The 288,358-nt window shown below is 39.6% G+C and overlaps 1 protein-coding gene and 1 non-coding gene across 2 annotated transcripts; both read left to right on the forward strand.

Annotated features, from left to right (window-relative positions):
- Positions 1-8,332: 8,332 nt before the first annotated feature.
- On the forward strand, positions 8,333-8,421 carry TRNAY-GUA (transfer RNA tyrosine (anticodon GUA)). Its single transcript is given in 2 exon segments — positions 8,333-8,369; positions 8,386-8,421. It is a non-coding gene; the product is annotated as a tRNA-Tyr (tRNA).
- A 20,465-nt stretch (positions 8,422-28,886) lies between these two features.
- PLCXD3 (phosphatidylinositol specific phospholipase C X domain containing 3) lies at positions 28,887-228,871 on the forward strand. The gene is made up of 3 exons (XM_019983133.2): positions 28,887-29,219; positions 152,169-152,877; positions 222,015-228,871. The coding sequence occupies exons 1-3, from the start codon at positions 29,117-29,119 to the stop codon at positions 222,166-222,168; spliced, it is 966 nt and encodes a 321-aa protein (XP_019838692.1). The 5' UTR covers positions 28,887-29,116; the 3' UTR covers positions 222,169-228,871.
- Positions 228,872-288,358: the final 59,487 nt, after the last annotated feature.

The raw sequence follows: 288,358 nt of genomic DNA on the forward strand, positions 1-288,358 counted from the left end.
GACTGATGCTGATTGTTTTGTAGGATACATTATAGTAAAGAAAGAAAAGTCTATCTTCCCAACAAAATCATTTCACAACATTATAAGGTTAACATTTTCTTTTTAATATGAAGCAACCAAAATCCAAAAGTCATTCACACTGGTTTAGATTTATTTGAAAGTGAAAAATCATTTAAAGAAATACAATACAGGATTTATAGAAAGTCTTGATCCATCTTAAAGCTTAAAATATGCAAAAAAAATGGTTTAGTTTGGCAAGATTTAATTCAATACTTATGTGATTTTTAATACCAGTAGTTTAATGATTCTTCTCAGTGAAGTTACTAATAAAATTTCACAGGCACACATATATTTGTGCACACAGGCATGAAAAAGAGAGAGATTTATAAATTATAATGTCTTATAGTCTTGAAACAAGCTGCCAAAAGAAACAATCCATTTGAATTTCTAGATTGTATTATAGTAAAACCACACTCACAATTTATGACCTCATTTACATTATCATATGTTTGAACATCCTTTAGATTACACTCTTGCCAGAGATAAATGCACTTGACATAAAATAGTAATGTTTCAATCATGGAAATGTGATCTTAATCCTGTTTAAATCTGCTTTTTATACTCTGACATTAATTAGCAATCCAGAGCCCCTTCTAAGCCTCCACACCCAGTCTTTGAAGTGGTTATTTATCAGATAGGAATGATGTTTGTCTAAGAGTGCACTTCTCTTAATGGACCTAATATCATTATTTTTAAAATATCCAGATCCTGGCCATTTCCCCTCTCTCCCCCACCCTCTGCTCACCTCAATGGCCTGTTTAGCTCTTTGAAGTCATTGAGACACTGGGAGGAGATGAGGTGATATCAATCTAACAGAAGTCAAAACAATCCAGTGCATATGCAATAAAAAGACAATACTCTGGGGGCTGGGTGGAAGGAGTTTGGAACCTAGAGCCAGTTCCGTGGAGGGCTACCATATATAAAGATGGGTTACATGAACAATGGAGTTTAAGGGAAAAAGTATTTCCCAGAAGGAAAAACTGAAGTGGCGTGTGTATGTATGCATGTTTATGTGTGTGTATAGACCAGACCTTTTAGAACTAACACCCAAAAAAGATGTCCTTTTCATTATAGGGGACTGGAATGCAAAAGTAGGAAGTCAAGAAACACCTGGAGTAACAGGCAAATTTGGCCTTGGAATACGGAATGAAGCAGGGCAAAGACTAATAGAGTTTTGCCAAGAAAATGCACTGGTCATAACAAACACCTTCTTCCAACAACACAAGACAAGACTCTATACATGGACATCACCAGATCGTCAACACAGAAATCAGACTGATTATATTCTTTGCAGCCAAAGATGGAGAAGCTCTATACAGTCAGCAAAAACAAGACCAGGAGCTGACTGTGGCTCAGACCATGAACTTCTTATTGCCAAATTCAGACTTAAATTGAAGAAAGTAGGGAAAACCACTAGACCATTCAGTATGACCTAAATCAAATCCCTTATGATTATACAGTGGAAGTGAGAAATAGATTTAAGGGCCTAGATCTGGTAGATAGAGTGCCTGATGAACTATGGAATGATGTTCGTGACATTGTACAGGAGACACGGATTAAGACCATTCCCATAGAAAAGAAATGCAAAAAAGCAAAACGGCTGTCTGGGGAGGCCTTACAAATAGCTGTGAAAAGAAGAGAAGCGAAAAGCAAAGGAGAAAAGGAAAGATATAAACATCTGAATGCAGAGTTCCAAAGAACAGCAAGAAGAGATAAGAAAGCCTTCTTCAGCGATCAATGCAAAGAAATAGACGAAAACAACAGAATGGGAAAGACTAGGGATCTCTTCAAGAAAATCAGAGATACCAAAGGAACATTTCATGCAAAGATGAGCTCGACAAAGGATAGAAATGGTATGGACCTAACAGAAGCAGAAGATATTAAGAAGAGATGGCAAGAATACACAGAAGAACTGTACAAAAAAGATCTTCACGACCCAGATACTCACAGTGGTGTGATCACTGACCTAGAGCCAGACATCCTGGAATGTGAAGTCAAGTGGGCCTTAGAAAGCATCACTACAAACAAAGCTAGTGGAGGTGATGGAATTCCAGTTGAGCTATTCCAAATCCTGAAAGATGATGCTGTGAAAGTGCTGCACTCAATATGCCAGCAAATTTGGAAAACTCAGCAGTGGCCACAGGACTGGAAAAGGTCAGTTTTCATTCCAATCCCAAAGAAAGGCAATGCCAAAGAATGCTCAAACTACCACACAATTGCACTCATCTCACACGCTAGTTAAGTAATGCTCAAAATTCTCCAAACCAGGCTTCAGCAATATGTGAACCGTGAACTTCCTGATGTTCAAGCTGGTTTTAGAAAAGGCAGAGGAACCAGAGATCAAATTGCCAACATCCGCTGGATCATGGAAAAGGCAAGAGAGTTCCAGAAAAACATCTATTTCTGCTTTATTGACTATGCCAAAGCCTTTGACTGTGTGGATCACAATAAACTGTGGAAAATTCTGAAAGAGATGGGAATACCAGACCACCTGATCTGCCTCTTGAGAAATTTGTATGCAGGTCAGGAAGCAACAGTTAGAACTGGACATGGAACAACAGACTGGTTCCAAATAGGAAAAGGAATACGTCAAGGCTGTATATTGTCACCCTGTTTATTTAACTTCTATGCAGAGTACATCATGAGAAACGCTGGACTGGAAGAAACACAAGCTGGAATCAAGATTGCCGGGAGAAATATCAATAACCTCAGATATGCAAATGACACCACCCTTATGGCAGAAAGTGAAGAGGAACTAAAAAGCCTCTTGATGAAAGCGAAAGAGGAGAGTGAAAAAGTTGGCTTAAAGCTCAACATTCAGAAAATGAAGATCATGGCATCTGGTTCCATCACTTCCTGGGAAATAGATGGGGAAAGAGTGGAAATCATGTCAGACTTTATTTTTTTGGGCTCCAAAATCACTGTAGATGGTGACTGCAGCCATGAAATTAAAAGGCGCTTACTCCTTGGAAGGAAAGTTATGACCAACCTAGATAGCATATTCAAAAGCAGAGACATTACTTTACCAACAAAGGTTCGTGTAGTCAAGGCTATGGTTTTTCGAGTGGTCATGTATGGATGTGAGAGTTGGACTGTGAAGAAGGCTGAGCGCCGAAGAATTGATGCTTTTGAACTGTGGTGCTGGAGAAGACTCTTGAGAGTCCCTTTGACTGCAAGGAGATCCAACCAGTCCATTCTGAAGGAGATCGGCCCTGGGATTTCTTTGGAAGGAATGATGCTAAAGCTGAGACTCCAGTACTTTGGCCACCTCAGGCGAAGAGTTGACTCATTGGAAAAGACTCTGATGCTGGGAGGGATTGGGGGCAGGAGGAGAAGGGGATGACAGAGGATGAGATGGCTGGATGGCATCACTGACTCGATGGACTGAGTCTGAGTGAACTCCGGGAGTTGGTGATGGACAGGGAGGCATGGTGTGCTGCGATTCATGGGGTCGCAAAGAGTCAGACACGATTGACTGGTCTGGTCTGACCTGATAGATTAGAAGGTGGATATATCTTCCCTAGAGCTCAGTCAGTAAAGAAACTGCCTGCAATGCAGGATACCTAGGTTCAGGTATTCTGCATTGGGTTTGGGAAGATTCCTGGGTTGGGAAGATTCCCTGGAGAAGGAAATGACAACCCATTCCAGTCTTCTTGCCTGGAGAATCACATGGACAGAGAAGCCTAGCAGGCTAGTCCATGGGGTCACAAGCGTTGGACATGACTTAGTGATTAAACCAAACCACCACCAATATTCTTGCATTCCAGTCTGAGGTCTAGTGCTAGTCGTAAGAGACCCGGGGACTGTAACAGAGGTTCAGCTGTATAGATTATTTCCCACTGGCTGCTGCTTGAGGCACTGCCCAACCTTGAACTGCACCCTCCTCCTTAAAGCTCAGAGCCTCACGGTTAACAGAGTTTTCCTTACCAATAAGAGAGGCTTGTTTACTGAGAATATAATTGGGCTTCCCTGGTGGCTCAGAAGACAAAGAATCTGCCTGCAGTGTGGGAGACCTGGGTTTGATCCCTAGGTTGGGAAGATCCCCTGGAGGAGGGCATGGCAGCTGTCTCCAGTATTATTGCCTGGAGAGTCCGCATGGACAGAAGAACTGGGGGCTATAGTCCATGGGTTCACAAAGAGTGGGACAGGACTGAGAGACTAAGCACAACATGATAAGAGAAGTTATTCCATCGCCTAAAATATTGACCCACCATAGAAATGACTTGACAGTCTGATACTATGCAATGTAAGGGATTCATAATGTATACTAGTTAGAAAAGAAAGGAGAAGTTGTATGGATAAATATTAATTTTAGTTTGAAAATATAAAAGTAAGAAAAAAGACTGTCCTTGGAGTTTAAACTCTGGAGGAATAGTTTCAAACTTGAAAATATCTGGATTCAAAGGATGAATCAAAAGACTGAAGAGCAAAACCCATTACAAATTAATTTTAAGTTTATAAACCAGAGCCACGATTCAAAGCTATAGGTAAAGGTCTAACTGCCAAGCTTGGTGCTGGGCCCAGATTCCAATAACTCCTTCACCTTAATATTATAAGACAGTGAGCATGGGAAAAATGAAATTATTGGAATAATATTTATTAAGGGATATAAAAAGGCTATGGTTGTGGAAAGAAGATTTGAGGATAATTATAGCCAAATGAAAAGTCATTTTGAATGGTTATTAATTTATTCATTGAAATTTTTGCATTTCTCTGATGACTCAATTGAAAGTTCAGGCCTACAGAGGGGTCCTTGGGCACTGATGGGTTAATGCATTTTAATCTTCATGTGAGAATCTAACAGAATCACATACATAATGTGTCACTTAGCCTGGTGCCTATAGTATGTACTAAGGACTCAGCATGGGTGCGTGCTAAGTTGCTTCAGTAATGTCCGACTTTTTGCAACTCTATGGACTGTAGCCCACCAGGCTCCTCTGTCCATGAGAGTAACTGTACCTAACATTAGTGTGTCTGTAGTAAATAGCAACCCACTCCAGTATTCTTGCCTGGAGAATCCCAGGGACGGGGAAGCCTGGTGGGCTGCCGTCTATGAAGTCACACAGAGTCGGACACGACTGACGTGACTTAGCAGCAGCAGCAGTCTTCTCCGGGAGTGATTTTCAGAGAGTAAATGATAGGGAGCCTGAAACACTGAGTGAAATGTAGTTGATGAAGTTCTCTTAACTATTGCCAGATGAAGGTATATTTTCCAACACTATTTTTAAAAAATTTTTATTATTTTTAAATATTATCTTTCATTCTCTCTTGCCCTTGTATGTGTCTTTGGAGATAAAACAAAAATTTACCTCTTGTGTGTGATTTCTGTTCCATATATATACTGCCAGAATACCTTAATGAAAAAAGAAAAAAAATTAAACCTTACTAACAGAGGCAAAACATCTGAATAATTGAAGGAATCACCCCATTTTCATCTGGGTGTTGTATTATATGGTAGTTTTAGGCACAGCTACACAATAGAAAGTGAAGAGGAACAAGCTAATTTGTGTTGTCAAATAAACAGAAATCTAGAGGTGCCAAATTTGGTATCTTCATCCAAATAATCAGTCAGGGTTTTTACAGTCATTGTATTAACTGATAATTTTCAAATTTCATCTAACTTTTGTTTGTCTCTTCTTTGCTTTCCCTACTTTTAGCACATAATAGTTTCTGCTTTTCTTCTTCTCTGCTCATTGCTTGCAGTATAGATTATACAGACTTGTCTATAGCCTAGACTTCAAATGGTTAATATTTATCAGTGACAAATACTTAAAATTATCCTATGTTAGTCTGAAACCATTGTGCCATATTACTAATAAGCTGTCCTGACAATATTTACTTCACATTAAAGCTATTTGCATAATTTCTAAATCATTTATATTTCAATTACCCCTATAACTATTAACTCCAGCAAATATCCTACCATCAAATCAAACCACTAAATAACTGGAAGTGGAAATGTGCTTATTTCATATTGCCTTACTATCATTTCCAACAGATATTTTGTATAGTTTAATTTAAAATCATTTTTAACTAGGTTAAGGATTCCCAATCTCCTTTAGAGCAATTGTAATAAACTGTAGACCATTCAAATGCAGTCTTTTAAAATGCTGAATTTTCCAAACTCTGTGTCTCTTAGGTATAAACTAGGAGCTGTATCTCAGGGTTTTGTTTTGTTTTTTAATATTGGTCAAATAAAATAAGAATGGCATGAATAATCATAATAGATGTATTCTTTTAAATCTTAGTAATAAAATTTAATAGTGAGGAATAATGAGTAATATCTTTTGGGAAATTATACCAACAATTGCCATGTGTGAAGAATTTAAGTTTTGTAACTACACAGAGTATATGATAATGCTGGGTTATAATTTCCTTGCTATAAATTCTTTTAAGTAGAAAGTAACTTACTTCCCTATTGCTAGCCCATGCACACTGGGACATTCTTCCTTAACAGCCTGCAGGTGTCCACATTACTTAGTCATAACTTTATTCATTTTATTGAAGTATACTTGATTGATAACATTGTGTTAGCTTCTGGTATATAGCCAAGTGATTCAGTTATACATGCTACTGCTCAGTCGCTTCAGTTGTGTTCGACTCTTTTGCGATCCTAGGAACTGTAACGCACCAGTCTCCTCTGTTCGTGGGATTCTCTGGGCAAGACTACTAGAGTGGGTAGCTATTCCCTTCTCCAGGGGATCTTCCCAACCCAGGAATCAAACCCAGGTCTCCCGCATTGCGGGCAGATTCTTTACCAGCTGGGTCACAAGGGAAGCAGTAGCAGATGAGATGGTTAGATAGTGACACTGACTCAATGAATTTGATCAAACTCCAGGAGATAGTGACCAACAGGGAAGCCTAACACGTGGCAGTTCATGGGGTTGCAAAGAGTCGGACACGACTTAGTGACTGAACAACAACAGTTTATATCTGCTAATCCCAAACTTTGGAGAAGGAAATGGCAACCCACTCCAGTGTTCTTGCCTGGAGAATCCCAGGGACGGGGGAGCCTGGTGGGCTGCCCCGTCTATGGGGTCACACAGAGTCGGACACCACTGAAGTGACTCAGCAGCAGCAATCCCAAACTATTAATTTATCCTTACCCCATCTTCCCTCTTTGGTGACCATAATCTTGCTTTCTATGTCTATGAGTCTGTTTCCATTTTGTAAAGTTCATTTGTATCTGTTTCCTTAGATTCCACATATAAGTGATATCACATGGTAATTTGTCTTTCTCTGTATGATTTGCTTTACTTAATATGATCATCTCTAGGTCCATTCGTGTTGCTACAAGTGGCATTATTTCTGTTTTTTTAAATGAAGAAGTGATATTCCTTTGCATATAAGAATCACATCTTCATTATACATTCATCTATTGATGGACATTTAGGTTGCTTCCACACCTTGGCTATTGTAAATAGTGCTGCTATGAACATATAAGTGCATAAATCTTTTTGAATTAGAGATTTTTTCAGATATATGCCCAAGGGTGGGGTTGCTAGATCATATGGTAATTCTATTTTTAGGTTTTAAAGAAATTTCCATACTGTTTTCCATGGTGGCAGCACCAATTTATATCCCCGCCAACAGTATAGGAGGGTTCCCTTTTCTCCACTCCTTCTCCAGCATTTATTATTTGTAGACGTTTTGAAGATGGTCATTCTGACCAGTGTGATGTGATACCTCACTGTAGTTTTGATGTGCATTTCTCTAATAATTAGCTGTGTTAAGTATCTTTTCATGTGTCTTTTGATAATATGTATGTCTTCTTTGGAGAAATGTCTATTTAGGTCTTTTGCCCATTTTTAAAATTGGGTTATTTATTTATTTTGTTATTGAGTTATATAAACTCTTTGTATATTTTGGAAATTAATCTCTTGTTCGTCACTTTGTTTGCAAATATTTTTTCCCAGTCTGTGTGTTGTCTTTTGTTTCATTTATGATTTCCTTTGCTGTGCAAAAGCTTAATAGTCTGATTATGTCCCATTGTTTATTTTCAATTTTACTTTTATTGGCTTGGGAGGCTGTCCTAAGAAAACATTGTTACTATTCAGAGAACGTTTTGCCTGTGTTCTCTCCTGGGCATTTTACGGTGCCATGTTTTATATTTAAGTCTTTAAGTAATTTTGAATGTATTTTTGGGTATGGTGTGAGGGAATGTTGTAATTTCATTGATTTAAATACAGCTGTTAAGTTTTCCTAACACAACTTGCTGAGACTGTCTTTTCTCCATTGTATATTCATTATATTTTCAGTCATAAGTGTGTTCCCTTCGGTAGCTCAGCTGGTAGAGCGGAGGACTGTAGATGCCTGTCTGTGGCCATCCTTAGGTCGCTGGTTCGATTCCGGCTCGAAGGACAAAGGTTTTATATTTATCAATGGAACAGAATAGATAGCCCAGAAATAAACCCACATACCTCTAGTCAATTAATCTTTGACTAAGGAGACAAGAATGTACAATGGAGCCACAACTTTAAATACTGCATTTTTGAATTTCCATGCATGATTAGTCTTATGACTCTTTGTGTCTGCAACCCAGCATTATTTACTTTGAGAACTGTGCCATTTTTCAGTGTTCTGATTCCATGGGTTTTCTGCCAAACCCATTAATTTGGAGGTTGCATGCTTATTAATTTTTCTATTTTAGGAAGGTAGCTCCATAATTTCCTCATCCCCCAGTGATATTTATGTGGGGTGTTCATTTGGATTGTATTTCTTAGCTCCTATTCTCTTCTTTGTACTTTACAAATTTGTACTTTACAAATTAATCACTCAACCTGGGAAATAAGGAATCCAGGTATTTGTAGTGTCCTTTCAGAATTTTTTGTCAGTTGCTATGTGATTTATTATAGATTTTGGCATTCATCTCTTCTTGGTCCACAATTGTCTTTGTTGGGCCAGGAAAGACATTTTGTGTTTGGCTCCTTAGCCATTTTGTGTTAATTATAAGTTTGTTTGTATTTGATATAGTATACATTTTGTAACACTTTCTGTAGGGCATGTAAAGGCAAGTTTATATGCATGTTTTTCATACAAGCTATCAAAGATACTCTGACTCCATATATAGCCATTTAGTGCTCAGTACAAATATTATATAATTATTAAATAGCATGCATTCTTATATCTTAGAACTATGCTATTTATCTATAGTAACTAAAAAAGTCCTTATATGTATTTTCAGAGATATCTGAAAATGTTCTTAGTATTTTGGTCAAATGACATTTCCAAACTATATGTAATAATGAAATGAAATTTTATTATTGTCTATATGGGAAGGTAAAAAATATGTCTTGTATAAGTGTGATACATAATAAAGTAATTAGTCATCATTTGGTTTTACTTAGTGTATAGTAGCAGAGAAGGCGATGGCACCCCACTCCTGTACTCTTGCCTGGAAAATCCCATGGATGGAGGAGCCTGGTAGGTTGCAGTCCATGGGTTCGCTAAGAGTCGGACATGACTGAGAGACTTCCTTTTCACTTTTCACTTTCATGCATTGGAGAAGGAAATAGCAACCCAGTCCAGTATTCTTGCCTGGAGAATCCTAGGGACGGGGGAGCCTGGTGGGCTGCCATCTATGGGGTCGCACAGAGTTGGACATGAATGAAGTGACTTAGCAGCAGCAGCAGTGTATAGTAGATAAAATGAGGCCTAGGTCATAGGCTTGACTTTTTAAATCAAAGAAGTATGCATTTTCATTTGCTTTTTCCAAAAAGACTAATGTTTTGATCAAAAAAAAAAAGTACACAAGCTTCAATCCTTTTAAAATATCTTTAGGCTATAAAGAATAAATTCAGTGATTATAATATATATATAGATTCAAGGAAATCAATTTTATCTTCAACATTGTATTCACATAGTAATTGCAGAACCAGAGGGTGTGGTTACCTTTAACTTAGGACAGTATATGTTTGTGAAGTTTTAATTTCATTTTTTACAATTTCCTTACAAGTTGTATAAATAAGTGCATATATATTTCCCTACATACAACTTGAGTTAAGAAACAGAATTTAAAGTATTCCATTTATGCTGTATCTAGGATACTAATCAGTGAGTTGAGAAAATCTCAGTTCATTCATTAATTGGTGATTTTTAAAATCTGAATTGATTGATTGACTATATTAGATATTAACTTAATATATCAAAATATTTTGTATTAAATATTATCATACATGGAATTTGCTCTAAAATCATTCAATTTGAAATAGCAGTGTGTAAAAAACAAAAGTTTCCCATGAACTGATAGTTTTTGAGTCTGAATGATGATTATGTGAAGGTTTATTTACTGTTCTCTACACTTTTGCAAGTGTGTGAAATTTTTCTTGATAAAATATATTAAAAGACATCAAGTAATAAGATAGCTGTGACTGCAAATTACCAAAATATTTGTTGTTTACCACCTGAGAAGTATAGGTTTACAAAAGCTGGCCATCATAAACATACACTCAGGGCAAATTATGAATGTGTTCACGTTCAGCACTAGAGTTGTGGACAGCTACTCTGAATGTAGTTTATATCTTAGATACAGGATCTTGTAAGTTTATGCATTTAATATGCAGGTCAGGAAGCAAGAGTTAGAACTGGACATGGAACAACAGGTTGGTTCCAAATGGGAAAAGGAGTACATCAAGGCTGTATATTGTCACCCTGCTTATTTAACTTATATGCAGAGTACATCATGAGAAACGCTGGGCTGGAAGAAGCACAAGCTGGAATCAAGATTGCTGGGAGAAATATCAATAACCTCAGATATGCAGATGACACTACCCTTATGGCAGAAAGTGAAGAGGAACTAAAAAGCCTCTTGATGAAAGTGAAAGAGGAGAGTGAAAAAGTTGGCTTAAAGCTCAACATTTAGAAAACGAAGATCATGGCATCTGGTCCCATCACTTCCTGGGAAATAGATGGGGAAAGAGTGGAAATCATGTCAGACTTTATTTTTTGGGGCTCCAAAATCACTACAGATGGTGACTGCGGCCATGAAATTAAAAGACGCTTACTCCTTGGAAGGAAAGTTATGACCAACCTAGATAGCATATTCAAAAGCAGAGACATCACATTGCTTACAAAGGTCCGTGTAGTCAAGGCTATGGTTTTTCCAGTGGTCATGTATGGATGTGAGAGTTGGACTGTGAAGAAAGCTGAGTGCTGAAGAATTGATGCTTTTGAACTGTGGTGTTGGAGAAGACTCTTGAGAGTCCCTTGGACTGCAAGGAGATCCAACCAGTCCATCCTAAAGGACATTAGCCCTGGGATTTCTTTGGAAGGAATGATGCTAAAGCTGAAACTCCAGTACTTTGGCCACCTCATGCCAAGAGTTGACTCATTGGAAAAGCCTCTGATGCTGGGAGGGATTGGGGGCAGGAGGAGAAGGGGACGACAGAGGATGAGATGGCTGGATGGCATCACTGACTCGATGGACGTGAGTCTCAGTGAACTCTGGGAGATTGTGATGAACAGGGAGGCCTGGTGTGCTGCAATTCATGAGGTCGCAAAGAGTCGGACACAACTGAGAGACTGAACTGAACTGAACTGAACTGAAGACAAATACAGGATTTAGCCAAAGGTGTAGTCTTAAATGATGCTAGAATGGTAGTCAGGAAAGTGAACAAAAGCACAAATAGTCATTGAGTCTAATTCTTTGTTTTTCTGTGCTGAGCATTTTTCAGAACTCCTAGAACAGCTAGATACTTGTCCTGCCTGTGTCTCACACTGTGTCCAAATTTCTGACACTATCTCCCATTGCTGATCTGTAGTTTTAGGGCTGAGGCTAGACTGAGAGCTCATTATCTGACTTTTCTTCTCAGAATCTCTTTCTCTAAGGTGTTACTGGTGTCCCACAGCATTACCTTTGCCTGTCAGACAGCCCTAGATATAGATGATTGCCTTTGGGGTTTGCAAGAAGAGACTGAAAAGAAATGCAAATTGAGTGAGTTATTCTGCAGCAGGGATTATCATTACTTCTGTGTACCTTGAGAACTATTCAAGAATAGCAGGATAGAAAAGGTTTTGCAAGGCATACATGTGCACGAACACTCATGAGCTTGTGCATGCAGGCATAAAAATTGCTTTATTGCATCAATCTGTTCATGCCATAAAATGTAAGTGAAAATTTTACTGATGAAGAGTACATATCAAAGTTGTCAATGTCGTTAATCATTTGCAAAGGTCTACTAGACTAGTACTCTTAGAGCTCCAAATAAATTAAGTTGGGCTGTGTCCTTCTACTTATTGGTGGGAAAGAAAAATAGTCCCTGACATGTAGGATTTCTGGTAGTATCAGCCATGCCTTGGTGTTCACCTGTTAAACATAAACACACTCATGGAACATTGACACTGGACAAGGCCACTCCAAGACCTTGAGCAACCGCAACAAATAAGAACATGAACCCTCTGTAATCATGTCTGAAAACAGATAAAACATTATTAGTGCATATGTCACAAAAATGATCTGATATACCCTATTCTAATGAGTTACTCTTGCTTCTTTATTTCTTACAGCTCTAGCCTTAGTCTAGTATCTCCTCCTTATAGATAGGATTTATGAAGATACTCATTGAATTACTCCCTACACCTCTTCCTGACAGAATCCAAATCAAAGCAAAGCCCAGCTTCCTTAAATCTTTCCCAAATCTCCAAATATAAGAGAAAGTCCTATAATATGTACTTTCTAACACCCTCTTACTTATATGGCCCAGGGTTCCCGTGATGTGGATTCTTCCTTACTACAAAAAGCTATAAATCCAACTTGTATAATTTCAGGTATGTTCTTGGCAATCATTGGCTAGAGGATAAACTATTATTAAGGGGTTACAATGGGAACCTTATAATTGGTGAAGCAAGCATGGTTCTTCTGTCCAACCATCATTTGTCATTAGCTTTTAAAATTGTGACAAAATATACATAACATAAAATTTACCATCTTAATTATTTTTAAGTGTAAAATTCAGTGGCATTAGTGCTTTCACATCTTAATGGTAGCAGTTGTGCAACTGCTACCATTATCCATCCATCCAACTTTTTAATGATCCTAAACTGAAACTCTGTATCAGTTAAACAGTCCTCATTCTCCACTCTTCCAGCCCTTCATAGAACAGTTCTACTTTCTGTCTCTATGACTTTGATTATTTCAGGTACTTTACATAAGTGAAATCATAGAATATTTGCCCTTTTATGTCTGGCTTGTTTCATTTAGTATAGTGTCTTCAGAGTTCATCTGTGTTGTCGCAGGTATCAGAAGTTCCTTCCTTTTCCAGGATGGGGACTTCCCTGATAGTCCAGTGGCTCAGAATCTGCCTGCCAATACAGGAGACATGGGTTTGATCCTTGATCCATAAGATCCCACATGCCTTGGAGTCACTAAGTCCATGCTCTACAACTACAGAAGCCTAGAGCCTAGAGCTGAAACAAGAGAAGCCACTATAATGAGGAACCTGGGCACCACAATGAAGAGAAGTCCTTGCTTCCTGCAACTGGAGAAAGCCTTCACACAGCAGTGAAGATGCAAGGCAGCCAAAAATATATAAATTAAAAATAAAGGCTGAATAATATTTCATTATATGATTATACTACATTATATTTATCCATTCATCTGTAGATGGATATTTGAGTTGTTTCAACCTTTTACAATTGTGTATAATGTTCCTATGAACACTGGTATAATTATGGTCATATATATATGTATATATATATTTTAGTAATAAAAAGTAGAATAGTTTCAGGATTTTTTTCTGACTCTACATGTAAACCTAAAGCATTCTCCCTCTTCCTTCTCAGGCTAACCTCTACCCTCAGCAATTTGCATGCTCTGGGAAATCAAACATTTTGAGTGATGACCCTTGGAAATCTAGAAGTGTACATCATGTTGTTTTCAAGTGTGACCACTGACTTTACCAAGATAGAGATAAGGATGGAAAAAATTAGAGGAAAAGAGTTTAGAGATGCAAAACAATTTTTATTTCAAAATATATTTCAAAACTAAGTTATGATGGAAGATGGCAGATGAGTAAGATGGGGAGATTGCTTTCCTCCCCACAAATACATCAAAAATTCATTTGAATATGGGACAATTCCTACAGAACAACTTCTGAACAACAGCAGAAGACCCTAAACTTCCAAAAAGGCAAGACAATCTCCTTAGAATGAGGCAGGGCAAAAGATAAAGACATAGAAAGAGACAAAGGATTTCAGGATGGGGACTTGTTCCCCAAGGGAGAGAGTTGTGAAAGAGGCAAATTTTCTGCGTATTCATAAACCCCCTTATGGGTGGGGATGGGGAGAACTTTGGAACCTCAGAGTTAAGTGAAACAGTGGGGGCTCAAGGGCAAAACAGAAAATGCATCACAGAAATCGCTGCTGAACAGCACTTCTTAGCAGAGAAGTGGCTTGCGAGTCTCAACCTGCTGCAGAGGCTGGGGGTGGGGTGCTGAGGCTCAGGCACAGGTGTCAGATCCCAGGGAGAAGTTTGGGGTTAGCTGCCATGAGGATACTCTGTGCGGGTTGCTTTGATGCAGTGGAGGGAGTCCAAAGAAAAGACTGAGTGTCTCAGAGTGGCAAGAAGTCATTGTCGCCAGGATACTAATGCCACACTTGCAGACAGTGGCTGAGTGCCCACCGGCAGCCACCAAAACCCAAAATCAAAACTGGTCAGAGCACCAGTTGCAAAATTAGATGTAACTGCCACTTCTAAAGCCGATGCAATCCTGACCCCAGAGGTGGCAGATACCACCAAGCTGTGAGCAGGCACAGGTTACTGCCCACACCTTCCTGGGAGCTTAAACAGCTAGATTCTTACTAGGGTTCCACAGCCCAAGGCCAGTTCCTCTGGGAGAGCACAGGACCTGCCTCAGATTGTCACAGCATCCAGCAGTTCTCTAATGCTGCAGGTACATCCCAATTGTGCCACAGGTACATCCCAATTGTGCCACAGGTACATCCCAATTGTAGCTACCATATTCTCCCTTTTCCCCAGCTCAAGTGAAGAAGTGAAGCTTAGTAAGTCTTCGCCTTAGCCCCCTTGTATCAGGGTGGGGAACAGACTGTGGACTTTAGGGGCAACTGTGAATTTTAGGAGCAAGTACAAGCTGGAATAAGGCCAGATCTGAGACTGAGCTGACCCCGGCCTGCCCACAACAGGTCCGGAGACCTTCCTAGAAATATTGGAGGATGTTCGTGTGAATCGCGCTAGTGTTCTGGACTGTTGAGTATTGCCTTCACCAAGAGTCTTGGGGTTTTGTCTTCTGTGCTGCGTGGTTTGAGAGGTCTTGGAGCCACAGTAGAGGTCAGGCATTAACGCCTGAGGTGGGAGGCCTGAGCTCAAGACTGATCCACCAGAGAACCCCTGACTCCAGGGAACATTAATAGGTGAGATCCCTCCCACAGGCCTTCATCTCAACTCTAAAACCTAGCCCCACCCAAAGGCCAGCAAATTCCAGTGCTGGATGCCCCATGCCAATTCTTCAGCAAAACAGGGACACAACCTTGCACATTAGCAGACAGGCTGCCCAAAGCCATACCAAACCCACAGACACCACAAAACACACTACTGGACATGGCACTGTCCTTCAGAGAGATACGATCCGGCCCCAGTCACCAGAACACAGGCACAAGTATCCCCAACCAGGAAACCTTCACAAAGCGCTGGTCCAACCCCACCCATGGAGGGCAGATTCCACAATCAAGAGGAACTACGACCTGCCAGCCTACAGAAAGGAGACCTCAAATACAGTAAACTGAACAAAATGAAAAGACAGAAACATGCAGTAGATGAAGGGACATGGTAAAAACCCAGCAGACCAAACAAATGAAGAGGAAATAGGCATTCTCCTGAAAAAGAATTCGGAGTAGTGATATTAAAGATGATCCAAAATCTTGAAAATAAAATGGAGACATGGATAAATAGACTGGAAGCATGGGTCGAGAAAGAAATGTTTAACAAGGATCTAGAAGGATTAAAGGATAAACAATCAATAATGAACAACATAATGTCTGAGATAAGAAATATACTAATACTAATATATAATACTAATACTAATATATAATACTAATATACTATACTAATACTAATACTGTTGGAGAGAACCAACAGTAGAGTAGCTGAGACAGAACAGGTAAAGGAGTCAGAAGATAAAATGGTAGAAATAACTGAAGCAGAACATAATAAAGAAAAAAGAATAAAAAGTAATGAGGATTGTCTCAGAGACCTCTGGGACAACATTAAGTGTAACCACATTGACTCATAGTGATCCCAGAAGAAGACAAAAGGAAAGGGCATGAGAAAATATTTGAGGAGACTATAGCAAAAAAGTACCTAAAATGGGAAAGGAAATAGTGACCCAGATCCAGGAAGCCCAGAGAGTTTCATACAAGATAAACCCAAGGAGAAGCACACCAAAACAAGTTTGATATTAATCAAACCAACAAAAATTAAACACAAAGAATAAATATTAAAAAGCAGCAAGGAAAAAGCAACAGATAACATACTAGGGGGTCCCCGTAAGGCTAATAGCTGATCTTCAACAGAAACTCTGTATGACAGAAGGGAATGAAAGGATACACTTAAAGTAATGAAACAGGAAGATTTACAACCAAGACTACTCTACCCAGCAAGGATCTCTTTCAGATTTGAACAGGAAATCAAAAATTTACAGATAAGAAAACTTAAGAGAATTCTGCACCACCAAACCAGCTCTACAACAAATACTGAAGGAGCTTCTCTGGACAAGGAACACAAAAAGGAAAGGCATACAAAACAAATCCCAAAGAACTGGTCAACCACTTGTAAAAGAATGAAACTAGAACACTTTCTAACACCATACACAAAAATAAACTCAAAATGGATTAAAGATCTCAACCTAAGACCAGAAACTATAAAACTCCTAGAGGAGAACATAGGCAAAACACTCTCCGACATACATCACAGCAGGATCCTCTATGACCCACCTCCCAGAATATTGGAAATAAAAGCAAAAATAAACAAATGGGACCTAATTAAACTTAAAAGCTTCTGCACATCAAAGGAAACTATTAGCAAGGTGAAAAGGCAGCCTTCAGAATGGGAGAAGATAATAGCAAATGAAGCAACTGACAAACAACTAATCTCAAAAATATACAAGCAACTCCTACAGCTCAACTCCAGAAAAATAAATGACCCAATCAAAAAATGGGCCAAAGAACTAAATAGACATTTCTCCAAAGAAGACATACAGATGGCTAACAAACACATGAAAAGATGCTCAACATCACTCATTATCAGAGAAATGCAAATCAAAACCACTATGAGGTACCATTTCACGCCAGTCAGAATGGCTGCGATCCAAAAGTCTACAAGCAATAAATGCTGGAGAGGGTGTGGAGAAAAGGGAACCCTCTTACACTGTTGGTGGGAATGCAAACTAGTACAGCCACTATGGAGAACAGTGTGGAGATCCCTTAAAAAACTGGAAATAGAACTGCCTTATGATCCAGCAATCCCACTGCTGGGCATACACACTGAAGAAATCAGAAGGGAAAGAGACACGTGTACCCCAATGTTCATCGCAGCACTGTTTATAATAGCCAGGACGTGGAAGCAACCTAGATGTCCATCAGCAGATGAATGGCTAAGAAAGCTGTGGTACATATACACAATGGAGTATTACTCAGCCATTAAAAAGAATACATTTGAATCAGTTCTAATGAGGTGGATGAAACTGGAACCTATTATACAGAGTGAAGTAAGCCAGAAAGAAAAACACCAATATAGTATACTAACGCATATATATGGAATTTAGAAAGATGGTAACAATAACCCTGTGTACGAGACAGCAAAAGAGACACTGATGTATAGATCAGTCTTGTGGACTCTGTGGGAGAGGGAGAGGATGGGGAGATTTGGGAGAATGGCATTGAAACATGTGTAATATCATGTATGAGATGAGTCGCCAGTCCAGGTTCGATGCATGATGCTGGATGCTTGGGGCTGGTGCACTGGGACGACCCAGAGGGAGGGTATGGGGAGGGAGGAGGGAGGAGGGTTCAGGATGGGGAGCACGGGTATACCTGTGGTGGATTCATTTCGATGTTGGGCAAAACTAACACAATATTGTAAAGTTTAAAAATAAAATAAAATTTAAAAAAAGAATAAAATAAATCATAACAAGATCATACATATTGATAACTACCTTAAATGTAAATGAGTTAGGTGCTCCAACCAAAAGACAGAGATTGGCTGAATGGATACAACAGTAAGCACCCTATATATGCTGTGTATAAGAGATCCACATCAAAACTAGGGACATACACATACTGAAAGTGAGGGGCTAGAAAAAGATATTCCATGTTAATGGAAATCAAAAGAAAGCAGGAGTTGCAGCACACATATCAGATAAAATAGATTTCAAACTAAAGATGGTTACAAGAGACAAAGAAAGACACTACATAATAAACAAGGAATTAATCCAAGAAGAAGATATAACAATTATAAATATATATGCAACCAACTTAGGAGCACCTCAGTACATAAGCCAAATTATTGAAGGGTAAATCAACAGTAACACAATAACAGTGAGGGACTTTAATACCCTACTCACGTCAATGGACAGATCATCCAAAGAGAAAATTAATAAGGAAACACAAGCTTTAAGTGATATACTGCACAAATTAGATCTGCTGCTGCTAAGTCGCTTCAGTCGTGTCCAACTCTGTGCGACCCCATACACAGCAGCCCACCAGGCTCCCCTGTCCCTGGGATTCTCCAGGCAAGAACACTGGAGTGGGTTGCCATTTCCTTCTTCAATGCATGAAAGTGAAAAGTGAAAGTGAAGTCGCTCAGTTGTGTCCAACTCTTAGCGACCCCGTGGACTGCAGCCTACCAGACTCCTCCATCAATGGGATTTTCCAGGCAAGAGTACTGGAGTGGGGTGCCATCGCCTTCTCCGAAGTTAGACCTAATTGAGATCTACAGGCATTTCATCCAAAAATAATAGCTTTCACTTTTTTTTTTTTTTTTGCAAATGGAATATTCTCCAGGAGAGATTACATCCTGGGCCACAAATCAAGCCTTGGTAAATTTTTTAAAAGTGAATAATTCAAGCATCTTTTCTGACCACAATGCTGTAAGGTTAGATATCAACTATAGGGAAAAAAACTATTGAAAAACACAGACACTTGGAGGCTAGACAATACACTTCTGAATAACCAGCAGATCACTGAAGAAATCAAAGAGGAAATAAAAATATTCCTAGAAACAAATAACAATGGAAACTTGACAATTCAAAACCTATGGGATGCAGTAAAAACAGTGTTAAGAGGGAGGTTTCTAGCAATATAAGCCTACTTCAAGAAACAAGAGAGCCATCAAATAACCTAATCTTACACCTAAAGCAAGCAGAAAAGAACAAAAATCCCCCCAAAGGAGAAAGGAAGAAATCATAAAGATCATAGCAGAAATAAATGGAAAGAAATGAAGGAGACAATAGCAAAGATCAATAAAACTAAAACTGGTTCTTTAAGAAGATAAATAAAATTGACAAACTGTAAACCAGACTCGTTAAAAAAAAAACTCAAATGAATAAAATTAGAAATGAAAAAAGAGAAGTTACAACAGATAACACAGAAATACAAAGGATTATAAAAGACTGCTATGAGCAACTATATGTCAATAAAAATGGACACCATGGAAGAAATGAACAAATTCTTAGAAAAGTATAACCTTTCAATACTGAACTAGGAAGAAATAGAAATTATGAACAGACCAATCACAAGCATGGAAATCAAAACTGTAAAAAAAATCTTCCAACAAACAAAAGCCCAGGGCCAGATGGCTTCACAGGAGAATTCTGCCAGAAGTTTAGAGAAGAACTAACATCTATGCTGCTCAACTCTTCCAAATAATTTCAGAGGAAGATAACTCCCAAACCCATTCTGTAAGGCCACCATCACCCTGATACCAAAACCAGACAAAGATACCACAAAAAAAAAAAAAAAAAAATTTACAGGCCAATCAGTGATGAACATAGATGCAAAAATCCTCAACAAAATTCTAGCAAACAGAATCTAACAGCACATTAAAAAAGATCATACATAATGATCAAGTACGCTTTATCCCAGGGATACAAGGATTATTCAATATATGCAAGTCAATCAGTGTGGTACACCATATCAGCAAATTGAAAGATAAAAAACATATGATCATCTCAATAGATGCAGAGAAAGCCTTTGACAAAATTCAATACCCTTTTATGATAAAAACTCTCCAGAAAGTAGGCATAGAAGGAACATATCTCAGCATAATAAAGGCCATATATGACAAACCTACAGTAAACATTATCCTCAGTGGTGAAAAACTGGAAGCATTTCCTCTAAAATCAGGAACAAGACAAGGGTGCACCCTCTCACTACTATTATTCAACATAGTTTTGGAAGTCCTAGCCACAGAAATCAGAGAAGCAAAGGAAATAAAAGGAATCCAGATTGGAAAAGAAGAAGTAAAACTCTCACTGTTTGCAGATGAAATGATTCTCTATATAGAAAACCCTAAAGATGTCACCATAATATTACTAAAGGTAATCAATGAATATAGTAAAGTTGCAGGATATAAAATTAATAAACAGAAATTCCTTGCATTCCTATGCACTAACAATGAAAAATCAGAAAGAGAAATTAAGGAAACAATCCCATTCACCATTGCAACAAAAAGAATAAAGTACTTAGGAATAAATTTACCTAAAGAGACAAAAAGACCTATATGCAGAAAACTATGACACTGATGAAAGATATCAAAATGACACAAACAGATGGAGAAATATATCATGTTCTTGAACTGGAAGAATCAATATAGTGAAAATGACTATACTACACAAAGCTATCGATCTATAGATTCAGTGCAATCCCTATCAAACTACCAATGGTATTTTTCACAGGACTAGAACAAATAATTTCACAATTTGTATGAAAACATAAAAGACCCCAAATAACCAAAGCAGTCTTGAGGAAGAAGAATGGAGCTGGAGAAATCAAACTTCCTAACTTCAAACTGTACTACAAAGCTACAGTCATCAAGATGGCATGGTACTGGCACAAAAACAAATATAGACCAATGGAACAATGTAGAAAACCTGGCGATAAGTCCATCCATGCACCTACTGGCACCTTATTTTTGAAAAGGGAGGCAGAAATATACAATGGAGAAAAGACAGTCTCTTCATTAAGTAGTGCCAGGAAACCTGGTCAGTTACATGTTAAAGAAGGATATTAGAACATTTCTTAACACCATGCTGCTGCTGCTGCTAAGTCGCTTCAGTCGTGTCCGACTCTGTGCGACCCCATAGACGGCAGCCCACCAGGCTCCCCCGTCCCTGGGATTCTCTAGGCAAGAAGACAGGAGTGGGTTGCCATTTCCTTCCACAATAATAAACACATAATATATTAAAGACCTAAACATAAGGCCAGAAACTACAAAATTTTTAGAGGAAAACATAGGCAGAACACTCTCTAACACAAATCACAACAAGATCCTCTATGACCCACCTGCTAGAGTGGTGGAAATAAAAACAAAAATAAACAAATGAGGCCTAATTAAACTACAAAGCTTTTGCACAGTAAAGGAAACTATAAACAAGGCAAAAAGACAACCCTCAGAATAGGAGAAAATAATAGCAAATGAAACAACCGACAAGGGATTAATTTCCAAAACATACCAGCAGCTCATGCTGCTCAATACAAGAAAAACAATATCAAAAAAAAAAAAAAAAAAAAGAAAGAAAGAAAGAAAGAAAAACAATCAATCCAATCACAAAGTGGGCAGAAGACCTAAACAGACATTTCTCCAAAGAAGACATATAGATGGATAATAAGCACATGAAAAGATGCTCAGCATTGTGCATTATTCAGATCAGATCAGATCAGATCAGTTGCTCAGTCATGTCCGACTCTTTGTGACCCCATGAATCGCAGCACGCTATGCCTCCCTGTCCATCACCAACTCCCGGAGTTCACTCAGACTCACGTCCATCGAGTCAGTGATGCCATCCAGCCATCTCATCCTCTGTCGTCCCCTTCTCCTCTTGCCCCCAATCCAGAGAAATGCAAATCAAAACTAGGATGAGCTATCATCTCACACCTGTCTGAATGGCCATCATCAAAATGCCTACATGTAGTAAATGCTGGAGAGTGTGTGGAGAAAAAGAAACCTTCTTGCACTATTTATGGGGATGAAAATTGATACAACCACTATGGAGAACAGTATGGAGATTCCTTTTAAAAAAACTAGGAATAAAACTATCATATAACTCAGCAATCCCACTACTGGGCATATACCCTGAGGAAACCATAATTGAAAAAGACACATGTACCCCAATGTTCATTGCAGCACTGTTTATAATAGAACATGGAAGCAACCTAGATGTCCATTGACAGATGAATGGATAAGTAAGTTGTGGTACATATATATAATGGAATGTTGCTGCTGCTGCTGCTGCTGCTAAGTTGCTTCAGTCGTGCCCAACTCTGTGCGACCCCATAGACGGCAGCCCACTAGGCTCCCCCATCCCTGGGATTCTCCAGGCAAGAACACTGGAGTGGGTTGCCATTTTCTTCTCCAATGCATGAAAGTGAAAAGTGTAAGTGAAGTCTCTCAGTTGTGTCTGACTCCTAGTGACCCCATCGACTGCAGCTTACCAGGCTCCTCCATCCATGGGATTTTCCAGGCAAGAGTATTGGAGTGGGTTGCATGTTATTCAACTATAAAAAGGAATGCATTTGAGTCAATTCTAATGAGGGGGATGAATGTAGGGCCTATTACACAGAGTGAAGTAAATCAGAAAGAGAAAAAAAATTGTATATTAACACACACACACACACATATATATATGGAATCTAGAAAGATAGTACTGATGATCCTATTTGAAAGGCAACAAAGGGCATGCAAACATAAAGAGCAGACTTTTTGACACAGTGGGGGAAGGAGAGGGTGGGATGTTTTGGGAGAATAGCACTGAAACATATACATTACCGTATGTAAAATAGATAGCCTTTGGAAGTTTGCTGTATGATGCAGAGAACCCAAAGTTGGTGCTCTGTGACAACCTATAGGAGTGGGATGGGAAAGGAGGTTTGAGAGGGGTTCAAGAGGGAGGGGACTTATGGCCGATTCATGCTGATATATGGCAGAAACCAACACAATATTGTAATTATCCTCTCACTAAAAATAAAAATGAAAAAGAAAAGATTTAATGAGATCCTCCATCATAAAATTGTCCCGGCATTTTGACAGCATCCAATTTATAAGAAATTCCTGCTTCCTTAGACCTTACCCCTAAATCTCTCAATTAGATCCTGAATCTTTTATTAAGTCCTTTCTAGCATCTTATTATTGAGACACTCTGCCATTCCCTTTTCCTGCTCTCTTGTATTCTTCCTCTAGGTAACTTTAATAAATTCCACTTGTTCAAAACAAAAAACAACTAAGTTATAACTTGTTTGCTACATTGTGAAGTACAGAAAAACAGGGATGCTAGAGGAGGGCTTTTGACATTGAGGCCAGAGATCCAGCCAAGTAATTTATTTATTCAGTCATTAAGACATCATTTGCCCCTTTCTGCCTGGAACATAAACTCAGTGAGTTCTGTCTTCTCTAAGACAAAGCACTTAATAGACACTCAATAAATATTTATGAAATAAGTAAGTGAATGATTATAATGAGTCCTTATTGTGTCTTCAGTTCAGTTCAGTTGTTCAGTCGTGTCCGACTCTTTGCAACCCCAAGAATCGCAGCACTCCAGGCCTCCCTGTCCATCACCAACTCCCGGAGTTCACCCAGACTCACGTCCATCGAGTCAGTGATACCATCCAGCTATCTCATCCTCTGTCATCCCCTTCTCCTCCTGCCCCCAATCCCTCCCAGCATCAGAGTCTTTTCCAATGAGTCAACTCTTCGCATGAGGTGGCCAAAGTACTGGAGTTTCAGCTTTAGCATCATTCCTTCCAAAGAAATCCCAGAGCTGATCTCCTTCAGAATGGACTGGTTGGATCTCCTTGCAGTCCAAGGGACTCTCAAGAGTCTTCTCCAACACCACAGTTCAAAAGCATCAATTCTTCGGTGCTCAGCCTTCTTCACAGTCCAACTCTCACATCCATACATGACCACAGGAAAAACCATAGCCTTGACTACACGAACCTTTGTTGGCAAAGTGATGTCTCTGCTTTTGAATATGCTATCTAGGTTGGTCATAACTTTCCTTCCAAGGAGTAAGCGCCTTTTAATTTCATGGCTGCAGTCACCATCTGCAGTGATTTTGGAGCCCCCCAAAATAGTCTGACACTGTTTCCACTGTTTCCCCATCTATTTCCCATGAAGTGGTGGGACCGGATGCCATGATCTTCATTTTCTGAATGTTGAGCTTTAAACCAACTTTTCCACTCTCCTCTTTCACTTTCATCAAGAGGCTTTTTAGTTCCTCTTCACTTTCTGCCATAAGGGTGGTTCCATCTGCACATCTGAGGTTATTGTGTCTTAGGCACTGTGAGAGGCATCATAGGGTATCAAGTATCACTATTCTCTCCACTTAATGCTTGAAGGTGAGCTAGGGAATTAGAATCACACTCCAGGATAGCTATAAGCAAACTGTAATGGGTGTGCAGGAAAAGGAGAAGCTACTTCTACTTACAAATAACAGAATTTCTGAAGATGAATTAGAATGGAAAGGATTTTTTCAGGTGAAAACATGGAAGTGTATTCCATGTGGAGTTAATAGCATGAGCTAAGGCATGGTGGTTGCAAGAAGCATAAACTATATTTTATTGAGCTTCCATTCTGTTCAATACACTTTAGATTCTTCACTTAATTTAAGTTTCATAGCACCTTCCATTTCCCACCTCCAGGAGGGAATAATCATTATCCATACTCAATTAAGGAAACTGAGAAACACATAGTAAGTAAATAGGGAAACCTGAATTTGAATCCAGGCTTTCAGATCCCAAATACCAGATGGTATTTAGTGAGCATTAATCAGCTTATTTTGGACTGGCATATAAGATGTAGATATAGGGGAAGAGAGTGGGGTACAACTGAAAACTCTAAAGGGTTAAAATGTAGTGAAAGTTATCACTCTTTTTTCTATTTTGAATTTAAGTGTAAAAAGTAAGTATTTTTATATACTTTAAATACAGCTAATTTCTGCTGAAATATCAGTATTTCATGATGTAGAGAATGATTGAGAAGCATTGATTATTAGTAGTTTTTACAAAGATTCTTTATTCCCCTTTTGTATGTTTCTTTAACTGTAACTCTATAAATACATATTTCTGAACACCATGTTTTTTAATGATTTGACTGAGTTATTTCAAACAGAGCCCCTCTTTTTAAACACTATTCATCTGAAAAGTGTTCTAAAATTTTCTGATCTATAAGAATTCTTCTTTTGAGGAACATAATTCAACATAAAACTATATATCTCCAACAATTGAGAAATATGAACTAATGAAATAAATACATAGTAAGAGCCATGTATTTTTAAGGATAGAGGAGGATATGAAATTAAAAAAAAAATGTTCCAAATGAGTAGCATGTTTATAAACTGCATAGTGTGGTTTTGATGGATAGCTGAGGATTACATAAATAAGTTTTAATAGGGTCAAGAAACCACAGCAATGTCATTCTCCTCTTTCCATTTATGCTTAAAAATGCTTAAGGTTGTCTACTCTCAATACTACAATTAAAAATGATTAGCATTTTTTCATCTCTGTTGTAATGGTAAAAATGTTGATCCATACCTTGAATACTCTGAGTTAAAAAAAAAAACTAAATATTTTCGTTCCTCCTTTTGCTATTACCAGCAACTATATGCACGAGAAATAATCATAAAAGAAGTAGAATGGTGGAATAATAGAGACAAAAGAGAAGATCAGTACAATTTCTAGTTTAGTTTGTCACTGGGTGTGATGGTTAATTTCCTGTGTCAACTTGGCTAGGCTATGACCCTCACTAGTTTTGTCAAACACTAGTCTAGATGTTGCTGCAAAGGTATTTGTGGATGGAATTATTTGCATGTGCAATTATTTGACTTTGAAAAAAGCAACTTACTTTTTATAATGTGGGTGGGCCTCATCTAATCAGTTGAAGGTAGTAAGCGCAGACAGGTTTCCCAAAGAATTTTGTTTCAAGGCTGAAACACAGAAATTCTACCTGGGCTCCCAGCCTGCTGACCTGCCTTTCAGATTTGCCAGCTCTCACAATTATATGAGTCAAGTGCTTAAAATAAATCTTTCTATACATCCTTATGTTAGTTGGCCAGTTAAGGCCAACTCTTTGTGACCCCATGGACTGTAGACCTCCAGGCTCCCCTGTCCATGGAATTCTCCAGGCAAGAATACTGGAGCGGGTTGCCACTCCCTTCCCAGGGGATCTTCCTGACCCAGGGATTGAACCTGGGTCTCCTGTATTGCAGGCAGATTCTCTACCATCTGAGCTATACATCTGTATCTACATTTATATCCATATTTCTGTGTCTCTTGGAAACCCTGACTAATACAGTGGGCAAACTAGAGAACAGAGAAATTATATAATATTCCTAATATCATTTAGTAAATAATGACAGAGGTATAACAGAGAGATGGGGAAACTGGGTCATAAAATTGCCTAAAATACTGACTGTAAGTCTGGGAAAGAAATTCATAAGCTATCCACTTTCATCACTGTTTTTTCTAGTGGATTGCATGCAGTGAAATGTGGAGTTTCATGGAAAACCAATACATTAGAAAAAATCTGAAGTTTGAAGCAGATGAAATAGAGGAGGGATTGCTTATTTGCTTTACAAAAGATAAAGTGTACCTTTTATAAATTTATTTTTTAATTGGAGGAAAATTGCTTTACAGTGTTGTGTTAGTTTCTGCCATACAACAATGCAAATCAGCCATAATTTTACATATATCACCTCCCTCCCCTCCCCCACCCCACCCCTCTGCATCATCTCAGAGCCCAAGGCTGGACTTGCTGTGTTATATAGCAACTTCTCACCAGCTATCTATTTTACCATTCTTGAGAGAGGCAACTTTTCTCAACATTTAAGGTGGTTTCATGTTTTTTTTTTTTTTTTTTTAATGCCAGGTTCCTCTGTCCATGGGTTTCTCAAGAATACTGGAGTGGGTTGCCATTCCCTTCACCAGGAAATCTTCACAACCCAGAGATCAAATCTGGGTCTCCTGCATTGCAGACAGATTCTTTACCATCTGTGCCACCAGGGAAACTGTAATAAACATAGATCACACATTTTACATGACGCTTTGCTGGTAACAAAGCTCTTTCATATGTACTCTTTTCTGGAAGCTTCACTGCAAATCTCTGAGTTACTGTCATCAGTTTATGATGGAGACAAGCAAGGCTGACAGAAACTAGGGGACTTGCCTAAATGACTCAGAGCAGCTGATTCCCAGATCTGAGCTCACCTCCTTGTCCGGCAATGATGCCTATGGAGCATCAGCATTAACCTGAAGGGTGATGTTTGTTGGTCTCTTGACCAGGAATTCCATAGTGAGCTGAATTCTTACACTAATCAAAAGGATATGTGAGTTCTACTGCGCTAACAGGAACATTAAGATTTACTTTGGAAGAAAAAAAATCCCAATATATCTTCCTCATTCTTAAAGATATCCCTATCACATCCTTTCTCAACTGTGAATTGATTCTAAGGCAGAATAGAAAATCTGATTTTTTTTCTTTTTAATGCTATCTAGTTTACTGAAACTGTTTATTCTCATGTTTTATAGCTCTTTCTCCTACCTGGGTTTTCATTTTCCCAACTTAACAGAATGTACTTTAAGAAAAGGACTTTGCATCACTGGATCAAAGAACAGAGGCATCTGTATTACATCTACATTTACTGGGCTGCTAAGACCCCACACATTTTCAGTCTGTTGCTTATCATACCTACCCAGGCCACCCCTGGATTCATCACATTTGTAAGATTTGATTTCTCTCCTGTTTCACATCTGAGAGCAGGTGGACCAAGACAGTTCTTTGGAGGCTCGACAAGTGATTTCTCTTGAGAGAGGTGCCTCTCTCTAATCTGCCAAGGAATAAAAATTCAGACAATCACATAGATCATTTTGAATGGTGCCAAATAAATTCCACCAAACGCAGTAGTATTGCCAGTAGGCAATAATTACAACATGTCACTGGGAAATGTGGTGATTTTCTTCTAACATCAGGCTTTAGTCTTATCCTCAGTGTCACAAAAATGACAGAGAGAGGACATAAACAGTTTTCTCCATAGATATAGCACGCATTTCTCATATTCAGGGAAATGGGGGTGAAGTGCTTCTTTACCTTGAAATGACTGGAACAGGATGCCAGGGATTGAATAGGTACCACCTAGAACTTAACTGATCTCTTCTGACAGCACACTTGTCAACTACTCCAAAAATTAAGCAAAGTGGTGAAGAAAGACCACCATTTTGTTGTCAGCAAGGCTCTCGGCCCCGGCTGAGGAAAGAAATAACCTGTTGTAGCTTACGAAAGGAAAAGCTCTTCAGTAAGAATGGAAAGTCCTGAAAGCAAGTATGAGAGTCTGCTCGGGGGAGGTAATAGCATCCCAAAGTCTTCTAGGATTTTAGCTTCAACCAGAAGATTGTCTTTCAAACATAAGCAAGACCAGGAAGTCACATTAAAGGGCCGAACAAGATCGTGGGCGAAACAGCTGTGTGAACCAAGTTTAAAAAAAAAAAAACACATAATAAATAATAAGAAGCCAAGGAATGCTGTAGAAATGGCGAGAAAAGACAGAGACGCATAGGAGGGATAAGAAGGGAGGAGGGAGTCGGGGAGGGAGCGGAGAGAGGAGAAAGCTGAGCGCGGACGTCAGGAACAAAAGCTCCAGCGGAGTCTGGCGGAGGCACTAAGGGAGCATGGGGTGTTTTGAATAATTATTAAAATTAGCATGTGTCTGCGCCATCCTGTGGGTGTGGCGCACAGCGGAGTGTAAACTCTAGCGGGGCTGGGAGCAAACACTGGATTAGCGGCAGCAGCCTGCCAGCCTGCCCGAGGAGTGTGAGGACCAGCGCGCGGCACACCGACCGCACGATGGCCTCGTCTCAAGGGAAGAACGAGCTGAAATTCGCCGACTGGATGGCAACTCTGCCGGAGAGCATCCACAGCATACCCCTCACCAATTTAGCCATCCCAGGTAGGCGCTCAGAGGCTGCCGCCGGGGCGCTCGGCGTCCGCTCCACCTGCCCCGCCCTGCTTTATCTGCCACTAAGTGGTAACTTGCCAAGATGCCCACTGGAGGCAAACTCGTCTCCACGGGTGGGTCTCGGACCAGGCGAGCGCGTGCCCGGGCGCCTCCGGCCTCCCAGCGCTGTGGCGCGGGGAGTCAAGGTGACTGCTTTTCCATGGGTTTTTGAAGCAGGTTGTGTTGAGAGGGCTGGAGCAGGGGAAAGGCTTGGCTCTACGATGGCCCCTCGTACCCCAGCGCCCCGCCTCCACAGTGTTCCCCCCGGAGACGGGTCTGGGGACGATTTCTGGGGCTGTGGGATGATGGTGGTCTGCGAGCGCGAGCCGCTGTCCTAAGGGCTCGGCTCTAGCCCGTGGACCTCCGACTCCATCTCTGTCACGGGATCAAGAGAATTTGGTGGATTTCTCGGTTAGAAGCTACCCGAGTCATTAATATTCGTCCCTAGTCTCCTTTGAAGAGACAAAGCGCTTCCCGAAGAGTGATGAAAGTTCAGGGACCGCAGGCTTGATCGATGCCCTTGACCTGGAGCTGAAGGGGGGAGAGGAATGTAGGGAGCCGTTTCCTGATCTGCGTGGACCTAGAGGGCCTGGCCGGGTGGTCACCATCTGGACTCTGGTCCAAGGGCAGTGAGCAGCGTCCAGCGCGCGGGTCAGGAAAGCAAACCCGCGTGGACCGTGCATTTGTTGCTCGGGACAGAAACCAGGCAGGGGAACCTGCGTGAACTGCGGCGGAGGGGTGGGCTTCACCGGCAAATCTTAGGAAAAAGATGATTGCGCTGGTGTCCAGAGAGGCTAGAAAGAAGGAAGCCTCGGCAAAGCGAGGAAGAGACTGGAGGGGTCGGACGCTTCAACGTGAAGCGCGCGACTTGGACCAGAGGACTGGGCAGGTTTCTGGGGGACGGGGCCGCAGCAGACCCTAGTTCGGATGTGCAGGGGCAGGGTGGTTTCAGGACGGTATACCACGGTGACAGCTGGGTTCACAGCCATACTTCGTTGACTTTTCGCTTGGGCTGAGAGTGCAGAGTATCTCCCTGACCCGCCTGACCCTTCCAGGATTCGGCTAGAGGGCAAAAGACCGACAGGTAGTTCATCCCTCACCTTGAGCTATGCCTGGTTATCAAGTTCAACCTTCTGGTCTACCTTCTCTAGCTCTTACCCATCCGGCGCCCTCTCTCAGCCACTGGGGGAAATCATGCTTAAAAATTTTTTTTTTTCTTTTTTTTTTTTTTTAAGGGGAAGATGGGTTTTCTTGAAAATCTCTAACCAGTAGCACTGGAATTGATCAGTAACTGAAATCAATGGTCTTTAGTCAAATGGATGTTTGGCGGTTATGACAGACACAGGCTCTGAGTGCCAGCCCTGGAAGGGAAGGGTTTGTCCCCTCTTGCCCTTCTTCAGGAGGGAATTTCCCAAGAGCCCAGGTGTCTCTAAGGAAGAGAACAAGCCAGCTTCTCCGTTCTGCATTTACCCTCCTCCCGGGTGAGCCTAGGGATTGCTCTTTTGAAGGAGACAGTAGAAACTACAGAACTTTGTTGGCAAAATTCCACTCTCACTTCCACAGGCATTGCTATCCACTTTTCTTCCTTTTTATTTGGTCTTTAGACGGGTACTTTCACATGGTTTTACCTGAGCATTTATGGAGGCCTAAAAGGTAAGAAGGGCAAGGAGTCTGATGCCAGCTTCCTGACAGGTGACTCTCCAGAGACACAGGGAGGTTAAAAGCTCAAGCTCACATTGCAAGTTCTGAGGGATGGCATGATATCATGTCTGAATCTAACATACATTTTTATAATACTTCACTTTTCAAAGCCCTAACATATAACCCAGATAACAGAATCCTTTCCCAAACCTTGTGAAGCAAGTGATGCTGATAAGTATTAACTCCATTTCACAGATACGAAAGTTGCATTTCAGTGAAGGGAAATGACCTGCTATCAGTTCAGTGATATGATCTTTAAATATGGTCCTTAGAAAAAGTATCTAGGAATTTTGGAGAGAAATGCTTTGCGGTTTGGATCTGGGTGATTCCGCAGCAACAAGTACTAATCAGGCTGAAAGGACAAGGAATTAAGGCATTGGCAGGAGTGAGAGGAATTTTCTTTTCTTCCCACAGGACAAGGTGGAAACCTGTGTTCAGAGGCTTCGATATTCTGATAGTTCTACAGTAGAGACACAATGATAATAGCACTCGACACAGTGGGAATTTCCACTGCTTGCCTAATTCCTCTTAGTTTTATACTCAAAGTGGATCCCCTGCAAAGCTTTCCATTCTCATCCGCAATAATTCTGAGATAAAAACCCTATTTTGCCCCTCTCCATCCCTCAATTCCCCTGTGATTTTGTAATGTAGGTTTGGCAGATCTACACATGTAAATCCAGGTTTAAAAATGGCTTTGGTACCTTACTGTATTACTCAAACTGTGAGAATTTTTGGAGGAAAAAAAAAAGATGTTCAAACTTCTATAGTCAGGGAACACTAATTGGAGACTATTAAACGCTAATGGAATAATTGCCTTAAAATCATGCTAATAGCTTCCTGGCTGCTACATGTTTACTTGGCCAGTTGCTACAGCTTGAATTAAGTAATTATCTCCACCATTTAAAACCACTTCTGATGTACCACACAAGGGTTTCTGTAGAAGGGAAGGGCTGCTCAGTCATCCTCTAAGCTTCAGGTTTTCTTAGGTGGAGCAACTGGAGAGTGAAGAGCTGTCTAATTATGAAGCCATCTTCTTGGGTCAGCTGACCTGCATTACCCAGAGCTAGTGCAAAGAACCGTCTGCAGGTGTGTGATATTCCCCCAGGTGTGCAGTTCTGGCATCTTTAAACTGTTTCTCAAGATGTCTGCATATTGAATACTTTCATAACCGAATTTCTGTGTCTGTTTTGCATTTAAATGGCATCATGATTTGGTATTGACTGGCCTAAAGAATTCAGTTAGTAATCGGTATTAGTAGTTTTACTTTGATTTTATTTTTCAGAGGAATGGTACTGTCAGAACGCCCTGACAGTTACTCAGATTTCAGTCTCATTTGTCTTTTCTTCCTATCTCTGATGACTCCAAGCTGAGTTTTCATTCGTACATGCTTGCTTAACAGTATTCTGGCATTTTGGACTATGAATGATGCATCCTCTTACCATAAACAGGTTAGAGAGGGTAAACAGGGATGGAAGCTGGGAGACAAAGTGTCAAGTTCAGGTGAAGGTGAGTCTGATGAATTTTTGGCATCTTCAAAGCCGAGTTTTAACTTTTATAATCACGGTGCTGCCAGAACCATTGTAAAAGATCCATCATGGGAGCAAGCAAGCTGTTGCTTAATCTGGGTAAGTTGTTGCTGATCTGGATCTATGACAAGGAGTCATTCTGTCTGAAATCTAAAAAATCAGGAAGGGTTTTTATTTTAATGGGAAGGGTCTGTTATGCATTTGCTTATATGTGATGAAAGTCTTCTTCACATAATACAGTAAGTTGACCATGTAATACTGAAAGACTGGCTAGTGTTATGGGACTAGAACCTCAGAAGGAGTGTATGTTTCCTTGGTGTCAGAGTTGTTTACTGAGTTGACCACCAGTTGGCCTGTGAGCAGGACCTGGGCAGTCAGTTTGCTTACCCTCTCCCCTGTCCTTGAAATGCACTTTTGGCCCATCATTTCCACAGTGGGAGCCATTTTCAAGGAAGCAGCCTTGAGAGAGCAATGTGTTATTGAGACCATCTGGCCAGTGTATGTGGCTGAACCTTGTTAAGGCCTCCGTATAAACTTTTAAATAGGCACAGAGATCCACTTATCTTGCAGCTGCTTCCAAACAAGCTTCCTATGTAAACTCCCTGATTATGAAACTTACCTACCAATCTGGAAGTCATCTGCCTTTCTTTGGTGTCTCCTTGCCAGTTTTCAAACCAAAACTTGAACAGCAATTGTTGACTATACTTTAGATAAGGAACACAGAAACACTTCAGAAATCAATGTTCTTGCAGATTTTGTACACTCTTTCAGGAAATGCTAACACCAATGAAAAAGGGCAGTGTTACTTAGGGAAACAAGATGTGTTTAAAATAGCTCTGACTTCTGTGATCCTGTGTTGGCTTTTATTAGTTTTTAATTTCTTTCCTCACAGTGATCTCTTCTTGTTGTTCCTGGAGCCAACTGTTTTCCTTTTCCTTGTCATTTACTATTTCTATTTTGATTAGGACGGGATAAGATTGTCAGGGTAAATCTGGAACTGGGTCTAATTGTACAAGTTTCTTTTAGGAAGCAAGGCATTTCCCCCCATCATTTTAGTCCTTATAGTGATATGGAAATTAACCTTATTCAAAGCAACAAAATTGTTTAAAATGACTAGCTTTCTTGTGCTGCCTGTTCAATTCCCAGTTTTGTTTTTGATTTTGCTAAAAAGAAAAAACTTAAATATCTGGAACATAAGTTTTACACTTTTGAAAATTTTTAATTGGAGCATAATTGCTTTACAATATTGTGTTAGTTTCTGCCACACCTCAACATGAATCAGGCATCAGATCAGATCAGTCACTCAGTCATGTCCGACTCTTTGTGACCCCATGAACCACAGCACGCCAGGCCTCCCTGTCCATCACCAACTCCCGGAGTTCACCCAGACTCATGTCCATCAAGTCAGTGATGCCATCCAGCCATCTCATCCTCTGTCGTCCCCTTCTCCTCCTGCCCCCAATCCCTCCCAGCAGCATCAGAGTCTTTTCCAATGAGTCAACTCTTCGCATGAGGTGGCCAAAGTACTGGAGTTTCAGCTTTAGCATCATTCCCCCCAAAGAAATCCCAGGGCCGATCTCCTTCAGAATGGACTGGTTGGATCTCCTTGCAGTCCAAGGGACTCTCAAGAGTCTTCTCCAACACCACAGTTCGAAAGCATCAATTCTTCGGCGCTCAGCCTTCTTCACAGTCCAACTCTCACATCCATACATGACTACAGGAAAAACCATAGCCTTGACTAGACGAACCTTTGTTGGCAAAGTAATGTCTCTGCTTTTGAATATGCTATCTAGGTTGGTCATAACTTTCCTTCCAAGGAGTAAGCGTCTTTTTTACATATGTCCTCCTCTTCTTGAACCTCCCTCCCATCTCACCTCTCCTAGATTGTCACAGAGTATCAGGTTTGAGCTCCCTGTATCATACAGCAAATTCCCATTGGCTATAAATTTTATACATGGTAATGTATATGTTTCAGTGTTGCTCTTTCAATTCATCCTTCCCTCTCCTTCTTCCATTGTGTCAACAGTCTGTTCTCTATGTTTACATCTCCACTGATGCCCTGGAAAAAGGTTCATCTGTACTATCTTTCTAGATTCCATATATATGTGTTAATATATGTTTGTTTTTCTGACTTGCTTCACTCTGTATAATAGGCTCTAGGTTCATCCACCTTATTAGAACTAACTCAAATGCACTGCTTAATTTATCCTATTGGGGCTCTTCTTGTTGAATTGAACTGAATCATCACCTATTACTAACTAATATAAAGTGATACTTGTGACATTTTTGAGTTTGCAAAGTGTTTTCTCATGAACACACATGCTTTTCATATGTTCTATCAATAATCTCCTTGCTACTCAAGGCCTGAGGAGATTATTGATCCAGGGGCCAGCAGCATCAGCGAACATGGGTAGAAATACAGCATCTCAGACCCCAGCCCTCAGACTGATTTAATCCCAAGCTGTATGTTAACAAGATCCCCAGGTGACTGCATACACATTTAAAGTTTGAGAAACACTGCTTACCGTATCTCTAAGGGAAACCTTTATGTAAGTGGCCGAACCAAATTTAAATATGCTTCTTTGATTGAGCTCTTTCTAATGGACCATGAAGTCTATCTGTGAATGTTCAAATTTACATTTAGGCTTAGAGCCAGAGCCCCATATCTGACTCAAGGCTAATGGCCCAGGTTGGGAACATTTCTGATAACTGACATTACAGTTCATCATGCACCTTGAACAATAAAAATGAGTTAATTGCTATTTAAGTGTTCAAATTGGGTCACTGTGATAAATGTAAAACCTTCCTCCCCATTTCCTTAAAGCCCTGATGCTCTTTGATACCAGCCATCAACAGCACTTAAATTCAGCCCATCTGGCAATGCTAGTGGTCACTAATGACAATTTAGGAGACACTCTGTATTGGTTCTTTGTCCATTTGGTATCATTTTTGTTGTGTCATAGGACCAGCTACTTTTGTTGTATTTATAGGCCACAGGTTTGTTCACCTTATCTATAAGCTTCCGTGGTGGCTCAGACAGTAAAGAATCTGCCTGCAAAGTGGGAGACCTGGGTTTGATCCCTGGGTTGGGAAGATCTCCTGGAGGAAGGCATAGCAACCCACTCCAGTATTCTTGCCTGGAGAATCCCTTGGACAGAGGAGCCTGGTGGGCTACAGTCCATGGGGTCGCAAAGAGTTGGACATGACTGAGAGACTAAGCACAGCACAACACAAATTTCAAGCCCCTCGAAGTAATAATGGCATCATAAATGCAAACTGTAGTAATAATCAGCACCAGACAGCCATCAAACACAAAGGTAAATGGTGAATTGTTTTTTAATAGGAAGAAAATGATCAGTCTTTGTATTTGTAAACCATACCTCATTTATTTAAATCATGATTTACGTGGATTTGAAACATGCATAACTGTGGTTGTAACTCACTTGATTTTAATTATTTAGCATAATCCAGGCTCTGAAAGAGTTAAATTTTAAAAAAGAAACTTCAGCTTGCTAAAATAGATACATTTATATGTTACAGCTCACACACTTTACTCATATGAAGATTTCTCATATCCTTATGTAGAGTTTATTTTCTCCTGTGTAATTCTAACCCTGCCTAATCAAAATAGAAAGAGGAAGTTACAAAGAGGAAGAGTAAAGCTGTTGAGTGACACATATTGGCTATAAAAATAGGCAATATTTTTGAAGGAAGACTAATAAATAAGGATATAGGTATCCTTACATAAAAGGTAATGTTCCCTAAATTCTAAAAGTTCCAAAGTAAAATCAGAGTCATGTTAATTGTCGGTTTTGATCCCTTCCAAGTACCTCCTTCATGGACTTCTGAATAGTTCTAGAAATCTCTGGACAAATTCTTAAATTGTTTTTTTAAACCAGTTTCGTGGGCTATCACACACTGCAATTTTCCTTCTTTCCTGTTTTGGGGAGGTTACGGGGAGTTGTCATTTTTGCTGCTCTGACATGTAGAGGAACTGTACTTCTGTAGTTTTACACTCAGAACTCCACTGCTGTTGGCAGTCCCACCAGAGCCTGTGCTGTGTCTGCAAAGGCCCAGCGTTGAGGATGTTAATGTGTAAAAAGGGCCTTGGATAGGATTGCACTGTGGTCAAAGGCTCCCAGAGCTGGGTCCCCTGCTGTGGAACATGTGGGTGCCAATCCTACGGCTGACTCTGGCTGCCATCTCCACTGAAACCATGAGTGCCAACACTGCCGGATCCTATCAGTCCTTTTGCTTTGTATGGATGCCAGCAAAAGAGTTCTTTGATTTATGTTGATTCTTTTGGTGCTGCCACCTTGCCCTAGGACTTAGAAATGAGTTTATGAGAGCCAGGCAGAGGACAATATGTAGGATACATTTTATTCTGTACTCTACATCACTCTCAGTGTTAATTCACTCTCTGCATGCACATATACATATGCATGTATGTGTGTGTGCACGCCCATAGGTGTATCAACTTTCTGTTAAGATAACTTCTTTTCTGAGAACCTTCTGAATAGATCCTGTAAGTGGGCCTCTGGGCCTACCTAATTAATCATTCCTCCAGGCAGATCCAGGGTAACAACACAGCTGGATCCATACTGTCCCCAGTGAGCAGCCTGGGACAGTGTAAATAGAGCCAAATCATCTGATGGACCTAAAGTAATTACTAACACCTCCATTGCTTTAAAGCACATAAATAAGTAATCGATGCACTCTGAACCTTCAAGAGAAGGTTAAGTCTCATACACACATAGGCATGTGTTTTAATTATCAATGGTTAAAGGGATCAGCTCCGTTAATATGGATATTTCACCTATTAATGTTACCACCAATGAGAGTTATCCATTACTATTGCCCATGGACACTCAAGGAACTTCTGGGTACAATCATGTAATTTATTATCCTCAAGAAGCTTATAGATTCTATTACCTGTCTCTCAAGGGTTAGGATCAGTCTCAGAAGATTGAGGACCGGGAAAATATGTAAATCATATACTCTAAAAGGCAAGAAAATGTGAAAGAGAAATTTACCCTGGTTCAGATGATATCCGGCAACCAGACACTTTCTACAGTATCATATGCTTTTATTATGCTCTGTTAAGAGAGGAAAATGGGTCAGGAAGACAGGCAGGAGGAGATAGTTAAACGTCCTTGAGAAACTGCCAGGATTAGTCACCTCCGGAGATCAGGTACTGAAACAGATGGCCCACTGCTTTGTTAGATGTGCTCTTGTTTTGTGTCTATTTTTCATTATGGATCCTGGGAGTGGACAACTCTTAGACCACTCCATCTTTAATGTCAGCTAATTTTATGTTTCACATAGAAGAATTCTTCTTTTGAATTAATTTTTATGAAGCAGTCATGTTTATCCTTGGTCAACATTGTAAATGATGGTTGTGTTCCTTGATTCACTTGGAGAATTTTTATTTCATGAAAGAAAGTGGACTCCAGTGAATGAATGACAGTCTTAGTTGCTTGGGAGGCTTTCCTGTAGGTCTCCTTCGGCTTCTTGGCTGGTGCAGAGGAAGATGTACTTGAAGGAGTCCTCATGGGCAAATGGGAACCTATCTCAATGCACATCTCTGACTATACTTCTCTGTTACCATGTGGAGGAGGAGGAGGAAGGAGGAACTAGGCTGCCTTAGTACAGAATTAATCCAAGCACCCTCCTGCTATGACCTGCCCTGGGCTTTTCTGAGAGAAAAAAAAACTGGTCGAGGGGTTGTAAAGATTCTGCTTTGAGAGTTGCTAGAAGGGTAGGCTACGTAACTGTCACCCCTCGTGTTCTCATTTCCCAGCATTAGAGTTTCATTCTTGAAAATGTCCTTTATTCTCTTGTCTTACTCTTTTCTGTTCTGCTTCCTTGGAAAAAAGTCCAACTTAGTCAAACTTTTTTTTTTTTTTTAATTTATTCCAATCCCAGAAAACTTCAATGGTTAAATATTACTGAAGTACACAGCCTGGATGGTTCCACTAACTAGAAATTTCTCACCATGAATCTTACACATCAATAGTAAATTCAGTTTTCTACTCTCTGAGATAATAACTTCATACTTCTTCTTACTTCTCAAATCAGTATCTCCTTCCCACCCCACTTTAAACTTATGACTTCACCTCTTATTTTACAGGAAAAGAAATAGATTCAAACAGACATGAACTTTCTCAGTTTCCCACCATTAACCCACCAACCTACTTGCATCTATTTCTGCATATCCTGCATTTTCTTTAGGTAAGAAGTCATGGATCTTTTTCTGCCTGAATCCAGCTTTTCTACTTGTGGTCTGGATCCCCTTCACTCAGATCTCCTAAGTTTTACCCCCAGTTTATTCCCTCCCCTCCGTAATTATTTTTCTCTACCACTTCTGGATCATTCCAGTCACCACACAATCATACTTTATTACCCTTCTTAATGAAATAAAAATCTCTCTTGACTCCACATCTGTGCCTCTATCCACTGCGCTATTTCTCTGGTATTTGTGAAAGCATTACCTCTGTCTTCAGGTTGTTCTTTCCTTTCCTTACCTACCCCATATTAATGTTATTTCACTACCACTGCACTAAAATTGTTTTTATCAAGGTTGCCAGTGATTTTTTTTTTTTTTGGATAAAGCTAAGGAAAGTTATGACCAACCTAGATAGCATATTCAAAAGCAGACACATTACTTTGCCAACAAAGGTTCGTCTAGTCAAGGCTATGGTTTTTCCTGTGATCATGTATGGATGTGAGAGTTGGACTGTGAAGAAGGCTGAGCGCCGAAGAATTGATGCTTTTGAAGTGTGGTGTTGGAGAAGACTCTTGAGAGTCCCTTGGACTGCAAGGAGAGCCAATCAGTCTATTCTATCCTGGGTGTTCTTTGGAAGGACTGATGCTAAAGCTGAAACTCCAGTACTTTGGCCACCTCATGTGAAGAGTTGACTCATTGGAAAAGACCCTGATGCTGGGAGGGATTGGGGGCAGGAGGAGAAGGAGTCAACAGAGGATGAGATGGCTGGATGGTATCACTGACTTGATGGACGTGAGTTTGAGTGAACTCCGGGAGTTGGTGATGGACAGGGAGGCCTGGTGTGCTGCGATTCATGGGGTCGCAAAGAGTCGGACACGACTGAGCAACTGAACTGAACTGAACTGAGTGAGTAATTAATTCTTTATCATTTTATTTGACTTTTCAACATCATTTGATATGACTGACTGCACTCTTCTTGAAACGTTTTCCTCTTTCGGCTTCTTAAGACACGTGTGTATGAGTGTGTGTGTGTGTGTGTGTGTGTGTGTGTGTGTGTGTGGTTAAAAAACACATGACATAAGATTTACCCTCTTAATGATTTTTTAAATGTTTAGTATTCTTAGTTCTAAGCACAAAGGTATATAGAAAATCTCTATAACATTTCATCTTGCATGACTGAAATGTTATACCCATTAAACAGCAACTCATCATTCCTCTTCTACTTTTTACTTTGATGAAATAGCTACCTACGTCATATAAGCAGAATAATGTAGTATTTATCCTTTTGTGACTGGATATTTCACTTAACACGGTGTACTCAAGGTGCATTCATGTCGTAATATATAGCAGAAATTCCTTTCCTTCTTCACAGCTGGGTAAGGTCCCATTGCACATATATACCGATTTTGTTTATTCATCTTTCAGCGCACTTTGAGGTTGTTTCTGTATCTTGACTATTGTGAATAATGGTGCAATGAACTTGGGGGTGCTAACATCTCTTTAATAGCCTCTTAAAATTCTTTTGGTTAAATACCCAGAAGTAGGATTGCTGGGTCACATAGTAGTTCTATTTTTAACTTTTTGAGGACACTGCATTATTGTTTTCTGTAGCAGCTACATCATTTTACATTCCTACCAATAGCGAAAAGTTTCCAATTTCTCCATATCTTCACCAATACTTATTTCTGTTTTTTTTTTTATAATTACCATCCTAATAAGTGTGGATTTATATCTCAGTGTGGTTTTGATTTTTATTTCCTTGATGATTTGTGACTTTGAACAGCTGTTGATGTACCTGTATTTGTTATCTTGCTACTTGGTGGTAAGACTTAATGATGTATTTTGAAAATTAATCCCTTACAGATATACGATTTGTAAATATTTTCTCCCATTTTATAGGTTGCTTTTTTACTCTATTGATTGCTGCTTCCTTTGCTCTGCAGAAGTTCTTTAGTTTCATATAGTCCCACTTGTCTATCTTCTATTTTATTTCTATGCTTTTTATATCATATTCAAGAACACAACATCAATGTCAGAAGCTTTTCCCTCATGTTTTCTTCTAGAAATTTTACAGTTTTAGGTCTTACATTTAGATCTTTAGTTCATTTTGAAATTATTAGTGTATGGTCCAGTTTCATTTTTCTGCATGCAGTTACTCATTTTTCCCAACACATTTGTTGAAGAGATGAACCATTCATCATTGTGTGTTCTTGACACTTTTCTCAAAGATCAGCTGACTGTGTTTGTGTGAGTCTACTTCTGTGTACATTTTGCTCTGTTGGTCTGTATGTTTGGCTTTGTGCTAGCATCATACTTCTTTGATTGCTTTATCTTTGTAATATGCTTTGAAATGCGAAATGTGATGCCTCCAGCTTTGTTCTGTCTCAAGACTGTTTTGTTTATTTGGAGTCCTTTGTGGTTCCACAGTAATTTTAGCATTGTTTTTTTTTCTATTTCTGTAAAAATAAAATGCCATTGGGATTTTGATAGGAATTGCTTTAAATCTATTAGATTACCTTAGATAATTTGGGCACTTTAATAAAACTAAGTCCTCCATCCACCAACAAGGGGTTTCCTTTTATTTGAGTCTTGTTTAAATTCTTTCATACATGTTTTCTGAGAACAAGTCTTTCACATCCTTGGTTAAGTTTATTTTTAAATATTTTATTCTTTTTGATGCTACTATATCTAAGATTGTTTTCTTAATTTCCTTTTGGAGTGCTGATTTTTAGTGTACAGAATAAAGGTGATCTTCATATGTTGATTTTGATCCTGCAACTTTACTAAATGCATTTATTATAACAGTTTTTCATTGTTGTTGTGTGTTAGTGTACAGCGTGAAATGAACAAATGATAAAATGAAATAAGAACAGTTAATTTAGGCAGAGGAGATCCTTTAAAAATGCAGGCTCTGGTTTCAAATACCTGAGGTTTGTAGCCTAGCTTTGACATTTACTAGCTCTGTGCTTCAGTATTCTCAGCTAAAACACGAGGATAATAACAGTACTTCATAAGCTATTATGAGTACTTCATGGGTATAATACTTCTTAAGTTGTTGTAAGGATTAAATGAGGATATGTATAAAGTATCTAAGAAGGGCTGGCATACATGATGTTACCTACTCATGTTTCACTTGTGATTTTCAATCCTGATGAATAATCTTCAGAACAAAATAGAAAGTGAACATGAAAGTCACTCAGTCCTGTCCAACTCTTTGTGACCCCATGGACTTAGTCCATGGAATTCTCCAGGCCAGAATACTGGAGTGGGTAATGTTTCCCTTCTCCAGGGGATCTTCCCAACCCAGGGATCGAACCCAGGTCTCCCACATTGCAGGTGGATACTTTACCAGCTGAGACACAAGGGAAGCAGAAGAAAATAGAGAAGATTGTAATAAAAAATGTTTTCAAATGTGTGTTCAAGCTTTTGTGCCAAGGCAATGTATATCTCTGGGTACTAAAGAGGGGAGATGATAAAATATTACAGAACTGAGCAATCATTTCTAGAGATTGTGAAAATGGAGATATAAAAATAATCCAAATGTCACAGTGTCCAAAAGAGGAAAAATAGACCCCAAGAAATTCATATGGTAATATCCGAATGATGTGTAAGTGAATAAAAAAGGAAGTGATGATAAGGGCTCACCCTTCCTGTGAAAAGTGAATCAGTTGGGAGGCATGGGACCCTGACTGCAGTCCTGGATCCACGACCAAGTGCTGGACAAGTCAGTTAACTCTGCTGGTCCTGTGGTGTTACATCTGTAAAACTGCTCACCAGTTAATGTTGTGGACAAACTTGCCTCAAACCATGGCTCTGCTGTTTACCAGCTGACTCAGGGGAGCCACTGAAAACCCTCTGAGTTACAATTTCCTCAGTTCCAAAATAGAGATGATAGTACCAACCTCACATCCTCTGTTGTGAGGAATCAATAAAATATATAGTATACTTGTCACCGGAGAAGGCGATGGCACCCGACTCCAGTACTCTTGCCTGGGAAATCCCATGGACGGAGGACCCTGGAAGGCTGCAGGCCATGGGGTCGCTAAGAGTCAGACACGACTGAGCGACTTCACTTTCACTTTTCACTTTCATGCATTGGAGAAGGAAATGACCACCCACTCCAGTGTTCTTGCCTGGAGAATCCCAGGGATGGGGGAGCCTGTTGGGCTGCCATCTATGGGGTCGCAGAGTCAGACACAACTGAAGCAACTTAGCAGCAGCAGCATACTTGTCACAGAATAAATGGTCAATAAATATAACTTTTTTTTTTTTTGTTATCATTCCATCATGTATAATTCACTTCATTTATTTGCTAACAAGGTGGTTCTTATCTTTGTAAGATCCTTTTCCCTCACCTCCCTTTAGTCACAGCTTGTTGACTTTTTCCTTTGTAGGCTCAGCCCTGCCTTAGGCTCCAGACCCAGTCCAACCCTTGGATAAGGGAATGTGAAGAGGACTGTTTCATTTCACCAGTTTTCTTCTTGCATCTAGAACTCAGCTTCTGATACAGCTGGATACTGAAAAATCAACTGTCATGGGAGGGGCACACATGAGCAGCCCAGAGCAAGGAATGGAACTTCCCACAGGTGGAGATGTTGGCCAGGTAGACTCAGTGGCAAGTTATTGGGAGAATATCCATATCCAGAGAGGACAGTGATCAGCAATACTTTTGATCCCGCTCAGGGAAAAGGGTCTAATATATGGACAGAGACCCTTAAGAAACCTACAAGCAGATATCTCAGAAACACAGGGAAACCTCAGACACACTGAACTTCCTCATATGAAGTTTACTTATCCAAGTCAGAGCTTTGGACACCATCTTAGACTTTCGCTCTAAGATTAAGTTCTTAGTCCCAGGCTATACCCAGATCCTAGGAGAAAAATTCTGTATGATTCTTCCCAGTCCCACCTGGTCCCTGAACACCTTGTGCCTGACTGAGCTCTCTTTCACTATGATTGATGAGAAAACTCCCGGTTGTTACAAGTTGATACATTATTAGGCAACAGAGCCTAAATTTTAAATTGATTTTTAAACGTGAAGATTAATTAGAGCTATTTTGACAAGCTTTAACAAGAGTGAAACTAAAAAAGTTTTGAAATATAAAATATGTAAGAGCAGGTCCATAGAAACTTGACTTAACTGTGGTCTGTGAGAAAAAGACCTAGGGCATGTAGTCAACAGGGAGCTGTCAATCAGTGGCAGAGCACACAATAACGTGTGTGCACAATTGGGCTGCTGTGCCAGATGTAGTTCACAGAGCAAGGGGTGTAATAGCCTGGCTGACCCTATACTGGGCAGAGCCATCTGCAACATGGAGCTCTGTTCTGGGCTTCAAACTTTCATGGATACTGTGGAAAGTTGCAGAGTTTTGGGGGAGCAAGGGGTTGGGATTGTGGGGAGGGTTTTTACCAAGCCATTGACTTTGAAGTTTCTGGAAGCCACCTTACATGGGAAATATAGCCAGATCTCTTCAGGCACACGGAGAGGTCTATGAAGTTCTAAATTAAAGCAACCACAGCTAAAAGATAAGGAGAAACCTTTTATCAATGTGATTTTTAAGCAGTGAACTTAGCCTCTCTAGGAGAGGTGTGTAAAAAGAGGCTGATTGGTTATCTTCCAAACATCTGCTTTTATTAATACAAAGCATTTGATCCGGATGACCTCTAAGGCCTTTTCTGCTTCTATGACACTGTGATAATGGATAGGTTGTTGTTGTTTAATTGCTAAGTCATGTCTGACTCTTTTGAGACCCCGTGGTCTGTAACCCTCTAGGCTCCTCTGTCCATGGGATTTCCCAGGCAAGAATACTGGAGTGGGTTGCCATGCCCTCCTCCAGGGGATCTTACTAACTCAGAATTGAACCCACATCTCCTGCATTGCAGGCAGATTTTTTACTCCTGAGCCACCAGGGATGCCCCATGGATAGGTTACTTAGTGTCTCATAACATCAGTTTCTTATATGAAAACAGGAGTAAGAATTGTATTCATTTTTATGATTGTATGAATCAAGTCACTGATCACTATTTCTCCCTTAACCCATTTTCCACATGTAGCATGTTTCTGGTCTTTTCCCTTCATTTTTCATAAAAATTTACTTATTGTTTTAGTTGCCTAGTAGAATTTAGCACTCTCTCCTAGCAGACAGGATATAAACTGAAAATTGAATATAGCAGGAAGAAAGCCCTATTTAACACCTGACTGTTATTTCCAGGGCCATTAGATTAAGAATAATATTTTGGCATATCAGTAGATAGAACTGATTTTTCTCTAGTGTCAGTGTAATTACTTAAACTGACCGCCTTTGACAGAGAGGTGCAGACTCCCAGCTGCAACCATTCCATTACCCTTACATAGATTGGGATCCCCCGGGCCTTTCCTGAAGTCAAGATGCCAGAATGACCCTAAGGACCTGACTTCCATCAAAGCTCTTGAAGGCGAAAACAACAAGCTTGAGATACAAAAAGGTTTTAAAGAATATTTTTTTCCTTAAAGCTAGCTCACTCTCCGGGCATTTCATTATGTTAACGGACTGTTCATCTAAGGACTGTTTCAACGATGCAGTGGGGCGCACTATAGAATATGGCAACGGTAAATATCAAAGAGTAGAATAATGGTTGCCAGGAGCTAGTTGAGAGGAGGGAACACTGGAGAGTTGTTTAGTGTAAATAGAGTTTTAGTTTTTCAAGATGAAAAAGTTCTGGAGACCTTTTGCACAGCAGTGTGAATATGCTTGACTGTATTGAAATGTACAGTTAAAAGTGGTTAAGACTGTAAGTTTATGTTTGCTTGTTTTTTTTTTTTTTTTACTACAATTGAGAAAAAAATTTGCACAGTCAGATCAAGTTTTATAGTTTTTGACATAAGTGCCTGGAGGCTTGCTATACAGTTTTCTGCAGTGTTTGTAATTCTTTAAGGCTCTAACATCAAGAAAAAGCATTGCTCCTGGCTATGAGGCTAATAATCTTGTTTTTCCCTCTTTGTATTTCATTCATGATTTCACTGATTGAAGATGGCCAAATCATATTAACTTCTTAGGTCTCTGTTTCTTTAGTGTGATATCAGACTAATGCACTTTGTCCTCTCAGGTACCCTGCTGGTGAGGGTTAATGAAATAATATATGGATGCTTTCAAATTCCTTATATTGGAAACATCTTCCTGGGTTTGTGAAAATTTAGGATTCACATGGCCCAGAGTTACCTGCCAAGGTCAGTTTCTCTTCTTGGATGGAATCGGTGGTACCATATTTTAACTTGGACAAGATTAGGATTCATTCATTCAGAAATTCATACTAAACACGGAATATGTTCCAGGCTGTTCTGTTGTTTTTCATTGTCCAGTTGCTAAGTCCTGTCTGGTTCTTTGTGACCCCATGGACTGCTGCATGCCAGGCTTCCCTGTTTCCCAGAGTTTGCACAAAGTCGTGTCTGTTGAGTTGGTGATACCATCCAACCATCTCATTCTCTGTTTCCCCCTTTGTCCATAGAATTCTCTAGGCGAGAATACTGGAGTGGGTAGCCATTTGCTCCTCCAGGGGACCTTCTCAACCCAGGGATCGAGTCCAGGTCTCCTGCATTGCAGGTAGATTCTTTACCATCTGAGCCATGAAGAGGGACACCAGTGGTTTGTTATTGTTGCTTAGTCACTTGGGCATGTCCAACTTCTTGTGACCCCATGGATTTTAGCCCTCCAGGCTCCTCTGTCTGTGGGATTTCCAAGGCAAGAATACTGGAGTGGGCTGCCATTTTCTTCTCCAGGGAATCTTCCCTGAGCTAGGGATCAAACCTGCATCTCCTGCACTGGCAGGCAAATTCTTTACCACTGAGCCATCAGAGAAGCCTTTCCAGGCTGTTCTAGGGGCTGGAAATAGAGGTAGGACAAGCTTGACTGGGCAATTACATTCTAGTAGTAGACAGGAGATTGTAAGCAGCCCCAGAGAAAATGACCCTTTTGTAGGATTTACCTAAACCAGAGGAATCATATTGATTTTTGTTAAAACATCTGGGATCTAGGTTGTAATAAGTTCCCTTGGAGGACTCCATTTTTTGTTTTCACATTAAAATGTGGATAACGAGCACAATCGTGGGGACCCATCCTATACTCCCGAAGTACTCTTAGGCTATTGTTCACATGGAGTGAGAGCCAATTAAATGGTGTAGATTTCAGGGTTTATTCTAGAGAGTCTCTGTAGCAGATGAAGGCCTGACCTTACCATCTTCCACAGGGATGTTTTTGTAGACTTATTCCCTTCTCTCCATGCCAGAACATAGGAGAAGGGAGGTGGGCTGTGGCTGAGGAGCTCATCGTAGAAGTATTTCTCTCTTCCTTTAACCTTGTTCCACGTGCCTCGTTTCTTATACCACCTCCTTCCAGGCCTCCTGAATTTGCTTTCAATCATATTACACTCTTGACTTCCTTTCAGGCTCAGTTTCAGGCACTGACCGAGGTAATAAAATAGTATTTATCCTTTTTCCTGGCCCTTTGAGAAGCTGTTGATCTAGTTGGGGAGCATTTGCTGAATTTTAAGGTCACTCTGCATCATGGAGGAAGTGAGAAAGTTCTTTAAGAGGTAAAAGATAGTTGTTGGTTTTGCTTTTTACCTGTGAATCCAGAAGTATAATCCAATTCATTTTCAGTAGGCTGAAAAGCTCTCCCACAGGCAGAACTACAGTTTCAGGAGATGCAGCTGAAAGTACTATTCAGTAATATCATAGGAAAAGATCATAAGAATAACTACCATTTATCAAAGGCCTGTCTTCTGACAATAACTTACACATATTAACTCTAACTCTTATGATAACCCTGTGCAGTCAATACTGTTCCCATTTTACAGACATGTGAACAGAGAGATTAAGTACTTGTGTTCAAAGATGTATTAGGTGATGAATACAGAGAGCTGTCAGGTTTTAAAGCCTAAGAATTTTTTTTTTAATTAGGTCTTATATCCAGAATAAAACTCCTAGGTCTTGAGTAGCAGTCTTCATTTTTCCAAGATTCTCTTCACTGACAATTATAAATGATCTTTTTCTCTGTTCTTTTTATTTAAGCACAAATTTATTTGAGCCCTTTCAAAAACAATTGGTATTTGTGGATTTAAATGTTTTAACTTACCTTTCCATTAGGCAATAAACTTTAAAAATGTACTCAGATATTTTCTTAAACACTTAAACAAGTGTTAATGTACCCAGATATTTTCTCAAACACTTAAACAAATAAAATACCAAGACTAATGGAATTCATTCACTCATTCAGCAAGGTGAGATTAAATATTTGCTTTATGCTTAAACCCCAAGTTATGTTTTCCCTTCACACCTTACCCCTGTAAAATGTCATCATACATTTTCCTACAATGAGAAAAAAGCAAATCCTGTAAGTGGAAAAAAAAAAAAAAGTTCAATGAGCCACAACAGACTCTTAAAGGCCTAAGTGGGGCTTCAAACCCCAACGTTGTATTCGAAAGGACACCGCTGAAGGCCTCCCAATGGGTGAGACACTGGGCCTTGACCTTGGGAGATGGCATTTTGATTTTGATTGCTTTTCTATTGAGAGTTTAAAGACATTCTCAGCATATTGTTTTCAAGGGATTTTTCTTGGCTCATGTTTGGGTAAAAATTATTTTTGTTCCTGCTGAAAGGCCTCTTTTCTACCAGAATTCAGAATAGAATATGACAAAGCTTTGGCTCCTGTCTGTTTGTGACATTGCTGACCGTCATAACAAATACACTTTCCCAAACTTTATGGCATTTTAATAGGAAGTTAAATGAAAGAAATCCATTTTACTAGATTTTTTTCTTCATTAAAAAGGATAACTTGTGGAGACAACAGTTAACAATTGGTTTCTATAATTCTAGGGAGGGTGTTAGATGTTTTAGCAAATATTGGCTAACATTTATATTAATGCACTCATGGCGTCACTTTTTTAAGTTATAGAATTTGTCCCTCTAAAGATAATGCCATGATTAATTTCAAATATTTTGAACAGTTGTTTAAGGACCGTATTTTTTCTCTCTCTCTCTTTTTTAGCAGAGTACTAAGGACCTGTATAATTTATCCAACTTATGATACAGGATTATGATTATCATTAGCATCGTTTATTAAACTACATACCATACAGAGATATTTAGAAGAAGCCATTGGTATGTTCACAGCTGTTGGTGCATATCCCTGCTGGACCGGACATCTATATTTTTAAGTTTTTGTGTTTGATTTTTAGGGTTTTTTTTGATTTTTAATCTTTTAACACGACATTAAAGTTACCATTTTAACCATTTTTAAGTGTATAGTCTGTAGCATTAAGTAAACTCACATTACTCTGCAAACTATCACTACCATTCATCTACAGAGCTCTTTCCTCTTCCTAAACTGAAGCCCATTAAACACTGACCTCCCCCTTCCCCTCTCTTCCCATTCCCTGGCTATCGCGTTCATCCTACTGTGTCTATGCATCTGACTACTCTAGGGACTTCATATAGGTGGACTCGTATAATATGGTCCTCTTTTGAATGGCTTATTTCACCTAACACAATGTTTTGAAGGTTCGTCTATGTTACAACATGTGTCAGAATTTCTTTGCTTTAGAAGGCCGAATCGTAATGCTTTAGATTTATATACCACATTTTGTTTATTCATTCATTTGTTGGTGGATACCTGTGTTGCTTCCACCTTTCAGCTATTGTGAATAATGTTGCTATGAATATTGTTGCACAAATATCAGTTCATGGCCCTGCTTTTGCTTCTTTTGAATATATTCACAGAAGTGAATTGCTAGTTTCTATGGCTAGTTCTATGTTTAATTTTTTTGAGGTATCTTATTCTTATAGTTTTGATCTCTCACAGCCTTTTTATTATTCTTATTTTCAAGAAACTTTACCTAAGTAGTTACACCTCTTTCTAGTTTGCTGTTTATTTTCTTTTAGCTGAAGAGGGATTTAGCTAATTTGATTACAGTTGTGCTAGAACAGAAGTAAATAGACTCTGAGGGACATTGAATTCAAGTTTATCAGCTTTAGTATATAAATTTTATCATATATACTTTATCACTGAAAAGTTTTATATACATTCAAAGTATATAATTGAGAGTGTTACCAATGGCATTTTAGATAATTAAAATAGTAGAAGTGGTGATTTCTAGATAAGTAAGATGCTATAGTCACTTGAATTAAGATGTCTTAATGAAATTAAAAGATGCTTACTCCTTGGAAGGAAAGTTATGATCAACCTAGATAGCATATTAAAAAACAGAGATATTACTTTGCCAACAAAGGTCCGTCTAGTCAAGGCTATGGTTTTTCCAGTGGTCCTGTATGGATGTGAGAGTTGGACTGTGAAGAAAGCTGAGTGCCGAAGAATTGATGCTTTTGAAGTGAGGTGTTGGAGAAGACTCTTGAGAGTCCCTTGGACTGCAAGGGTATCCAACCAGTCCATCCTAAAGGAGATCAGTCCTGGATATTCACTGGAAGGACTGATGCTAAAGCTTAAACTCCAATACTTTGGCCACCTCATGTGAAGAATTGACTCATTGGAAAAGACCCTGATGCTGGGAGGGATTGAGGACAGGAGGAGAAGGGGACGACAGAGGATGAGATGGCTGGATGGCATCACTGACTCAATGGATGTGAGTTTGAGTGAACTCTGGGAGTTGGTGATGGACAGGGAGGCCTGGCGTGCTGCCATTCATGGGGTTGCAAAGAGTTGGACATGACTGAGCGACTGAACTGAACTGAATCTAGATATTTGGCTTTCCTGGTGGCTCAGTGGTAAAGAATCCACCTGCCAATGCAGGAGACTCAGGTTGGATCCCTAGGTCAGGAAGATTCCCTGAAGAAGGAAATAGCAACCCACTCCAGTATTCTTGCCTGGAAAAATCCCACGGAGAGAGAAGCCTGGTGGGCTACAGTCCATGGGGTCACAGAAGAGTCATGACTTAGCTAAGACATGACTTACCAACTAAATAACAACAAATTTAGATACTGTGTGTGGTTATATGTTCCAGTAATGAACCAAACATTGGATGATATTCATAGCAGAACTTCCTTGGAAATTCATGAATTATTACTAGTTATAGATGCTTATTATCTATCTGTGTGAGTCCCTAAGCACAGGTCTGGATTAACATGTGGGAATACTGAGTGAGTCTAGATATTGAGTATAAAATGGAAATATAAGCCTTTGTGCATCTGTCAAAACCCAAACAAAGCATAATTTACTGGTAGTACAAATGGCCTTAATAATAGCCAGTGATTTCACTCAAAATAAATAAATATTGATAAATACCATGGCCACATGGAAACGGAATATAATCATCAGTTTGTCATGATTATCAAACATCATTTTTAGCCATGATATATGTAAGCCATGATATATAAGAAATTAGAGAATTTCTCAATGGTGTGGTCTTCATCCTCAGACTTTTGAGAAATTACCATTACTAATCACTGCAGCATTTCAGCAAATGGTCTTCCCTGAGTCCTTGACTTTTCTAGGGAAGCCAGACCCACCCAGCCATTTCCTTCATACTCCAGCTCAGATCAGGACATTTATCTTGGCTCCTGGTTATTTTCCTTCACTCTCACACTCCCACTCATGTTCTGGGTCCATTTTTCCATCCAGAGTCTACTTGGATTCTAACCCATTTGGCTTTATCTCTCATTTCCACTTGCCTCTCATACTTGATGACAGAGAAAAACAGATCTCTGCAAAATAATACAGGAAGAATTATCATTATCTTCATTAGAAACTTCATAGAAAGCAAAACCAAAATAAAAAAGGTCTTCCTTCTCTTGAAATAGAGAAGCTACTTTTTTGAGGAGTAATCACAGAAAATCAGTATGTCCCTTCTCCCTTTACTCATTCAATGACCACTTATTTACCTTAAAGAGGTTTATTAGACACTGCTAGGTTCTGTGCCCACAAAAAATAAGATCACATCTATTCCTAAGTAGTTCATAGTTTCTTGGCAAAAGCACACATATTTAAAATAATGGTAATACAGTATGAACAACACGAAAGTAGAGATACACCTAGCTTCTCTGAAATGTATTAATGTAAGTAGTGAGGAGAGTAGACAGAGAAGATTGAACCATAAGAAGCAATACTGAAATTGAGTCTCAAATAATTTGTTTTCTTGGTACAAAAGGAAGTTCGGGGCAATTCCAGGCAGGAAGGGTCAATATGTGCAAAAAGCATCAAGTTGTCAAGTAATATGGCACAGTCAAGGAATCATTAGTTGTTTGACGAAAGGTAATTTGGAGATGAAATAAAGCTGTTAACAAAAGCTCAAGGAGAATGAGAGCTTCAGCTGGAGGTGAGAAAGAAGCATCTCTGCATTTATGCCCAGTTAACAATTAAAAGGTAATATGAAAATATCACAGGGTGCAAAGAGCTGCCATAGAAGACTTCATATTAGAATAGTACATTACCATGTGTAAAGTAGAGCTACTGGGAACCTCTTATAAGCACAAGAAGCTGAGCTCAGTGCTCTGTGATGACCTAGAGAGTGGGACGGGGGAACGTGGGAGGGAGGTCCAAGAGGGACGGGATATATGAATACATATAACTGATTCACTTCACTCTACAGCAGAAACTAACACAACATTGTAAAGCAATTATACTCCAACAACAAACAAATAGAATGGCTGGAAGTCTTGGGAGTCCCATATCACTGTGTCCTTTGATCTTTGTTGTGGCATGCAGGATCTAGTTCCCTGAGCAGGAATCGAACCTGGGCCTTCTGCATTGGGAGCTCCACGTCTTAAACACAGGACCACCAGGGAAGTCCCTTGCATTCTTTGATCTTTGGAACTGGGACCTCTAAGGCTCCCCTTTATAGTGTGCCCAGCTCCAGGTACTTCATCCAGTGCTGACTCTGAGCAATAAGCTATTGCTTAGTTACTTATTTTTAATTTAGCTTCATTTTCTTGTGTACTGATTTTTTCAGTGTAAGAGTGGCTTTGGATAAGTTTCACAGTCCAATTGGTGACCTCACTCCAACTTTTTATATGAGGTATAAAAAGTCTTCTTAATACAGAATCCCAGAGTTAAACTGGCTTACCCTCAGGAACTCCAAATGCCATCCCCTGGTAGAAAGGGATGCATTAATACGTTCTCTGGTAGGCTGGGGTGTCCACTGGGAATTCTAAATGTGATCATCATTCCTGCACCCATCATGGGAAGGACTGCAGAAGTACATGGAAACAGGCCCAGAGCCTCAGAAGTGAGGGAGGAAGTTTTCTCCTCCCAACACTCCCTACTCAACTTACAGCTTCATGTTTCCCCCTAATCTTCCAAAGGACTTGCTATGCCTTGAATCATAGTTCTCATGATCCATCCTGCTATCCAGTTAGACACCAGAATACTACATCTATCTCAGCTTTCTTTTCTTGTTTTCTATTTAAACTTCCCCCTATTACCTTCTGGTTTGTCTCAGCTTCATAACTTGTCAACAAAGCCTAACAGTCAAATATTGTTTATGATGGGTGATTTCATTCAATCTAAGCTCTTATTCATTTAGAGGGAAGATCATGGTATGCATGATTCATCAGGATACCAAAACATGGTTTCCTTGGGCTAGCTGCTATTTAACTTGTCTGATATTCAAATTCATGTCTTTGAAATTTCAGAGTTGGACTAGATGATGCCTAGGATCTGGGAGACTGTTTTATCCTATGACTCTGTAGTAGCTTGAAATGTTGGTCCTGGATCTTCACCCCCTCCTATATCCACTTGGCATAGTTTCATATGAATAGAGAATACTTTCTTACCCCTTGATTTCAGAATTGGCCATATGACTTCCTGAGAAAAGGAACAGAAGGTACAGTATTCCAGTTCTGCGTCTTGAAGAAGCCTCCTTTTTCAAATTGGCCAAAATTTTGTTCAAGTTTTTCCTTCAACAGCTTATGGAAAAACCCAAAGAAACTTTTTGGCCAACCCAATATTTCTGCCATTGTTGTGATAATAGTTTTCCCTGGGTAACCTGCCGGTCCCAAGAGGAAGCAGAGAGATATGTGGGGTATAACCACACAAGCCACTGCTGTCTGAAGTTGAGGCTTCTCAGCCACTTGACATTTGTGCACAAGAAGTCAATGCTTATTGTTGTGTGTCACTGAGATTTTGAAGTTGTTATGAAGTATTATTATGGGAATACCTAACAACTTCAGCCTCCATGGTAGGAATGTTTTGCATGTAGTAGACTTGATAAAGGCAATAGCACCCCACTCCAGTACTCTTGCCTGGAAAATCCCATGGATGGAGGAGCCTGGAAGGCTGCAGTCCATGGGGTCACTGAGGGTCAGACATGACTGAGCGACCGACTTCACTTTCACTTTTCACTTTCATGCATTGGAGGAGGAAATGGCCACCCACTCTAGTGTTCTTGCCTGGAGAATCCCAGGGAGGGGGGAGCCTGGTGGGCTGCCATCTATGGGGTCGCACAGAGTTGGACACGACTGAAGTGATGCAGCAGCAGCAGCAGCAGCAGACTTGATAAGTACTGATTGAATGATATTGTTACTGAGAATTGTTTCATTGTATCTGTTTCACATGAAACATAAAGGTCAAAGTAAAATGTCTTCTGGATTACAAATATTATCTATCTAAAGTGCAGTGGCCAGGGATTCTTAAAGCTTTTCTGTAAGGGAAAGTGGAGTAGTAAAAATATATTTTGCCAGACGTTTCCTAAAGTACTGTTATTCCTGCAACCACACCCAACCCCATGCCTAGCCAGCACATGTCTGTCACCAATTCTTAGAGACTCCACTCCATGCAAGTCCCTTCAGAAGTTTTTCAAGTGACTTTGTAATTTTCCCAGCTGGTTGTATTGGGCCATTCTGACCTAGCTCATTTGTGGGAGAAAAGAGAGGCTACTAAAGAGATGAGGCTTTTAATGAGACTCTTTCACTGGAGTCTTCACAAATTAGGTCAGTTACAATCTGATAAAAGCAAAAGTTAGTCTGTAGTGGATAATTAGGAAATTGCACTGAGATATAGTACAGCCTCTTCAAATTGACTTCTAATACCTACACAAGTTTTTTTTGTTTTTTTTTTTTTTGAGCAAATGACAATGTTGAATAACCCAGAGTTTAGAAGCTGTTGTGGTACAAGGAGGCTGGGTATTAGGGATCATGGAAGAGACATCTTGATTGTGAGTTCCATTTCAGACCAAGGATCTGAGAAAGGATGTACCTGATTCTTTGAAGTGCCCTTCAAGGAGAAATGGGTAATGTCACAGGTGTGTTTAGCAATAAGGATGCTGAAACTCAGAAAAGAGAAGAAATTGGCAGAAATTCTCCCTACACCAATCAGTAACATGCTGGCTACTTTCTATATTACAGTGCGAAGAAAGTATTTTTTTAATTGATCAGCTATAACAAGATCTGTACTATACTAAAAGATTAAAGGATGGTTGAATATTATAGAAACTACTACTAGTAGCAAGTATGATTTCATGAGTTCTTATCATTTTCAATCTATAGTATTTCATTTAATTTTCATAATTTTACTATGATTATAATATTTTTTCCATTTTTCAGATAAGGAAACTGAAGTCCAGGAGGAAAAAAGTGATTTTCTTTCACATTCACAGGAACAGAGACATCAAACATGTCTCTGTTTCTAAAGCGCTAGCTTTTAGAAAAGGGAGTTTTCTCAGGATAGCTGATTGGAAAAATGATATGTGGGAGATGAGAACAATATAAGTGGCATAAGGTCAGCTAGGAGAGGGAAGACTTGACCTTGAAGGGTCTAGAGGGGGAGTCTCAAACTTTTTCTATAGAGGGTTTCAAGGACTATATAATCTCTGATGTAACTACTCAACTCTGCCATGCAGTATGAAAGCAATCACAAAAATGGACATGGATGGTTGCAATGAAACATCATGTGCTCAGACTCTCAGTCATGTCTAACTCTTTGTGACCCTATGAACTATAAACCACCAGACTCCTCTGTCCATGGGATCCTCCAGGTAAGAATACTGGAGTGGGTTGCCATACCCTCCTCCAGGGGATCTTCCTGACCCAGGGATTGAACCTGTGTCTCCTGTGACTCCTGCATTGCAGGCAGATTATTTACCACTGAGCTACTGGGGAAGCCCAAAGCATCATATGTGGACACCTAAATTTGAATTCATCAGAATTTTAATATCTCAGAGTATTATTATTATTTTTCCTTTTTAAAACTAAAAATATAAAGCCATTTTTAGGATGCAGGATGCACAGAAACAGGTGGCGGGCTCAATTTGTCTTGTGATTTGCAGTTTTCTGACTCCTGGTCTAGTGTCTAGCAGTACATTAGTGTACATATGTATATATTTAATGAGTGAATTAATTAAATTTCTTTAGTAAGAAGTGGAAAGTACATTGTCACTGAATACTAGTTAAACAGGGAAAATCAATGGAAACTATATTTTGTATCTGTGTCAGAATCAGTAGAAGATAAGGGTATGATGCACTGTCATATCCTACAGAATAATTTTTGATCTTTACTAAAAGCCTTGATGAAAACTTTGAGATCTCCATAATCTTTTTTTAATATATTTTATTTTTATAAATATTGTTTGATGTGGACCATTTAAAAAGTCTTTTCTGAATTTGTTCCAATATTGCTTCTGTTGTTTATATTCTGTTTTTTTTCTCTGCAAGCCATGTGGGATCTCAGCTCCCCAACCAGGGATCTAGCCTGCAGCCCCCCTGCCTTGGAAGATAAAGTCTTAATCGCTGGACCACCAGGGAAGCCCCTGAGATTTCCTAAATCTTTGTGTTCTTTAGTTTTCTCCTGATGTAATGTGGATAATGAGAATACTTACTCTCTGTGTCAGGTTCCCTGAGACTAGTGTGTTAGTTGCTCATTCGTGTCTGACTCTTTATGGCCCCATAGACTTCCTCTTCCATGGAATTCTCCAGACAAGAATACTGGAGTGGGTAGCCATTCCCTTTTTCAGGGGATCTTCTTGACCCAGGAATCAAACCTGGGTCTCCTGCAGTGCAGACAGATTCTTTACTGTCTGAGCCACCAGGGAATGACAGGACTCAGGATATGCTCATCCTCACAGCTATAATTTACTCTGGTAAAAAGACACAAAGTAAAATCCTAAAGGGAAAAGGTGCATGGCACAAAGTCTAGGAAAACCAGGCACGAGCTTCCATTTCTCTCTCCTAATGGAGTCACACAGGACGTGCTTAATTCTCTCAGCAGTGAGTTATGACAACACATGTGAGAAGTTGCCCACTGGGGAAGTGAATAAGAGCCTCAGTACCTAGGCTTTTAATTCGAGGTTAACATAACATGTAGATGTCCTCAGCCTGGCATGCATCAAGCTCCAGACACCCAGAAGGAAAGCAGATATTCCACATAAACAGTATTGCATAAGCAATTCAGGCACAGTGAGCTACTCTTACCAATTCTGGAAATAGTGGGAACCCTCCTAAAATCCAAGTTCCTAGGTGCCAGTCAAGAGTGAAACTTATAGGTAGACCTTTCAGAGAATAACAGTCAAGAAGATGCCTAGTAAACTCTTCCACATACTCTCCCAAAGTGGGGAGGATTATGTGAAATAATGTATTCTGCTTAAATTATGCTTGGCGGAGAATGAACCCACAAAACAGCGTATTTTACTCTCAGCAGATTGACAAGGAGGCAAAGAGGGGGATAAAGAGAAAGTTTCACAGAATTGCAGACATGGCAGGATCTTTTGTGGATATATTTGTGTATTATGAATTATTACACACCCATATAACCACATGGGAAAATGTCATTAATTCCACCTGTCAAGCTGTAGCAATTAAGATATGACCTCCCTAGGAATCTCTTGAGCATTATGCTTTATTGCCCAGATACTTAGGTTTACACACAAGAGACAATGTCATCCTGATGTACAGAATTCCCGTGATAGTAGAGGATACTCATGCCCCATGGACTTCTATAAATTTGAAGATTTGTTTGAAATTAATGAAGAAGAAGGAGCCTCTTGCTCTAAATTTCCACTGAAGGGAGCATCCAAATCACTGTACAAAAGTGATTGACAAGTTTACTTCTGTGGGCTCTTTCTGACTATGTACCTTTCTCTCTACCAAGGAAGGCTGAATATGGAATGGCTGTACTACTGGCTCAGTCATTGTATTGCTCATACCTGGCACCAAGAAAGGATACAGATGTACTATTACACACTTATTGTGCTTTGTATGAGGGACTAAGCCAGTACATTGTTTTGTGCTATAGAAAGTCCATTGATTCTAAATTGATTCATTAAAGGCCCAAGATATCAAAGTTCCTCCTTTATTCTGTTGTGATATTGCTAATCCTCAATTACCCGCCAAGGCATTTTTCAATTTATGGCTACATTAGATGCTAATTTTTGATATCAGGCAGATTTTCTCCTGCCATCAGAATATTTTCTGTCATGTTCAAATTTTTTTAGACAATAGAAAATGCTTTAGAAAGTAAAATATTTAAAAATAAAGATTTGGCATAAAATATCATGCAAATCATTAACAAGATAGACAGAAGAGGCTTATAGTTTTATTTATTTATTTTGATTATCCACCGTCTTGATGCTGATTTTTGAGTCAACCATGAGTTTTTTCTAAAAACAGGCATTCTTAAAGGAAAACAAAAAAATTCTGTTCTTTACACTTAATAAACCAATTATCCTTTAATAACAGAGATGTAACTTAAGATTACATTAGTATTTGCAATGAACAGTTTTTCCTTCTTTGGTCAGCTAACGAATCTCCTAAATGTTGAGAAATTGATACCAAACTAAAGATCATCAGCTCTCTAATAATCCAGTGCATTTCTGACAAAACTGTTAATTTCCACACCTTCACTGCTTCTTAGAAGGCAGAGCTTTAAGCCACTGCACTTTTTGTTACCTGTCAGAAAGATAGCAATATGGTCCTCCTGTCCTGGATGAGATTTTGTGTTGTTTTATTAAATAACAATTATGTTCTAGATTGCTAATTATTTTCTTTTTAAGAGCCTGCTTTAATTATTTATGGACTTTAAAAAAATCCACTTGAGTGAAGACTCAATAACATAGCCATTTCTAATGCTATGATGTACAATTTAATGTAGTTTACATGCTTCTTCATCATCTTAAATCTCTTACTGAATTGTAGGCAAGGAGATCTAATCATCAGAAAAATAATATTTGATTAGACAATGAAGAGAATAAATTATTTATCCAATTCTTAGACTATACTCTACTTACCAGATGGTTCAAAAACCAGTCAGGGCAGCTTGGATACAGCCAATAATGCTTATAGAAATAACTACTTGTTCCTGACATGTACAGAATGACAGAAGCAATGCAATTTGAAAAATTAAGAAGCAATAAACAATAAATCTTTTGTAACCAGATAGGGCATCCTTTAAGCAGAGGCCTGCATATGCATATCATTTAACTTGAAAATCTCAGTTATGAACTCATTATATTTAGCAACTTACATTTTAAGTGGGAAGTAGATCCAGATTTTAACCTTGTGACATTGTTCTGAGATTGGTCTAGGGACTTGGAGTCTTGCTTGTCAAGGGAGTAGTGAAGGAGATGTGATAATCATTCAAACCCAGCTGTATAGAGAGGGCAATAGGAAGTAAAGCAATGTGAAATGGATGTGCCCTTGGGTGTAAGAAAATAAATTATATTTTAGCTTTACTGACAAATATTTCTATATGTAATAATAGGAAAGGTCATTTTGGGGTTTGACAAATGATCATATCAGTATTTAACCTGGGTTATAACTGACAGATTAAATCCCATAGGCAAATTGAAGGTCAATTTCAATACCAAAACCTTGGTTAGTGAAGTAGAGAGTGGTTTCATTTATCTTCAAAGATGTACTTAATGAAGTGTTCCTAGCTTATTGATTTAACTAGATTCAAGATCAAACTCATTTTATTAAAGTCCATGTAGGTTTGTTGCAAATGTTCACTTAGTTATCCAATTAAAATCTGACATTAGGTTATCTGTCACTCTCAGCATGAACACTCAAGACTTGCTTTTACTAGAAAGTCCACTTTTAGGAACATATCCTGATATGCTTGCACATTTGCGAAGTGGTATATGTAGTAAGATGTTTCAGTGTTTGCAGTAGTAAATGACCGAAACGTGTGGCAGGAGAGGTCTGTTTAAATAGTTCATGGTGCAATGAAATACTCTTCCAGCATTAAAAAATACTTGGACAGCTCTATATGTCCAACATGGAATGATTTTCATAATATTTTAAGTGAAAACTATTATGCAGAAATCTGCCTTACATTCAGCCATTTGTGTTCAAGTCTATTTTAACACTTATGTATGAATATATACATGCTCAGAATGCATAGAATATCTTTAGAAAAATACACAGTTATTGGTAACAATTATTAGCCCTTGGGAGGTGAAAAGTTGTTGAAGACCAAGGAAGACAGGGAGATTGAAATTTCACCATATATGTTATTTTAGCTCTTTTGACTTTTGTAATGTGTATGTATTATCTATTTAAAACATTGTTTTAAGAAAATTTACCTGCCTGGGAAGAGCAAATGGACTTGTCACCTGTTCTCCAGAATACTTTCTTCATATTTGTATCACCACATTTACCAAACTGTCTCCTGTTAAGGATTTTCTGTTGAATCCCGTTGCTAGTGTGTGAGCCTCTTAAGCCTAGAATTGTTTTATGCATTTTAGCACACTCAGGATCTACACCATCTGGCATGTGGTAGGGGTTCAATAGTGTCTGAATGAAGGTATGAATTTTTATATGCCTTGGTTCTCTTCAGTTACTGTTTTTAATTTTTATTTTATTGTTTTATGATAATTTATAAACAAAGTTAGAGGAGGAAAGGACAACCCACTCCAGTATTCTTGCCTGGGAAATCCGATGGACAGAGGAACCTGGCAGGCTATAGTCCATGGGGTGGCAAAAGACATGAGCAGACATGAGCAGCTAAATAACAACATAAAGTAATAGCTTTAACTTATGTAGTACGAAAGCATATACCGAAAAGCAGAAGTCTTTTATGGCCATTCTGTCCCTTTTTGTAGAGAAAACCACTCTTCCTTTTAGCTATATATTCTGATATTTACCTCCATATCTCTAAATAGTAACCTTATACTGATGCTTACTGATTTGCGAGTTTCAGTCACCATCTGTTGACTTCTTGGTATAGTACTTGAGGACTACTTACTCACTGACTCCTACTGATTCCCATCTCCACCCCTTTTTCTCATTATAATTATATTACTGTCTTCAGTTAAATCAATTAGTTGCTATTTACATTCCTATGACTGCTGCTGCTGCTGCTGCTAAGTAGCCTCAGTCGTGTCTGACTCCCTGTGACCCCATAGACAGCAGCCCACCAGACTCCCCTGTCCCTGGGATTCTCCACGCAAGAATACTGGAGTGGGTTGCCATTTCCTTCTCCAATGCATGAAAGTGAAAAGTGAAAGTGAAGTCGCTCAGTCATGTCCGACTCTTAGCGACCCCATGGACTGAAGCCTACGAGGCTCCTCCATCCATGGGATTCTTATGACTACGTAGCTATTTTTTACTATGGAGTTAAGTAATGATATGATTATATTTTACACAGGTTTTATTTTTTACTAAAGTTAAATTATTTTAGTTTGCAGTTTTAAAAGTTGTTTTTCTTTATGCTTATGGATATTATATTCCAAATGCAAAGATTTTGTCATCTTCTTATAATAATTTTTCTAAATTTTCACAGTTCCAAATAGTGCATCAGATCTATTTCCCCCTGGACACCTCAATCCTGAGCCTTCCAACCTCCTGCCCTAGTATGGATTACTCTCTAGATTTGATGTGCAGCTGTCATCTGAATTTATGCTTTCTGACCCTGTGTAGAATTTCCTATATCCTGGATAATAAGCCCATATCTTCCATGATATTCCATGATGATAATGATATTCGGCACTGTTTACATGCATGGACTCACTGAATGCTTGTGAGGTAGGTACTATTATTATCTCCATTTTACAGATGAGGAAATTAAGGTATATAACAGTTAACAATTTTCATGACACACAGCTAGAAAGTGGAAGAGTCAATATTCAAATGCAGGATTCTGATTCCAGGATCTATGCCTTGTATCATTTTAACACGCTGGCTCTCATTCTCAAGATATGTCTTAACTACATATTAAAGAGCATTTAGAGGGTGTATGTCACCTCTAAATACTTTTTGAATCCCTGCATGTCATAAAATGTCATTATATTATGCACATGATTGATTGATATATTAACTGAGTATAGAATTTTGTTTTGACTCAGAATTTTGGAAGTATTATCATTTAGCATCAATGTTTCTTTTAAGAAATAAAATGCCACTGACTCCATGTGTATGACCTGTTTGTAAATAATCTTTGTAACCTCTTAGAAACTCCTGTTTATCTCTTGAGCTTTGAATTCTGATGATGATTTCCCTTCATTCATTCATTTTTTTGGGTAATTAGTGGCGCTTTCAATCTATAAACTTTATGTTTTGGGGCCTCTGAATTTTTCCTGTATTTATTTATTTATTCTATTTACTATTTTCTTCCCTGTTCTTTTAATTTAACTCTTTCTTCATAAAAAGTTTTGTTAGTCTATGTCCTTAGAGATTCCTTTTCTTATTTGTTTGAGTCCTTCTCTTTCATGCTGGAGGCTTTGTTCAAATGTCTGATGATCTTGGATGTCCATTCATATTTAAGGGTGAAGGAACAGATAGAGGTTTATTGGAAGTTCAATGATGATGATGATCATGATGCTGATATGTACTGAAGGGGGCTTAGGGATGAAGCTTATCAACCCTTAGAATTTACTCCAAGGTGCTCAGTCTATTCACTAAGGTAGATGCCTCCCATGGTGCTTTTGTGGAAGAATTTTTTCCTTTTTTTTTTTTCAGAAGCTCTGCAGGTTATCTGGAGAATATTCTAGTCTTTTGTCTGTTTAGACTCCTAACACTAAGGGGATGGGCTCAGTAAGGGAGCTGGGATTTCCACTGTTGAGTGACATTTACCCACCTTCAGTTTCTACCATATACATGCCCTTTCCTGAATAAATTTCTCCAGAGAGTAAATCTTTCTTATTCTTCCACTGAGGGAAGGAATCCTTGCCCAGTTGTATGAGAGAGGAAGAGACCTAACTACTCTGATTCATAGACTTTTGACTAATGCTCCCCTCATATCCAACTTGTCTCCTCATTGCATCTTCCATGATTCTTGCACTTCTAAATCTTATACTTTTTTCAGAGTTCTGTGGAATGATTGTCTTTTTTTCATCAGTATCCTCTCTTCAGGACCTTGGGTTTCAGCTCCCTCTGCTCTTTTAAGTTATCTATAATTAATTAATTCATTTACTTTTAGTCTTCCAGATACATATTGATATCTCAGTTTCCTTTCATATTCTCGTCATTATTATAGTTTAAATCTCTCATACTTTAGGTTGGGATGGGGATAGAGATCAGCACATATATTTAATATAAATCATTTCACATCATGTATTTTTAAATGATGTCTTGGCTAGCAGAGTCATTAGAGCTACTGGTATGGATCACACGAAAGAGGCCATTGTTGAACTCTTTCCAAACTAGCTCTTATCAGCCCATTATCACTTTTGGCCCCATTATTCTCATTCTTCATCTTACTCAAGAGAAGCAAAGTGTTTAAGAAGATAGAAACTGTGGATAAACTCTGCTGGTGTCTAAGACCTTTCAGTTAAGTAAAAGAATATGGTAGGTGAATTTATGACTCACATCACTGAGAAAAGTAATGAAAACAACATATGTTCTAATACAAAAAGAACATCTTCCTACCAAAATGATAAATTAGTATGGCACAGATAAAAATACACCCTAATTTCTTCTCACTTGCTATTTCATCGATGGTACATTTTTTTTAATGATCATAGTTTCATAAAAATGAAACTATAGTAAAAATTTTATGGTACCTATGGTTTTTCTTCCCATGTTGCTAGATTCAATTATGAAATTTGTAAGTATTTTTAGTTGTGCTATTTCTGTCCAGTGATCAAATTTCTTATATATTTGAAAATACTTTTATATGAAATCTTTAAAAACAATTTTGTGATCCTTAAAACATTTACATAGTATTTTAAGATCAAATTCTTATTAAAGTTTTCATTCAATGTGGGGATTACAACACTTTAGAAGATTAGAAAAAGTGAGCATGAAAGAGAGCAGTATTTAAGTGTTGGCTAATGAGATTGAAGAAAGATGAAAGAAATTAGTTCCTTTTTGTGTCTATAGAAGGATGAGGGGAGAAAAGGAAGGAAAATCTTAATTTGTTAGTTTTTTTTTTTTAATTCAAGGTCTTGATTTTGTGGGATAGGAAAATTTGGGGCTTAAAAACTCTTAGCCAATTTCATAGCAGATATATTTTCAAATTGAATTGAGGGGAAAGGTCTTCTGAGGTTAGTAAGAAGCATCCATAAGTGAGCTGAGACAGCAGCTTTTACCCCAGGCTATTTCAAAAATCAAGAGCAGAGCTAAGAATAGAGGTTCGTAATGGCCAGTCCAGTTTTCCGACCACAGGCACATGCCCTCTGGTCCCCAAGTCTGCTTAGAGCATCATTTTAGAATATGCAGTGGTTGAATATCTCTAAAGAGACTGTGAGTCATTTCCATACTCAACCACAATTTTTTTTTTTAATTCCCCTGGTTGATTATTAGATTGAAAGCAAAGCTGAGGCAAAGACCAAGGACAAGGTTTCTGATTCAAGGTGAATAGAGAATTGAGTACATGTCAAATCCTCTCCCATCTGGTCCAAACTCATTAAAAAATACTGGATACTTATAAAAATTTAGAAAACACATAAATATTTCAAACTCTGGGAAAGGGAAATCTCCAGAGACCACAGGTAGAAATGTTGTTTTAAAAAGAGAGCAATCTATGGGAATAAGTAGGAACTGAACTTTAGAAACATTAAATAGCCTGAGTTTCCCTAACAGAGCCTGAATACTGGGTGCCACACCACTGATGCTGGGGCCTCCACGAAACTACTTCGGATTTACACAGATGATGATCTCTTGGGTTCCTGAGAAGACTTAGGAATCTACACTTCCCAACACAGGAATCATTGACCAATCTGAAAAAAATTAAAGCAAATACTTTTCATATCTTTTAAAACATAAAGAATTGAATGGGAACACCAGAAAAGTACAGGGGATAATAAAACAAGAAATAGTGAAACAAAAAGCAGGTGTATTGAAAATTGCCATTAAAGTTCTTAGAGCTTAGTAAAACAGTTATTGAAATAAAAAGGAATGCAGTTATATGCATTGAATAGTAGACTGGAAACAGTTGTGAGAAGAGGCTAATGAACTAGAAGAACGTAGTCCAAAGATATAGAAAAGAAAATGTGAAAGGAGACACAGATTTAGAAAGTCCACCATACATGTGCTGCAAATTCGGAAAGGAGGAAATATAGAGAATGAAAGAGAATAGTACTTTAAAAGATTATGGTTGAAAATTCCCCAAAATATAATATATAAATCTAAAACTGGAAGCAACTTCTGGGTACTGAGCTAGAAAAATGGCCAGCAAGGCTAAAGGAAAAATTTTTGAAAGTAGAGACTAGAAATAAATATGATTTTACCCATGCTTTTTAAAAAATTTCATGGTTTTACCTCTATTTTTAGCATGTTGTTTAGAGCAAAGCCTATAGCATAATTGCTAATAAGACATTTATATTAAAGTGTTGTCACTGATTTTGTTGAGTTCCCAAGGATTTAGGAAGTCTAATTCTCTTTGACAGGACAAGTATCCAAAGAGGAAGGTTACTCTGAAAGTGAATGCTATGATGGGTGAAAAGAAGGAAGCCCAGGGAAAACCATACCTGAGAGTGGTTAATGCCAATGCACAATTCAGAGAAGCTTGGCACCAATAGTGCAGCAGCAGTAGAGACACCTGTCATAGTCAGGAATATAAGCCTTGAGTTATGGTACTTTAATTCGGGGGAAAATATGGAGTCTGCATCCAGATAGCAAGCTCTGGAAAGAAGCATAAAATGCTGCAAATATATATTTGAGATAGAAAGCTAGCTAGAACAAAGACCAGAAATGTGAATCTCCTAGTAGCAGCAGAATCAAGTACAATATCACAAATTTTTTTTTTTGAGGTGGGATTGGTGTTTAAGTGAAACCACAGTTGTTTTGAACAATTGGTTTTAAGACGCACAATATATAAACTTTCCTCAAAGACAGCTTAGCTCAGAGTTCTACGCACATGCTGTTTCCTGACTTTGACTCTCTGTTCTTTTTCTTACTCAAATCAGTCTGGCTGATGTCCTCACCATTCTAATTCACCAATAACTTTTAAAATCAGCATCTCAACATCACTTCACAAAGTTGAGCACATCGTGTTTATTTAAGAGGACCCTTTATTCTATAGGCTTCTGCTACATGGACCTTTCATCGATTTTTCTCCTACTTATTGAGCCATTATTCCTCAGCCCTCCTCTACCATCTGATTTTATTTGGCAAGTATATGTATATACTACTAAACTATAGATAGATATATAATTATGTATATAAAACTCTTATAGATATGGCACATAAATGCAATGTCAAATTCAGGAAATGTATACTGTCTAAAGAATGTGTTTGGTATATAAGTTCTTTCTTGAGATGTTAGGATAGCAGCTGAAAACTCTACAAAAGGAAAAATGATAGGGATATACAATCTATGAATTTTAGAAAATACGGGGAAAAACCCTTAACATTTTATTCAGGAAATGTTACTTTTAAATATTCTTACTTTAATCAATAAATATTAAATCCAAGCTGAAAACTCATGTCATATAAGGTTTTGCTAACATATTCAAAGGGCTTCCCTGGTGGCTTAGTGGTAAAGGATCCTCCTGTCAATGCAGGAGACACAGGTTCAATCCCTGGGTTGGGAAGATTCCCTGGAGGAGGAGATGGCTACCCACTCCAGTATTCTTGCTGAGAAATCCCAAGGACAGAGAACCATGATGGGCTATAGGTCATGGGGTTGCAAAGAGTTGGACACAACTTAGCAACTAAACAACAATAGCATATTCAATGTCACAACCTTTCCTAAGTATTAGATTTGGGCTTTGTCCTGGATCCCTCTTCTCTCCTCACTCTGTATTCTCATTCTAGATGAGACTGTTGAACATTACCTATATATAAGTAGCTCCCCAATGTATATTTCCAGTCAAGAGCTTTCATCTGAGTTCCAGGACTGGCCAGCTACCAACATGCCATCACCATTGAATTGTCTCACAGGTGTTGCAAATATGTTCAAAACTGCATTACTGCAGTTAACTCACTTCCCTTGCTGTGTCAGGATCTGACCTGTGGTTAACTTGCTAGCTTTGTTCCACTGGTAACCTGATCAGGGTAAAATGTCAACCAGATTTTTAGGCAGAATTGCTTATGATAAAAAGACCCTGGCCTCATGAGCTGGCTCTTGCTAGGGGCAACTCTACATACATACATGATGTGGACATCAAAGCTTTGGGTGATCCTATTATGATGATTCCTGTAACTGGACATGTCCCCTGCAGGACTGTGGCATCTACTGCCTGGAGTTACCACATGTGACCCTGAAGCTCACAGGCTTCTGGGAGTTTCTAAGGACTGCAAATACAACAAAATTATCAAATATGAAGCACTTACTTCTTCAGTGGATTTAGTACCTAACTTAATATTGATTCTGTTAACAGAAAACAGAAATATGGGAGATTAAATTATCACAATTCATTTTCTCACGAGTTGTCCCTCTGATGGGAATAGGATGCAGACATGTTGGTGTCAGCCTAACTGGGTGTTGATGTGAACCCCGCTGGGTTCTGACCACAACCCTGAGTTGGTCAGCTGCCATCCTTTGGGTACAGAAGACGCTGCTTCATTCTCTCACATGTAAGCAACTGCTGTGACTGGTGTCACCATCCCTTTTTCTCTCTCGATTGTCTTATCACTTAATCATTTGAAAGGTGATCAGATACCTCTGAAATACTGTAAAAAAAAAAAAAACACAGGATCAAAATATAAATATCTGTGTAGGTTAGCAAGTAAGGCAGTCATGAAAAATGCTTCTGTAGTCTAGTGCCTTTTTTGTTGTTTAGTCACTAAGTCATATTCCACTCTTTTGTGACCCCATGGACTGTAGCCCACTAGGCTTCTCTGTCTATGGGATTTCCCAAGCAAGAATACTGGAGTGGGTTGCCATTTTCTTCTCCAGGGAATCTTCCTGACCCAGGGATCAAACCTGCAGGCAGATTCTTTATTGCTGAGTCACCTGGGAAGCCCCAGTGTAGTGTCTTAGAAAGAAAGAAACCACCATGGTTTTTTTGTACATTTTATGGAGGAGAAAAAACTAAAATCCTCAAATATATGTGAAACAGATTTCAGTGATTTAGTGGAGAGTTATTACTTTAAGAAAATCACATTATTCCTCCTTCTCTTTTACAGATTTTTGAGGCAGGAGTGATAACTTCCTGATCTTTTGTAGGATATAGAAAAAAAAAGGAAATTATTTCAGTCATGTGTTACACTGTTCCTCCAGGCTTCTCTAACAGAATCCTAATCTCTTCATTCTCAATCCATAACACACTTATATATTCTTTCTGGTTTTGTCTGTTGAGTCAATTTATGGCAAAGTCTGTTTCAATATCTGGAAGAAATATTTTTCTTTAGTTTATTTACTAATAAACGAATATAGTATACATCAAACTTAATTAGATTATACATTTCAGTCTCAGATGTAGTCCAGATAACTTTTGGTCCTTTCAGAAAATAACAAGTCAGTTGTTAGAAGACAAAGAATTTATACTACTGAGAATATTTTGAATGTATTTGCTGATTAAAATATTTAAAAAATTAATCATATACCAAAAATGAAACCCAGAACTTATTATAATTATTTTGATCAAAGATAAAATATTTAGGCAATGACAACAGCAACAAGGGAAAAACTTGACAATACCTAAACAATCAAAGGACACACTCATAAATGAGTTGCAAATTACTTCCAGATACAGACTGTAAGCCGTGTGCTAATAATACATAAAATCTAATTATCAGAGATTTTTAAATGAAATATTACTTTATAAGTACATAAAATATATACTTTATAAATACATAAGCAATATAATTTTATAAATACATTATAAACATTTTATTTTATAAATTTTTCATAAATATAGCAATGAATCTTTCAATTCTTGCAGAGTCATGAGAACTCACTAGGTGGAATTATTTGTGTGGAAACACGTTTATTTTCTTGGTTACCCAGAGTAAATGGCACTAAGGTAGAAGCATGCGTCAGTTGCTTGTTTTTTTCCATGTGCCAGAAGGTACTTTGGTCCAGGTGTTGATGAGTTGAAATAAAGCCTGGAATTTCCATGCTGGGATTTCATAGCCCTCACTCCAAAGTTTCTTCAAGTTTAAAAAAAAAAAAGTAATGATGAACCTGTCTTAGTCCATTAGGGATGCTATCATAAAATATGGTAGACTGGGTGACTCAGAGCAATTTAGTTCTGGAGGCTGAGAAGTCCATGATCAAGGTGTTGATCTGACAGACCTTTGTCAGCCAAGTGATGTGTCTGTGTTTTAGTATACTATCTAGGTTTGTCAGAGCTTTTCTTCCAAGGAGCAAGCATCTTTTAATTTCATGGCTGTAGTCACAGTCTGCAGTGATTTTGGAGTCCAAGAAAATAAAATCTACCACTGTTTCCACTTTTTCCGCTTCTGTTTGCCACGAAGTGATAGGACCAGATGCTATGATCTTAGTTTTCTGAATGTTGAGTTTTAAGCCAGCTTTTTCACTCTCCTCTTTCAGCTTCACCAAGAAACACTTTAGTTCCTCTTCATTTTTTGCCATTAGAGTGGTATCATCTACATATCTAGGAGAAGGTAATGGCACCCCACTCCAGTACTCTTGCCTGGAAAATCCCATAGACGGAGGAGCCTGGTGGACTTACAGTCCACGGGGTCGCTAAGAGTCGGACACGACTGAGTGACTTCATTTTCACTTTTCAGTTTCATGCATTGGAGAAGGAAATGGCAACCCACTCCAGTGTTCTTGCCTAGAGAATCCCAGGGATGGGGGAGCCCGGTGGGCTGCCATCTATGGGGTCACACAGAGTCAGACATGACTGAAACGACTTAGCAGCATCTACATATCTGAGGTTTTTGATATTTCTCCCAGCAATCTTGATTCCAGCTTGTGATTCATCCAGCCCAGCATTTCACATGATGTTCAGTTCAGTTCAGTCACTCAATCGTGCCTGACTCTGTGACTCCATGGACTGCAGTATGCCAGGCTTTCCTGTCCATCACCAACTCCTGGAGCTTGCTCAAACTCATTTCCATCAAGTTGGTGACTCTTCATATAAATTAAATAAGCAGAGTGACAATATAAAGCCTTATCATACTCCTTTTCCAATTTGGAGCCAATCTGTTGTTCCATGTCTGGTTCTAACTGTTGCTTCTTGACCTGCATACAAGTTTCTCAGGAAACAGGTAAGGTGGTCTGGTATTCCCATCTCTTTAAGAATTTTCCTCAGTTTAGTGTGATCTACACAATCAAAGGCTTTAGCATAGTCAGTGAGGCAGAAATAGATGTTTTTCTGGAACTCCTTTGCTTTTTCCATGATCCATCCATCTTGGGTGTCCCTGCAAGCCCCTTCACCATTACAAGGCTGTGATCCATGAAGAGGTTATCTATACATATCTTTGTTGGGAAATAGAGGCTAATTAAGTCTTCTAAACTGTAGTTGCTTTTCTCTCTGCACTGCATAGTTAAGCTCTTTGTTATATGAGCTTGAACTGGGATTGTTTCTTAAAGCTACATCTTGACCTTTAACATTAGCACTTTGCAAAGATTTGTGTTGATGTATCTAATCATTCTTCCTTCCTTTCTTTTCCATGACACTGTAGCCTGATGATAGGCACAGAATAGATGCTCAGTCAATACTTGTCACTTACTTGATTGTATACTTGGAAGTAAGCCATAAATTGGGCACAAAAGAAGTTGCTTGGTTATCTATTTTATACATAATACCAATAGTTTATCTTTTCACATGTTTATTGGCCATCTTCATGTCTTCCTTGAAGAAATGTATTTTTAGGTCTTCTGCCCATTTTTTGATTGGTCTGTTTGTTTTCCTAATATTGAGCTGAATGAGCTGCTTATATATTTTGAAGATTAATCCTTTGTCAATTGTTTCACTTGCAATTATTTTCTCCCATTCTGAGGGTTGTCTTTTAATCTTGTTTATTGTTTCCTTTGCTGTGAAAAAGATTTTAAGCTTAATTAGGTCACATTTGTTTATATTTATTTTTATTTCCAGTACTCCAGAAGGTGGATCAAAGAAGATCTTATTGTGATGTATGTCAAAGTGTATACTGCCTATGTTTTCCTCTAAGAGCTTTATAGTTTTCTGGCTGTACATTTAAGTCTTTAATCCATTTTGAGTGGTTTTGTGTGTGTGTGTGTGTGTGTGTGTGTGTGTGTGTGTGTGTGTGTGTGTATGGTGTTAGGAAGTGTCTTAGTTTTATTCTTTTGCATGTAGCTGTCCAGTTTTCCCAGCACCACTTATTGAATAGGCTGTCATTTCTCCATGGTATATTCTTGCCTCCTTTGTCAAAGATAAGGTGCCCACAGGTGCATGGGCATTATCTCTGGGCATTCTATCTTGTTCATTGGTTCATATTTCTGTTTTTGTGCCAGTTCCATTCTGTATTGATGACTGTAGCTTTGTAGTATAGTCTGAAGTCAGGAAGGTTGATTCCTCCAGCTCTGTTTTTCTTTCTCAAGATCGCTTTGGCTTTTTACAGTCTTTTGTGTTTCCATGCATACTGAAATTTTTTGTTCTAGAGGGGAAAAAATGGGATGAATGGAGAAAGTAGCATCAGTATATATATACACAATCAGGTGTAAGATGGATAGCTGGTGAAAAGTTGCTGCGTAGCACAGGGAGTCCAGTCTGGAGCTCTGTGATCACCCAGAGGGAAGGGATGAGGGGAGGGGAGGGGAGGAGGGGAGGGAGGGAGGAGATGTATGTATGCATGTATACTTGCATAAATGCATGTATAATTGTGGCTGATGTGCATTGCTGTATGGTGAAAACCAACACAACATGGTAGAAATTTGAAAAACAAACAGAAAGAATAAATATATAGCTGAGTCACTTTGCTGTACACAAGAAACTTGCATAGCATTGTAAATCAACCATACTTCAATAAAATAAAATTTTAAAAATAGTGTATATAAGATAAGTAATGAGAACATAATATATAGAGAACTCTACTTAATGTTCTGTGGTGACCTGAATGGTTAAGGAAATCCAAAAGGGAGAGGATATATGTACATGTTTGGCTGATTCATTTTGCTGTACAGGAGAAACTAACAATATTGTACAGCAACTATACTCTGCTGCTGCTGCTAAGTCACTTCAGTCGTGTCCGACTCTGTGCAACCCCATAGACGGCAGCCCACCAGGCTCCCGTCCCTGGGATTCTCCAGGCAAGAACACTGGAGTGGGTTGCCATTTCCTTCTCCAGTGCATGAGAGTGAAAAGTGAAAGTGAAGTTGCTCAGTCGTGTCCGACCCTCAGCGACCCCATGGACACAGCCTTCCAGGCTCCTCCATCCATGGGATTTTCCAGGCAAGAGTTCTGGAGTGGGGTGCCATTGCCTTCTCTGAACTATACTCTAATATAAGTTAATTTTAAAAAAGAAATTGTAAGGAAGAGATCAGGATCTGACAGGTAGACTGAGAGTGATGACTGAAGATTCCAGCAGAGAAAGAACTTAATGGTAGACTGAGAACTTGTACTGGGGAGTCTCTGATGGAATGCAGTGGAATGTGTTAGGAAGCAGTAAGAGATAAAGCCACCTAACCAATTGGCAGTCTTGAAGCCAGGGGCTATGAAATTTTGTTATTAACCTTACAGATGTGGTATTTTAGAAATATTAACTTGACATTTGTGTGCTAAAAGGACTTGAGTCATGTGATGCTAATTGGACATGCTCCATTCTTTCAAGAATTTACCATTCTTTGAAAATTATCATGATCAAGATGAACTTAACAGTATGTATTCATCATGGCATTATTATCTGGTCCCAGGTTGTGTTGATTGATTCCCCCCCTCCATTTATAGCACTGGAATGTAATTGAAGGGCTTTTAAGCAAACTACTCTGCCATATTGATGTGGGTAAATTTTTATAGCATTTCTGAAATCCTGGAGACTATTTTTTCCCTTTTGTCTAGTCTGAATGTCATTTACATTTGGAAGAATCCAGACACAAAATCCTCCTAACCTATTCAAACATGAAAGTGGCTGCAAATGTATTTTTGTCATTTGTCTTCTTAAGGCATATTTTCTCCATAGCCTTGAACCTAAGTGAAGAGACTCAGAAAGAGAAGAGAACATTTAATCAATAACTTTACTATTTTTCTATTTAATCATTTGAAAAAGTACTTGGCCTTTAAGGGAAAAATTCTTCTTAAGAAAAATTAGTTAAGAAAGCAAGAAAAAAAATCAACCAATACTCTTTGGAAATGTCTACAAAAAAGATTTTTTTTAAATAAGGAAATAAGTTGTAGGACAGAAACTCTGAGCAAATATAAATATACCTTATGTGAATACTAAAATGTGGTCATATGTTGCATGTGTCTACATAATACCATTCAATGTTTCCATGTAAATTACCTTACAGGGTCAGATAAGGTACTTTCCCTGTTAAATGTGTGTATAGTTCTTGAAATAAGTGCAATTTATGTAGATGCCTTTGAACATTCTTCCTCAGAACCCTGGGTTTTCACTTTAGCCAATTCTTCCAGCTTTAGCTTTCTCTGGCCTCACAGTGCAGAGAAAAGCATACTGATTTCCAGGGGAGTTCAGTGTTACTCTGAAATGACCCAACCCTTGGCTCTGGCCATTTGCTTTATTGCTATAGAAGTAGGTAGGTAGATAGATAGATAGATAGATAACTAGGGGGTAATTACTTTACAATATTGTGATGGTTTTTGCCACACATCAACATGAATTGGCATTGGGTATAGGTATGTCCTCTCCCTCTTGAATCCTCCTCTCACCTCCCTCCCCATTCCACCCTTCTAGGTTGTCACAGAGCACTGGCTTTGGGTTCCCTGCATCATACATTGGGGGCTTCCCTGATAGCTCAGTTGATAAAGAATCTGCCTGCAATGCCGGAGACCTCAGTTCGATTGCTGAGTCGGGAAGATCCATATCAAATATTGAATTTCCACTGTCTATCTATTTTGCATATTGTAATGGTAGCTCAAATGGTAAAGGATCTGCCTGCAATGCAGGAGACCCAGGTTCGAACCCTGGATGGGGAAGATCCCCGGAGAAGGGAATGTCCATTTGCTTTAAATCCACTGTTTTGACTGCCATTTCAGTTCAGTCGCTCAGTTGTGTCCAACTCTGCGATCCCATGGACTCCAGTATGCCAGGCTTCCCTGTCCATGATCAACTCCCGGAGCTTGCTCAAACTCATGTCCATCAAGTTGATGATGCCATCCAACCATCTCATCCTCTGTTGTCCCTTTCTCCTCCCACCTTCAATCTTTCCCAGCATCGGGGTCTTTTCCAATGAGTCAGCTCTTTGCATCAGATGGCCAAAGTATTAGAGTTTCAGCTTCAGCACCAGTCCTTCCAATGAATATTCAGGACTAATTTCCTTTAGGATGAACTTATTGGATCTCCTTGCAGTCCAAGGGACTCTCAAGAGTCTTCTCCAACACCACAGTTCAAAAGCATCAATTCTTTGGTGCTCAGCCTTCTTCACAGTCCAACTCTCACATCCATACATGACCACAGGAAAAACCATAGCCTTGACTAGACGAACCTTTGTTGGCAAAGTAATGTCTCTACTTTTTAATATGTTGTCTAGATTGGTCATAGCTTTTCTTCCAGGGAGCAAGCATCTTTTAATTTCATGGCTGCAGTCACCATATGCAGTGATTTTGGAGCCCAAGAAAATAAAGTCTGTCACTGTTTCCATTGTTTCCCCTTCTATTTGCCATGAAGTGATGGGACCAGATGCCGTGATCTTAGTTTTTTGAATGTTGAAGTTTAAGCCAGCTTTTTCTGTTTCCTCTTTCACTTTCATCAAGAGGCTCTTTAGTTCCTCATCACTTTCTGCCATAAGAGTGGTGTCATCTGCATGTCTGTGGTTATTGGTATTTCTTCTGGCAATCTTGATTCCAGCTTGTGCTTCATCCAGCTGGCATTTCGCATGTACTCTGCATATAAGTCAAATAAGCAGGGTGACAATATACAGCCTTGACATACTCCTTTCCCAATTTGAAACTAGTGCATTGTTTCATATCCAGTTCTAACTGTTGCTTCTTAACCTGCATTTCCAGCAATTAGCTCAGTGCCTGGCACAAGACTGGCATTCAATTAACATTTCCTTCTCCAGGGGAAATTCCTGATCCAGGATTCAAACCCAGGTGTCCTGCATTGCAGGCAGATTCTTTACCATCTTAGCCACCGGGGAAACCCAGTTAGTTAATATTTACTGATTGAAAATTTTTAGAACTCTTTATATTTGGTCCAACTTTCTTTGTCACTGAAAAATTTTGCTCTTCAAGGTAAAATGACTATTTAAATGTATTATTCATCTTGGTCACATTTCGCCTTCTCTCTTAGTAACCAAATAGTGTTTTTATTACTTTTGGTTTTATTTTCAACTTTATAGTTTCAGTTTCTAACCTATAATTTTCATTTAAGCTTCTCGGGCCGTTCACCAAATCTTTTATCCTTCTATATTCAGTTCTTTAAATTAAATCCTTAAAGTTTCATCTACTTGGATCATATCTGAATCTGTTTTTAAAAATATGACACTCACCCCTCTACTCACTCACCTCTGACCAAACTCATCTTAACCACCATGAATGTTCTGTAGAACAGGGTGAGGGAGGAGAAGCAATTTATGTGATTAAACATCATTCCAGTGACAATTCATATTTATTCTCTCCCTTTTAAAATTGTTGCTGTTTCTCAAACACATTGCATGTGTAATGATGACTGATTTTTTTCCCAAGTTAAATTTGCTGCTTCTGTTGGTTCTTTCCACTCATCTAGCTACACTGGCCTTTCTTTGCATCCATATACAAGGAGCCCTATATTTCTGTGGTTTATGAACTACTTTCTTTCTTAGAACTACAGAACATTATGGGCAGGTGGGAGAATGAGCTGAAACACAATGGTCCACAGAGGACGGGGAAGACACAGTCTTCTTGCATCTCCTTTCCCAACTTTGTCATGTCTCAGGGGGTAATCTGTTATATCATGAGTTTTCACGTGCCTCCTAAGAGACCTAGTCCCATGAGAGAGTTCTGAAACAAAGATAAGTAAAAGGAGTTTATGTGACTTGTTTTTTAAAGGGCACCATTTTGAAAATTTTCATACTTTTCTGGGACCAAAATTAACTTGAACATAGTCAGCTTGGGTTATCAATGTCCTGCCTATATTACACCCAGGGACAAATACAAATTCCCCAGGAATAAGCTATACCAGAGAAGGCACACTCCTGGGTTCCCGTTATCTGAGAGGAGACTGGGCACTCCCTTGACCAAGACTAAGCCCTAGTGTCGGCTTCTCTGAGTGACTTGCCATCTCCCAAGTGTGTGAGCTTCATGTAGATAGCTGATTACATCCACTACTGTCACTTATATGTACAAATATCTCCCTCTATTATTAGTAGGCTATTGTGATGTTGCATTTAATTTTCCTGTCATTTAAAAAAGCCTAATGTTCTCAGAGTGTCATACCATACAGTTTCTAATGACTGTCTGATGAGTAGACAAGGATAGATACCAGGCTATACAGGTGTCAGTAGGCCCTTAAGTTGGTTATCCAATGAAATTGAATTATATATTTCAAGTATTTATATGGGTTTTACTTACTTTTATGCTTCTGAAATGGCAAAAGCATTCCCCAAATTCATTTTTGCAGAAAGTTCTTGTGTCTTATTGATTTGTGTTGCTGGGTATGCACATTTTATCACTAATGCTAATGTGTTCTCGTAGTACACCATCCACTTTTCTCAGACAATAGAAAAGTAATCTTCCTTAATAAAATGTAAGCCACCTGGGCTTCCCAGGTGGTACAGTGGTGAAGAATCTGCCTGCCAATACAGGAGATGCAAGAGACATGGGTTGGATCTCTGGTTTGGGAAGATTCCCTGGAGGAGGAAATGGCAACCCACTCCAGTATTCTTGCCCAGGAAATCCCATAGACAGAGGAACCTTACAGGGTACAGTTCATGAGGTCACAAAGATTCAGACCGACTGAGTAACTGAGCACACAATATACCATCCACTTTTCCAAAACAATAGAAAAATTATCTTACTTAATAAGATGGATAACTGCCATTTTTGAGAACTCTTTTTTTTCAACATGAATGGCCATTTTATGTTTCATTTATCCTTAGAAGAATTTTTTCATCCTGAATTTCTTTCCTTTAGAAAAAAATCACTTATTGCATGAAAGTGAAAGTTGCTCAGTTGTGTCTGACTCTTTGAGACTCCGTGGATTATACAGTCCATGGAATTCTCCAGGCCAGAATGCTGGAGTAGGCTTTCCCTTCTCCAGGGGATCTTCCCAATCAAGGATAGAACCCAGGTCTCCCACATTTCAGACAGATTTTTTATCAGCTGAGCCACAAGGGAAGCCCAAGAATACTGGAGTGGGTAGCCTATCCCTTCTCCAGTGGATCTTTCCAACCCAGGAATTGAACGAGGGTGTCCTCCTTTGCAGGCACATTCTTTACCAACTGAGCTGTCAAGGAAGCCCATTATTGCATATCACTGTATTTAATACTGAGAAACACATCGCTTATTTTGGAACAATAGGTTTTAATGACTATCTAAATTTTTGTTTGCTAGGTAATTATGTACAGAGATCATAAAAAGAATCAGGCAGCTTCCACAAAACTAAACAGAACCTGGGATGCCAGGAGAATTCTAGGGTTATTGAGGACAATAAACAACTGTTTATTGTCTAACTACAGGGATAAATCCAGTACTTCTTTCAGATCTCTGCTCAAATATCACTTTCATTATGAAGCCTACCCTACCATTCCATACAAAATTGAGCCACTCTCCCTCAGCTCTTATCAATTCTATTTATGTCACGCTACATAGCTTAATAAGTGAACAGTAGGATTTGAGTCTCTATTTCCCTGACTCTAGACCACATGTACCTAGCTGCCTAGTTACCTAAGAGTAAAAGACTGGGCAAGTAGCAGTAGTAATATCTCATATTTTAAATCTTTTTACAGTTTGCAACACATCTTCACATGTATTATTTTTAAAATGATGATACAGAACAGTAACTTTATGTTTCTCTTTCTCTCAGGACCTGCACTGTTATATTTGAAACTGTAGTAGAGGCAATATAGTTCCTGAGATTCCCCTTGTGAGCTTATTATAAGATTGATAATGATTCAAAATGGTTTTTGAGAATCTGCTAGAAACAAATATTCTCAAAATATGAACAGATATTTTAAGACAGGCATTGTGTCTTTTCAGAATGCATGAACTCTCGTATGGCAGGATTGTGCCCTTTTGTACTTAGATTTATTTTCTGGAGTCTGTATTCCTGCACTTTAATCCCTGCAGGTCTCCACCTAACTTTTCTCCTTCCGTTTCCTCTTCCCATCAGAGTTGTTTCTTTTCTCTTCTGATTTTGGACTCTCCAGTGCTGTTCAGCCATTGCCTTTATGGTTAAGGCGTGCCCCTTACCTTCTGCCTGACATTTGATTTCATTGTCCTTCTGGGAGAGCTGGACTAGGCTTCCTTATTTCATGTCACTTGTAGTTTTCAGTCTTGTTCAAACTGAGAAAATGGTGGTTTAGGCTGTTGATATTGGGAAAAGAGAGTCAAGTCATAGAGTAATAAGGAAAAAAGAAAGACTTCATGGATTAGATTCCTAGGGTTGCTGTAACAAATGACCACAAACTGGATGGCTTAAAGGGGGCTTCCCCCAGTGACTCAGAGGTGAAGAATCCACCTGAAATGCAGGAGATTCAGGTTCAACCCCTGGGTTGGGAAGATTCCCTGGAGGAGGGCATGGCAACCCACTCTAGTATGATTGCCTGGAGAATCCCATGGACAGAGGAGCCTGGTGGGTTACAGTCCATGGGGTTGCAAGGAGTTGGACACAACTGAAATGACTGAGCATGCACACATGAGTGGCTTAAAACAATAGAAATTTATTATTTTCTGTCCTGGAAGCTAGAAATCTGAAATCAAGTTGTATGCAGGAGTGGTTCCTTCTGAAGTTTCTGAGGGAGAATCTGTTCCATATCCTTCTCCTATATTCTGCTATTCCTTGGCTTGTAGATACATCACTCTAATCTCTGAGTCCATCATCGCATAAATGTCTTCCCTTTGTGTGTATCTCTATGTCTTTACATGTGCTGTGCTTAGTTGCTCAGTTGTGCCCGACTCTGCGACCCCATGGACTGTAGCCTGCCAGGCTCCTCTGTCCATGGGGATTCTCCAGGCAAGAATACTGGAGTGAGTTGCCATGCCCTCCTGCAGGGCATTTTCCCAACCCAGGGATCGAAACCAGGTCTCTGCATTGCAGGCAGATTCTTTACCCTCTGAGCCACCAGGGTTGTCTTCACATGGTCTTCTTATAAGGACACCAGTCATGGTTTTAGGCTCACCCTAATCCAGTGTTTCCCCTGATTCTGGGAAAGATCAAGGGCAGAAGGAGAAGTAGATGTCAGAGGATGAGATGGCTGGACGGCATCACCAATGCAATGGACATGAACTTGGGCAAACTCTGGGAGATGGTGAGGGACAGGGAGGCCTGGCATGCTGCAGTCCATGGGGTTGCAAAGAGTTGGACACGACCGGGCAACTGAACAACAATCCAATGTGATGTCATCTTTATTTAATGATTTACATCTGCAAACACCCTATTTTTGAACCACTCAGAACCACATTCTGAGATTCGGAGTAGACATGAATCTGGGAGAGTAATTATCTAACCTAGTATACATGGTGATCTGTTTCTAGCTTTCAAAAGAGTGCTGGTATTATGAGGTGTTCCTATCTGTGATTGAGCAGATGCCTTGGAAGTCTATACCCATGCCAATAAAGATATTTTTCTCTTGTCAAATGGAAATAACATGTGCAGATTTAGGTATTTGGAATATGGAAACATAGAAGCCTAAAAGTCATGATCATTGTTTGGATAAAGCCTATGAAGGACGCATAATCAAACCAAGCCTTGTGTATTATAACTGAATTTTCTCATTGTCAACAGCAGCACATAGAGTGAATCAGGAAACATGATGAATCAGGAATCTAGGAACTAGAGACCAGCTGAATGACTCTGGGCAATTCAATGGATGTGCCTCTCTGAGTGACTGAGACAAACATTTCCTGCATATGAACTTATTCTCCTGTCCTTAGAGTCTGAGGTTATACAACTCTGTGCAGAAACAGCATTTGTGTTTCATTGAAGAAATATATCTAGCACCTGCTACATGCTGGGTCATATGATGGATTCTCTATTAAATGTAAGTAACTCGTTTATTTCTCAAAACAGAGGTGTATGATACTTATTACCCCCATTTTACAGATGAGGCAAAGATACTGAGAAAGTTTAAAAATATACCCAAGATAAATAGTCCTAATGAGCCACTGAGCCAGAATTTGAGCCCACATCTGTCTATGCTTATATCATACAACAGAAGCAAAACCAAATGGATAAACTTTGGGTGAGTGGCTGGTTGAGGGGACATGCTTATGAAAGAATAAAATTATCTAGCATAATAGTTCCCACATGGTACAGAAAAGAAAATAGGAAATAGTCAGCAGAGTTGCAAAACATCCAGTCAAGAGTTGGTGACACTTGCATCAGTTCTTCGGCATAAGAATATTGATTGTCTTTGTTGTTTAGTTGCTAAGTCATGTCAAACTCTTTGTGACCCCATGAACTGTAGCCCATCAAGCTCCTTCTGTCCATGGGATTTCACAGGCAACAATAATGGAATGGGTTGCCATTTCCTTCTCCAGGGGAACTTCCTTCCCCCCGGACTGAACTTGTGTCTCCTGCATTGGCCAGCAGATACTTTACCACTGAGCCACCAGGGAAGCCTAAGAATATTGATAGGCTGTTTCAAAAAATGAAATAGCACATGGTTTTTGAGATCGGAGTTAGCTATGGGAGCATGAAAAGTGTGTGTGTTCCTTTACATGCAAATACTTTTACATTTCTGGTACTGGCTGGGCTGGCCAGCATTGTTCAAGAAAATCACTAATCGTTGTTTAAATAAATGTTTGTGCCCACAATGACCTTGAAGTAGACTATACATGGATGTCTGTGCGGGCAGCAGTTTGAATGTGTATCACTGCTTGTGTACGTGTATGTCTGCTAGCTTTTGAGAATTTTCATTTGGAGGTCATATTTGACACTATCTTTTGTTTGTTTGTTTGCTCTGCAGTCTATGGCATGTCTCCTTATCGGCAGTTACCCAGGGCTCTTGGACTTGGTTTCACCTGCTCTGGGAGATCACTGCCTACTTATTTTAGGTGCTGTCTTGGATGACAGCCTTAGAGCCTCTATTTATAAAGTTTAGAGCCTTTCAAGCATGTCGTCTAAATTTGGCAAAAATCTAACCAGCTTCATTTTATGTATGCAGATTATTTTTCTTAGATCATTTCTCCTTTGCTCTTCCTTAATACTTATGAAAATTCTGCACTTTGAAATCCTGATGGTACAGTGCTAAATAAAACCAAAGGAAGGTCGTCTTGTCCAAACTTGGACAAATTATTTAATAGGAGCCAACATCTGCGATATTAGAAAGAGAACACCAAGGGAAGGACAAATTTGAGAGACAAAACCAGGGCGGCTCAGTTTGATTTTCCCATCAGACTCCTCCTTTAGGAACGGATACCTAAGATATTGGTTGTATTTCAATAAGGATCATAATTCCCATGAGAAGAAAGGAAAATGTGGCTGACAATGTGACAATCAGGATATCACCTTTGTCCAACACAGCCACAAAAGTGTCTTCATCAGAAAGTTGGGTAGATATTCTACTCCAAGTGTCCAGAGTCAGGCAGGCATTGGGAAGCCTCCATAGCAACAAGAAGATGATATTTTATCTTACTGTTCAGTGACTCAGTTGATTACATTGTTTAAAGAAAATTGCCATCTGAAGGCTCTTGAATAAAGTGACAAATGTAAAAAAAGGAAGACCTCCCATGCGGAGTCAGCTTCTAGGGCACAGACTCCCTCCAATGTCTTTCATTAGGTGAGTTCATCTGGTCCTTTGCTGACAACAAGGATTTGGAGTTGATGCCCGGGGAAAAATAAGCAGAACCCAGGTCTACCTGACAAATAATCACTTTTCCTATTCTGAGGTGTTTCTCTCAAATGTCTTTGGCCAAGCAGTACTTTATTCCCCCCTGTATAAGCGTTTGGAGCATGTCACCTCTGTTATCTCAGTGGTCTGTACTCCCCTTTTCTGCCCGACTCTGTCCTTCATGGCATCAGTAATGATTTTGTGCTCACTTTTGCAAAAATAGGCACATGGATGTCTGTCAAATTGAGTTGTAAATACAATCCCACCATGTCCCCCCTCAAGCAGAGATCTTTATAACATTCCCTAAAGACCATCAGATGGCAAATATTCTGTGCATATGTTTTTTTCTATCTAGAAATTTCACTAACTTTCAAAATATTCTATGTGTATAGCTCAGGAGACAAAAAAAAAAAAACAAAAACAAATTTAGATTTACATTTCTGCCTTTAATTGAGATGTCTCAGGACACCTGAAGGTGTTTGGAACCCTTGCGCCTTCTGTATCTCCTATTTATCTGTTTAGCAGTGCTGGGGCTTGGTTGTGGCATGTGTAATCTTTAGTTGAGTCGTTTGAACTCTGAGTTGCAGCAGGTGTGGTCTAGTTACCCGATCAGGGATGAAACCCCTGCCCCCTGCACCGGAATCAGAGTTTAAGCCACTGGACCACCAGAGAAGTCCCCTTTCCTCAGTATCTTCTGAAGTCTCCCTTAGAGTAAAATTCTGTTCAATATGTACTGAAAGAATGTTGCTTTTCCAGATCCATTAATTTCATCTGAAATATATGCAAGGATAACTGCTCCTAATATGGAGATCTCCTCTAGACCAGAGATGAGGACACAGAGCTGACTCCAGGGTCCCAATAATTTGGCATAGAGGCAGCAGGAGACTCCAGCTCCAGCTTTCCTAATTGACCTCCTATTCCGCTTCATATATATATATATATATTTTGTCTCTGTCCTCCCCACTGTTTGCTGCAGCTCATCTGTTTAACCCTCTTCTTATTGTCCCCATTCTCTCTGTTCATCTCCATCTGGGGGATCCCTTGAACAACAAAGAGAGATTCAGTTGCTGTCAGACCCTCTACATTACTCATGGAGCGGGATCTGTGTGTTGGTATCAGAGGTAGCCTGCATGTAGAAAATGTGTCACTGATAAGGAAATTCTGTAGAAAGTCTTAACAAGTAAAGCATTCTTAGGAAGATAAGGGTTAAATGGGAAAACAGTAAATTAGCCTCTCTCTCTGTGCTGCTGGAGAGACCTGAAGTTAGGTATGTCTTTTCCAGAAACTTGCATCCTGCTTCAATCAGTGCTGTCAGTCTTGTGAGCTATGTGTAAACTACCAGTCCCTCTCTTGACAGCCACCTTTCCTAAGCACCACCCAGGGGAGCTTCATCTTTAAACTATTGATGAATAGAAGGTTAAATTTTAATTCTCTGTCATTTGCAACTTGCTAATTAAAATTCCATGTTGTTTTATCTCAGAGACCTTTGAAAAATGGAATATAGAAGCTTGTCTAGAGATAACATAACTACCACCTGGCTTGAAGCTTTTGTGCCTAAGATGCTATAAATGTTAATTTCCTATCAATTGAAACTTGCAAAGAAAATCAGCAGGTTTTCTGCTCTCCTGGCATCAATTATTTTTTATACGGCATCTTTCCAGGGCGTCCTTTGTCCCTGCTTCCATCAGCCTCCTCAACATTTTGATCCTGGGGAAATCAAGCTAAGACCAAAGGCAGATTTGAATTTGGAAGAAAGAATGAGGTGCCACAGGACAGAATCACTTTCTTTTCTTTCAGCTTGTTTTCAGGGTACCATTTCTATAAGTAGACACACTTACTATATTGTTGCTGTCTTGCATACTTCTCCAAAGAATGCCATTGACATATCCTTTAGGATTAAAATATAAAAGTATTTGGTTTCAACACCATTTCTCTGGTGAGGCTTGTAATTATGCTTTAAGATATACAGTAGAGCAGGCACTGTTGGTGTCCTTGGCACTCCCCATTCCCGTGCCTGCCAATGGCTGCTAAACACAAGGCAGAGGAACAAAAGGAAGTTGATAGATAAATATCCCAGCCTCCTAAACCCCTGGTGAAACAGCTCTGAGGCATATTCAGTATTATACCCTAGACATTCTCAGTGGGAGAAAGCCCCAAGTCTCACAGTGATGTCCTGCTCATTAAGCCTTGCATAGGCTTCTCTCCCTTTCCTGGGTCACTTGCCCAATATCCTACTGGTGCTTCAGGGATCGCCTCTCAAAGAAACTACTTGCATTAAAATCTTAGGCTCAGCATCTACTTTTGGGCAAGCCAAACTAAGCCACAGACAGAAACAGTTTATTTTATTCCTTGAACATGAAAATGTATGGTGTCACTGATAAATAGAAATATCTGCATACAGTTTAGAAAATTAGAAAGTTATTTCAAAATTAGACCAGGGCCTATGCTCTAAGATTTCTGTGTTATAATCTCAGCACAATCTTGATTAGTCATTCATTTTAAAACCAATTTCTGAGTTCTGATAGGAAGGGCATTAATGCAAATTGCTATGAGGATAACAGGAAATCTTTTAAAATAGAAGTCTTTTTCTATTTATAAAAATATTAGTTCATTTGAAGAGAATAGGGGAAAACATACAAAGATAAAGATAAACATACAAAGATAAAGATAATAGATAAAGTACTATGCAGGTTGCCAAGCAGGAAATGTCAAAATTTAACATGAAAATGGAGACAATATATACTGGAGAAGTTCAGAAAAGAAGGCATTTTTAGGAAAGGGTCCTGGAGAATGAGATAGAAAAGTCTCTCTGATGGCTAGAGGAGTTTTACAGGAATAGAGAGGACAAGGTGTGCACTTGTGGCATTCTGGGTCTGCCTGAAATGGAAGATTCTTTTAGGGAAGCATTAAAGTTAAAGACATGAGGTGTTACTGTCCTTAGGTTAAAATCAATCCGAATGTCAGGCTAAGGAGTTTGGAAGGTAAATATAATTTTCTTTTTTTACCTTTTTTTTTGTTGTTGTTGTTGTTGGGAGGACAATTGCTCTACAACATTGTATTGGCCTCTGTCACTCAGCAACATGAATCATACGCAGGTATACATATGTCCCCTCTTTTTTTTTTCTTGTTTTTTAACAAAGTACTAGCATTCATTCATTCTCTCATTCATCTGTTTCATTAAACACATACTAAGATCCTGCTCTATTTAAAGGCAATATACTGGGTGTTGTTACCTGGTGAAAAAAAGACAAAGAAAAGGAAAAGATGATGACGCAGAAGGGGGATGACTGAAAAGTTAGGGAAATTAAGGCAGAATTGATTTTGGTTTTAGAGAAATTATGTATTTATTTATTCAATTAACTTCCAGAAATATTTAAGGCAGGCCATGCAGAACCCATATATCAGCCCTGAATGGTTTTACCCAGTGAGACATCTTACAAAATTTTATCTGATTCTAACCATTTTCTCAGTTACTTAATTGGTACCAATTCTCAAAGCAGTATTTCAAAAGGATTACTGTATTGACTAGTGGCCAGTTTGTGAGGTGGGAAGTAAGAAGACTCCAGCCCAGCTGGTAAATGCACCCCAAGGTTGACCCCAGACCTCCTCTATTCAAGGGTAGGTGGTCTTTTCATCCTTGGCTCCTAGAGGTCAAAAGGATTCCTGGTTTGGACCAGTTCTGCAGGCTCCAGGAGTGAGGGGAGAAATGGGCTCCAGGTGCCAGGCAAGTGCATTGATTTCATCAAGTCTTTGATGTCTGTTTTGGTCCTGAAGATATGGAGAAATATGATCTTAGAGTTGATGTTCCAACTCTATATGGCATTTTAAGAACCATTTATGAGGCTTTCAGTTACAGCTGCACCAGTGTCTGAGTGTTTTAGAGTAGCCTTTTCTCTTTCCTCCTCCTTTCTGCCCTATCGTTTTGGTGTATGAATGATCGGTGGTGTTTGTACTGTTAAACTGCATATCAGCCAACAACAGCCAGAATGCTTCTGAAAACGAATTTAATTTATTCACAGCACAGTGTGCAGCCAGATGATGATGGCAAGTTAATGGGCTTTGCCTTAATGAGATAACTGTTTGCCGCCCAGGTTTAGAGGTTTATGGTAGTTTTATTTGTCAGTCTTTCCTGAGTGCAGAGAAGGAAAAAATTGTAGCTTTATGCTGATATATTGTCAGGTCCATTTGCAGAGAGAGACAGATGTTATGACCTCCTTCTGCTTCTGTGTTCTTTGAGCCATTTCAAGTTTTCTTCTCTATTCTTGGCAATTAAATGCAACATCCCTTGTTGTTCACCCATGTGGCTTAGATGAGGAGGCTGTTCAAGCGGCATAATCCATGGAGGTGCATCTTCATTCTAGTATGCTGTTATCAAACAGGGTCTGCCAGTGTACTGGCTCTGGCTCTTTGCTTCCTTTCTTCTTTGCTCCTGATTTCCCTCTCTCTTTTAATCCAGCAGGTTTTATGATCCTGGAAATAATATGGCATGAGAGCCTAAGCTTCCCAAAGAAAGAGAAATTAGCATGACACTTTGGCTTTTTCAAATATTTTGGCCTAGTCCTTTTCCTCTCAAATTCTTTTTCTCCATTCACTTCAATTACCACTGAATCTTTAACCCTGGCTAACAACCACCTCTTTTCCAGTCTGCCTTTCTGGTAACTTATTAGTGTTTAGCAATGAGAAGAAAAGGGCAACGGTTCTATTAACACAACCAAATTGATTCATAATCAGTCATGAACCAGGAGCTGGGTAAGGCTTTTTTACAAGCACTAAAGGTTAATAGAACCATTCTCCAGCCCATTTTCCAAACCAACCTTCATGAAGTATTCTGACCTCCACCTCCAGACATATAGCCATTGCATAAGAGCTTTTGGCATGGGTGGCATGTAGGTGGAAGTTATTTATGAACATTAATAGCTTTTTCAACTATTGAGCAATTATTAGAGCACCCCTACAGGTAGCCCTAGCTAAGTTCAGAATAAAGTAATTATATAGTTAATTTAGCATTTATCTGGAAGACGGACTTTCAAATTAAAAAGCTTGTTCAGTTGAAACTAGCATTTATTTATTCTATGGGGATTTTTACACAGGCTCTATTTGCCAGTATGAAACACCCATGTGAAGCTCGTTTTCAGAATTGACTAGTTGAGTCAGATCACAGTCCAATCAATTTGAGAATGAACAGCCAGCTGGATAGAAGCCATACTTTCCATTACTGGTTAATTGCTTTGGGGTGAATATGATTGGCTAATCCAGCCTCTAAAGCCAAGGAGACCTTAAAATAGCTCATGGCTGCTAACTCACTGGTAGGAAGGAGCTAGACAATAGCACTGCCCTCCCTGCCATACACTGTTCTCTGACTGTCCTAAAAAATAGTTTCACCTTTCTCCCTCTCCTCCCCAAATATAATTTATCTTTCATCTAAATTTTGGGGTAAATTATTTAATTGATCTTTTCCTCAGAGTTGTTGTTGTTCAGTTGCTAAGTCATGTCCAACTCTTTGCAATGCCATAAATTGCCACATGCCAGGCTTCCCTGTCCTCCAATATCTCCCAGAGTTTGTTCAAACTCATGTTCATTGAGTCAGTGATGCCATCCAACCATCTCATCTTCTGTTGCCCCCTTCTCCTCCTGCCTTCAATCTTTCCCTGCATCAGTGTCTTTTCCAATGAGTCGGCTCTTTGAATCAGGTGGCCGAAGTATTGCAGTTCAGCTTCAGCATCAGTCCTTCCAATGAATATTCAGGGTTGATTTCCTTTAGGATTGACTGGTTTGATCTCCTTGGAGTCCAAGGAACTCTCAAGAATCTTTTCCAGCACCACCATTCGAAATCATCAATTCTTTGGCAGTCAAAGAATTGACTACTGGCAATTCTGGCAATGACTACTGGCAAACCCATGGCTTTGATTATATGGACCTTTGTTCTGGCAAAGTGATGTCTCTGCTTTTTAACATACTATCCACGTTTGTCAAAGCTTTTCTACCAAGGAGCAAGCGAATTTTAATTTCATGGTTGCAGTCACTATCTGCAGTGATTTTGAAGCCCAATAAAAGAAAATCTGATATATTTTGAAGCCCAATAAAAGAAAATCTGTCACTGTTTCCACTTTTTCCTCATCTATTTGCCATGAAGTGATGGGACAGGATGCCATAATCTTAGTTTTTTGAATGTTGAGTTTTAAACCAGTTTTTTCACTCTCCTCTTTCACCCTCATCTTTCACTAAAGAGCAGAGGCTCTTTAGTTCCTCTGCTTTCTGCTTTTAGAGTGGTGTTATCTGCATAAATGAGGTTATTGATATTTCTCCCAGCAATCTTGATTCGTGGGATTCATCCAGCCTGGCATTTCCCATGATGTACTCTGCATATAAGTTGAACAAGCAGAGTGACAATATACAGCCTTAACGAACTCCTTCCACAATTTTGAACCAGTCTGTTGTTCCATATCCAGTTCTAAATGTTGCTTCTTGACCTGCGTACAGGTTTCTCAGGAGACAGGTAAGGTAGTCCAATATTCTCATCTCTTTCAGAATTTTCCACAGTTTGTTGTGATCCACAGAGAAGACCCTGCTAATCAGTTTCAGAGAGGGATTCAAGGAAGTCTTTCCTCTTTGAATTCAACCGTCCCTTCCTTGTGAGAATTGGCAGCATCATTGCCATATTCCCAAAGAAGGAGACCTGAGGATTTTCCCAATTCTTCCCTTCTGAATGACTTGCTTTTTGAAATCCTGTCATGTGCTTGAGGTATGATACTAGTTTTCCTTTGACTCACTGGGTAAAAGGTGGTATAGTAAGGATGTCCCGATCGGCATAATTCCTAGATTGAGAAGCACTATGTGCCTTTCCTTAATGAGAGACCCTGGACACTGGATATGAATAAATTGCTACTTGAAAATAGTCTGTCACCAGGAATGACTCCCCACAATGCAATAAACCAGCCTTGTTGTGAATGCAGTTGGCAGGATCCTCAAAGTCACAAATCAAAATTGACCTTCCTCCTGTTGACTGTGCTCGGCACATTGAAGAAACAGGTTTCTTTTCAGGGCCACGTACTTAGAGTCTTAGCAGTGGAGAATTATTTTTGGAGCTACATTCAGGGAGAGCATATTGCATATTTACACATTATTACAAGCTGTCTATGTGACAAAAGCTTACTGGACAAGCTCTTTCTCATCCTTTCACTTCAAGAAGATGAACCAGTGTTTTACTTCCTTCTCTCCTTTTCTTTTTTAAAATATAATACGCCAAAGTACTCGACTCATTCTATTACTTAATTCATGCCAAAATTAATAACCATCCTAACAACAAACCCTTACATAGAGCTTACTATATGCTCTCATAATCAGAAAGCCTATCAGGTGCTAATAAAATAAATTTGGCACAGCTTTGCTATGATAAATTTGCGCGTGTCTGTTTGCTTTGATGCACAGTTAATGGGCTTCAGCCTACGATACCTATTTAAAATGGAACTGGCCATTTGATTATTCACTTTTATTAATATCATTATCTTCAGCTCTGAAATTGCTGCTTAAAATGTGTCATCTTTTATTAATTCATGTATTATTAACCTTCCAGCATGTATTGCAGCTTAACTGCTATTATAGGACTTGAGTCATTTGTTTAAGTAATTAGGACAAAACAAGAATTGGGCTTATATTTTAGCAGGAGGAATTGAGTTCAATTATAGATAAACAGGCTAATCTTGGCAGACAAAGTTGATGCTACTGCTCAGGTGGAAGATGTTGCCTGATGTTTCCTGAGACACTCTGAATGAGCTCCTCTACCCCCAGCCAAAACTGCAACTCCAACTGTTTCTCTTGGCACCTGAAGTGCTGTCCCTAGGATTTCTCCCCTTTGACTCTAACTTTGCTATCCTCAGGCAGAATAGTTACCATATTGATACTCCTAAGGTTGAGGAATCCTGGAGACATGTATGAATAAACCCTAAGCTGAGGGTGATATCTATGTGTAGACTTGGGATATAATGTTTAAACAGCAGACAAATAACCACATGACTGTTATGTGAGAACTTTGGTTGTAATCACTGTTCAAATTAAGGCCGCTGATTATTTGCTGTGTAGTTGCTAAGTTGTGTTGGACTGTTTGAGACCCATGGACTGTAGCTCGCCAGGCTCCTCTGTCCATGGGATTCTCCAGCCAAGAAATCTGGAGTGGGTTGCCATTTCCTCAGTCTTGTGTATCTCCTCCATTGGCAGGCAGATTCTTTACCACTGTGCCACCTGTGACGCCCCTAGAGATGAGTCATAAAACCCAAGAAAAAAATATATCTACAGACTGATTTGTACTTCATTGATCTTCTCATTTAAAAGAATGACTACAATAATTTAACTAGGGAAAAACAGAGGCAGATTCCAGCTTCTTACCAACAAAATAACTCAGAAAAAGTATCAAGACAGAGCCGAGTTTAAAAAAAAAAAAAACAAAGATGAGGAATAGTATACATGGATTCTCAGACAAATTTGTTACTCTTTGAGCACACTCACAGTTCTCCTAGTACTTACACTTAAGTCTGGTCTGTCTGTGTTTCATCCAGTCTGCCCTGAAAAGCTTGTCAAGAAAGGTAATCATTTTAACAATACATTCCAAGTTTCCTAAAGGGGAGACTCAGTTTAGATTTCTTCCCTTAGACAACTAGCCTTCTCAAGATTCTTGAAAATGTTATCAGCCCCATTCTTCTATACTCTAGGCTGTGTCTCTCACATCATTGTCATCATTATCATTATTATCAACATCATCATCATAATGACAATATGTTGCCTGTTTACTAAACCTTAGATCTTGTAATGACTGATTGTTTCTATCTACTTCAGTTCAGTTCAGTTCAGTTCAGTCACTCAGTCCTGTCCGACTCTTTGCGACCCCATGAATTGCAGCACACCAGGCCTCCCTGTCCATCACAAACTCCTGGAGTTCACTCAGACTCACAGCCATCGAGTCAGTGATGCCATCTAGCCATCTCATCCTCTGTCATCCCCTTCTCCTCCTGTCCCCAATCCCTCCCAGCATCAGAGTCTTTTCCAATGAGTCAACTCTTCACATGAGGTGGCCAAAGTACTGGAGTTTCAGCTTTAGCATCATTCCTTCCAAAGAACACCCAGGACTGATCTCCTTTAGAATGGACTGGTTGGATCTCCTTGCAGTCCAAGGGACTCTCAGGAGTCTTCTCCAACACCACAGTTCAAAAGCATCAATTCTTCGGTGCTCAGCTTTCTTCACAGTCCAACTCTCACATCCATAAATGACTACTGGAAAAACCATAGCCTTGACTAGACAGACCTTTGTTGGCAAAGTAATGTGTCTGCTTTTGAATATGCTATCTAGGTTGGTCATAACTTTCCTTCCAAGGAGTAAGCGTCTTTTAATTTCATGGCTGCAATCACCATCTGCAGTGATTTTGGAGCCCCCCAAAATAAAGTCTGACATTGTTTCCACTGTTTCCCCATCTATTTGCCATGAAGTGATGGGACCAGATGCCATGATCTTCATTTTCTGAATGTTGAGCTTTAAGCCAACTTTTTCACTCTCTTCTTTAAATTTCATCAAGAGGCTTTTGAGTTCCTCTTCACTTTCTGCCATAAGGGTGGTATCATCTGCATATCTGAGGTTATTGATATTTCTCCCGGCAATCTTGATTCCAGCTTGTGCTTCTTCCAGCCCAGCATTTCTCATGATGTACTCTGCATATGTTAAGCAGATAAGCAGGGTGACAATATACAGCCTTAACGTACTCCTTTTCCTATTTGGAACCAGTCTGCTGTTCCATGTCCAGTTCTAACTGTTGCTTCCTGACCTGCATATAGGTTTCTCAAGAGGCAGGTCAGGTGGTCTGATACTCCGATCTCTTTCAGAATTTTTCACAGTTTATTGTGATCCACACAGTCAAAGGCTTTGGCATAGTCAATAAAGCAGAAATAGATGTTTTTCTGGAACTCTCTTGCTTTTTCGATGATCCAGTGGATGTTGGCAATTGGGTCTCTGGTTCCTCTGCCTTTTCTAAAACCAGCTTGAACATCTGGAAGTTCACAGTTCACGTATTGCTGAAGCCTGGCTTGGAGAATTTTGAGCATTACTTTACTAGTGTGTGAGATGAGTGCAATTGTGTGGTAGTTTGAGCATTCTTTGGCATTGCCTTTCTTTGGGATTGAAATGAAAACTGACCTTTTCCAGTCCTGTGGCCATTGCTGAGTTTTCCAAATTTGCTGGCATATTGAGTGCAGCACTTTCACAGCATCATCTTCCAGGATTTGAAATAGCTCAACTGGAATTCCATCACCTCCACTAGCTTTGTTCATAGTGATGCTTTCTAAGGCCCACTTGACTTCACATTCCAGGATGTCTGGCTCTAGGTCAGTGATCACACCATCGTGATTATCTGGGTTGTGAAGATCTTTTTTGTACAGTTCTTCTGTGTATTCTTGCCACCTCTTCTTAATATCTTATGCTTCTGTTAGGTCCCTACCATTTCTGTCCTTTATCGAGCCCATCTTTGCATGAAATGTTTCCTTGGTATCTCTAATTTTCTTGAAGAGATCTCTAGTCTTTCCCATTCTATTGTTTTTGTCTATTTTTGCATTGATTGCTGAGGAAGGCTTTCTTATCTCTCCGTGCTAGTCTTTGGAACTCTGCATTCAGATACTTATATCTTTCCTTTTCTCCTTTGCTCTTTGCTTCTCTTCTTTTCACAGCTATTTGTAAGGCCTCCACAGACAGCCATTTTGCTTTTTTGCATTTCTTTTCCATGGGGATGGTCTTGATCCCTGTCTCCTGTACAATGTCACGAGCCTCCATCCATAGTTCATCAGGCACTCTATCAGATCTAGGCCCTTAAATCTATTTCTCTCTTCCACTGTATAATCATAAGGGATTTGATTTATGTCATACCTGAATGATCTAGTGGTTTTCCCCTTTCTTCAATTTAAGTCTGAATTTGGCAATAAGTAGTTCATGATCTGAGCTGCAGTCAGCTCCCATTCTTGTTTTTGCTGACTGTATAGAGCTTCTCCATCTTTGGCTGCAAATAATATAATCAATCTGATTTTGGTGTTGACCATCTGGTGATGTCCATGTGTAGTCTTCTCTTGTGTTGTTGGAAGAGGGTGTTTTCTATGACCAGTGTGTTCTCTTCTCAAAACTCTATTAGCCTTTGCCCTGCTTCATTCTGTACTCCAAGGCCAAATTTGCCTGTTACTCCAGGTGTTTCTTGACTTCCTACTTTTGCATTCCAGTCCCCTATAATGAAAAGGACATCTTTTTGGGTGTTAGTTCTAAAAGGTCTATCTACTTATCTATCTTTGTATCCTCTCTCTGCTGGACAAATATTAGATCCCTGGCTCCACTCCTTCTCCTCCTCCTCACAATTAGGAGAATCTTGACTTTAGTGCCCTCATTTTCATAACTTGTGTGGGTTGGAGTAAAGAGTGAAGGAAAAGACTAAAACAAACCACAACAAGTTGACTGAGTCACTTTGGTAGATACCGACAGAGAAGAAGAGAGAAGAGACAAGGAAGACGAGAAGACGAGAGTCATCCAGTCAGGCTTGATTTCAGGTGTTTGTGCAAGGTAGTGGGGATTAGGGGTATCTAGGAGATGGGGAAAGCAGACTGTGAAGTTTCTCCTGTGTGGTGAGTGGAATTCTCCTCTGGCATTCTTTTGCCACTGCAGAACCATTTTTTAAAGATTGCTTAGTTTAATTATTTGGGGATATTGAAAAAGTGTCATTTCTCAATGTGCCTTGTGCTCAGGGAAACCATAAAATACCTCCATGATTTATTATGTATGGTTTAACACATTCATGATCACATTTAATCCTCACAATAGTGACTTTTGTTTTCCTACTTTATGGATGAGTAAACAGTGGCTTATAAACATAGTGATTTGGGTAAGATGGCAGTGGCCTAGTCCTCATATATATATTTAGCATTATTTTAATGTGTATTTTGGAGAAGGCAATGGCATCCCACTGCAGTACTCTTGCCTGGAAAATCCCATGGATGGAGGAGCCTGGTAGGCTGCAGTCCATGGGGTCGCTAAGAGTCGGACACAACTGAGCAACTTCCTTTTCACTTTTTACTTTCATGCATTGGAGAAGGAAATGGCAACCCACTCCAGTATTCTTGCTTGGAGAATCCCAGGGACGGGGGAGCCTGGTGGGCTGCCATCTATGGGGTCGCAGAGAGTCAGACACGACTCAAGTGAATTAGCAATGTGTATTTAATATGTAAAGGGTTGGGATGCACCAACATTCCAGAACATATTAAAGAATCTCTTTGGTGCTGGAAACTGTTCAGTGAACTTGGAAGAGTGTAGAATATTTTCAGCTAAATGATATAGCATGCTTACTTTGTGCACTCACTTAACTGTAAGTTAATACTTGAGTTGTTTGTTCATTATTACATACGGATTTAGAAATGAATTTTTTATTATCCTGGAATATGCAAAGTTTGCTCTTTTTAATATTAATAGTATTTCTGTCCATAGGATGGAATGATTTTTTTCCATGGAATGATCAAAATTTCAGTGTGATCATATTATAACACTCCAAATCTTTGCTGATCTACATAATATTTCTTAATGGACAGCAAAAATTGAGTCAACTTAGGGGAGAATCTATAGTGATCTGTTACTCAAATCTCAATTTTGCTTTTCAAATATGGTAATACTTTTCAAAAAACAGTAATTTAAATTTAGACGCTGAGACTCCCCCCAAAATTAGCCCTCATATAGATTTAAACTGTTTTCTGATTGTTTAGAGAAGATCAAAGCAAGGTTCTATGACCTATGTGTGGAGACACTCTAGGTATTTGCAGTTATAGTATGAACCATGTTTTATTTTCATCTACGGGCAGGAACTTGAAATATAGGGAGGCAAGATGATCCTTTAATGTTCATTTCACAATTTGTTGTTGTTCAGTTGCTCAGTTGTGTCCAACTCTTTGCAGCCCCATGGACTGCAGCACACCAGGCTTTCCTGTCCTTCACCATCTTCTGGAGCTTGCTCAAACTCATGTTCATTCAGTCAGTGATGCCATCCAACCATCTCATCCTCTGTTATCCCCTTCTCTTCCCACCTTCAATCATTCCCAGCATCAGGGTCTTTTCCAAGGAGTCAGTTCTTTGCACACGTGGCCCAAGTATTGGAGTTTAAGCTTCAACATCAGTCCTTCCAATGAACACCCAGGACTGATCTCCTTTAGGATGGACTGGTTGGACCTCCTTGCAGTCCAAGGGACTCTCAAGAGTCTTCTCCAACACCACAGTTCAAAAGCATCAGTTCTTCGGCACTCAGCTTTCTTTATAATCCAACTCTCACATCCATACATGACTACTGGACAAACCATAGCTTTGACTATATGGGCCTTTGTTGGCAAAGTAATATCTCTGCTTTTTAATATGCTGTCTAGGTTGGTCATAGTTTTTCTTCCAAGGAGCAAGTGTCTTTTAATTTCATGGCTGTAGTCACCATCTGCTGTGATTTTGGAACCCAAGAAAATAAAGTCTGTCACTGTTTTCATTGTTTCCCCATCTATTTGCCATTAAGTGATGGGACTGGATTAGCCCTAAGACTTGCCCAGGACTTATCATCACCACAGGTGGTATGAGAGACACCCAGGGAGACAAAATAATCAAGAAACTACTTTAGAGTGCATGATGAGGTCCAGAACATGTAAATCCACCTAGAGAAGTGGTGTTGCATGTGGGCAAATTGGATGCTCTGGAGAAATCTCTTGTGATCCACTTTGCATTTCCTTCCTGGAGAGAGGTTTCCCTATGAGGGTGCTTAGGGACACTATCGCAGGTGAGAAAATTCTATTAGCCATCAGAAGAGAAATTGGCTTCTCGTGAGAATGCGAAGGGTGAAAATCAGGGCAATACTAATGAGTTTGGATATATTTGTACTCTTTCCTGTGAGAAGTAATGATCTTGTAAACAGTAGCAGAAGGGACGCCTTGTTTCTGCTAGAGTTGCATTACCTTTAGTGAGTAATGACACTGACAGGGTATAAGTGAGTTTTTGAATCCAATTCTCCTCTGTGTCTTTGCTAGTGCTATTCCTTTTTACTCTCCTTTCATTGCCCTTATCTTTAAGACTTTAGTTTTGGGGTCTCTTTTTTTTTTCAGGTCCAAAAACCCAGCTCTAACTATTTTAAGCAAAAACTAAATAAATAAATGAATGAGGAGACAAATGGACAGAATTTAGTGGCAAGATGTTTGGGTAGATCACAAAATTAAAGGAAGTACTTTTTAACCAGATAGCTCTGAGTCTGTGGACCTGGAATATCATCAGAATTGTCTGTTTCTGTTTCTGCATCTCTCTGTATGTTGGCTTCCAGGGTCACCCCTAGGCATCCTGTTCTGACAGTCCAGTCTTCTGCTATCCTGTTACAGTACCACAGTGGGCAGAAGGAGCATAAAATAGGGCTTGGGCATAGGGCTTTGGGATGATCATATAGTCACAAATCCTGGAGTTTCTCAGAGCATCTGGTCACCCTATGTGCGGGACTAGTGGGCCTGGGAGAACAACAGAGGGATTGCAAAAACAAAAGAATCATTGCAACAACTCTATAAATTGGGTGTTATTTCCTCTACTTTATGAATCAGAAAACTAAGGCATGAGAGATTATATAATATGCTCAAGGCTACATAGTTCGTAGTGGAAATAGGATCTGAACTCAGATGGTCTGGCTCCTGAATCCATAGACTTAGTCACTGTCCTCTGCTGCTGCTGCTGCTAAGTCACTTCAGTCGTGTCTGACTCTGTGTGACCCCATAGATGGCAGCCCACCAGGCTCCCCCGTCCCTGGGATTCTCCAGGCAAGAACACTGCAGTGGGCTGCCATTTCCTTCTCCAATGCATGAAAGTGAAAAGTGAAAGTGAAGTTGCTCAGTCGTGTCTGACTCTTAGCAACCCCATGGACTGCAGCCTACCAGGCTCCTCTGTCCATGGGATTTTCCAGGCAAGAGTACTGGAGTGGGGTGCCATTACTATCCTCTACTATCCCATAAATGTCCATGATACAAACCAAGCCCACATCCCACCTGTCTGTGAATCCTTTCTCTTCTACACCTGCCCTGATTGACTTCTCCTTTCCATTTAAAAGTCACAGTCACTTCTATCTAATTTAGAAAAGTTATTATTCTTTTTACTCTTTATTCTCTAAATTTTGCCTGCTCAACTAGTCTGAGAAAATGTATAAAGGAGCCAATGTTATATGCTTCTTTTGTGTCTCTGGAGAACCTACTATTGATAAGGGGCCAATGTATAAGTCAATGGAAATGAGATATTGAAGGTTTTAGAATTTAGGTTTAAAATATATAAGACTGTCAATTTAGAAGTGAGTTTCATTGTATATTGCAGAATCCAAATAATAGTAGTTTAAACAAGATGATTTGTTTCCTCTTACCTGAAGGAAGTTTGGAAGAAGTTAATCCAGTGCTGAAATGGTAGTTTTATGACATATTGATCATAAAGATAAAGGTTCCTATCTTTGTACTCTGTCATCCTTAGTTCTCGGCATCCATCCAGGTCATCTCTGCTATCTAGCCATCTCATCCTCTGCCACACCTTTCTCCTTTTGCCTTCAATCTTCCCCATCATCAGGGTCCATTCCAGTGAGCCAGCTCTTCACATCAGATGGCCAAAGTATTGGGGCTTTAGCTTCAGCATCAGTCCTTCAAATGAATATTCGGGGTTGATTTCCTTTAAGATTGACTGATTTGATCTCCTTGCAGTCCAAGGGACTCTCAAGAGTCTTTTCCAGCACCACAATTCAAAAGCACATTCCCACTAGGGTGAATCTATTAAATGAAAGATAAAATGGAAAAATACAGAAGCTTTTTAAAGAGAGACTGGACCAGAGGGCTAACATTTCAATCAGAAGTTCAGATTGTACATCACTCCCCTTTCTAACATCATGAGATCCTGTGATGAGACTTGTTCATATGCTGCTTAAGTAAAAGAGCTTCCCAGAAGAATTAAGGTGACACACCAAGTTCACACTTTTTCCTTCACTATGCTAAATACCCCAAAGTACAGAATCCATGAAATAAAATAACAGAATTTTGGTTGAATTCTATAGATAAGTTATTTTGAATTTTAATGCACCAAGTTTGGTTTTAAGAAATCTATTCCGAGGTAGGTTTATATCTTTTGTCCATTACATCCCAGAGAAGTGTGAAGTAGCTTTCTTGTAGGCTCTGATTTGGCTCTCTCTACCCTCTTGCGGGGCACCTGCTAAGTAAGTGCTTAGTGAGAGGGGTTGGGTAGTTTAAATTGAAAGATTTCATGGTTTCTTGTCATGCTAGGTGGTATTGGAGGGTCACAACCTTCTACTTTGGGATTTATAAGTAGAATGCCTGCTGATGCTGTTACCAAAAAATGTCTAGTAACTTTTCAAGATAATTTGGCGATAGTAAGAGCTAGCATTTATTGAACATGTTAAGTAGAAAACTCTGTACTTGTGTATCTATTTTTTTTAACCAAGTTTTTGGTTGGAGATGAGTCAATCAAGGCTTGGAGACATTAAGTAACTTGCAAATGATTTACAGCTGGTAAGAAACAAAGCCGGACTCTGAATCCAATTTAGTCATGTAACAGATCCCATTCTCCTAAACAATACTGAAATGCTCATATTAGTGGGCATTACAGAGAAGGCAATGGCACCCCACTCCAGTACTCTTGCTTGGAAAATCCCATGGATGGAGGAGCCTGTTAGGCTGCAATCCATGGGGTCGCTAAGAGTCGGACACGACTGAGCGACTTCACTTTGACTTTTCACTTTCATGCATTGGAGAAGGAAATGGCAGCCCACTCCAGTGTTCTTTCCTGGAGAATCCCAGGGATGGGGGAGCCTGGTGGGCTGCTGTCTATGGGGTCGCACAGAGTAGGACACGACTGAAGTGACTTAGCATAGCATAGCATAGTGGGCATTTACAGGGACATTGTTCAGTGACACATAGGAAATCCTATTCCAGATAATTGCTAAGGTAACTGTCAGTGTTGACATTTATGAGCCTAACCAGTCATAATATTCAAAATATCAAGCAACTGGTCAGAGTGGATAACTAACTAGTCTTAAAGGATGCCAGCACACTCTGGTTTCTCATAGGATATTTATCAGAAGGTGACTTACAATAGCCAAACTTGAAAAATAATCTCCATCAACGTGGGACTAGTCATATAAGTTGTGGTATAACCATTTAGTGACATCTACCATTTTTATAAATAGAATGACAACGTTGTACACTTGTTGAATTGAAGATGCCCAGGAAATATCAAAAAGTGATAAAGGCAGCTTACAAAGTAATGTTCTCAATGTGACACCATATGTACCTTTGTGCGTGTAGATGCTGCTGTTGTTCAGTCACTAAGTCATGTCCAACTCTTTGTGATCTCATGGACTGCAGCACACCAGGCTTCCCTGTCCCCCTCTATCTCCTGGAGTTTGTTCAAATTCATGTCTATTGAGGTGGTAATGCTATCTAGCTATCTCATCCTCTTCTGTTCTCTTCTCCTTTGGCCTTCAGTCTTTCTCAGCATTAGGGTCTCTTCCAGTGAGTCAGCTCTTCACACCAGGTGGCCAAAGTATTGGAGCTTCAGCACCATGTAGACATATGTCTGTGTGTAAAAAAAATATCTAAGACCCTATATATCAAAATACTAACAGACAATTCTTTGAACGGTGGCATTGTATGTAGTTTCTGTTTTATTCATATACTTTTTATACTGCTGGAAACATTTTATACCATTAAAATAAAGAGGGAAAAGCTATGAAGCTACTTCCATTTAGGAAAACAAAACATTAGGCCTCTCCCCTCTTTTTCCCATTTACCAATTCTAATCCCACCCACTGTCTCCTAGTGAAATACCTGTAACACCAGCTGTAGGCATGACACCAGGGGCTCTCTCTGGAGAGTTCCTTCTGTCCCTTCAGGCTAATTTTCACCCAGGTCCTTGATAATAACTTTTCTGCTTTTCAGTGCAATGCCCACCTCTTCCCTTTTTACCTTATTACCTTTATCCACCAAAATTCTATCCATCTGTCAAGGTCCATTCCAAGATTCACTTTTGATAATTCAGATTTTGATACCTTTGAAATCATCCTATCAGTTGTGTTCTTTTTTCTGCTCTTACAAGACTTCCTATCACAGGGCAAGATAAGGACCTCTGGGCTTGTTGTACCCTGCATAAAGGGATGTGACTGCAGGACTGAAAGGAGAATAAAATCCAGGTTGATATCTGGTCACCAGGCTGGTCTTCCTGACCTCCTTAATGGGTTAAGTCATTGTTATTAACTGTTATTAGTCATTGTCCCAGTTCACAATCATACATCATCCATGCCCATCTCTTCATTACCCAATGAGGAGAGGGCTCAGGTCTGCTTTTGGCCACCACTGTACCCCCAGCCCCCATACAGTGTCTTGCACATAGAACGTGAAGTTGCTCAGTCGTGTCTGACTCTTTGTGATCGCAAGGACTGCAGCCTACCAGGCTTCTCTGTCCATGGAATTTTCCAGGAAAAAGTACTGGAGTGGGTAGCCATTTCCTTCTCCAGGGGATCTTCCCGACCCAGGGATCAAATCTGGGTCTCCCACATTGCAGGCAGACACTTTACCATCTGAGCCACCAGGGAATCCCACATACTGCTAAGTCACTTCAGTCGTGTCCGACTCTTAGCGACCCCATGCACTGGAGCCTACCAGGCTCCTCCGTCCATGGGATTTTCCAGGCAAGAGTACTGGAGTGGGGTGCTATTGCCTTCTCCAGAATCCCACATAGAAGGTACTCAATAAATGTTCATCAGATAAATTAATAAATGAATGAAAGGTTGAGTGACTTGGCCAAAATCATACACACACTGGAGGGGTGCTTTGTAATATAGCAGCATGGTTTGCAGCCACTAGGGCAAATGGAGGCAAGTAAAGATATGTGGAAGAACCACAGGGTTTACAAGCCTCAGGATCTTTCTGCAGTGGCTGTGAGAGCATCTCCTGCTGTTTCCCTTTGCAGAAGGAGAGAGGTGAATGGCTCAGGCGCTGCTGGTGAATGTGTTTGTCCTGCATGCGTGCATCACCTGTCCTGAAACCTTGCATCCCATTGGCTGCAGTCAGATCATATCACATGGCAGTTACTCGAGCGGTCCATTCATTTTTCCCTTCCCACCTCCAGGCTTTTGGGGGAAGGAGATTAGAGGAGGGGGGAGGGGGAATCGTATCACCTCAAGGGAGAGGAGTCGTATTCCCCGCCCCCCACCCCCGTGCATTAAGAATCAAGTCATGAGGTTTTAATGGATTACTTAATATTGCAGCAATTTTCTCTCCCTACTGTGAGGGTGCTGATTAGATCAACAGAGCTGAGCAAGGCTGTGTTTACACCACTTTAATCATTCTTAGGAGGAGCATTTTATTTGCTGTTTTTTACACTCATCTTTTCAAGTCAGTAATAGGAGAAACACTTTGACACCAAGAGCTCAGGTCTCATTTCTCCTGTGCCTGAGCAAACATGGAAAAATCTATAAAATTGCTCTCGGAAGTTACTGAGAAATTAACCTAGCTGCCTCCATCTTGAGACTGAAGAAAGGTGTGTTGGCAATGATTAAATGGGATTCTTTAAAATAGGGAGGATTGGGGGAGCCAACTTCAGGCCACTTTTCTGACTTTCTGTTTAGTATTCCTTAGTAGATAATGGGGCTTCCCTGGTAGCTCAGAAGATAAAGAATCCATCTGCAGTGCAGGAGACCTGGGTTCAGTCCTTGGGTTGGGAAGATCCCCTGGAGGAGGGCATGACAACCCACTCCAGTATTCTTGCCTGGAACATCCCCATGGACAGAGGAGCCTGGTGGGCTACAGTCCATGGGGTCACAAAGAGTTGGATATGACTGAGTGACTAAGCACAGGTACAAAATAGGTGGGAAGCAGGCAAAAAGTACAGATATAAGTATCACTTAAAGAATACTGGGCATTATAAGCATTAGGTACTTACTATCATATTATCTTCAAACAGGGCAATGAGATTGGTTTGATTATTTTTACTTATGGTATGGATTCTGAGGCTCAGAGGAGCAAAGAATTTGCCCAAAGTTACCTGGTTGTTAAGTAGTCCAAATTCTCATCCTGGTTTGGCTCCAACAGAGGAGCAGACACATAGGCAAACAACAGTCTGGTGCTGTGCAGATTACCTCTGAGTTCCTCTTTCATGCAATGATGAAAGCCCTGCTCTCAGGCTGACTGAATAGAACTTCAGGAGTGCAATGTTCTGACCTCACCATCACCACCAGCTTGCTGCTCCGAGACCTTCAAAATAAGGTCAAGTTCCTTGTAAAATAAGAAAATAGTTCTGGACCAAAAGAAAACTACAGATTGAGATGTGGACAGAGTAGGCAGCCCTTTCTGTCCTTTCACAGGAAAAGAAAAGATGCAGCAGTTCAACTTGTGAGCAGATCACTTCAACAAAAATGTTAAGAGAGCCACTGGAGCATGGCTATTTATTTGAGACACAACAACTGGTTGATTACATTTTTTTCATCTGTGAGTTGTGTTATTATATTAAAATAAGCAGCATCTTCTTGCTTCCATGTATTTGCTCAACAGATATCCTTCCTGCACTGACTGTGGTAGACTGTGCTGGGTGCTCAGGTATCACAGACAGCATCTCTTTCCTCTTAGAACTTGGTTCTCTCACTTGCTTTTTGCTGGCAAGTTGTGCTCTGGTGAACTGTGGTGTTGGAGAAGACTCTTGAGTGTCCCTTGGACTGCAAGGAGATCCAACCAGTCCATTCTGAAGGAGATCAGTCCTGAATATTCATTGGAAGGACTGATGCTGAAGCTGAAACTCCAATACTTTGGCCACCTGATGTTAAGAACCAACTCATTTGAAAAGACCCTAATGCTAGGAAAGATTGAAGGCAGGAGGAGAAGGGGACAACAGAGGATGAGATGGTTGGATGGCATCACCGAGTCAATGGACAAGAGTTTGAGGAAGCTCCAGGAGTTGGTGGTGGGCCGGGAGGCCTGGCGTGCTGTTCCATGGGGTCGCAGAGTCAGACATGACTGAGTGACTGAATTGAACTAAACTGTACTCTGGAAAGGAGAGTTTTAAAGTAATTACTGGATAAGTAGGCATTTGAAAACACGACATGCAGCTTACCCCTGAAAATTTTAAGACTTTATTAGATAAATAAGGAATTAATTATTATAATAAGGAATTAATGATCTTGTTTCAATATATCTACTCTCTCATCTTTACTTTATTCCTTTCCTCCCTTTCTCTTCCATTCTTACTCTCTCTTACCTTTTGAATAAACTCACACTGGCCACCAGAAACACAGTGGTAGCCAAAGAAATGGGAGTCTTTCAGCTTTGATAAATTTACCCAAATTTCACAATTGGAACATTTATAAAGGAACTCCTCTACTTTTAGTACCAATATGACAATTGCGCTTTATGCATAATTGTTTGTACTTTAAATTACAAAGTAAAAGGGGCTTGAAATATTCAGTCTGGATTATATTGAGCAGGTATTCATATCTACATGAGATTATAAAGAAATTTTAACAATTTCACAGCATTCGAGAGCAAGAAACCAGGGAGAGTTGGGTCATTTGTAAGTGGATTCTAGGTAGTTGGAAGTCTCTCTCATGTTCCAGACAGAGGGATCTCTTACCTCTGCTTCATCTTTCTTGCTCCATCTTTCTGGCTTTTCTCTCTTGTTCATCCCATGTGATTGCCCTGGGCTTTTCGCATACGAGTTTCATGGACCCTAGCACCCATCATGCACCATTTATAAGAGAGTGACTTGAAATTGGAGATAATCACATTACTGTTCCCCTCCTAAATTTCTAAAAGCAAAGTGTTACCTGAAATCTGAAATTATCTGCTCTTGCCTTCAAAAACCTTGTTTCTAGTAGAGATCTGTGAATAATGGCTCAGCAAGACAGCCAGGTCAATGAGACCTCCCTCTGTGGGATTTAATGTAAAATACTCCCATTTAGTCTGAAAACAATCAAACAAAAAGGATGATTAGACTTTGTTCTGCTAGTTTTCTTTTTAAGTGAAGAACAGAAGAATGAAATACACAGATAGGCAATCAGCCCTTTAATGTAAAATCTAGCATTTCCTTCCCTATTCACGTTGTATAATTTTTAGAACCTCTCTATAAAATTAGCTACCTTGACAAGACAATTTAGGATAAATTTTTACAAACGTGTATTACGAGAATAAACCTATAACCTAATACAAACGTCACCACCAAGTAATATGCAAGAACTTATAAGTTTAAATATCAAGAATTTTATGGTTATCTTTATGACACAGATTGTGGTGTTGGTTTCACAGATGTATACCAATCTCTAAACTTATCAATATGTAGATATTAAATATGTACAGCTTTTGTATATCAATCATATCCAGTAAAGTGATGTGAAAAAAAAGATCCTATAAAAAAGGTATATCTTATGTACTTGGTGTGCTTTTGTTTTTCGCTTTTTAAAATGTTTGCTCATTGTATTTATTTGCCTGTGTCGGGTCTTTGTCGCTACACAGGCTATTTGTTGTAGTGTGTGGGGCTCTAGTTGCTCCAAGGCATATGGGATCCTACTTCCCTAACCAGGAATCAAACCTGTGTCCCCTGCATTAGAAGGTAGATTCTTAACCACCAGACGACCAAGAAGTCCCTATACTTGGTGTGCTTTTTACCTTTACAAACTCTTAGCACAATCTCTTGTATATTGAGAAGAATATACTGAAATAACTATTTTTTCTCATTCCTGTTCAAACCAGAGAATAGGCCAGGAGTTCTATCAAGGACCATTCTTTAATTAAATAAGGTTTTGGGTCATAACCCCAAATCTAGTGCTTGGAATTCAGGACATCAGTGAGAGGTTAAATCCCTACATGGAAATAGACTGATGATTTCCAGTCGAGGGCATTGGCATGGATCTCCTCTAATTCTGATGTTTTGTGCATCTGTTCTGTGACTCTTGCCCACAGAGCTCCTCACTAGAGAGTTCCTCTTTCACATATTTCCAAGTGAAGGCAATTTGGTCAAATACCCATTAGAGGACAACCAATTGGTCAGCCAAAGCTGGGAGAAAACAGTCGTTCCTAGAGCCAGTTTGGATGAGCAGCATATGGAAACACTGTAATGGGCTGAGGGGACAGACTTGTGATGAGCCCAAATTTTCCTCTGTCTTTCACTGGAACATTTCTATTTTCTTTACACTTAGGATATTTTTTAAGGATGATTTTATAATTTAAATATTTCATTCCCCTTCCCAAAGATTTTGGATAATCTATATCTTCAAATGATGAGAGCCTCAAGGATGACTCTGGCCCCCTTGAAGGTGTCCTGGAGAGAAACTAGGGAAGTCATTGAATAAGTGAGTGCTCCCCGCACCACCCAGCACATAGGACACACAGCAGGCAGGTCAGAGAATCCTCCTGTAGGCTTACAGAATTAAATTTACTGTAATTGTGTGTGTGCTCAGTTGCTCAGTCGTGTCCGACTCTTTGTGACCCCATGGAGTGGAGCCCGCCAGGCTCCTCTGTCCATGGGATTCTCCAGGCAAGAATACTGGAGTGGGTTGCCATGCTCTCCTCTAGGGGATCTTCCCAACCCAGGATCAAACCCACATCTTGCGCATTGCAGATGGATTCTTTACTGTCTGAGCCTCCAGGGAAGCCAAAGAATACTGGAGTGGATAGTCTATCCCTTCTCCAGGGGATCTTCCTGACCCAGGAATCGAACTGGGGTCTCCTACATTTCAGGCAGATTCTTTACCAACCATGTAACCACCACCCAAATCAATAAACAAGCACTTCAAATTTTCCCTTATCTAGTCACTCAAACCTCATGGGTAAGACTATCCTGATATCTATAAATTAATGGTGCTCATTTTTGTATTTTGTATTTTATAAATGAAATTGTACATTCAAAATTTACATTACAATACTTCATATATACTCTACATGACATGATTAAATTTTAAAGAAATTTGTATATTCTAATCCACTATAATTTATTCATTTCATTTGCAATGATTTTAAATTTATTAAAGTGAAGAAAAAAGGGAAAAAATTGGGGCAGGTAAAGGCTGAGCAGAGAGGAAAGTGAAAACCTAACCATGTTTGTGAAGCATTTTGTGTCTTTCTTATATTTCTTGCCTCATGAAACCCTATTATTGAAGGAAGATGTAGAAATTTTTGCTGCTTCAGGATAAGACATTTTCCACAAATTGAATTCCTGCTGTTCCCATATTTAGCCTTGTAAAATTATAGACAGTCCAATTTCTTTATAAGTTCACTATTTTGTTTCTGTAATCTAATATTGGACTCATTTCAGTTTAGCAAATCTGTTTTTGGTTCATTGTTTTCTCATGGAAAACAGATTAATTAAATATGTGTATTTACTTTATTGACAAACATTTCTATAGCATTTGCTGTAGTCTAGGAAAAGTTAAAGTGTTTTATAAAGATTAACTCATTTAATCTATAACAACCTTATGAGTGAGTAAAAGTTGCTCAGTTGTGTCCAATTCTTTGTGACCCAATTGATTATATACTCCATGGATTCTCCAGGCCACAATACTGGAGTGGGTATCCTCTCCCTTCTCCAGCGGATCTTCCCAACCCAGGGATCAAATGAGGTCTCCCACTTTGCAAACAGATTCTTTACCAGCTGATCTACAAGGGAACACCCAGAATACTGGAGGGGTAGCCTATTCCTTCTTCAATGGATCTTCTCGACCCAGGAATGAACTGGGGCCTCCTGCATTGCAGGAGGATTCTTTACCAACTGAGCTATCAGGGAAGCCCCATTATTATGTCCATAATAATATAAAAGCTATTATTATTCATATGATAGAAGAGAAGCAACTAAGGCGCAGAAGTTAAGTAACTTGCTCAAAGCTGCACGGTGGGAAACTAGCATTCAAACTCTGACAGTCTTGCTCCAGAGTATTCTCTCTTGATTTAGATCACTGGAGATCCCTTACCAACTTGGCATTGGCCCCATCTTTGACATTTGCTTTCCTCTGATATAGACATCAAAGTTGATGAGAGACTGCTTATTTTTCTAATATTATGATACTTGTAATTAATTGGTAATTAATTGTAATTAATTGATAAGAGCATCAAACATAAGTTAAAACTTTAACTTATCTGACTCCTCAAATGACTTTTGGATCCTTTTGGATGTGAATAGATGTTAACTTTTATGGAAAAGTCTATGTGACTTCCTTCCTCATTCCTATTTGTCTCCTTTTTTTGTTGTTTTTTTCTTATCATCCTTCCTCATCATATTTTCTTGTTCCTCTTTTTCATAGGCATTTATTTCCCAAAGCACCCACATAGTCACAGCATCCAATAAACTTGACTGTGGCTTTTTTTTATTATTTGAAATCATATTAACACATTCATGTTCAAGATGATTGGGAACTCAAGTTCTGTGACATTAGAAATCCCAGTCCTGTAAGACCCTGCTTATTTAATTTATATGCAGAGTACATTATGAGAAACGCTGGACTGGAAGAAACACAAGCTGGAATCAAGATTGTCGGGAGAAATATCAATAACCTCAGATATGCAGATGATACCATCCTTATCGCCGAAAGTGAAGAGGAACTAAAAAGCCTCTTGATGAAAGTGAAAGTGGAGAGTGAAAAAGTTGGCTTAAAGCTCAACATTCAGAAAACAAAGATCATGGCATCCAGTCCCATCACTTCATGGGAAATAGATGGGGAAACAGTGGAAATAGTGTCAGACTTTAGTTTTCTGGGCTCCAAAATCACTGCAGATGGTGATTGCAGCCATGAAATTAAAAGACGCTTACTCCTTGGAAAGAAAGTTATGACCAACCTAGATAGCATATTCAAAAGCAGAGACATTACTTTGCCAACAAAGGTTCGTCTAGTCAAGGCTATGGTTTTTCTGTGGTCATGTATGGATATGAGAGTTGGACTGTGAAGAAGGCTGAGCGCCGAAGAATTGATGCTTTTGAACTGTGGTGTTGGAGAAGACTCTTGAGAGTCCCTTGGACTGCAAGGAGATCCAACCAGTCTATTCTGAAGGAGATCAGCCCTGGGATTTCTTTGGAAGGAATGATGCTAAAGCTGAAACTCCAGTACTTTGGCTACCTCATGTGAAGAGTTGACTCATTGGAAAAGAGTCTGATGCTGGGAGGGATTGGGGGCAGGAGGAGAAGGGGACGACAGAGGATGAGATAGCTGGATGGCATCACTGACTCAATGGACGTAAGTCTGAGTGAACTCCGGGAGTTGGTGATGGACAGGGAGGCCTGGCGTGCTGCGATTCATGGAGTCTCGAAGAGTCGGACACGACTTAGAGACTGAACTGAACTGAAGACACAAATCCACAAAATTTTCCTTAAATCATTCGGCATATACTCCTGTTTAATCAATTCAGTTTGACCAGGTAGTTGTTAAGGTAACAAGAAATAACACCATTAGTATTTTCTCTCTTCTCCTCCCTTCCTCCTTTCTTCCCTCCATCCCTCCATGCTTCATTCACCACAACCCCCTGAAGTAGATTATCTCCAGATATGAAGCCCACCCCCAGTGTCCATCTTCCCACCCCCAGTAGTGGGACCATTTTTGTCTTATTTCTTTTAGTTTTCAGTCTCATCCGTTCCTAACTCCATTGGACAGTCGCTTGGTCTTTCCTAACCAAGCCCTAGTGGAAAACACATCATGAGTCCAGTGGCTTCTCTGAGTGGTGAAAGTTTTCACTAGGTAATATTGTGTAACTGTTTTGGTGATTGGCAGTATGCCTAACACGATAGACTCAATGAGTCATTTTCCTTTTGAATGAAATCCCAAAGTTTGTATTGCTTGGATAGCCTGAGTAATATAGACATAGAGAAATTTTCTAGAAAGCTGGAATAATTCTGTACTTCTCTAAGGAAGAAACACTGTCTTCCAGATCTCCCAAGTCTGTCTACAGTCTGACTATTCCAGTTTCTGGAAATGGCCTGAACTTAGGAAGTCTTTGAAATACTATATGACTAAAACCAGCATTTGTTTTACCTCATCCCATTTATCTTACTGTGACATCAATTTTTTAAAACTACCTTTCCTAATCAACTGTTTGGTTTTAAATAACACATGAGGCTTCTATAAAGTATTTTCTTTGTGTAGAAAAATGCAGTAACTCTTATGCAGTGGTAGCAGGGAAGATGATGGTATTGATTTTAAAATATAAATAATTTCTGAAAAATATCAGAGTAGACTAGGATGAATGAAGATTCTTATGCTAAAGCACTACATTAGTTTGCTAGCTGTCATGACAAAATGCCTCAGACTGAATGGCTTAAAAAACAGAAATTTATTTTTTCACAATTCTGAAGACTAGAAGTGCAATGATCAGGGTGCCATCAGATTATGGTTTCTTCTGAGGCCTCTCTCCTTGGCTTACAGATGGTCACCTTCTCTTGATGTCCTCATATGATCTTTTCTCTGTGTGTTCACACCCCTTGTATCTCTTTTATGTGTCCAAATTTCCCCTTCTTATAAGGACACTGGTCAGATTGAGTTCATGGCTCTAACAGCCTCATTTTAACTTAACAACCTCTTTAAGTGCTTTGTCTCCAAATGGTCATTCTGAGCTTAAAGTTTAGAGGTTAGAGCTTCAACAGATATATTTTGTAGGGGACACAATTCATTCCATAACAAACACTGAGGAATGCTGGTTGAAATATAATTTTTTAAATATATGTCTAAACTTAGAAGACACATTTTTAAATATATATTTTATTCTTTTTAAATTTTTAAAATATATGTATAAACTTAGAAGAAAGATACAGAAATTCCTGTGAGCCAGAGATGGAGACAGAGCTAAAAGCTAAAGGAACTATCTTCCGTTTAAGCCATGACAAATTGGGATACAGGTGTTGAGGAAGGGATGAGGCTTAGACTTGAACATCTTCCTGGAGATAGAAGACAAAATATCTGACCCAAAGAGATCGCATAGAAGGTGAAAATATCAATAGATACTGAGACTTCTGATGAGAGATCAAAAGGTTCAAAGATTACTATCCCAAGAAAAGGGGACTGAAAAGATTCACAACTTGGCTTGGGAAAAGTGCAAGATGTTTGTTTCTTTTACTGTTTTGAGTGGATTAAAAAAAAAATGTGTCCCTTATTCCCTTAGTGAGATTAGAGCCCAAATTTATCCTACCTAAGTGTTACTTCAAACCCTAGGCTAAGGAAATGGGCATAAAAGTTGTTTCCATGAGAATTGTATTCATGGAGTGAAAGGAGGATGAAAACACCAAATTGTTTGAGAGCAACAGTTCAACAAGCCAGACACCTGGAGGAAAGGGAGTCAAGGTTCCCTTAGGAAAAATAGTGCTTGCTTAAAATGATTCCCCACTGAAAAGTTCCTAAACATACCTGGACATTACCATAAACAACAGGCAGCAGGTAATTAATTTGTAAGGCTGGCTAGAGGATTAGCAACCACTTGAGATAATAGACAAATCATCTGAAAGAGACATTCATGTAAGTATAGCTAAAATTTTTAAAATTTAAAATAAAATTTGGAAGCCAAAAGAAAAGAGTTTGGTATTATTTATAAGAATAAGAAATATATGAAAAATAAAAACAAAGTAAAGCTAACAGAATTTCTGAAAGAAGTAAAGAGACTAGAGACTGGGCAATATTCAAAGAAATCAGGACTAAGAATTTTTCAATTTGATTAGCAACATGAATCCTCATATTAAAAAAAAAATCATAGATCCTGAATAGGAAAACAAAAAATAAATCTACATGTAAGCATATTGTGCTGTAATTGCAAAACAACAAAAGTCTTAATAGCAACAATAGAGGAAAGATTAATATGTTATAAAAAATAAAACCAACTACCAGAATTCTCAGTAAAATCATTAGTGATCAGAAAAGAGTGAAGTAGTACCTTCAAAATACTGGTAGCAAAATAATCATACTAGAATTGTCTATTCAGATAAATTATTTAAATGAGAGCAAAATTAAAGACATTTTTAGAAAAGCAAAACCTCTCACAAAACACATCTCACTAAAGGCTCCAGGTAGCCCAATGTTGAGGAAAGAACCAGTTCAGGGACTTCTGACTGTGAGAGGCCCTAGAACACTGAGACGTCTGGCTCTGGAGTCCTGCCCTCTATTTGCACGTAGAGCTGTGGAGCCCCCACCTGAAAGTGGCTGCGGTTCTGAGCTGTCCAGCTCACTGTCCCCTGGCTCACTTGCTCTTTCCCATTCATGCCCGATTACTCAAAGACCCTCATTTAAGTGAACTACTTTAAAAAGGAAAGGGATGAAATTATAAGGACAAAGATGCCAGAAGTAAATCTGAATAAACATTAAATGCAAAACTATTAACAGTGATTATTAATTTGGACAGAAGATTGAAATCAAGGTAGAAATAAGATTTTGAAAATAATGACTTATAAAGTGGGAAGAATATTCAGTTTTCTAATTTTATTATGTTTTTCAAGAGAAGGATAGAAACATTGATGCTAGACTGTAGAGTAAGTATGTTTGTTTAAATCTTAAGGATAAGGAATAAAACATAAGTATTAATAGAATGCGTAACTTCCAAACCACTAGAAGAAAAAGAGATTAAAGCAAACTTGATAACACAAAAGAAAGCAAAAAATAAAATAAGACAGAAAGAAAAAGTTTAGCAAACTGAATGTGCAAATAAGATGGTGAGAGCAAATCCAAATTCATTAATAACAACAAATAGAAATAAAAGACAATTAAGAAACAACACTGTGGCTTAGACAGTAAAAGAATCTACCTGCAATGTGGGAGACCCAGTTTCGATCCCTGGGTCAGGAAGATCCCCTGGAGAAGGAAATGACAGCACACTCCAGTATTCTTGCCTAGAGTATTCCATGCACAGAGGAGCCTGGTGGGCTACAGTTCATGGGGTCCCAAAGAGTCAGACATGACTGAGCAACTACACTTTCACTTTTTTTTTTTTGTTAAGAAACAACTCTATTAAAAAGTGCATCATTGGAAATCCTAGCTACAGCAATCAGAGAAGAAAAAGAAATATAAGAAATTCAGATCAGAAAAGAAGTAAAGCTCTCACTGTTTGCAGATGACATGATACTATACATAGAAAACTCTAAAGATACTATCAGAAAATTACTAGAGCTAATTAGTGTATTTAGCAAAGTTGCAGGATACAAAATCAATACACAGAAGTCACTTGCATTCCTATACACTAACAATGAAAAATCAGAAAGAGAAATTAAGTAATTAATCCCATTCACCATTGCAACAAAAAGATTAAAATATCTAGGAATAAACTTACCTAAGGAGACAAAAGAACTGTACAAAAAAAATTATAAAACACTGATGAAAGAAATCAAAGATGACATAAGCAGATGGAGAGATATTCCATGTTCCTGGGTAGGAAGAATCAATATTGTGAAAATGACTATACTACAAAATGCAATATACAGATTCAATGTGATCAAATTACCAATGGCATTTTTCACAGAACTAGAACAAAAAATTTCACAGTTCATATAGAAACACAAAAGACCCCAAATAGCTGAAGCAGTCTTGAGAAAGAAGAATGGAGCTGAAGGAATCAACCTTTCTGACTTTATATTACACTACAAAGTCATCAAGACAGTGTGGAACTGGCACAAAAAAACAGAAATATAGACCAATAGAACAAGATAGAAAGCCCAGAAATAAACCCATGCACCTATGGGTACCTTATTTTTGACAAAGGAGGCAAGAATATACAATGGGGCAAAGACAGCCTCTTCAATAAGTGGTGCTGGGAAAACTGGACAGCTTCATGAGAATGAAATTAGAACACTTCCTAACAACATACACAAAGATAAACTCAAAATGGATTAAAGACCTAAATGTAAGACCAGAAACTATAAAACTCTTAGAGGAAAACAAGCAGAACACTTGATGACATAAATCAAAGCAGGATCCTCTATGACCCACCTCCTAGAGTAATGGAAATAAAAACAAAAGTAAACAAGTGGGACCTGACTAAACTTAAAAGCTTTTGCACAGCAAAGGAAATTATAAGCAAGGTGAAAAGACAGTCCTCAGAATGGGAGAAAATAATAGCAAATGAAACAAATGGCAAAGGATTAATTTCCAAATATACAACAACTCATACAACTCAATACCAGAAAAACAAACAACCTAATCAAAAAGACCTAAATAGACATTTCTCCAAAGAAGACATACAGATGGCTAACAAATACATGAAAAGATGCTCAACATTGCTCATTATTAGAGAAATGCAAATCAAAACTACAACAAAATATCACCTCACACTAGTCAGAATGGCCATCACCAAAAAGTCTACAAACAATAAATGCTGGAGAGGGTGTGGAGAAAAGGGAACTCTCTTGCACTGTTGGTGGGAATGTAAATTGATACAGCCACTATGGCAGACAGTATGGAGATTCCTTTAAAAATTAGGAATAAAACCACCATATGACTCAGCAATCCTACTCCTAGGCATATACCCTGAGGAAATCAAAATCAAAAAAGACACATGCATCCTATGTTCATTGCAGGACTATTTACAATAACTAGAAAATAGAAGCAACCTAGATGTCCATTGACAGATGAATGGATAACAATAACCCTGTGTACGAGACAGCAAAAGTGACCCTGATGTATGGAACAGTCTTATGGACTCTGTGGGAGAGGGAGAGGGTGGGAAGATTTGGGAGAATGGCATTGAAACATGTAAAATATCATGTATGAAACGAGATGCCAGTCCAGGTTCGATGCACGATACTGGATGCTTGGGGCTAGTGCACTGGGATGACCCAGAGGGATGGTATGGGGAGGGAGGAGGGAGGAGGGCTCAGGATGGGGAGCACATGTATACCTGTGATGGATTCATTTTGATATTTGGCAAAACTAATACAATTATGTAAAGTTTAAAAATAAAATAAAATAAAATAAAAAAAGAAATTGTGGTACATATACACAATGGAATATTACACAACCATAAAAAGGAAGACATTTGAGTTAGTTCCAATCAGGTGGATGAACCTAGAGCATATTATACTAAATGAGGTGAGTTAGAAAGAGAAAGATAAATATTGTATGCTGCTGCTACAACACACATATACAGAATCTAGAAAGAAGGTCCTGAAGAATTTGTTTGCAGGGCAGCAGTGGAGAAACAGACATAGACAATGGACTTATGGACATAGGGAGAGGGGAGAAGAGGGTGAGATGTATGGAGAGAGTAACATGGAAACTTACATTACCATATGTAAAATAGATAGCCAGCAGGGATTTGCTGTATGTCTCAGGAAACTCAAACATGGGCTTTGTATCAACCTAGAGGGGCGGGATGGGGAGGGAGATGGGAGGGAGGTTCAAAAGGGAGGGGATATATGTATACTTAAAGCTCAACATTCAGAAAACGAAGATCATGGCATCTGGTCCCATCACTTCATGGGAAATAGATGGGGAAACAGTGGAAACAGTGTCAGACTTTATTTTTCTGGGCTCCAAAATCACTGCAGATGGTGATTGCAGCCATGAAATTAAAAGACGCTTACTCCTTGGAAGGAAAGTTATGACCAACCTAGATAGCATATTCAAAAGCAGAGACATTACTTTGCCAACAGAGGTCCGTCTAGTCAAGGCTGTGTTTTTTTCCTGTGGTCATGTATGGATGTAAGAGTTGGACTGTAAAGAAAGCTGAGCCCCGAAGAACTGATGCTTTTGAAGTGTGGTGTTGGAGAAGACTCTTTTTTTTTTTTTTTAATTTTTAAACTTTACATAATTGTATTAGTTTTGCCAAATATCAAAATGAATCCGCCACAGGTATACATGTGTTCCCCATCCTGAACCCTCCTCCCTCCTCCCTCCCCATACCATCCCTCTGGGTCATCCCAGTGCACTAGCCCCAAGCATCCAGTATCGTGCATCGAACCTGGACTGGCATCTCATTTCATACATGATATTTTACATGTTTAAATGCCATTCTCCCAAATCTTCCCACCCTCTCCCTCTCCCATAGAGTCCATAAGACTGTTCTACACATCAGTGTCTCTTTTGCTGTCTCGTACACAGGGTTATTGTTACCTTGAGAGTCCCTTGGACTGCAAGAAGATCCAATCAATCCATCCTAAAGGAAATCAGTCCTGGGTGTTCATTGGAGGGACTGATGCTGAAGCTGAAACTCTAGTACTTTGGCCACCTCATGCGAAGAGTTGACTCATTGGAAAAGACCCTAATGCTGGGAGGGATTGGGGGCAGAAGGGGACGACAGAGGATGAGATGACAGGGATGGCATCACCAACTCGATGGACACGGGTTTGGGTGAACTCCAGGAGTTGGTGATGGACAGGGAGGCCTGGTGTGTTGTGATTCATGGGGTCGCAAGTAGTCGGACACAACTGAGCGACTGAACTGAACTGAACTGAACTGAACTGATGGCTGATTCATGTTGAGGTTTGACGAAAACAACAAAATTCTGTAAAGCAATTATCCTTCAATTAAAAAATAAATGAAGTTTTTTAAAAAGTACATCAAAGACATTAACAGACACCTCAGTAAAGAAGATGTACACAAAACAAGTAAGCATTTGAAAAGATGCTCCACATGATATGTCATTCAGTTCAGTTCAGTCGCTCAGTCATGTCCGACTCGTTGTAACCTCATGAACTGCAGCACGCCAGGCCTCCCTGTCCATCACCAACTCCCAGAGTTCACTCAGACTCACATCCATCGAGTCAGTGATGCCATCCAGCCATCTCATCCTCTGTCGTCCCCTTCTCCTCCTGCTCCCAATCCCTCCCAGCATCAGAGTCTTTTCCAATGAGTCAACTCTTCACATGAGGTAGCCAAAGTACTGGAGTTTCAGCTTTAGCATCATTCCTTCCAAAGAAATCCCAGGGCCAATCTCCTTCAGAATGGACTGGTTGGATCTCCTTGCAGTCCAAGGGACTCTCAAGAGTCTTCTCCAACACCACACTTCAAAAGCATCAATTCTTCGGCGCTCAGCCTTCTTCACAGTCCAACTCTCACATCCATACATGACCACAGGAAAAACCATAGCCTTGACTAGACGAACCTTTGTTGGCAAAGTAATGTCTCTGCTTTTGAATATGCTATCTAGGTTGGTCATAACTTTCCTTCCAAGGAGTAAGCGTCTTTTAATTTCATGGCTGCAGTCACCATCTGCAGTGATTTTGGAGCCCCCCAAAATAAAGTCTGACACTGTTTCCACTGTTTCCCCATCTATTTCCCATGAAGTGATGGGACCAGATGCCATGATCTTCATTTTCTGAATGTTGAGCTTTAAGCCAACTTTTTCACTCTCCACTTTCACTTTCATCAAGAGGCTTTTGAGTTCCTCTTCACTTTCTGCCATAAGGGTGGTGTCATCTGCATATCTGAGGTTATTGATATTTCTCCCAGCAATCTTGATTCCAGCTTGTGTTTCTTCCAGTCCAGCGTTTCTCATGATGAACTCTGCATAAAAGTTAAATAAGCAGGGTGATAATATACAGCCTTGACGTACTCCTTTTCCTATTTGGAACCAGTCTGTTGTTCCATGTCCAGTTCTAAATGTTGCTTCCTAACCTGCATATGGATTTCTCAAGAGGCAGGTCAGGTGGTCTGGTATTCCCATCTCTGTCAGAATTTTCCATAGTTTATTGTGATCCACACAGTCAAAGGCTTTGGCATAGTCAATAAAGCAGAAATAGATGTTTTTCTGGAACTCTCTTGCTTTTTGGATGATCCAGCGGATGTTGGCAATTTGATCTCTGGTTCCTCTGCCTTTTCTAAATCCAGCTTGACCATCTGGAAGTTCATGGTTCACGTATTGCTAAAGCCTGGCTTGGAGAATTTTGAGCATTACCTTACTAGGGAAATGTAATTAAAACACCAAGATATCTATCAGGTTGGCCAAAATCCTGAACTATGGTGAGACTGTGGAGCAACAGGAACTCTCATCCATTGGTGGGAGAAATGCAAGATGGTACATCCACTTTGGAAAACAGTTTGGCAGTTTCTTATAAAACTAAATATACTCTTAAACCACCACCCAGAAACTGTGCTCCTCAGTATTTACTCAAAGGAATTTAAACTCAAGTCCATTCAAAAACCTGTACTTGGATGTTTATAGCAGCTTTACTTATAATTACCCAAACTTGGAGACAACTAACATGTTACCTTCAGGTGAACAGATAAATAAACTGTGATATATCCAGACAGTCAAATAGTATTCAGTACCATAAAGAAATGATCTATCAAGCTATAAAGAGGCGTGAAGGAAACTTAGATGTGTATTACTGATAGAAGTCAACCTGAAAATGCTTCATACTGTGTGATTCCAACTATGTGACATTCTGGAAAAGGCAAAACTGTGGAGATCAGTGGCTTCCAGGAGTTAGAAAGAGGTCGAGTCAATAAGTAGAACATGGAGAATGTTTAGGGCAGTGGAATTGTTTCTTTTGATAATTATGCATAACAAGAATATGCTGTAAAATGTACATACCACTCTGGCGGGGGAGGTTGACAATGAGGGAAGCTCTGCATGTGTGTAATGGCAGGGGATGTGTGGGAAATCACTGTACCTTCCACTCAATTGTGCTGTGAACTTAAAACTGCTCTAAAAAATAAGATCTAATTTTTAAAAAGACAGGAGACATTTTCAAAAAAATTCTGCTTTTATGATCTTCATGAGATAAATGAGGACAGCTGAGACATAAGGAAATGCCAAAATGAGGCAAAAGGACACAGAAAAGTTGAAAGTGAAAGGGTAGAAAATGTATATGAGGTAAATATGAATAAAAGAAGTTGATTTAGCTATGATAATATCACACAAATCAGACTGTAAGGCAGCAAGCATTGTTATGAAAGGAAGACAGTTACTATACAATGATTAAAAGAACAGTTCACCAAGAAGCCTGACTAGCCCTAAAACTGCATATACCTCACAAAATGGCCTCAAAATATACAAAGTAAAAGTTTATTGCACTTTGATAACAAAATTCACAATATTAATTGAGGGCATTTTTTAGCATGGGCTTCCCTGGTGGCTTAGGCTGTAAAGAATATGCCTGCAATGAAGGATACCTGGGTTCGATCCCTGGGTCAGAAAGATCCCCTGGAGAAGGGGATGGCTACTCACTCTAATATTCTCGCCTGGGGAATTCCATGGACAGAGGAGCCTGGCAGGCTACAGTCCATGGCGTTGCAGAGTCGGATATGACTGAGTGACTAACACTTTCACTTTTAGCATAATTCTCATATTGTGGGCTAGACCACAATAAAATGGTAATTAATAAAATGGTAAAATTATACATAATTTGACAAGAAAATTGGGACTGCCCTGGTGGTCCAGAGGGTAAGACTCCACACTGCCAAACAAGGGAACTAGATCCCACATGCCACAGCTGAGTTCTCATGCCAAGACAAAGACCCAGCACAGCTAAATACATAAATCATAGTGTGTATTAGAGTTTATTGCACTTTGATAAAAAAACTACAGTTTTAGCTGAGGAATATTTTTAGCATAATTTTCATATTGTGTGCTAGATCACAGTTAAAAAACGGTAAAATTATGTGTGATTTGACAAGAAAATAAACAAGCTTGATATAATAGGTACATAAAATTGTGTTCTCTCCAAATTAGAGTACTTATTTTTTAAGCACATTTGGGATATGTTTGAATGTTAGCTCCATATTAAGCACATAGGTAGATTGCAACAAATACTAAGATTAAATATCAAATTTGTATACACCAGGTTATTTACAATGCAAAAAATAGAAATAAATTAAGAAAAAGAAAAATAATTTAAAGAAGTATTAAGGAATTAAAAATTAAAATATTTTCTAGGTTGAAGAAAAAGTAATGGACAGTAAAAGTTAAGTAGGTATTAAAACTTGCAAAATGAAGTTAAATTGATTCTTTCTGTGAAATTCAGAGCCCTTTATGCATACATTAGAGAAGAAAAAAGTGTAAATAAACTAATCAGTTGATTTAAGAAGTGAACAAAGTAAAAAAGAAATTAAGCTGAAATAAAGAAGGAAAAAGTAATAAGAGACAAATAGGTTAAATAAAATCAGAAAATATAAAGACAACAATATAGTAATAAAAATGTTTCTTCTAATGACATAGACTAACCTCTAGAAAAATTTATCAAAGAAAATATAGAATATAAAAATAAATAATGCTATAAATGAAGTCATAACTATTGGTGCAGTAGAATTTTAAGAGACATCCACTTTATGCCAATACACTTGAAAAAGTTAATGTTTTAGAAAGTAGAGCTTACTAAATATAATTTAATCAGAAATAGAAAACCAAAAAGCCTATATGATTAAGCATAAAAAAACGTTAAAAATCTATTCTAACTGACACACGTAACATTTCAGTTCAGTTCAGTTCAGCTCATTTCAGTCGTTCAGTCATGTCCGACTCTTTGCAACCCTATGAATTTGGACCAGAATATATTCCAAGCATAATCTTCCAAGCCATCAAAAAACATGTAACTCCTATTTCATATAAATTGTTCTGGAGCAGAACCTAAGTCAAAGTCAAATAGGACTTATGCCAAGAATGCAAGTATATTTTGAAATTAGAAAATCTAAATGTTAGGGAGGCCTGGTGTGCTATGATTCATGGGGTCGCAAAGAGTCGGACAGGACTGAGCGACTGAACTGACTAACTGAAATGTTATTTACCACATCAAGAGATGAAAAAAGAAAAAAAAAATGACCATCTCAGAAATATACAGAAGGCATTTGATAAAATTCAACACCAATTCATAATTTTTTGAAAACACACTTTTTAGCAAACTAAGAATAGAAAAGAGATTCCTTACTCTGATAAAGTGCATCTACCAAATATATAAATTTAGCATTCTATTGAACAATAAAAGTGACTATTTCTCTTTAAATTTAGAAACAAGGCAAAGATGGCTGCCGTCTATGGGGTCACACAGAGTCGGACACGACTAAAGCGACTTAGCAGCAGCAGCCCAGCAAAGATGCCTACTATCCTTATTGCCAACTAAGACTATGTTGGAAGACTAGCTAGTATGAAGAATGAATTGATTAAGTTAAGAATTGATTAAATTAAGAAATAATTGATAAAAACACATATTGGAATGAAAGAAAGGAAACTGCTACTTTTGTGGCCAACCATACTATGAGATGCCTGAAAATGAGTCTAACAAAGGGGGTATAGTCACTTCATGAACAAATTATAACGCCTCATTGAGTAAATAAAGAGAGAATAATGTTGGAAGGTGGGAAGAGTTCAAAATAATAAAAATTACAATTCTCCCCAAATTGTCTGATCAATTAATGCCATCCCAATCAAAATCTCAATAAGTTTTTTCAATAGATCCAACTAATATATTCTGGAATTCATATGGAAGTATGAAACGCCAATATTAGCCAAATCAATTTTGACTATGAAAGGGAAGAGAAAGGGTGAAACTCTTTCTACCCAGATCACCAAAGACAATGGATGATAAATTTCTCAAGACTGCAGAATTTAGTAAAAAGGCAGAGTGAAGGTTAAACCATGGCTCATGTTGCTGCCAAGTCCACACTCTTACACAATGTCCTCCAAGGACATTTAAGTTATAACTTAAGGTCATTTCTGGAACTGATAAAATGGGGAGTGTGCATGTGAAAGAATCGTGAGGAATAACAGATTTATTTATAAGAAAGACCAAGCTGATTAATTTGGCTCCAGACCACACTGAATATACATTATGAATAATTATCAAGAGTGTAGAATTCTAAAAGCCTTTAAATAGTAATATATACTTTCTATTGTCTATAAAGACAAATATGGATAAAAATAAGCATGTTAAAAATACATATATAAGTAACTCTTAAAAGCAAAGTTGATAGCTTTTTATATGCATTAGAAAATATGTATATTTGGAAGAACCTAGGTCGTTTATCATTTTACGAGTGACATTGAGAATTATGGTAAATATGTGAAGAAAAACATGTGATTACATCCAACTTGGTTTTTTAATGGGTATATAGGATATGAGATCTCACTGCTCAGGACACCTGAGTAGACATGAATCTGAATTTTTCTTAAAGTCAGCTGAAATTAGAATGTGCATATATTTAAGTTTTGCATTCATCTTGTTTCTGCCAACTAGTATTTTTTTTTAAGATCTGTTAAACATCCAACACTATAATACTCTGTAGACTATTAAAAGAAATATAATTCATGGACCCTCCCTACCCTCATATTCTTTGTATTTCGATTAGAGAGATATGGTGCAGAACCCAATTAAAAAGGTATCAAGGGTTGAGAAATGTGAATCTGATGAAATTTTATGAAAGAGATGCACAACAGAAATATAAGCAAGGAAGAATTTATACATACTGTTTGGGGTTGATATTAAGCATATTTTCTCCCATCTTTAATATTACCTAAAAAAAACTTCCTTAGGACTCCAGAGATCAGATTTGTTACTGGCAGGGTCTTCTGTTCACCTTGGGAGAGCAGAAGGGGATCAGGTTTCTATTTGGAGATGAGGATTCAACAGAAAAAACATAGAATGCAGCAGGGAGAGATGTCCTAATTTATGAGCTTAATGAATGGTTGCATTTGATTACCTGTAGTTTTACATAATGGAGTTAACTGACCACATGATTGCAGAGAGAAGCTGCTTGAAAGAGTACAGTGAAAACAACTAATAGCTTACAGATAATACAGAGGTGATGTGACAAAATTAAGGGGTGGGGGAAAGACTAAAAATGCAGAAATAATGTTCCATGGCCTGGCCTATTGTCTATGATTATCCTGCTGTGCAAAGATAAATTCTTTACTGAGCATTGGTAGGGTCACTTGCCACAGAAGAGCAGGAGAAACTGGATTGCTAAGCCTGGCGGTTTTGGCAGAAGTCCAGCCTGAGAGATATAACCCACTTGCAGCTAGCAGGAAAAGGAGTTTGGTAGGTAGGCACACTTAATTCCTTTGCATCTTGTTACCCTTTGCTTTTTCTTAAAAAAAAAAAAAAAAGTAATTATCATAATCTTGTTTCATGTGGCATCTGAAGTTGGATGTTTCCGAGGATGAGAAACATTTCAGTTGAGTTCAGCCATTCAGTTGTGTCTGACTCTTTGCGACCCCATGGACCATAGCACACCAGGCCTCCCTGTCCATCACCAACTCCCTGAGTTTATCCAAACCCATGTCCATTGAGTCAGTGATGCCATCCAACCATCTCATCCTTTGTTGTCCCCTTCAATCTTTCCCAGCATCATAGTTTTTTCAAATGAGTTAGGTCTTTGCATCAGGTGGCCAAAATATTGGAGTTTCAGCTTTAGCATCATTCCTTCCAAAGAAATCCCAGGGCCGATCTCCTTCAGAATGGACTGGTTGGATCTCCTTGCAGTCCAAGGGACTCTCAAGAGTCTTCTCCAACACCACACTTCAAAAGCATCAATTCTTCGGTGCTCAGCCTTCTTCACAGTCCAACTCTCACATCCATACATGACCACAGGAAAAACCATAGCCTTGACGAGACAGACCTTTGTTGGCAAAGTAATGTCTCTGCTTTTGAATATGCTATCTAGGTTGGTCATAACTTTCCTTCCAAGGAATAAGCATCTTTTAATTTTATGGCTGCAATCACCATCTGCAGCGATTTTGGAACCCAAGAAAATAAAGTCTGACACTGTTTCCACTATTTCCCCATCTATTTGCCATGGAGTCATGGAACCGGATGCCATGATCTTAGTTTTCTGAATGTTGAGCTTTAAGCCAACTTTTTCACTCTCCTCTTTCACTTTCATCAAGAGGCTCTTTAGTTCTTCTTCGCTTTGTGCCATTATGGTGGTGTCATCTGCATATCTGAGATTATTGATATTTCTCCTGGCAATCTTGATTCCAGCTTGTGCTTCATCCATCCCAGTGTTTCTCGCGATGTATTCTGCATATAAGTCAAATAAGCAGGTTGACAATATATAGCCTTGACGTAATCCTTTTCCTATTTGGAACCAGTCTGTTCTTCCATGTCCAGTTCTAACTGTTCCTTCCTGACCTGCATACAAATTTCTCAAGAGGCAGATCAGGTGGTCTGGTATTCCCATCTCTTTCAGAATTTTCCACTGTTTATTGTGATCCACACAGTCAAAGGCTTTGGAATAGTCAATAAAGCAGAAATAGTTGTTTTTCTGGATCTCTTGCTTTTTCGATGATCCAGCAGATGCTGGCAATTTGATCTCTGGTTCCTCTGCCTTTTCCAAAACCAGCTTGAACATCTGGAAGTTCACAGTTCATGTATTGCTGAAGCCCGCTTTGGAGAATTTGGGGCATTACTTTACTAGCATGTGAGATGAGTGCAATTGTGCGGTAGTTTGAGCATTCTTTGGCATTGCCTTTCTTTGGGATTGGAATGAAAACTGACCTTTTCCAGTCCTGTGGCCACTGCTGAGTTTTCCAAATTTGCTGGCATATTGAGTGTAGCACTTTCACAGCATCATCTTTTAGGATTTGAAATAGCTCACTTGAATTCCACACCTCCACTAGCTTTGTTTGTAGTGATGCTTCCTAAGGCCCACTTGACTTCACATTCCAGGATATCTAGTTCTAGGTGAGTGATCACACCATCATGATTATCTGTGTCGTGAAGATATTTTCTGTACTGTTCTGTGTATTCTTGCCACCTCTTAATATCGTCTGCTTCTGTTTGGTCCATACCATTTCTGTCCTTTATTGAACCATCTTTGCATGAAATGTTCCCTTGGTATCTCTAATTTGTCTTTCTCTTTCTATTGTTTTCCTCTATTTCTTTGCACTGATCACTGAGGAAGGCTTTCTTATCTCTCCTTGCTATTCTTTGGAACTCTGCATTCAAATGGGTATATCTTTCCTTTTCTCCTTTGCTTTTCGCTTCTCTTCTTTTCTCAGCTATTTGTAAGGCCTCCTCAGACAGTCATTTTGCCTTTTTGCATTTCTTTTTCTTAGGTATGGTCTTTATCCCTGTCTCTTGTACAGTGTCATGAACCTCCGTCCATAGTTGATCAGGCACTCTATCAGATCTAGTCCCTTAAATCTATTTCTCACTTCTACTGTATAATCATAAAGGATTTGATTTAGGTCATATCTGAATGGTCTAGTGGTTTTCCCTACTTTCTTCAGTTTAAGTCTGAATTTGGCAATAAGGAGTTCATGATCTGAGCCATAGTCAGTTCCCAGTCTTGTTTTTGCTGACTATATAGAGCTTCTCTATCTTTGGCTGCAAAGAGTATAATCAGTCTGATTTCGGTGTTGACCATCTGCTGATGTCCATGTGTAGTCTTCTCTTGTGTTGTTGGAAGAGGGTGTTTGCTATGACCAGTGCATTCTCTTGGTAAAACTCTGTTAGCCTTTGCTCTGCTTCATTCTGTACTCCAAGGCCAAATTTGCCTGTTACTCCAGGTGTTTCTTGACTTCCTACTTTTGCATTCCAATCCCCTATAATGAAAAGGACATCTTTTTTGGGTGTTAGTTCTAAAAGGTCTTGTAAGTCTTCATAGAACCGTTCAACTTCAGTTTCTTCAGCATACTGGTTGGGGCATAGACTTGGATTACCATGATATTTAATGGTTTGCCTTGGAAACGAACAGAGATCATTCTGTCTTTTTTGAGATTGCACCCAAGTACTGCATTTCAGACTCTTTTGTTGACTATGATGGCTACTCCATTTCTTCTAAGGCATTCTTGCCCACAGTAGTAGATATAATGGTCATCTGAGTTAAATTCACCCATTCCAGTCCATTTTAGTTTGCTGATTCCTAAAATGTCAATGTTCATTCTTGCCATCTCCTTTTTGACCACCTTCAATTTGCCTTGATTCATAGACCTAACATGCCAGTTTCCTATGCAATATTGCTCTTTACAGCATCAGACCTTGCTTCTATCACCAGTCACATGCACAACTGGGTCTTGTTTTTACTTTGGCTCTGTCTCTTCATTCTTTCTGGAGTTATTTCTCTACTCATCTCCAATAGCATATTTGGTACCTACTGACCTGGGGAGTTCATCTTTCAGTGTCCCATCTTTTTTGGATTGATTGGTTTAATCTGCGTGCTGTCCAAGGGACTCTCAAGAGTCTTCTCCAAACATAGGAGAAGAGGGAACTAATAATGACATAAAGTAACATCCACTGTCCATTAATCATGGCCTCAGTCACTGCCCCAAGGTGGCAGAACCCAGTCTGCTGCCCACAGTTCAGTCTTGGCCCCTCTCTGACTCTTCTGCTTTCCATACACAAGGCAACTTTTACGATGAACAGTGTAACCTTTCGGGATGTAATGGTTCATCATTTTGTTGGGTATCATAGGAAATGACAAAATTTTGGGGGGTCAAATTCTAACAGAGAGTGTGAATGACCTAGTGTCACTGTCAGAATAACAAATGGTTCAGATAGTTTATGAATGAATGTGTTTTCAGCTGGAAGCTGGGGTGGAAGATGTGGGGAAGGTATGTGACAGGAAGAAGAGAGGGAACAATAAGATATTACGTCCACTTTAGGAGCCCTTGATCTAGTTTAGTCATAAACTGGAGGACTTTAGGATATTGCCTAGGCTACCACCAGGCACACAGTAAATATTGTTTGCCGAAAAATAAAACTCATATATTTTTTGTCTTCAGTTTCCAAGTTTATAAAAGACTTTGGGGGTTCTTTCTCTCTGCTTCCGTGTAGAACTTTACATCACTAGAATTCCTTAGAGCTTTCCATCCAGGTACTTCTAATAGCTGTATATGGCCCACATCCCCTGAACAGAGGGATGTGGGTCTGTGTGTTGTTTAGAGTAGCTTGCCACAGAGAAGACAGTTTTGGAAGCTTCATGTTTTATCTTAAAACGAGAAGCAAATTTTGTCCTGTTCTCCTTAAAATATATGTCTGTATGTGTGTGTGTTTGATGAAAATAATCTCTTCCTTCTTTAAATATCAGGTAAAGCTGAAGTTCTAGAAATAGATGCCATGTTTATGCATTGGCTTCTAGAACACTACGCTGCCATATACCTTTATTACCATTTGAAAAGACTATCCTGAGTCAGTCGGGGCATTTCCCCCCTAATAATGAAGAGGCAATTACATTTGTTGCATGATTGTTTGATAGAGCTCAAGTTTGGAAACCTTAATGTGCTATTTGAATTCTAAAAACCAATCCATAGATAATTCCAAACTGTTAGTAAGTAGTGAGATGAAACAATACTTGAGGTTCTTTTCTTTTCTCTATCCCATATATCCTAATCTCCAAAACCCTGCTCAGTCTGTTCAGCTAGTCTGATGTGCACCAGATCAGGCTCCACTGTGGGCAAATTTCCCTGGCCAACCTCCCCTTGTGCACAGAGTCACCTTATCCAAATATCTGTGGCTTCCTCACAGAAGTCCAGTCATCACAGTTCTATATAGTACAGATTTGTGCCATAGCTTGACAGCTTTGTGATGACAGCACTCTCCTAATCATCAGGGAAAAGGTTGGTAAACTCATTTGCAACAATTAACTGCTAATCAGGGAGTAGTTAATATTAATGTATTATTCTGTTCCAGGATTTTTTTTCTTCCCTTGGGATTTCTCCAGGGATTTCTCAGAGGCCTGATTGCTGCTCTCCTGTTGATTCTTCAGTCACTCGCTGTCTTTTTGCCTTGCTAGCTAGAACAAGAACAAAGGAGTATTCTTCATGGTCTAATCAAACAGCACCCTGAACCCCTCTCTTGGTATTGAGCTAAGACTTATTATATTCTGCTTCTAGCTACTAGTTCCTGGGGTGGAAGGAGGAAACTACTCACCTTTTCCAACTGACTCAGGATTTCAGCTGGAACCCTGAAAAGGCATGCTTCATCACCTTATCTACCCAATTGCTATGGGAAAACTCACTTTGTAATGCAGATATCAGCAATGGAACTGTTCTTCAGGATAATAGCTGTCTTAAGGGGTAGAAATGGATATTCCTTCCTGAGACCATTAGACAGCCCACAAAATGGGTAATAATAACAACTGTTATATGTAGAAAGCCCTATAGCTTAAAAAATGTTATTTTGTTCTTTCATTTGACTATTGTAATAGCCCAATGAGATATGTGTAGAAAGTAAAAATGGGTACCATTATTATTAAATACAGATTAGAGAAAGAAAGAGGAGTAGTAGATATCTAGTATTAATATATCATCCGAAATGATACCACCATTATTTTGTCATGCCCATGCATATTATTGTTGCCTTTATTTTTTAATTTATTTTTGATTGCAGTATAGTTGAATTGCAATGTTGCATTAATTACTGCTGGACAGTAAAGTGACTCAGTTATACATATACATATATATACATATATATATATATATATATATATATATATCTCTTCTTTTTTATATTCTTTTCCATTATGGCTTATCACAGGATATAAATACAGTTATCTGTGCTATACAGTGTGTGTTAGTCACTCGGTTGTGTCCGATTCTTTGCAACCCCATGGACTGTAGCCCACCAGGCTCCTCTGTCCATGGAATTCTCCAGGCAAGGATGCTGGAGTGGTTTGCCATTTCCTCCTCCAGTGCTATACAGTAAGGCTTTGTTATTTATCCATTCCATATATACCAGTTTGTATCTGCTAATCCCAAGCTCCCAATCCAAACCTCTCCCAACCTCTCTCCTCCTTGGCAACCAGCAGTCTCTTCTCTAGGTCTCCGATTCTGTTTCATAGATAGATTCATTTGTGTCATATTTTAGACTTCACAGATAAGTGATATCATATGGTATTTGTTTTCCTCCTTCTGACATACTCCACTTAGTATGACAATCTCTAGCTGCATTCATATTGCTGCAAATGACATTATTCCATTCTTTTTTATGGATGAGTAGTATTCCATGGTATACATGCACCACATCTTCTTTATCCATTCATCTGTCAGTGGACATTTAGGTTGTTTCCATGTGTCAGTATTGCAAATACTGCTGCTGTGAACATAGGGCTCAGTTGCTCAGTCGTATCCAACTCTTTGTGATCCTATAGACTGTAGCCCACCAGGCTCCTCTGTCCATGGGATTTTTTTCAGTCAAGAATACTGGAGTGGGTTGCCATTTCCACCTCCAAGGGATCTTCCCGACCCAGGGATCAAACCCTCAACTCTTGTGTCTCCTGCATTGTAGGCAGATTCTTTACAATTGAGCCATCAAACATAGAAGTGTACGTATTTTTTGAATTATAGTTTTGTCTGGATCTAGGCCTAAGAGTGGGATTGCTGGTTCATATGGCTACTCAATTTTGAGTCTTTTTGAGGAAACTGCATATTGCTTTTCACAGTGGCTGCACCAACTTACATTCCCACCAAAAGTGTAGGAGCGTTCTCTTTTCTAGGAGAGTTGCCTTTAAATCTGCAAAGAGATGTGCATCTACTCCTGTCTTCTTGAGGCAGGAGGCAGATGGGCCTCTCAACCCAAGGTAAAGTGATTGGTGGTTCATTCCCTGTAAATCAAAACTCCACAATGAGAATAGCGGGACAACTAAGGAAGAAGTCTGGGTCCTGGCCTGACCACACATTTCTTTTCCCAAATCAAGAGACCTCCTAACCACACATGCATAGAAAAGGCTCCTTGCAGACTAAAGGGGGAGTTAAATCAAGGGATATTCTACCCAGATGCCTTTTCAGTAAAATCCATCTTGGCTAAGAGATGTGTGTACTCACATAGGAGGATCCTGAGATATACCAAATATGGACTGTGAACCATGCAAATCAAGATCATCCAAAGGAAACCCAGAAGAAATACCCCATAAAAGAAATTCAAACCGTCACAAGGGTGTGACTCAGTGACTCACTCTCTCCCTAAGTCTGCCAATGGGCCTATCCACATGCACTGTATTCTTTTTCCTCTTAATAAACACCTTACTTGTTTTACCACTTTCCATCTTTGTGGGAATTCTTTTCTGCAAAGCTGAAGGCCCTTGTCAGTGACCACTGATCTAGTGACTAGGATCTGGTGCTCTCATTGCTGCGACAAATCCCAGTCTCTGGCTGGGAACCCAAGCTCCGCTCCAAGATGTTGCAGGCCGAGGCCACCTGAGATCATTCTGGAGTTTGGTTCCACCTCTGACTGGAGCATGGGTCTTAGATCAGTGCAAAGGACCAATGGTTCTTGAACTCTTTCAACCTATCCGGTCTCTTCTCACATGGAAAGACACTTCCTAGCGTTAACTCTCAAATTCTGAAAACTGACATGTCTCTTTTAAGCCAGATCAGATCTGCCTTTGGCTATGGTCCCACACTTCACACGGTGTCCGGCCTGCCATATGCTAGGCTGTGTCACTGTTTAGCAGAAGAGGATGCTGAATGGATCTGGTTGTTTCGAACATTCTACTCACTTGGCCCTGGGCTTCCCATCTGTTTCTGAGTACAGTTCTTGGTTCTGACTCCAATTCTGACAGTAGGAGATGGTAGAAGACTCACCCTCACTGGGCTGTGACTCAACATTACGTGCCCAGTGCTTCCTTCTTGTTGGGAAGTTATCATTCAATTCAGTAACTCAATGCATTTAAGCATCTTGAGTAATATGAGAAGTATGTTCTAGTTGATAGTGGACTTAGAGTTAGGAGAACTCTATTACAACCAAAGCTATATGTCCCAAATAATGTTTCTTTTTCCCTCCAGATCTCTCCACCATCCTTCACCTTGCCCTTTGCTTCAGAAGGCTCACTAGTATGGAATTCATTAATGGGTTTCTATGTTCTCAAGCTTACAGTTGGGCCTAACCAGTGAAAGTACTTCAAGTGGCTATAGGAAAGTGATGTTGGGGCATTTATTCCTCTGCATCCCTCTCTGAGCTTGCTTTGGGACAAATAAGTCCCTTCACTGAAGGTCCTTATTCCTCTCAAGGCAGCCTTCATTATAGCCCTCTTCTACCAGTTTCTGGTAAAACTCCTGTCCTTATTCTTTGCAGCCTAGAAATGGTAATGGTTTTTCATATATTACTGGCCTTGAGACCGGAGAAGGCAATGGCACCCCACTCCAGTACTCTTGCCTGGAAAATCCCATGGATGGAGGAGCCTGGTGGGCTGCAGTCCATGGGGTTGCCAAGAGTCGGACACGACTGAGCGACTTCACTTTCACTTTTCACTTTCATGCATTGGAGAAGGAAATGGCAACCCACTCCAGTGTTCTTGCCTGGAGAATCCCAGGGACGGCGGAGCCTGGTGGGCTGCCATCTATGGGGTCGCACAGAGTCGGACACGACTGAAGTGACTTAGCAGTAGCAGTAGCAGCCTTGAGATACTACACTACAATCCATGGTTTCTCTACATTGCATCTGCATAATCCCTTTATAAGTAAATTCTCTTTGAATTATCCTAATTGGATTTTTCCATCTGTTTTCTGTTGACATTCTGAGAGATACACTGTGTGATTTCAGGCAAGTCACTTCATAGGACTAGTTCCTCAAATGTAGTATGAGAGGTGTCAAGCAGATTCCATGCCCTCCAGCTTTAAATCTGTTTGACAATGCAGGGATTGCAAAAGAAATATCTTCTTCAAGTCTCATTGAAGAGATAATGCACATACCTATGAAATGCAGAATGAAACTAAGTGTACAAGTGATGATGATGTAGAAGTGCACTAAGAATTAAGAGATGGGCAAGGTCAGTATAAACTGAATGGTTAAAGGAAACATGTGGATCTGCCAATAAAGTCTGCCCCAGCAAAGAACTCCAGAAAAACCCATCTATGTAGGCTTTCTAACTTAGATCCATGATGGATTGTGTATTCAAGGCTGTACCCGGCAGAAAGCCTGTTATGGAGCTGTACTGAAGAGCCCACACAGTGCAGTCAGCCCTCAGTATTCATGGAAGAATGGTTCCAGGGCCTTCTCCCACACCAAAGTCCTCGGATGCTCAAGTCCCCTACGTAAAATGCAAAGTGCAGTCAGCTCTCCAGTGAGTTCCAGTGGATTCAATCAACTGCAGATAGATGCAGAACCTGAAAATACAGAGGGTTGACTGTGTTAGTAAATCTTAGATGAAGCCTGCTGGAGATGATTTATTCTTGAAAGTGGACTCAGTCATATCTCTCAATAAAATATGAAGCTTCTTGAATTGAAATATTCTTTTTAAAAAACATATAGGAAGGCAAGGGGATTAAGAGTTTTGAAGAGGCTACAGGTCTAATTTTACTTGTCATTAGTTAGCTGTACCTTTGTGCTCGGTCGCTTCAGTCATGTCCACCTCTTTGCAACCCTGTAGAGGTAGTTCTCCAGGCTGCTCTGTCCCTGAGATTTTCCCAAGCAAGAATACTGGAGTGGGTTGCCGTGCCCTCCTGCATGGGATCTTCCCAACCCAAGGATTGAACCCGCATCTCCTCAATTGCATACTGGCTGTTTACCACTGAGCCACTGGGGAAGATGTACCTTTAAATGCGTTTTAATCTGAAAACAATGCTATGTTTAATTAGGTATAGGCTCCTTTTCTTTGATTCAGAGATATTGAGGACATACACACTTATATGAGAATAATAGAATAATCACCTTCATATCCACTGTACAAGTTAAGAAATAAAATATTACTCATACAATTGACATCCATAACATATCCTCTCCTGTTTCGATACAACTTTTCTTCCACCAGAGATAATTTCTTGTCCCTGTCTTCCTCCAGCCCTCCCAAACTAGAGCCAAGGCCAAGACAGACAAATTGCTTAGCCAACTCCCTTTGTGAGCTTCCCTGGTGGCTCAGATGGTAAAGCATCTGCCTGCAACGCGGGAGACCCGGGTTCAATCCTTAGGTCGAGGAAGATCTCCTGGAGAAGGAAATGGCAACCCACTCCAGTATTCTTGCCTGGAAAATTCCATGGACTGAGGAGCCTGGTGAGCTACAGTCCATGGAGTCACAAGAGTCCGACATGACTAAGTGATTTCACTCTCACTTTTGTGTCGAGTAGCCTCATTTTCATTGACAGTATAAGATTACCCTATAGCCTCAGAGGATTTTAGATTTATGTGAACACTACTTGCTCAGGCCCAGGCCTTTTTCCTGCATACCAGTAAAAACCCCAAACCTTGGGTTTTTCTATCAATATGTGTCTACATCTCATCAGCTTCTTGACAACACAGGTTGACTTGGCCTAATGGATTTTGTCTACTCTCTGGTTTGGTTTTAACCATTAAAGATTTTCCTTATTTCCCTTATTAGCTTAATTGTGCATTTTTTAAATAAAATACTTCTGAAATATATTTTCACATATTTCTCTTGTGGTAGACTTTTTAAAAAGTCTAGTCAACCATATTTTAAAATTCAGAAACAAGGCACTCTACTTAGATTCAAAGACCACTCATCATGGAGTTTGAAAACTGCTTTCATCTCGTAGGCAAGTTGTGTGCACGAGTGCTCAGTTGCTGAGTCGTGTCCCACTCTTTGCATCCCCATGGCCTGTAGCCCACGTGGCTCCTCTATCCATGGGATTATCCCAGCAGGAGTACTGGAGTGGGCTGCCATTTCCTACTCCAGGGGATCTTTCCCATCCAGGGATCAAACCCAAGTCTCTTGCAGCTCCTGTATTGGCAGACAGATTCTTTACCACTGAACCACTTGGGAAGCCCCGTAAGCAAGATGATTACTGCCTAAACTAATTATAAAAATATACCTATGGCTGATTCATGTTGACGTTTGACAGAAAACAACAAAATTCTGTAAAGCAATTATCCTTCAATTAAGAAATAAATAAACTTTAAAAATAACTTTTATTCATAAAGATAAACTTTTATAGCCAGGTAGCTAATTCAGCTAATTCAAATCTGCTGCAATTCAAGTACATTGACAGTGAGAAATGAATAGTGGAAAGTAAAAGCATAGTCTTCTTGGCAGTATTCTATAGAATGTTTTTCCAAAGTTTCTTAAAGGTAAGGACCATTCTTTTAAAAATATTCACTTCAGCTTATTGGAGCTAGAACTTGTCTTATTTTTTTCTCTCTCAGGGTGTTTAGTATGTTTCCTTTCACATTGCAGGTTTTCAAAATGTATTTGCTGAGTTGATCTGAATTGACTCCTCCAAGTCCAGCGTAAAAACAAAATGGCCTTAATATTTCCTCTTGTTCTGATGCATAACTTGAACCAACTTACAGCAATCCCTTCCTTATGTTGCACAGAATCTGTGACTTTCATTATCTAATCTTGGGCTTATTCACTTACAGAGTATTTGCTTTGGCTTGTGTAAAATAAATAACTTTTAACTAGAGAGTTGTTTTTTAATTATTTGCAATCTTCTGTGATCAAGTATTAACTCCCTAAGTAAACTTAAACTCTAGCAAGTGTAATACTGTAAATAGCAGGGTTTATTATGATTCCTTTTTCTTTTTTTGTTGTTGTTGTTTTATATCAATCTTAGATCACTAGGAAATGACTGGTTACCATGGGAAATTCTTTCAACTTTCATTTGCCAAAAGCGGGTGATAGCATGGAGTAGTTATTTTGCTACAATTTAATTCCAGTTTGAACAGTTCCTACCAGAAGACAATGCAAACAGTCTGGCACAATAAAAAGGTTTTTCAAATAAAATAATTTCCTTAAGAAGTAAAAGAGGAATTTATCTAACGGTCTAGTGTTTAAGACTTAATGCTCCCAATGCAGGGCATACAGATTCAATCCCTGGTCAAGGAACTAACATCCTGCAAGCCACATGGCTCAGGCCAAAAAATTAAAAATAAAAAAGCAAAACAGCTGTTTGGGATCTGTTTGTTTCTGTGTGTGTTCTAAATAGTGTGCTTTCCAATACAGATAATATCAAGACTTTGGGGCATGAGGAGATCTTTGAAGTGAGATCTTGAGTGGTGAGATACTTTAAGTAAGGGCTGACAAAAAGGAAGATAAATGAAGAAACAGAGATGTGAGGCATCAAAACTGAAGCAAGAAGTGCCTGCGTCCTAGGGGGTACTGATGGAGAAAGGCATAGATTACAAGAAGGTCATTATCAGAAGCAAGTGGAAAAGGAGGTCATTGCCACCATAATTTCCCCAGCTCATAACTCTCATGACTTCCACAGCCAGTTCTGAGAGTCCTTTACTTCTCTTAAGGTTACACAACTCTGGAAGGATGCAGGAAGAAGTGATAAAGTAGGGGAGAAGGAAAGATTTTTAAATAACTCCGAACATAAGACAACTGAGTTTCTGAAAATTTATTGTAAAAAAAAGGAAGAAGTTTCCTTTATAGAATTTATATGAAAGGGAACTCAAAAATAAACACTAATAGAAGAATTGTTAAAGTATGTATCATCATGTGCAATTTGATGCAATCATTTAAACAATGATTGAAGACTGTAATACCGCTGACAGCCTTGATACTATAATCCAGTGTGCTTGGTATACACCAATCAAATGATTAAAATATGAATGCATGTGAACACACACTAAAAGTGGATGATTTTCTCTATAGTAGCTCTCTTAGGGTAGGAAAATTCTATATCATTTTTATTTTTTTAACCTATCTCTTGATATCACATTTGCTTTGCAGTTAATAAAATCAACATATAATGTTGGCATATGGAAGAGGGGATGAAGGAAGCTGGTAGAAAGCAGGACCAGTCCCTGAATAAGACTGGTGCTGTCATTGTTGCCAAGTTTCCTTTGTTGTCTTATTTTTACTGTGAGAGACTAAGAAAGATCTTGAATGGCACAGAGCAACTATCTCCTTTCTATATGCATACTAGCCTGGTATAGAATATACATTAGGTGCTTGTGAAATACTAAGATTTCAGTTAATACATTTTGAGTGTCATTGAGTATTTTTTTCATTTCACAAGGAGAAACATCCATTACCCATTTTAGATACATGGGTTTTTCATTTGAAAGCAAGATAATTCTGTATATCCCTGATTAACCCTCTATATAACCAACACTATTGCAAAAAACAATGTGTGTGCCATGCTTAGTCGCTCAGTTGTGTCCAACTCTTTGAAACCCTGTGAACTATATCCCACCAGGCTCCTGTATCCATGGGGATTCTTCAGGCAAGAATACTGGAGCGGGTTGCCATGCCCTCCTCCAGGGGATCTTCCCAATCCAGGGGTCAAACCCAGGTCTGCTGAATTGCAATTGGATTCTTGACTGTCTGAGCCACCAGGGAAGCCACCAAAAACAATGTTTTATAACAAATAAGTACTCTGGGGTAAGTGGTTTGGGAATGATTATATAGCATGTAATACATATGTGTGTTCTTAGACTTAGGGAATGAAATATCATGTAGCATTGAAAGAAAAAAGTGAAGTCACTCAGTCATGTCTGACTCTTTGCGACCGCATGGTAGCCTGCCATGGCTATAGCCTGCAGGTAGACTGCCAGGCTCTTCCATCCATGGGATTTTTCAGGCAAGAATACTGCAGTGGGTTGCTATTTCCTTTCCCAGGGGATCTTCCCAACCCAGGGATCAAACCTGGATCTCCCACACTACAGGCCGACTCATTGCCATCTGAGCCACAAGGGAAGCCCATGTAGCATTAAGTTGGTGCTATTCTGAATTCTCTTGGGTCGAATAATGGCCCTGGTGGTTCAGATGGTAAAGAATCCACTGGCAATGCAGGAGGCTTGGGTTCGATTCCTGGGTTGGGAAGATCCTCTGCAGGAGTGCATGGCAACCCACTCCATTATTCTTGCCTGGAGAATCCCATGGACACAGGAGCCTGGCGGGCTCCAGTCCACGGGGTCACAAAGTGTTGGACACCACTGAGCGACTAAGCACAGGGCACAGCACATGTTTAGCGTTATAAACCAGTGTGTCTGTGTGCACCAGATTTACAGACCTTGCCTATTATTCTAGCTTTGTGATGAGTTTTAAAAGTAAGAGGAGGTATACTTTTCTTTACATGTCCAAACCTAAAAGCTGGAGGAAGACAAAGGGAGACTGGAAGGAAGACAGGAGGAATAAATAATCCCCATGCCTTAAACACTTCTTTGATAGTAGAAAGATCCATCTGTTGGCAAGTGGTGTTTTATGGGGGCATCACAGAATCAAAGGCTTATATTTCAAATAGATGTTCTTTCTGTGGTACAAACATGATGAAGGGTAATGTGTTGTTTCAGATTTTCATTATTCATACAAGAAAAACCAATAGTGCTAGACATGTAAGAACAAAGCTAAATAGGTTTCAGAGGCCTTCTGGCTCTCAAATCTAAGAGAATGTAATAAATAGACTATTTATTTGCCATGTTTTATATTTGTTTTCTTCTTAGAGGGAAAAACACAATAGAGATTCTTTATTCAGAATAGTTGATTTTAGTAATAAGGATTCGGCTTTATCTTGGTTTTATCTAATCTGCCTCCCTTTCTCCAGTTCATTTCTTTCTCTGTCCAGGTAACCAGATTGCTCCAGTGCTTACAGATATTCAAATATCTGCCCCAAATTCTGGACTCTGCCTCTGTAGGGAGGTTTTAGTGGAGAAACAAGGGAAGGAGGTGGCATTAAAAAAAAAAAAAAATCGACATCTTAAACAGTCAGTTCCTAAAGAGAAGTGGGAAGACAGGGCTGACTGTGTGGCAACCACGTCTCTTTCCCCAACATTTTTCCTTTCCCTGGCTAGAGTAGATCCCCTGGAGAAGGTAATGGCAACCCACTCCAGTATTTGTGTCTGGGCAATCTCATGGACAGAGGAGTCTGACAAGCTACAGTCTATGTGGTAAGACTTTGGAATGGCATGTTGGTAAGGAAAAGAACCTTCCGGAGATGGTGGCTCTTGGCATTGCTTCATCTGGTACAGGAAAGGGAACTCATAGACCAGGGAATCAATAAGGGGGAGGACTTTAAACATAGATATATATCTAAAGCACTCATCAATGAGTGCCTCATGATGAACCACTCATCCATTGAGTGGTTCTAAGAATTTATGGCAGCCATAGTGTTTAGAGCTTTTCTGTCCAATTCTCATTCATTGGTTTATCCAGAGAACCTACTATGTGTCAGGTATTTAGTGCTCAGAGTTAATAGTGCAGAAATAATAGTGATAATAAAAGCTAGTATTTGTGAAGTATTTTCTGTGATCCGTGTCTAGTGGTTATCATTTATTTTATCTTATATGTAGATGGCATCATCAGTCCATTTACTTATTAGTAGATACTGAGGTTTATAGAGATGGAAAGATATTATTTCATACAACAAATATTTGAGTATCTTTTATGTGCCAGTGCTGTGCCCTTTGCTAGAGATGCAACAGTGAACAAGACAGATTAGATTCTAATTCTTATGGAATTTAAATTCTAGTTATGGAGGGGAGAGATAGACAAAAAGCAAATAAGAAATTAAATAAAATGAAACTTGAAGCTAGTGATAAATACAATGAAGAAAATAAAATTTGATCATATGATGAAGGCTGGCAGGCAGCAAGGGAGGGTGAGTTGAGTTAGATACTTTAGATACTAGAAGGTTCACTTTAGAAGATGATATTTAAATGAAGACTTGGATGAAAAGGTGCCAGTCACACAAACAACTGGGGCAGAGCGGAGGGAAGAGTGCTCATAAGGGCTCAGTTGAAATGAGCGTAGTGTATTTGATTAGCAGAGAAAAGTCCAGTGTTGCTGGAGTGCAACAAGCAAAGGGGATCTCATCTTGAGTGGCCTTAGGACCCCAAGTACATGTTATTAAGGCTTCTGGGAGTTCAATTTCTTTTGACTTCATGGAGCATCTTTAGGGAAGTGAATGGGGAAAGAACCAGCCTGTCTACAGTTGAAAACAGATTTTCTTACATTTCCTTTTATGTAAAGCACATCTCTCTCTTAGGTACAGACTGGGCCCTGAGAGTTGAAGCAGAGTAGAATATCAGGAAAAGTATGGTTTCCTTCTGGTTCTCTCCCACATTATTCACCAGCAGACCAAAGTCCCTTTGGAATTCTTCTCTAGGCTCTACTAAAGTAGCCAAGGCCAGCAAACTATGCCATTTTCTCCCTAATCTTTACCACGGTTCCTTCAGGAACACCACCTCCCATCTTTCTGATTTAGTCATCCTTGATTCATTCTTCTCTCTGACTCATTGCATCTGGTAGAGTGGTCACTATGAATCTGGAAATACAGACATTTGAAGGACAGCAGCTCAGTGTCCTCAAGGATAAAGGAAATGAGGCTTTCTTGTGTTCTGATCTGCTACTGCCTCATTCTTGTGGCCAGGGACTTGTGTTTGGCTTATTAATTAGGATGAGTAGATTGACTTCACGTGTAAGTGATCTCAGAAAACTTACCAAAATAAATATTTTATTATAAAGATTATTAATAAATGCTGTGAAGTATTGAAAGTGTTAGTCACCCAGTCGTGTCTGACTGCGATGCCATGGACGGGAGCCCACCAGTCTCCTTTGTCGATGGGATTCTCCAGGCAAGATTACTGGAGTGGGTTGCCATGCCCTTCTCCATGGAATCTTCCCAACCCAGGGACTGAACCCAGGTCTCCTGCACTGAGGCAGATTCTTTACCATCTAAGCCACCAGGGAAGCAGCAACTTAATAAGTAAAAAGATCAATGCAGACTTTCACCTGAGTGACACAGCAAAGTATTCAACCAATAACCCACAACACAGGTGCTTATGACACCTCCCCAAACTTGGAAATCACACAAGCAGAAGTGTGTGCATCAATGTGTATGTATTTATGCATATGTGTGTATGTGTGTGTGTGTGTGTGTGTGTGTGTGTGTAAAGAGATGGGAACTAGGAGTTCAGAAGAATAGGAGACTGAGGAGAGAAGACAGTGTAATGGATATGTAATTGATGAGCAAGAGAAGCTAATATTACATTAATTACTCACTATTCAGAAATGGCCCTTTAAGCCACAGCATTGGTAATACCTGGGAGGTTATTGCAAATACAGACTTTTATGCCCCATCCCAGATAGTAACAAGTTCCTCAAGTGATCCATATGGGCATTAATATTGGAAGGTATAGCCTTGATGATTGGGGTATTGTTCTCACCCTTTATCTTTGATTATTAATGATCTCTAGAAGATGATGTTCAGCTCAGGACTGAACTACTGTTTCATCAAAAGATATTACATATAGTTATTACAGTATTTATCACACTTTATAATAACAGTGCTTTTCTTGGCTAATTCACCCTACTATGATATGAATTCCACAAGAATGAGCAACATGGGTTTGAACTGTTTGGGTCCACTTAGATGTAAATTTTTTTCAGTAGTAAATACTATGGCACAGTATGATTTGTGATTGAGTTGGCAGATGCAGAACTGAGAGTGCAGATGAACCAAATATACAGAGTTCAGTTTAGTTCAGTTCAGTCGCTCAGTCGTGTCCAACTCATTGTGACCTCATGAACCGCAGCACGCCAGGCCTCCCTGTCCATCACCAACTCCTGGAGTCCACCCAGACCCATGTCCGTCGAGTTGGTGATGCCATCGAACCATCTCATCCTCTGTCATCCCCTTCTCCTCCTGCCCTCAATCTTTCCCAGCATCAGGGTCTTTTCAAATGAGTCAGCTCTTCACATCAAGTGGCCAAAAGTATTGGAGTTTCAGCTTCAACATCAGTCCTTCCAATGAACACCCAGAACCTATCTCCTTTAGGATGGACTGGTTGGATCTCCTTGCAGTCCAAGGGACTCTCAAGAGTCTTCTCCAACACCACAGTTCAAAAGCATCAATTCTTCGTCACTCAGCTTTCTTTATAGTCCAACTCTCACATCCATACATGACCACTGGAAAAACCATAGCCTTGACTAGGTGGACCTTTGTTGACATAAACAGAGAAGCAACTATAAATTATATGCAGATTTTCAACTGCACAGAAGGTCAGCATCCCTGGTCCCTGCCTTATTAAGGACCAGCTGTGTACTCTTTTATTTCCATATCTTTGACTCAATGTATGGCATGTAATATATACTCAATAAATAGCTACCAAATGCTCGATACTATAGAGCAGGACATAAGGAATACTTAGCAAAAGAAACCCACCTTCCCTTCTTTTACTTGATAAGTGATGTTATTTTAATCTCCCGACCGCTCACCTCTTCTCAGCCACACACAAAACTCCTTTCACTGTGTCTTGCACACAACAGGTACTTGATTCATTAAACAAGTTGAATAAGAACTAGACAAATCTAGTCCCTACAAAACTCATGCCACACAGAACTTTCTGCAGTGGAGATGGAGATCAGTGAATGAAAAGTACTTATCTGCATGGTTTAATTTTAGCCTGAAAGATTTACTGATTATCTTGAGAAAGAACAGTTGAAAGGAATTCTAAAGAAAAATCAAGAGATTGGTAGAAATCAGTGTCTAAGCCACATAGTCTGATAAGGGTTTCAAACAAACTCAAAAGCAATGCTTCATGTGTGATAGTTTCAGTTGCTCTAAGTATTCAGAGCAACTTCAAAGTAGAATGGCACAATGAAAAGCTTGTGAGTGATGAGTTTTGCTGTGGGAAAATATGTGTGCGGGTGGACAGAGGCAATTCAGTGTTTGTTTTCTATTTCTGGAAATTAATCTGCCTGTACAGTTTCCACTAGAGCAGGCTTTCTCAACCTTGTTACTACAATAGTCTTCCTTATTCAAGGTTTTGCTTTTTTGAGGTTTCAGTTATCTGGGATTGACTCTGGTCCAAAAATATGAAATGGAAAATGCTAGAAATGAGCAATTCGCAAGTTTTAAGTTACTTGCTGTTCTGAGTAGTGTGATGAAATCTTATGCCAACCACTCTGTCCCACCTTGTAATGAACCATCCCTTTGAGTAGGATATCCCACCCATTGGTCACTTAGCCATCTTGGTTATTAGACTATCTCGGTATTGCAGTGCTTATTTTCAAATAACTGGTTTTACTTAATAATGGCTTCAAAGTGCAAGGGTAATGATGCTGGCAATTCGGCTATTCTCTTAGTGTTTAATTTGTAAGTTAAACTTTCTCATGGGCGTGCACATACAGGAAGAAACATAGTATACATGGGCTTCCCAGGTGGCGCTTAGTGGTAAAGAACCTGCCTGCTGATGCAGGAGACACAAGACATGGGTAGATTTCTGGATTGGGAAGGTCTCCTGGAGGAGGTCATGGCAACCTACTCCAGTAATCTTGCCTGGACAATCCCATGGACAGAGAAGCCTGGTGGGCTAAGGTCCATAGGGTCGCAAAGAGTTGGACATGACTGAAGTGACTTACATGCACACATGCACTATTTATGGTTTCAGGCATCCACTGAGTGTCTTAGGACCTATCCCCCGCAGATAAGGGGAACTACTGTATAGACATTTGGGGCTGGGTGATTCCTTGTGTGGGAGCTCTCCAGTGCATTGTAGGATGGTCAGCTGCATCCCTGGCCCTCTACCCACTAGATGGCGCGAACACTGCCCCTTCACTTGTAACAGTACAAACATTTGCAGGAGCTGTCAAATATCTTCTGGGTCAAAATAAACCCTAGTAGAGAACCACTTGTCTATGGTAACAGATGGGTCTATTGGCCTTTCTGATTACCTAACAATAAATACTGCTGCTGTACTGATTGTCTTCTTAAATTTTTACATCTCATGCATAGATTTTTGCTGGTCCCAGGACCTTCCCATTTAAGAAGCTGCCCTCCCTAGGGCTGTGTTGGCAGATGTAGAAGTTTTGGGATACTGTTATCCTTGGCTTAGCAGCTCCTGTACACAGCAGGACCTTAAAGAAGGATTCCATTTGACTTTTTGCTGAGAAGTGTCCAAACAGAGGCTGCAGTGGAGAGGGAACTGATTTATGTGAAGATAGACAGTAATTTAGGACTTCTTTATTTCTTAGGGTCTCTTTAGTTTTTCAGATAGCCCTACTGATAGTCCTTAAAAGGAAATCCATATGACAAAGAGGCTTAGTAGTTTCAGTAAGAGGGCAGTTGGAGCAGCTCTTTTTCCTGCTCCTTGACGGGAATGCTGCTGCTCTAAACTAGTCACTGCCGGCTCATCTATTGGTTTAAAGAAACAACCCAGCAAGTTTAAAGACATTCTGATGAATATTGAACTCCTCTACTGGGAGGCATTAATGTAATAGGGCTTCTCAAATTTGGCAACTGGGATCCTGGATCAAAAGACTTACATAAGGAAACCAACCTCCTTTACTTCAGCTTACTGTCTCTGAGATGCACTGAGGAAGAAGGCTTTATACAATATTAAAGGCATAGATTTACCCAAGGAGAAATATCACAGAATGGTCATTTTGATTTTTCCTTTACAAAAGGATTAATCTCAGTGTTCTACCAGATATGTTGGGTTTAATTTAATATTAAAAATTGTATTTTCTATATGTTAATGTCAAGTGAAGCACAAATATTGAACTACCAGTATGTAGTTTTTTAATTATATGCTCAATTTTAGAAGTGTTTTGGTTTGTGATACATATTGTGCATTTTCTCTGATGACACAAAACCTCTTGTATTGTCCTCAAAGCCCTGATCATTTGTTGGAGGTCTGAGGTAAGATTACATGCCAGGAATAAGGAGCAATCCTTATTCTTCAAGATTTGGTCTTTGCTGCTTAAAAATCCAAATAACCAATCAATTTAATCAATGGAGTAAAGAAAAATTAATGAGATTAATTGTAGGGTGTCAAATAATAATGGATTCTGTAGCTCAGTTGGTAAAGAATCTGCTTGCAATGCAGAAGACCTGGGTTTGATCCCTGGGTCAAGAAGATCCCCTGGAGAAGGAAATGGCACCCACTCCAGTATTCTTGTCTGGGAAATCCCATGGACAGAAGGAGTCTTGTGGGCTTCAGTCCATGGAATCACAGAAAAGTTGGACATGACTTAGCAACTAAATAATAGCAACAAGGCCAGAATCCACACCAAGAGCTGTGTTTGGGGATGTAGTACAAGGTAATAGGGAATGGAGCTGGCTGATTAGTACTATGGAGTCAGTGATACTGAAGAAATAATAACAGGCAGACAGACTCAACATGTAACCAGGTTCTACTTACCAGGGTAATATTTAGTGGTGAAATTTTAGTATTCTAATGATGGGAGGGGGTCATAAGAGCAAATAATTCCTGTAGAAGACTTAAATACTAGATAATTTATCAGAGTAAAATTCCTGTTAATGAAACTGAGGCAGAAAGTAAGAGGAATTTGTTCAATCATGCCACTCTATTGGCTGGAATCAATTCTCTATCCTTTTTTCTAAGGTTAAATCCACTCTAGAGACTGAGGCAGAGTAATGCCTATAGAAGAGGTTTGGATGGTAGTAGCTAGGATGTTTATTAGGGATATTAGGGATATATCAGGAACATTACCTGAAAGCTGTGTCAGTGGTCCCAACAGGAAACCAGGCCATTAGCAATGGAATGGAATGGAGATGAATAGGCCATGTCTGAGAGAGAATTTGGAGGTCAATATGATGGGACTGGAAGACTGATGAACATGAGGTTTTGAGGGGTGAGTTAGAACTCAAGATGAATCCAAGATGAGACGGAAGGAATATGAGATAAGTATGATAGGTACCGGAGCCTGGTAGGCTGCAGTCCATGGGGTCGCCAAGAGTCGGACACGACTGAGCGACTTCACTTTCACTTTTCACTTCCATGCATTGGAGAAGGAAATGGCAACCCACTCCAGTGTTCTTGCCTGGAGAATCCCAGGGACGGAGGAGCCTGGTGGCCTGCCGTCTATGGGGTCGCACAGAGTCGGACACAACTGAAGTGACTTAGCAGCAGCAGTAGCATGATAGGTACACTGATAAAGGAGCTGGTTTGAAAGGGAGGATATGATAGTTCATCGTTTTAAGTTTAAGGTTCCCATGGAGCAATAAAATTTAGTTACCTGATAGGCAGACTAGAAATCTGTAATGCAGGTCAGATTAGATGGTATCAATTTATTATGTATCTATTATAAGGTATGAGGCCAAAGAGATGAATGAGATCACCCAAGGAACAATCATGGAGCAAGTTGAAGTCTTGACTAGAACTTTGGATAATACTCTCATTTAGGAACTGGAAGGGCAGCAAGAGGCAGCAAAGGAGGCTGGGATGGGACAATAACAAGAAAGTAGCAAAACTAGGAAAGAGTCATGTCTAAAAAGCCAAAGGGGAAAAATATTTTAAGAAGGAAGAACAGCAGTATCAAACATTCCAGAAAGGCTAAGCACGATTCACTCATTCATTTATTTGACAACTGTAATGAAATGCCTCTAAGTTCTGTGCTAGGATTTAGGAATGAGGACACAGAAGTCTGATGAGTATTTTTAGTTATCATTGAGGCTGTTTCACAGGGGTTTTATATTAGTTACAATCATGATAGTCTGATTTCAGCAGTTAAAAATGGAACTAGAGTTAAGGAGAGAGAGCCAAGTTGTGTAGCCTAATTTTCTGAGAGATCTAAGAGGAAATGGTAAAGAAGAGAGGGGTCAATAATGACCTAATCCCATGTGAACTCATTTTGACGCACTGACTTGAATCAAATGTTTATTAATAAAGCTGGATATAGTAGTGAGCACAGGAGATGATAGGGTTTTTTTTTTTTTCGCTTTTGAGGAAGGTTACAATCTAGATGTACTTTATTTTCTTGAGCTCCAAAATTACTCAGATGGTGACTGCAGCCATGAAACTAAAAGACACTTGCTCCTTGGAAGAAAAGCTATGACAAACCTAGACGGCCTCTTAAAAAGCAGAGACATAACTTTGCTGACAAAGGTCCATATGGTCAAATCTGTGGTTTTTCCAGAAGCCTTTTATGGATGTGAGAGTTGGACCATATAGAAGGCTGAGCACCAAAGAATTGATGATTTTGAAGCCTGGTGTTGGAAAAGACTCTTGAGAGTCCCTTGGACTGCAAGGAGATCAAACCACTCAGTCCTAAAGGAAATTGACCCTGAACATTCACTGGAAGGACTAATGCTGAAGCTGAAGCTCCAACATTTTGGCCACCTGATGTGAAGAGAGAGCTCATTAGAAAAGACCCCAATGCTGGGAAAGATTGAAGGCAGGAGGAGAAGGGGATGGCAGAGGACGAGATGGTTGGATGGCATCACTGACTCAATGGACATGAATTGGAGCAAGCTCTAGGAAATGGTGAAGGACAGGGAAACCTGGCGTGCTGCAGTCCATGGAGTCACAAAGAGTTGGACATGCCTGAGAGACTGAGCAACAGTGAACAACAATCTAGATGAAAATTAATGTGTATGTTTGTGAGGGGATTGCAGGTGGAGAGCAAGATATAAAGATTGAATAAAAATTCAATGAATATAATGAACATTAGTTATATTGTCAAATAACAATTATTAGTTGATTAAAAGGAGCTATAGACTAACAAACTGTGAATTCAGGGGGAGGGAAGATTACCACAAGTGCCCAAATGTTTTGCCACAAATAAAGAAATACATGTAAGTTGCAAAAGAAGACTGCTGCTCCTGCTGCTGCTGCTGCTAAGTCGCTTCAGTTGTGTCTGACTCTGTGCGACCCCATAGACAGCAATCCACCAGGCTCCTCTGTCCCCGGGATTCTCCAGGCAAGAATACTGGAGTGGGGTGCCATATCCTTCTCCAATGCATGCATGCATGCTAAGTTGCTTCAGTCGTGTCCGACTCTATGAGACCCCATGGACAGCAGCCCACAAGGCTCCTCTGTCCACAGATTTCTCCAGACAAGAATACTGGAGTGGGTTGCCATTTCCTTCTCCCAAAAGAAGACTAGGAGTAAGACTTTAATGAAGGGAAGACAAGAGGGTAAGTTTAACTCCAAAACGGTCTCTTCCCATAGAAAGTGGAGATGCTGCCATCTGCCTATATTCTACTCTAGAAAAGGGAATTTGCTCAGTCATGTCCGACTCTTTGTGATCCCATGGACTGTAATCTACCAGGCTCCTCTGTCCATGGGATTTTCCAGGCAAGAATACTGGAGTGTGTTGCCATTTCCTTCTCTAGGAGATCTTCCCAACCCAGGGATTAGAACCTGGGCCTCCCACATTGTAGGCTGACGCTTTACCATCTGAGCCACCAGGGAAGTCCACCAAAAGGGGCCGCAAAAAATAAATCTACTCTTCTTTACTCACTCAGCAGTCTCCTTTTGGCTCACAGATTGCTGGTACATATGCTTCGGTACTCCTGTGGTGTTGGCCTTATCATCGCAAATGGTACCAAGATATCAAATATCCAGGAAACCTGTTCGCAGAAAGCAGGAGTCTTAAAAACCTTGCTGCTGCTGCTGCTGCTAAGTTGCTTCAGTCGTGTCCAACTCTGTGCAACCCCATAGATGGCAGCCCGCCAGGCTCCCCCGTCCCTGGGATTCTCCAGGCAAGAACACTGGAGTAGGTTGCCATTTCCTTCTCCAATGCATGAAAGGGAAAAGTGAAAGTGAAGTCGCTGGGTCGTGTCCGACTCCTAGCAACCCCACGGACTGCAGCCCTCCAGGCTCCTCCGTCCATGGGATTTTCCAGGCAAGAGTACTGGAGTGGGGTGCCATTGCTTAGCCCTGTGCTCAATAAAACAGGCACAGAACAAACAAGAAAAGAGAAATACAGAGTGTCGTGCATAAGCTTTGCAAGCAAGTTCAGTGCCCTGCAGAGGCCAGGAGGGGAGCAGTTCTTGTATTGATGGAGTCAGAGCCTGAATTCTAAGGTCAGGATATAGATATTAAAACTGCACACTCATGGGCACATCAAACCTTAGCCATATGGGCCTTTTTGTTCTGAAGGTTCACAGGTGAAATTGACTTGATACATTTTCTTTGATGTTTATTAAACCATAATTTTGTAGAATTTGAAATGGAATGATGGCTAAACTGAGAAACCAATCAGAAGTTCAGCTCAAAGAACTTTAATAGAAAATACTGGAAAGATACTGGAAAAGAGGTAATACTTATTAGATCAATTTTCTTAACATGGCAGAATGTAAATATTTAGGTGCTGTTCATTAAAATTTCAAGTTAATATATTAGACAGTTGGGTCTGTAGATGTCAAATCCTCTCATTAACCCCCAAAAGTTGTTATAGTCTGCATTAGTTAGCTATTGCTATGTAACAAATTATATGAAAATTTAATCACTTAAAACACAGTCTTTGTGGGTCAGGAATGTAGGCAAATATTCACCATATCCTAAGATCTCCCAAAGGCAGCAGTCAAGATTCCACTGGGGTAGGATGTACTTCCAAGCTTATTCATTGCCTGTTTCCAAGAAACAAAAGAAAATAACTTCTTTCATTCCATTCACTTATTCAGAGCTAGAGCAAAGGTTCTTGATTGAGCAGGGTTCATAATGGGAGTGGCCAGCTCTTGTCTGACTAAAGAGGACAGATCGAACCCAAAATTGAGAGGGTAAGTTCAGAATCATAGGTTCAACATTAAATATCATGTCCAAAGTATGAGTTGGAACTGTAGATGAGAAAAGAATAAGAGGACAGGAGGATAGGAATACTGAGCCAGTGTAGAAGCAAAATATTAGACCAGATAAGGCAGACAGGTTGTAGATTTCAGGGCTTCCCCAGTGGCTCAGCAGGTAAGGAATCTCACTGCAATGCAGGAGACGTGGATTCAACCGATTTAGGCATCAACAAAGAAATAGTGCTTAGCACTGTTTTGCTCATAGGCAGGTTCCTGGTTTTAAAGACAAAGGGCTGGGCCAGAGGTTTTCTCTGTTATTAAAAGTCATAAAGTAGTATTGCTATACTTTTGTTTTATGTTCAAATAAATAGAAAACAGTCTAGAGGAAATGTTGAAATTTGCGAGGAACTACTACTCCAAATGAAATTAAAAGCCCTGAAAATATTATTTCTTAGCCAACATTAGATTATGTATTTTCTCCCAAAATGCACAGGTAATGTTTTGTATTGATTGATAATTTAATTCTCCTCCCTCTTCAAACAGTATTTGCATCTGGTGATTTTTTTCTCTATGTCAGAGTCATCTAACTTAGAACAAACACTGGTGGGGGTGCCGATGGTTTCTTCTTCTGTTTGCTGTTTTTAATTTTTATCTTTACATTACCTTATTTTGATCTTAATAATAATTCCCAGATAGCTCAGTCGTAAAGAAGCCACCTGCCAATGAAGGGGACTTAAGAGACATGGATTTGATCCTTCAACTCCTGAAGGAGGAAATGGCAACTACTGCAGTATTCTTGCCAGGATAATCCCGTGGACAGAGGAGCCTGGCAGGCTACAGTCCATGGGGTCACAAAGAGTTGGACACGACTGAGCAACTGAGCACACGTACACACAACAAATTAATATTTTTATTAACATGTTGCAAACAAACAACAGCTCATTTCTGAAAGAACAAATCTAGTCATATTTAATTCCCTTTTTGCTTGCTTCCAATTATGACTTCTACCAGATTACAGAAGTAATCAATTTCTTTCATCCACCTTTTCTTCACATGCCTGCAAATCAATTATTAATTTTTTTGATTTTATAAATTAACCCTTATTTTGAGGGCTTATTAATTTATTTGTACCTATTTCAATCTTAGATCATTTCATTATAACTGTTCTTAAGCTTGCTTTTTTCTTTATTTAAACATATTCTTGCTGTATATTAAACCACAGTACAATTTAGTTTCATTTATATTAGCCATTGACTGAACAACAACTAATAAGTCAACATGCAGTAATTTAAATCTCTATTAAAATTTGTCAATGCCAGCTCCAAACAGTTTTCTTTATTCAGAAAGTGTTGACATTTTCTTCCCATACCATCTACTAAAGATAAATAGATCAGATAGTTTCAGATGAAATTAAATGCGGAATTTCTATATTTTTGGTACCATTCATTGTTTGAAAAATTCCATTAATTCTGAGGAGTTTTCTGTTCCAAATCTTAAAGGTAATGATTTTCAGGATATCAAAGTATTTTTCAAAATATTTTCTCTAACAACCTATCATGGCATTTGAAATTCATACTCTTGTGATTCCTGTGGGTTGTTTAATGCTAGCCAAAGATACATGTAGATGCCTGTAGGTACAGATTGACATATATATGGAATATAAACAAAGACAAGCATTGCATCACGGATAAAATGTGCTTTAAATAGCTTAGTAAAGGCCCTGAGGTGATGATAATACATTTAGAGATGTGTGTGTGTGTGTGTGTGTGTGTGTGTGTGTGTGTGTGTGTGTGCATGTGCACATTTTGGGTTGGAAGAGTGAAAAATCTAGAAAAAGCTGTACCTCAACGCATGCAGGTTAAGAGTGGGCAACCATGTATGAGAAAGCCTGAGTAACAGATGGGGAATAATAATATCTGCCTTTTTTAATGCGTGTAAAGTCCAGAATATATTAATTTTACCTATTTGATAAGTCATGTCCAAGAATTAAAGGAGGCTTTAAAAATAAAATTGAAATAATTTTTCTTTTTTGGTTCCAATAATATTTTAAATGGCAATCTGTACTTACAGATAAATCATACACGTGTTCATTGCTACATTTATGGAGGTTTAATATTTGCAACTGCTAAAAATAAATAATTAAATAGGTTCTCCCTAGGAAGAAATTCTACTAAATTTGGAAGTAACTCTAAAGAGAGCTGTCACTGTTTTTGAGAGGAAATATCTGTGAAGAAAATAGTCTATTAGCTAATTATTAAATACTATTAATTGTGTTAACCTGCAAGAAAAAGTAATTGTTCATTCAATGTGTAAAGTGTACCTGACTTCATATACATTCACAGTTGCCCAAATGCAGGGTCAAGAATAATGTTAAAATACCAGTACTGTACTTTTCTCTTACCTTATTTCTCTCTTCCTCTATTCCTATAACCTCCTGTGCTTTCCAAAGTACAGGTGGTAATACTGTTCGTCTACTTATGAAACAGGCTTCTTTATTCATTGAAATAAGCCCAATAGGCTTAAAATCAACCCAAAATAGAAGGAAAGGAAAAGATTTAGATAAAGCATTTGGGAAGTGATGAGTCCCTATTAATTCTACTGTATGGTCACTTATGCCACCTACGTGGAAAACCAGTTTTTGGACTTCTCTGGTGGTCCAGTGTTTAAGACTTTGCTGTCCAATGCAGGGAGTGTGGATTTGATCCCTAGTTGGGGGAGTTAAGATCCCATGTGCCTCATGCCTTCAAAAACCAAAGGTATAAAATAGAAGCAGTATTGTAACAAAATAAATAAAGACTTCAAAAATGGTCTGCATCAAAAATCTTTTTTAAAAAGAGAAAACCTGTGCTAATTAGTAGAGGAAATTCTTGGTTTACAGAAGTAGAAGATGATCTTTTGAATTTTAAAATATTGATTAAATGGGATTTTAAAAATTATTGTACAAACCATTTGGTCTGTTGGACTCCTCTGTGTACTATTATTGTTGAGTCACTAAGTCATGTGTGACTCTTCGCAAGCCCTCTTTGCTGGACTGCAGCACGCCAGGCTGCCCCGTCCTTCATTCAGTTCAGTTTAGTTGCATAGTCGTGTCCAGTTGTTTGCGACCCCATGGAGAGCAACATGCCAGGCTTCCCTGTCCATCACCAACTCCCAGAGCTTGCTCAAACTCAAGTCCATAGAGTCAGTGATGCTATCCAACCATCTCATCCTCTGCCATCCCCTTCTCCTCCTGTCTTCAATATTTCCAAACATCAAGGTCTTTTCCAGTGAGTCAGTTCTTCACAGCAGGTGGCCAAAGTATTGGAGTTTCAGCTTCAGCATCAATCCTTCCAATGAATATTTTGGACTAATTTCCTTTAGGATGGACTGGTTGGATCTCCTTGTTTTCCAAGGAACTCTCAAGAGTCTTCTCCAATACTACAGTTCAAAAGGATCAATTCTTTGGGGCTCACCTCTCTTTGTAGTCCAACTCTCACATCCATACATGACCACTGGAAAAACCATAGCTTAGAAGGACTTTTGTTGGCAAAGTAATGTCTCTGCTTTTTAATATGCTGTCTAGGTTGGTCATAGCTTTTCTTCCAAAGAGCAAGTGTCTTTTAATTTCATGGCTGTAGTCACCATCTGCAGTGATTTTGGAGCCCAAAAAGTCTATTACTGTTTCCACTGTTTCCCCATCAATTTGCCATGAAATGATGGGACCAGATGCCATGATCTTAGTTTTCTGAATGTTGAGTTTTAAGCCAACTTTTTCACTCTTCTCTTTCACTTTCATCAAGAGGCTCTTTAGGTCTTCTTTACTCTCTGTGATAAGGGTGGTGTCATCTGCATATCTGAGGTTATTGGTATTTCTCCCAGCAATCTTGATTCCAACTTGTGCTTCATCCAGCCTAGTGTTTCTCATGATGTACTTTGCATACAAGTTAAATAAACAGGGTGACAATATGTACCCTTGATGTGAGCCTTGATGTACTCCTTTCCCAATTTGGAACCAGTCCATTGTTCCACGTCTAGTTCTAACTGTTGCTTCTTCATCTGCATACAGATTTCTCAGGAGGCAGGTCGGGTGGTCTAGTATTCCCATCTCTTGAAGAATTCTCCAGTTTGTTGTGATCCACACAGTCAAAGGCTTTGGCGTAGTCAATAAAGCAGAAGTAGATGTTTTTTTGGAACTCTCTTCCTTTTTTTTGATCCAATTTGATCTCTGGTTCCTCTGCCTTTTCTGAAACCAGCTTGAGCATCTGGAAGTTCCCAGTTCACATACTGCTGAAGCCTGGCTTGGAGAATTATGAGCATTACTTGGCTAGTGTGTGAGATGAGTGCAATTGTGTGGTAGTTTGAGGATTCTTTGGCATTGCCTTACTTTGGGATCAGAATGCAAACAGACCTTTTCCAGTCCTGTGGCTACTACTGAGTTTTCCAAATTTGCTGGCATATTAAGTGCAGCACTTTCACAGCATCATCTTTCAGGATTTGAAATAGCTCAATTGGCATTCCATCACCTCCACTAGCTTTGTTTGTAGTGATGCTTCCTAAGGCCCACTTGTCTTCACATTCCAGGATATCTAAGTGAGTGATCACACCATCGTGGTTATCTGGGTCATGAAGATCTTTTTTGTATAGTGCTTCTGTGTATTACTGCCACCTCTTCTTAATATCTGCTGTTTTTGTTTGCTCAAATTCATGTCCATTGAGTCAGTGATGCCATCCAACCATCTCATACTAGGTTACAAAAAAAAAAAAAAAGACCCTTCTAAGACACTTGGATGTACTAGGTAAACGTTCCTTAGTGTTTCCTTTGGCTCATTTGAGGCAGAAATATGGACTCGGCAAGAGGGCAAGGAGTTGGGTAGGACAAAGGACTGAAATGTAACCATGTTGTGCCTTCTTATTCTTCTAGGATCTCATGACTCCTTCAGCTTCTACATTGATGAAGCCTCTCCAGTGGGGCCTGAACAGCCAGAAACTGTCCAGAATTTTGTCTCTGTGTTTGGAACTGTGGCCAAAAAGCTGATGCGAAAATGGCTAGCCACTCAAACCATGAACTTTACTGGTCAGCTAGGAGCTGGGATCCGTTACTTTGATCTTCGAATTTCCACCAAGCCCAGAGACCCCGACAATGAACTCTACTTTGCTCATGGTTTGTTCAGTGCCAAAGTCAATGAAGGTCTTGAGGAGATCAATGCATTCCTCACAGATCACCATAAGGAGGTAGTATTCTTGGACTTCAACCACTTTTATGGGATGCAGAAATATCACCATGAAAAACTGGTCCAAATGCTGAAAGACATCTATGGAAATAAAATGTGCCCAGCGATCTTTGCCCAGGAAGTGAGTCTAAAGTACCTGTGGGAGAAGGATTACCAAGTGCTGGTCTTCTACCACAGTCCGGTGGCTCTGGAAGTGCCCTTTCTCTGGCCTGGGCAGATGATGCCAGCACCCTGGGCCAACACCACAGACCCGGAAAAATTGATCCAGTTTCTTCAGGCATCCATCACCGAGAGAAGGAAGAAGGGATCGTTTTTCATATCTCAGGTGGTGCTGACTCCCAAAGCAAGCACCGTGGTCAAAGGGGTGGCCAGTGGTCTCAGAGAAACTATCACAGAAAGGTAAGTGTCCTTAAGTTCTCAGGGGAAATGTTTAGGCAGTTTAATCCAACATCAAAGAGCTGTTAAGTGATGGAGCGGATTCACACCCGTGTATGTTAGTTTCCCAGGGCTGTCACCACAAAGTGCCACAAACTGGGTGGCTTAAGACAGAAGAAATTTACCACCCCTCAGTTCCAGAGGCTAAAAGTCTGAAATCAAGGTGTCAGCAGGCTGGCTCCTTCTGAGGGCTCCGTGGGAGAGTCTTTCCCGTGCCACTCCCCTAACTTCTGGTGACAGTTGCCATCCCTTGTGGTCCTTAGCTTACAGATGCATCACGCCCATCTCTGCCTCCATCTTTACATGATATTCTTCCCTGTTTCTCTGTCATCTCTTCTTGTAAGGACACTAGTCATATTGGACTAGGGCCTGCCCTAGTGACTTCATCTCAACTTAATTACATCTGTAAATGTCCTTTTTTCAAATAAGTTTACACTTAACAGATGTTGGGAATTAGGACTTCAGTATGTCATTTTGTGGGCTTTCCTGGGAGCTCAGCAGTAAAGAACCCACCTACAGTGCAGGAGATGCAGGTTAGATCCCTGGGTTTGGAAGATCCCCTGGAGAAGGAAATGGCAACCCATTCCAGTATTCTTGCCTAAGAAATCCCATGGACAGAGGAGGCGGAAGCTGGTGGGCTACAGTCCATGGGGTGCAAAGAGCTGGACACAATTTAGCAACTAAACAATAACAATAACACCGTGTCATTCTGTGGGACATAGATCAACCCACAGGAACATGGATTTTTGTCTTTGCTTTTGCTGTACCACATGGCTTGCTGGGTTTTAGTTACCCAACCAGAGATCAAACCTGGACCCCTTGCAGTGGAAGTGTGGAAACCTAACCACTGGCTCATCCAGGGAATTCCCACATTATGCATTTTGACCCCATATCTAGTTATCTTTTCATAGCACTCCTTTTCATATGTGCTTAGCATTATATAGATAACAAAGCTCTTTCTCTACTGTTTTCAGAGTATTTTCACATACCTGATTCCATTTGACCTGCATAATAATTCTGGAAAGTAGATACTATATTACAGATAAAAATTAAACTTCAGAAACATGAAATGTTTTGCCTAAAGCCACCTGGACAATGAATAGTGAACCAAAGACTCAAACCCCATTTTTCCCAAGTTGTGTTCTGTGTCTTTACACTTTATCCAAAGCAACACTCAATCTCCAGAGAATAGGCTTTCCACTGGTCAAGCCCAGACACACCTGTAGGGCAGTGGTCATCTGTGAGCCACAATTAGCAATCACTAAAGACATCTGTAACTCATTCCCCAATACAACATCTATCATTGTACATATTGCTTATTCTTTTGAGTTAAACTATTAAACAAGGCAAACATTGAAAAGCAAACACGGTTCCTATCACAGCCTTTAACTTTAATTGGTATTTTGAATTATGGTAAGGAGACAGAGAATGAATGTTTTGCTTAAGGTCTTGTAGGGAAAGACAAGAAAATTAAAAGACTGGGAAGTGGAAATGCTATGGATGTCCTTTAGAGGTGAAAATACTAAATGGTGGGAAATGGCAGGTGAAATTAGTAATGGGGCAGAAACAGATTTGTATGAAGACTTTTAGGCAGGCTACAGGGAATGTCATCCTATGAGCCATGGGGAGCTAGAAAATGATATTTAACAGTGGAGTGACTCGATCAGGTCTGCATTTGCAGTGGATAATAGGTGAAGCATGGGGGGTAAATGGAATGGAGAGACCTAGCAGTTAAGAAGCGCATGGAACTGTTTTAGCAATCATATGAAAGCTCAAGTGAGGAAGTAAGAAAATGGAGAAGGGGACAGTATGCCACAGCAAAAGTTAGAATGACTATTTAGCTATGTGGTGTGAATGAGAGAAAAGGGAAGTAGAATGAGTGATGGATGCATTCACAGAGGCAAAAATCAAAGATACAGGGACTTGGTAAAAACATGAGGAAGATCCGATCAGGATTGTGTTAAATTTGTTTGCTCAGTCCCTCAGTTGTGTCCAACTCTTAGGGATCCCGTGGATTGTAGCCCATCCATGGGCTGCTTGTCCATGGAATTTTTCAGGTAAAAATACTGGAATGTGTTGCCATTTCTTCTTCCAGGGAATCTTCCCAATTTAGGGAATGAACCCACATCTCTTGTGTCTCCTGCATTGGCAGGTGGATTTTTTTACCACTGCGCCACCTAGGAAGCCCCATGCTAAATTTAAAGTCCTAGAAAGACATCCAAGTAGAGGTGGCCAGTTGATCATTAGGAATATAGGTTAACATTTTTGGGAAATACTATATTTTTTGGCAATGACAGGCACAGGACCTTGGAGAGGACAAATTCCTCCATACATAATTATAACTTCCTTCTGTTATTCAGATATTTGCTAGGATCTCCTTGTTCCTTTGATACAAATAAGATTCCCAACCCTTCACTGTACACTGTATGCAAATGTAAAGCTTTCCCTAAAATTTCTGCTGATGTCTAGATTTCTTCCATTCATATAGAATGAGCCCTTGCTCTACTGGATTTGTGTCATTTTATGAATTGATTGTCCAAGGTGGCCTGTCCATGTTCCACCCTCTATACCCTGAGACGCGAAACTTGCTTCTTGCTTAATTTCTATATAATGGTTTATTCAGACTTTACTAAGGATCTGAGCAGACAAGGGAGGTTTTATAATCATAATGTAGATGACTTAAAGTTGAACTTCAGATTCATCTGGAATTATGAATCTCCTGGCCTGGAATATCTTTTGATGACATCTGTACCACTTTTCACCCTAGACTCAAGTCCTCTGACAGAATCTTCTCCTTATCCTTTTCTCACCTGCTTTCTCCCCTTACCCCCAGATTGCAGTGGAGACACTACACTCGCCTCTAGATTACTACACCAAACTATCCACCTGTCTCCCTGGCCCTAAGCCTACATTCAGTTAGTCATCAATGTGTTCAGCAGAACAAGAAAACCATTTCTTTAATAGAACCACCTTCTATAACAATTAATTGTTCTCATAAATAACAACTTACCACTTATCTTACCTATTTAAAAATGAGGGCATTATATACACAGAAGAATGTGTTATTTTCAAACTTACCCCATAGAGCCCCAAGATTTTAAGAAATCCCCACTAGAGGTGGGGAAGGGGCAGGAGAGGGTGACTGACTCTAATTTTCTTCATTCTTGCTGTAACTTTAATTAAGAAAAAGAATCTTTACTTCCAACATTTATGTATTGGGCCTGAAAGGAATCTTCCCTTCCAGCTTTACCTTCTGCTGTTTTAGTCTATGCTTAGGAAAACACTTTTCCATACAATTTGCCTACTTTGCATTTGGCCAGGAACCACACCCCGATTCCATACTTGTGTAAGGAATAGTCTTTGGGAAGCCGAGAAGGAAAATCTACTCAAGGAACAAATGACTTTCATTTTTCTCTCTTATGGACTTTCATGCAGTGTGGGATTTTACAAGTTATAAATTGAACAGCTCTCTGGTTACATATGCTCTAGTACAGCATTAACAAAATAGGATTTATAAAGATTAGAAAAGTTAGGAGAGTATTGAAAATATTAATGTATATCTACACAACTGTCCCCAAAGAATCACAATGCACATTAGCATATAAAAGGCACTAGCCAGTATTTTAGTGAATAATCCTATTTAAATTTAACTAATACAATTTTTTCCAAGCACTTAATTTTTTTCCAGATAACACTTATTAACACCCCATGGAATTAATTTGGACAGAATGTCCTCAGCCATCTGCTCTGATTCAGAACTTCTCATTGGCCTCTGGCTTATATGTCTGATAGCAGAGCTGTTTCAGTAAAAAGGGAGCTTCCCCGGGTAGTGCTAGTGGTAAAGAATCCACCTCCAGGTAGATGTAAGAGATGTGGGTTCCATCCCTGGGTTAGAAAGATCCCCTTGGAGGAGGGCATGGCAACCTACCCCAGTACTCTTGCCTGGAGAATCCCATGAACAGAGGAGCCTGGAGGGCTACAGTCCGTAGGATTGCAAAGAGTGAGACCTGACTGAAGCAACTTAACATGCACATCAGTAAAAAGAGCTTCCCTGTTGGCTCAGTGGTCCCTGGGCTGGGAAGATCCCCTGGAGAAGGAAATGACAACCCACTCCAGTATTCTTTCCTGGGAAATCCCACAGACAGTAGCCTGGTAGGCTACAGTCCACAGTGTCGCAAGAGGCAGCACGACTTAGCATTTAAACAGCAACAACAGCAAATCAGTGGAAAGAGGGAGTGGAAAAAGAGTTTAAAAAGTAGAAATGAAGACTCTATAGGTAGAGTCAACCTTTTGTCTCTAGAATTATGCATATGACTTGCAAATGATTTGTGAATATGTCTGAACCTTGACCATAATACTTGTGCTATAAGCATTCTCAGTGGAGTTTGTCTCAGTCCTCAAAGACCTTCTTTTAAACCAACTGCAAAGCCTGTGTTTGCCTATGGTGTTAATGTGATATCCAGAGGTTTAGTTTGGTTTGGACATATTTCAGCTTTCTGGGTATGCCTAGGATAGAGCTTCCCTGGTGGCTCAGACAGTAAAGAATCTGCCTGCAATGCAGGAGACCTGGGTTTGATCCCTGGTTGGAAAGATTCCCTGGAGAAGGGAATGGCTACCCACTCCAGTATTCTTGTCTGGAGAATTCCATGGACAGAGGAGCCTGGTGGGCTACAGTCTATGGGTTCACAAACAGTCTGACATGACTGAGCAACTGACACTTTCATTTTCTATAGGGAAATATCACTGTCAGTCCTCAGATGATGCCTTGCAAAGGTGACTTACTCCTGAAACAGTGAAAGAATACTTGACTCTCCAAAAACATGTTCCTTTCTCATCTCACCAAGTGATGAAGCCCACAAAAAAGACTTTTTCTGCACTTTTCTTTTGCTATTGTGCCAAAGCTGCTCATTCAGAAAATCTTTTGCCACTAAAGAGGAAGTCTCTAGGCAATGTTAAGACTTCTCTGGACCTTGGTGTATTTTCATTTGTAAAATTTGGAGTTTGAATTCAATTATCTCCAAGATCTTTCTGAGTTCTAAGATCCTACATTTCTGCACCTGACAGGTTTCTCTATAATTTTTCATTATGTCTAATATTTGGGTTAACAAAACTCTGAGCACATCAATTTAGAAAACAGTGTTTTAAGATGTGGGTGGCTTTCAGGGAAACTAAACCCATCTTGGATTTAGGTACCGTAACTTTCAATCTGGCCACTGGTTCCAAATACTGCAGATGCGTTCTCTACATTTTAGTAATGCCAACAGACACAGATTTTAATTTCTTAAAGACCTATTTTTAATTTATTTTTCAAACACCAGCTTTTGCACCTCACCCCCACGGAATTCACACCTTCTTAAAAAGAAGGTGCATAACTTGAGTCAAGTCCTTCTCTAATTTGTGGAAGTTTATTAAATCATAGGTTTTTTAGTTAAAAAAATTCATTAGACCACCTGTCAGAATATTTAAGGAGCAGTGCATTTTTGTAAGTAAATTGATGCTGGATTAATTTAGACAGTGTTTATACAAGTCAACAATTTAGATGATGATGATGAAGATAACAGTAATAGTAATGATGATTTATTAAGTACTCTCTATGGTGGCTCAGTGGTAATTAGTCTGCCTGCCAATGTAGGAGACGCAGGTTTGATCCCTAGGTCAGGAAGATGCACTGGAAAGAAGGAAGGAAATGGCAACCTGAGCCAGTATTCTTGCCTGGGAAATCCCATGGACAGAGGAGCCTAGCGGGCTACAGTCCATGGGGTCACAAGAGTCAGACACAACTCAGTGACTAAACACACACACACACAGACACACACACCTATTTAATACTAATTGCCCTGCCCATTTATTCTCATGATCACAGTCATTGCCTTGAAGGTAAGGCAGAAGGATGTGGATAGGTTTTAATAAGCTCCACTTTCATCCAGCTGAGGAAAGGAAGACAACTACATTTGTTGAGCCCTCTTTCTGTGCCAGGCACTGTGCTAAGTATTTTACATGACTTGTATCCATTTAATCTTCCCTGTAGCCTTACAAAGTAGGCATCACATCCATAAGAGATGGAAAACCCAGCCTGAGAAGTGTCTAGCTTGCTCAAAGTCCCATATTAGTTTACAAAGCCAGGATTATTTTTTGGATTGGACTCCAAGTCACATGTTTACTTCTATAAATTAGGTGAGATTCACATTTCTTAGCAGTGAGTGCATATACTACATCATTTGTCATCTTGGAGGGCAGAGTCAGATCTGAAGTGTTGGGAAGGTAAAGTGTACTGGAAGTGGAGTGGGCAAGGCTATGAAAGAGCAGATATTAAGTGTAGGCTTTGCCTCAAGATCCCATGCTGCCAGGGGTCCCCCAGGGATGCACTGCTGTTGAATAATAAAAAGGAAGGGAACTTTGAGGTGAGCTGGCTCTGTCCTCCTTGCTTTGTGCCTATTGCTCCTTTGACTGTTTTCCATTTAGTAAGGAAACTGAGGCTGGAGGAATACTAAAATGTAGCCCAAGGTCACAGAGCTGTTGGCAAAAATGGAATCATAATCCAGGTCTCCCAGCTTGCAGACAGAGTTCCACCCTCCACACCTCAGGGAGGAATGTGGACAGAAAATGGACAGGAAGACCAGGATAGGTCAGTGGCCATCAAGCTGCAGGAGACAACATGGTAGAGAGGACCAGCTCTCAGCCTGCACTGTTCCCAATAAACCACGGTGCTCCGGGGCCTTGAATGGAGGGGTGAGAGGCTGGGCCTGGGGTGCTGACCTTCATGGGGCCCTCTCTTTCTGCTGCGCAAGCACAATGGACTTTTTTTCCATTCAGCGGAGACACCCCAGCTCACAACAGCTCCCCAGAGAACACTCCTGCTGCGTGATTTACTCCGTCAGTGCCTGGGCTCAGCAGGTCTGGGCTGGTCTCTGAGAAGTTGTTCCCTTGTAGCACCACTCAACATAGCAGTTCTGGGGAGCAGAGAAACACCTCACTGAAGGAATGGGAATCAGAATGGTTCAAAGGCTGCTACAGGTGACATCAATCTTCATGAAGAACAGCTTTCTGGCTCCACCTCCAGACCACATGGCCAAGTATGTCAGAACATTAGTTGTTGTTCAACCACTCAGTCATGTGTCACTCTTTGTGACCCCATGGACTGCAGCACACCAGGCCTCCCTGTCCATCACCAACTCCTGGAGTTTGCTCAAACTCATGTCCATTGAGTCAGTGATGCCATCCAACCGTCTCATCCTCTGTTGTTCCCTTCTCCTCCTGCCTTCAATCTTTCCCAGCATCAGTCTTTCCTAAAAAGTCGGCTCTTCGCATCTGGTGGCCCAAGTATTGGAGCTTCAGCTTCACCATTAGTACTTCCAATGAATATTCAGGGTTGATTTCCTTTAGAATTGACTGGTTTGATCTCCTTGCAGTCCAAGGGACTCTCAAGAGTCTTCTTCAGCACCACAGTTCAAAAGCATCAATTCTTCGACGCTCAGAGCTTTGGTAGAGCAGATCTATTATCAGTCTATTCTGTAAAAGGGAAAGCTGCCTTCTCAGGCTACATATGCCTAAGGAGAAAGAATATCAAGGACATTACGTAAAACTGGCACTAGAATAATCATTGTTTATAAGATGCTAGTATCATGTTTCACTTTTCAACATATATTTATTAGAAGCTTCATTTATTCAACAGATGATATTCCCAGTTTGCAGTTTAGAAAACTAAAGGTCAAAAAGGCTAAATAATTTGTTCAGATGATGGTGTGAGCTAGTGCTGGGATCAAATCAGAATCTGGTCTTTTGAAAAAACTTTAATTCGCAAAGATAGACTTGTGTTCATAGCAGCACTATTTATAATAACCAAGACAAGGAAACAGTCCAAGTGCCTGTCAAAAGATAATTGGTTTAAGAAAGGTAAGGGATGTGTGTGTGTGTGTGTGTGCATGCGTGTGCACGCACACATGTGTGCTCGCAAGCTCACTTGAGCGAATGTGCTCAGTCATATCAGACTGTTTGCAACCCTATGGACTGTAGCTTGACAGGCTCCTCTGTCCATGGGATTTTCCAGGCAAAATAATGGAGTGGGTTGCCATTTCCTCCTCCAAGAGATCTTCCAACCCAGCAATCAAACTGTGTCTCCTGCATTAAAGACAAGTTCTTTACTGCTGAGCCAGTGGGGAAGCCATATATATGCACAATGGAATATTACTCAGTCATAAAAAGAATGAAATGTTGCAATTTACATCAACATGGGTGAACCTAGAGATTATCTTACTAACTGAAGAAAGTCCCATAGAGAAAGACAAATATATGATATCACTTATATGTGGAATATAAAAAATAATACAAATGAACCTATATGCAAAACAGAAATAGATTCACAGACATGGAAAACAAATTTATGGTTACCAAAGAGAATATAGGGAAAAGAGAGGGAAGGATAGTTGGAATTGGAAGTATGGGGATTAATAGGTATAAGCTACTATATATAGATGGGGAAGCAGTGGAAACAGTGTCAGACTTTATTTTGGGGGGTTCCAAAATCACTGCAGATGGTGACTGCAGCCATGAAATTAAAAGACACTTACTCCTTGGAAGAAAAGTTATGACCAACCTAGATAGCATATTCAAAAGCAGAGACATTACTTTGCCAACAAAGGTCTGTCTAGTCAAGACTATGGTTTTTCCAGTGGTCATGTATGGATGTGAGAGTTGGACTGTGAAGAAAGCTGAGTGCCAAAGAATTGATGCTTTTGAATTGTGGTGTTGGAGAAGACTCTTGAGAGTCCCTTGGACTGCAAGGAGATCCAACCAGTTCATTCTGAAGGAGATCAGTACTGGGTGTTCTTTGGAAAGACTGATGCTAAAGCTGAAACTCCAGTACTTTGGCCACCTCATGCGAAGAGTTGACTCATTGGGAAAGACTCTGATGCTGGGAGGGACTGGGGGCAGGAGGAGAAGGGGACAACAGAGGATGAGATGGCTGGATGGCATCACCGACTTGATGGACATGAGTCTGAGTGAACTCCGGGAGTTGGTGATGGACAGGGAGGCCTGGCGTGCTGCGATTCATGGGGTGGCAAAGAGTCGGACACGACTGAGCGACTGAACTGAACTGAACTATGTACAAAACAGATAGTGAAGTGGAATCACTCAGTTGTGTCTGACTCTTTGCAGTCCCGTGGACTGTAGCCTGCCAGGCTCCTCCATCCATGAGATTTCCTAGGCGAGGACATTGGAGTGAGTTGCTATTTCCTTTTCCAGGGGATCTTCCCAACCCAGGGATCAAACCTGGGTCTTCTACATTGCAGGCAGATTCTTTACCATCTGAGCCATCAAGGAAGCCCAAAGCAACAGGTATTTACTGTGAAGCACAGGGAACTGTATTCAATATATTATAATAACCTATAATGGAAAATAATCTGGAAAAAATATATACACAATGGAATCACTTTGCTGTACACCTGAAACAACACAATATTGTAAATCAATTATACTCCAGTTTAAAAAAAGAATCTAGGTCTTTTGAACCACTAGAAGAAGGAATCTGGCTTGTAAATCAAAGGAAGCTCCAGAAAGCAAATTTTCTTCTAGCCCAGGGCTTAGCAAACTGAGCAGTGCTATGCTACCCTCTGAGGTTATGATTCATGAGTCTGATGCTCAAAGAGTTTCATTTCTAACACATGAGGCTCACTTTGAGTAACACTGCTCTTGTTTGCAGAAAATGTGTGCCTCAACTGTCCCTACCCACAGATGCACTTGGTTTTAAGCAATCTAAAAGAGAATCAACTCCAAGATTTATCTATCAGTCCCTCCCCACCCCAGGTTCAGGTATTTCTTCCTTAACTCTAAGCTATGACTCCTCTAAGTTCAAATTTTCTTGTCCTATCACTAGGGTAGAGCTGCCCATCATCAATTTCCAAATAATTGTTGTAGTTGTTGTTCAGTCGCTAATTCATATCAGACTCCTTGTAACCCCATGGACTGCAGCACATCAGGCTCCTCTGTCTTCCACCATCTCCTGGAGTTTGCTCAGATTCATGTACATTTAGTCAGTGATGCCATCCAGCCATCTCATCCTCTGTCACTCCCTTCTCCTTTTGCCTTCTATCTTTCCCAGCATCAGAGTCTTTTCCAAAGAGTCAGCCCTTTGCATCAGGTGGCCAAAGTATTGGAACTTCAGCTTCAGCATCAGTCCTTCCAATGAATATTAAGGGTTGATTTCCTTTAGGGTTGACTGGTTCAATATCCCTACAGTCCAGTGAACTCTCAAGAGTCTTTTCCAGACCCACAATTTGAAAGCATCGGTTCTTTGGCACTCAGCCTCCATCATGATCCAAATAATGGTCCTCTGCTATTCTCTCCCTTGTATCTTCTCTCCCACGTCATGGATGATTGTGCTTCAAAAACACAGGCAAAGTCTCCTAGGAGGGATTCTTTGTTCCCCTGGGCTCTAAAGCACACCTCATGGAAGAAGCCTTAGTAACTTCCAGACTCAGTGTCTTTCACCAAAACCAATTAACATTTCAGCACCAATTAACACCATGGCTCTTTGCAACCCAATGGCCACCCCAGCCCTGATTTCAAACAGTAAAAAAAAAAAAAAAAAATTCTGTAACAGCTTCCAGCCATGAGGCTCTGTGACAGAAGAGTGATTTTAGCCCAGGTCATGCTGGGGTATGGAAGGAGGGAGGGCTGTCTGTAACTCTTTCTTAACAACTTTGACCCAAGAGTTTTTGAAGCAGGAGTGCATATAAAAGCTTTTTCTCTCCTTCATTCTGCTGATGTTGTAAGATTAAAGTACAGGCAAATGTAGATAGGCACCTTTCATTATCTGTGGCAGGAGAGCCAAAGACTAGAGAGAATTGCCAAGCTACTGAGAAGTTGGATACCCATTCAGTGCCTGCTGAGTGTGTGTGTGTGTTTGTGTGTGTCTGTGTATGTGTGGAGAAATTGCCAGCTGAGTGTGTGTGTGTGTGTGTATGTGTGTGTGAGAGAGAGAGACAAAGAGAGAAAAAAACATACTTTTCTAAAAAACACAGCTTAGGATAGAGGTCTACTCATTCTAGGACTTCCCTGGTGGCTCAGACGGTAAAGCATCTGCCTGCAATGTGGGAGGCCCAGGTTCTATCCCTGGGTTGGGAAGATCCCCTGGAGAAGGAAATGGCAACCCACTCCAGTACTCTTGCCTGGAAAATTCCACGGACTGAGGAGCCTGGTAGACTACAGTCCATGGGGTTGCAAAGAGTTGGACACGACCGAATGACTTCACTTTTTACTCTAATAAATCTCTCTGGAGCTCTGTTTTCTTAGATGGAGTTGATGGAGTTTAATATCTAAAGAAAAACAAACCTAGTGTATAGCTGGCACTCACAAAGAGGTAAGAGCAGGGGGATTGATGGGGGTAGAAGGAATAAAGAGGAAATGTCCAGGCAGCAGGGATGTCAGCCAGGTCAAGGCACAGTAGGGTGGACGTTCAGCGAGCAACTAAGGGGAGGGGAGGCTTGTTTGGGACTTGAAAAGAACTGTGATATGAACCATCAAGCAGTTGAGCAAGTAAGAGGTTTCTGATTCAAGAATTAAAATGGACAATATCTGTACCACATTCTGAGACTGTGAGGAGGCGGCCTTTGGCAAGACACACACCATGGAAACCATGAACATCCCAGTAAGAGAGGGTAGGAAGGACTCGTTGGTGACTTGAGGGAAGGTTTAAAGGAAGCAGAGGTCCTCGCTAGGTTGGAAGCTGTCAGAACAAGCCTATAATTGGCTATCTCAATATGTCTTGAGAAGATACACGAGAAGACTCTACATATGGACATCACCAGATGGCCAACACCAAAATCAGATTGATTATATTTTTTGCAGCCAAAGATGGAGAAGCTCTATACAGTCAACAAAAACAAGACCAGGAGCTGACTGTGGCTCAGATCATGAAATCCTTATTGCCAAATTCAGACTGAAATTGAAGAAAGTAGGGAAAACCACTAGACCATTCAGGTATGACCTAAATCAAATCCCTTATGATTATACAGTGGAAGTGAGAAATAGATTTAAGGGCCTAGATCTGATAGATAGAGTGCCTGATGAACTATGGACTGAGGTTCATGACATTGTACAGGAGACAGGGATCAAGACTATCCCCATGGAAAAGAAATGCAAAAAAGCAAAATGGCTGTCTGGGGAGGCCTTACAAATAGCTGTGAAAAAAAGAGAAGCAAAAAGCAAAGGAGAAAAGGAAAAATATAGACATCTGAATGCAGAGTTCCAAAGAATAGCAAGAAGAGATAAGAAAGCCTTCCTCAGCGATCAATGCAAAGAAATAGAGGAAAACAACAGAATGGGGAAGACTAAAGATCTCTTCAAGAAAATTAGAGATACCAAGGGAACATTTCATGCAAAGATGGGCTCGATAAAGGACAGAAATGGTATGGACCTAACAGAAGCAGAAGATATTAAGAAGAGGTGGCAAGAATACACAGAACTGTACAAAAAAGATCTTCATGACCCAGATAATCATGATGGTGTGATCACTGACCTAGAGCCAGACATCCTGGAATGTGAAGTCAAGTGGGCCTTGGAAAGCATCACTACAAACAAAGCTAGTGGAGGTGATGGAATTCCAGTTGAGCTATTCCAAATCCTGAAAGATAATGTTGTGAAAGTGCTGCACTCAATATGCCAGCAAATTTGGAAAACTCAGCAGTGGCCACAGGACTGGAAAAGGTCAGTTTTCATTCCAATCCCAAAGAAAGGCAATGCCAAAGAATGCTCAAACTACCGCACAATTGCACTCATCTCACACACTAGTAAAGTAATGCTGAAAATTCTCCAAGCCAGGCTTCAGCAATATGTGAACCGTGAACTTCCAGTTGTTCAAGCTGTTTTTAGAAAAGGCAGAGGAACCAGAGACCAAATTGCCAGCATCCACTGGATCATGGAAAAAGCAAGAGAGTTCCAGAAAAACATCTATTTCTGCTTTGTTGACTATGCCAAAGCCTTTGACTGTGTGGATCACAATACACTGTGGAAAATTCTGAAAGAGATGGGAATACCAGACCACCTTACCTGCCTCTTGAGAAACCTGTATGCAGGTCAGGAAGCAACAGAGAGAACTGGACATGGAACAACAGACTGGTTCCAAATAGGAAAAGGAGTACGTGAAGGCTGTATATTGTCACCCTGCTTTTTTAACTTCTATGCAGAGTACATCATGAGAAACGCTGGACTGGAAGAAGCACAAGCTGGAATCAAGATTGCTGGGAGAAATATCAATAACCTCAGATATGCAGATGACACCACCCTTATGGCAGAAAGTGAAGAGGAACTCAAAAGCCTCTTGATGAAGGTGAAAGAGGAGAGTGAAAAAGTTGGCTTAAAGCTCAACATTCAGAAAACAAAGATCATGGCATCTGGTCCCATCACTTCATGGGAAACAGATGGGGAAACAGTGGAAACAGTGTCAGACTTTATTTTTTTGGGCTCCAAAATCACTGCAGTTGGTGATTGCAGCCATGAAATTAAAAGACGCTTACTCCTTGGAAGGAAAGTTATGACCAACCTAGATAGCATATTCAAAAGCAGAGACATCACTTTGCCAACAAAGGTCCATCTAGTCAAGGCTATGGTTTTTCCTGTGGTCATGTATGGATGTGAGAGTTGGACTGTGAAGAAGGCTGAGCGCCAAAGAATTGATGCTTTTGAACTGTGGTGTTGGAGAAGACTGTTGAGAGTCCCTTGGACTGCAAGGAGATCCAACCAGTCCATTCTGAAGGAGATCAGCCCTGGGATTTCTCTGGAGGGAATGATGCTGAAGCTGAAACTCCAGTACTTTGGCCACCTCATGCGAAGAGTTGACTCATTGGAAAAGACTCTGATGCTGGGAGGGACTGGGGGCAGGAGGAGAAGGGGACGACAGAGGATGAGATGGCTGGATGGCATCACTGACTCAATGGACGTGAGTGTGGGTGAACTCTGGGAGTTGGTGATGGACAGGGAGGCCTGGCGTGCTGAGATTCATGGGGTTGCAAAGAGTCGGACAGGACTGAGCGACTGAACTGAACTGAACTGAACTGATGTATCTTATCTCTAGGATAGAGTGAGGATAACCGGTAAAGAAGTCATAGTAGTTTGTTTTAGTCTAGAGAGGTCAATGTTTCATATTTTGTGAGTGATGTTTCTGTGTTGAGACAAAATTACAAAATTAAAAAATCTCACTTTCTCGTGATCTTGAGTAATCTTGTCTGCGATGGGTATTCTGGGAGAGTATGTCCAACAGAAAGAGAACATGACGTCGTTGTGAAAGTCAGGTCAGCTTCCAGATGTCAGGGCTTGCTTTTAAATTTCTTTTCACTTACCCCCTTTGCATGCACTTATTCCCATTTGGTTCAAAAACCTCTGATGTGAAATAGTCTTTATATGTGCTTTTTTTATTGTTCTTTTTTCCACTAAAACAGCTGAGACTGTATCTGTGCAGATTCGCAGACCATTTTGACAATGAGTTGGTGAAAAACTAGCCCAAGGCTTATCTGTTGGAATGCAAGTTTATCAGATTGAGTCATCCTGAAAATCAGCATTCCCCGTGGCTTAGGTTTCTGCCTATCTGTTTGGACAGGGATTGGAAATGACTGATGATGAGTATAAGGAATCCCAGGTGGTAGAGGCCAGAGAGATTGAAACTGGAAAAGAAATGTGAGCACACAGCATTTTGTAAAGGGAATTGCTGATTCTTTGATATTGGTGAACATTCCAACTTCTTTCTCAAGGTATTACAACTTATTCAGGGAAGAAAGAAGCAGAAGGTGAGGTGGCCAACAGTCATATTTTCAACTGAATATTTGTCTTGCCCTTTTTGGCAGGGAGAAGCTATATTTTTCTCAGTCTTGGTTGAATGAGTGCCCCTGAAGGCTTGTTTGTGTTGGGTGTACTTGGAAGACACAGCTTTGGATGCTGTTGTTGAGTCGCTCAGTCCTGCCTACTCTGTGCAACCCTGTGACCTGCAGCATGCCAGGTTTTCCTGTCCTTTACCATCTCCTGGAGTCTGCTCAAATTCGTGTCCATTGAGTTGATGATGCCATGCAACCATCTCATTCTCTATTGACCCCTTCTCCTCCTACCCTCAATCTTTCCCACCATCAGGGACTTTTCCATTGAGTTGGCTCTTTGCATCAGGTGGCCAAAGTATTGGAGCTTTAGCTTTAGCATCAGTCCTTCCAATGAGCATTCAGGGTTGATTTTTCTTTAGGATGGACTGGTTGGATCTCCTTGCAGTCCAAGGGACTCTCAAGAGTCTTCTCCAGCACCACAGTTCGAAAGCATTAGTTCTTCGGCACTCAGCCTCTTTTGTTGTCCGTCTCTTACATCAGTACATGACTACTGGAAAAACCATAACTTTAATTATATGGACCTTTGTCGGCAAAGCAATGTCTCTGCTTTTTAGTACACTGTCTAGGTTTGTCATAGCTTTTCTTCCAAGGAACAAGCGTCTTTTAATTTCATGGCTGCAGTCATTGTCTGCAGTATAGCTTTGGATGACTGATCTATTAACTGCCAAGAGTGATTCCAACAAATAAAAGTGCTTATTTAAGTGAGACGATATAAGCCAAATCTTTCCTGCTAGAAGTGGGCTCCCCCTAACAAAATTGTTAAATAATCTCTAATAACTTGCTAACATCACTCTAGGCAATGATGTTTCAGCTTTTAACTTATATTCAATTGACAAAATGTTTTCTTTCATAATGTTTTCAATATAACAGCAATTTTTTAAAAGTTGGATATATGAAATTTTCTCAGTTTATCTGGCCTGGGAGGACTTCAGAAGAAAATACTACACATATCAACTGAAGACACTAATTTTGGCTTTATTATATGAAGTGCAAATCTTCTGGCTCTTGCCCTGTATGTCTGGGATTATAGCCTGTTTCTAATTAACTTATTTTAAAGTACTAAAAATAATTAGATAGGACTAGCTAGAGACTTTCTTATCATAATTGACTTTTTTCCCACAGAAATTACAAGTATAGCTTGAATTTTGGCTTTAAAATATTCCGTCCTCCCACCCACTCATCACTTATTTCCCTGTGGCCTCAGCTGTTAAAAGAAAAGAAGCTTACAAGTTGTTTCTGGAGCTGTGGCATCCTATCCTGAAGGAGCAGTATGTGGAGGTGAGATTGTAATGTGTGATTTCATTAGTAGATGCTAAAAGCACAGGCTGCCCTTTGGAAATGTATGTGAGATTTGGCCAATGTAAAACTGAGCAACTTCAGCAAATAACTGCTGCTTATCTAGAATACTAAACACAAAAGCTGTTGCTCTTATGATTTAGCTCAGGTTCAAAATTTAGCTCAGGTTATGAAAATAACTAACGCCATAACGCCACAAAAAGTGATTCATGAAAATACATCTTTCAGATCTTTGAGATTCATTTTGGAAGGGTTTAATTTATATTTCCCATTTCTCCAAATAAAATATTTATAATAATTACTTTGTCATGAATAGACTGTAGGGAAACTACGTCAAGAGCATGGTTCAATCTAAGTTCAATCTGTTAACAAAGACTATATGTGGATTCAGGGAAGACGTGGTGGATCTGTTGCTAGAAAATAGCCAGGAAAATTAGTGCTATTCCTGCCCTCAGTTTTAAATTTATTGGTGAGCAGTTAAGGGAGTTATTTAATGAACTTGATTCTTACTGCTCTTCACAGGCAGAGCAGGCTACCTCGTGTATATCTGCATGCTTCAACATGACATGAATTTATTGGAGAACTGAAATTTCACACCTTTCAAGCACACACAACTCATTGACCACTGTGTTGTACTTCAATGATGTGTCCAAGCATCTTCCAAATAGATATGGCCACAGATTCTTGAATCTGATAAAGACTGAGAGACTCCTTAAAGCCATAAACCATGTTCAGGGGCATCTTGATGTTTCTATGACATGAGCTCTGTATATAAAGGCTGTTTCAAGGAGTTACTGTTTACTGCTCCAACTGGCACCAGGTAGACAGCTTTAGACCTAGAAAGTGTATGTATGTTGAAAAGAGAGAAGTGTAAGTAGCAATGTAGTCTTCTCTCAGCCTCTATGAGAATACATCACTTTACTCCTGCTCATGCAGGAAGTTGTTTTTTTTTTTAATCGAAGCATAGTTGTTTACAATGTTTTGTTAATTTCTGCTGTACAATAAAGTGAATCAGTTATACATATATATACATACATTCGTTTTAAATATTCTTTTCCATTATGGTTTATCAGAGGATATTGAATAAAGTTCCTTGTGCTATACAGTAGGACCTTGTTGTTTATTCATTCAAACAATAAATGCTGTTTATTAATAGAATGAATAATCCCAATATCTGCTACTCCCAAACTCCCAATCCACCCCTCCTCCAGCTCCCTCCCCCTTGGAAACCACAGTGTTCCCTATGTCTACGAGTTTGTTTCTGTTTCATAGATAAATCCGATTGTATCATATTTTAGATTCTACATATAAGTGATAATCATATGGTATTTGTCTTTCTGACTTACTTCACTTAGTGTGATAATCTCTAGCTCTATCCATATTACTGCAAATGGCATTATATCATTCTTTTTTTATAACTGAGTAGTATTCCATTGTATATATGTACCACATCTCAGGAAGGGTTTTACATCCAGTTTTTCTTTATCTTCCAATTGAGGGTAGAGAAAAAAGTGCTTAAATGCCCAATGTGGAACTTTATGACCTGGTTTCATGATTGCCTCGGAATGAGCATTTACATTCTTTTACTTGCTCTAGATCTTGTATCGGAGAAGGCAATGGCACCCAACTCCAGTACTCTTGCCTGGAAAACCCCATGGATGGAGGAGCCTGGTGGGCTGCAGTCCATGAGGTTGCTAAGAGTCGGACACGACTGAGCGACTTCACTTTCACTTTTCACTTTCATGCATTGGAGAAGGAAATGGCAACCCACTCCAGGGTTCTTGCCTGGAGAATCCCAGGGACGGGGGAGCCTGGTGGTCTGCCGTCTATGGGGTCGCACAGAGTCGGACACGACTGAAGTGATGCAGCAGCAGCAGCAGCAGCAGCAGCAGCAGATCTTGTATCTTCTTTGGTGTTTTTCTTGAGGGATTTCTTTGGTCTTTGTACTTGGGAAAGTTTTTTTCTTCTCCAAGAGTGCATGACTTATCTCTGTGACATTTGGGGGGTTTTTCCTTCTGCAATCGTTGCTAAAAATTCAGATAAAATTTACACATGGTGAGGTGGAGAGGGGGAAAAGTAGTATAACCAATTGGTGACTAGGATGTTATTTATGCTATGCCTTTAAAGAATTTTAATTTTTCTTTTTAAAAATCAACCAAAGCATTTCCCCCCAGTGCCCCAGCATAAGAATCCATCCATTTACTGAGTCAGCCAGTACCTCAACAACAAGAATGTAACAAGACCATGCTGTGGGCTTAGAGTGGGGGCAGGAGAGGCATGGCATAGAGTCAAAACACTTTCCTCTTGATTCTTGTCTTTGATTTGCAGGGCAGTCTTCTTGGAATGTGAGATTTATATGAGACACAGTTGCAGAATGGTACAAGACAGATTGCAACAGAGTACCAACATTTTGACTTGTAGACATCATACGCTGTTGGCATTCAAAGAAAGGAAAAATGGCAAAAGTGACTTATCTAATATCTCAGGACAATAGTACCCTGACCTTCCCTACCCTTTACCTTTCCTCAAACCATTGTAATGTTTTGCTCAAATATGAAGAGCACATCTATTTTCTCTATTTAGATGTGATCTACTTTTGTAGATCCAGTCATGGATCCATGTGGATTCAGTGGTCCAGTCATAGACTACTGAAAATAGTAAAAAGCATCTCTTCTAAGGTGGAAAGTTGTGCTTGGTTTGGGGATTGCCTGTAGACAATAAAGTTCAGATTAGGCCAATGAGTGAGAGTTTCATGGAGGTTTGAAAGATCCAGCAGCAGACATTCAATACTTTGTGCTCTCACTGGTGTTAATGACAATTGCTTATGTGAGGGGGGGTGGGGAGCAAAACATTAGGTGAAATGGTTCTCTTTTTTATTAATTTTTGATGGAATATATTTGCTTTACAATGTCGTGTTAGTTTCTGTTGTACATCAAAGAGAATCATATATATACACACATTTATCCCCTCTATTTTGGACTTCCTTCCCATTTAGGTCACCACAGAGCACTGAGTAGAGTTCCTTGTACTATATGGTAGGTTCTCAGTAGTTATCTGTTTTATACATCAGATCAGATCAGTCACTCAGTCGTGTCTGACTCTTTGCCAACCCATGAATCGCAGCACGCCAGGCCTCCCTGTCCCTCACCAACTCCCGGAGTTCACTCAGACTCACGTCCATCAAGTCGGTGATGCCATCCAGCCATCTCATCCTCTGTCGTCCCCTTCTCCTCCTGCCCCCAATCCCTCCCAGCATCAGAGTCCTTTACAATGAGTCAACTCTTCACATGAGGTGGCCAAAGTACTGGAGTTTCAGCTTTAGCATCATTCCTTCCAAAGAAATCCCAGCGCTAATCTCCTTCAGAATGGACTGGCTGGATCTCCTTGCAGTCCAAGGGACTCTCAAGAGTCTTCTCCAACACCACAGTTCAAAAGCATCAATTCTTCCATACTCAGCCTTCTTCACAGTCCAACTCTCACATCCATACATGACCACAGGAAAAACCATAGCCTTGACTAGATGGACCTTTGTTGGCAAAGTGATGTCTCTGCTTTTGAATATGCTATCTAGGTTGGTCATAACTTTCCTTCCAAGGAGTAAGCGTCTTTTAATTTCATGGCTGCAGTTACCATCTGCAGTGATTTTGGAGCCCAAAAAAATAAAGTCTGACACTGTTTCCACTGTTTCCCCATCTATTTCCCATGAAGTGATGGGACCAGATGCCATGATCTTCATTTTCTGAATGTTGAGCTTTAAGCCAACTTTTTCCACTCTCCTCTTTCACCTTCATCAAGAGGCTTTTGAGTTCCTCTTCACTTTCTGCCATAAGGGTGGTGTCATCTGCATATCTGAGGTTATTGATATTTCTCCCAGCAATCTTGATTCCAGCTTGTGCTTCTTCCAGTCCAGCGTTTCTCATGATGTACTCTGCATAGAAGTTAAATAAGCAGGGTGACAATATACAGCTTTGACGAACTCCTTTTCCTATTTGGAACTAGTCTGTTGTTCCATGTCCAGTTCTAACTGTTGCTTCCTGACCTGCATACAAATTTCTCAAGAGGAAGATCAGGTGGTCTGGTATTTCCCATCTCTTTCAGAATTTTCCACAGTTTATTGTGATCCACACAGTCAAAGGCTTTGGCATAGTCAATAAAGCAGAAATAGATGTTTTTCTGGAACTCTCTTGTTTTTTCTATGATCCAGCAGATGTTGGCAATTTGATCTCTGGTTCCTCTGCCTTTTCTAAAACCAGCTTGAACATCAGGAAGTTCACGGTTCACATATTGCTGAAGCCTGGCTTGGAGAATTTTCAGCATTACTTTACTAGCGTGTGAGATGAGTGCAGTTGTGCGGTAGTTTGAGCATTCTTTGGCATTGCCTTTCTTTGGGATTGGAATGAAAACTGACCTTTTCCAGTCCTGTGGCCACTGCTGAGTTTTCCAAATTTACTGGCATATTGAGTGCAGCACTTTCACAGCATCATCTTTCAGGATTTGGAATAGCTCAACTGGAATTCCATCACCTCCACTAGCTTTGTTCATGGTGATGCTTTCTAAGGACCACTTGCCTTCACATTCCAGGATGTCTGGCTCTAGATCAGTGATCACACCATCGTGATTATCTGGGTCGTGAAGATCTTTTTTGTACAGTTCTTCTGTGTATTCTTGCCATCTCTTCTTAATATCTTCTGCTTCTGTTAGGTCCATACCATTTCTGTCCTTTATCGAGCTCATCTTTGCATGAAATGTTCCTTTGGCATCTCTGATTTTCTTGAAAAGATCCCTAGTCTTTTCCATTCTGTTGTTTTCCTCTATTTCTTTGCATTGATCATTGAATAGTAGTGTATATATGTCAATCCCAATCTTCCAATCTATCCCAAGCCCACTTACCCTTTGGTATTGGTACATTTGTTCTTTATATCTGCGTCCTTATTTCTGCTTTGCATAAAATGATCTATACCATTTTTCTAGATTCCATATGTGTATGTTAATATACACTGTTTTTCTCTTTCTGACTTACTTCACTCTGTATGAAAGTCTGTAGATCCATCCACATCTCTGTAAATGACAGGATTTTGTTCCTTTTTATGGCTGAGTAATAGTCCATTGTATATATGTACTGCTGCTGCTGCTGCTGCTAAGTCGCTTCAGTCGTGTCCGGCTCTATGCGACCCCATGACGGCAGCCCACCAGGCTCCTCCGTCCCTGGGATTCTCCAGGCAAGAACACTGGAGTGGGTTGCCATTTCCTTCTCCAATGCATGAAAGTGAAAAGTGAAAGTGAAGTCACTCAGTCATGTCCGACTCTGTGCGATCCCATGGACTGCACCCCACCAGACTCTTCCGTCCATTGGATTCCCCAGGCAAGAGTACTGGAGTGGGGTGCCATCGCCTTCTCCGATATATGTACTACATCTTCTTTATCCGTTCCTCTGTTGATGGACATTTAGGTTCCTTCTATGTCCTGACTATTGTAAATGGTGATGTAATGAACATTGGGTGCTTGTGCATTTTTGAATTATAATTTTCTTTCAGTGTATGCCCAGTAATGGGATTGTTGGGTCATATGGTAGTTCTAGTTTGGGTTTTTTAAGGAACCTCCATACTGTTCTCCAGAGTGGCTGTATCAGTTTACATTCCCACCAACAATGCATCCAGGTTCCCTTTTCTCCACACCATTTCCAGCATTTGCTGTTTACAGTTTTTTGATGATGGTTATTCTGATTGGTGTGAGGTGATACCTCATTGTAGTTTTGATTTGCATCTCTCTAATAATTAGCGGTGTTGAGCATCATTTCACGTGTATGTTGGCCATCTACATGTCTTCTCTGGAGAAATGTCTGTTTAGGTCTTCTGCCCAGTTTTTAGTTGAGTGGTTTGTTTTTTAGATATTGAGCTATGTGAACTGTTTGTATATTTTGGAGATTAATCTTTTGTCAGTTGTTTCATTTGCAAATAATTTCTCTCGTTCTGAGGATTGTCTTTTCATCTTATTTCTGGTTTCCTTTGCTGGGTAAATGCCTAGAAGTTTCATTTGGTCCCATTCATTTATTTTTGGTTTTGAATGGTTTCTCTTTTGACCATAAAATTCAGCAAGTCCTCTGAGAAATTTAGATAACTACATGTTACACGTTTTCATTTAAAAACCTGAAGTGGAAAAAAATGCTTTTAGGCTTGACATTCTGTCCTATACAATGCATATGCCAAGACAGATTATTTATTTTCAAATGTACGTATCCAGTGAAGTGCATTCCTTCACTTATTGAAAAGACAAAAGGGAAACCACCTTTGGAACACCCGAAAGACAGCTGTGAAGCAACCTTTTGCCAAGTGTGGATGGCCTTTGCCCTGTTTTTTTCCTGTCTTCCTTCTCAGTTTTGCAGTGAGAGGGGACAATTTTATAGTAACTTGATGAAAGGCAGAGCAAAAAGTCCCAGCTGCTCTTGCCCCAGCTGTCTCTGAGATCTAATAATATAGGGTGGGAATAGCACATCTCTCCAAAGAGCACACAAATTTTAAGTTGCTTTAATTTTCCTGCCAATTAGACTTTTAAGATGCCAAATACATCTCCAGGCAACCTCTCTGACAATTTAGTACTCTTTGGTAAAGGAGCCAAAGGCAGAGAGAAATTTTCAAGTGGCAAAACAGCATGGAAAAAAATTATTCTTTCATCACCAAAGAAAAATTCACGTGCATGCTTTTATTTAGGGAAACATGGAGACATGGGGATTCTTTTTTAAAAGTTTTTTATTGGAGTGTAGTTGACTTACAATGTTGTGTTAATTTTAGGGATACAGCTAAGGGAATCTGTTATACGTATATCCATTCCTTTTTTTTAGATTCTTTTCTCATCTAGACTATTACAAAATATTCAGTAGAGTTCCCTGTGCTATACAGTAGGTCCTTCAGTTCAGTTCAGTTCAGTTCAGTTCAGTCATTAGTTGTGTCCAACTCTTTGCGACCCCGTGAATCGCAGCACGCCAGGCCTCCCTGTCCATCACCAATGCCCAGAGTTCACTCAGACTCACGTCCATCGAGTCAGTGATGCCATCCAGCCATCTCATCCTCTGTCGTCCCCTTCTCCTCCTGCCCCCAATCCCTCCCAGCATCAGAGTCCTTTACAATGAGTCAACTCTTCACATGAGGTGGCCAAAGTACTGGAGTTTCACCTTTAGCATCATTCCTTCCAAAGAAATCCCAGGGCTGATCTCCTTCAGAATGGACTGGTTGGATCTCCTTGCAGTCCAAGGGACTCTCAAGAGTCTCCTCCAACACCACAGTTCAAAAGCATCAGTTCTTCCGTGCTCAGCCTTCTTCACAGTCCAACTCTCACATCCATATATGACCACGGGAAAAACCATAGCCTTGACTAGACAGACCTTTGTTGGCAAAGTGATGTCTCTGCTTTTGAATATGCTATCTAGGTTGGACATAACTTTCCTTCCAAGGAGTAAGTGTCTTTTAATTTCATGGCTGCAGTCACCATCTGCAGTGAGTTTGGAGCCCAAAAAAATAAAGTCTGACAGTGTTTCCACTATTTCCCCATCTATTTCCCATGAAGTGATGGGACCAGATGCCATGATCTTCATTTTCTGAATGTTGAGCTTTAAGCCAACTTTTTCCACTCTCCTCTTTCACCTTCATCAAGAGGCTTTTGAGTTCCTCTTCACTTTCTGCTATAAGGGTGGTGTCATCTGCATATCTGAGGTGATTGATATTTCTCCCGGCAATCTTGATTCCAGCTTGTGTTTCTTCCAGTCCAGCGTTTCTCATGATGTACTCTGCATAGAAGTTAAAAAAGCAGGGTGACAATATACAGCCTTCACGTACTCCTTTTCCTATTGGAACCAGTCTGGTGTTCCATGTCCAGTTCTAACTGTTGCTTCCTGACCTGCATACAGATTTCTCAAGAGGCAGGTAAGGTGGTCTGGTATTCCCATCTCTTTCAGAATTTTCCACAGTTTATTGTGATCCACACAGTCAAAGGCTTTGGCATAGTCAATAAAGCAGAAATAGATGTTTTTTCTGGAACTCTCTTGCTTTTTCCATGATCCAGCAGATGTTGGCAATTTGATCTCTGGTTCCTCTGCCTTTTCTAAAACCAACTTGAACATCAGGAAGTTCACAGTTCACATATTGCTGAAGCCTGGCTTGGAGAATGTTGAGCATTACTTTACTAGCGTGTGAGATGAGTGCAATTGTGTGGTAGTTTGAGCATTCTTTGGCATTGCCTTTCTTTGGGATCAGAATGAAAACTGACCTTTTCCAGTCCTGTGGCCACTGCTGAGTTTTCCATATTTGATGGCATATAGAGTGCAGTGCTTTCACAGCATCATCTTTCAGGATTTGAAATAGCTCAACTGGAATTCCATCCTTATTAGTTCTCTATTTTATATATAGTAGTGTGTGCATGCCAATCCCAGTCTCTCACTTTATCCCTTCCCTCCGCTTACCCCCTGCTAGCCGTAAGTTTGTTGTCTGCATCTGTGTCTCCACTTCATATTAATATTGATACCAGCAAAGGCTCCCAAAGAACCTGGGAGTCAAAATTCTCAGCCTAGATCAGGGTTTCTCAGCTTCAGCATGTTAACATTTTGGGCAGGATAATTCTTTGTTTTGGGGGGCTTTTCTATGCACCATAGGATGTTCAGGGGCACCCCTGGCATCACCTGCTGAATGCCGGTAGCACTTCCCCCTCCCCCCAGTCATTACAGTCAAAAATGTCTTCCGATATTGCCACATATTCATGCTCTAAGGCCATGTGTGAGAAAAAAAAAAAAAAAATCCCTCTGGTTGGAAACCACTGGCCTAGAGAAGCCAGCACACAAAAGGTCTTGTGACAATCACTTTTCCTGGTGCTCAATTTCTTTCCTTGTAAGATAGATTATACCAACTGCCCAGGGATTAAGGAAACATAAAATATTTAGTTGTATGATTTATTTTTTGTGTAAATGAATATGTCAAAATTTATTCATCTTTAGTCTCTGCTGCTTTCAGATTAGTCACCCTGGGAATTTATTCATCCATCCAAGTGATCCTGAAGCAATTTTAAGAATAGTTTTAGCGAGGGGTAAATCGTGATCCTTTCCAGGTGAATTGGTTTTAGAAGCAGCCTAAACTTATTCAGAGCCAAGTAAATACGGTGGGTGAGCAAAACAGATGAATGCTATTTGGAGACAAAACACAAGTGGAACAGTAATGAGATTGATTTTTCTAATGTGCCTTGTGAACACACCCTGAAGGCAATCTCAACAGAGGAGTCATAAAAAGCTTTTGAGTCATCCTGCCACTGATGGGTTCAGTGAACAATCATCTCCACAGGTACCAATTCTGAATGATGGCTCACTTTCAGCCTGTACGTTTGGGGGTGTTTGTTATAAAAAGAAAATCCCACTACTTTAGAGTCCTACTTCATAGAAAAAGCTTAAGAGAAAATGTTCTTGATTTTTGGGAAAAAAATGTCTTTCCTTAAATATATTTATTATTATTTGTGTTACTTAAACAATAGATATTTACAGAACTTTTATTACTGAGTCTGTGCTAAGTGCCTGAACTTCAAATTGACTACAATGCAGACCCTCACTGATTCTCAGGTTGGTTACTTTCTAATAGGGGGACGTTGTAATAGACATTTTAATTAGACATTCTAATAGGAACAGTTAATTTCAACAGAGTGCAGTGAGTGCTAAGCTAAATCAGAAGCAGGCGTTTACCTGGTTTCTCAACCCAGCACTGACACTGAATAAACTGAAGGAAGTCAATTGTACCTGCCTTCAGTTTCCTGATCTTGTGCAGAGAACCATTGCTAACCTTTGTCCTCTCTTCTAGCATCCATAAACTGAGCCTATGGCAACCGTGACAATTGCCAAGTGTGTATGTATTACAGTGTTTTGTAAAGGAAAACTTATCAGATGGTATCTAAATATTAACCATCAGTTCCATTTGAATCATTACCAAAAGAGGAAGAAATGCCCCGTAAGATGAACACTGACTGTCAAGAGACATGGCCTGTTACTAATAGTTCATTATTAAAGAGTGATCATGAGCCAAATGAATTATGCTGACTTTCTTCTTCCTGGATTATGTAGGATTATAATGAGCTATATGTATCCTTGGTGGACCAGAAGTTGCTGTATCCTAGGAAAACGGCAAGAAATGAGAAGTGAAGTAAAATGTCTGTATTTAAAACAATCCACAAATTCTTTGTTAAATTAATGTATAATATTGGCAAAAAATATAATTTGCATCTATCAACCTAGGTTCAAGTTTTTATAACTTTCAGGATGTCAGTTTCTGACCTCAACAGAATTCTCCATTCTCAACTGTAAGCCGAAGAGATTGAGATAAAAAATAATATATTCTAAGTAGCTACAATAGACATATAAAACACATTCTCATTTTAGACCTCCTAACAATTGAGTGATGCAGATATTTTCACTTCTATTTTGTATGTGGAAAAAAAAAATGAGACTCAGCAAAGTAAACCAACTCACCTTGCCTTATACAATGTCTATGGCAGAATATGTTAGTCGCTCAGTTGTGTCCGACTCTGTGCAACCCCATGGACTGTAGCCCGCCAGGCTCCTCTGTCCATGAGATTCTCCAGGCAAGAATACTGGAGTAGGTTGTCATGTACTTCTTCAGGGGATCTTCCTGACCCAGGAATAGAACCCAGGTCTCCTGCATTGCAGGCAGATTCTTTACCATCTGAGCCACCTGGGAAGCAGAGCAGGAAGTCAATCCTATGTCTGTCTGGTTTCAGAATCTTTCTTTTTTTTACCCCCATACATCCCTCCACCCGTGGAGTTCTCTCCAATTCAGTTCTGAAATTATATAATTCTTTTCACAAGTAATCTAAAGCAATAGTGTGAAAATATCCCATATTTACTAACTGCAAGATAAAGAGAAGAAAATGTTTATATTTACCTCCAAATTCAGGGATTTTTAAATGACGAAGAACGTAAGAGTACCTGCATTTCCCCAACAAGTGAAAACAACTTCCAAGGTGCTGGGGTCCAGCCCTGGCTGATCCAGGGAGTTCAAAGGGGAGACGACGTCGGCAAGTTCACTGGCTTTTATTAAATATTAACCAAAGATATAAAGAGTAATAGAATGAGGATAGCTCAGTAGGAAAATTCAGTGGAGAAAAGAGGCTGAATAACTTGGTTTACGTGGAAAATCAATATAACCTGTGACATCAGGTTAGCTCTGACCACGGAGGCTGCAGGCGCCCTCTGGAATAGCAGAAGGTGCCCCACCTTAGGCATCTTCTCGAGTGGGTCTTAGAAGCCCAAGCAAATAAGTGGTCGCAGAGGACCTCCGCGCTCCAGATGGGTATTCAGCCAGAATATGAAAGAAAGAATAACATGGGGAGACCAAGCTTTGGTGAGCAAGGCCCGTAACTTTATTTTCAACAGGGGCTTTTATACCAAGTTGCACATAGAGAATAATAGGGGGTATGAAATTATGCAAAGTCAGCAGTCTTTGATCCTTATCGAAACCAGGGTTTCTTTTCTGCAAATTTATCGTATACAAATGGTTTAGGTGATTTACATCATCTTCTGGCCAGAAGGCCTATTAACATTTTATGACTCTGACAAAGGTTTGTCAACCATAAGACTTATTTTCTCTAAGAGTAATTATTTTAAAGTTTGGCGCCATCCTCCAGAGGTGTTAGATAAAGTTGCATTCCTATAGGGCGGAGGTGCAGTGGGTTTACAACAAAGGAAAGAATTTATTACCTTAAGGGTCTAAAGTTGCTAACACCAAGGCCACTACTTATTTTTTCTACATACCAACTATATTAATTAATACACATTCAAGAATACAAAACACGGAATGTGGAAACTTGGCAGCAAGCATTGGCTCATCAATGAAATCTTTTACTAGTTTTATTCTGACAGTTTCTAACTCTCTGAGAGGCTCTAAGCTATTTGAATATCTTAAGCTTCCCGTGCCTCTCGAGGCTGGGAGACTGTAAACAATCGTATGCATAACTGTAGGAGTCCGGGTAAACTTGTCAGGCAAGTTAGAGAGCCATCTGAGGGGTTTGGATTTAAACACTCCTATTACGCCCAGAAACTTTATTAACTGGAGCTGTAAGTTTACTCCTTTTCAGAGAGAGCGAGATGGTGGTGGGGGACAGCCCCCGTAAAGTCAGAGGTGAGAGCGCAAAGCACTAAAGTAGGTAGACTCTGGTTTTGGGGGTAGATGCTCGAGAATTTCCAGGGGGACTCCTGAGGCTCGATCCCGCCTTTGCGTATGCCAAGCCTCCTTCCTCATGACCTTTGCTGGCTCCTGGCACCAAGGAATGTTGTTAATTCTTATTCAGAATATTTTGAATTTCCAGTGCTTCAGGGAAAGGAGGCTGAAGGTTATCCCTTTGGTCAGTGTACTACCAGACAAGGTAACATGAAAATAAGTGTGCTATGCTGTTTGATGGCTGCCCACTTCTATCTCTAGTTTTTAACTTTCATTTGTGAGAGCCTTGTATATATTGTTGGTGGTGTTTAGTCACTCAGTCGTGTCCCACTCTTTGCAACCCCAAGGGACTGTAGCCCACCAGGCTCCACTCTCCATGGGATTTTCCAGGCAAGAATACTGACGTGGGTAGCTATTCCCTTCTCCAGGGGATCTTCCAGACCCAGGGGTCAAACCGGCATCTCCTGCATTGGTAGGCAGATTCTTGACCACTGAGCCACCTATGAAGCCCTTGTATATATTACAGTCATGAAATCAGTTCAAGGTTATAATAGCCAATTAAGTGAAATAGTCCATTTTAACTTTAGTACCTTTGGGTTATATTGTAGTATGTAAAATTGTAGAGGATTGTAGGGCAGGAAATTAACTGATAGCCCTGAGATGTGGCTTTTAGCGGAGATCAAAGTAGTCTGTCCATTCATTTCTTCCTTCCCTTATTTGTTCTCCCTCCTGGGAGTGAGTAATGCAGAGTCTCCTGTTCTTCCCATTAGGCATCTCATTCATATTTGCAGTAGAGATGAAGTAGCGCAGAGCATTCACTCTGGAGACAGTGCTGGGCTTGCCCTGACTCTGCCACTTGACCGTGGTGTGATCTTCAGAACATTCCTCAACCTCTCTGAGCCTCAGTTCCTTCTCCATAAAATGGAAAAAAAAAAAAAAATACACTTGTTTCACAGGACCATTGTGAAGCATATATTATATAAGACAATCACTCAAGGTGTTTATCTCAGTACCTGGCACACAGCGAGTGATCAGTAAGTGTTGACTTTCATTATTATTATTAACAACAATTTTGAAAGTACACCTAACAGTGCTCTTCTAAATTAAAAAAGTAAATATGCCTTTTTGAGAGCCTAATTTCCTAGGAAGAGACTTCATTATTGAGACTAATTAAGTTTACTTTAGATAGAACTTTATTGTAATAGAGATTATTATGATGATTTGGATTTTTCAATAGATGTGGGTACGTATAACAATTCCTTACAGTAACTGTTAGATGCTGTGTGGCCAATTAGTGAGAGCTATCTTGGGATTTTGTTTCTAACACTAATATAGATTTCTACTATATTTATTATTATCTTTTTATCTTGGTATAATCATTTTGAGAACTAAGCTGAAATGTGATAACAGTGATTTTGTGCATCAGAATTACCAGTGGAATTTTACATTCTATTATGTATCCTTGCAGAAATGGACCACCACCTTTTCAGTTTTGTACCCCTAAAGTGGCTTAAAATAACTATTACATATTTTGTGAGTAGTTTTGGAAGTCAGATGCTGTAGAATATGATAAAAGAGAAATTGAATTACATTTTCTAAACAGAAACAAAGTCTTCATGTTTTATGAAATGAGTTAATACCTGACAAATTTTTAATTGGCCAGTGCTACCTTATTCCATGGACAGAGGAGCCTGGTGGGCTACAGTCCGTGGGGTCACAAAGATTCTGACACAACTGAGTGACTTTCACTCCCTTTGCTCACCTTAAAATAAGACAATAACAATTTTTTAAGTGACAACATTGTTTTCTAAAATTCAATCTGTAATATTTTTCTGACATCTATATTGATTTATTCCAAGAAGCAAAGACTAGTCATATGAATAAATAGTTTAAATACCTGTTCTTCAGGGATCTCTTGATAGGTTGGACTGACTGAATAATGTTGACAAAGCAGTGTTCTGAGGAAGACATGTTGTTGTCATTAATCACATTTCCTTTGTTTAAATATATAAACCAACCTAGCAGATTTTGTTGCAAGTAAGCATGTGTCTGGTTCCGGGGAGACATCAAGCGTGTCTGCATACACAGGGTTGTTATGGTAAAGCTGAAAATAGTTCATTAAGTTGACTCTAGGATCTCTGTCACCATTGGTGACAACTTGGTGTGACTGGGGTAATTGTGCAGCTAATTTGGGGAGCTAATGTGGCCCCCCGGGATGTATGAATTTCCTGTGTTCCCATGCGGCTCTCCCTGTTTGTCATATAGCTTTCAGTAATGCCGTGTGACCCTCCAGATGGCGTGGCTACTGAGCCGTTCCCATTTGGGACCCATCAGCAGAAAGATGGGAGAAGAGAAAGATTTCTCCTATCTCTGGAGCTGAGTCCCCAAGAAGTTGTGATAAGGGTTTATAGCCTGTGTTTCAAAAATACATTAATAGCATAAAGATTTGTTCAGATGTGATACTCTGTAAACTGGGTTATATGTAAATGGAGGTAAAGTGAGATGACATTTTCATTCTTAAAAACAGGGATCTATGTAACTTGGTAATTGTTGATATGCTTAATGCTTAACACTTATGCTAATGAAGGGACAGTTAAAAGTTGTGACCCAAAATTCAGTTAATAGTAATAGTATCTCAATAATTGCTGATGTCTTGGAAGCAACCTAAATATCCATCAACAGTGGCGATGGATAAAGAAGGTGTAGTACCTGTATACAATGAAATATTACTCAGCCATAAAAAGGAACGAAATTGGGTCATTTGCAGAGACCTGGATACCCCAGAGTCTGTCATACAGAGTGAAGTAAATCAGAAAGAGAAAAACAAATGTCATATGTTAATGCATATATGTGGAATCTAGAAAAATGGTATGGGTGATCTTATTCATAAAGCAGAAATGGAGACACAGATGTAAAGAACAAATGTATGGATACTAAGGAGCAAAAGAAGGCTGGCATAGATTGGCAGACTGGGATTGACATATATACACTACTATGTGTAAATTAGATAACTGATGAGAACAGACTGTACGGCTCAGGGAATTTTACTCGGTGCTCTATGGTGACCTAAAAGGGAAAGAAATCCAAGGAAGAAGGATATTTGCATATGTGTGGTGGATTCATTTTGCTGTACAACGGAAACTAACACAATATTGTAAAGCAACTATGTTCCAAAACAAAAAAATTATGATGCCTATGTTTTTAGATCCACACACGTGTAAAGACTTACCCAGGGTCACTTACTGATTTTCACCTATTAACATCTTCTATAATCATGCCTAGCTTTCCTACCACAAGACCATCTTTTGGTTGTAATGCTCATTATTGTAGTAAATCTGACAAGGACATCAAGATGCTCAGTGTTCTGGAGAAGTGACTGGGTAGCAAAGATAAATGGCTCAATTTTGCAAACAATCATTTCATATAAGTTAAAAATTGAAGCCAAAGGAAACTATTTTATGTCCAGAGGAAAAAAATAATCTAACTGGAAAATAAATAAGCCCTGAAGTAGGATGAGCGGAAGTTATTTTCTTCTTCTCCTGATAAGTTCACCTGTCCCAGTCTAAGCTTCAGGCTGACCAACACGCCCCCACGCTCACTCTCCATGTCTTACCTGCAACCCACTCTTGTGAGATGGATGCATGGATGCAGAGGAAGACATCATTTGGCAAATGAAAACAATGCAAAGATACTCATTTCCTTACTGTGTGTCAAAGGAATTCAAGAAAATCCCTAGGCAGTCTTCCAGCTGCCCCAGCTGCCAGTGACATTCTCCCCAGGGGTGGCAGGGAAAGTTTGGACAAAGTGTAAATGGACATTGATAGTTCATGGCATGACTTTGTTAAGAGTACAAAAAAAGATGGAGCTTCAGGCGGAAACAGGAGCATGGACGTTGTAGTAGATGTGGGTCGTGATGTCATTATTTCAAATAAGTGCTTTATTGCCTAGGAAGATAATTATGCAAGCTGAAAAGTGTTCTAGGGTACATCATCCTTGTTGTGTTTGGAAAGGTGTTGCTCCAGGTGCTGTGTGGCTCTTTGTGGCTCTGTGCATTTTAAAGTACAATCTCCATGGGTATCCCTGGTGGCCCAGTGGTTAAGATTCGGAGTTTCCAAAGCAGGGGACTTGGGTTTGATTCCTGGCCAGGAAACTAAGATCCCTCATGCCATGCAGTATGGCTAATAATAATAATACAATCTCCAAAGACAGAAAAATAATTTACATCACATAATCAAATATTGGATTAGGAACTGTGATATCCAGAACTCCAAGGGTATTTTCTGTCTGTCTTAGTTGTAAGAGGTTTCTTGCTTCTATACTCTTAGTAGACTGATACCTGGACTCAGGCCAGTGTTAGGGGAGGAATAGATGGTGGTGCAGTCAGGTCTGTCTGAGAGTAACCCATGAACACAATTTGCATATCAGAAGCTTTGTGTGTGTCTGCCTGTATTCTGCTGGGAATTTTTTCTTTAGACATACAGACCTGCATGTATCTGGAGTTAAGAGAATGTACACAGTGCATTAAGAAAATAGCAAGGGATTCTATAAAGAAATGCAAAAAGGCAAAATGGTTGTCTGAGGAGGCCTTGCAAATAGCTGAGAAAAGAAGAGAAGCTAAAGGCAAAGAAGAAAAGGAAAGATATACCCCTCTGAATGCAGAGTTCCAAAGATTAGCAAGAGAGATAAGAAAGGCTTCCTCAGTGATCAGTGCAAAGAAAATAGAGGAAAACTATAGAATGGGAAAGACTAGAGAGCTCTTCAAGAAAATTAGAGATATCAAGGGACCATTTCAAGCAAAGATGGGCACAATAAAGGACAGAAATGGTATGGACCTAAAAGAAGCAGAAGATATTAAGAAGAGGTGGCAAGAAGACACAGAAGAACTGTACAAAAAAGATCTTCATGACCCAGATGACCATAATGGTGTGATCACTCACCTAGAGTCAGATATCCTGGAGTCCAAAGTCAAGTGGTCCTTGGGAAGCATCACTAGGAACTAAGTTAGTGGAGGTGATGTAATTCCAGCTCAGTTATTTCAAATCCTAAAAGATGATGCTGTTAAAGTGCTGCAATCAACATGCCAGCAAATTTGGAAAACTCAGCAGTGGCCACAGGACTGGAAAAGGTCAGTTTTCATTCCCATCCCAAAGAAAGGCAACACCAAAGAATGTTCAAACTATTGCACAATTGCACTCATCTCATTCACTAGCAAAGTAATACTCACTATTCTTCAAGCCAGGCTTCAACAGTACGTGAAAAATTCCAGATGTTCAAGCTGGTTTTAGAAAAGGCAGAGGAACAAGAGATCAAATTGTCAATATATGTTGGATCATCGAAAAAGCAAGAGAGTTCCAGAAAGACATCTACTTCTGCTTTATTGACTATGCCAAAGCCTTTGACTGTGTGGATCACAACAAACTGGAAAATTCTTGCAGAGATGGTAATACCAGACCACTTGACCTGCCTCCTAAGAAATCTGTATGCAGGTCAAGAAGCAACAGGTAGAACCAGACATGGAACAATGGATTGGTTCCAAATTGGGGAAGGAGTACGTCCAAGCTGTATATTGTCACCCTGTCTATTTAACTTCTATGCAGATTGCATCATGCAAAATACCAGGCTGGATGAAGCACAAGCTGGAATCAAGATTGCTGGGAGAAATATCAATAACCTCAGATATGCAGATGACACCACTCTTTTGGCAGAAAATGAATTACTAAAGAGCTTCTTGATGAAAGTGAAAGAAGACAGTGAAAAAAATTAGCTTAAAACTCAACATTAAAAAAACAAAGATCATAGCATTTGATCCCATCATTTCATGGCAAATAGATGGGGAAATAATGGAAACAGTGACAGACTTTGTTTTTTGGGGTTCCAAGATCACTGCAGATGGTGACTGCAGCCATGAAATTAAAAGACGCTTGCTCCTTAGAAGAAAAGCTATGACCAATCTAGGCAACATATTAAAAAGCAGAGACATTACTTTGCCAACAAAGGTCTGTCTAGTCAAAGCTATGGTTTTTCCAGTAGTCATGTTGGGATGTGAGAATTGGACCATAAGGAAAGCTGAGGACTAAAGAATTGATGCTTTTGAACTGTGGTGTTGGAGAGGACTCTTGAGAGTCCCTTGGATTGCAAGGAGTTCCAACCAGTCCATTCTAAAGGAAATCAGTCCTGAACACTCATTGGAAGGACTGATTCTGAAGCTGAAGCTCCAGTACTTTGGCCACCTGATGGGAAGAGCTGACTCATTGGAAAAGACCCTGATGCTGGGAAATCCTGAGAGCAGAAGGAGAAGGGGGCTACAGAGGGTGAGATGACTGGATAGCATCACCAACTTGATGGACATGAGTTTGAGCAAGCTCCAAGAGTTGGTGATGGACAGGGAGGCCTCGTATGCTGCAGTCCATGGGGTCACAAAGAGTCAGACATGACTGGGCAACTGATCTGAACTAAACTGAAGGGATTCTGCATACTCTAATACAACATTTGGGGTTAAAACAATAGACACGTCTAGAGAAAGAAAAACAGTGCATGTTATTAAAGGCTTTCCTTTTATTTCATGTTAAGAAATTTGAGGATTTTCTTAAGAACTAATTGATGCATTTTATGTAGAGATGTAATCTGTATGCAGGTCAGGAAGTAACAATTAGAACTGGACATGGAACAACAGACTGGTTCCAATAGGAAAAGGAGTATGTCAAGGCTGTATATTGTCTCCCTGCTTATTTAACTTCTATGCAGAGTACATCATGAGAAACCCTGGACTGGAAGAAGCACAAGCTGGAATCAAGATTGCCAGGAGAAATATCAATAACCTCAGATATGCAGATGACACCACCCTTATGGCAGAAAGTGAAGAGGAACTCAAAAGCCTCTTGATGAAAGTGAAAGTGGAGAGTGAAAAAGTTGGCTTAAAGCTCAACATTCAGAAAACGAAGATCATGGCATCTGGTCCCATCACTTCATGGGAAATAGATGGGGAAACAGTGGAAACAGTGTCAGACTTTATTTTTTGGGGCTCCAAAATCACTGCAGATGGTGACTGCAGCCATGAAATTAAAAGACACTTACTCCTTGGAAGGAAAGTTATGACCAACCTAGATAGCATATTCAAAAGCAGAGACATTACTTTGCCAACAAAGGTCTGTCTAGTCAAGGCTATGGTTTTTCCTGTGGTCATGTATGGATGTGAGAGTTGGACTGTGAAGAAGGCTGAGAGCCGAAGAATTGATGCTTTTGAACTGTGGTGTTGGAGAAGACTCTTAAGAGTCCCTTGTACTGCAAGGAGATCCAACCAGTCCATTCCGAAGGAATCAGCCCTGGGATTTCTTTGGAGGGAATGATGCTGAAGCTGAAACTCCAGTAATTTGGCCACCTCATGCGAAGAGTTGACTCATTGGAAAAGACTCTGATGCTGAGAGGGATTGGGGGCAGGAGGAGGAGGGGACGACAGAGGATGAGATGGCTGGATGGCATCACTGACTCAATGGACGTGAGTGTGGGTGAACTCTGGGAGTTGGTGATGGACAGGGAGGCCTGGCGTGCTGCGATTCATGGGGTTGCAGAGACAGACAGGACTGAGCGACTGAACTGAACTGAACTGAAGGCATTGTCTCTGCCTTCAGGATCCCAGAGGTTTTAGAAAAACTCCATAGAGAAAGTGATTTTTGATCTAAGAATTTTTCAGATGAAAAAGAACTTTTGAGGCAGAAGGACTACTATGTGCAAATTGTATAAGGTATTACATATGTTCATATTCAAGACCCCCAGGTGTTTAATGGGTCTTGAGCCTAAGTTCATGTGGGAGGGGCCAGATGAAGCAACTAGAGATCAGACAGTGGGGTGGTTCCCTTGTTGGTCAAGCTTTTAAAGTGACAAGAAGACATGATTTTGTATTTTATGACTTAAAATACACATATGCATAGGGAGAATGTGTTAATATCTATGGTTATAGTACATACTGTGACCAGTTTTATTATCAGTCAAGTTCATTGATTAAAATTCTCAGGATCTGGCCATTTTGGGGAACAGGCCATTTCTGGCCTCATTAAACCCACATAACTTAATGTTGCAGTAGATAAATTAGTTAAAAATGCCCTAGTTCTGAAATCTAATAATCACCATGAAATGTAATATTCATCATGCCAGAACACTGCAATTATTTTGCTTTTTTTCCCAAATGTTCCCTCAAGAAAATAAATGGCATATTTCTCACATGTTTAAGAACACAATAACTAAGGAATAGTGACTAGTATGTTACAAATGAAGTCACACTGATGTGAAATCGAAAGCAACAAGTGAGTTGAGTGGGAAAATGTATGACCTAGTGAAAGCATTTGTCAGAGGGACTTAGTGAGTCAGATTATTTACCCTGATTTTGTTGTTGCTGTTTTTTCTTAGAAAATCAAGCAAACCAAAGGTTAAAGTAAGTTTCTTCCAAAAAAGTATCTTCTCTGAATTCTTGGGATTTCTTTGATAGTTTATGAAACATATCATCACCTAATTTAGATTTTTTCCAATCTTTGCCACAAGCAATATTATAAAGTGTGGTTTGGTGAATTTTGCCCACTGCAAGAGCAGGAATCACTTCTTTGCAGAGCTTTTCATTTCAAGATGCTGTTAAAGGTATAAATAAAGTAATCAAAACTAGATATAGATATTAAAATAAAGATAATATCTAAACAGGAATTCAAAGAACAAGAGATTTTGATTTGTTTGTGCAATATTTTTATCATACTTTAAGAAGCAACTTTCTGGGGAAAATAATATTGTCTATAATTGTCCTACTTCACAGATCTCTGGCCTTTTTGCATACTGAGTCTTCTAAAATAACCTAGAAAAATTGTACTGACCTTCTCTTTAGACAGGATTGCGTCTGATTTTCCTTATATGATGTTACATGCTCAGAGCATTGTTATTGTACTCCTTTAAGCATAATTTAAGAAAGATGAAATTTGTGTTTAGTTACCCAATTCTCCACTGCCTCAACAGTCTTTCTAATGGAATTTATCTAAACCCTAAGAAGACAAAATCCCATGAAAATTTATAGAATCCTCTGCGTAATGGAGCTAGGACCTATAGCCTAGGATTAATCCCCCTACTTAAGCTTCAGGTGGAGATAAAAGAAAAAAATAGAGAAGAGCAAGTGAAGAGAGTCTTAAAAAGAGCAGGGGTGTGTAGCAAATGATTTCCCCGGTGGTCCAGTGGTTAAGAATCCACCTTGCAATGCAGGGGGTGTGTGGTCAATCCCCCATCCGGGGAACTGAGATCTCACCTACCATGGAGCAGCTAAGCCTGCGCCACAACTGCTGAGCCTGCACACCACAACCAGGGCTGCACACCACAGCCCTGCAACAGAAAGATCCCGCATAATGCAACTGAGACCTTAAGTAAGTGAAGTCGCTCAGTCGTGTCCGACTCTTTGCGACCCCACGGACTGTAGCCTACCAGGCTCCTCTGTCCATGGGATTTTCCAGGCAATAGTACTGGAGTGGATTACCATTTCCTTCTCCAGGAGAGGATCTTCCCAACCCAGGGATCGAACCCGGGCCTCCCGCATTGTAGACAGATGCTTTACCATCTGAGCCACCAGGAAGTCTTACGCAGTCTAACTAAGACCTTACGCAGCCAAAGAAATAAATAGATTTTTTTATAACAGGTTCTCAGGTGATGAGAACTGTAGTAAACAGAGTTCTCCCAGGATCTTTCTTATGGAGTTTGCTGTAGAATTGCCTGAAATCAACCATGCCTCATGCTTCGATGAATAAACAGAGAGGAGAAGCTAAAAGAGTAAGAGAATTAGGCTTTTAAAGAGAAGGGAGTGGAAGAGAGGCGAAGCCGGGCATAAGGTGTTTCAAGCCTAGATTCTTACTGTGGAAATGACCTTGAGCATTTTAAAGCAAGGCTACCCAAGCAGCATGTTGCAAAACCACACGCTGAGCTGTCAAATTTTGATCAATGTGTAGAATTTATTTAGGCTTTGTTGTGAAAATGAAGCAGTCCGCGGATTGCCCCTGATGTTTAGTACATGAAGAAGAAAACACGCAGCAGATACTCAGCACAAAGCAGAATGACTTGGCTTTCCAAGCTCCTTGGTACCTTGAAGTTAAAAACGTTCTACGTAGAACTACTTAAAAACCTGAGCAAGTGAGAGATATGTGTCATGTATCTTTCGTGACACAGGGGGCACTGGAAACTTCTGGTATGGGAGGTGAGCAGAGTCTTCATCAACTTCAGCCATTGTGAGGTCATCTGAGCACCGGTCTTAGCCCCACTGCACAGCCTGGGAGCATTGGATAGAGCTGGATACAGTTCTCTGCGACAACATGGTGCGGAGCAGAAAGGAAAGAAAGAAAAATTGTGTGCTCACCAGGACACTCCAGCTTTGGCTTGGGGAGTTCACAGGTTTAGCCGGGGCAGTAAAGCAATAAACACAGAACTGAAGGACCACCAAGGGGCTAGTGAGTGCTCCATAACCCTCGGTGATTTATATGCACTGTGCTACATGCATTTGTGCTGTAATAATTACTCATCTGCTTAGAGCCTTTTTGAGTCTGCTAATCTCCTCAAGTGTGCAGCCAAAAATATCTAGCATTTTAAAGTGTCATTTAAATCTCTGAAGGACAAGACTCACTGCTTGGTCCATTTCATGTGGGAAAAGTACGGGATGTTTTTGACAATCCCTCACCTCCATCTCCACAATAGCCATGGAGTGGGATGTGCCCTGGTGGCTGCTGCTTAAAAGAATATTGATTTCTCCAGGATACTGTCCTTCCATCACACTGTGTGGCAGAATTTAGTACAACAAAAGGTTAAAGAATGCCATGCACTTTTCCTAGCAAGAGGACTTGACATCTCTGAATTTGGGAAAAGTAATTTCCCTGAGAATGACAACCCTCCTGAGATGTTTGATTCTCAAAATGACATTTTTTTCATCCAGACACAACACTTTGAACTTCTGATTGCTCCTTGGTGCCTAATATCATGTTTAGTGTTCTAATGACCTTTAATAAGCCCAGCTATCCTTTTAAAAAATGAAGTTTGCTTTGGAAATACTGGCTGCTTAAATAACTCCTGGAGAGAGTTAGGAGTTTTCTTGCAGATGCCAGACTGGTAAAATGTAAATATCTAGAATCCCTAATACTTTGCATTTATTTATTTATAGTCATTGTCTGTTGATGGATATTGTCAATAATTCATAGGAAAGATTAGCAAATCACATTACAGTCATCTAGGGATTTTGAATTATATGGTTTAGAGCCAGTTAGTGCATACTTGGAGCAAGTACTTGAATGTGTGATTATTATTTGACCTGGTTAAACCTTGGCACTTTACACTATCCTGGGTAGACTTTGTAGAGCTTAGTGTTTCTGTGCTTTCTCTGAAAGTGAGGGCTTGTTCTCATTCTCAGGCAGTTTAAAGTCTCTCTTCTTCCCTGCCAAGTACTCTTGGGTCAACTGCAGGTCTTGATCCCAATGCCTTTCTACTTAGTGAGCTTGCATTGTGCAGACTGCCAACCACCTAATGTATTCACCGTCACCTCTGGTCCAATGGCTTTGGAATCTAAAACCAAACCAAAGCTCCTAGTAATTTGTTCTATTTTCAAGTCATTATTTTATATGACGGTTATGACGTTTCCAGAAAAAAATCTGTTGACAAAGTTGGAAGACCTTTTGTTATATTTGCAAAAGCCACCTTACCTTGTTAATTAACTGGTTAAGCTAGAGTAGTAGGTAGTGACATTGCACCTGGAGAGGATGAGGGGCAAAGGGAAAGAGGGAGAAAGCCAGCAACTTTTTATTTTTAGTGGACTACTTACCCCTTTGGGGACTATTTTGTTTTTTCTCTCTGTCTTTTCTTTCTTGCCTTTACTTGATTTTTTGAGTAATAGTACCTTTACTTGATCTAGTTTTAGAACAGGAAGAGGCCACAACTGCAACTCAGGGCAAAACTGTTAGAGAGAAGTTAGTGAGGCTGAGGCCAGCATGGATTTGAGTTGACCTCACATATCCTCTAGGCTTCCCAGGCGGCGCTAGTGAATAAAGAACCCGCCTGCCAAGGCAAGAGATGTAAGGTTCAATCTCCGAGTCAGGAAGATCCCCTGGAGGAGAGCATGGCAACCCACTGCAGTATTCTTGCCTGGAGAATCCCACGGACAGAGGAGCCTGGTGCCTACAGTCCATCGTGTAGCAAAGGGTCAGATGCCATTGAAGCTACTTAGCATGCACACATGTGCATGTTCTCCACTAATATCTGTCATAATCAGGAACAACTCTAAACTGATGACCACCACATAGAGACTCTGTGCTCAGCACAGGGCTGCAGACTCATGTACCTCAAGTTTTCTGCCTTTAGAACCTCAAAGTCCAGTGAGAAAGAGTGACATAGCCATAGATGCTTCTGGTGCAGTATGATAAGCAAGTACTATAAGAATGAACAGTGTGCTGTAAGCACTCAGAAAAGGGATCATTCACTTCATCTTGAACTGAAAGGTTGCTAAAGACCTAGAAACTGATCTAGTAAATATCTAAAGCAGACCACCTTTAGAGTGGCAAACTTTGCCAGTAATGGATCAGAGATGATTTAAATAGGTGGAGCATTTTCTTTTACTGTACTGAGGATTCTTTTCGGCATTGTAATTTGGAAAGTTCTAAAATGTCCATTTATTAAAACAGTAAGATACCACTACATATCTATTAGGATGGATAAGATCCAAAATGCTGACAACACCAAATGCTCCACCAAACTTGGAGCAAGAGGAACTCTCATTCTTTCTAGGTGGGAAAACAAAATGGAACAGCTATTCTGGAAGACAGTTTGACAGCTTCTTAAAGCTAAATCTAGTTTTACCATATAATCCAGCAATCTCATTCCTAGGTATTTGTCAGAATGAATTGAAGATATGTCTACACAAAAACCCGCACATGGATGTTTATAGGAGATTTATTCATAATTGCCAAAACTTGGCAGCAACCATGATGTCCTACAATACCTGACTGGATAAACAAACTCGGATGCATGCATGTGTGTGTGTTTGTGTTGGTCATTCAGTCGTGTCCAACTCTGTGACTGTATGGAGTGTAGTCTGCCAGGCTACTCTGCCCATGGAATTCTCCAGGCAAGAATACTGGAGTGGGTAGCCATTCCCTTCTCCAGAAGATCTTCCCAATCCAGGGATTGAACCTGGCTCTTCTTCATTGCAGCAAATTCTTTACCATCTGAGCCAGCAGGGAAGCCCAATACATCAATACAAGGGAATAATATTCGCTATGAAAAGAAATGAACCACAAAAAGGCATGGAGGAAATTTAAATGCTTAGCAATAAGTTAAAAAAGTCAGTCTAAAAAGGCTACATGTTGTCCATTCCAACAACATGGCATTTGGGGAAAGAAAGAGAGACAGTTGAATAGTGGTGATGCTTGCAGTGTGAATGTACTTAATACCTGCTGAACTGTACACTTAAAAATTGTTAAAATTGTAAATTTTATATTCTGCATATTTTACTACACACATACAAAACAATATGTATAGTAAAAGATCAGCGGTTGCCAAGGGTTTAAAGAAAGGGAGGATAAGCTGAATAGGTGGAGCACAAGATATTTAAGGCAGTAAACTATTCTGTGTGGTTCTGTAATGGTGGATTCAGGACATTTTTCATTTGTCAAAATCTATAGAACTGCGGGAGTTGGTGATGGACAGGGAGGCCTGGCGTGCTGCGATTCATGGGGTCGCAGAGAGTCGGACACGACTGAGCGACTGATCTGATCTGATCTCTGATCTAACAGAACTGACTGGCTTCCCAGGTGGTGCTAGTAGTAAAGGACCCACCTGCCAACGCCGGAGAAATAAGAGATGTGTCTTCGATCCCTGGGTTGGGAAGATCCCCTAGGGGAGGGCATGGCAACCCACTCCAGTATTCTTGCCTGGAGAATCCCCATGGACAGAGGAACCTGGTGGGCTGCAGTCCATGGGGTTGCAAAGAGTCGGACACGACTGAAGCAAGTTAGCAAGCACACACAAAGAACTGACACACAAAGAGTAAAATATAAAGTAAACTATGGGCTTCAGTTAAAAATAATGTATCAATATTGGTTCTTTGATTGTAACCAATGTACTGTACTCATGTAAATTTTAGTAATAGGAGAAACTGTGTATGTGGAGAGAGAATATATATGGAAGCTCTCAGCACTCTCTGTGTATTTTCTGTAAATTTAAACTTCCATAAAAACTACAGTTTATTGAAAACATCCATTTGGATAAAGTCAAATAAGTATACAGGAAAAATGATATATAAGATCGGCCATGAATTAATTTCAATTTTGATTTGAGCAAAAGAATACAAGTCTATAGAGGTTAGTGACTTTAAACCTAAGGATACATATGCATGCACACACACACACACAATTTAAGGAAAAGAATGAAGCATGATAATTAACTGGAAACTTACAAGATATCTGGTTGTATGCATAGCTATAGTTTTCTTTCAGCTGTGGCTTGAGCTGAGTGACAGATTTTGTTCAGAAAGTAATTGTTCCTTCATGAATATTCTCATTTTCTAGGCTTTCTTACCATATTGCTATTTCAGTTACTGCATCAGTGCATTAGATAGCATTAGGTAAACCAGATGCAGAGTGGTATGGATGAGAGGCTTGCACGCTGGATAGGATTTTAGCATAATGGGGTTCTAATTTCATCTCTACCACTGAGTGGAAACAAACAGGCAAGCTATTCACCCTTCCACAAACATAGTTTCCACATCTATCCAATAAGAGGGTTGGACGACAAGTTCTCTGAATTCCATTTTTGCTCTCAAGTTCTTTTGTCTTGTCTGGTTAAATTTAGCCAAGACATAATTTGGAGAATCTCAAACAAAGCCCATGTCTGCAGAGATAATTTCATTTTGAGACAAATCAAATGTTGACTTACTTCATCAATTACTATTTGGACTTTGAAAAACAAAATACCCACGTCAGTATCCTGACTACTCTGACTGGGTCAGAGTCACCCTTTTATATGCTCTTATAGAACCATTTAACTCCCTTCTATATCTCTTACCACAGTTTTTAATTAAACCTTTATTTTTATGATTACCTTTAATGCCTGCACACATGCACACCCACCACTAAACTGTGAGCTATACAAGAGTAGGCAAAGATTTTATTTTATTCACCATTAATTCTCTAGTCCCTGGAGCCCAGAGTAAGTGGACAATGCAAATATAAGTAAATAAGTAAATGAATGAAGATATTAGCTTAATGTAACACAAACATAATTTTCAATTTATGTGAATAGAAATAAAATTATGATTTTTAAGGCATGCCTTACTCTACATGAATTAGGAAGCCTTTCCTAAATGATATCTAGCATAGATTGAAAACTTAAGCTGAAATAACAGCAACTGAGTAATTTTAATATTTAGGAATCAGCAGTAATTTCTTTCGGAGAAGGCAATGGCACCCCACTCCAGTACTATTGCCTGGAAAATCCCATGGATGGAGGAGCCTGGTGGGCTGCAGTCCATGGGGTCGCTAAGAGTCGGACACGACTGAGTGACTTCACTCTCACTTTTCACTTTCACGCATTGGAGAAGGAAATGGCAACCCACTCCAGTGTTCTTGCCTGGAGAATCCCAGGGACAGGGGAGCCTGGTGGGCTGCCGTCTATGGGGTCGCACAGAGTCGGACATGACTGAAGCGACTTAGCAGCAGTAGCAGCAGCAGTAATTTCTTTTACTTTATTGATCTACTACTAATTATGTGAGTCACTGGCATCAGTTACATTTATACATTTTTCATCTAAAGTAGTTTCTAGGCAAATGGATGAATTAAAATTGTCATAAGAGAAAATTAATGAGAGTAGAGGAGCCTGGTGGGCTACAGTTCATGGGGTCACAAAAGTTGGACATGACTTAAGAGACTAAACCACCACTACCACGTTCAGTATAAATGTTAGAATAAAAGTAACAAAATGGGAATAGATTTTTCATTTTAAATTCAAATATTTCTTCAATTGATGATTTGGTCACTTAGAATTTACGTTTTCATTTGCTGTGAAAAAAGAAACTGAAAAAAATGTAAAAAAAAAAAAGTCCTATTATTTTATTTGAATAATAGCTGAAGAAATCTGAAATCTTAATTACTTAGTCTACCCTTTCTAAAAATAAGTTACATCTCTGCATGGTTGACTTGGTACTTCTTTTGGTCAGATACATCAATAAGCTATTGGGCAGACTATCTTTTGCTTTCTTCTATCCTGTGTTCATGGAGATGATTCTAAACACCAGTTTAATGTTTGCCCTTTATGGCCAATTTATTATTTCATGTTTTAGAAGTCCATCTAAAATCATCCCTTTAATTCATTTAATAACATGCCCAATAATTCAAAACATCAATTTACAAAGATTATTTGTTTAGTCCAAGAGAGTGTTCTATGGCAAATGGAGAACCATAGATTTAAAACTTAGAACAAATACAAGATGGTAAAAACACAATACAGTTTTTTTATGACTTATCTGAAATTGAAATAGATGCCTGAGGTGTAAAGAATTTTTCAAACAAACAAATCATCCAGTTCAACTTAGGCAAGTAAATAACACAATTCATGAAAACGTTTGCCTTGAATATATAGCAAATATAGACCTTGGCTTTGGGGGAAAATGTTTTAATATGACTGTGACTTGACATTGGAAAACATTTTCATTAAGATCAGAAAAATGTCAGAATATGCTATTAGCTGATGTCATTCTTTATTTTCCCTAGGTTTAAGCATATTGGATTTTCATTGTGACTGAAAATATTCTTAGTCTAGACATGTATGGTGGTTTTAAATTATTTCAATCTATTGTTCAGGCTGTAGATACACATTGACCTTAGTGATTTTTGTAGTAGTCCAACATAGAACCACCTGCTGGGGTTAGAAATTTTTACTTTGAGACTAAATCAGCCATTTATTTTAGCTGAAAGGAAGGCACTTTGTATATAAACAAAGTTCATTTTCCTTTGCCTAACAGTAATTCATTTTCAAAATACTCATTGGATACTTGGAGATAATTTGTTTTTGCTTTGGATTTTTTTTTCTGCATATATAAAATATTTTTGAAACAAAACAATAGATTTCAAGTAACATAGAATCTTCAGATCACATAATAAAGGGTAGCGCTGTTTGAAGGAAAGAACATGCTTTTAATACCTTTGGTCCAGTTTCTCTAAATCATTGTGGCATGTTAAGTATTTCCATACCCTTAGAAGCTCAGTAAGTGGAGGGTGCAGGGCAGCAAAAGATCGAGCTACCTGGGTTTAACGCTAAGAATCCTACAGCCTGTGTGAAGTTGAAGCTGCCTTGACAGCACAAGTGTGTTGATGAGTTAATTATCATTAAACTTTTACATGCTTCTAATGAAAAGAATTTAACCTGGTGGTTCACCAGTAGATGGATCCACCCGTAATTCAGGAGATTTGGGAGATGTGGGTTCAATCCCTGGGTCAGGAAGACCCCCTGAAGAAGGAAATGGCAACCCACTCCAGTATTTTTGCTTGAAAAATCCCATGGACAGAGGAAACTGGTGGGCTACAGTCCACAGGGTCACAGAAAGTCCGTCACAACTGAGCAAAACAACAACAATGAAAGGAATATCCATCTTCATTCTATATTCACATTCAGATAAGTATAAATCTTTGAAGCCGTCACATTTCCAATTCTAAGAACATGAAGACTTCTAGGACCCACCCAGTCATCCATCACTATTCTTAATTTTGTCCAGATGATATCCTTCTTAGATAAAATGGGGGGGGAGGGGAGCCAAAAGAAAAGAGGGACACCATTGCTCATGTTTTTCTATATGTGAAGCAAGCGTATCAGCTCATTGAAATAAGTAACTACAATCCAAAATCTTATATATGTGAATTGGGGATGAATCAGCTACTTCTTTCCTATTGATTTACATTTATTTTTATGCTGCACTAGGGTGTTTCACTTCTGTTTTGAAATCAGTTGACTATTGATATCTTTAAAGACAAATAAGAACAAGATGCTAAAATTGGTAATAGAATACTGGCATTAAATGTACAAGCCATTCTGTATATCTTTTATTGTATGTTTAGAAAAACATAGTTTGTGAAGCTTCATCTTAAATCGTCAATCTACCTTTTGGCTCAAACTCTTTGGTATCAAACTTTTTGTACCATCATTAGGGAATTTGGTGAACAGAGTTAATAACATCTAACTACTGCACAGATGGTAAAGCTAGGGCCATTTCTTGAGTTTATGTTCCAATGTTTGGTTTAAACTAGAAACCAAACGTTAAGGCCTTATCTTCACATACTCTTCTGAGCTCACTCTTCAGCGCCTGGAGTGATGCATCCATCACCTAGCACAGTGCCTGGTGTGCAATAGCATTTGGTTTGACCGGAGCAAATGAAAACTATGGCATCATTAGCCAGAATGATCCCAAAGTGCTATATTCTGGTTGAGCTGGTATTACCATGCCTTGATCAACTGGAGGATATATGGATTACTCTGTAAGGGATGGTGCCTTCAAAGTCATATCTGCTTGCTGCGGTGCCTCATTTCCAAAACAGACAGATTTCATCCTGGCTACCTAGGTTTATTCTTAAGTAGATAGATGAGAAGACAGGAGTTCACCAGACCTCAGCCGCATAATCAAGTCTCATTTACTGCAATTGGAAGAAAGCCTTCTTGTGGATGGTAGAAACTGAGAGGGGACTGTGGACTATCTTAAGCAAGAAAATATGACAAAGAGTGTGCCCCATTGCTTCCCAGTTGAGTTACTTGGTCTCAAAGCATCAAGCTAGAATTTCAGTTTATAATCTTTAGGTACATTGTAGCAGATGACGCCAACTTCATTTTAGATTCTAATCATTTGAGATCACCAATATGGGCAAGACTCCAAGAAATGTAAAAATAGTGATAGAAACTCTTTTCTTCCGTGACCTTGACTATTTTCTGCCATCCTTCATGACCTCTAATAAGGTGAAAGGATTGATACATAACCAACGCAGGTTAGGTGAATAAACACAGAAAACTCAATGGCAGTCCAACCCATTTACAAGTGAAAAGTTCAGCTGAGGGCAGAAGGATTTTCATTTTACATAATTTCAAATATGTTTGTTTAACTAGAAAACCTTAAATTTGTAAGGCGTATTGTCATTTTTGAGATTTGTTCACAGTCATGAATATATCTGCTGCTGCTGCTAAGTCGCTTCAGTCGTGTCTGACTCTTAGCGACCCCATGGACTGCAGCCTACTCCATCCATGGTATTTTCCAGGCAACAGTACTGGAGTGGGGTGCCATTGCCTTCTCCGTAAATATATCTGAGCTACCCAATAACAATAACACTGAGGTGGAGTGATCTATTTCTATTCTTCACTTTGCACAAAGTCCATGACTTGCAGACATGGTTAAAGCAGGCTTGCAGTCTTGGTTTCAAGACTGACTTTTTCATAGTCAGGGAGAAAGCCTGGACATCGATGTCACAGACTGCTGCTGCTGCTAAGTCGCTTCAGTCATGTCCGACTCTGTGCGACCCCATAGACGACAGCCCACCAGGCTCCCCCATCCCTGGGATTCTCCAGGCAAGAACACTGGAGTGGGTTGCCATTTCCTTCTCCAATGCATGAAAGTGAAAAGTGAAAGTGAAGTCACTCAGTCGTGTGCGACTCTTCGCAACCCCATGGACCACAGCCCGCCAGGCTCCTCCATCCATGGGATTTTCCAGGCAAGAGTACTGGAGTGGGTCGCCATTGCCTTCTCCATGTCAGAGACTAGAGATGTGAAATTGATGCTGTTGTCTTTCATGGATAGCCTTTAGTAGTAGAACCAGGTTGAGGATCAAAGATTTACAATTCTCAAGTCAATCTTCATGATTTTGTTTTCCACTCAATTCTGCTAGATGTAATCATATAATGTAGCTGAGACATGGATCAGCAGGCATGCATAGTCGTGTTCGACTCTTTGCAATCCTATGGACATGTAATTTGAAACCCCATAGCCTACTAGGCTCCTCTGTTCATGGGATTTCCCAGAAAAGACTACTGGAATGGGTTGCCATTTCCTTCTCCAGGGGATTTTCCCAACCCAGGGACTGAACCAGAGTCTCCTGTATCTTCTGCATTGCCAGGCAGATTCTTTACCACTGAGCCACCAAAGTAAATCATCATTATGGACCTTTATGAAAATAGTAATGAGTGTCATTCAAAAACGAGGAGTATTTTAGCAGCAGCACCTTTTACATTTATGTAAAATGCCTTACTTTGGTGGATATTATCGAAGGTTTCTGTTTGTTTTTTAAATAGCAAACCCTTTTCATCCCCTAAAAAGGAACTGAATACCAGGAATAAAACCTGTTATAAACTATATTCTATTATTAGTGGCTAGGAAAGCCACACATTTGAAGATATTTTCAATTAATTTCTATTTAATGACTTCCAGTGAGACATGAATTCCTAATAAAATTAGAAGCAACATTCTTTAGGTTCTTTCCAACAGATTTCAACTTTTAGTTGAAAAGTATTCATTAATTCTTTAACTTAAAATAGCACTGGCCCTCTGAAACAGTTCCCTATCAGAGAGATTTTTACACCTTGGAGAAGATTCTACTCTGTCTTAGCCTGTCCCCCCGAGGGCAGGGCTCACAACCCTGAGGAGCAGCTGGCCCATAGAGCCCTCTGAGACAGTGCCCATTGCAGGGACTTCTGTCCAGTTTCCCAGTGACTTTCCTTTGTGGGTTCCTTTTCAAATTTGGACTCCAGTTGTTTGAAAGACAAGTTCCCAGTCTAGAGTAGAAAACAATACATTCAATCTTTGTACTTCTAGCCTAGAACTGAGAGACTGAGAACATTTGGCATTCGTGTGATTTTATGACTTTCAGATAATTGATATGTACTATCAATTATATATCATATATTTTGTTGCCTCTAGGGTAATTTTGATATTTCAGTATATTATTTATTTAATTAAGTTGTTTCATAAGATCATGTCATCTGTTTTCAGGACACTGTGCAGTCATTTTCAAAATTCAGTTGTAGGCAAATACCTTGATGTAAGGTTGACTGTGGTGCCTGCTGGTCATTGCATTCTCTGAATGAGTCTACTTGTACTTTTAGTATTTATTTACGTGGCTATTTCTTTATTTGGCTGTTGGGTCTTAGTCACGGCATGCAAACTCTTAGTTGCAGCATGTTGGATCTAGTCCCCTGACCAGGTATTGAAATGGAGTCTTAGCCCCCGGAGCACCAGGGAAGTCTCTGTATCTTACTATTGATATCTCACAGAGGTACTGCTGACAGAAGGATTTAGGAGAGCAGCATCTATATAAAAACATGCAGTTAATGCAATTGTACATGTGATTTTATAGAATTTTGGAACTTGAGGTTCCAGAAAACACATGCACACACACACCAGAGCCTCTTTTCTGAATTTCGAACAGCTCTACATGTGCCCACCTGAAGGCTCCTTTGGCCTGCTTTACGGCCAGCGATTTTCCTTCTATTCCAGTCAGAAGCAATCCTATAACAACTTGTAAAGACCTAACCCTGAAAACCTCCCATGAGATCATCCAGGACTGGATATGGTCTGCCATGAGGGAGCATTTTATTTCACCTTTCTAGGAATTATTTTGATTGCATTCTAGATAAATGTGAGGGAGATTTTAATTAAGAAAAAAAAAGCATAGCAAGTGCTTTTAGGACCACAGTGTCAAACGCTGCCCTAAAATATAACCAGACACAGTTGCAAATAATGCTCCCCTTACGTGGTGCATTCTATGCTCAATGACTTTAGAATCAATAGCTAGGTAATTAATGACTTAATTAAAACCGCAGTGAGGAAGGGCAGCATTATTGTCATTATGTCACTTGACCAGACCCTGCTTCTGTACTCACTAAGTGCAGATTCAAACAGGCAGTAAGATAAGTTACATGGCCCAATATTTACATGCATACATGACTTCAAGTTTCAGAGAAAAATACTTTTCTGTGTATTCATTCCATCCTTACTCTAAAACAACCCAGAGGAGACTCACCTGGATGTCTAACATCCCCTAACAACACCATTGCTACTGCCAGCCGGAGCTACTTCCTAGAAAATCCAGACTTCCATATTTCTCATCTGCTGCATTACTTTAGTCTCCAGCACCATCTAGTCTCAGACAACTCTTGAAGGCTTTTCTTACATTTCTAGTGGGACCATACCTCATGCACACTTGGTATCTTTTTTGGTGACAGAGAGATTTCTTGAACTCAAGAGGAAGAAGAATACATAAGAAAACAAGCTGGTGTTGACTCTTCTAGAAGTAGAGCTTGAGGGGTACTGCCTAATACATTCCTGCTGGCTTCAGAAGAAGCTGTTAAAGAATTCCCAAAAGATGATGATGGAATGACTGGGAAACATGAATAGAGAAATAGTCAAAAGAATCTTAGGTGGTAATAAGAGAGCCATAGTACCCAGAATAAGGGTGGAGATACCTGTGATACTCTCTACCCAAGTTAGAAAGTTGCATGATTTTCCAGAGGAACCTTTTTGGAGGGAGTATAGACAAAGTGAAATGTTCAGAAGGGAGTGAAAGGACCATAAGAAAGTTCTTAACTGATCATCTAAAGGAAAGAAAATGAGATGTTAAAGATGGAGAAGGGCAGATGCAGATAGTCGGGCAGGAGGATCCCAATCATTTGCAAATATTTAAAGGAATACCGCATCACAGAGGGATAATCTTGTGCTGGGTGAACCGAAGAAAGACTAGTGGTGGTCAGAAAGAATTCTAATAGTGGGAGCAGGCCAAAGATGGAAGGGTTTGACTTAAGAGGCTGTGAGAATTTCAAGTCCCTGAAATATACGGCAGACTTGAGCCTTTCTTTGAAAAGCATGCTCTCCTACAATAATTCCAGGACAGTGTTTTGTAGAACACTGGGAATGATAGATGTCTCTTGATAGTTTGTGGGAAGAAACGAAAAAGGTGTGTTTGTGTGTGCATGCCTGTGTGTTAATAGTTTTGAGACTATTCTTGGGTCAAATAAGTTTCGAAAATGCCACTTTGATAATAGGGAAATACATTCTTATTTCAATAACATCTCCATGTCCTTAGCATGGTAATATGCTTAATATGCTACTCTGTCTATTGTGAACATCAAAGAGGCTTTAATATTACCTAAATTTATTCTACCAAAAGAGTATTTATTTGTCTTAGGAATGTCTTTCATTTAGCTTATGAAGTATTGTAGCATGGAACTCTGGGTAACATTTTTAGAGAATGTAGTCACTGATTATGAACATCTTAAGAATATTTTCAAACTGGATATCCTCTGGTGCTTTTCTAAATGTGGCAAAGAGGAAATATACAAGGAAAAGGGCGGTACATTAACAAATAAGATGCATATATGGCACCAATATGGTTTGGCAATATTCATTGTATGTTATTAAGTTCCTAGGAATTTTCCATGTTGTGAAAGAATACTAAAGCAGAGTATTTTTAGAGTGTCAGGTAACACAGTTTCCCAAAAGCATAGCCAATAGATAACAATGGAAAACACTCTTCTCAGCCTAATTGACTCAAGATTTTGCACTCTTTTGGTACTATTAAAAGACTCTGACTTTGTAAGACCACTGTCAGGAGGAAATTAGAGAATTAACAGCATAATGAATCTTATTCTCTTGCAGAACAAATGACATATTCCTCTACCCTTTGCACCTGCAGTTGTCACCGATTAAAAGGGAAAGGCCAAAGAAATCACCCCCTCATAATTATGCATGATTACATGGGCCCATAGGCACAGACACATTAGCACCTGTGATTTTATGATCAAATTAAATTCTGTTTGTGTTCATTCTGCCTGTTAGCATTTTCTCTAAGGAATGAAAAATCTCTGAATTTGACTTAAAAAAGAATTGAACATCTGATTTGGAAGCTACATTCATCTTTGAAAGAACATGTCAGGGAGATGCACAAAGTACAATATACGAAAGGCTGCAATAATGTAATAAATACCAGGTTTCCCCCCACCCCAGCTTCTGCTGGGCAATTTGGACTTGAAAAACTCTCCCATTAGACTGACCATAACAATTGTTTTCTTTAGAAGTAAGTTTAGATCTTCTGAGCTTTTGATACATTATTCTTAGCATAATGGTATCCAGAGGGAAATCCTAACAGGTGACTGATGTAAGACTATGTGGTCACTATTTTTAAGTAGTCTAGACTTGATGGCCTTTCTGCTGTGCCAGAGGATATAAAGGTTCCACATGACTGTGCACAGTACGTGGCCCTAAGCACAAAGGAAGCTTTCCTGAGATGATCCTCTCCCACACTGCCTCCAAAAAAATACCCTCAACCAGCCTAAGAGCTACCCTGTTGGCTTGAGAGAAGTGGAAATGTGATTTTAGTTTCTCTCTCTCCTTAAGGTTACCAAAGTCTATTCCTGATTCTTATTTGGGTGAGAGTCTACTGATTCCAGAATTTCTTGCCACCTAAATTGTAGACTTAGAGATTAAATTTCCCAAGAAATAGACCCTAATTCTCTGAGATTTGTGTGCATTTTTATTCTGGAGTTCCCTCGGAATCCATCCCTATGGGCAAGTGAAGGGAAGAGGATTGAGTAGACGGAGAGCTGGGCTTTGATACAGTCACCACAAGGTCTTAGCCAAGCCTATAGGAAGCTCTGGAGCTGGGATGAACCTTCTGAGTTGTCCTGCCTTAAGGCAAGTGCTTATATTGCACCCTTCCCACAGATCAGTCATTAGATGCTGCTTGTCCCCAGAGAGTGCTGTGTGACCTTGACTGGTATGATTAACTCTTTAGCAGCGGGCAATTCTCAGGCAGAAACTCAGCTGAGAGCTGACAGTAAACAACATTCCTAGCACTTGTTGAAATGAGTACTCTCAGTCTGAAAAGGAGTTTCTGGGCAACTCTTCACAACAGGCACCACACATCTATTAACTTTTCCAGTCATTTGCCTTCGATAATCTAAATGTAGGAAAAATGCAGTTTGCTAACTTTTATTTACAGTCTACAATGTACTAGTTACTTCAAGCATGAACACTAAGAATACAGTAACAGCCGTCATTTATTGAGTTCTTATATCTCAAGTATTATATTAAATGTTTTTTTAATGTTGTTCTATTTAACCTCCACATTAATTTATGCTTCTTGGAGAAGGAAATGGCAACCCACTCCAGTATTCTTGTCTGGAAAATCCCATGGACAGAGGAGCCTGGTAGGTTACAAAGAAAATAGGGTCACAAAGAGTCAGACACGACTAAGTGACTTACACTTTCACTTAATTTACTCTTTTCATTCCCTTTCACAAATGAGGAAGCTGAAGCTAGAAGAGTTTAGGTGACTTGACTAAAGTTACACAAATGGAAGTGAGAGTGTCAGGATATGAACTCAGTCTTCCTCAAAGTCCTCTCTCTTAATGTCTATTTTCTACCACCTGTCCATCTTGTATTGCTTTGTTTTATTCTTGTGAAAATCCTAGGATTTACATACCATTTTTATGTATGTAAATATATACATAATACAAATTATGTATATATAATACATATACATATATACATATACAAATTATACCATTTGCAGTGAAGAAATTGAGCATCAGGAGATTACACAGCCTTTCTCAAGGTCACATATTATTAGTAACTCAAACAAGGCTCTAATTCTAAAGCTCTTATTCTTTCTACTGCCACTGTATTGATTATAGGCAGTTCATCAAAACTTGAGGAGAGGGAAATGGCAACCCACTCCAGTACTCTTGCGTGGAGGGTCCCATGGACCGAGGAGCCTGGTAGGCTACAGTCCATGGGGTTGCTAAGAGTCAGCACGACTGAGCAACTTCACTTTCACTCTTCATTTTCATTGGAGAAGGAAATGGCAACCCACTCCAGCATTCTTGCCTGGAGAGTCCCAGGGATGGAGGAGCCTGGTGGGCTGCTGTCTATGGGGTCTCACAGAGTTGGACTCGACTGAAGTGACTTAGCAGCAGCAGCATCAAAACTTGATAAATACTCACTTAACTCACTTATGAATCCTTAAAGAGTAGAGTTTACTTAGCCTTATGAATTTATAAGATTCCATAAACTATTTCCATTTGGAATTGTAAAGTGTGCTAAGAAACAGGCCAGCAGCCAGTTCATGAGGCTGAACAAGGCTACACGGACATTATTGTCCAATGTTTTCATGCAAGTCTATTCAGAGCAATTAAGCAATTTCTATTCATAACAATTCAAGTACTTCCAGAATTAGTCCCATAATTAAGGCAGGGACCATGTTGGTTTCATCCCTGTACCCACCTCAGCAAATGCCACATGCTTGGTACCCAGTAAAATTTATGAAAACTGAGAGGGAATATATGAACATAATGAGGACCAATAGTTTTCAGGACTTCGTCATCAAGAATCTCTACAGATGGATGGATAAAGAAGATGTGGTGTATATTCAATGGAATATGCCATTGTTGTTGTTCAGTCCCTAAATCTTGTCCAACTGTTTGTGATCCCATCGACTGCAGCAAGCCAGGCTTCCTTGTCCTTCACTATCTCCCAGAGTTTGCTAAAACTCAAGTCCATTGAGTCAGTGATGGCATCCAACCATCTCATCCTCTGTCACCCCCTTCTCCTTCTGCCCTCAGTCTTTCACAGCATCAGGGTCTTTTCTAGTGAGGCAGCATTTTCTTTCAGGTGGCCAAAGTATTGGATATTCAGCTTCAGCATCAGTCCTTCCAGTGAATATTCAGGATTGAATTTCCTTTAGAATTGACTAGTTTGATCTCCATGCAGTCCAAGGAACTCTCAAGAGTCTTCTACAGCACCACAATTCAAAAGCGTCAATTCTTTGGCACTCAGCCTTCTTTATGTCCAGTTCTCATGTCCACACATGACTACTGGAAAAACCATATCTTTGATGAGACAGACTTTTGTTGGCAAAGTGATGTCTCTACTTTTTAATATACTGTCTAAGTTTGTCATAGCTTTCCTTCCAAGGAGCAAGCATCTTTTAATTTCATGGCTGCAGTGGCCCTCTGCAGTGATTTTGGAGCCCAAGAAAAGAAAATCTGTCACTACTTCCACTTTTCCCCCTTCTATTTGCCATGAAGTTATGGGACTGGGTGGCATGATCCTCATTTTTAGAATGTTAAGTTTCAAGCCAGCTTTTTCACTCACCTCTCTCACCCTCATCAAGAGGCTCCCTAGTCCCTCTTCACTTTCTGCCATTAGAGTCGTATCATCTGCAAATCTGAGGTTGTTAATGTTTCTTCTGGCAATCTTGATTCCAGCTTGTGAGTCATCCAGCCCAGCATTTTGCATGATATACTCTGCATAGAAATTAAATAAGCAGGGTCATAATATTCAGCCTTGATATACTCCTTTCCCATTTTTGAACAAGTTTATTGTTCCATGTCCAGTTCTAACTATTGCTTCTTGACTTTCACACAGATTTCTCAGGAGGCAAGTAAGGGGGCCTGGTATTCCCATCTCTTGAAGAATTTTCCACAGTTTGTTGTGATCCACACAGTCAAAGGCTTTAGCATCATCAATGAAGCAGAAGTAGATGTTTATCTGGAATAATCTTGCTTTTTCTAGGATCCAGTGAATGTTGGCAATTTGATCTCTGGTTCCTCTGCCTTTTCTAAATCCAGCTTGAACATTTGGAAAATCTCAGTTCATGTACTTTTGAAGCCTAGTTTGAAGGATTTTGAGAATTAATTACCTTGCTAGCATGTGAAGTGAGTGCAATTGTATAATAGTTTGAACATTCTTTGGCATTGCCCTTCTTTGAGGTTGGAATGAAAACTGACATTTTCCAGCTCTGTGGCCACTGCTGAATTTTCCAAATGTGCTGGCATATTGAGTGCAGAACTTTCACAGCATTATTTTTTAGGATTTGAAATAGCTCAACTAGAATTCCATCACCTCCACTAGCTTGATTCATAGTAATGCTTCCTAAGGTCCACTTGACTTCAGACTCCAGGATGTCTGGATCTAAGTGAATGACCACATCATCATGGTTATCCATGTTATTAAGGCCTTTTTTGTATAATTCTTCTGTGTATTCTTGCCACCCCTTGTTAATATCTTCTGCTTCAGTTAGGTCCTTTCCATTTCTGTCCTTTTTGGTGGAACTAAACACTACTTGGCCATGAAAAAGAATGCAATTTTTTCCATTTGCAACAACATGAATGGACTTACAGAGTATTGTGCTAAGTGAGGTAAATAAAACAAAGAAAGACAAATACTGTATGATTTCATTCATATATAGAATCTAAAAAACACAAGTTACTTGATATAATAAAAAAGGAGCAGACTCACAGATATAGAGAACAGACTAGTGGCTACCAGTGGGGAGAAGTAAGGGGAGAGGAGCAATATAGAGGTGGGAGAGTAAGAAGGACAAACTACTATGTATAATATAAGCTACGAGGATATATTGTACAACACAGGAAATGTAGCCATTGTTTAATAATAACTATAAATGGAGGATGGGCTTCCCTGGTGGCTCAGTTAAAGAATCCACCTGCAATGCAGGAGATGTGGGTTTGACCCCTGGGTTGGGACGGTTCCCTGGAGAAGGAAATGGAAACTGAACCCAGTACTCTTGCCTGGGAAATCCCAGGGGCAGAGAAGCCTGGAGGGCTACAGTCCAGGGGGTCGCAAGAGTTGGAAATGACTTAGTGACTAAACCACCACCGTAAATGGAGTATAACCTTGAAAAACTGTGAATCACTATATTGTACACCTGTAACTTATATAATATTATACATCAGCTACACTTCAATTTTAGAAAATAGTCTTGTATACCATTTCCCCTCACAGAGACCATCTTCTCTTAATAAATGTACATTTTATGACTAATAACATGTCTCCATTGTTAAAAGCATGCAGAATTCCACTAGAACTTCCAATAAACCACAAATAGTCAATAGTAAATCTGAACTGATAAAATGATTCTGCCAATAAAAAAGGGCAACATTTCAGTGAATGTGTGTGACCACAGTTCATGGGTGACCAATTTCTTTCGTGGCTTTTGACATTACTATCTCTGCTATCCTGAGATCCTGGAATCCCAAGTCGGGAATGGTTGAGAGTGAAGGGATAAACCTAGATAGTCCTTGATGTATTTGTTCCAGGCAAAATCAGAAACGCTAAAACTTCCTTTCTGCACAAATTCAGCTGCAGCTTTTTCTTAGCAAATGGAAATCTTTCCAAAGGGGAGAAAGGACAGGCGGGTGCCAATAAATAGAAACTGTAAACTTTGAATAAAGTAAATCTCTTCTGAGCTTTGAGTCCCTGAATTCCCCAAGCATTGGCGTTGAATGAGGGGCTATGTGGTTCCCAGGAAGAGTCTGTGAGGTGAGAACACTTGATCCCACACACAAGTCTTCATTATATTGAAATACTACCCTTGAAAGAAAACCCACTATCTGCCTCCTGGCAATCTAAATCTTGTCAATACACTTAAGGGACTCTTTGTTTAGAGTGTACAAAGCTTTCTTTCTTCCTTCTCTCCTTTAGAAAATCAGCAGACAGAATAGTCCCCTGGCAGCTGGGGCTCCACTGAGGGCTGACCGTGCTCACATTCGTTTTTCTGGTTTATGACTCCTTCTGAAACAGGGACTGGAGTGAACGATGCTCCTGAGGACACAGCACACTTTGGGAACTCTAAACGCCCTTCTTCTTGCGGTTTATATGATCTTATTTTAATTGAAAATGGCTTTTTAACGGTTTTCTTCCCTGCTACAATAAAAAAAGTTGCCATCATCAAACGAAACGGATGGCATCTTTTGCTTTGATTTGACTGCATTACTTTTTGTTAAACAAACACAAAATCAAATTAAACTAACAAGCCTCCAGGCAAGGGAGGAAGGGGAGATGGTTCCCCTGTCTTCCTGAGGACTTGGAATCTGTCCCTTTGAAAACTGGAAGCAGCTTGAATGGTTAGGGTGAAGGCGAGGGTCACTCAGTCCTCCAATATTCCTGGTGTGATAGCAGCTCATGTGCTCTTCATGCAGGTTACCGTCTCTGAGACACACCTGTCTGTCTCAGTTCAGTTCAGTCGCTCAGTTGTGTCTGACTCTTTGCGACCCCATGGACTGTAGCCTACCAGACTCCTCTGGCCATAACATTTTCCAGGCAAGAGTGCTGGAATGGGTTGCCATTTCCTTTTCCAGGGGATCTTCCCGACCCAGGGAATCTGCATAGAAGTTAAATAAATAGGGTGACAATATACAGCCTGGACATACTCCTTTCCCAATTTGGAACCAGTCTGTTGTTCCACGTCCAGTTCTAACTGTTGCTTCTTGACCTGCATACAGATTTCTCAGGAGTGAGGTAAGGTGGTATTCCCATCTCTTCAAGAATTTTCCAGTTTGTTGTGATCCACACAGTCAAAGGCTTTGGCATATCAATAATGCAGAAGTAGATGTTTTTCTGGAACTCTTTTGCTTTTTCGATGATCCAACAGATAATGACAATTTGATCTCTGCCTTTTCTAAATCCAGCTTGAACATCTGGAAGTTTTCAGTTCACATACTGTTGAAGCCTGGCTTGGAGAATTTTGAGCGTTACTTTGCTAGCGAATGAGATGAGTGCCATTGTGCAGTAGTTCGAACATTCTTTGGTGTTGCCTTTCTTTGGGATTGGAATGAAAACTGACCTTTTCCAGTTCTGTGGCCACTGCTGAGTTTTCCAAATTTGGTGGCATATTGAGTGCAGCACTTTCACAGCATCATCTTTTAGGATTTGAAATAGCTCAGCTGGAATTCTATCACATCCACTAGCTTTGTTTGTAGTGATGCTTCCTAAGGCCCACTTGACTTCCCACTTCAGGGTTTCTGATTCTAGGTGAGTGATCACACCATCGTGGTTATCTGAGTCATTAAAATCTTTTCTATATAGTTCTTCGGTGTATTCTTGCCATCTCGTCTTATTATCTTCTGCTTCTGTTAGGTTCATACCAGTTCTGTCCTTTATTGTTCCTGTCTTTGCATGAAATGTCTACCTGAGGTTGTTTTGAAGCCCTGTCTGGGATTTAAACCTACAGATGCAAAGGCCTTGCCTTTTATCACTGTATGATTCAGTGCATGAAATGCCAGCCTTTTGGGGAAAGAGTTTATTTTTGTTTCATCTTTCTCTTTACATTTTCAAGTGAAATTTCTAAGCTTTTAGAAATGGCCAGAATGACAAGAAATCACATTTTAAAATATGTCTGACTTGATTTTAATTAGTTGGTCCTGGGTGACTCAGTTGCCCAGGGGAAGAAAGACCTGTTATCATTATTTTAAATTTTGCAGATCAGGGAGGCCTCCATTTCTCAGCAGAGGCTGGGTTTGGGAAAGGCAGTAACAAGGCTCTGACATTTTCATTGTAATCTTTATTTCCAAGGGCATCAGAGAGTTCTGTAAAAATGGTGTGTGGGTGTGTGTGTGGGTGTGTGTGTGTGTGTGAATCACTCAGTTGTGTCTGACTCTTTTCAACCCCATGGCCAGTAGCCATCCAAACTCCTCTGTCCACAAAATTCTCCAGGCAAGAATACTGGAATGGGTTGCCATTTCCTGTACTTTCTGTAAAAATTAATAATTTAATTCAGAGATTCTATTCATTCCAACAAAAGAAACATTTCATTGAAACTTAAATATATTCTAATAAAATTCACTGAAAGATGCATGTGTTTTATTATCCACAATTGTTCATTCATAACCACAAAATACAGAAGTTTAGAGAATTTAGAGGAGTAGTATATATAAAATGCATTTGTTGTAAAAGTATTATGTATACACATACACACACACACGCACACACACACACTTGAATATGAATTTGACATGGATTCCTAACACATTTAAATCTAATTAAATGATAAGAAATTAAAACTAATAATTTAATAATAAATTGATAGTACATAAAGAAATCTGATTAAGTTTAATTCTAATAAACTTTATCCTTTGAAAGATATTTCTAAAAATAAAACCTATTATTCAATATGTATTTATTGAGTACTTAGTCTATGCCAGGTGCTATGCTAAGCTCTTGGGCTAAAACAGTAGGAAAACAGAGAATCTTTGTCCTCAAAGTCATTGCTGTCTAATTGGAGAGAGGTACTGATCAAACACATAAATATAATTACAATTTTGTCTAGTGCTTTGAAGCAGTGACATTTAAACTATCTCCTGAAAGAGAAGTGAGTGAGTTGATCAAGTGAAGAGGCAGGAAAGATAAGGTATTCTTGGTGAAAAAAAAAAATAGCAAACTAACAACAATCAAACAGCATTTACAAAATTCCCTGGGGAAAATTAGTCTGGTCAAGATAAGCAAGACTGAGGATGTGTCTAGAATTCCGTGGGGGGAAGAGTGACAGAAATGAAAGCACAGGAGCAGCCGGCCATTGTTCAGAGCCAATAGAACAGTTAAGAATTTTTATCTTTGTGCTAAAAGCAGTGATTGAAGCACCCTAAATAGGAAGCTCACATGAATTAATAAGACAAGGTCAGCACATCGAGGGTTACTGAACTTAGCACCTCCAATTTCTTTATTTTTTCCTTTAAGTCTTTTCAAAATCAGTTCTCAAAGCCAGCACATCAGAAGACCTCTGGCTCCCACCCCGCTCTCCTCCCATTGCTTCCTTGGAGGAAGGTTTTCTGATTCCTGTAGACTTGCCTGTTTCTAAGGAGCCTGCAATCTGTTTGAAGATGCCTTTCCTCAGGAGAGCTCCATATTCCGGAGAAGAGCTGTGAGGCTTCCTGTACCAAATTTTGGTTCTGGATCTGTTCTTTTGCTAACCTAAATTAGAATCTATGATGGGGAAAGTGTACTTTGTTTTTTTCCTATAATTGTGTGCCCCAAAGAAAGCACTTCCAAGGATACTTTCCTCAAGTCTCATCACCAGTCTTGCCCTTTTACACCAGGCCATCTCCCCCACCTGCTTTCTGTCATTGTTAGAAAAAGGTGAATGTTGGGGGGGAAAAAATCCCATAGGCTCATTTTTACATCCCCCTGTACTGTGGCTGAATGCTGCTCTCAGAATTCCCTGCTGACTTCTTTCTTTGAGACTCTGGAGCAGTGCATTGCCTTGGTTGTAATTCTGTGGAATATTCAACACATGGCCACTTATAGAGAGCTAGGCATTCATCTAAGCGCTTTATATGCACTAACTACTTTAATCCTCATTAATATGCCCATTTGATAGATGGTAAAACTGAGGCTTAGAGTGTTAATCAACTTGCTTATAATTAATGCTGATGCTGAGACTTGAGCAGAAATGCTCTGGCTCTATGTTTAACATTAGGACTATGATTTTATTTATATTTTTATTTATCTTGAAGTGATGTGATTCTCCTGGTAGTCAGTGAGGCCTTGTGAATAAGCAGTGTAAATCCACAGTATAAATCCAGAATCTAATGAAAATGAGAGATTAAGAAAAAGAGAGGCATTTAAAAGACAGCACTGCAATATCTGCATAGTCACATTTTTCTATGTGACTATAGGAAACCAAAAGAGACTATTCCATAAATAGATCCTGAAATATTAACATACAGATTCAAAGAGAATTTAGTCATCTCTTCAGGCTGCATAATTTGCTTAGAAATATTTTCATTCATAATATTAGTGAATGCTATTCAAATTTCTGCTAGCAACTTTTTGGTTATAATGGTGGAGCTAATGTGAATTAATGAATGAATGAGTGAATGAGGGCTTTTTAAAATCTCATAGCAATCTGAGAACTTCCTAAGGAAACTTCCTGAGGTCTTGAATACTAGTTTCAGTGTCATTAGGCAGTAGACTTACTATGGAATTAATATTAGATTCTTCTTTGCATGAGAAAATCAAAGAACTCTTCTTTGGATGAAATCAAGAACAAACCTGAGAGCATGTAAGAGGAAGCTCTGACTCCACAGGTCAAAGGAGGCCCTAACTATCTCGCCCAAACACCTTCCTGTTCTTCCCCTTCTCCAGTCACCCCTCTAGTGTCCCCACACCATGGCACCTACTCTCTGGTCACCTCATCCTTCTTAATCATGCCATCTCTTTCATACCCATATACTTAAAAAAAAAAAAAAAAAAACACTTTATCGAGGTCTGATAGACAGATAAAATTGGTATACATATTTAATGTATATAACTCAATGAGTTTGGAGATAAGTATGTATACCCATGAAACCATCACCATTAAGGCCATAAACATACCCATCCCCTCTCAAAATTTCCTCCTGCACCCTTTATTATTTTTATTATTGTTTATATATATGTGTGGTAAGAGTACTTAACATAGAATCTACCTTCTTAGCAAATTTTAGGATACAGTACTTATTTGTTAGGAGGGCATTATGCTAAGTGAAATAAGCCAGACACAGAAAGATAAATACTGTATAATCTCATTTCTATGTGGAATCAAAAAATAGTCAGTTTCATAGAAGCAGAGAATAGAATGGTGTTTACCAGGAGCTGGAGAGATGGAGAAATGAAGTAATGATTAAAACGTACAAAGTTTGAGTTACACAAGTAGGTTCTGGTGATCTACTCTACAGTCCATGTTCAACTGCGTGTGCTATTCCTTTTTCTTGAAATACTTGGCTTCTTTATCTAAAGAGTCTTGACCAAGCTCAACATGTCACCTATTTTGTGATGCATTCCTTAAATTTCTCCCAAGTGAAATAAATTATTTTACCTACATGCTCCCATAGGCTCCTATGCTCATGTCTGTTGTGCCATATTGTATTATCATGATTGGTTCACCTCCACTTTGCTTGTTGGACTTTGAGAAGCTGGGACCAGGATTTCTAGTTCAATATCTGAGTTCAATAAATGTGCTATTTTCCTTTGGGGTTCCAGGGATTGTGGTAGGTACAGAGGATCTATTGATGACTACAATATGATTTTTGTTTTTTGAAAAGGGTGCAAGCACTGCTAGAAATAGGCATGGAAGTGGAAAATCTGAACGCCATGTGCAATGTATAGTTAGAGACTGTGCTTGAGGAGTATAAAGCATCAAGAAGAGAGCTCTTCACCCAGATTTGAACTGAAAGGATGGAAATACTGCCTCAGCCAAGTCTTGAAGGGCAAGTGGAAGTTAGACCAGGAAGGGTACTGAAGAAGGAATGGTATTTCATATAGATAGAAGTCTTGAAAAAAAACTGAGGCATGAAACCACAGGATGTGTTTGGGAGAACACAGAATTTCAGTATTACCAGAGAATAAATTAGCCCAGAGGCTGAAGAGAGGTGTGTGTGTGGTGAGTGTGTGAAGGAGGCTGCAGGGACTCACCCTGACTGATTCAAAACTGAGTGTATCTTCTCGATGAGAGGAGACTGCAGTTGTTTATGTAGGAGAATAATGCCCTCAGTTCTAAGAAAGGTTATTGTGACTGCAGTGTAGAAAAGTCGCAGAAGAAGAGTGTGGGGGCAGGGCTACAGCAATGTTTTCTTAGAGAGAGGTGAGAAAGGTTCAAACCCCAAAATGCTCTAAGGAGCTATACCTAGAACACTGTCTCCTGCAGGTACAATATATCTTTGTTGAATGAATGAATGAAAGTGAAAGGGGCTCAGTCATGATCGATCCTTTGAAATCCCATGGACTATACAGTCCACAGAATTCTCCAGGCCAAAATACTGGAGTGGGTAGCCTTTCCTTTCTCCATGGGATCTTCCCAACCCAGGGATCGAACCCAGGTCTCCCCCATTGCAGGCAGATTCTTAACCAGGTCAGCCACAAGGGAAGCACAAGAATACTGGAGTGGGTAGCCTATCCCTTCTCCAGTGGATCTTCCTGACCCAGGAATCGAACCCAGGTCTCCTGCATTATAGGCAGATTCTTTACCAAATGAGCTATCAGGGAATTCCAGATAAATGAATGGGTGATTTTAAAACATTAAAGTTTAACCAGTTTGTTTTTTCTTTAATTATTTTCTTAAATTTTATATTGGAGTATAGTTGATTAACAATGTTTTGTTAGTTTCAGGTTACAGCAGCAAAGTGATTCAGTTACACATTTGCGTGCTAAGTCTCTTTAGTCATGTCCTGCTCTTTGCTCCCCTATGGACTGTGGCCTGCTGGGCTCCTCTGTCCATGGGATTCTCCAGGCAAGAATACTGCAGTGGGCTGCCATGCCCTCCTCCAGGGGATCTTCCTGACCCGGGGTCAAACCCCTGTCTTTCATATGTCTCCTCATCGGCAGATGGGTTCTTTACCACTAGTGCCACCTGGGAAGCCCTTACAGATACATGCATCTATTCTTTTTCAAATCCTTTTCCCATTTAGATTATTAAGTATTGAGCAGAGTTCCCTGTACTATATAGTAGGTCTTTATTAACCAATTTGTCTTATACAGTGAATATTATTGCTTTGAGACAATATTTTATTACCACCAGAGTAGGCTTTTCAATTTATTTATCTAATATAAGAATTGATTCTCAGGAGGGCAAATAAAACACGTGCTCTTTTTATGTAAAAAGTACAGGAATATACAAACAATATATAAACATATTTAAAGTCTATCTGTGGTATTAAAACTTTATTGAGAAAGAAAGTGAGGAAGGAAAATATTTTTAAAGGTTCTATGGTGGGAAAAGAATTTTAAAAGTTTAAGAAATGCCACTCTAAATAATTATTGTAACTTCAACAGCATTTGTTTGTTTTAATCTAGAACACTGAGTCTTTTTGTTTAATGTAATTCTACTTAAGTTCATCTGAGTATTTGAGATTCAATTTGGTATTATTGCTTATTTTGTTTTTGGTATCATATTGACTTGAGAAAAGTATATCTGAACAGAAAAAGAAAAATATTCCCATGACTCAGAGAAGTGGCATTTTAAATGTAAAACTCATTTCACCTGACGACTACAAGCTATTCCAAAATGATATTTCATCAATCCTCAAAGTAATCTATTTTATAGTGAAACAGAGAAGAGCACTCCTAACATCTCTCCATGGGGATAACAATTAGTTATTCTAAATTCAGGCCCAGGAATATCAATCTTAGAGTAGTAGCAGGCATCTGAGTTGCTGTTTTCATGATGGTCATGGTTCTCAGATGGGAATTTTGTTGCTCAAGAACCTTCCATAACCTAGTACCCTAGGGATCTGGCAAACCAACTACTCGGTTAAAGCTAATACAGAATTGGCACTGGCCTCAGTCTCACTCTTCACTACCTCTCACCTCTCAAGGTGAGTGTATCTGCTAAGCAACCATCTTCCCAGGAAATGAACTGGTTTGATACTTTTTCCAAAGAGTGTCTGCTTTTTATGAAATACCGAGGTGATACTGTGTTCACAGCAGAGATATGCCATCTGTCCGAGCAAGCCCAGAAGAGAAAGTAATGGAATTCAAACCCGAGTGGCTGCACACACACTGCCATGGCATCTGTCTCTCTGATGAACTTGAATACCCCTGTGTCTGTGCTCTAGGGATCCACAGTTTTTTAATTCAAGATAGAATTCCCTTCAGAAACTGTTGCTATGAAAACCAAATTCCTCCACCTGCCAGTCTATTTTCTGACGGCAATGGGTCCACGCTATCCTCTTTCAGAAGCACTTTTTGGGTTCTCTATCTGTATCTAACAAACAAAGGTAAATGCTGGAAAACATGGATCAGAATTTTTAAGGTACTACCTGCAGGATTAATGTAGTCCAAGGCAGTTATTTCAGTTTTGCCTGGATGGGTCAAGTTTGGCTAGATGTGCTTTATGAGATCTGGATAAAGGCACTGTATTACATTCTGTACTTCAACCTCACAAACCAAAAGGAGCATGACTTTCTTTTCTTCTGATTTCATGATACAATATGCTCCTGATTTTCATCCTACTTTTATACCTAATTCTCCCTTTTTTAACTGAATCAACTTTTCTGCCCATGTAGCTGATATTCAGATTTTCTCTTCTCGTCCTTCTCTATACAATCTTCCCAGGTAATTTTATCCACTCTCATAGCTCTTTTATTTTTATGTGATAGCCCTTGACCAGCTCTATGTCCTGAATATATTAGACCTGTACTTAATCAATTGAAATCTGAATTCATGTGTCCCAAAGTCACCTCAGAATCAACAGGTCTCGGACTGAACTTCGTACATCCACTGGGAAGCCCTCAGTCCTATCCTTCCAAAATTAGTAGATGATATGCTCACCTGCAAGAATACTGCTAGAAATCTAGGCAGCATTCATGGCCTCTTTCTTCATCTCCATCATATCCAATCCCACACCAGTCAAATGTTGTCCTTTTATCTCCTTGTGTGTGTGTGTGTGTGTGTGTGTGTGTGTGTGTGTGTTCAGTCACTTCAGTCATGTTCAACTCTTTGCAATCCCATGGACTATGGACCACCAGGCTCCTCTGTCCATGGGATGCTCCAGGCAAGAGTACTGGTGTGGGTTTCCATTTCCCCCTGAGATCTTCCTCACCCAGGGGTCAACCCTCAGCTCCTGTGTCTCCTGCATTGGCAGGTGAGTTCTTTACCACTAGTGCCACCTTCTCTCCTTAGTTCCTTTCAAATATATTCATTGTGGCCACTGCAACGTAAGTTCCCATTCTCTCTGGTCTAGATTCCTTCCACAGCTCTCTGGTTGTTAGCTCTGATCCTAGTCTTGCTTTCTTCTCTTCATTTGTTTACACTGAAGGCAAACCACACTCTCTGAATCACAAATCTAAGCATGTAGTTTCCCTGGTTAACAGCTTTAAGTCGATTTACAGTCTGAAAACCATCTGTCTTCTGGTCCCTTCTTATTTCTCCAGCACTTTGAGGCTTCCTTAAATTTTATAGCTTCTTTGAGATTCTTAATTTCATCACGATCTCTCCACCCACACCTTTGTATCTTTCCTTCTCTCTCCATCCCATCCAGGAATTTGACGTTCACGTGGACTTCCTCACTCTTTCATTGTTATTGCACTGTCATCTCTAAGACCTCAGTTCATTTATCCCTTTCTCAACCTCCCTTCCTGCCTGCTTAAGTCATAGTGGTTTCTCTTCAATGTGCTATCATAGGATATGGCATCCTTATTAATAGCTGGATCTGTCTGTCCAAATGCCCTAGTCCTAAGCACACCGTACCCCTGTTAATGAATGTAGAAATGCTATTTTCTCTGTCTGAAAATACACCACATCATCCTCCATCCCCCATTCCCACCTTCACCCAGCTAAGTCTTCCTAATCTCTCAACATTCGGGGAATGCTCTTCTGAAAAGTTTTCTCTGATTTTGCAAATGAGGCTAGGTGACTCTCCACTGTGCTCTTGTGGTAATGAATCATCTTTTATAATTAAGTCAGATCACAACACTATTCTGGTCAAGATCTTCCAAAGACTCCCCATTTCACTCAAAGTAACACTCAGAACCCTTGTCATAACCTACAGTGCCATACAGCATCTGCCCCCCCTTTCCTTATTATTCCTCTAACTTCATCTTTTAATGGTCTCCTCTTTCTTTTACCAAGTTTATTCATGCTACCCATTTAAGGCTATGGCAGCAGCTGAAATGTTTTCCCTGGCTATCTACGTGACTAACTCCCTTGTCTCCTTCAAACCCTTGCACAAATATCCCCTTGTCAATGCACCTGTGTGAGCACCCTTTTTTAAGTTGCAATCTGCTCCACTCCTCTCTATCTGCACACTTCAAATCTTCCCTTTTTTGCTGCATTTTAATAGCACTTCTTCCTTCCTATCAAATGGTGTAATTAATTTATGATTATTATTCATTATTTGTCTTTCCTTATTAAACTGTAAGCTCCTCACAGGTGGATATTTTTATCTGCCATGCTTACTCAAGTTTTCCAAGTGCCTTCAGCAGTGTCTGGAATAGAAGAGGTGATCAGTAAATAAGTTTAAAGGATGAGCCCTGATTGTACTATATTAAAATTGTCTTCCTTGCCCATCTGTCCACCACCAAACTATGCACTCTTTAAATGCAGGGAGTTTCACTAGTATGTCCATTTATAATATCTAGCACATTTCCTGAAAATAGTGGGTTTGTAATAAATGTTTGCTAAGTGAATATACTCATCCCTGGCCTCACTAACCCATAGTTCTCCAGGGTTTGCAATCACACCATATCAAACTAGAAAATGAGTGCAAGAATGTTGTTTTCTTAGTGGAGAAATTTCACTATAAATTCTCATGGCATCTGAGATCTCCAAAGATGGAGTCCAATATTAATTGATATAGTGACTACAGTCAGCCCTCCATATGCTTGGGTTCCATATCCACAAAAATCGATCCTCGGTTGGTTGAATTCATGAATGCAGAAACCATGGATAAAAAGGACTGACTTTACAACTTCATTTTATGTAAGACACTTGAGCTTTCACAGACTTTGGTATCTGTGGTAATTCCTAGCACAAATCCCTCATGGATTCCAAAGTGTTAGTCTCTTGATCTTGTCCAGCTGTTTCTGATCCCATGGACTATAGCCCACCAGGCTCCTCTGTCCATGGAATTCTCCAGCAAGAATACTGGAGTGGATAGCCATTTCCTCCTCCAGGGGATCTTCCCGAACCAGGGATTGAATCCGCGTCTCCTGCATTGCAGGCAGACTCTTTACCATCTGAGCCACCCTCCAAGGATGACTATATTTCTCCTGCAGAGTCACTTAAGAGGTTAAGAATTTACCATAGTCCATTTCTTTTTTTTTTTTTTTTCTCCATTATGTATCTGTAATTGGGGCATTTATTTTAGTAAGTTAGAAAACTAAAGGAAGTCCTGGGGATTGCAAGCTTGAAAAATAATATATTTCCTTCTGTAACATCTCTTTTTCTTTCCTTTCTCAGAGCTCTTCCTGCCATGATGCAGTGGGTCCGCACACAGAAGCCAGGAGAGAGTGGCATCAATATTGTCACTGCCGACTTTGTAGAACTTGGTGATTTCATCAGCACTGTCATAAAGCTCAACTATGTCTTTGAAGAAGGGGAAGCCAACACTTGATGGTACTGTTCGGAGTATCAGTGAATAAGAAGGAGAAGATTCACTGTATTAGATGTATTGTCTATAAACACTCTGATCTTCCTATTCCACTGAGTTTCTGAAGGGATAAGGGCTGAAAGTGGGTGGGAAAGGGGGAAACCATTTCTTCAGTGATTATTATCGTACTCTTCATTACTATAAATATTTCATTTCCCATTTGATAAGCAAAACCTACTTCTAGTGTTAGGGATTAAAAAAAGACTAGTAAATTTTGTTTTTCAGAATTAGTCTTTGTAACTTATGGGTGTTTACTTGATTGTGTTTCTGATTTCAACTTAGGGCTCCTACACTTTCCTCCAAATGAAACTTTCTGCTCCCTCTCTCGCTCGCTGTTTTTAATCTGATGCTGTATGGGACTTAAAAGTAATTGAATGCCCAGAATAATGTGTATTACATTGTTGTACTAAAATTTACTTGTTTTGTAGGATTTGGTATAATATTCTGTAGCCTGCAATCTTGCTAACTTTTGGTCATAGATAATATGCATCAAATTGATTTCCCTGCATCAGTAATACTGGAGGCCATAATTAGTAAATTTTGTGTCATCTAAAAACAATAGTGTTTCACAGTATTTCTATTGAAGGCAGCTATAAATACAGAATAAAAAACTTTTGTGGAAGAACAATTAGTGCCAACTCCATATTGAAAAATGGAGGTGGTGAGGAGATGGATGTCACTTTAATTCAGAAATCTCTTAAATATTGTCTTGAAAATGCCCAGTAAATGAAAAATTATGTGTGTTAAAATCAGAAAACTCTGCTGGACTTGGAGATGATCATACTGAGTAAAATAAGAAAGAGAAGGACAAATAGCATTTGATATCTCTTATATGTGGGATAAAAAAAAATACAAATGAACTTAAAAAAACAGAAAAAGGCACACAGACTTAGAGATCGAATTTATGGTTACAGGGGGAAGGGTGGGGACAAGAGAGATAGATTGGGAGTTTGGGATCGACATGTACACACCACTATATTTAAAATAAAATGACTTTCCATGAAAAAGTAAATAAAAGTAAAATTATAAAAGAAAAAATTTAAAAAATGGACTCAGAAAACTCTGAAAAGAACACTTACAAAAGTTCTTCTAACAATTAATTTGACTAAAAAAATTAAAATAAGAAAAGAAAGAAAGATTGTGCAAGGTTTCCTACCAAATTAAGATTTCCCAACATGTCATTCTATATCCCAAATTTTGAGGAACATATTCTGAGAAGCTTCAATTTGAGTTTTTTTAAAATTAAAGTTGAGGAAAAAGGAAGGGTCACAGAATGAATGAGAACAATGTCTTTGAAACTATGACTGTGACCTCTCAAGGATCCATGAAGCATCTTCAGGAGATTCTTAAGTATATGTGATCTGAGCAGATTTTGAAAATCACTTTGGGGTTCCGTCCATCTCACCCCAAGGTTAATTTTGAGGCAGAGGCCAAAGTTTCACAGATGTTTCTGCCTTCTGCCATGTGATAGTCCACATGTATGAGGAAGAAAAATGCAATACAACTTTAAGCATTGCTTCCCCTTGGTGTCTTTGCAATATTTGACAGCTCCAAATAACCTTAAAAGAGCACAATAACCCTTTCCTATATGCCTCACAGGACTATTTTGAGGCATTTATAAAAATATACAAAATTTGCTGAAATTTGTACAATTCTGAATTATTTTATCTTCATGTTTAGAAATAATCACACCTCAATAGTTTCCTGGGGGGAAACAACATAATCCATGTAAAGTGGGACCATAGAGAAATAAACGCATGCTCTCAGTTTTTAATTAATTTAGACATACAACATGTGGTTTACTCTCTGAGTCTTAGGTAAGGGATTTGATTCCAAGTTTATGTACATTAAAATTATAAATGATCAAGAGTTTATTAGAAGATTATACATACTCATTATCAGAAAATAGTATTTATTAACCACTGAGGGGAAGGGAGAGAAATTGTTTAGATGGAAGAGAACATTTATGGAAAGTACACAGCTGTGTTTTGTTGACCAAGTAGCGTGCATATATACAAGCAACAGATATATTCTCCATTCCAGTTGTGTGTATTTGTATCAACAAACAAAATAAATCAATCTGTACCTACTCCTTGCAGGCGGACAGATACAAATACACACAAACACACACAGTCACGGACAGACACAGTGACAATTCTTCTTTTCAAGTGAAAACTTTGATGATATTAAATACTGTAGTTTTAAGACCAAAACCCTTAACAATGTCTGAAAAAGAGTTGATGAGAACTTTGAAAGTAGAGTAACTGATTATATTCAAATATTTTTGTATGAATAGATAATAGTATCTACAAATATAGTTTTCTTTCCGCTTCCTCTCTCCTTGCAGTTTTACTGTCTTTCTATATCTTTCACCTGCTCTTTATGTGCAATGGAATATGATTCTGTAGCTTCTTGAAATTAATGTCCTGTGAAGTTGTTTTTTGGGCAGGTTTTCTCTGACTATTCATTATTCATCCCTCAGGAGGACCTTTAGCCAAGCAAACTTACAATGACACAAGGATTTAACTTATAAATGTATGAGAAAACAGATCTTTCAACATATTAATGAAAAATGAGTAAAATATAGAGGTAACTATGTTGTATTTTCTTGAACTTAGATGCTTTCTTATAATATTCGCTTAGATTAGCTTTGTCATATTTGTCATTTGGGTGCTGGAAAAAAAACAAACATGCTGAAGCATTAGATTAATTGTGCAGTTTTTCAACTGGAGAAAGCATTTAATTGCAATTAATAATCTGCACATAGAGACCTTGTTTGACAAGAGATATTTCCAAGCCAATGTTTGGTTTCCATGTGGATATACAGTATTTAAGTAGCAGGCACTGAGAGTACATGGACTTGCCTTAATTTCTAAAGGAGGGAACAGGTAGATGTGAACCCTGGGTCCTCCAGCTAGAGGGAGAGTTCACTAGAAGGGATTCCTTTGCAAGGAGAATAGAGAGAAGGTGCCTTTGGCTGTCTTCTGTCCATTGGCCCTGCTCTGGAACACACTTGGGGAGCAGGCTGTGGGCCTTAATAAAGAGGTGGGGTGAGGACTAGTGGGATGTGATTAGAGTTTACCATCAGCCTAAGCTCCTTTGTCTTAGTTACGCATTGTGTTTCCAGAGCATTTGAGCACAAGGGCTACAAATAAACCCCCAAGTGGTAGGAGATACGTCTTGGTGCACATTTTGTTTTGCTTAGTTCTTAAGACTTTTCCATCACTAGTCCTGCAAGGAAGAAAAAAAAAACAAAACAGAAACAAAATCCAACTTTTACCCAATTATAGCAGGAAATCAAAGGGGTGAGTGGCTGATGAGGGAAAATATGCCAAGAGTATCATTTTTTGGTTGCTTTCTTGTCTGTAATTTTGAAGGTTTGAAGGCACAATATGGTGATGACTCCTGCCATTTCATCCTTTATGTCTCCCTTATTACTACACAGTCATATGAATGCAGAGAATGAGGAGGCATCTTTTAAAAGCCTTAGGATACTCTATATGATGACCTCAATATTCACTTTCAGCCATACTAGGAAAACTTACTTTTCATGGAGTACCACCTAACAGTGAATGTATTAGAGCATAAAGTGTTTGGTATGTATGCACCTATGTGTGTACACACATAAACACACACACACACACACAGCATGAACATCTCACACATTATTCAAGTGGAAACCACTCTAATCAATCAACCTGATTCTATGGCAGTTTTAACTCTTAAAATCAATATCTCCTACATAAGTAGGCACAGACATAATTCAAATATTTAAATATTTAAGAGGAGAAAAATCACTAGAAAACCAGTGAAAAATAAGACCATCATAAATAAGAAATGCCTAGCAGTGATAGTCTTAACTATGTTGTCAGTAACACTTCAAGCTGGAGAATCAAAGATGAACTTAAAAATAAATCATAAACAAGCAAACACACATCTTCTCTTAATGTTGTTTTAAGTTCTTTGAGGCTCTAAGATGTTTTAGCCAATGTTACCCATTCAGGATCTCCCCTGTTAGGACTCCAGACCGGAAAGTTGGAAGTCTCAGGAAATGTATGTTTTCGTGAGTTTTTCAGTTCTGCAATTTTAATGATCCAGCGACACAAACTTCTGACCTTTGGTTGCTCTCTAGATCAGAGCTTCACAGGTGGAGTGCTGCTTTCTGAATCGCTAATAGAAAATAATGCATAGTGTCCCTCAAGATATGCTAAACAAGGTTTTTAAAAGTATTTTATGTTATAGCACTTTAGTCTTTTCAACTAGATTTCAGTGACACAATGGTGTAAATGCTGTATTTGCCATAACTTACTGGTGGCTCCTGTGTTACATACGGTTTTAAATAATGCTCTAAATTGTTTGTTTTCCCAATGACAATGATAAAATGTTCTGTGGAATTTGTAAAACGTGTTGATTAAGTCTATTGAAAATTGTGCACTTTTTATTTCATTTGTGATACTCTTTTATAGTTATTAGTTCTAAATGTGTATTTGTATGAGTCAGAAGTATGTGCTTGTATGTGGTGTGTGTGTAAGTGTACTATATCTTGTACAAAATCAAACTTATCCTAAAGAAAAAGGGCACATTATGACCAGCCTTAATTCATTGACATTTTTGTTACTGTTGCAATTTGGGATTAAAATTTAAAAGGAGATTATGTTTTTGTTAAAAATAGCCTTTTTTTTAACCACCTGAGGAATGTGCTTTAGTACTTATTTGAGTTCCCACAAGCAAATGATGCAGCCTGTGGGATACCCAATGCTCTTTAAGTTTCAAACATCAATTAATTTATTAACTTCATTACTGTGCAAAGAAACTAAATTCAGACTCACTTCCATCCACAAGACAGCCAGTGCACTTCTAAAGTTGTTCTTCCAAACATGGAACCCATTTTTCATGGAACCCATTTTTAGGGAACCCAAGTTTTCTTTAAAAAAATGTTTCTCCAAAACATTACTTAAAAAAAAAAAAAATGATTCTTCTCAAGTATAATGAACTGCCTTGGCTCTGTGAGAGTCACAAAAGACCCATCAACATTAGGTGGTACCAATGTGATTCCCTTTGCAAAAAAGCAGGAAGCAACACTCCTGAATTTTTGCTATCTGCCTAAGTGCATTCAAATACTAATTTAAGGATCTGCACTGGTGGTCATGTTCAAAGCAAAACTCTGTAATCTTTAGGTCTGGGATCTTGGTACAGGATATTAATCTACCTTCTTTTCTTTTACTCCATCTTCAGTTATGTTTGTCCCATATTTAAGGTTGCTAGATAGAATACTGGACACCCAGTGAAACTCAAATTTCAGATACACATGAATATTTTTAGAATAATATTTCCCAATATTTCATGAGATGTACTTATACTAAAAATTATTCATTGTTTATCTGAAATTCACATTTAATTGGGCATTTCTGCATTTTTTTTCTAATCTTAAATCCCTATGCATCCTGTCTTTTACAGTAGGGCTACCTATAGGGGATAATATCCTACCTCTTTCCACACTCCTGTGTTAAGACAGTTCATGAAAATCAGTAGTCTTAATACCCCTCATGAAGGAAAATATTGGCCCATGCCAAGTCCCAGAAATGTGTTATGAAGGGCCAATTGAAGTACAGGAAGAATAATCAGGCAAGAACTTTCATAAGATCAATGCCACATTCACTTTTCTATTGTGAGATCCAAGTCTCTCTCCCCACAATTAATCCCTAATGTAACATTCTCCAATAATTTGGGACAACCTGAAACATACCCATACATTAAAAATGCCCCTGGAGAAAAGTACCTTCTAATTCATACCAGGATCACTTTAAAAATTTGTTATCTTTTTCTTTCAGAGAGGTAACAAATGAATCCATTACTCTTCTTATTAACAACTTAGCACAAATGATTTTTATCAGATTAGACCTGGTCATCTATGGAACTGTAGAAAATTTGACATAGAAAGGAACTCTCTTGACTGCTGGAGGAAGAGAGGAGTGTCCGAGGTGTGGACACAGCTCTGTCTGTGCCTATTCAGGAGATTGGGTGGAAGAGACAGCAGGTGGGAATGTAGTTCCTGACCATGAAGCTGCACCTGCCAGAGAGACTCGTCAAAGCAGATTATCATAACCAACACTTTTTCTAAGGAATTGGAAACCCAACCCATCCCAGAGTAAGAACCGTGAGACCTAAGGCCATTTTCTAGACAAATTTGCAAAGCGTAAAATGTGTTGGAATTCCTAAAATAGAGTTTTCAAATATTTCTGAATTCAACAGTGACTCCTTGGCAGGGTCTGAATGGGGATGGAGTTTCAGGACATTTGGGTAGCTGCCTCCTCTCTTAAAATTTATATAAGTGATAAGAAAATCCAAATCTCTTAATGTAACATTTCCATCTCATGGCCCCTGCTTTCACACATTTCTGTTGATTTACTTCATGTCTAAAGGATGGGAATTTGCAGAGCTGGTGACATTTCCTTCATTAGACACGAGAAATTCACCAGCGGGAGACAGACCTGTGCCTTCTCTTTTTAGGATCTGGTCATTGATACTTTAATAAATGTGATGTAAAGAAAATTCATGCCTACAGTTCTGTTTAGCAAATGAAATTTTTTTGATAAGATTGTGTTCTTAATGTTAAAAAAAGTTTCTTTGTATCCAGTGAAAAGCCTAATAAAGTCCTGATACCAGTTGTCTTAATTTTTTTATTTCATATTCATCAGCACTTTATTACAGCCCCAAAGTGGATCTGTTAAATAAGACATGACTCAGAGCAACAGAAAATGTCATTCTTTTTAAAAAAATATACATCATCATATTAGGATTTCCTCTGTGAAAGAATATATCCTTCACCAAAAAAGACAATGCCATGATTGCTTCCATTGCATCAAAGTTAGGCATCTTCAAAGTCTGATGCTTTTAGCTTCTGGTATTGCCACAAAAGCCAATATCACTATAGCAATACCATACTGATGAATATCATATATTAGTACTATAAAACACCATCTTGACACCGTGTATAGGATGTTGTACATAAGCATGGGTGCGGTATCATATCTGTATCACAAAAACAGTAAAAAACTGAGGTCCCATCCCTTCTTTTTGCTCCCCTCACCTCCAGAACTTCAGATGAAGCAGAGGCTGACCTCATAAAGTAAAGTGAAAGTGTTAGTCACTCAGTCATGTCCAACTCTTTGCGACCCCATAGACTGTAGCCAGCCAGGGTCCTCTGTCCTTGGGATTCTCCAGGCAAGAATACTCGAGTGGATTGCCGTGCCCTCCTCCAGGGGATCTTCCCAACCCAGGGATTGAGCCCAGGTCTCCTGCAGTGCAGGCATATTCTTTACCTTCCGAGCCACTGGGGAATCAGAGCAGGCCCCAGAAATTAAAGAAGTATGTCCTTTCTACAGGTTAAAGATGTTGGCACTTCCAAGATGAAAGGAGTATGCATATCACTTGGCATTGGAGCAAATATTTCTCTTTTAGTGAAAAGTAATATTGTGGCATGATGGCACCATTTCAACATTGGCTGTCAATATATGGTTCAATGTTTGTCATCACAGTAATAATGGCCTCCCTGGAATTAAGTGGTAGGGGGTGAACTTAAATGTAACTGGGCCTCTTCTACCATGTTCATCTTTCAGTCCTGTGGATAGAAATATTAATATTCCTGGAAACATCTGGCACTTTAGGCAAAGGTGAAACATGGTAAAAACCACATTAAATTCTACAAACTGGGATTTAGTGCCCTTGGTGAGAAGCCCAGGAGGCCGGTGGAGAATGCCAGTGCTAGCAGTTCCAAGCATTCATTGGCAAAACTGTTATCCTCCGCTCACACTTTTTCCCTCAGAGGAATGTGGAAGCTTGGCCTCTTGGGGTTTCACTGAGAAATAATGAAGAAAAAAAAATATTTTGCCTCAACACAACTGCTAAGCTGTTATTAAACTGTACTCTTTCACTATGGAAAAATAAAAATGTGCCTGCAGACCCGTTTCTATTTTGGCATGGGGAAAAGGCAGAAAATATTAATTTTGAACCAATAACTCTTTTCTCATTGAACTAAAGGTTATAAATCTTTGATTTCAGCTTTGAAAGTAAGGGGCACATGTTCGCTATTTTTGTATCCTCAGGGGATAGCAGTTATTAAAACATGTTTGAAAACAATGAAATGAAACTATGATGGGTTATGACCCAATTGAAGGGTAGACAAGTGCTCGATCAGGCTGTGCACATGTGGGACACTGTCGAATGGTGATGAGGCATCAAAAAACTAGCAGGCAGTATGCTCCACCTCTTGTATTCCTTGGAGAACTACTGAAAACACTGGGAGAATTTAGAGGAAAATACACTGCATGGTGTTCTCTTCAAACACTAAGACCTCTTACCTTAGCTGTAAAGTCAACTCCAAATCTTTGTGCAGAATATGTGCCCAGGGGAACTTGTGTTATGATTCATCTGTTTAAAAGTAGCTGAGAAAGGGTATGAGAGGGATTACATTTTGAACTTCAACAAACCTCTTGTTAAGTGTTCCCATTCCTCATCTACTTGCAGATATAAGTGGGGTTGCATGAATACATAAACTAAAATTCCACAGGCTCTTCTTTCCACACCAGAGATCCGGTCACACACCCTTTGGGAAGACTGTCTCCTTCCTTACACTTTCCTGCATCCCCAGAAGGTGTTTTCTGTGTGCCAAGCAGAAATCCAGGGCCTCTGGTTACTGGCTGCTGCTATGCTCTGATCGCATGCCCTCTACAGTCTCCAATCATGGCCCTTTCTCCATGTGCTGTGCTGTGCTTAGTCACTCAGTCGTGTCTGACTCTTTGTGACTCCATAGGCTGTAGCCCACCAGGCTCCTCTGTCCATGGGACTCTCCAGGAAAGAACGCTGGAGTGGGTTGCCATGCACTCCTCCAGGACATCTTCCCAACCCAGAGATCGAACCCAGGTCTCCCGCATTACCGGCAGATTCTTTACCAGCTGAGCTACCAGGGAAGCCCCCATATCTCCATCAGAACCAACAATCCTCCCAGTGCACACTGCTTTTCCTGGGCTGAGCATCAGATGTTGGAGAAGACTCTTGAAAGTCCCTTAGATCAAACCATTCAATCCTAAAAGAAATCAATTCTGAATAATCTTTGTTAGGACTGATGTTGAAGCTGAAGTGCCAATAGTCTGGCCACCTGATGTGAAGAACGGACTCATTAGAAAAGACCCTGATGCTGGGAAAGATTGAAAGCAGGAGGCGAAGGGGACAACAGAGAATGAGATGGTTGGATGGCATCACCGACTCAATGGACATGAGTTTGAACAAGTTCCAGGAGTTGGTGATGGACAGGGAATCTGGAGATGGAACTGCATGCTGCAGTTCATGGGGTCACAAAGAGTCAGACATGACTAAGCGACTGAACTGAACTGAACAGAACAGAGGCCAAGTCCTCAGGTGCTAAAGCAGTGAGTGGTCTGCCGCCAAGCAGAGAGAGATGAGGAAATGCTTCTCTCTTTATGTTACATTCTTGTGTTCCAATAATTCCCCAAGATCAGAGGCAAAGAGCTTATTCAACTCCCTCTCTCTTTCTCTGTCTCCCTACTCCCGCCCCACCCCATGGACTTATGACAGAAATTAATTCCATTGACAGCCACCATACTGTTCTCAAAATCTCTACTCCCCTCTGAGGACCAAGGCATTTGTCCTGGTTAAATTTATCTTCCTGGTTTTTCCTTCTCTCAATAAGTCATCTTATGGTTTTCCTTAGTTCTTATACAAATTGTCCTCTGATAGACCCACTCCCGATTCTGTTATTTAGTCTCATTCTAGGACCCTACATGCATGTGGCCTAAATGACCAGCAGCTCCTGCTTGTAGTCATCTCTGTTAGATGAGCAAATGGCCAAGCTGGGCAGGGGACTTTGTGTACAGATGCCTAGCTTCTCCTTACTGGCGTGCTTCCTTCTCCTGTCCACTCCAGAGAAAACTTATTCCCTCACAATCTAATGAACTAATTCACAATGAAATCTTCATGGGGGTGAAAATAACAGTTGTCAATCTTTTTTACCTTAAAGATGCACTTACAGATAATTGAAACTCCAAAATTGTATGCTAGTGTCCATTATTTGTTTTCATACCTTATTCAAGATTACACATTGTATTTAGTTGCACTGAAGCAGGTTCAGCTACAACAAAAATGCTGATAAATTCTCTCCATTTTTTAAAAATTACTTACTTGATTTTTGACTGCACTGGGTCTTCAGTGTTGCTCTGGAGATTTCTCTAGTTGTGAGCAGGGGCTGTTTCTTTGTTTCTGTGCATGGGCTTTTCGTTTTGTGGCTTCTCTTGTTAACAGAGAACAGGTTCTGTGTGCATGGGTTTTGGTAGTCGCAGCACGCCGACTCAGAAGTTGTGGCTCTCAGGCCCTAGGCCATGGGCTGCAGTAGTTGTGGTACATGGCTTGATTGCTCTGTAATTTGTGGAATCTTCCCAGACCAGGGATTGAACCTGTGTCTCCTGCACTGGCAGGCAGATTCTTATCCACCGTACCACCAGGGAGGTCCTTCTTTACATTTTTATTCTGTCACAAATGTTTTCTAATTTTCCTTGTTATAGCTGCTTAGATTGTTGCTTGCTCAGTCACTAAGTTGTGTCCAACTCTTTGCAATCCCATGAACTGCAGCATGCCAGGCTTCCCTGTCCTTCATTATCTCCCAGAGTTTCTCAAATTTATGTCCATTGAGTTGATGATGCCATCCAATCATCTCATCCTTTGTGGCCCTCTCCTCCTCCTGCCCTCAATCTTTCCCAGAATCAGTCTTTTCCAGTGAGTCAGCTTTTCATATACAGTGGCCAAAGTATTGGAGCTTCAGCATCAGTCCTTCCAATGAATATTAAGGGTTGATTGACTGGTTTGGACTAACTTAATATATGTAGAAGGATTTATAAGAGTGTTTGGCATTCCGGGTGCCCAAAGGACTCTCAAGAGTCTTGTCCAGCACCACAGTTAGAAAGCATCAATTCTTTGGCCCTCAGCCTTCTTTATGGTCCAACTCTCACATCTGTACATGACTACTGGAAAAACCACAGCTTTGACTATATGGACCTTTGTTGGCAAAGTGATGCCTCTGCTTTTTAATACAGTCTAAGTTTGTCATAGTTTTCCTTCCAAGGAGCAAGCATCTTTTAATTTTGTGGCTACAGTCACTTTCAGCAGTGATTTTTGAGCCCAAGATAATAAAAGCTGTCACTGTTTCCATTGTTTCCCCATCTATTTGCCATGAAGTGATGGGACCAGATGCCATAATCTTCACTTTTTTTTTTCAATAACATCTTTTTTATATATATATTTTATTTTTTAACTTTACAATATTGTATTGGTTTTGCCATATATCGACATGAATCCTTCACTCTTTTCTTTCACCTTCATCAAGTGTCTCTTTAGTTCCTCTTCACTTTCTGCCATTAGGGTGGTATCATCTGCATATCTGAGGTTGTTGATATTTCTCCTGGCAATCTTGATTCCAGCTTGTGATTCATCCAGCCCAGCATTTCACATAATGTACTCTGCATATAAATTAAATAAGCAGGGTGACAATATACAGCCTTGATGTACACCTTTCCCAATTTTGAACCAGTTCATTGCTCCATGTCTGGTTCTGACTGTTGCTATAGAGAGAGGTAAAGTGGTCTGGTATTCCCATCTCTCGAAGAATTTTCCAGTTTGTTGTGATCCACACAGTCAAAAGCTTTAGCATAGTCAATGAAGCAGAATTAAATGTTTTTCTGGAATTTGCTTGCTTTTTCTATGATCCAAGGAATGTTGGCAATTTGATCTCTGGCTCCTTTGCCTTTTCTAAACCCAGCTTGTACATCTGGAAGTTCTCTGTTCTTGTATTGTTGAAGTTTGGCTTGAAGGATTTTGAGCATTAACTTTCCAGCATGTGAAATGAGTGCAATTGTATCACAGTTAGAACATTCTTTGGCATTTCCCTTTCTTGGGATTGGGATGAAAACCGACCTTTCCCAGCCCTATGGCCATTGCTGAGTTTTCCAAATTTGCTGGCTTATTGAGTGCAGCACTTCAACAGCATCATCTTTTAAGATGTGAAATTGCTCAGCTGGAATTCCATCACCTTTACTAGCTTTGTTCATAGTGATGCTTCCCACTTGACTTGACTTCACACTTCAAGGCCCACTTGACTTCACACTCCAAGATGTCTGCCCATGATTTAAAAGTATATATTTAATTTCTAAATATATGTGATTTTTAAATTATCTTCTATATGAATTTCTCATTTTGATATTAATTTCTCATCTAAATGCTTTCTTCTCTGCAATCACCTTCTTTTTTTTTTTTTTTTTTTGTCTTTTAACTTTATTGAGGCTTTCAATAGCTAAGTTAAAGATCTCTCTTGGTAATTGTCACATTACACTTGAAAATATGTATGTTATTTTCAAATAGCTTTTGATATTGATTTCTAACAGAATTCCATGGTAATAAGAACAGACTAGATGATTTCAAGATCTTTAGACCATGAAATTTTTGCACCTTGCTTTATGTCCCTGGATATGTTCCAGTGTCTCCAGATTTATAGTCTATGGGCATTTGAATAGAATTTGTATCTTGCTGTTGTGTGAAAATTGTATAAACCTTAATTACATTGAATTGGTTCATACTGCTTTTCAGATCTATTACATTGTTCTACTTTTCTGTCTATCCACTGTATTAATTTTTAAGAGTTTGATATTGAAACTCCAATTAAACATTTTTATTTATCTACTTAAAAAAAAGAAAAATGAAACTCACAAAACAGTGTATTACAGATGGCTTTCATAAGGGAAAGGCCAGTGGTTTTGTGTCTCCCTTCTATGAGATCTCCTTGGGATCCCTAGAGAAATTTCTAGGGCTCCCCTGACCTGCACTTCTCAACCTTTATTGTACACGCAATTACCAGAATCTCAATAAAATGCAGATTCTGAAAAAGGAAGACAAGGATAGGGCCCCAGATTCTAACTTTCAGACAAATTCCCTAATTCTGCTCCTGCTGCTATGACAGGCAGCCCCCTGTGAGTAGCCAGGCTATGGAGCCCAACTTCAGAACACCTGCTAAGCCTTGGCTTTTCCATGAGATTTATTTTGGGGAAGAGTAAATGAACAATTCTTTCATTTTAAGCAAACAATTTGGGTAGAGAAATTATTATTAGGAAAGAAGAAAACCAAGCTAGTTAACCTAAAGTGAAAAGTAGTGAAAGTGTTAGTCGCTCAGTCATATATGACTCTTTGTGACCCCATGGACTGTAGCCCACCAGGTTCCTCTGTCCATGGGATTTTCAGGTAAGAATACTGGAATGGGTTGCCATTTCCTTCTCCAGGGGATCTTCCTGACCCAGGGATCAAACCCAGGGATCGAATCTCCTGCATTGCAGGAGGATTCTTTACGGTCTGAGCCCCAAGGGAAGCCCTAAAGCCACCAGTAACTACTTGTAGCCTGCTGCTGCTAAGTTGCTTCAGTCGTGTCAGATTCTGTGCGACCCCATAGATGGCAGCCCACCAGGCTCCTCTGTCCCTGGGATTCTCCAGGCAAGAATACTGGAGTGGGTTGCCATTTCCTTCTCTGGTGGTCTGATGAAGTCAGGTTTATTTATCCATCACAATAAGAAATGAAACATAGATTATCTCACCAAACTAAGGAAAATAGAGAGTTGTTATAGAGTTCTGTGTAAGGGTAGAGTTTAGGTGAAATTTGACCACAAATTTAAGCCTATGTTGATAGGCTGGAAGAAAGGAAAGTCTGTGTCAAGGATCTGGACTGCAAAACAAGCCGAAGGTCTTGTTTCCCTTGACCCTTCAAAGTTAAGATAGCTGTGGAAACCTAGGTGCAGAAACCCTGGATCTGAATTTACGCTCCCAGATTGTGAATTGAGGCTGCTTTCCTGTGTCAAAGTGACTTAAATTCTACACACAAGAGTGGGATGTTCCATTCTTACCATTAGAATTTCAAATAGCCATAGTCACTCATAAAGGGGGTTATTATGACACTTTAGAGCTGCAGTGTGTCCTTGGGACAAGTATTTCCTGTTAATTTTGCAGAACTGACTTTATCTATGCCTGTTATTCCAGCCTGAGGAATAGCCAGACAGCTTTTACTTTCTTAGCCCAAGCCATTTTTTCTTTTCACTTTCCCACTGTAAGTGATAGAAATCTAACTCAAGTTAATTTCAGCCAAAAAAAAAAAAAGAAGGGTACTTTTCAAGCTCATTGAAACCAAAAAAATAAGTAGCTTTAGGGATAACTGGATCTAAGCTCCCACAGAATATCATTAGAGCTTGATTTTTTTTTTCTCTATCTCTGTTTAACTTGCCTCTGCATTGACTATATTTAAGTAGTTTTTTCACACTGAGGCAAGATAACAAAGGGTGTTTCATTTTCCCAATAATTTCAACTTAAAAAAAATTTTTTTTGAGTCTCATTGGTCTGAGTTGGGTCTGAAGTCACCTTCCCAGTCAAGTGCTACACATGTAAGAATGGATGGAGAATGGGAGAGCGGTGGCTTGCAAGGAAACATGAAGTTCATGACTAGAAGATGTGAGGAGTCAATTACAGATGTCCTTTACAGACATTCACAACACCCTGAAATCATGACCTGTAGGGGGCACTGCTTTCCTTTACTCAAAGGTTGTTCTGGATTGTTTTGACTTCAGTTCTGAATTCCAGAGACAAGAAAGTAAAAATTAACGCTAAGTAGATTTTTAACTTTAATGTTATGGGGTCTTTCTAAAAACATTTTTACAGTAAATAATTTCAAACTTCCAGAAAATTTTCAAAAGTATTGGAGAAAACTTGCACGTATATTTTCCTTTTAGTCATTTGTTAATTAATGTTTTTCAAATTTCTATAAAATAGTATTTTAAAGTATTATTCATATTCCAGAAGCAATTAATATGTCATAACTGAAAACTTTAAACTCTACATCCTTGAAGACATTCATATAATAAAATGCATTCAAAATGCACAATATTCTAAAACACCACAGGGAATATAAAAATACAACCAATAGCTCATATAAAAAGAGGAGAAAAGAAAATATAAAAACATATAAATGATACATACCTAAGATGTATCTGTGGGAGGGAGTAAGTTATGCTATTTAGTTTGGATAATATGCAGAAATTCTTACTGTGAGGGAAGTGACAAGCAATTCTTCTGAAAAATGTGTTCATCTGGACATCAATTTCCTACCTTGCAAACTGAATCTATTGCTTAATGAAATGTTCTAGACTAACAACTTTTCAGTTCAGTTCAGTTGCTCAGTCGTGTCCGACTCTTTGCGACCCCATGAATCGCAGCACGCCAGGCCTCCCTGTCCATCACCAATGCCCAGAGTTCACTCAGACTCACGGCCATCGAGTCAGTGATGCCATCCAGCCATCTCATCCTCTGTCATCCCCTTCTCCTCCTGCCCCCAATCCCTCCCAGCATCAGAGTTTTTTCCAATGAGTCAACTCTTCGCATGAGGTGGCCAAAGTACTGGAGTTTCAGCTTTAGCATCATTCCTTCCAAAGACATCCCAGGGCTGATCTCCTTTAGGATGGACTGGGTGGATCTCCTTGCAGTCCAAGGGACTCTCAAGAGTCTTCTCCAACACCACAGTTCAAAAGCATCAATTCTTTGACACAGCCTTCTTCACAGTCCAACTCTCACATCCATACATGACCACAGGAAAAACCACAGCCTTGACTAGACGGACCTTTGTTGGCAAAGTAATGTCTCTGCTTTTGAATATGCTATCTAGGTTGGTCATAACTTTCCTTCTGCGGAGTAAGTGTCTTTTAATTTCATGGCTGCAGTCACCATCTGCAGTGATTTTGGAGCCCCCAAAAATAAAGTCTGACACTGTTTCCATTGTTTCCCCATCTATTTCCCATGAAGTGATGGGACCAGATGCCATGATCTTCGTTTTCTGAATGTTGAGTTTTAAGCCAACTTTTTCGCTCTCCACTTTCACTTTCATCAAGAGGCTTTTGAGTTCCTCTTCACTTTCTGCCATAAGGGTGGTGTCACCTGCATATCTGAGGTTATTGATATTTCTCCTGCAATCTTGATTCCAGCTTGTGCTTCTTCCAGTCCAGTGTTTCTCATGATGTACTCTGCATATAAGTTAAATAAACAGGGTGACAATATACAGCCTTGACGTACTTCTTGTCCTATTTGGAACCAGTCTGTTGTTCTATGTCCAGTTCTAACTGTTGCTTCCTGACCTGCATACAGATTTCTCAAGAGGCAGGTCAGGTGGTCTGGTATTTCCCATCTCTTTCAGAATTTTCCACAGTTGATTGTGATCCACACAGTCAAAGGCTTTGGCATAGTCAATAAAGCAGAAATAGATGTTTTTCTGGAACTCTCTTGCTTTTTCCATGATCCAACGGATGTTGGCAATTTGATCTCTGGTTCCTCTGCCTTTTTTAAAACCAGCTTGAACATCATGAAGTTCACGGTTCATGTACTTTTAGCAGACTTTTATTTCTTAACGAGATACTGTAGACCTCTAACTAACTGTTAGAGAGAAGAAAGAGGTTCTCTAAACTATATAAATGCTCAGGGAACATGGTAACACTGCTGGTAAGTCGCGTCAGTCATGTCCGACTCTGTGCAACCCCATAGACAGCAGCCCACCAGACTCTGCCGTCCCTGGGATTCTCCAGGCAAGAACACTGGAGTGGGTTGCCTTTTCCTTCTCCAATGCGTGAAAGTGAAAAGTAAAAGTGAAGTCGCTTAGTCGTGTCCGACTCTTAGTGACCCCATGGACTGCAGCCTACAAGGCTCCTCCGTCAATGGGATTCTCCAGGCAAGAGCACTGGAGTGGGGTGCCATTGCCTTCTCCAGCGGTAACACTAGAGACCAAAACCATTCCTATCTGATGTGTATAACACTGCAACATAGTGTCCTGCGATGCTGCGATGCTTAAGCTCTTATAACATTTTTACCTTTAATATGAATAACATTGAAATCATTACATAAAATTATTATTTTTAATTTAGAAATCTAATTGGTGTTACAGCTACTTTAAATTATTTCTTCTTACCTCACGCTTCTTTTGATCTTTATGACTACATTGTTGTTTTTTGATAAATGTTGACACTAGGAAAATTAAGCCTGTATTAAATTTTTTGTGTACTAGTGCTTTCTTTATACCGTCTTATTTAGTTGTAGTTGTCAAATACCTACCTTGGAGTTTAAGTTTTATTATCTCTACTTTCTTTATTTAAAGAAACCAAGACTTTAATAACTTGCCCAAGTTCACACAAGCTAATAGAGGACTGAACCAGAATGTAGATGCAGGCATTTCTGGATCAAGGACTTGTCAGACCCCTGTAAAGCCCTCTGAATAAAATAATATTAGTGATAAGAAAGATATAAAATAGTTGTGCCATTGCTACTGACTATTTAGCGCCCCTCCCCTGCAATAACAATGGCAGAGAACGTTAGCGCTTCTTGAAGAGTTAGATTAGAGAAAGAAGATCAGGAATGTTTATTGTTTAATACATCATTGTTCAGAAACAGTGTTCATAAGCCTTCTTCTGTTATCATTGTTTGACTCACAGGGATCCCTGTTAACATGTGGGAGAGGGAAAAACAAGTAATAGGCTTATCTCTCATCCTTGCAATTATTTTCATAGAGATTTTTTTGAAAGATACCATGGCTTGTGTGCTTCATTTAATAACAATTTTTTTTAAAAAAGTGATCCACATGGATGGATATGGATTCAGTTCATTTTTCCCCCCAGGAGCAAGATTTTATTTAATTTATACACATATCCACTCTTTTTCAGGCTTCCCGGATGGCTCAGTAGGTAAAGAATCTACCTGCACTGAAGGAGATGTAGACAGACACAAATTTGATCCCCAGGTCAGGAAGGTGCCCTGGAGGAGGGCATGGCAACCCACTCCAGTATTCCTACCTGGAGAATCCCAGGGACAGAGGAGCCTGGTGGGCTACGGTCCATAGGGTCGAAAAGAGTTGAACATGACTGAAGTGACTGAGCATGCCACTCTATTTTTAAGATTCTTTTCCCACATAGGCCACTACAGAGTACTGAGTAAAGTTCCCTGTGCTATTCATAGGTTTTTTTATACTTATCTATTTTATATATACTAGTGTGCATATATCAGTCCCAGTTTCCCAATTTATTCTTCCCCTGTCCCTTATCCTCTGATAACCATCATTTTGTTTTCTATATCTGTGACTCCTGTTTTGTAAATAAGTTCATTTACACTGCCCCTTTTTTTAGATTCCACATATAAGGAATATCATATGTTATTTGTCTTTCTGTGTCTGACTTGCTTCACTTATTACCATAGAGATTTAATGGAACAGATCAAAAAAGGAAATTATTAAAAGACAACTTGGAAGAATAAAGAATCTATGCAAGCAAACATCTTGTTGATGACTGGACATTAATGATTCTTCTCAGCAATTCAGCAATTTGCTTTAAGACCCACCTAGGAAACACCTCCATCCTATTTTTTAATGCTTAGAATATTTGATTATTTGACAAAATAAACACGTGACCTATGCTTTGATTAGAATGTTGAATATGTTTTATTCATGTGTATCAGGAAAGCTTGCAATTTCAGCTCACAAACTTTAAGCTCTAGGACAGATTTCTGTTTGTGCTTGCTCAGTCTCATCTGACTCTGTGACCTCGGGGACTATAACCTACCAAGCTCCTCTATCCATGGGATTGTCCCAACAAGAATATTGGAATGGGTTGTCATTTCTTCCTCCAGGGGACCTTCCCAACCCAGGGATCAAACCCTCATCTCCTGCATCGCAAGTGGATTTTTTACTGGTGAGTCACCAGGGAAGCCCTTCTTAGTGAGGAGACTTAAATTAACCAGGGAAGGAGGATTTGGAATATTTGGTGACTATAATTTTAAATGGGAAATTGAGAAAAGTCTCACTGAGAAAGTGGTATCTGAGCAAAGACCACATTTGCTCAAGAGTAAGGCTAGCATGGCAATGTCTGAAGAAAAGTGCAGGGTTTTGCAGACATCTCTTATGCATCCCTGAGATTCTCTTGACCTCATTTGTGTCTTGTTACAGTTCTGAGGGGACTCGGACTGATTTAACTTCTTTCCTTCTGCCCCAGGGCTTCCTGTTTTCACTACTGCAGACCCTGGGGCACCTAAACCTACACATGTGCCGTTTGAAAAGGTGCTGTGGAATTGCTACCCAAGGGGGTAAATTTCAACTAGTGCTAAAGGGAATTCTGTGGATAAATTCTTCTCTCTTTGGGTCCTCCAGGAACATGGCTGCTCAAAGTGCAGTCAGGGAACTGAACAGCTGATAGCACTAAATGGAAACCAGCTCACTGTGTCCTTGCCTTGGTTCTCCCCACTTCTGAGCATGCCTGGACACTCTGGTTATCACACAAGCTCTACACCTCTGGTTTTAAAGCTAAAGTTAAGATGCAAATGGAAGTAAAGTATTACAAATGGAAGAAGTACAAAATCCTGGGGCAGAAATCCTTTTGGTAAGCTAAAGAACAGCAAGAAGGCCACTGCGGTAAGACGAAATGGGGCAATGGGAAGACTAAAAGGAAATTAAGTCAACGAGGTAATGAAAGGTCAAGTTCATAAAAGGTCTTATAGTCTCTGATGAAACTAGGCTTTGGTTCCAATTGAGGTAGGAAGTTATTGACATGCTGGCTTAAGATTTAATAGGACTCCTGTGGGTACACTGTGAACAGGAGACTGGAATGAATGAGAGTGAAAGTGAAAATACAGTAAAGAGTTCTCTGTCACAATTCTGGTAAGAGATGATGGTAGTTTGGGCAGCAAAGATGAAGGAGATGTGTGGGATTCTGATTATATCTTGATGATCAGGACTTTATGGAATGAGAAGGAAAGAAGAAGCAAGGATGACTCCAAGGAAAAGTTGATTTGATATGAATTGATTGGAAGAAAACAAAAAAGAGTAGGTATGAGGGGAAGCTCAGGGATTCATCTTTGAACATACTAGTCCAATAAAACCATAAACTCCCAGTGAAGATGTCATGGAAGAAGAGGCATATCTGCATCTGGATTTCTAGGGAAGGCTCCAAGGCAGTACTCATCAAAGTGTTGTTAGGATTTAAAGCTATGAGACTGAATGAGATCACCAAAGAAATCAGTGTAACTAGAGAAAAGAAGAGGCACAGTACTGAGCCTCAGGACACTCCACCATTAAAGTGAGGCAGATGGAGAGGAGTCAGCAACAAAGCCTGGCTGTTGCTTTGTGGTCAGTGAGGATGACGACAACCGGGAGAGAATGGTGTCCCAGAAACCCAGTAAAGAAAGCACTTCAAAAAGAAAAGAGAAGAAAATGAAAGAAAAGAAATGTGATTTATTTGCTGAATAACTCTGAAAGAATAAATAGATGAGTACTGAAAACTGACCTTTGGATTTAGCAACTGGAACTTAACTGTTGAAAACAATGATATTTATTGGAATAATAGAGCCAAAAGCATGACTTGAGTAGGTTTAAGGAAGAATGGGAAAAAAAGAATTAGAGGGAGAAAAGACCATACTTTCAAGGGTTTTTGCTGTAGAGGAGAGCAAAAAAAAAAAAAAATGGAGTGATTACTGGAGAGAAAAGTGAAGTAAAGAAAGTTTATTTAAGATTGTGAAATAATAACTTATAAGGAGATAATGGGATTAATCTGGTGGGAAGGTAATTTAAATTAATGGCATAAGAGAGGAGTATTTCTGAGGCAATAGCCCTAAAAATGTGGAGGAGAATAGAATCTGATGGACAATTGAAGAGATTGTTCCTGGGACTTCCCTAGTGGTTCAGTGGTTAAGAATCTGCCTTCCAATGCAGAGGACATGGGTTCAATCCCTGGTCCAGGAACTAAGATCCCACATGCCTCGGGACAACCAAGCCAGCGTGCCACATCTACAGAGCCCACACGCTAGAGAAGAAGCCCTCATGTCAAAAGGAAAGATCCCACCTGCCACAGCTAAGACCTGATGCAGTTTAAATAAATAAAACACAGTCACTATTAATGTTGAATAAAAGAAGAAGAGGTTGTTCTTATGAGAGGCACAGATGTTTCATCTATAATAGCAAGAGGGAAGACAGAGCATAAGGATGCAGGTGCTGGTCAGTGGATAGATGTAGTGTGGGAACTTGTGGACCTTCTATGATTGCCACTCACAGAATCTGACAGCAAATTCATCAGCTGAGAGTAAGGATGAGTGGGGAGGTGTTGAAGGTAGAGAGAGAAAGGAGAGGGCATGAAATAGTCATCAATCATCCTTTCTGTTTAAAAGTTTAGATTTCTTTTAGTCTAAGACTTTGCTTCCTATCTCATCTACTCCAATTACCAAGGCTTAGTGGTAACCAGAATAAATCAGAACAGAATAATTCAGGGAAGGGTATCATAGAGAGCAGAATCTGGTGAAGTAAACCACTGCTTAATCAGTTCCTCTATTTTTAATGGGCCACTGTGTTGGGACTAAGAGTGGGTTCTGTTTCTATCACTTAAAAAGTTTTTAGTAACAGCTCATCCAACCTCAAGGGCAATTCCAGTGGTCTAATAGCCAGCAGATCAGTTCTGGGGTTAGGGGTTGGGCTGACCATTTTTTCTTGCTTGAGATGGCCTGTCTAAGAAAAAAGATAAACCAAATTTTCTTGGTAGACAGACATTCAGGTTATTCTGGATATACTGATGATGCTGGATTACTCCTAAGTTTTCTCCCTTCCCTCCAGGGCATCTACCAAAAAAGTGTAATGGCTATGCCATAGGAAATTTTAAATTGGTTAACTGCAGACATACAGCATACAGATGAAAGAGCCTACACTCTTCAGACCATGGAAACAGACCCTTCATCAGTAAAGACAGAGGAGAAATTTTTCACTAGCTGCTAATGTGTTTAAGGATGGCTTAAATTTTCCTAACATATAGAATTCTGGAGAATCTTCAAGGCAATATTTTAGCCATCCAATATTCTGGGAATTAAAGACAGTCACCCCGATCCTCAAAGACCAGGAAGACCAAGATGAAAGAACTAAAGTAAAGAATAAGAAAGGGAAAAACAAAGGGCTGATGTGTGGGAAGAGAAAATTAACATTTACCCAGCTTCTACTATCTGCCAGCCCTTTCTACATGTTGTTTATTTCAACCTTGACAGCTGTGAAGTCGAAGAAGCAGGACCTCTCAAAAGATGATAATGTTCCAAGCATTGCAAAATTTGTGAATAGAATTTTAACCCAGGACTGCCTGACACCAAAGTTCATGTTCTTTACACTAAAATAGAAGTCATAAGAGAGAAAGCACAAAGTTTATTATATTCCCAAGAGTCCTGAAATACTTACTAGTAATAAGTTTATAGTAAATGTATATATGCTAAAAACACATTTTACATGCCCTAAAAAACGGGCCAGACAATGTGAATTCTAACTCTTCATGCAATTGCTCTTAGCCATCCTTGTTGAATTGATTTGATTGTCCTGCATTTTCCACTGGCAGCTGCTTAGTGGTGGCTCTCAATGATTATCCACAATGTGTGTCTGTCCAACAAGATATAAACACATGCTTATTGAAGCACTCAAACAAAAGGAGAAGGTCTGACTCGCCAGAGATGTGCCAAGCTACACAATTAACTAGCACAAGTTCAGAATCACAAGGCCTCTTCTTGTCTTGAGAAACGCCCAGTAGAGCCTGCTGTCTTCCTGTACAAGCTGTTTACAAGTGTGAAGAGCTTCTTACCAAGGCAGTTAAAAAGAAGACAATTTTGCCAAAAAGTAATGTGTAGTCCAACATTTTCCCTGTTTTTATCAGTTTAGAGATATCAGTCATACACCCAAGCATAAATTAAAAATCTAAAATCTCAGTAAGTAGCTGAACCCTCAAAGTATAGACATAGTCATTCATCTATTGAATTAACCAATCAAAGAACACCCTATTTTCCTAGTACTCTTCTATATCCTATAAAGCTACCAAATATAAGCCTGCTTGTCCTCCCAGGAAAAGGTGACATATAGCAAGGGCAACTAAAACTAAGTATTACATAAATAGTTACATAATCACAAGTGGGATACGATATATGAGTGAAAGTAATGATCTTAAGCAAATATACATACAAAGGAATTACCTGACTTAATCTGGACATCATGGTAGGCTCCTAGAACTGACGCTTTCATTGAGTTCTCAAGGGTAAGTAGGTGCTGGCTAGGTAAAGAGGAATAAAGTTTCAGGGAAAGCTTGGGGAGAAGCATGAAATGCTTGGGTGTCAGAAAGAATTCCAGTGAAGCTCATAAAGACTGAGAAGGAAGGTTGAGATGGAACTAAAGAGGTTATACAAGGTCTTCTGAACTGAAAGAAGCATCATTCCAGACTGTATTTTAAAGGCAGTCTCATGACATTATAGGATTTTAAGCAATAATCATATTTGCTTATTAAAAGACTTCCCTGGAGGCTATATGGAAAGTAATTGGAAGAACTAAATAAAAACATTTTGGAAGAATTCAGGAAAGAGATGATAATTATTTGGACTAGAATAAAGGGAGTGGAGGTGGAGAAAAGTAGGTGGGTTTAAAGACACAGGATTTGGTCTTTGATTCAGTATGAGAGTCAGAAAAAAGGGGGGTCTAAGAGTACTCTCATGTTTCCAGCTTGAGAAAATCAAGAGATTGTTGTGCTGATTATGAAAATGGAAGTGATTCTAAGACACACACATTTGGAAAATTGTTTCAAATTTGGGGCATAATGAATTTTAGGTACTGTGTGATGGAGTGGGTAGCTCTTGAGAAGGCAGCTGATAAACTGGCTGAAGACATAAACTGAAGAACAAAGTGAACTTCTCTAGATGTATTTAGGAATGGAACCTGGATTGAAACAAGGCTCCCTGTCAATCATTAAGGCTGTATTGAATGATGACAGCAGAATACAGACATGAGCAAAGGAGATAATACCATTAACGAATATCCTTTGCAACAAGTATTCTCCTCCCACATGGGACCTCCAGTTAACTTTCCTAACCAATGTTAATCCACCATCATGTAAGTGGTTTCCTTGTGTTTCAGTTCTACTGGAATAGGATTTGAGCAATTAGCAAGTAGGAATGAAGAAGTGAAAGCAACATTGTCAAGAACTTTATTCTCCTAAGAATTGGTAAAGGCTAAGTTTTTAAGTATAGAAGAACATATTCATAGATGAAAATTTCACAACACAAATTAAACAGAAATCAGGGGCTAATATTAAGGAAGATAATACAGCTCATCAAGTATAAATTCTCAATACTGACCTAGCAGTCTATGGGGTACTTTTTAAATGCATGATAAGGATGTACTCTATAGCATAGGAAACTGCTCAGTACTCTGTAATTGCCTATCTGGGAAAAGAATCTAAAAAACAGTGGCTATAAGTGTATGTACAACTGGTTCACTTTGCTGAACACCTAAAACTAACACAATATCATAGATCAACTATACTCAGATAAAAAAAATTTTAAATCAATAAATAAAATGTCTGCTATACATCATGTTTATGAGTAATCAAAGTTAATGATACATAGATGGAAGATATTTAAGTATTAAATGATGCAAACTTAAAAATCAAGATATGTTCAAACATATGGTGTAGATTATTTGTTCAATCAACAAACACTTGCTAAGAAACTCATTTGACAGACTGTGTTGTATCTGTATCTGAGGATACAGACATGAACAAAGTTATTAGTTTCATTACAGAAAGTCAAGTTTGGGAGGAAAAACTAGATGAACTCAAATAATTACAAGAGTAATAAATATGCACTTCTATGGGAACATGTAGATAGGATCAATTATATTGGTGGTGGCAAGGGATATTAAATGGGGAATGTGCCAAATGGAAAATGGTGGAAGGGTTTTACAAATGTAAGGCATAGCATGACAAAAGAATGAAAGAATCGTAGGATGAAAGATTGTGGTGAGCTCAGTGACTGTCATGCAGGTGTATGGTGGGAATTGGTAGAAGAGTCCGGAATCATGGATTGGAGTTTTGGGTACTGGGCCATGGGGTCTATCCTGCAGCTTATGCGAAAGGATGGGTTTCCCTCGTGGTTCTGTGGTAAAGAATCTGCCTGCCAATGCAGGAGATGTGGGTTAAATCCCTGGGTCAGGAAGATCCCCTGGAGAAGGAAATGGCACTCCACCCCAGTATTCTTGCCTGGAAAATCCCATGGACTGAGGAGCCTGGTGGGCTGCCATCCATGAGGCTGCAAAGGGTTAGGCATGACTTAGGGACTAACCAACAGCAACAGTAAGGGAGGACATGACCTGTTCCCAAGAGGGAGATGAGGGATATTCTATCAGGAGACTTAGGTCTGAATCCTGGTTGAACAGAATGCTACCTGAGTAGTCACAGGACTATAACAAATTATGTTCAAAAGAGAACACAGCTGCTCAACATTAACAAACACAAATCTATCAAGTGTGAGGAGTAAGTATGCTAAACCAAGTCAAGAATATCACAAGGCAAGTGGTTACAGGAACAGATGAATAACAAAAAGCAAGAATAGGGTAAAAATCGAGTCCCAAGAGACTCAAGAGAACCAAGGATTTGTTTAATTGGCCTCCTGCTAGGACATAGGTGAGTCTGACAGGTTAAAGGGAATCTAGATGGGGAGCTCTCACATAGGGAGACACTGACAGTTGTTGAGAAAGAGGCTATCATAATCAGAGGGTATTTCAGAAGGATTGCCCTGGGAATGATGAAAGAAGGAGTGGAGAGAGTATTCTTTCATGACAGCGAAAGAGAGAATTTGATGAATTCTGAGGTAGGGCAGTGGCCATGAGCTGGAGTTGTTTGATCAGGAAGGGGAAAGAAAATATGATGCCAGGGTGGTTGCTCAGACTTCAAGGTCATTTGCAGAGTGGGTAGAATTTAGCTTGAAATTGGAAAATGGGAAAGGGACTCTGTATTGGAGGAAAGACAGCAGAACTTTTTCCAGGAGAGCAGATTTGGCAGACTCCCAAGCCTGACCCCATCTGGCATTCCGATACTCATATCAGATTCCTGGTATGAGCTCCGTCTTGTGGAAAAAATTTATAAGTGGTCCACAGTGCTGTGCTCTGCTTAGTTGCTCAGTAATGTCCGACTTTGTGACAATCCATGGACTGTAGCCTGCCAGGTTCCTCTGTCCATGGGGGTTCTCCAGGCAAGAATACTGAAGTGGGTTGCCATGCCCTCCTCCAGGGCATCTTCCCAACCCAGGGATCGGACTCAGGTCTCCTGCACTGACAGGTGGATTCTTTACCATCTGAGCCACTGAAGTATTGGTTATCGTCAATGGCCTCCTGTATCTGTCACCTTTAAGTTTTAGCACAGAAGCCTGGGTTGGACACCAATACAATAAGAGTTAAGCTATGGTCTCAAGTTTATGTAAGCATCTACAAAGAAATTTCCTGAGGTTCTCACTATCCATTCTCCTCATCTCCACAGGATATGAACTTTTCTCAAATGTGGCTGACATTTTATACAGGATTATGCACCGTGGTGTAGTAGAAAGAACTTGAGCTTTCACCACATATTAGCTAAATGACTGATGGAAATTACCTTACAACAGCAGAAGATGGCTGTCTGTCAAAAGAAAAAATGATATGGCTTAAGTATCTGCACCTTGAGCTTCTGTGGCTTCTGCAGAGATGTTCTGCAGACCGGTCACTGCTTTTTAATGATTCCATTGACGTCAAACGGTGTCTAGTGCAACCAGCTATTTTTATATACCAATTGAAAATGCAGCAACTATCTCTCCTCTGAATTAGATCACAGAGCAGCAATGAAATACATGCCTCTGCCATAAGGTAGATGAACAGGCACGTCTGGGTTATGTTAGAGAGAATATGAGTTTTTCTCAATCTGCCCTGGAGCAATGATTGCCATTGTCAATTGTACAAATCACTGGGTGCTTTTTCCTGATGTATTTGTAAGGCAAGAAGAAAAGGAATATTTTGCTCTGTTGATCTGAGAGTAACTACAAAAAACCCTAGCACAGTACACATAGCAAACCAGAAAGTGCCAAGATTGTCAATGCCAGACAAGAAAAGGAGTGAGCACAGTTCACATCCCTCTCCTCTTCCTACTGCTGTGTCCCTTGATGAAAAGGAAAATGGATGATTAGGCTCAGGGCCAAGAAGATTATCTGGTCCCCAAGACTCTGAGGGGCACCTTCTGTGACTTTGAGACTATGGTTCTTGAAGCTGATCTGAATATATCCAACTGGATGTATTCTGATGCAGACATTACTGAAAATAACCTCTGCTGTTACCAGATAGTAATCTCTGGACTAGGAAACCTTACGCATAAACACAGCATAAATGGCAGCAGCAAGACCACCATTGGTATTCTAAGCAAAATTCCCAGAGTAGCTGTGAAGGCATTTTCACATGCTTTCATAGTTTGAGTAGAAATAAAGCAAACGATGATCAACAAACATCACATGATGCATTGTCAAGAAAAATCTCTTAACTATAATAACAGAGGTCCTATAGTAGATGTTTAGATTTCCCTATATAAAATCTGTCTCTTGTACATGGAATTCTGATGGTTGCAGAAGATAGCAGCTCATTATTTTCTAAAATTGGGGGGTGAGGCGAGGAGGGATAAATATTCAAATTCAAAATCATCAACTTTTCGTGATTATGTTGCTTTCCCAGATAAGAGCAGACGTTTCAGCAAGACCCTTTGTTTGCTGGCCTCTATTATATGACAGCACTTTAGAAATTCTGAATTTTAAAATGCAGACGATAATATCAGCTCCCAAATGTCAGGCATCATGATGAATTGGCTTTTCAACTTTTCAAGCCATTCACTTTCCTTGCTTCCAAAATGTCAAATACAAAGGCTTCTGATAACAAAGCTGGGCGAAGCATGTGATTATTACTTTTTGCAACAATCATAGTATTTAATGGACAATACTTTCAAAGCTTGTTTTATATGTAAAAGCCTGTGTTCTTTGCCTGATATTCTAATTGCTCAGACCGAGTCAAGTTTTAAGTAAATTAATCAATAAAATTCAACACCCTCAATTTAACACTTTGAAATGATTGATTTCCCCCACTTCTATAGTATTAAATTTTTTTAATGTCAATCCAATCCTTAATTAATCTCTTATTTAATTTGTCTTTTGTTCCAGACACACAGGTGTTAATTTGCCCTTTTGGAAAGTGAAGGTAGGGTAACTAAAAGAAAAGAATTTCAAGGCTCATGAAATTTTCTTCATTAATATCTTAATTTAGCAAAACTGACATGAGAATTGCACCTTATAGTTCATGAAATGTTGTTATAAAGAGATCTTAAAACTGGACTATTATGCCTTCTTTTTCTATTTTCATCAAAGCTCAAATGGAAATATTCATTGTTGAAAAGTACAGAAATTAAATCATAGATTGTTCGATGGGTGGATGATTTATTTATAAATGTACTCATCTATTTATTAATTCAACACAAGTTTATAGAGTAGACAGGTAAAGAATCTGCCTGCAATGCAGGAGACACGGGCTCGATCCCTGGGTAGGGAAGATGCTGTGGAGAAGGGAATGGCTACCCATTCTAGTATTTTTGCCTGGAAAAGTCCATGGACAGAGGAGTCTGGTGGTATAAAGTCCATGGGATCACAAAGAATCAGACACAACTGAGCGACTAACCCTACCGGGTTCTAAACATTAGGCTAGGTAAGAAATACAAGGATAAATAAAGCACCCTTTATGGCTTCAAAGAGTGGAATTTAAGGTGGGAACAGGTTATACCATAGCCATAGACAGCAAGAGTTCAATAGGTCCAAGGCACTCATTTCTTCTTCTGGACATGACTTCAAAATGATGTTCCTAAATTTCTGAAAATGAATATAACACAGTAATTATTGAAAAACTTACCTAAACTATAATCCAGCACAGTTCTGAAGGAGACCCCCTTTTTGCTTAGGTCACATTACCTTTTCACTTTTACCTGTGTACTCAGTGATACCTCCCACATAAAAGTACTCAGGGCACAGAGATCTTATGTTTTCCATAATGTAGACAAATACAAATTCTTAACAATGACCCTCCTTCATGAAAAACTAACTGCATGTATTGCTCTTTTTTTCAGTAAAGGAAAAAAAAAAACTTCTCTAATTTTTGTATTATCTTTCAGGAAAACGAGCTGGCCTTCTAGTCAATTCTAATGGTCCTGAGCTTGCCTGTTATTTTATGGACGGAGCATATAGACTTTTAGATGGCATAATTGATAAGCAAAATCTTCAACACAGTAGACTCAAAAATCCTTCCTCCATATTGACAACAAAAGAATAAATATAGTCATATTATAGATGGATCAAATATCTCTAGAAATATACATAAGAAAATGGTAATATCAATTGCCTCCTGAATTGGGACCTGGATAAATTAGAGGTAGAAGCTGTAGGAACATTTTTACCGTAGGTAGAGACCATAGGGACATTTTCACAAAGACACATGCATAATACAATGCAGAAATGCTAGAGATCAGAAACTTCTCAGATCCACTAAACAGAATATTCTTGCTTAGTTTCAAGATCCTTCATTGATCTGCTGCTGCTGCTGCTAAGTTGCTTCAGTCGTGTCCGACTCTGTGTGACCCCATAGGCGGCAGCCCACCAGACTCCGGCAGCCCTGGGATTCTCTAGGCAAGAACACTGGAGTGGGTTGCCATTTCCTTCATTGATCTAGCTCCCCTCTAAACCAGAGATCCTGAAATTCTGATTTCCTCTTCCCAGTCAAGCCAGCATTCTCTTTTTCATTCCATTTTCCTTTTCTGCACCACCTTCTCAGCATCTGAAATGCCTACAATTTCCAGATTTCCATTTGCCATACCCCTCTGCTCCTACCCCTTCTCTCCTCATGCCCAGGATAGTTTAAAGTCTCTGGGCAGCTGCCTTTGTTAACTAAGTTGGGGGGAAAATATTTTTGAGAACTAGCAGATGGTATATGGACACTCATTCCTCCTACCTTGTACTCCTGATCCTATTCTCCATATAGAAATATATTTTTCTTATAAGATAATTTAAGAGGGGAGGGATGAATTGGGAGATTGGGATTCACATAAACACACTACTACTTATAAAAAAGATAACTAACAAGAACCTACTATATAGCTTAGGGAACTCTAGACCTATATAGAAAAGAATATAAAAAGAGTGGATATATGTATAGCTGATTCCCTTTGCTGCACAGCAGAAACTAACACAGCATTGTAAATCAACTATACTCTGATAAAAATTAATTTAAATAAATAAAAGTTAAAATACAAGTGAATAAGTGAAAAATATATGAAATTTTGTCAATTCTTATCTGACTTTCACTGGAATGACCAGTGAGCTCAGTGAGGTCACATATCTGTGAGCCTCTTAAGTGCCAAGATCACATAAAATGCACGTTGTCTTGAAAAGAGAGATCAGCTTTGCTCACCTGCCCCCAACATGTCAGAAAGGAAAGATGCTCTCTTCTTCCTGGCTAAGGAATTTTTGAGGACATGTACTTTATTCCCCATCTCCAACAACCAGTGAGTAACCTAAGAAAGCATTTTTTCCTTTCTACATTAAAAAAGAAGTACCTGCGTTTTTCTTCCTGAAGTTCCTTTGAAAGAGAATACTGCTATCTTTACCTGATTGAATCCAGATACTTAACTATTACATCTAAAATGACATTTTAAATGAAATATTAGTCATATATTTCAAGAAACAAGTGCCTTTCTTTTAAGTGATACTGTATTTTGAGTAAGTGCCAGAAATAGCAAATGTAGAATATACAGTAAATCTGATATAATAATCCTCAAAAAAGAGAAAATATTGCAGCTTATACAATTCATGACCGTGTTACCTTTTCAGATGTCATTCTAAAAGAAGACGAATATACTTGCTTGCTTTCCTTTAAAAGAGCACTGGTTGATATCTTCTGTTAGAATTTAGGCTGCAGCTAGAAAATTAGTGAAGTGAAAGTTGCTCAGATGTATCCATCTCTTTGTGCCCGCACGGACTATACAGCCCATGGAATTATCCAGGTCAGAATACTGGATTGGGTAGCATTCCCTTCTCCAGGGGATCTTCCCAACCTAGAGATCGAACACAGATCTCCTGCCTTGCAGGCAGATTCTTTACCAGCTGAGCTAAGGACAATATAATTGTATCACTAAACTGGTTCTGGTGTGATTTAACTGTCAAACCTCTTAACAGGACATGTCTTGGATATGTATATAGAAAGTTTTGAAATTCTTACTTAAACTATGCATTGTATATTTTTATAGCTTGTCTCCAAATATGCTACATGCTCCTTCAGAAAGGGAGCCAAAGTTTATTGAATCCACAGCATCCATCTCAGTGTCTGACAGATAATAAGTCTTCAAGAAGTGGTTGACTAATAAATAATTTGAGAAACTAGAGTCAAGAAACCACAGGGAGGGAACAAGATACAGCCTGAAGGAGAAACATTTGGACCAGGATGAATAAACCATTTTCCTAAGGATTAGAATTCTCAAAAGGAAAATCAATTGACTCCAAAAAAAAAATGTTTTTCTTTATTTAGAGATGAAAATATTGTTTGCTTCAAAAAGTGGAAATGGTTATTTATTAAATATGTGTAACTAATTTGAAGGAAAATAAAGTATTGTAGCTCTCAACTCTGTAAAGAACAATATTGCATAGGAACCTGGAATGTTAGGTCCATGAATCAAGGTAAATTAGAAGTGGTCAAACAGGAGATGGCAAGAGTGAACATAGACATTTTAGGAATCAGTGAGCTAAAATGGACTGGTATGGGCAAATTTAACTCAAATGACCAGTATATCTACTACTGTGGGCAAGAATCCCTTAGAAGAAATGGAGTAGCCATCATAGTCAACAAAGGAGTCCAAAATGCAGTACACGGATACAATCTCGAAAACAACAGAATGATCTCTGTTCATTTTTAAGGCAAACCATTCAATATTACAGTAATCCAAGTCTATGCCTCAACCAGTAATGCTGAAGAAGCCGAACAGTTCTATGAAGACCTACAAGATCTTCTAGACCTAACACCAAAAAAAGATGCCATTTTCATTATAGGGGACTGGGATGCAAAAGGAGGAAGTCAAGAAATACCTGGATTAACAGGCAAATTTGGCCTTGGAGTACAGAATGAAGCAGGGCAAAGGCTAATCAAGAGACTGCACTGGTCATAGAAAACACCCCCTTCCAACAACATAAGAGAAGATGCTACACATGGACATCACCAGATGGTCAATACTGAAATCAGGTTGATTACATTCTTTGAAGCCAAAGATGGAGAAGCTCTATACAGTCAGCAAAAACAAGACTGGGAGCTGGCTGTGGTTCAGATGATGAACTCCTTATTGCCAAATTCAGACTTAAATTGAAGAAATAGGGAAAACCAGGTATGACCTAAATCAAATCCCTTACAATTATACAGTAGAAGTGACAAATAGATTCAAGGGATTAGTTCTGATAGACAAAGTGCCTGAAGAACGATGGATGGAGGTATATGACATTGTACAGGAGGCAGTGATCAAGACCATCCCCAAGAAAAAGAAATGCAAAATGCTTGTCTGAGGAGGACTTACAAATAGCTGAGAAAAGAAGAAAAGCTAAAAGCAAAGGAGAAAAGTAAAAATATACCCATCTGAATGCAGAGTTCCAAAGAACAGCAAGGAGTGATAAGAAAGCCTTCCTCAGAGATCAATGCAAAGAAATAGAGGAAAATAATAGAATAGGAAAGACTAGAGATCTCTTTAAGAAAATTAGAGATACCAAGGGACCATTTCATGCAAAGATGGGCTCGATAACAGGCAAAATTGGCATGGACCTAACATAAGCAGAAGATATCAATAAGAGGTGGCAAGAATACACAGAAGAACTATACAAAAAAAAAAAAAAAGAAAAAAAAGATCTTCATGACCCAGATAACCACAATGGTATGATCACTCACCTTTAGAGCCAGACATCCTGAAATGTGAAGTCAAATGGGCCTTAGGAAGCATCACTACAAACAAGCTAGTGGAGGTGATGGAATTCAGTTGAGCTATTTCAAATCCTAAAAGATGATGCTATGAAGGCACCGCACTCAATATGTCAGAAGATTTGGAAAACTCAGCAGTGGCCACAGGATTGGAAAAGGTCAGTTTTCATTCCAGTCCCAAAGAAAGGAAATGCCAAAGAATGCTCAAACTACTGCATAATTGCACTCATCTCGCATGCTAGTAAAGTAATGATCAAAATTCTCCAAGCCAGGCTTCAGCAATACATGAGCTGTGAACTTACACATGTTCAAGCTGGTTTTGGAAAAGGCAGAGGAAACAAAGATCAAATCGCCAATATCCACTGGATCATTAAATAAGCAAGAGTTCCAGAAAAACATCTATTTCTGTTTTATTTACTATGCCAAAGCCTTTGACTGTGTGGATCACAATAAACTGTGGAAAATTCTGAAAGAGATGGGAATACCAGACCACTTGACCTGCCTCTTGAGAAACCTATATGCAGGTCAGGAAGTAACAGTTAGAACTGGACATGGAAAAACAGACTGGTTCCAAATAGGACAAGAAGTACGTCAAGGCTGTATATTGTCACCCTGCTTATTTAAGTTATATGCATAAGACATCATGAGAAATGCTGGGCTGAAAGAAGCACAAGCTGGAATCAAGACTGTCAGGAGAAATATCAATAATCTCAGATATGCAGATGATACCACTTTAACGGCACAAAACGAAGAACTAAAGAGCCTCTTGATGAAAGTGAAAAAGGAGAGTGAAAAAGTTGGCTTAAAGCTCAACATCCAGAAAACTAAGGTCATGGCATCCAGTCCTATCACTTGGCAAATAGATGGGGAAACAGTGGAAACAGTGGCTGACTTTATTTTGGGGATTCCAAAATCACCACAGATGGTGACTGCAGCCATGAAATCAGAAGACGCTTGCTCCTTGGAAGAAAAGCTATGACCAACCCAGACAGCGTGTTAAAAAGCAGAGACAGTACTTTGTCAAGAAAGGTCCATGTAGTCAAAGTTATGTTTTTTCCACTAGTCATGTATGGATGTGAGAGTTGGACTAGAAAGAAAGCTGAGTGGGAAAGAATTGATGCTTTTGAACTGTAGTGTTGGAGAAGACTCTTTAGAGTCCCTTGGACTGCAAGGAGACCCAACCAGTCAATCCTGAAGGAAACCAGTCTTGAATATTCTTTGAAAGTACTGATGCTAAAGCTGAAACTCTAATACTTTGGCCACCTGATGTGAACTGACTCATTGGAAAAGACCTAATGCTGGGAAAGACTGAAGGCAGGAGAAGGGGACGACTGAGGATGAGATGGTTAGATGGCATCACTGATTCAGTGGAAATGAGTTTGAGTAAGCTCTGGGAGTTGGTGATGGACAGGGAAGCCTGGCATGCTGCAGTCCATGGGGTGGCAAAGTGTTGAACTGAGCTCTCAACTCATAATCAATTAAAGCAAAGGATGTTAAAAGGAAAAGAATTTTAAAAAAAATGAGGGAGGGGGAGAAAAGCAGAACAGGCTAAGGGAGAAAATGAATGAAAGGAGTAAGATACAAAAGAGTACAGGACAGATGTGAAGATTCAAAGGGGTTATTTCCAAGATGTTGGTTTGTTGAACATTTATTGTTTATTTGGGTTATGAAGCTCAGAATAAATTATTAATCAGCTTCATGATAAGTCGCTTCAGTCGTGTCCAACTCTTGCAACCTGATGAACCGTAGCCCACCAGGCTCCTCTGTCCATGGCATTCTGCCGGCAAGAATACTGGAGTGGGTTGCTATTTCCTCCTGTGGGGGATCTTCCTGACCCAGGGATCAAGTCTGCACCTCTTAAGTCTCCTGCATTTGTAGGCAGGTTCTTTACTACTAGCGTTACAAGGGGAACCATATCAATCAGTTTGGTCAGCTATTTGATACCTTAGATGTTAGTTATTACATTTCCTTAGTGATGAATTAGTTTTTTGACTGCTGTCCAGTGCTCACGTGCTTGACTATTGTATGCTTAGCTGCTGTTTTCCACCACTGTTATATGGTAACAGAGAAACACAGCCAGTGTTTCTATGAAATCACTCCAAGCATCATCTTATCCTGACAATTAGCAGAATATGACCCCTGACAGTTTCCTTCCCCAAATCCAGATTCTAGAGGCTCCTATGTTTGAATTAAAATGATTTTGCACTAAAAGAATAGAAAGACTCCACATTTTTCTCAGTGAGAAAAGCAGTATCAGTTGAAGATTGCTACCCTAATAATAGTAATACCTAACACTTATTAAATGACTATAATGTATTCACTAATGGATGCTGTGATTTCCCTTATAGTCATCCTTTCATTTTCACTGCTATGATCCTAAAACCAGGCCAGGGGCCAAAGGAAACCCAACGCAGGTAAGATGCCTACAAACCCACTACATGTAACCACAACTGTGTCCAGCTGTGCCATTCCATGGAACTTGAATATACAAGTTCACCTTGAATATGCAAGAGTAAACTTGGGAATAAGGACCAAAGAGAGCTTTATGTCTCCGTATTCAAGAGCCAAGAATCCAGCAAAGTTGTGTGTGGCTGAAAAGGGATTAGATGAAGTAGAAATGAGAATGAGGCCACCAAGAAACTTCCCCCAGCAGTGTGATGGCTTGTTGTTCAGTCACTGAGTTGTGTCCAACACTTTGTAACCCAATGGACTACAGCATGCCAGGCTTCCCTGTCCTTCACCATCTCCCAGAGTTTGCTTAAATTCATGTCCATTGAGACAGCGATGCCATCCAACCATCTCATCCTCTGTCGTCCCCTTCTCCCGCTTTCAATCTTTCCCAGCATCAGGGTCTTTTCTAATGAGTCAGCTCTTTACATCAGGTGGTCAAAGTATCGGAGCTTCAGCATCAGTCCTTCCAATGAATATTCAGGATTGATTTCCATTAGGATTCACTGGTTTGATCTCCTTGCTGTCCAAGAGACTCTCAAGAGTTTTCTCCAGCATCACAGTTCAAAAGCATCAATTCTTCAGTGTTCAGCCTTCTTTGTGGTTCCACTCTCACATCCACACGTGACTACTGGAAATAAACCCACAGCTTTGACTTTATGGACCTTTGTCAGCAAAGTGTAAAGGTCTCTTATCGCAGAGATATCTACAGGCTAATTGGAACTTGTTCATGTGTATATGATGTATACCCTGACACAACCCAGAAAAGTCCTACTCACACAAAATTACCTTGTGTGGGAATTGGCGCTTTTTTGTTGGTTTATTTGGTGGAAAAGACTTGTATTTTTTGTGTATGTGAAAAATAAGAAAAATAACCTCAGAGGTTTGACACAATGGGAGAGGAACAACATGAGCAAGAGAGCAAGCCGATTCATAAAATTAGCGCAGGTATCTCAAGCCAGAGGTGACCAAGAGGATACAAGTTCCCCTGGGCTCATGGCCATCTTGGAAAGGGCTCTGGTCAATCACAGTCCAGGGAATGAGGCCCAAATAATTCTTCTTTAGATCTGAAGGGATATAAAGGATTCTAGATACACACAGACTACATAAACATTTGCTTTGAGCAAAGCACTTTCCTTACAGTTACATTATTGTACAGACCACAGGCAAAAGTTTTGTGAATCTTATGCCTGTTAGAAAGCTAAAGCAATAGAAAGCTATATATTCATTGCATCTCCTTAATAAAAATGAGATTTCTGTTTTTCCTATAAGAACTTTATTTTTCTTAAAGTAGGTTGGTCCCTAGAGAACTGACCACTTGAACCAGAGGCAGCTGGTTTAATATGTAATTATTTCTCTGGAGTTTCAGCATTCATTTCTCCTGAATTTCCAGAGACTTGGGCTAAATGGGTGTATATGTACCCATATTTTGTGATCAAAAGACTTTGTTCCCTTGTCTCTGATAGCACATTTCTATAAAAATTCTATTTGTATTTTCTGTAAAATTGTCATTGAAAACATTGTGCATTTTGTTATTCTCTGTCTGTGGCAGAGATGACCAGTTAGTTGTCTCAAATATTTTTAGCAGTATTCACTACAATCCAGAAAAAGACACATTCTGGATTCATTACTATCCAGAAAAGGCTTGAGGTGACTAAATTCTAGCCAATAAAATACATAAGGAATTGTTCTGTGAGACTTTCGGAAAGTTTTCATAAATAGAAAAGGACAGTTTGGGCCTTACTCCTTGCTGACAGCCTGAAACTCAAATGTGATGGATGGTGCCCCGTAGCCATCTTGGACCAAAAAATGGAAACTGCACATCTTCAGGATCATAGATCAGAAGACAGGAGCCTGAGTCTTCGGTGACCCCATGAAGATTCTCCAAAGAAGCTTGGGATTCACTGTCTGATCTTGCTTTACACAGGAGAGAAATAGCTGCTAATTTGTTTAAACCATTTTTATTTTGGCTGTTTTGTCTGTTTTATGTAGCAAATCTAACTGCCTGTCTTTTGTATAAGTTTCTTGTAGCCTTACTATCAAGAAAGACTACTTCTCTAATAGGTTTACTTTGTATCACACCGCCTTTGCTTCTTCTGGCCTGGTCTACCATGGACTGCAAGGAGATCCAACCAGTCCATTCTGAAGGAGATCAGCCCTGGGATTTCTTTGGAAGGAATGGTGCTAAAACTCAAACTCCAGTACTTTGGCCACCTCATGTGAAGAGTTGACTCATTGGAAAAGACTCTGATGCTGGGAGGGATTGGGGGCAGAAGGAGAAGGGGACGACAGAGGATGAGATGGCTGGATGGCATCACTGACTTGATGGATGTGAGTCTGAGTGAACTCCGGGAGTTGGTGATGGACAGGGAGGCCTGGCGTGCTGCGATTCATGGGGTCACAAAGAGTCAGACACAACTGAGCGACTGAACTGAACTGAACTGAACCATGGGGTTACAAGAGTCAGACACGACTCAGTGCTTAAACTACCACCATGAAGAGCAGAGGTGGATTTAGTGGTTTTTTGTAGTCATGACTTTTGCCCTAGGCTGCTGGCATAATGACTGCCATCCTTTCTCTACACCCTAGACTAACCCATTCCCACATTACAGTTACATTTTTTAAAATAAACTTCTAGAAAAGTGTTTTTTTAAAAACATAATTACAGGATTCAGTATAGTTTGCTGATCAGGCGACAATGCATTTTTAAAAGGAATAATATAGGAAAGGGCCATTGTGACTTAAATCATTGACACTTAAAACCACTTAGTCTTTCTTAGTTGAAACAATTCAAACCCAAACAAAAGCTAAAAACTCTCTTACTCTCTCTCTCTCTCTCTCTCTCTATATCTATATATATATATGGAAATATGTATATATATTTACAAAAACAATTCAGATTATACTCTCTCTCTATATATATATATATATATGGAAATATGTATATATATTTACAAACATAATTCAGATTATAAATAAACATATAATTCTTATGCCATTGCTTCCTTTGTACACATAGAACTGATGAATCTGACAAACAGCTACAGGTACTAAATGAATTGGTGTTGGATATGAACTTTTATGGGACGTCCCTGGTGCTTCAGCGGTAAAGAATTCGCCTGCAATGCGGTAACCACAGGGGATATCAGTTCAATCCCTCGGTCAGGAAGATCCCCTGGAGGAGGGCATGGCAACCCATTCCAGTATTCTTGCCTAAAGAATCCCATGGGCAGAGGAGCCTGGCAAGCTAGTGTCCATGGGGTCAAAAAAAGTCGGACACACCTGAACTTTTATAATAACATCTGGTAAGTGACAGAACCAGAATCCAAACCCAGAACTGTGTACATCTCAAGCCTTTGCTCTTTGTACACACTGACTCCTATGTGTGGAAATATTATTTATAAGGCACAGTCTCAAAAAAAAAGAAAAAATCCTAATCTGCTAGAAGCCATCATCTCCTCCCCTCTCCAAAGACTTTTTTTCAATTAGAAGAATGGATAACAGAAAATAAGGCTCATAAATCCCACAGCTACACCCTTGCCTCCCTTCTGAGTTTCGAGCATCTTGAAATCAATGACTTTATGTCGACACAACTCCTGCCCCTCCTCTACCTGTTCTTCTATGTCCTCTGAGATGTGGTAGATGCTTCTCAGATCTGCACGGACTTGCTAAAGGTGCAAACACACTGGAGAGAAGTGTGGGGTGTTTTTCACCACATTATAGAAATAAATGCAGAAAATAGAAGCCTTGTTTTTATTGAAAAGTAGTTCTGACTGTAATCTCTTTTGTGAGTGGATAAAGTTGTACTCACAGTAGATGATTTGGTAAACCTGCTGTCAATAGGAGAAGAAAATATTATTTTCTCCCAGCAATTTCCTACTTAAACACAAAGATTTTCTTAGGAAAATTATTTGGAAAATATAACTCAACAGATCAATGCAAGGGTATATTTTTCCTTAAGAAATATCCTGAAATAACCTTTTAAAAAGCTCAGAGAGAGAATTGGCTTAACTGCTTCTGGATATAGGTTATAGCTTCCAGGATTGTATTGATCCCCTCTATTCACTTATTGGTCAGTACGTGCCTTAGGATAGTGATGCTGCGTTTGTATCCATTGGTTCCCCACTGTTGACTCCTAGGGCAGAGACTACAGCATGGTGCCAGAAATCTGGATAGTGGTGACTTGACAAATGCCAAAAATGAAGTGAGTTGCTGATTTAAGTTCCTCTTGCCAGTTCCTTGTTCTTCCCAGAGAGATCTGTTCATACTGTGCTGTGCTTAGTCACTCAGGTGTGTCTGACTCTTTGCGACCCTGTGGACTGTAGCCCACCAGGTTCCTTTGTCCATGGGGATTTTCCAGGCAAGAATACTGGAGTAGGTTGCCAAGCACTCCTCCAGGAGATCTCCCCAACCCAGGGATCAAACTCAGGTCTTCCGCATTGTAGGCAGATTCTTTACCTCTGAGTCACCAGGGAAGCTCGTACCCACACTTAATCTATTCTCTTTCGATCCCCTCTACACTTATATGCAGAGTACATCATAAGAAAACCTGGACTGGAAGAAGCACAAGCTGGAATCAAGATTGCTGGGAGAAATATCAATAACCTCAGATATGCAGATGACACCACCCTTATGGCAGAAAGTGAAGAGGAACTCAAAAGCCTCTTGAAAGTGAAAGAGGAGAGTGCAAAAGTTGGCTTAAAGCTCAACATTCAGAAAATGAAGATCATGGCATCTGGTCCCATCACTTCATGGGAAATAGATGGGGAAACAGTGGAAACAGTGTCAGACTTTATTTTTGGGGGCTCCAAAATCACTGCAGATGGTGACTGCAGCCATGAAATTAAAAGACGCTTACTCCGCAGAAGAAAAGTTATAACCAACCTAGATAGCATATTCAAAAGCAGAGACATTACTTTGCCAACAAAGGTTCGTCTAGTCAAGGCTATGGTTTTTCCTGTGGTCATGTATGGATGTGAGAGTTGGACTGTGAAGAAGGCTGAGTGCCGAAGAATTGATGCTTTTGAACTGTGGCGTTAGAGAAGACTCTTGAGAGTCCCTTGGACTGCAAGGAGATCCAACCAGTCCATTCTGAAGATCAGCCCTGGGATTCCTCTGGAAGGAATGATGCTAAAGCTGAAACTCCAGTACTTTGGCCACCTCATGTGAAGAGTTGACTCATTGGAAAAGACTCTGATGCTGAGAGGGATTGGGGGCAGGAGGAGAAGGGGATGACAGAAGATGAGATGGCTGGATGGCATCACTGACTCGATGGACGTGAGTCTGAGTGAACTCTGGGAGTTGGTGATGGACAGGGAGGCCTGGCGTGCTGCGATTCATGGAGTCACAAAGAGTAGAACACGACTGAGCGACTAAACTGAACTGAACTACATTCTCCAGCTTCCCTGGTGGCTCAGACGGTAAAGCGTCTGCCCGCAATGCGGGAGACCTGGGTTCGATTCCTGGGTCTGGAAGATCCCCTGGAGAATAAAATGGCAATCCACTCCAGCACTCTTGCCTGGAAAATCCCATGTACGGAGGAGCCTGATAGGCTATAGTCCATGGGGTCGCAAAGAGTCGGACACGACTGAGCGAGCGACTTCACTTTCACTTTCTACATTCTCCATGCCAAGCCATCCATGTTTGTTTAAATATGTAATCCTTTCCTAGTTTGATGTGGTTCTTGGTCTTTTGACTGCTCCCCCTCCCTTTATGAATGGGGAACGACCTCTTCATCAATAAACCAGAAGTAGTTGCAACAGCAATGACTCTAGGGTATGCTGATTAGAATGTCAAAAAAGATTCAGTAGGCTGGCAGAGACAGCTCTCTCCCATGAGACCTTGTCTCCCTTGAGCCTAAACACTGACTTCATGATGCACTAAACATCCTGCTACATGGTGAGTGTAAGGCCTAAGTTTTTGTTATTAATCAATAACTCTAATTAAGAAAGATTAGTCTAATTAGTCCTTAAATGGACTGCCAATTTCTAAAGAATTTAAGCACAACAAAATATAATAAACAGAAAAAACATGTGCTTTTTTTTCAAAATCCAGAAATTCTATTAAGATTGTACATGGATCATTTTGCCCAGTCTCTGGAACACATAAAGTTCTCAAAACTGGAATCAGTTTTATATTAAATGGGAATTGTTATGCTCAGACATGTCAGTGAACAAAGTATAGATAAAATGTAAAAGCAAAGTTAAAGGAATTACCGTAGAGCTACATATTGGTCAGAGACAGGAGAAGGTGTCTTTAATAGTAAAACTCACAGGTCAGTTAGGAAGCTTAAGATTATGGGAGTCAGTCTGTCTTCTGCCTTGTGCTCCTGTTCTCACCTCCATCCCCAAACCAATCTTACTTCCTTGCCAATCTCATTAAACAATTCATATTTAATCTACCCAGTATACCTTCTAGGAGAAGGAAATGGCAACCCATTCCAGTCTTCTTGCCTAGAGAATCCAGGGGACAGAGAAGCCTGGTGGGCTGCTATCCATGGGGTCACACAGAGTCAGACACAACTGAAGCAACTTAGCATGCCTGCATGCATTAGAGAAGGAAATGGCAACCCACTCCAGTCTTCTTGCCTGGAGAATCCCAGGGACAGAGGAGCCTGGTGGGCTGCCGTCTATGGGTGTCACACAGAGTCAGACACGACTGAAGCGACTTAGCAGCAGCAGCAGCAGCAGTAGCAGTATACCTTCTAGAACTCATGGCATAATAAAATAAGCAAATTCATATCTGAGACTAAATTTCAAGCCTAAGAATAGAAAGCTTATGTGTTCAGAATCTGAAATGAAGATTAACAAGTAGGAAGCTTATTAGGGAATATTCCTGAGATCAGGAGTAGGGAGAAAAAATAAATTAGTGTTGGATAGAGGGACCATTGTGGCTTTAATGCATTCACATCAAGACCTCAGCCAGCCCCACTGGAAGCTCCAAATTTAACTGGGCATCCTTAGTGAAAGTGAAAGTATTAGTCTCTCAGTTGTGTCCAACGCTTTGGGACACTGTGGACTGTAGTCCACCAGGCTCATCTGTCCATGGGATTCTTCAGGCAAGAATACTGGAATAGTCATTCCCTTCTCCAGGGAATCTTCCCAGCCCAGGGATGGAAGCTGGGTCTCCTGCATTGCAGGCAGGTTCTTTACAGTCTGAGCCACCAGGGAAGCCCAGGAATCCTTAAGAGTTGTTTCAAGTTGGGTCAATAGGCCTGGCTCTCTCTTCTCTAAGTCACCTAGTCAGTGGAGCAAGTTGCTTTGCAAAAGTGTTGTGACCTTGGGCAAGGTTGACTCTCTTCCCTCAAGGCAGTCAAAGAGGCAGAGAGCTCTCCCCAGCTGGGGAAGAGCTTTCATCCCAGACGAGGATCACAGTGGCAGAAACCAGCATCTGCAGAGGGTACACATTTTCTCCATTTAACTTTCCAAAGTCAATTGACATTTTTAGAGTTTTCTTCACTTGCTTTATGCATGTGTGCAATATACTGATGTTTCCTGACTGGAGTTTAATTACCAATTCTAAGTAATAAAAATACCATAACTTTGTGGATAATAAAACTTGAAAGCACTGAATTGGTTGTTATGTTCATACCTCCTTTTTCAAATAGAATATCTTGCCTTTCTCTCTTGCCCAGCTGTTGTTAAGTAATTTACAATTCAGGAAAGGCTAATGAAGGTATAAACAATGCACAGATGTCTGTCTGATTTCCTTTATTGTGTTCCTCAGGGAGGTCTTACGGAAATCATTCCTTGGCTTGGCCAGAGTTCCTTGAGGAGGTTGATGTCTTTTTTGAATTCTGATCAGAGAAAGTGATTGGAGTTGGGCATCAAGCCTCAGAAGTTGAACTTGTGGAGAATTGTTTCATAGAAAGCTTAATTATGATACATCAGCAACCATTTATGTCATAAACTGTGCAGAAATGTGATAGTGGCTGGTTGAATTTCTCACTTAATTACTTTATTTATTCATTCATCGACAAATTCCTGTGATCCCACGAAGAACCTTGGAGATACAGTAGTGAGTACAAAAACTACAGCTACTTGTTTCATGGAGATGGTAGAATAGTGAGGGAAATAAACGTGCTAACCTAGAAAATACAATGAAATTCCAGGCATCATAGGAACATAAGCAGAGCTTCTAATCTAAAGAATTTCTTTATATTTCCAAAAGGAAGTGACATGTAAGCTGAGATGTGAAAAATAAGTTGGATTTAGACTCTCAGAGAGGTTAAGGAAAGTGTTCTGAATAAAGGGTACAGTGTAAGAAAAGGTTCAGAGGAAAAACAGAGAATGGTATACCTTAGAAAATAAAATAATATTGCATGTTTAAAGGAAATAATGAGAGAGGAGAAGTTAGAGGTCAAGGGAGAGAGAGATAGGAAATTGTGAAGAACATTAAACCATGTTAAAGGGCTTGGACTTTATTCTGAGGACATAGGGAATCCATTGAAAGATTTAAAGCAGAAAAAAGATATGAACATGAGATAATTTTATATAAATGGCTTTGGTAGCAGAGGGAGAGCCAGACTGGGAACAGAAACCAAGAAGGAGAAAAAGATGATGATGGACTTTATTCAGATATTGGGGATGGAGATATATGATTAGATGTAAGAGATATTTGGCAACTAGAATTATGAGCACTTAGAGACTGGGTGACAAGGGGAAGAGCTGTGGTAATAAGGGAGCACTCCCACATCTCTGATTTGGGCAACTTGGTGGAGGATATGGGATTGCACACAGTCAGACACGACTTAGCAACTGAACAAGTGCCATTTACTATGTCAAGGAAAGCTGGAAGGAGAGAAGATTCAGGATGGAGCTGACAAATTCAATTTGGCACATTTGAGGTTGAGGCTTATTTGAGATTCTGAGGGGATAGAGTTTCAGTAGCAATTTGACTTTGCTTTGGGGGCTCCCTAGGCTAGACATGTACATTAAAGCCACGAGACAGAATAATATTGACCAGGGAAAGTTTGAAGAACAAAAAGAGTAGCAGACTTCTAGTCAGGAGGAAAACCAATGTTGAAGGATTGGGCAAAGAACAAAGTCACAAACGCATCTGAGAAAATAGCATGCAAAGTCTTAGAAAGAAAACAAAAAGAGCTTGTTTGGCGTAGATTGATACCTGAGCACCAATCTGCTCCCTCTTTTTTCTGGCCTTTTTTTCCCAGCCTCCCAGGAAGTTCGGTCTTACCATATGATTAACCCATAATTAATGGAATGGGAGCAAAGGGTTGAAGGCCACTTTCAAAGTTGATGCATACACATCTCCCATAATGATCTCTCTCTCTTCAACAAGTGGTTCAATGTCAACATTCAGAAAAAGTCAGAAACCCTCCTCATTCTCTGAGGGAAAGCACTATCCCCAGGGATTGAACCCAGGTCTCCTGCACTGCAGGCAGGTTCTTTACCATCTGAGCCACCAGGGAAGCTCCTATTGAACTTAACAGGGAGAGAAATAAACTTCTTTTGTGCTAAGTCACTAGATTTAGTCAGAAGCATGCCCTTCACTCCCAAGTGTTGAATCATAGAATCCAAGGGAAGAGGCTATTTCGAAAAGAAGGGAGCATTCAATAACGTTAACTAATTTCTGAGAAATCAAGCAAGTTAAGTACTGGAAAGAGACTTTCAGATTTAGCAACAAATAGGTCCTAATTGACCTGCATGTATCAATATTTGCAACTGAAGATTTTAGAATAAATCTAAATACAGCCAGCATCTTGTTTTGAGGATGTTTCTGCACTCATAAATCAGTTTGACTATTTTGACAAACTTTGTATGAGATGTCTTCAATGTCATTTTTCAGTCAAATAAGACTACAGAGATTGGCTACATGATTGGATTTTGATTTATTGACTTGATCCTCAGTTTTCAACTAATGGAGCAGATTATTTAACTCTGATTCAATTTGGATGACAACACAAAGCCTGTTCAAGCTGTCAGAGAAAAACTTGGGGTCTATAGTAATCAATCAACCAATCACTGAATCAATCAATCAATGGCTGTTTTACCTGGTTGAAATAATTACACCTACTGTGAATCCTTTGATTTTTCTAAATCAGTGGTTTAAACCTAAATTTTACACACACTAAATCTTAGTATGTATAAAAACCATGAAGACCAGGTTAAAGATGTAGAGGTCCAGAACCCTACATCCAAATATTCTAATTCTGAAAATAGGTCTTGGATCTAAGAAATCACATTTTTTGGACAAGCACTTCAGGTAATTCTAATAGGCATGGTCCTCAGCCCACACTTTGCTAAACATTGATCTACATCTATAGGAATATTTTAAAATCCAAATTCGTTCTCAAAAGAGGAATTACAACTAAGCCTAAGTAGTTGGCACAGGATACAAAATTTGAAGAAAAAATAGGAGAAGCATTTCTGTTATAAAGCAGTGGAAGGGAGAATTATAAAAGGCAAAGTCATATTTTTATTTCCTTATAAATTTATAGGCATTATTTACTGCACTTTTATACAGTCTCTCCTCATTGTGAAATTTCAAATAAAATGTTAATTCAATGATGATATTTTTTTCTTTCAGAGCCTGGAAGGCAATTAGCAGGTGATACAGCAAACTGCTATAGTACGTTGCTGCATTATGAACACATTATGAAAACAAGAATAGTTTTAATCAATCTTCACATGCACAGAAAGGCAGCTGATGATAATATCACCTACTACATTCTGCTAGTGCCTGAAGCCTGTGCCTTAGGCAGCTCACAAATGCCTGTTTACCATTAAAATTTCATTTACTCTTATTAAATCACTTTCTGAAGGAATTTCTCTATTGGCAGCAATTTCGTATATGGAAAACTAAGCAACTGAGCCTTTCAGAAGCTTGTATACAAGAGGTTTATGGGGACTCCACATTCCATGCTTGGCATTATTTTGTGAGAAGCTAACCACAGTAGCTAATCCAATCAATTTGTAAAAACTAAGGAGGGGAGGGAGGGAGGGAAGAAAGAGAGAAGGAAGGAATAAGAGATTGCAGTTGGTCAACTCTAGTGGACCAGAATAACCAGTATTAGTGATGTGAGCCTGTATAATGGCTACAGTCATCACACAGCTTTATTCCATATGAATATCTTTTGGCAATTTGAATGAAAGCTTGAAAAACTGAGTTAAAAGGGAAATTGGCTTTGCATACAAACATGTGGCAAAACTTGAAAGCAAATTTTCATCAAGTAAGGTTATATGCTACGTTTTACATGACAGCCTCATTCTAACAGAACCTTATTCCCCAGCAAACTCACCTTTTAAGATAGCCCTCGACTCCTATTCTTTATAACTTAAAGACTAGGACTTCCCCCTCTCTGCATCCAGATGCATATCTACTTTAAAAATTCATTCTCTTGCTTTGCATTATTCTCTCTAAATCTCAGTTTCCTCGTTTGTAAAGACAGGATGTGTGTGTAGGTGCTAAGTCCCTTCAGTCCTGTCCAACTCTTGCAACTCTATGGTCTATAGTCTATAGCCTGTCAGGCTCCTCTGTCCATGGAATCCTTCAGGCAAGAATACTGGAGTGGGTTGCCATTTCCTCTTCCAGGGGAATCTTCCCAACCCAGGGACTGAACCCACGTCTCTTAGGTCTCCTGCATTGGCAGGCAGGTTCTTTACCACTAGCACCACCTGGGAAGCACGAAGATAGGCTAGTAATAGAATTATCAGTTGGGAGACTTAAATGAGATAATGTATGGAAAATGGTCAGGAAAGTGTCTGGCGTTTTGTAAGTCTTACATAAATGTTGTTCAAGAAAAATACTAGGCACAGGTGTTTCTGCCATACCACCATATGTATCCATTTTTCACTTCTTTGCAAAAATCACACAGTAAACATATCAGCACTCATGGGAAAAATAGGGTCAGGAACAGATACCACAAAACCTAGGGCACTTTATAACCAGAACACTAACAAAAACTATAAGATTTCTGAAGATACTAGCAGAGTTATATCTCCACTGACCTTTGCCCTCACAATCTGAGTCAGTCTCCCCTTTGATGTCTTAAACCCTGGAACTCAAACTTCCATTTAGAGATATAGATCTTTAGCAACAGCCACTTTAAAAAAAAAAGTTATATCCAAAATAAAACATAATTCAGAAGTTTGTCCTTTTGTTGTGATTTTTTTGTGTTAACACACAGAAGTGTCTGCACAGGTTCTTAATCCGAATTTACAGTTTTCTCAGGTAACGTAACATAATGGACAGTAGAGCAGGTCTTCATGCCATTGAACCAGCCACTGTTTCTACTAAAGGAAAACATTTGGAGATTTCTCAGCTTTTTTTCTTGTTCAAATCTCTTCAAATATCATCAAAGTTTGTATTTTATTGCACTGTGAAAAAGTTGAAATTTAATCACTTCCAATGATGAACACACTAGGAAAAATCATGTTTGGTCCAATTTGTTTTCTATGTTATGCTGACATCATTCCCCTAATTACTGGTTGAATGTGAGTTGATTTGCATTTTAAAGTATATGCAGCAGCAGAACAGACTGTAGATGTAATTTTAAAAATCCAAAGAAGTCGAGCATGGTGCTATGATAAACAGAGCCTAAGAGGTGGGGGCTTCCCTGGTGGCTCAGTGATAAAGAATCCACCTGCTAATGCAGGAGATGCAGGTTCAACCTCTGGGTCAGGAAGATCCCCTGGAGAAGGAAAAGGCAACCCATTCCAGTATTCTTGCCTGGGATATCCCAAGGACAGAGGAGCCTGGTGAGCTACAGTCCATAGGGTCACACAAGAGTCTGACATGACTTAGTGACTAAACAACAGCAAACAACAACCTCCGAGGTCCAATCCCTGCCCCCCGCCATATTCTTTGCAGAACACTGTGGCACTCCATAGAGGGCACCGTTTAGTGTTGGTCACTCAGTTATGTCCAACTCTTTGTGACCCCATGGACTGCAGCCCACCAGGCTCCTCTGTCCATGGGATTCTCCAGGCAAGAATACTGGAGTGGGTCGCCATTTCCTTCTCCAGGGGATCTTTCTGACCCAGGGATTGAAGCCGGGTCTCCCAAATTTCGGGCACTCTTCACCAACTGAGCCACAAGGTAAGCACTGGTGCACTCTGGTGGTTAGCAAAGGATGGTCAGACTTGCTATATTTGGCTAATATATTAACCAAAGAAGGCAGTTCTATTTTTTTTAATTCCTTTATATTGTAGCCGGTAATAAACAAACAAATAAAACTCAACTCCAAGCTTTCTCAGAGGACATTCTTTTGTTGGTGGGTTTTTTTCCCCCATTCTTTTGATCATCATTCCTTGCTTGATTTCCCCCCCACTCTCATTTATCCTTCAAAACTGAGATGGGAAATAAGTAGATTGCTACTGTTATTCTAAACATAAGAGCTATTTTCCTAGATTTTACCTTCTAGATCCTTTGAGGGTAACTAATGGGAAATGTGATATTATAACAAACAGCCGTTCTCCAATGGCTTATGGATCCTCTCAAGATAACAGATGCTCCTCTACACTCCCTGTTACATCCACTCATCCTGCTCTTTTGGGGGAATGATATCACCAGAAGAAAGAACCAAGAATGGGCAAGGCATCAACTGCTGCACCAGCAATGAGAAAATAAGTTTTATTATGTTTTTGGCATTTGTTCTACTAAATATGAGGCCATAGCCTACAGAGAACACAGCTGCACTCTAAGGAACCCAGTAGTATAAAAAATCACAATGCAGAGCCCAGGTCACATTCACTCCATCTCTCTGCAGCCCTAGGCTACACAAGTTTCTTTGAAAGGTAAAGTTTCCTCAGGTCCTGCACCTAATCTTTTAATATATGCTGTGTGTGCATGTGTGTGCGTGTGTTAAGTCTCTTCGGTCATGTCCAACTCTGTGACCCCATGGACTGCAGCCCACCAGGCTCCTCTGTCCATGGGATTCTCCAGGCAAGAATACTGAGTGGGTTGCCATGCCCTCCTCCAGGGGATCTTCCCGACCCAGAAATCGAACCCATATCATAAGTACGCTACATTGGCAGCCAGGTTTTTCACCACTAATACTCCCTGGGAAGCCCACATATGCACAGTAGTCAGACTAAAGTGGGGGCTTGCTGAGTTTCACATGGATGAAGTGGATGGAACCTTACCCACATTTGTTGTGATTATGAACTATAAAGGAGACAACACATCTCAGGAGAAGGCAGAGCTCAATTCCTCCTCAAATTAGGAGATACCGAGTGGAGGAGAGGGGAGATCATCCACCTTTAATATACTTAGAGAGGCATGGCCTTTTTGAACATGTCTTGAAACCCGTCATCCTTGCAGGCATTACCCACAGCTCACCAGCTGGTTTAATGAATCATCAGCACCCAATTACACTGCATCTAGCTTATTTCACAGACCCTCCATGTAGACTCAGAACTCCTAGTAGTAGAGTCAAGTATTCTGGGTACATGTGCCCAGAAACTACATTCTTTCTGAGGTCTGTAATCATTCCCAAATCCAAAGGATAAAATCAAGTCCTCATTTAGCTGATGTTTGTATTATACTTGACCTAACTGTCCAGTCCCATACCCTCCTCTCAGAAGTGATCTTCTCCCCATGATACTTTTTTGTGGGTCTCCATCAATGACTTTCTCACTTTCACTCTGACGGCATGCTCCTTCATTTCTGCCTCTTTCAGCACCACAGCTCCATTTTCTTATCCACAGACTTTGTAAGGCCTGTAGTATTTCTGCTGCCCTGTAGCAAGCATCAACTTACTTGTGGCTTTAGTTTGCCATGAGATCAAAGCTGACCCCATGTCTCCTTGATCATTTGATCCAGTGTATAGTACTGGTCAGGCAGAGTCACAGGCCATATCTCTTAAGGCAGATGTCTGAGACAGAATCTGCTTGATCACAACCAAGCCAAAGGATGGACTGACTTTCAGTAGGTACACAATCTGGTCTAATCAGCTGTAGATGGTTATAAGTATGCTACCTACTCAGTAAGCCCCAGAGGAAGCACTGGGCAAAGGCCATCTGACTGTAAGTTTATAGCATAGAAGTTTTTCACTCTGTGCCTCCAGGCCATCTCTACTATAATCCATTATTTATCTCTTGCTCCCCCTGCCTTCTCCCATAAATCCTTGGCTACCTGGTAACTCAACTGGTAAAGAATCCACCTGCAATGCAGAAAACACTGGTTCGATTTCTGGGTCAGCAAGATCCCCTGGAGAAGAAATAGGCTACCCACTCCAGTATTCAAGGACTTCCCTGGTGGCTAGGATGGTAAAGAATCCATCTGCAATGTGAGAGACCTGGATTCAATCCTTGGATTGGGAAGACCCCCTGGAGGAGGGCATGACAGCCCATGCCAGTATTCTTGCCTGGAGAATTCCACAGACAGAGAAGCCTGGTGGGCTATAGTACATGGGGTTGCAAAGAGTCGGACGTGACTGAGTGACTAAGCACAACCCCTGCCCTCCCTCATCAATCCTTGGCTACATCAACGATGGGAGCTTTGCCTTTTTTGCTTTATTTTTTCAAGCTTTTGCAAATGTCATTCTCTCTGCCCAAAACATCCTCTATCATTTCTTTGTCTGCAAAATTTATTTCCTAAGATCTAAATTCACCTTCTCTGGAAGAATTTCCTTACCTTTGTAGGCACTGTAGTCATCTCTAAGTTCTCATTCTCCTTTGTACTTATTCCATTTTAGTACATTTTAGTAGTTACTTTAGCCTACGGGCCCTGTTTATGAACATGTCTTCCCTAATAGGATGCAAGCCCCTGGAGGGACATGTCTATCTCTTAGTCATCATGGCTTCTTCACCAGTGCCTGGAATATGTCAGAAGTGCAGTAGGGAGGCAATAAAGGCTTTTTGAAAGAATCCATATGTAAGTGAAGGAAGCATTTGGAATGAAAATAGAAACAGTAAATCAGAGATTAGTAAAAGCGGAAGAAAGAAAATGATAGTGCTCAGACTAGAAATGATGTGCGTGCTTAGTCACTCAGTTGTGTTCGACTCTTTTTGACCCCCTGGACTGTAGTCCGCCAGGCTCCTCTGTCCATGGAATTCTCCAGGCAAGAATACTGGAGTGGGTTGCCATTTTCTCCTCCAGGAAATCTTCCCGACCCAGAGATTGAACCTGTGTCTCCTACATTGCAGGCAGATCCTTTACCCGCTGAACCATCAAATGACAGTCATCCTCTAAAAATACTTTTTGCCAAACAAATACACCTGTGCAAGGCAAATTTTTGCTGCATCAGTTGACTTCTTTATAAAAGGTAAGCCTAGATTTATGGGGAAAGGAACTGAAATTATAGCTTATATATCATGAATACCATTTAAAAACTTCCTTTCTATAATATAAATAATAGCTTTTCTTAATGTTGACATCCTGCACAAATTCTGAAAATAGCAAAACTTGAAATGGTCAGCACTATGAAGTCTTTATAACTTGTGTTATTCTGGGATAAGAGTAGGAGATAAGAAAACTTTTCGTTTATGGAGAATGGAGAATTATATACTTTTAAAATAAGGAATTTTTTCACTTATTTATGGCTGCAAATAAGCTATCTCCAAACTAAGTGACTGGAAACAACCATCTTTAATTTTGTCTGCCATGAGGTCAACTAGGATTCAGCTGTGTCCTCTGCTCCATGTGTCATAGACTATGGTTGCTTTGTGATATTTAGCTTTCTAGCTAGCTGAGCTGTGGTGGATAATTCAACATGGCTTTCTCAGGAATGCCTCATGCCTGGGTAGGGGTGGCTGAGACACTGAATCCCGCTGGGCTCCTCCTGGTCTCCACGTAGTCCTAGGACTTCTTCAGCAATGAAGCTGCACTTTATAAATATCAGCTACAATCTCCAAGAAGCCAAGCTGAAAGCTGATCTCCTCCTAAATATCAGGACCAGAACTGCTGTAGTTAGTGCCCTCTTACCAAGCTCTATTGGTCAGAGCAGCAACAGGCTAGGCTAGATTCAAGGGTGTGGAGTAGACTCCATCTCCTGATGGAGTAGCTTGTGACACTACTCCATCAGGATTAGCAGAAATAAACAAAAGGCAGAGAAGAAATAAAGGTGGATATTCTGGGGACAGCTAAGCACAGAAATAAAATTTTAATTCTTTTAAGAAGATGGGTAACTTGATTCAGGCTTAAATCAGTCAATGATTATTTATTGAATATTTATTATAGGACTTACCCTCTGTTAAATTTTATTTGGCCTGCCTTAAAGCCCTTCAGTTCAGTTCAGTTCAGTCAGTCAGTCGTGTCCAACTCTTTGCGACCCCATGAACCACAGCACGCCAGGCCTCCCTGTCCATCACTAACTCCCAGAGTCCACCCAAACCCATGTCCATTGAGTAGGTGATGCCATCCAACCATCTCATCCTCCGTCATCCCCTTCTCCTCCTGCCCTCAATCTTTCCCAGCATCAGGGTCTTTTCAAATGAGTCATCTCTTCGCATCAGGTGGCCAAAGTATTGGAGTTTCAGCTTCAACATCAGTCCTTTCAGTGAACACCCAGAACCGATCTCCTTTAGGATGGACTGGTTGGATCTCCTTGCAGTTCAAGGGACTCTCAAGAGTCTTCTCCAACACTACAGTTCAAAAGCATCAATTCTTTGGCATTCAGCTTTCTTTATAGTCCAACTCTCACATCCATACATGACTACTGGAAAAACCATAGCCTTAACTAGACGGACCTTTGTTGACAAAATAATGTCTCTGCTTTTTAATATGCTATCTAGGTTGGTCATAACTTTCCTTCCAAGGAATAAGCGTCTTTTAATTTTATGGCTGCAATCACCATCTGCAGTGATTTTGGAGCCCCCCAAAATAAAGTTAGCCACTGTTTCCCCATCTATTTCCCATGAAGTGATGGGACTGGATGCCATGATCTTAGTTTTCTGAATGTTGAGCTTTAAGCCAACTTTTTCACTCTTCTCTTTCACTTTCATCCAGAGGCTTTTTAGTTCTTCTTCACTTTCTGCCGTAAGGGTAGAAGTCCTCTTTACATGAAATAGATGTTATTGCTGATGATGCTTTTGGGCAAAATCATCTCAGTTTGGCCTTTGTAAAAAACACCTTCCTTGGGTTGAGTCTTAGAAAAGCAACATCTCATCCTAACTACCTGTGGGATTTGGGACAACTTAGCATGCCTTTTCAGAGTTTCTGTTTCTTTATCTGAAAAATTTATTTAACTAGTCTAGTATCTACTCTATATCTGTTCTGGCCTAGTTTCAGTGATATAAACAAACACAGGATGATTCATGCCTCAAAGAACTCACAAGGAAAGGGGCATACTATGTGTAACTATAATGCACAGTTTTGTAACAGTACTGGTTGTTAAAGTCTATTTCATATCTAAACTTGTATGAGTCTATGAGTTTAAATTAGCTTATAAGTAATTTATATGTAAATGAATGTCCTTGTAGAAATTATTCCCTTAAGGATTTAAAATATGTATCTGTAGTGTTTACATTATTAATTTGTAGTTGACTGCATTTAAATCTCTTCTTACAGAGTCATAAGAATCTAGAACTGAAAGTGGTTAGGAATGCATGCACTCTAATCCCATCTTCTATAGACAAACAAACGGAGACACAGAGGGGTGAAGAGACTTGCCTTACATCACACAGCTTGTTTATGGCACAGAGGCCAGGCCAATGTGTTCTGCCCTTCACAGACTTACTTGCCTTTAAAGACGTATTTTAGTTCCATTATCTCGTTGCCTACTGAGATGCTAAATCCTAGAGCTCTGTTGTATTGCATCTTGTTCACCTGCTCCAGAATTCTTGTATTGTTTTGATGAAATGAGCTTTAATCTCTCCACTTCAGAACTCCTGGAATTCATATGGTGATATGTTAACACTTCTTTGGCCACTGGGGGAGGTCCCTAACTATGTACACACTGAGACACATGGTTACCAAGTCTGCTTTTACTTGCACTGCAATTCCTAACTGGGGTGAGCTTAGAAAATATGCATGCATGTGTTCTGTCACTTGAATCATGTCCAACTCTTTGTGACCCTATGGACTGTAGCCAGCCAGGCCCCTCTGTCCATGGGCTTCTCCAGGCAAGAATACTGGAGTGGATTGTCATATCCTCCTCCAGGATATCTTCCCGACCCGGGGATCGAACCCCCGATTTCTTATATCTCCTGCATTGGCGAGCGGGTTCTTTACCAGTAGCACCACCTGGGAAAGTGAAAGTGAAAGTCACTCAATCATGTCCAATTCTTTGTCACCCCATGGACTGCACAGTCTGTGGAATTCCCCAGGCCAGAATACTGGAGTGGGTAGCCTTTCCCTTCTCCAGGGGATCTTTCCAACCCAGGGATCGAACCCAGGTCTCCCACATTGCAGGTGGAATCTTTACCAGCTGAGCCACCAGGGAACCCCCAGAATACTAGAATAGGTAGCCTATCCCTTCTCCAGCGGATCTTCCTGACCCAGGAAATGAACCAGAGTCTGGTGCTTTGCAGGCAGTTTCTTTACCAACTCAGCTACCAGGGAAGCCCACCCGGGAAGCCCTTAAAAAATACAGTTGTTCACAATTGTTCCTTTATTACTAAACCATACTATTAGACTACCTTTTTCTTATTCATAATCAACAAGACAGGTACTAGAGACACTGCTTTTCTGAGCCTGTTTTCTTCCTCCGAGCTTTTAGGGAAAAGCATAGATTTCCAGACTGCAGCACTGGAATCAATCTTAGAATACCTCTAAGTCAGCCTTTACATTTTCCAGATATGAAAGTTGAGACCAAAACTTAGCAGCCTTTACTACAGTCACATAGATGCACATCAGAACTTAGAGTCCAGCTTTCTAATTCCCAAGCAGTTCCTATGTTTAAATGAAGGAACTTCATTTAGAATATGAATATCCTCAGATATTGGAATATCTGAGGAATAATTGGAATATCCTCGGATAATTATATTGTAATTTTTGATGAATGTAAAAAATGCAACTGAAGCTATTCTCCTCCCCAAAGAAATGCTAACATTTGCTATACAATAGAGAAAAGCTTTGGAAATCTCCCCTTCCCTCTCATTCACAAAAACATTTTCTTCTCAAGCAGTTCAATTGGTCCATATAGATAAGCCCTGGATGACAGGCAAACAGCAATTTGTCTTAATACAAGTAAGACAAAGGGGATGAGAGTTTCACATTTGCCTCAATAATGTTTTATTGACATCAAAATGGCTTGCTTCGGAAATTCCTTGAGCCATTGTTTTTTGCTATAGATGGTTTCGTCAAATTTTTCCAAATTAAGAAATTGTTGACATTATATATAACGGTAAATATTTTTACAAATTAGGTCTTTCTTTAACTTTTGCCAAGACTAGTGTGGACAAAGGATAAACCAGAGCAGAAACTCTGGAAATAGCCAGGCCTTGCAATGTGCGCATTTGTGCCCAGTGGTGGCATACCAGTCTCTGTTATTCCTCTTCATTTAGTGCCAGAAACCACCAAATCTTCCTGCATAAGTCTTCTTTAACTCTTGTTCACTCTTCCCTCTAAACTTACTGTGACCTTTCTCATCTTACTGTGAGTTTTCTCGTGTTTTCCTTTTTGCAGGTATCAGCATAAATCTAAGATAGGACATTGTTCAGGCACCCCACATGTTCATATCTCATAAAACAATCATCTGAGAAAAAATCAATAGCTCACTTTTATTGTGTATGTATTGATGTTATATAGACTTTGCCAGACTCTACCTGTATTTTGAGTTGGATAGGAAGTGTTTAGTTTATTTTAAAAATTGGCTCCCAGTGAATAGGTTCAGCATTTTTGACCTAATTATGAAGAAAACACCTAGATCTTTCAAAAATAGTCTAATTCTGACTCTCAGACAGAAATGCTATTGGATTAAATCTTACATTTTGTGTACAAACCCTGGAGTCTATTCACTTACTCTTCTCAGTGGGATTTGCTGATACTTACCTATGGTTCTACTGTAGCCTGGAGTCATGTCTTTAAGACAGCTTTTAAAAAATTAGACAGAGAAAGCAAAAAGTTAACCTCAAGGATATAAGCAAACAGGCCAGATTCATCTTTTTGGCAGACTGAGAGATCTCCATTTGGTTGTGGCAACAAGCCTAAAGAGAAAGAAAGCCTTTAATTGAATAAACAAAACATCACAGTTTGATCAGAGGAGGCAATACAGTCAATATCACCTTAGCCAACTTTAAGCTTTTTTTAGGAAATAATTATGCATGTTCCAAAGATTTGGTGTGGTTTTACCTAGCACAATCACTACCAGAGACAGAACTTCAGAGTATATGCTTCCGAATCATTGAGCTCATCCTATACTTGGGCTTTATCTTGGAGGCAAAAGTTAACTGTAATATCTTGGTTGCATCCTATCTGCATAAGGACAGACTGAAAGACAGAACTGTTCCAAGCTCTAGATTTTAGGATATATATAGCCTAGAACAGTCCCTTGGCTCTCCTCATCTGCTGGCTCCCATGTACCTGGTGTCTCAAAGCCCCTTGGGAAGCTGAGAACGTTCCACTTTGGGTCCTATCTTCTCTCCACTACACTATTCATGGCAGAGACAGATGATATGAGAAGCTTTGAGTGCTTCTATTATCTGGTCCCTAGCACAGCTGTGGTGCCTCATTGGAATCTGGCCTAATGGTTTTATGCAGTCAGATAATTATTCATAGGACTTATCTTCATGGAGCACATGCTGGGGAGAAAAATAGTGGCAGGATATAGGAAACATAATCTGCCTCAAATTCAAAATTGGCTTGTGAAGACTTGATTCTGGTTCATGTTATGAAAGGAAAATGAATGGTCTGTCTTTCTTGGATACAAATGCAATTGCTGAGCCCCTCCCCATAACTTCACAACCACACAACAGAAAATGCATGTGTTCCATACTGTTTCCCAGTGACATAGATGAATAATAGAACCACGTATATTACTGCCATTAGTCCTTGTTGAGACCAGTGTTATAAATTTGGGCCATGATACTGAGAGAGGGAAATCTCATCCATATTTGAGTTAATGTGTTATGGTTCCAAGTGAACTCCATGAAAACATAGGAATGTTACCTGGAATAAAGGCATGCTGACCCATTGACCTCCAGTGAACAATTTAGCAGGTTTGGTTAAGATTAGGTAGCTTGCGTCCAAATCCATAAAGAAAGCAAGATATTTTGATAGAGGAGGAAATTAAGAAAGATTTCTTAGTTCAGATCTTTTAGGTTGCAAAATAAGGGCACTATATACACACTCAGGGTTTATCACTCAAGGTCTGAGTGCCTACGTGATGTTAGAGAGAAATGACTCGAAGTCCAGGAGAAGGGAAACCATAGGGAAAGTTGGGAGGGGAGGTATGATAGCGATGATAGATAAGGTAAAATGGTGTCACAGACCAATCTTAAGTGAAGCTCACCTTTGATTTGAATGTAAACTTTGAGGAATTCAAATGCCCTTAAAAAGAATAAATCTTGTTCAGATAGATTATTTGAAATTTGTGTGTAGACTTTCTAAAAAGTTAAATAAACTTAAAGTGACAAATATCTTCCAGCCAACTTACCTGAAGTTTTCATTTATCCTTTTCAAATGGAACAGTGAATGGGACCATTGATCCATAAATTATCATTACATGGTCACCTGGTCTATAGGTCACTGCAAGAACTATAAGTGCTTCCCTGGTCAGTTGTTAGGGAGCCATCTTCTTGAAAGCATCTTCTGCTCCTCTGCTAATTCTCCATCTCAGTCGCTTCAAAATTACATCCCTGTGAAGGACTTCATGCTTCAACCCAAGACCAACTACAAAAACAAAAGCAGCAATGACCTTTATACTCCAGCATTTCTTATTGCAATAATTTTCCTTTCTTCCTCAGATTGTGGCCAAATGACAACACCTTAGCCAAAATCATTTTTTAAAGCTTTTTTAAAAACATGGACCATTTTTAAAGTCTTTATTGAATTTTTGTCACAATATTGTTTCTGTTTCGCACCTTGGTTCTTTAGCCAAGAGGCATGTGGGATCCCAGCTCCCTGATCAGGGAAGGAGCCTTCACCCCTGTATTGGAAGGTGAAGTCTTAAGCCCTGGACCACCAGAAAAGTGCCATTAGCCAAAATTATTTGAAAAATAAAATTGGTTATTTTACTTCCTGGTCCATGGATAAGGAATTGAGTTTATTAGAAAAGCCCCTTGTTTGGAGGAATATCTTTCAGATAGTTGATAAGACTAAGTCATTTCACATTTATACCTTCTATTGGATGTTCAAACATATTTATCATCATAAGCCTTTTCATGATATTGTAATGCCAGTTTTCAGAGTGACTCAAACAGCAGTAACATATGAAGCTCATTTCCAAAACAGGTGACAGTACTCAGAAGAGTAAAACTTCTAATAATCTCAGTTTTCCTACATCAAAGAATGTCTTCCAAGTTTCTGGTGATGACTAAAAAAGAAAATATTTAAAAATGATTGAAATTTGTTCCAAAGTTGAAAAATGAGTTATATAAGCACTCTCCATAGACACACACCATCTTAAAAATGATCTTTTAAATTATCCCAGAAAACTCAAACTTGCTGCTCTCTCTGAGTACCAGGAAGTGCTTCAAAAGAGTGAAGTAGTTTATATAGTTTATAATAGCCAGGACATGGAAGCAACCTAGATGTCCATCAGCAGAGGAATGGCTAAGAAAGCTGTGGTACATATACACAATGGAGTATTACTCAGCCATTAAAAAGAATACATTTGAATCAGTTCTAATGAGGTGGATGAAACTGGAGCCGATTATACAGAGTGAAGTAAGCCAGAAAGAAAAACACCAATACAGTATACTAACGCATATATATAGAATTTAGAAAGATGGTAATGATAACCCTGTATGCGAGACCCCAAAAGAGACACAGATGTATAGAACAGTCTTTTGGACTCTGTGGGAGAGGGAGAGGGTAGGATGATTTGGGAGAATGGCATTGAAACATGTATAACATCATATAAGAAACAAATCGCCAGTCCACATTCAATGCAGGATACAGGAAGCTTGGGGCTGGTGCACTGGGATGATCCAGAGGGATGGTATGGGGAGGGATGTGGAAGGGGGGTTCAGGATGGGGAACACGTGTATACCCATAGCAGATTCATGTTGATGTATGGAAAAACCAATACAATATTGTAAAGTAATTAACCTCCAATTAAAATAAATAAATTTATTAAAATAAATACATAAAAAAGAGTGAAGCAGTAGAACAGAGGTGAGGATGCAGCGGGCAGCAAGATGTGGAATTAGACGTTTCCACACTACGTTTCCTTAGTTTCAGGGGGCAAATTCTTCCCTCGTCTTAACATCCCACAGTACAAACCAGAGCTCCTCTCCAGTTTAAATGTCTTCAAGCAGCTTCTACCACCTTGATACAGCTGTAGTCTAGAAGTTGTTTGCCACAATTTTATCCCTCTTTATTTTCTGATTGTATTTTCTGCCTCTTTCTTTGCCCACCTTAGTTCTTCAATTCCAGTTATGTGAAACATACTTTAGGAAAAGTGGATTTTGAAAGGAAGGATGCACAAAAGAACAAAGAAAGAAGGGAAAGAAGGGAAGAGGGAAGAAAGGGAGGGAAAGAGAAAGAAAGTTAAAGAATTTGCTTGCTCACTTATATTGATGGAACGTTTTTTGGTAGCAGTTCTTGTCATCCCAAAAGAAGGTGTTTTGCTTTTTACAGCATTTAGCATATTTCATTCAATGGGATGTTTCTAATTCAAATGTTGTGTATTCCAAAAGCCTGTCAGAAACACAGAATTTGAAAGGTATTATGTAACTGAGTCACAAAGTTGGGTTTTTAGGTATGCCTGATCAGCTTACCTTTGGTAACCACTTCAGTTGCCCAAACTGAGAATTTAAAAGGTATTCAACTTGAGTTTAGGGTTTATATTAAGCTCATAGTAGAATAAAAACAAAATGCTAACCTGAATTACTTTCAACAGAAATACTAAACTATAGAAAATTTTGGTTGAAATTTGTGAATAACCTAGAAATCCTTATTCATAAGTAAATAATAAACAGACACATTTAAAAAAAAATCAGTTTTTCTTCCTATGAGATTTCAGTTTCCGGCTGGGGGTAGTTTGCTCACTAGAGGACACTTGGAAATGTGTGGAGGAGGTTTCTGATTGTCATAATGACTGGAGACAGCCCCAGGCACTTCATGAGTACAGGTCAGAGACAGGAAATAACTCTCAATGCATACAAGACATTCTGGCTTAATGAAGAACTGTCACATCATGATGCCAATAGTACCTCTGTTGAGAACCATTGGTATCCTTCTTTACAGGTATGACATATGGGTGATATTAGGAAATTAGAATGGAATAACACTTTTTCTTTTTTGAGGGGGCAGAGCAGCCACAGGCAGGTACAATGAACTAATTATGAAACAGAAACTTCCTCTTCCTAAAATCATAGTTAATACCCACTGTAAGCAATTGATAATTTAAATATTCAAGAGTTGTGCCAAGGGGTTTGCTGGTTTTGTATAAGGTGGTGATGCACTGGAAACTGCTCATCTTATTATAGGAAAATAGTAAAAATATCTCAGAAAACAAAAGATTTTCTGTGATTCCAAGTGGCTCAAAACTGGGACAACTGTGAAGGTTTAATATTACCGAACCTGAAAAATAGGATTTAAAATTAAAGTTAACCCTGTTAAGAACCCAGACATCACTGTTTACACTGACGATGGAGTAAACATGAGACTAAAATTCCATATATATACCAAGGAGTTATGTATGACTCTTTGTGATCCCATGGACTATAGCCCACCGGGTGTCTCTGCTCATGGGATTTTCCAGGCAAGAATACTGGAGCGATTAGGGATTGAACCTAAGTGTCTTGCAACTCCTGTATTACAAGCAGATTCTTTACCACTAGCACCACCTGGGAAGCCAAGAGTAAAATAAACCATATATTTAGTTCATTCTTGACCAAGCAAGCATTTTTATCATTTGTTTCCTCCAATAAGAACTAAGGTTGGATTCATATTTTTTAAAATTTCATCAAATCTTTGATTTAACGGTTTTTCAGGTCACGTAAATAACTAACCTCTTCAAGTCCATTAGAGCAGTATCCCCTAAAGGCAACATCAATTTATTACCTTCTTTCTCTTTTTAAGCTTTTAAGATGCAATTTCTCACCTGTGATAGTGACCCAGAATCCAGTTCTTTATTACTGAACTAAAATTCATGAACATCTTGATTAATCTTGTTGTTTGTGTTTAGATATTGTACTTCTATCCAATAAGTCTCTATCTTTAAAACTGTTTAATGTAAATAGACCTCTGTGAGCTTTCAAAAATATTTTTGTAAATCCTTTATGGTGAGGTTGGGTTAGTGTGTGTGCATGTGCTTAATCACTCAGTGGTATCTGACTCTTTGCGACCCTGTGGACTGTAGCCTGCCAGTCTCCTCTGTCCATGGGGATTCTCCAAGCAACAATACTGGAGAAGATCCAGGGAGTCTTCCCAACCCAGGGATTAAGCCCAGGGATCTCCCGCATTGAAGGTGTATTCTTTACCATCTGAGCCACAAGGGAAGCCCATGAGGTTGGGTTTAGTTGTGTATTTCTCAATTGTTTGAGTTATGCTAGAAAGTAAAGTAGATAAAATAATTACTTGGCTTTGAACTGCGTTTTGGCTATTTTATTACAGTTAGTTGAAACATACTTTAGTTTTGTGTTAGAAAGTTCTTTGGCATTATCTTAATCCTCACAACAACCATCTAGGTTGGTTGTATTATTTCCAAGCTACATCATTGGATGTAAAGAGCCAACTCATTGGAAAAGATCCTGAAGCTGTGAAAGAATGAAGGCAGGAGGATAAAGGGATGACAGAGGATGAGATGGGTGGATGGCATCACCGATTCAATGGACATAAGTTTGAGCAAACTCTGGGAGATGGTGAAGGACAGGGAAGCCTAGCGTGCTGCAGTCCATAGGTTCGCAAAGCATCGGACGCAACTGAGCAACCAAATAACATCTTTGGAACACTTGAATGACTGGGTCCCAGGTCTAACATTTGGAAAGGCACAGATCTGCCTTCCATCCTGAAACTTTTCTTATAATTTCAAAGAAAATTCCCCACTTTCATTTAAATGCAATTACCTTATATTTTAGCTAATAAAAGATTTAAATAAAATAATGAAATTACTACAATGCAGACTTTAAACTAAAAAAGAAATTGAATAAGGGACAAAATCCTTATCCATTCCATGTGGAATAAAGAAATTTATAAAATTTGACTTCATAAATCTCTTTTGGACATTTAGACTCAGTAAGGCAAAACAAAAATACTGGTTTTCAATTTTGTTTTATTCTTCTTTTTAATGAAATACATTAGTGTATGTGGGAATGCTCAGTCCCTTCAGTCACATCCCACTCTGCAACTGACTTTTTGTAGCCTTCCAGTCTCCTCTGTCCATGAGATTTCCCAGGCAAGAATACTGGAGTGGGTTGCCATTTCCTTCTCCAGGGAATCCTCCCAATCCAGGGATAGAACCCATGTCTCCTGCACTGCAGGTGGATTCTTTACTGCTGAGTACTGGGGAAGCCCTAATACATTAGTAAGAACTTTCAATCAAGATTTGGATGGTACTACAAATATGTTATATAGAGTGGTCAGGGGAATTAAAGCAATTTAAATTTTTGCTTTTGAGGACCATCTCTCTGGTGTTTTTCTTCTTTTTTTTTTTCAAAATCATATCAAGTTTTATAATGAAGTGGAAACATAGTGGTTTATAGAAAACAAAATGCTAATGTTTATATAAAAATGTTTTCCTGTGTGAAATTTTCAATTTGATTTAAAAGTTTGTGTACTGACAGTATTTTATTTGTTATTTTTAACCATTGTATCTGTTGAAGAAAAAGAGATTAAATGATGAAAAGAGAAAAACATGTATAAAAATAGGTGACATCAAGTTTTGACAAAAACATAAGCAGAGTAATGGGAGGGAAGCTGGAGGTTAAAACAAGAGTGATTGCTTTATTTTGTTTTGGTTTTAAACTGGGAGAAATGAGAGTATGTATATGTGTTGATAGGAGCCATCCAACAGAGAGAGAATTTAATAATTAGCAAAAAAAGAAGGTAGATATATCAAAGGAACCTTGCTGATTAAGGAAAAGCAGGTGAAATCTGACCTTCCATGGGAGAATAAACTGTTAAAACCATCAAGAGCAGTGAGGGCTGAGTATGGGCACACAGATGCAGACAGGTGGGTAGAGGAGGTGGTAGCTATTTGTGGACATTCAGTGTTGGTGACATCTATTAAGATTTTCTTAGTGGTAACTCTTCCTTACAATTAAAGAAGTCTGTTCTCAGATACTTTATTTATATGAAAGTATATTTGTACGTTAGTTGCTCAGTCATGTCCGACTCTATGCCACCCCATGGATTGTAGCCTTCCAGGCTCCTCTGTCCATGGAATTCTCCAGGCAAGAATACTGGAGTGGGTAGCCATTCTCTTCTCCAACATGAAAGTATAAAACTCATTAAAAGTTGGTGAAGTATTACCTGCTGTAGTATTTGTTGGATAAAGATGAAAGCTTTCATTTGAATTCCAGAAAGCCTATCTCATTTAGACAATCAAAAGAAAAAGAAGCTGGTCTGAGAAGGAAGGGGTATAGGAAACTCCACTGATACTACATCATGAGGTAACTGTTCCTTTACCGACTTGTCAAACCTGTACTGTTTTATCAAGGAATTGGTTGGCCTTCAGTTGCAGCTCTAATAACAGCTCACAGGTGCAGAAGTTCAAGAAAAAAAGGATTGGTATGGAGTATGCTAAGATTATCAATGTCACTAGAGGCATGATATCTTAGCATAAAACCAGACAAGCTTAATGCCAGACAATTTCAACTCAAGATTGAGAAACTCCAGTGTATCACATACAGATTCCCTGGAGAAGGAAATGGCAACCCACTCCAGTATTCTTGGGAAATCCCATGGACAGAGGAGCTTGGCAGGCCACAACCCATGGGGTTGCAAAAGAGTCGGACATGACTTAGCAACTAAACAAAAACAACAATAATGATAAACAGATTAGCTGCTGCCAAACCACAACATTTCATCAACAGAGAAGCCCTCTAATTTCAGTCACTGAAGGGGTAAGAAATGAGAGGACCTTAGCTGACTGGATAATACAGTCCAGTCTGAGGACATTATAGAACTGTCAGATTCTTAGCCCCAAATCAAATTTAACAGATTATTTATTTTTACTGCACAGTATCCTCATGACATTAACTTTTCAAATTGATAATATAACCCTCCTCTTCCCTTTCCATTAATACATTTAAATTCATAGGCACAGAGACATTTTCTTCACAATAATCTTTCCTTCAGGAACTACTCCCTCTACAGATAATAATCTGAAAGGATGAGCTCTTCACAGTAATGCAATCCCCCACGGGACCGCAAGTGAGCTCCTGACCAAGATGGCTACTCACATTCTCTTCTCTGGGAGTTAAGACTTGGGACTGCCAATCTGTCCTTGCCTTTGGGTGACTTGTATCATATGAGTTCAGTTATGGAATGCTGCCTTCCTCTTCATAGACTGAACACAGGGGAAACCAGTCAGCAGACGTATGAAAACACATATGATAGCTGGACTTACTTGCTAAGTTGTGCCGGACTCTTTGCGACCCCATAAACTGTAGCCTGTCAGGTTACTCTGTCTGTGGGATTTTCCAGGCAAGAATACTGGAGTGGGTTGCCATTAGAAGTGGAAATGTGCACTGGATTGATGGCTGCCATTGATTCCATGAGAATCGATGTTCTTGTCCCATCATATGCAATTTCCTCTGAGTAGCCATTGTTTCTGTTACTTGTAGATCAAAGAGTCCAACTTCCCTTCTTCCAAGAGTGTGAAATACTCAAAGTGTATCCTTTAGGATCATCTCAAGACATCAGTTCTTTGTTAAGCATAACTTCATAAGCCCCTCAAAGCATCCCTTCTCTGGAAAAATGGTGTAGATAACCAGGGGGGCAAACATCTGTGTGATGAACCTCTAAATGGTCCCCCAATTGTCCATAAAATTTGAAGTAATCCAGTCTTTCTATGGGCTTCCCTGATAGCTCAGTTCATAAAGAATCTGCCTGCAATGCAGGAGACTCCAATTCTGTTCCTGGGTTGGGAAGACCTGCTGGAGAAGAGATAGGCTACCCACTCCAGTATTCTTGGGCTTCCCTGGTGGCTCAGCTGGGAAAGAATCCACCTGTAATGCAAAAGACCTTGGTTTGGTCCTTGGGTTGGGAAGATCCCCTGGAGAAGGGAAAGGCTACCCACTCAAGTATTCTGGCCTGGAGAATTCAATGCCACTGTATAATCCATGGAGTTGCAAAGAGTCAGGCATGACTGAACGACTTTCTTTCATTCTTTCTATACTGTCTACTCTGTTGTAAAAGTATTCTAGGATACTAAGATGCTGTCACTGAGAACCCAAAATAGTAGAAATTACATAAGCCCATGACAGGTCTCCTCATTGTTTACTCCCTACATAACTTTCTTTCTAGATTGCAGCTCTTAGTCAAAAATTATTTAAAATTTAACATTACTAAATTGAATAAAGTCTATTCCAACACTATATTATGATTGTCTTACTAAGGGAAATTCTTAACCTTCATACTGAGCTAAAATATTCAGTGATAATCTCTGATTCATCAGACAATGATCAAAATAATTTTATTTTTTTAAAACTTTACAATATTGTATTGGTTTTGCCAAATATCGAAATGCATCTGCCACAGGTATACATGTGTTCCCCATCCTGAACCCTCCTCCCTCCC

The sequence above is a fragment of the Bos indicus genome, chromosome 20 (genome assembly GCF_029378745.1).
Source record: "Bos indicus isolate NIAB-ARS_2022 breed Sahiwal x Tharparkar chromosome 20, NIAB-ARS_B.indTharparkar_mat_pri_1.0, whole genome shotgun sequence".
NCBI classification, from domain to species: domain Eukaryota; kingdom Metazoa; phylum Chordata; class Mammalia; order Artiodactyla; family Bovidae; genus Bos; species Bos indicus.

Coding starts and splice junctions, on each gene's coding strand:
- PLCXD3 (XM_019983133.2), top strand. CDS start 29,117: ATGGCCTCGTCTCAAGGGAAGAACGAGCTGAAATTCGCCGACTGGATG. Junction 29,220..152,168: donor CACCAATTTAGCCATCCCAG/GTAGGCGCTCAG, acceptor TTATTCTTCTAG/GATCTCATGACTCCTTCAGC. Junction 152,878..222,014: donor AGAGAAACTATCACAGAAAG/GTAAGTGTCCTT, acceptor TTCCTTTCTCAG/AGCTCTTCCTGCCATGATGC.